This window comes from Phyllopteryx taeniolatus, chromosome 1 (assembly GCF_024500385.1).
Source record: "Phyllopteryx taeniolatus isolate TA_2022b chromosome 1, UOR_Ptae_1.2, whole genome shotgun sequence".
Lineage (NCBI taxonomy): Eukaryota > Metazoa > Chordata > Actinopteri > Syngnathiformes > Syngnathidae > Phyllopteryx > Phyllopteryx taeniolatus.
Window position 1 is genome coordinate 10,577,259 of NC_084502.1, and position 235,007 is coordinate 10,812,265.

Consider the following 235,007-nt stretch of genomic DNA (forward strand, 5'->3'; position numbering starts at 1 on the left):
TACAAAGGAGCCCGGTGCCGTTTTGTTGCACAACGGGACGGTAACACTTCAACATTTTCCTTTCTGCCTTAAATCGGACGTTGTGCGCGGCTTGCGCGCATGTCGTCGGGACGTGTTCCGATGACGCACGCGCGCATATCGGAGACTCGCTTGGAGGGGCGACAACGCGAGGAGGCGCGTGAGATGCCATTCAAACAGGTGTGAGGAGGAGGAGGAGGAGGAGGAGGAGGACCCCCACCCGCCCCCCACCCCGCGCCCCAAATCGGAATTAGGTCGATAGAAACGGAAAGCGACGTGTTGTTTCTCCTCGGAGCTCAACAAGAAGGTTTTACTCACAGGTGGGAGATGGCCGCCCCGGTGCAGGACGCCCCCCTCCCCTCCCCTCCCCTCCCCGCTCTGCTCCTCAGCCCCTAATTTGAGGAAGTGACATTTTATCACCTCTACGGTCGGGACAGCGCTACTTTGCTGCAAACAGGTGTGTTGCATTCCGGCCCGGGTCACTCGCTTGCAACCAAAGCGCGTCCCAGAAGCCCAACCGAGCGGCGTCGGACGTGGGACGGAGGGGGTGGGAGGGGAGGGGAGGGGGGGGGGGGGGGGGTGCGGGGCCCCGCTCAAGTGTGCTCTTTATTAGCCGGGCTGTTGGATCCAGACGTGGAGAAGAGAGAGAGAGCGAGAGGGAGAAAGGGGGGAGCGAGCGCGAGCGATGGCAACCAAGAAGGCGGCGTGCGTGGATGCGCCCAAAAGGAGCCGGAGCCGGAGCCGGAGCCCGGTCGTGTTGGAGGCGGAGATGTTCAGTGAATTTCAGGACTGGTGTCTCCGCACTTACGGAGACTCGGGCAAAACAAAGACCGTCACCCGGCGGAAATATAACAAAATCATGCAGACGTTGTTGCAGAACGACGAGTCGGACGGCGTGTACGTCGACAACAGCCACATTAACGCCAAATTCAAATTCTGGGTGAAGTCCAAAGGATTTCAGGTGGGAACCAACGTTTTGGGAGAGCACAACAAGAAAGGAGCTCCGGGGAAGCCCGTGCTGTACGTCCCGGTCAAGTCAACGGTAAAGTGTGCATGTGCGTGTGCGCGGTGTCTGTGAGCTGTCCCGTTACCGTCTGCTCGAACTTGTCTCCATTTCAATGCTCTGAGCACACACGTCCGTCACCGCTCAAATTCGGTGGTCCCACCGCCACCCCGATAGGGCTTCGCTCTGTCCGTGCGTGCGTATCCCAGCCAGAGCAGCCCCGCGCGTGCACTCTCATCCCTGCTGCCATAGCAACGCCGGTGCCTCCCGGCAGTGGCGATGCTGAGAGGCTGTTGTGCACAGCCGTGACAGCCGAGCCCCACCGAAATGGACAATGTGCGGCGTTACAGTTTCGCACCGGACCGAGCACGACTCTCATGTGCGTTGGTATGCAGTTCGGACACTCCAGGGTGCCCCTTTGGAGGAGGGTGGGGGGTGGGGGGGTGTGGTGCAGAATCACCTGCTCACGACACGCGCCCTCGCTGTCCCATCTAAACCTACTGACAGGCGCACAAGCGTGTGTGTGTGCGTGCGTTTGTTTTCATGTAAATGTCTCTGTTTTAGTCAGGAAATATGACTGACTGACAGTGACTGGGTAGCCCGAGTGGCACTTTTCATTGTCCTGGCCGGGATGCGGATCGACTCGCAGGCGCTCGTTGCTCTGGCAACACCTGTGTGCTCCACCGCCGCTGGCTGCTGACGCATTTTGTTGCCGACAACACGTATGACTAAAGTCACATATCGCTGCATATCACAGGCCGGACGCAACTGCGACGTTGGGGGGTGGGGGGGTTAATTGGCGCCCATGCATGCACACGCGGGGCTGCGCATGAAACAAAAGGGTCTGAGCGCTTCCCACAAACACACGCACACAGTTGGTGCTGAGCTTCACTTGTGCGTGCATGATGACATGACGCGGAAAAGTAAAGGTCAGGTCATTTGTCCCACCACACATCACAGGGTTTGAGGAGTCAAGTAATCTTGCTCGTTTCAACAGGGCCCCCTCGGACCACCATTTTCAGTGGGACTTCTGGGGATAATCACCCTGCCGGCTCCCGCCCGTGTTATGTTAACAAACCAGAGGACATATTGTATTAGCACAGATTAGGGAGCGAATGCGTTGATTTTTTTTGGAATAGTGCCGATCCTTCCACAGGTGCTCCACCTGTGTGATTGCACAATTTAGATGTGGGCCGACCGCCTTTAGAGGCACCGCTAATCTCCACTCTATATTATGTTTCCCTCAGGACAAGAGGGCAGGTGGAAAGAGTCTCTGCAGGTGCACAAGCTGCTCCAAAAGTGTTGAGTGGCTTTTGTGTGCAGCTTTCTTTTGATAAAACTTCCTGCAGTAGCAATGATTAGTCAGCTGTTCTTGGGACAAATCTCTCTCTTCTCACCATCTCGCACGGTGTTTACTAACCTTTGTTGAGCCAAGGCGCATATTTTCCATTGGTTAATTATGTACAGTGCTGTGAAAAACTATTGGCCCCCTTCTAGAATTCTTATATTGATGTTTATGATCATCAAATGAATGTAATTATCAGACCCGAGTAAACATAAAAATGCACTTTTTAGGTGGTTTTATTTCTAAGTAAAACAAATATATATTCAAAGCTACCTGGCCCTATGTGAAAAAGTAATGCCCCCTAACCCTCCTGTTAAATCATTAATTAACTGTGTTTTTGATTCACTTTTAATGACCACACTCAAGCCTGATTACCTCCAGGCCTGTTCAATCAAGAAATCACTTAAATAGAACCTGTCTGACAACATGAAGTCGGTCAAAAGAGCTCAAAAAGCTGCAACAAAAGGCCACCATCCAGAAATACAATCATTGACATTGATCAGTCTCGAAAGGGTTACAAAAGCATCTCTAAAACTTTAGGATTCCAGAAAACCAGCCATTATCCTCAAATGAAGAAAACATGGAACAGTGGTGAACGTTCCCAGGAGTGGCCGGCCTCCAGAAATGAACCCAAAAACACAGAGACGACTCATCCAGAAGGTCACAAAGGAACCCAGGACAACATCTGTAGAATTGCAGGCCCCCCTTGCTTCAGTTAAGTTCAGTGTTCATGACTCGGCAATAAGAAAGAGACTTGGCAAAAATGGTCAGTTCGAAGGCCATAACCACTGCTGACCAAAAAGAACATGAAGGCTCATCTTACTTTTCCCCCCAAAAAATAAAAAAATAAAAAATCTGAATGATTCCCAAGACTTTAGGGAGACTATTCTATGGACTGACAAGAAGAAAGTTAACCTTTTTGGAAGGTCTGGCATAAATGTAACACGGCATCTCGGAGAAAGAACATCACACAAACAGTCAAACATGGCGGTGGTAATGTGATGGTCTGGGGCTGCTTTGCTCCTTTAGGAGCTGGACAACTTGCTGCAATTGATGGAACCGCACATTCTGCTCTTTCCCAGAAAATACTGAAAGAGAATGTTTGGCCATGAGTTTGTGACCTCAAGCTGAAGCGCACTTGGGTTCTCCAGCAGGAGAATGACCCAAATCAGTCCGTAATATTGTGCTTCATAAAAATAGACAATAATGACATCATCAAATAGAATTAAAAGAATTGAAGTTTTTGTCACACTACATCAATTGAATGCCCTTTGTGCTGCTCTTCCTGGTGTGCCCACCTTTGTTACCTGGAGGCAGTATAAGACAATGCAATATACTGTTCATTGAGAAGTGCAACTCCTCTTAGCTTACCAGTATGGCTCTAATATTAGTTGTTCTTCACAGAGGATAAAGAATGACAGAGTACTGTTATATTTTCTCTCTACATGTGTTGCTGGACTGTTTGTGTTCAATTCGTTGGTTAAACGTTTGTAGCACCGCAACATAGATGCTATTTAGCATTAGCATTCAGCTAGGGGACAGAGAGTCTAAGCTATGTAGTCGTTTTAAATTGCACAACGTGTATCTGTTTTATGTTTAGTTTGTTAGTAAACTTCAACTGGGAGTGGCGATAAACAGATTGAAGCCTTTTTTTTAGGGGGGGGGGGGGGGTATGAAATTGTTCAATGTTTGCCAAACTGCTGTTTATTGTGAAGTGAACTGAATTCACTGCTACCATGAAGCGCTCGTATCTCAAGTCTGCGCTCGCCGAATGGCAAAAAACTCCTAAGTCGAGTCACTCGTATCCCAAGGCACCACTGTATTATTTGTTGTAAATACATAATAATTTTGGGACCAATGAAGTTAAATGGCATCATTTCCCGCAGCACACCTGATGGCACTCTAATGGCACAGTGTGTTTACACAGTGATTTTATATACCGGAGAGGATTGTACATACTTTGTCGGCAATATCATATGTAGGGGGAGACCTCTTTCTAACTCAGCACCGCTTGGGAAATGGAAATAACAAACAAAACATTAGGCAACACAAGCTGCGGCTAGTGATGAGTCAGAAGCAACCACTCTTTGAATTGGTATGCATGCTTATGCCCGCTGGAGCAATTTTGGTTTGTTTGTCATTCCTTTCGCGTTTGCGGCTCGTGGTCAATAGGCTTCAGCGGTCCCAGCGTGAAAGTGACGCAAACGCGCGAAGACGTCCCAACACGCTAACACGACGGTCACGGCCTCGCCGTACGGCTGCAGGCCCGGGGGCGTGTCACCGGAGCTCGGGCATTGGACGCCCCGCCGCAGCTGCTACCGGACGGTGCCAAGTTTCTGTATGGGGGGCAGGCGCGGGGGCTAAACGACGGGAGGATGGGCGGGGGACGCTGGATGATGTGCACACAGAGAAGGTCTCTTCTATGCGTCCGCCCAGCGTACAAGGCGGCTTCAGTGCGTGATGGGACAAAGGCTGGGCGCAGTCGTGGCGAACAGTAGCGACTCCTTCAAGAGGCTTCTGTCCGAGCCAGATACTGAATTCTTCTTAGTCGCCTGTGTGTCGGTGTTGTTTCACCCTCTTTCTGCACAGCTCTCCCAGCAGCCCCCCAGTGTGGAGAAGCAACCTTGTTTAGCTCCCATTATGTCCTGATTAGACGACGCTACAGAGGAGGAGGGGGAATGGACCAGAGGCAGACACGAAAGAAAGATGCTCCACACAATTCCATCCCGTGAAAGCACCGGCAAGGCTACCAAAAATGCATTTGCCTTCACGTGAGAGTGTACTGAAGATTACACACATAACAAAAATATATGTTGCAAGCTGTTGCTTTTAGTTGCCATGTCAACTGAAAGCTGTAACTACCTGTGATTAGCGTCACCGCGGGTTTCGGTGGCCGTTCTGCGGTTGACAAATCATGCGACTCTGGTGAAGCCTGCAACGATGCAGTGAAGGCATCAACAAAAAAAGATGCAGGACAATCCTGATGTTTGAATTGGGCTGCAACTAACACTTATTTTAATAATCGATTAACCTGTACATAGTTTTTTTTTTTTTTTTTTTTTTTTATTAATCGGTGAATCGGATTTAAAAAAAAAAACATTTTTACCTTTCCATCCTTTCATTCAAAAACAGGACATTATTTCAAATTGACAGTGCAGAAAATGCAAAAACATAAACTGATTATGATTCAGTTACTGGTTGCGTTCCGTAACGTGTTAGAAAATAAGAACAAATGTTGATGATTGTTTTCCCAGTTCAACAATGTCTCTCAACGATTAATCGATTATCCAAATAGATGTCCAGTTATTTGATCTTCAATTAATTGTCGCACCTCTATTTTGAACTTAGGTGATGAGTCCAAATCCAATCAGAGTAAAGTGTGCTATCAATTGTGCTGATCAATTAACAGCGTTATCATGTATTTGATATTGGCATCCATAAATAATAAAGATATGCTTGCTTTGTTTATTTGGTGTTAAATACAAAAGTGAACTAAATGTATTTTAATAATGACTTTAAGTCTAAATGGGAAACGGGCATCTTGTGTTATTTGCTCGAGTAAAATAACACAAGGCTCCCGTTTCTCATTAAGGCTTAAAAAGGGATCAATAAAGAAAATTCACTGGCTTTCGACAGTCTCATCCTTTTTTTGTGATAGGAGGGAGACAATTAAACAGACCAACATGGTGTTTTCAGGATAGTGCCTCAATTTACAAACTAAAGGACTTCATTGGGATGTCGTCTTTGTGCAGCGGAGCTGATTATTCTTAACCATCTCAGGTCTTGAAAAAGGGACTGGAGATGTTTGCACCTCAGCCTCAGCCGAGAAGGGGAACATCATCATTATTATCTGATTAATTAGGCCACGTTTCCCCTGAGAGACCCTCTTTTCGGGAAAGGGCCACAGAGTCAAAAGAATACTGGCCCTATTATTTCCCAGCATTTGCATAAATACTTTTTTTTTGCATTTTGAATTTCCTATGCTTTTGTCCGGACTTTTTGTTTCATCGCTGTCTGGCAGCACTTATCAGAGGACCACATGGCCTCACTCCCAGGGCTCCAAAATGTACACCGCGCTAAATGAGAATCACAGAGCTGTTCATAGTTGGGAACTGCTCATGAGCTTTTGCTCTCCTCAATTCTGGTGCTGAGGTGTGTGCTCAGATTGAATGTCTTTGTTAGAGTTAACTACAAGCAAATACAGTGCCGCCTTGCGATACGAGTGACCAGACCTTTTGAGTTTTTCGAGACACGAGCCGATTTTTGGCTTTTGTTTTGACGTACGAGCGCAAACTTGAGGTACGAGTGCTGTATGGTGGGAGTGAACTCAAGTCAACTCACTTCACAATGAGCAGCAGTTGGGCGAATAGTGAACAATCCATCCAAAAAGAGGCTTTCAGCTGTTTAATGCCACGCCCAGTTGACGCTTGCCGTCAAACTAAACATCAAACAAAGTTGTGTTTTCAAAGCAACCAAGCAATGTTGCCTTAAGAATTGTCAGCTAACAGTTAGCGTCGATAGTCGCGGTTTTAGAACCCTTTATGCAATGGATATTTGAATACAAACAGTGGCCGAACACATGCAGACAGATAATATTACAATACCCACATGCATATAATCTTTATCCTCTATGGAAAATGACTCATATTAAACCAACTTACTGAGTCACTCACAGTTGTAGTACAAGAAGAAGTGCTAGCCTTCCCGAAGGAACATCACAATGAATTGAATTGCAGCATTTAACAGTTTAATTCTTTACATTCTATTGAATTATGCTTTTACTCTATGTCGTTATAAAGAACAATATTATATAGTGCTACATACTTTCCCTTAACAAAAAAATATATTATTTTGTTGTTTTGGGGGGAAGCTGTAACAGATTAATGGCATTCCCATTCATCTCAATGGGGCAAGATGATTTGAGAGTGTTTTGATCATGGAATGAATTAAACTCTCATCTCAAGGCACCACTGTATTCATCTAGAAATATTACAAATGTGGTCATTTTAGCTGTATCTGCACTCATGTCAAAATACAGAAGGCACATGTGTGATACCTACTTTGCGCACATATGCAGGATGGTACAAAGAGGGGGTCGCTGATCGCCTGCTCCGCGTTTCCTCCCTTCAGCACCCTCTCTGTTGCCATGGAGAGACTGTTCTTTCTTTCCCATAGGAGGAGAAATTAACACCATTTTTAACTGGCCCGGGGGCCTCCCCCCCTGTGTGGGAGACAGTCAGAGTTCCACTCCTAACACACCCACACGCGTCTTTAAGTCGACAATAATCCCCCCTTGCACACCGCTACTGTGATTTTTTTTCATACCTTTCCCAGGCCAGAATTGAACAAAGTGATCACGGAGAGACACAGCGGAAAGGGACTCTGTGATGATGCATGTGCAGGTTATTTACATATGAGAGCAGAACGGCTGCAGAGACGGTCCCGGGACCGGTGCTACTCTCGCCGGTTCAGTAAGATATTGGGAATGCCACACTTGCTATCCAATAATGTTCATCATGGGAGCTGCCGCGCAGGGACAGACACACACACACACACACACACACACAGGACAGAGGGTTGGAGCTGGGTGCACCTAATGTGGATTTAATGACAGGCTTTGTGAGCTGAGGCAGAGGGAAGAGGATGATGGTAAAAAGAACGGGTAGCGATGAAGAAATAGAAAGGAGCGGAGGAAAAAAATGATGAGGGTAATGATCTCTTATCCCGATTTGATGTCATATGCACCTTAACCTGCCACCATCAATCATACGTGCACACACTGGATACCTCCTTTGTCCATTAGTTAGCTCATATTTGCAGACTTCTTGTCCCATCAGAAATAAGCTTTTTACTTCCGTTTTTATTCATGCATACGTTAAAACTACTACGGATGCACCAATACGATACGCTACGTTTGCACATGTACTGATACTACGCCACCCGATATCACTCCCTCTTGTGTGGGACATTGCTGAATTGGTGTTTATTGTTTATCGTCTACGGACAGTAGTGCCTTGAGAGTTGAATTCGCTCTGTGATGACAATCAAAACACTCAAATCTCAAATCATCTTTCCCCATTGTAAGGAATAGAAATGCCATTAATCCGATACAGCCTTCCTCCAACAAAAAAAAAACAACCACAAATGTTGTAATGTCCATTTTAATGTTGTAATCTGTATTTTAATGAGAAACATAACATGCAAAATCATACAGTAATGAACTAATTAAATCAAATGTAAAGATGGAAACAGTTTTTGCATCATGGTTACATTTAATGGGCCTATTTGTAGTGGGTGCGCCTTGGCCACCAGGTTTTTCCCATCAATCCATCACATTCAACAGAATTGTATTGTATAAAAACAAACAGTAATAGCACTTGTTCTCCACATAAACTGCAAACACAGAAAAACACAACTATACCTAATGTATTGTCCTTCCTTGTTCTTCTGTGGTGTCTATTGGCGGTTAGAAAACCAGTTTGATGGCGCATTAGCGCCACCAGCTGATATTGTCCTTCCACTGCAAGGCAGCCAATGCAAATTGATGGTGGCCCCATATTGAGAAGTTTGCTGCCACCATTTAGCGGTGGGGGCCTGACGCGCACTCTTATCTCAAATTCTTGCTCATATCTCAAGACAGAATATCGGTGAAGCAATATCTCGAAAAATTCATATGTCAAGGCACTCATATCCATAGGCACCACTGTACTATACTACCGTCCTCCCTGAGGATGCAGTTTGGCAGATGACGAGTCCTTCAAAAACAGTCAATGCGTGCTTGCTCCAAGCTGTTTATTTACACTCTCAGAAACAGAATCAGAATCAGAATCATCTTTATTTGCCAAGTATGTCCAAAAAAACACACAAGGAATTTGTCTCCGGTAGTTGGAGCCGCTCTAGTACGACAAAAGACAGTCAATTGACAGAACAGTTTTGAGACATAAAGACATTGAGAAAAACAGTCACTGAGCAATAAAGGGTTGCTAGTTATCTGGTAATGCTGGTACAATTTTTTTTGGACAATTGTGCAAAAGGATGCAGAGTCCTCGAGCACTTAGAGCAGTTCGAATGACAAATCTCGCAATAGTCCGGCGCAATGACCATTGTGCAAAGGGCGCCGAGACTTCAAGGAGTGTATGCAGTTTAAAGTGACTAGTAGCGCGATAATCTGGGACAATGTTGATTGTGCAAATGTTGCAGATACTCCTCAATCAGTGTGCAAGTGGTGCAGATGCTACTCTGGCATGAGTGGCCAGTATTGGTCGCAAATAGTGCCGCGTGGTGAGACTACTACAGTGAGTACACGAGTAATATAAAATTGACCCGACAGAAATGTGACAACAAACTCAGACAAAAGAAATTGGCAGCATGTTGCAATGGAATTGTAAGTTAGCTGTTTAAGAAGTTGATTGCATGAGGGAAGAAGCTGTTGGAATATTTAGTAGTTCCAGTTTGCATTGATCGGTAGCGCCTACCTGAGGGAAGGAGTCGGAACAGCCGGTGACCGGGATGCGGAGGGTCCAAGAGGATTTTGCATGCTCTTGTCTTAGTTCTGGCAGCGTGCAAGTCCTCATGGGTGGGTAGGGGAGTACCGACAATCCTTTCAGCAGTTTTGATTGTTTTAGAAACTAACACAAAATAAAGAGAATTACATGTTGCATATTTAAGCATACACATGCTAGCTCGAGGCTAACACATATTGAAAAATGCTATAGACAGGCTAACGAGTAGCCTCATATAAACCTTTAAATGAAGAATATTCTAACACAAACGGTGCAGCAACATAAAGAGATGTCATAGTCCGATGAATGAAAAATTAAAATGTCATTATTTGAAAACCATCAATTGAACTGGAAATAGAGAATGCTGCTGCGTTTTGGTGATACCTTTTAGTTTAAAATGGCTTACTTTAACCAGGATCCCTCGTTGCACCGCGGCCAAAGATAGCTTCCGGCCATAAATTCTCGCTGGCTGGGACCAAAACAATGAGTGCATGTTTGAATTTGAGTAAGACATGTTGCTGGATGCCACATTTCCAACTTTGAGACACTCTTAACAAAGCGTTGTTAGTCCAGTGGGAGTAAAGTACACCATTGATGGAAATGAGAATTATGGGACATGAACAAAGAGGTCACCTGTGATAGCAGCGAATGGAAATTTGATGACGACATGGCTAATGATAGACTTTAAATGTGTTCCCTTTTTAACCGTAACGATCCTCAGTAGTGGTAGAACAGAATTAGGATTCATTATGCATTCTGCATAATCAGATAAATTTGAAATTAGTACATTTGATTTTAAAGCGGTTGTATTGCATCAGTGAGTCATGTTTTTTTTTTTTTTGGCCTTTGAATGTCTTCCTTCAGGGGGAGTAAAAGGTTTATTTCATTGTTTGAATAAATAATTTTTAGATGATGACATTTGGCAAAGTGCGTTGGTGTCAGTGTGCCACTGTTTAGTTGTTTTAAGACCTTAAAACACAGTTGCCGTCATCTAAGACCTAATCGAGCAGCTATAATTTTGGCATAAGTTGACTTTAAAAGTTTGGGTTTGCAGTGTTAAAACTGCTAGCAAGATTTTAATTTAGCCTCACTTCACTAAAAATCGAATTAGAGGTACAAGATGAGGCCAGAGAAGGATGATTTATTTTTAATTTTTTTTTTACAGATCTTTTTTTCTCTCTCTCATTTACTGCTATCAGATTTATACTGACAGTGTTAACAAATAAAGTGACGCCTTAAGATACGAGTGACTCGACGTACGAGTTTTTTTAGGTCTGAGTCGTCTTTCGGACAATTTTATTTTTTTTTGCTTTGACTTTGACACGAGCGCTGTATGGTGGCAGTGAACTCAACTCAAATCGTGAACAATTCTTTAAAAAACTAAGAGAATTCCACCTTATGTATTTAAAAACATAGACATAGCTTCGTCTTTCAGTCGATTAGCTTAATGCTAACATCATATTAGTGCCATACTGATGAACTGCGAGCAATTGAGACGTCGCAATTAACAGTATAGCTGTCTTTTTGTCTTCTACTGCCTCTTTCTGGTGGCCAAGGCATGCGCACCAGAAAGAGCATCACAATGGCCATTCAATTAATGCAGTAAAATTATTTTGATTTCGATGTAATGACATCATTGGTGTATGTTTTTACAAGGTACAATATAATGGAGTAGGGGTAGGCAGAAATATCGATGAATTGATGCGTCACAATATTCCCCTCCCCAATTGATGCAGCAAATCCTCAGAAGCGATTCACCTCCGAGCCAGTGGGTGGCGCTTTGTGTGGGATTCGCGTTGTATGGACGAAGGCCGCAACCAAAACACAACAAAATGGCAACCAAAAACAAGCCAGCGCCTTCAACTTTGAAATCTGACATTTGGATTCACGTTGGAGTCCCCTGTAAATCCATAACACAGGAAATAGACAAAAGTAGGGTCTTTTGTAAATTGTGCTAGGCAGGATTATCATTTTCATCACCATTTCCAAGATGAACAAAATACTATTAAAGTTTACATGCACTTTGCTTTTTCACCGTTTGTACAGAACTGTCATGTTTTTTTCCTTTTGTACGCCATAAGTACAAATAAGCTATTATTGTGTAAATATTCATTATCTGATGATTTATTCCTCAGAAATGTGAGGTGATATACCACATATCTACCACAATTTCACTGAATCGATAACAAGGTATTTGAATCAATATCGAGTCAGCCTAAAGCTGAACCGGCCTGAAGGAGGGGTGTCAAACTCTTGTCCAACATTAAGTTAGGGTTTCCCTTAAAGGGTCGTTATGACTGTGACACCATTTAAATATTTAATCGCCTCATCGGATTTTTACATATACACAACAAATTGATGGATAACTCGTTTTTAAATCAAAGGACAAGGGTGATAGTTTGTCCAACTATTGTTCAAGTTACTGTAAAAATGGGTTTGGTAACAAAAATGCTTGCAATATCTTAAAGTTATTATTTATTATTTAAGACAATTTTAAATTTTGCTTCAGATTTGACCAAGAATCATGGAATTGAAACACACGATTTGCTTTTGCGGGCCACATATAATGATCTGGCAGGCCAGATCTGGCCCCTGAGCCTTGAGTTTTACACCTGTGACCTATGAAATCAAAATTGAATTGAATGGCGACGTCAAGGAATCAAAACGTGAGTTTCTGAACTTAACAATACGCGGCCCTATTAAGGAGTGCTATTTTTCCTCATTCACACACATTACAATATTGTAAGCTTCCCCTTTAAGGTCCCTGCTAAATCCCTGGCTTGGGATATTTTTGCATGTCAACACCCTATTTATGTGTTTGCCCGTGGAGCTGATTTGCGGTGTGATGCGTCTCCTGCATCTCTCATGGCCTGCCTTTGTGACCCAGCTGCTTCCTGTGAAGCACCCTACCTCCTCCTCCTGACCTGCCTGTGTGCAGGACTGCTCCTCTCTCCCCATCAGCCACTTGTGTGTGTGTGTGTGTGTGTGTGCACGTGTAAATGTGCGGGTGCATGTGTGTGTGTCTGCATGTGTGTGTGTGTGTGTGCGAGACTGCCAGCGGGGGTGGGGGCAGCCGACTCAAACCCTCCAGTCTCCTAGCAACAGAGCGGTTTGTTGCGGGACGGGGAGCCGAGGATGGGGGCTGGTTGTACAGTGGCTGGGGAGAGGAGCAAAGTCCTGCGGGATTACAAAGAAAGAGAGACAGAGAAAAGGAGGGTGAGAGTGTTGCGGCGTGTTCATGATGTCTTATTGCCATTTAGGGATGCTGACATGTCTCCTTTGCTCTTTAAAACGGCACGTTGCTGATGAGACCAAATAGCTACGGCACCATTCAACAGCTGTTCTCCTCCGAGATGCTTCCAGCTCCGCCCGGTAGACATGCACTGTACTTGAACACACGTAGGACACAGATAGGCACACTCAAAAGCATGCTGGGCCCATGTGTGAATGTTTAACTCCCTGTTGACTCTCGTTTGGAAGCGTTTATCTGGCTTTTAGCCCAAGGCGGCCTTCAGGTACTGACGGCGTGGCTAATTGCATTTTCTTACCTGTACACAACAGGTTGCAAATTCTTTTATTTTTATATTGGGTGTATGTTTATTTCAGTCCCCTAAGAATATGTTCAAAATGGATTATTCTATCTGATCAATCCATTGATTTTTTTATTTATTTGATTTTATTTACAAAAAAAAAAAAAAAACTTTCTTTCCCCCCCCCATTACTGTAACTGATTATTGTTGTTGATTTGGTATTGTTTAAAGCTTGAGCCAAATCAACAACAATTCAGCAATGTCCCACACAAGAGGGAGTGATGTTGTACTCACCAACCTTTATGAAACTGAGAGCGACTTCTTGGCTACTGATTAATGTGAAAGGAAGCGCTACTAGGTTTATATACACTACTGAGGCTGCTTCAGGTGTAACTGCATGTAAATTGCACGTTATTCACACTATGGCCGCGTAGCCATTCTTTTCATTAAAGTTGAAAGTGACTATTGTTTTTTTTTTTTTCATGAATTGATTATGATTCAGTTACTGTTTTGGTCCGTACCATGTCAGAAAATAGGCAAAAGTGGAAACATTGTTTTCCAAAGTAGAGGCAAATCTTGGCAAATGTCTTATTTTGATTAAACACCAACATAATCAGTCTGCTCTCATGGAGCACGGCAGAAATTAGTGAATATTAACTGCTGAGAGGCTGAAATCAGAGGATTTGGACAATTTTGAGATCAACAATGGCCTTAAACGATTCACGGATTATCAAAATTTTTTTCATTTCATAATTGATTTGCTTTTGATTAATGGATTAATTGTTAGAGATAATCATTTATTTAGCCCCAGAGGGGAAATTCAGGTGTTACAGCAGCACTCAGGAGACTATTTAAAATAAGAATACACAGAAAGAAACATGATTTATTTTTTATTATTTAAACAATAAAATAGCCCTAGATAAAAAACAGTGCGGAGGCCTTGAGTCTGTGGCTTTAATTCACTTCTGATTGAGTGTTGACATTTTTTTGGGGGAGGAATTCAGCAGAGATGCAGCAGTGCTGTGGGTGCAATGCACACCCCACAGTTGTATGAGATTATCTAAATCCAGCATGAATGGACCTGACACCATTGTCCCAAGAAGCGGTAGCTGTGGTGATGTCACTGGGAGTGGGGTGGTTGTGTGTTTGTATGTGTGTGTGTGGAGGGGGGGAGCGTGATGATACCTCGCTAGATTACAGCTGTGATGATGAGGTGGAGGATTGTTATTATTTCATTTATTAGCGTTACATTTAGCCCATGCTGACAGGGGAGAGTGGTTGGGAAGGGGGGGGGGCGGATTAAAACAAACCCGCTCTGTGAGCTGGTTTTAGTTGCCATGGCAACGATCATTACCTCGCACTTGGGAGAGCCGGAGCAAGAAGAGAGAAGGAGAGGGGGAGGGCATAAGAAAACACCGCACGATAGTCCGTCCAGGACGGATTGACGTACGTACGGGACGAAGACGGCGTGAGGAGAGGGGACCGGCGAGCGCAATGAAATGTCAAATCCCAGGAACAGCACAGAAATGTCAAGGTGGGAGGAAGAAAATTGTGCTCCCTTCAGGGCCATGGGACAACTTTGTAAACTCTGAATGTTCCTCCAAACAAAGACCACTACAAATCACCAGTCTCCAAACTTTTCATGGGTCCATTTCTAATCCATGAGTTCGATTCGACGCTTAAATGATTCCACTTAAAAGCAAACACGGGCAGGGAAAGCACCATCTGACGCGGTGGATGGAGGCGGTTGTCCTGGCGATCCCACTTCCACGGTGTGTCATGTGACCCTTTGCCCAGCACACCTGCCCGAGAGAAATCAGTGGCAGTTTCTATGGCGACAGGGTCAGCGGTGCAGGAGGCAGGATGGCTGCCAGAGGTGGCGGTCGGTGGGAGGGACTGTTGCTCTCCAACTGGGCTATTTTTAAATTGGTGTGGCGATGAGGAGACGTTTCCCGACTGAAAGACAAGCACGTCGTACGACGGTCTGCACTTACGTGACCTACGGCGTGTGTATGCACAACCCTCCTTCACACGTGCGATACGTTTGCCCTCATAATATCGGATAGCCCTGTTGTTGGTCCAGGGTGCGCCCCGCCTCTCTCCTAACATCAGCTGGGATACAGCTAACCCACGACACTAAGCGAGATAAGCGGCATAGAATATGGATGGATAGATATTAGTTATGATTCATACAGTGCCTATACGCTTTAATCTCTGGAAACGGCAGAGAAGGCTGAGGGACTCACACTCGGTACTAAGGCAGAGGTGCAGATACTACGGTCTCAGAAATGTACAAAAGTCAAAATGAATTTCTACCAGAGGTGGGTAGAGTCGCCACAAATTGTACTTAAGAGTACTGTTACTTTCGAATAATATGACTCAAGTAAAAGTCAAAAGTAGTCCTCCAAATAATCACGTTCTCAGGCTATTGAATAGACAAGTGTCTCCCAATCTATGACTGGTACAGTACTTAAATCCTCTCGTTTTTGATGAACACTGAGGCCAACTTCATCTGTGTTTCAGTGTTCGGACGGCAATTCAGCCCAGGACAACTCGTCCCTGAAGCGCGTGGCTGTGGTGGAAGACTTCTTCGACATCATCTATGCCATGCATGTTGAAATTGGCGCCGACCCTGGCAGAGCACCCAAACACGCGGGACAAAAGAAGACCTACAAAGCGGTGAGTTTGGCACACTTTGGCAGCGGGAACACTTTCGATCTTATTGTCGCACTAACTGTAAAACTTAGACAATTACACTTCGTGCATTTAGAACCACCACATAGCTTTGCCTCAGGAAAGTCCGCTTACCTTAATGCTTACAAGCAATGCAAAACCCCATTGACGTGCTAACGATTAGCTTCGATAGTCGCAGTTTTAGAAGCAATGTATAATTGAACACAAACAGTTTCGCAACACATGTAGACAATAAAACAATACAAAAATACTCACAGGCATATATTCTTTATCTTCTGCCAAAAATGACCAATATTAATGCACCTTACAGAGTCACTCTCCTTTGTTATACTATTACATTACAGCATTAGCCACCAGTTTCTCAAGCCGCCTGGGAACCGAGTTAACCGATTTCACAAGGCAGAACTTCTCGTATTCGCCCTTCAAGTTCTTCCAAACGCGTTGGCTCGGTGGAATAGACTTGCTCCTTTAACCATGGAACATACACAAAAGAATTTGAGAAAAATATTACAATGCAACAATATTACAACAAGTATTTTCAAATAGGGAGTTACTTTTCAATCACCCTGTATAGTTATGATGAGATAGTGGAGCATAAAGAGGTGATAGGCATTTGCTATTAGGAATAAAGCCTTCTTTTTTTTTTTTTTTTTAACTGAGTGACTTTTGTTAGCTCATTTCCATATTGTTTACAAGAAATCTGGGCAGGAGTGCTTTGAAAAACAACTGTTATTATTAGAAATAAAATCCACAAACATGCCTTTCACTTGTTAACAGTTCTTTCTATAACTTCTCAAATTACTAATTTGCACACCCACAATCAGCTTCAGGCCATCGTTGAGTGAAGTTTGAAAATCAGCTGCTATTCGGTGGTCAATATTTCGAACCTGTGTGCTACGCTGGCAAGTTGTGAACTTTCCATGAATGCTCTTGACTAGTTTATAATCCAGTGTTTTTCGATCACATCCCGATTTAGCATGATGAAGACACCCCCGCTTGTTCTCGTGAGAATTCTGTGTGAATGCATACAATTTATAGACTGCACATACAGTAGTAGAAAAATATAAGGACAGGACTTTTGGAAAAAAAACTTTTTATAATAAAATATACAGTGGTGTCTTGCGATATGAGTAATCCGATTTACTAGTTTTTCAAGATTCGAGCCTCTGATCGACCGATATTTCGCTTTCACTTGTGAGTGCAAACTTGAGATACGAGTGCTATATGGTGGCAGGTGACTGAACTCACTTCACAGCAAGTGGCAGTTTGGCAGCAAAAAATTGTAAATATTCTTGAAAAAAAAAAAAAAAGACTCCAAGCTGTTTATCGCCACTTTCAGCTGAAAGTTACTTTCAAACAACCACATAGCCTCCGCTCCCTGAATGCTAACATACAATGGGAAACTCTATAGACACATGGGCTAACTATTAGCATCTATGTGGCGATGTTTTTACCCTTTAAGCAACGGATATGTGAGCACAAATGGTACAGCAACACATGTAGTAAGACGATATATAACAATACTCACAGGCATATATTCATCATCCTCTATGAAGAAGGACTGATATTACTGCCGTACTAAGAAGCCGATAGAGGAGCTGGCTGAGCCTCCCGTACAATATATCCATATATCTGTCTTGTACTGCCCCCAGGTGGCCAAGGCGTACACGCCAGAATTAGCAGCACAGTGTGCATTAAAGTGGCAAGTGTGATTAAAAAATAAATAAAAAAATGTAATTATGTCATACTGTATGTTTTTATAAAGTATAATATTATAGAGTACTATTTTTATCATGAAAAAAACCACATCGTAATCATTTTGTTGTTATTTTTAGGAGGCTGGAATAGATTAATGGCATTTCCTTTCATTTCAAGCCCTTTCTTTGTTAAGAACATGACTTTTTTTTTATAATTATATAAAATTAATCATTATAATTTTTAGCATCAGTACTTTCCAAGGGAACAAAAACAACTTTTCCTGTGCACTAACCAGATGTGTCACATGACCGCCGCCTCTGGAACAAAAAGCAGCGTGAGACTGGAGCCCACAAATGCTGCCATGTGGCTTCTGATACCCGGACCAAGAGGCGCGGGACAAAAATGAGCTCCTTTGTGTTTTTGCGGCCGTGTCGGACAGTTTCGCAGGACTTTGGTGGACCAACCCCCTCCCCTGAGGTACAGAAAAATAGAATAAAATAAAGCCAATTTCTACTTGTGCCCCTGCCCTGTAGAGAGGTCCTGTCACATCTCATAGAGTGTACCCTTTTGAGGAGGCAGCATCACTGGGGCAGGGCATAATATGGAACTGTCACTGTGGCCTTCTGGGAGGAGCACGCTCCTCTGGGTGGCCTTTCCCTCTCAGCTGCCTCGAGGGGCTGTGATGTGTGGAGAGGAAGGAGGAGGGGGACAAAGGGGATGGGGAGCAGTGGCGGTGGTGGTGGGCCCGGTGCGGGTGGGCACCCCTGCTGTCTCTCCGTGGTCTTGTGAAGGTCGCATTTTCCAGGGAAACGCCAGAGGGGACGAGGAGGGGAGGGCGGCGCTGGAGACAAGCGGGGAGGGGAGGCCGAGTGTGACACCAACACTGAGGTGGAGATATAGGTTAAACATTCTGGGGGGGGGGGGGCGGGGCTAAATGGCGCCCAGTGCAGTGACGCACTTTGGAGTCCGGCATGAGTCACCCCTCCCCCACTATTAAGAACTTCAGCGCCTTTGTTCGCATTAGTGCTTATCTGTCACAATTATGACATGCATGCCCAAAACACAGCTTTTGCAGATAGTCCGCTATCGTGGCTACCTTGTTGTTAGCCGTCAGTGCACGCGCATCACGCAGAGAAAGACGGAGGAGCGAGAACGAGGGATTTCTTTTAGGTCTGACTTGACAGCCAGCGTGTGGACCGAGGCTTCCGCTTTAGAGTGCCTCATTGTTGGCCATGAGTGTGCATATGTCACAAAGAGAAGGTGGAAGAAAAAGTGAGACGTGACAACCAGTTATCTGCTACAATTGTGACATGCAGTTAGCTAGCTAACTATGGCTGTTTCTTTTGTACTTTCTTTTGAATAGTTGCTTTAGAGTGCCTCGTTGTCAGCCCTGAGTGCACGCACGTCACAGGGAGAAGGCAGAAGAGCGAGTGGGAAAATACATCTGACATGACAGCCAGCATGTGAACCGGGGCATCACGCTGGTGTGGCCCTTTTAGAGGGCCTCGTTGTCGCACCATGGAAAACCCTGTGACAACCTGGTGGGATATATCCAAGCCACCTGAGGCTTTAAGTGGATATACTGTATTTTTGTGGCTCAAACATGTGCTGTAGTTATGTGTCAGCGGAGAAAATATGCTAGACAAAATAGTTAGCCTTTTTCCAGGTCGTAGAAGTGGAACGTGATTGACAGTCGACAACTGAGCAGCACCTTCAGCAGACACGCCCACAGCGTTCCAGAGCGGAGAGAATGGCTTAATTTTTCATAATTATGAAGCCTTATTTTTAGGCTTTACACGATAAACTGTACTGTAATAAATTACTTTATTGTAATTAAATTACTTCACCCACACCAAAACTTTAGACCATGAATCGACAGAACGGCGGCATGTTTACATACAACCGTTACAACTAGCTTGCTAGGCTACATAACGTTTTTGTTGCCTGCCTGCGAGCCGCATCGAATCAAAAGTACGTGAAAATACGTCAAGCAAGCCTTAAACGAATGCCCGCTCCTGTCCGGAGCACCGCTGCCCACCAACACAAGTTTTTCCCCATTTTTTTCCTTATAATACAAAGTCGGCGCGCTCAACTCTTGTTGTCGTCGCCACGGTAACGAGTGTATCCGGTCGCATTTGAGTTGACAAGATAAAGCCCAATGATCGTAAAAAAACGGGATGCGGTGGTATCGGAATACAAGATTTTGTTGCAGTCGTCTGACATAGTGCAATCGTGAAAGAGCACCGGTGAGGATTCAAATATACTGTGCACGATGGCGACGCAGAGTGAATGTCTTTTGCGAAGCCGATCAATGACGTCATTGAGCGGATCGGCGAATTATGACATTAAAGCCGATCAGCCTAAGATGTTAATTATCGGCGGATACCGATCAGGCAGATATAATCTGTGTAAAGTCTACTCATTTTATGTACTATACATTTTTTTTCTAATCTTTCCAACTTGGGAGGATTGTTCACAACACTCTTTTCTCTTGTGTGTCAAATTTAAAAGGCAAATTTATTGTCACTTTACTTTAAGGTCCCTACCAAAAGCCAACCTTCAGTTTTGTAAATCCCTAGTTTATTTCCGTTCATTCCGATGGCAAGTTTCCAGCTTTGAAAATTCCCAGAATTTTGCAACCCTAATGAGAACAGAAATGTATGCAGAGCTGGAGCTGGACTGAGGCCTTCTGTAGGCACCAAATTGAGAGAGCCCAAAAGAGAGACAGACTATCACCTGGAGGGATGATCATGAAAACACACAATCACCGACCCCAAACTTTTGCAAAAAAAACACACTTTTGATGCCATTTTCAATTCAATCCCCCGCCACAGATAGCAGAGACCTATGCCTTCCTGCCTCGAGAGGCGGTGACTCGCTTCCTAATGAGCTGCGGCGAGTGTCAGAAGAGGATGCACATCAACCCCAGCACGGCAGAGTTCAAAGGTAACGCAAACTGTGGATGGCCTGTTCGCTCCGGAGACATAATTAACTGATAGGCTATTTTCAAAATCAACCTTTAAGAGCGGACACTGCTCGGATCATTTCACCGGCCAATGCGGAGAAGGGGTGATTATGATTACTGCAATAAATTTATTGTATAGGTCAGTTCTCAAACTTTTTACACCAAGTACCACCTAAACTATATACTATACTTAGCTACTCAAGTAGCACCAACATTAAAATACAGGCAGAGGTTTTATTCGTAAAAGATGTATTTAATATTACTGTAAGTCATTGTAACATTATGCACAGTATGAACATTAACATTGCACTTAAACATAGGAAAATAATTTAAAACACACAAATTAAATGTATTGCACATAAAACTTACATTTAACAAAAATAAACAAGATTTCAAGAAGATTAAATGCAATTTTTTAAATGTACCTAAAAGTTAAATACAACTGATCTGGACTTAACAAATGTATTGCAGTGGAATAAAAAAAAAAGTAGAAGCCACTGTAACATTATGCACAGATTGAACATTAACACTGCGCTTATCTACCATTAAAAAAAAAAACTTAAAGAATTATTTAAAAAATTGTTTCGCACATAAAAGTAAATAAAGATTCAATAGTTTGAAAAAAAGTTTAAATGCAAATTCATTGTACTTTAAATTAAAATATAGTATATTAAATTTACTGTATTAGATTACAAAAGTTGAGGCCACCGTAACATTCTCCACAGTGTAGGAAAAAAAACTAGTGAAATAATAATGCAATTAAAATGTTTCAGAAATAGAAGTAGAAATAAAAATAGAAATGTTTTCCCAAATTTAAATGTTTGAAACCAAACAGTTCCAAAAAAATAAATACAAATGTATTGTACTATAAAGTTAAAAACAACTGAAGTTTGCTTAACTAATGTACTGTACAGGAACGGATAATAACGTTAACTTTAACGTTATGCATAGTTTGAACATAAACACTATACATAAAAATAAGAAAATTAAAAAACGACTTCAATATTGATTCAAATAAAATATATTGCACATAAAGGCGACCAGTCCAGGGTGTAGCCAGCCTCCCGCCCAAATTCAGCTGGGATAGGCTCCAGCTCACCCTAAAGAAGAGAAGCTGTGTAGAAAATGGATGGCTGTTTGCAACATAATGTAACAAAGACTCAAGCGGCCCAGGACCAGCGATAGGATGATGGAAGACTCCCCCTAGTGGACGACCAGGAGACTGCAGACATCTCCCCCGACACAATTGTTCCACTTCAGGCTTCTGAAGGGAGATTTTGTCACAGAATTACCAAAATAACGTCATGTAATTGATTGCAAAAAAAAAAAATCACACACCTCTATCGTAAATAATACATTGTTCCTCTACAATACAAAGTCAATACACAACAACAAAAACAACATTGTATTAACGCTGTTTTCAATTTGGCAGAAAATGACCGCCCAACCTCCCTGGTCCCTGACCTCATTGACTACAACATGCCCCTGACTGCCACCTACCTGAAGCAAATGAAGCTGCAGTGCATGACCGCTACCGAAAGGGTAAGTTTTTGTTTTTGTTTTGTTTTTTAAAGTTGTTGTTGTTGTTGTTTTTCCTACCACTTTAAGATGGTAGATTTACAAATGGCAAAAATAAAAGAAACATGGATAAGTTAAAAATGAAAGGCTTATGAAGTTAAGCCCTCCCATGATACATAAAACATAAACACTTTTATTTGTTAACAACTGAATATTTGATAATAATTTTTGGTGAGGAGGATGCGAATTTTACATGGATATTACAAAAAAAATCGACATGGAATTTCAGGCCACATGGTGGGTGACCAGGTTAGCACATCTGCCTCACAGTTCTGAGGAGCCGTGTTCAAATCCTCTCTTCGCCTGCGTGGAGTTTGCATGTTCTCCCCGTGCCTGCGTGGGTTTTCTCTGGGTACTCCCAAGCATCCACAATCCATTCACAAATTGTGGCGGAACTCGCCCGGCGCTGCCTCCTAGTCTTAGTAAAGCTTTGTTCGCCATCTGTCATCCATCGCCCCCACGCCGCTCACTTCACTTTGAACGCCGTGTTTCCACGGATGTCCAGCGGTTCGTCAAGCCTCCCGGAATGATGGCAAGCTTCCGCACTTGCTGCACATGGCAGAGTTAATGCACTCAGTCGAATGGTGACTTGAGACGCTTCTCGCGGCTGCTCGATTCACATGTTCCTCCGCGTAACTGATAGCTTGCAGTTTAAACTGTGCTTCGTAAGCACCCCGGCGCTATATACCTACTGGGGGCGTGGCTTTAGCGTCCTCCTTCACGCGCACCCTTCCCCCTTTACATCCGCATGCTGTCCTCAGTCACGTCCGCCTTTCCTCTATATAAGCAGCGTGTTGGCAGGAAATGCTAAAAAAAAAAATAAAATAAAATATATATATTTTTTTTTAAAAGTCCAGTGGAGCGCTCATCACACAACAACATTTATAGATGTTGGAACTCGGTGCACACATAAGGCGCGTTGCATTATAAGGGGCCCCGCCCATTTTGGAGAAAATCTAAGACTTTTAAGTGGGCCTTATGGTCGTGAAAATGCGGTACTTCATTTTCAGTTACACATGATTAAAATGTGGTAAACATTTTCCCCTCTTTTCCTCGAAAATAATACAAAAAAATATTTGTTGTTATTTGTTTGACACGTCTATCATGAACAAGCGATGCACATGTTCAAATTAAGTAAATTTACTGTAAAGGACTTTTTTTGCAGTCTACATGACTAAGCATTAACGATAAGAGGCAAGTCCTTTTTTCTGTTTTTCAAAGTTTTCAGCCGTAATGGAGCGTCACTCAAACCAACGCAACCCTGTTACTCATATTTCCAGAAAAAGACTTACCAGTGGCAAAGTTTTTATTTGGTTATAATATACAGGTACTGTACATTTCAATAAATTAGAATAGTGTGAAAAGCTTAATTCAGTTAGTAGTTGAATTAAAAAATGTAAACTCATATTCTAGAGATGCACTACACACACTCAGAGTAAAATACTGTATCTTATGATTTGTAAAATATATATGTATATAATTTTGATGATTATAGCTTACAGCAAACTAAAACAAAAAAAAACAGCGCTAGAAAGTATAATATTACATTAAATAAATAATCAAGAAACAATGAAAAGGATTTTCAATGTATAGTTAGGCTGGAATGTTTAATGAATCTATGCTGTATAATGTACAGTGTATGAGTACTGAAATAAAGGGACTGTAGCTAAGTTGTTTCTTAACCAGTTAGCATCGCAGCTAACACAGCTAGCATGTGCTGTTGCGCAAAAAAAACAAAAACGCTAACATTGATTTGCAACCCTGTAACTGTTATTAGAGTAACAGGAAAATAAAACAAGCATTCACAGCAAATTTTACTTTCCTAATTGAATTGTAAAGGATTTACTCAGCAATGTTTTTGAAATTAACATTTTTCAGGTGACTCGAGGTAACAGGGTTGCACTAAACACAGCAAAAATGTACGACATGACAGATAAAATATCCGATAAACGGAGCAAATGATATGATGGATTATTACCTGTAGTCTTTGAAAACAACAAAAGATGATTTATAAAAAAAAATAAAATAAAAAAAAAAAGTCAGTGGTCCGTTTTTTCAGAAATGTTGGTGCCTAAATTGTCCTCCAGTTGTGGAATGGCCGCCACACGTCATGAGGGAGAGAGGAGTGCTTTACTTTTTCTTCCTGTGGGCGTGACGTCACGCGCGAGACCACTCCCCCCCCCCCCCCCCCCAAAAAAAAGCGCCTGCCTGCTCGGCTGTCAGCGAAGTGCAGGGAGCGGCACTTGCACATGACTAATGTCCACCCAACTGGCGAATAACAATGTGGATTATTAGGGAATTAAGAGTCAGGCTGGGATTTGCGGGTGAGTACAAACAAACAAACAAACAAACAACAACAACAAAAACGGTGCGTTTTGTTGGTCGCAGGGTGAGATTAGGACCAGGCGACTCGCTACTCTTTGCAGCATCTCTTGGTCATCATAGCAAAGTAAAGCCGGCCGGATTTCTCTGCATGTGTGGCGCCCTTAACCCAGCTGGGACCTAAAATATCAGAAGGTCTTATTCTCACCTCATTTTCGCAGTGGTACGCATTCGTGCTAAAGTAGATTTTTAGAAACAATAACATATAATAACATATTTTTCATTTTAAAGGACAGTGTATTCGAGTTCATTGTCTTTACCTACATGGATATCAATAATTCTTGATAATGACATAATTTAAGGCAATTTGAGCGCATTTGTTCTTTCATATGTGTCAAACTGGTAACCCTTCGCATTAATCACTGCCCAAGAAGTTAGCTCTCAGTTTCAAAAAGTTCACTGATCCTTGGTCTAGTTAGTGCAAAAAAAACAAACAAACAAACAAACAAAAAGTATATCATGTGCAAAGATGCAAGCATCTATTCAAGTTGCAGGTTGCAGAGGTATTGCACAGTGTAAACATGTTTGCGGCTGCAAGAATGATGCATGCCGAATATTTCTGGTATTCACAAAAATCTTGGTCTAAGCCGATAAAAAAGGCGTACAGGTAAGGTGTATTTTTTCATTTGTTATCATTGGCTATTTTGGCATTTTTTTTTCTTCGTCAGTTCACTTGTTGTTTTCATAGCATAAAAGTCTGAGCCAATGCGAGCTGACATTTTCCCCTTCTGAGTACTCGGCACTATGCGAGTAATGAAAAGAGGGAAACAATTTTATGTGCAGAGAAATTTTTGGTCTGTCGTGGCAAGTTATCAAAAATGGTTTTGTATACAATTTACAGTAAAAGATCATGGAATGCATGACAAATGCCATGCAAAACTCGAGCCATGAGCTGAGTGTGCATTGATCACGGAGCGCTTCATAGTTGCATATCTGTAAATAATTTAGTACTTTGCCATCAAAAGCCATTTTTCAGTCTCGTTTTTGTTGTTTTATAATTTAAGGTGTCACAAAAGCAAAAGGCATTAGTGGCAAAGTCACTGTTCTGCTCGAGATTTTTCTTTTTGACAAAACAGCAACTGGTAGTTTTGTGTTTTTGGTGGAACCAATGCATTTTCTACTGCTGATTACTATAGAACAGAAAATGCTTGAAACAAACTTTTTCTCTGGTTGAAGACGATAGTCTACTGTTTCTTTTGGTAAGTTGAGGGTTTATTTTGTCGAAGAAGACAGAGCCGTCAAAATGCTCAAAAACTGCTGGTAATATGGGGAATTCCGCTTTGAAAACTGGCAGTCAATGAGTTAAGTTCTACTTATAAATCTGTCATGCTTTTTAATTGTATTATTGCGCATGGGTGGATCTGCTTATGAAACACCAAAATATTCATATTTATGCTTGACCTATGCATTCATTGTCCCAGTTTGGAATATATAATATACTCCCCCATTTATATTGCCATCAAAATTTACCCGAAATGTTCCATCCCTTTTTGCAACCCTATTGATGACCAATTCTTTTATCCCTGTTGAGAAACGCCACCACGAGATCCACTTGCATCGTCACCCCCATCGATTCTGAATCTGGTTTTCTGTTCTTCCATCCTTGCCTCTCCTGGCTATCCACCACCAGGATGACTCGTCGGTGAGCAGTGAGGACATGAACGGCGCTGAACCCACGTGGGTCGCAGTTGAGCAGCCGCCAGTGCCTGAGCCCAGTCCTCCAAATGGGGCGAGGGTCAGCAAACCAGCAGCCGCCCTTAAAGAAGAGGATGGTGAGACTGCCGTTGACATCTCTGCCACCGTCTTGCAAACTTCTCACTGTGATGCCTCGACATATGAGTTTAGTTCATTCCATGACCAAGCTTGCAACTCAAAATACTTACGTTGCAAATTTGTTCCCATTAAAATTATTGGAAATGCCTTTAATGTATTTTGTACGGTGGCCTGGAAGCGCAAAACCATGTAACAAATTGTGAAACACTTTTACATTTCAGAAAACAAATTAATAAAACTGCTGAGAAAGGGTGTGTGATTTCAAAGAATGTCTTTGAAATGGGACGTTCCCTTTCCTGGTTGTCTCAGTTGTAATTTGTTTCGTCTTTTGTAAAAGTGTTTCTGCTTTTGTTAATTTGTTTTCTGAAATGTAAAAGTGTTTCACAATTTGTTATATTGTTTTGCACTTCCAGGCCACCGTAATTGTGGCATCCAAAAACACCAACAAAACAAAATGTCATGTCTTTTTTAATATGAAAAATACCACTCTATAATATTGTGCTATATAAACTACAACCCCAATTCCAATGAAGTTGGGACGTTGTGTTAAACATAAATAAAAACAGAATACAATGATTTACAAATCATTTTCGACCTATATTTAATTGAATACACTACAAAGACAAGATATTTAATGTTCAAACTGATAAAATTTATTGTTTTTAGCAAATAATCATGAACTTAGAATTTTATGGCTGCAACAGGTTCCAAAAAGCTGGGACATGGTCATGTTTACTACTGCGTTACATCACCTTTTCTTTTAACAACATTCAATAAAAGTTTGGGAACTGAGGACACTAATTGTTGAAGCTTTGTAGGTGGAATTCTTTCCCATTCTTGCTTGATGTACAGCTTCAGCTGTTCAACAGTCCGGGGTCTCCGTTGTCGTATTTTACGCTTTATAATGCGCCACACATTTTCAATGGGAGACAGGTCTGGACTGCAGGCAGGCCAGTCTAGTACCCGCACTCTTTTACTACGAAGCCACCCTGTTGTAACAGGTGCAGAATGTGGTTTGGCATTGTCTTGCTGAAATAAGCAGGGGCGTCCATGAAAAAGACGTTGCTTGGATGGCAGCATGTTTCTCCAAAACCTGTATGTACCTTACAGCATTAATGGTGCCTTACAGCATTAATGGTGATGTGTAAGTTACCCATGCCATTGGCACTAACACAGCCCCATACTATCACAGATGCTAGCTTTTGAAATTTGCGTCCATAACAGTCTGGATGGTTCTTTTCCTCTTTGGCCCGGAAGACACGACGTCCACAATTTCCCAAAACAATTTGAAATGTTTACTCGTTGGACCACAGAACACTTTTCCACTTTGCATCGGTCCATCTTAGATGAGCTCGGGCCAAGAGAAGCCGGCGGCGTTTCTGTGTGTTGTTGATAAATGGCTTTTGCTTTGCATAGTAGAGTTTCAAGTTGCACTTACGGATGTAGCGCCGAACTGTATTTACTGACATTGGTTTTCTGAAGTGTTTCTGAGCCCATGTGGTGATATCCTTTGCACATTGATGCTGGTTTTTGATGCAGTGCCGCCTGACGGATCGAAGGTCACAGGCATTCAACGTCGGTTTTTAGCCTTGCCGCTTACATGCAGTGATTTCTCCAGATTCTCTGAACCTTTTGATGATATTATGGACCGTAGATGATGAAATCCCTAAATTCCTTGCAATTGTATGTTGAGGAACATTGTCCTTAAACTGTTCGAGTATTTTCTCACGCACTTGTTCACAAAGAGGTGAACCTCGCCCCATCTTTGCTTGTGAATGACTGAGCAATTCAGGGTAGCTCCTTTTATACCCAATCATGGCACCCACCAGTTCCCAATTAGCCTGTTCACCTGTGGGATGTTGTTGTGTTGTTGATGTCGTTCCAAACAGGTGTTTGATGAGCATTCCTCAACTTTTTTGTCACCTGTCACCCGGAAGTGACTCAACATGTATAAGCACGCTTGGTGTTGGGTCGGAAACAGCATGGCTTGTTCTTAGTGCACTAATCCAAATAAATCCACTCTTACAGTGGGTGGGACACCACTGCAGCCCCAATCTGACGCACCCTCTCTCTCAGGATGCAGGGCTTAGAAAAGTAGGACAAAGGCGGGTATTAACCCTCACACCACACAAATGACTGGAATTGGGAAAGTCACTGAAAGGGAGGAGTACTCAACCAAACACGTGACACGAGTAGGATGTATCACCGTGATACCACATAGTTACATAAAATTTAAAATTTCAAAAACAACAACGTCGCAGTAATAGTATGAATTGCAGTTCAAATTGTAGCCAGCGATGCATGTTGTCCAATTTAGTGGATACACGATTCATCACAATTTCCTCCCATCTCAAAATCAATACTTGGAAATGTGAACAATATTATGACTCCCATGTTATTGCTTCATCTCGCCATAATTGTTATTCGACCTGCGAGGTTCTCTTAAAATAAAACGAATGAACAGAGATGTTCCTTCCTTGCCATCTTGGTTTTATTGTATTGGGATGCACAACTTTGACATCAAGACTCATACATATAGAGTCACTCATGGTGGTGATCGTGTTTCCAAATAAGAATCCTGATACACTAAACATGTCTTTTGAGTATTTATTACAACCAAATCAAGAATACAAATTTACAAGGCTATGGTCGGGCGGATGTATACACCGCGCTGGACTTTCTTCCTTCTCCCGTGGGAGCCAGAAGCCGAGTGGCTCCCCTTTTCTGATAGCGGCTCAGCGGCTCCTTATCTAACCGGTTCTCGCTTGGTCGCAGCGTGAATGTTATCAGTATGTCTGTGGTGCATGCGTGTGCGTGTGTTTTCATAACATGGTGTGGTCAGTTTTAACAAACAAAAGCTAGTGTTTGTGTCCTAGTGTTCTGTAAGCAGCAGCATAGAAATACAGAATATCTATCATGCACTTCGGGTGAATGTATTTGGACAGTTGACCCATATAGTCCTTTCCAAAGCAGGAAGTCCCTCCATCTTATCTACCACATCCTCTTGTCACCAAGAAAAGCATAGCATAAGTAAAGACATCAATGATAAACATTATTTATCATTACATTTACAGTAATTGATCTGTCTTTTATCGAAAGTGTTTTAACCTTTTTTTTTTTTAATCTGCTGGTTCAACGAGCTGTCAGTGCACAAAAAAAAAATTCCGAAACGGCATTGTCAAAATGTGATGCAAGATTATCGGGGTCAAGCAGTTGGGAGACACAGGATGCTGAAAAAGCCCCGCAAAAAAATATTTGCCAAAAAAGAGCATTTCTTGTTTCTTTTGTTTCTTCTGCCATTAGGCTGCTTGACACTGATGCCACTCTCTTTAAATAAATTGCTTTTCTTTTAATCTTTCTTACGATGGGTTTTTATTGTATTGGATCGCTTTTATCTCTTTTTTTTCCCCCAGTCTACAATGCATATAAAAAGTTTACACACCCTATAAAAAGACCTAACACCCCTGTTCAAATGTCAGCTTTTGTGATATAAAACAATTGATTTCTTTTTCAATCTTTTTAAGAGGGGACGTAAAAATAAATGTGAAATAAGATAGTTGCACAAGTGTGCACACCCTCCTATAATTAGGGGCGTGGCTGTGTTCAAAATTAACTAATCACATTCAAACTCATGTTAAAATAGGAGTCAGCACACAGATGCCATCATTTTAAGGGGCTCTGATCAACCCCCAAATTATGTTCAGATATTCTAGTAGGCTTTTCCTGACATGTATTTGCTTTCTAACAGAAGCCTGAAGGTGTTGTGCTAACAATGGCTCATATTTGGAACGGTTTACTAAGATAAGGCCCCAGGTTCAGCCTCTGTTTACAATGCTGCCACTTATCATGTCTTTTGTCTTATTAAGTGTTTGTTGAGGCTGAATGTGCATTAAGACATGGAAACAGCAAATGAATATTTGGAAAAAGGTTTTGTCTAAATCCAAATCTGAAATAGCCACACAACTCTTCTCCGTGTCATCCGCTTCTTTTTCCTCCTCCCCTGCAGCAGACGACAACTCCTCGGAGAGCAGCAGTGGCAACGGGATGCCAGCCCTGACCTCGCCAGAGGTGCAGCCCGTGGGCGCGAACCCCCCAGAGGGCAGCGCCTCGTACGGCGAGGTCAACGGCTTGAGTGCTCCCCTGGACTTCAGCACCACCTTGTCATCGTCCTCCTCAGACGATCATCAGCCGGTCAACCTGAGCGACCGACTGCTGCCCGCGGGGTGTTCGCCGCCAAACTCTTTCCCGGCAGACCCTAGCAGGAAGTACCCCATCAAAACAGAGTACGCCAAGGTAAACACCCAAACTTGACACCCTAGTAGAATGTTTATCTCACCTTTTTAAGCCTTACAAGAGGGGAAGTAGAAATAAACATACAATAATGTATTTGCAAAAGTGTGCACACCCTCTTATGACTGGAGGCTTGGTTGTGTTCAGAAAACTTCTGCCAGGGCAGCATTGCAAATGAAAATATGTTCTCAACCGCCTTACCTGGATAAATAAAGGTTAAATATATATATATTTTTAAATCACACCCTGATCTGGTCAAATTTGACACTTTTTGATGTTTGGCAGCAATAAAAAAAAAATTCACTTTGAAATTTGATGACTTTTCCTAATGTGACCCAAAATTCACAAACATTTGAATATTGAAAAATGTCATTCTTTTGGGCAAGTGCTACAACATTTATGTACACTGAGGCTATTCCAGCTCAAATTTGACCCGTGTCTACTAAAATGCATTTTAGATTTACTAGTGTGTGTTAAATAAAGGAAAATGGTGGAAATTGGTGGGAATCCTAAAACTGTGAGATTGTACATGCCGCAAATGTGTATGAATGTCAGAATGTGTATGAATCTCAGAACAGGAAAAGAGTCCAATTTATATGAGACTGGGGATGGTGTTCACAGGGGATTTTCAAACAGCCCTGAGAACTGTCTGTGTTTCCACCACATTTGTGTTAGGTTCCTGCAGAAACAGTGAATGAGTAAAACAGCATGAGAATAATCATACATAGTGATCTTAATAGCATGTTATTTCTTTTGAAAATTTTCGGAAAACAAGGAAAAACTTAAACAAACGCTAAGAGTCCAGTTGCCTCAATTTAACCTTTGCTAATTACCATGATGTGGGGGACTGACAAACTACCAAGACATAAAGAAAAAACTTTTTTTTTTTTTAGCAAGCACATTGTCATTTTGTATCGATATTGTGATAGTAAGTAAAAAAAAAACTTGGGCAATTATACTATCAGGCGAAATACTAAAAACTGCCGATAGTAGATGTTTTTATCCAAAAACGAGTGGTGTAAGTTACACTTTCCTTTTTCTCTGAAACATTGATTCCGGATTAATCATCCATTTATTCATGTCAGACAGGCTATTAAAACATTTTCACCTCACATCTGATTATTTGATATAGATAATTATTGTGATACTATGTGTGCATGACCTTTGCGATTATGACATTTGTCGCATGTGTGTCGACAGTCGCCTCCGTACAGCTCAGGAAGCTACGACTCTGTGAAGACCGAAGTGAGCATGTGCGCTGAGGACTTGACCTCCGGCCGCGCGCAGATCATCGACGACGATGACGACGATCACGATGACCACGATGACAGCGATAAGATCAATGACGCCGAGGGTATGGACCCAGAGAGACTTAAAGCCTTCAATGTAAGTAACCAGACTGGCTGGAGCTGTTTTATCGCCGACGTGACACAACGTAAAGAAATCTAGTACATATGATGAAATCCAGTACAAGAGCTTCATCAAATAGTCTGCCTTTACAAAAGTAATAATGTTCACACTGTCAGAGTGGGATTATTCAATCATTCATTCATTTTCAGTACTGCTTATCCTCACTAGGGTCTTGTTTAATGAGGTAGACGAGAGAGTCAAAAATATGAGGAACAGTTCTCAGTATTTGCCTACAGTGTATATATACAATACATTGAGATACAAGTGACCTGACTTATGAGCACTACTAGCGATGCAATACTACCAGTAACACTAGCCGTTGTTCGGCAACTCTTTAGCTTTGACTTGGAAGCAAAAATTGGAGAATTTACTTCAAGCTCTTTATTGCTACTGCCAGTTGAAGTTTACTGTCAAACTAAACAGAAAAGAAAGAGAATTACGCTTAGCGTATTTAAAGCAACCGCATAGCTTCGCCGTATGAATGTCTGTTTAGCTTAGTGCTAGGAACGCAATATGCTAACGAATAGCACCAGTGTCGCGGTGTTATAACTCACTAATTAACGGATATTTGTAGACAAACAGGGGAGCATCACATGGAGACAGACAATATAATAATACTCACACGCATATTTTCAAAGACTAATATTACTGCAGCTTACTGAGGAGTTGTGACTGTGTCCGCGTATATCCGGATGTCTAACAAACTGTGACACAGAAGCAATATTGTTTTTCACGTGATGCAACGGTTCAATTTTCATTGCCTGTGTGCGCGCGTTCCAACAACCTCTCCCTTCTTCTTGATCCTCGCCTCTTCCACTCTCCGCCGCATGCTCCCCCATGCCCTCACTGCCTTTCCTCTCTTTTGTTTTCAACTCCGGACCCTTCTCTCCACCATCTCCCCCCCCCCCGCCCCCCCCACTCCATTTATTTCTGCTCTACATCCTCTACCTCCCCTCCCCCTCTTTCTGCCTCTCAGATGTTCGTGCGTCTGTTCGTGGATGAGAATCTGGACCGCATGGTGCCCATCTCCAAACAGCCCAAGGAGAAGATCCAGGCCATCATGGAATCCTGCGGTCGCCAGTTCCCAGAGTTCCAGGAGCGCTCCCGCAAGCGCATTCGCACCTACCTCAAATCTTGTCGCCGCATGAAAAAAAGTGGTTTTGAGGTATGAATATAAACCTCTTCACCATGATGTCACACGTACTTCCGCTCTAGCGTTCTCATTGTAAACGAACCCTGTCATTTAACCAAGGCAGAGCGATTGAGAAAACAGGAGAAATGACTTGAGAGATGATTTTGGCCTTCTTCTCTTCGGCTGACGTTAGAATGTGTGACGTGTCAGTCAAAAGAAGAAAAATGCTGCATGTGGTAAATTGCTTTGAAGGGAGACAGAATGTAAACCTTCATTTCAATTTCGACCGGCAAGTTGATTCAAAAATGGATGTGGTGGAAAATCACACCTGGGACTGGTTGCGTAATTGACCTTTATGTTGCTCGGATTAATGGCACAGACGCGCTCTTTTGATGCTGAAATTGATTGTGTGCTGTCGAGCTGACGTAGTAAGCTAAAAGGCGTAGTATGTTTTGCTAATTTATTTACCCAAAGAGAGTAGAAACCCATCATTTTTTAAATACCGGTGAGAAACATTTCTTCCGCAAACCTGATGATGGAAGTTTACTTCACCGTCAATCAACCTACCACGCATGTTTTTGGGATGTGGGAGGAAACCGGAGTACCTGCCGGATTTGAACCCCGGTTAGGAAAATCTAAAAAAAAAAACAACTAAACAAACAAACAAAAAAAAAACACACAAAAAAACTAATATACGTGCGTCATGATCGCGGTAGTCACTCGCAATCTGCCACCCCGGAAGTTCGCTGGCATCAATTACAAACATTATGAAAATGTTTATACATATTTTGACATTCATTCAATGTGCACAAATCCTGCGGACTCATGTTGACAGATAAGACCAACGCCTCCTCACCTCACCTCTGCCATGGCTGAGAACATCCTCGCCGCTGCATGCGAGAGCGAAACTCGAAACGCCGCCAAGAGGATGCGGCTCGATATCTACCCAGCGGTAAATGTCTTGTCTCTCTACCTTGAATGAATATAATAAAAGGATATGGATCATTTTCATATAATTCAATTAATATCGGTAAAGACACTTAAAAGTTTTGGGAATTTCGCAATTTTTTTGATTCCATCTTGTTTTATACGAGTAAATATCTCCCATGCTGTAACAGCCATCCTTGAAGTCCAATTTTCAAAAAGTTATTGATGATTGGAAATTTTAAGCCATAATAGTGAAGACAATCAAGAGGTAAAGACACTCATTTCATGGCAATCCAATGCCAATGTCATCTGAACAATGAGACTTCTTAAACTTGTATGGAAAAAAAAAAAAGATACAACATTAAATTCTGCCTCAGCTTTGTTGATAGAACTCAATAAAAGAGCAAATGGTGGTGGCCCACTGAAATACATTTCTAGCATAACGGTAAAGACATAAACAGCTTCATGGCAATCATGTGGGTTACACAATTTACATGCGTTGCCCTTCCAACTCTGCAGATACAAGTGCAAGAATGATCATAACTACTCATTAAAAAAACTCTATGTCATGCTCTAAGATGCCGTAAGATGGCTCCAAATGAATAAAGGTTGTGTTGAAGTATGTTTACTGTATATACAATAGCTTTTAATATTTGAGTTCACTCATTAAACTACACAAGAGAGGTCAAATAATAGAAAGAGGTTTCATTATGATGCATTGTAGTTACCACACTGCAGTAACATAAGTACGGCCAAATGAATACCTCTCTGTGTATATGCGTACCTAATGAAGTGTCTCCGATGCCTTTGTGCCACTGAAGCAAATCATCTGCTCACAGGACGAGCCTGCCATTGTCGACAAGGCCAGCACCAGAGATCCTGCATCTGTGGCCCCGTCAGGCTTTGTCATTTCCAGCACAGCTTTTGCCCAAGACCAGCTCTACACCAATGGAGGCCTCAACTACAACCTGCGTGGGTACGGCACGGTTGGCAGCAACCAGCAGAACGCTGCTGCGGCCCAAACCAACGGTGAGCAGCGCTAATTTTACATGGCATTGAAAAAAAAAGGGGGCCTACGGTAAAGTAAACATAGTTAACTAATTTAATATAGCCTACCACTGCTTGTTCGAACAAATTGTAATGCATAACAGGTGGTTAGGATAGATGGAGAATAGAAACAGCCACTGGTACCCTTTCAGTCGCTTTATTGAACAAACGGTAACAAAATAGTGTAAACACAAGCACATTCAGAGCTGACCCTCTGATTGCCTCAAGTGGTGCCGTAACTAAACAGTTGAGCCGGTTCAGAGCCAGTTAACTCTACACTCTCGTTCACTGAACTCCACGTCACTCAATAGGCCAGGCCCGCCTTTTAAAGGCACACACACATTCTACGTCACAGATACTACGGTGTCGAACAGTGGTCCCTAGCTATACTCTCTCCACCTAACAATATTCTGTACTGCCACCTGGAAAAACAACAAGTTTTTGTCTTTGTTTTCATTTCAGGTCAGTGGTAGTCAAACACTTGGCGCCTACTGTTTACAAACATCAAAATGTCTAAACTTCCCGATGAGCTTTCTGCCATGTCTCCCTACTGACATCACACTTGTGTCCGCAGGTCCAACAGATCTAAGTATGAAGTCGGTCGCTCCGAACTCCTCTTCCTCCAGTTCTAACAGTCACGGCCAGGGTGGCGGGGGCGGGGGAGCTTCGGCCCAGCTCAGTCCTCCGGAAGTCACGGCGGTCAGGCAGCTCATCGCCGGTTATCGGGAGTCGGCCGCCTTCCTGCTCCGCTCGGCCGACGAACTGGAGAACCTGATTCTGCAGCAGAACTGAGCTCGGGCCCGGCCCGCACTCACCTTGTCTGTCCGTCTACAAATGTAAATATGTCACGCTGACATGCAAGTCTCGGTCTTGGACAAAGGCACAAACAAAGAGGAGCGGTTCTGCCAAGCACAGCAGGTCCTATAAGGTACCTTTACTCATCCACATGACTATTTATGCATTTGGTTTCCTTTGACCTCAGTGCTCTGTCTTCTGTAGTCTCCCCCGGATGTTTCTTTCACCACCTCAAACCCATTTGTCTCAGGAAGTGCCGATGTGTGGAGAAAACAAATGCCATTGTACATTTAGTCCAGTCTTTCCCAACCTTTATTGAACCTAAGCACGTATTTGACAATACAGAAATCTCTCGGCACACCACCAAACAAACCCGTGCCACAAAAAAGTGTATTTACTTACAATTATGATTTTGTTTCAAGTTACTCACAAATATCAATCAAGGCTATTATTCAGGTGGTTACACTGGTTAATTGTACCTTCTGCCATCTAATGGAAGAGTATTTAGACTGGATAAAAAGTTCACACACCTCTGCTCAAATGCCAGGTTTTTTGCGATATAATAAAACAATGACACCAGGATAAATCATTTTAAAAGTTATTCAATTGAAAATGTTCAAACGTCTTTTCAAAATGGAAACTAAAAACCCGAGTGTCACATTCAACATCATGTTCAGTAGGAGTCAGCACACAAAAAAGGGCCTCTGATGAACTCCAAACAGCTGTTCCAGTAGGCTTTTCCTGCCAAAGCCCGAAGGTTTTCGTTCACACCGACTGCTATTTGGAACTGTTCATAATTCCCTCCACTTTGACTCAGGCTCCAGTTCAAGCCGAATTATGGTCGAAAAGTTCAGCCTTGGTTTTATCAGACCGTTACACATTTTCCATGCGTTTGGGGACTTCAAATGTGTTTTTTTCTTTGTAAGATAAGGCTTTCATCTTGCCCCCTACCCTATAGCCCAGACATATGAAGAAGATAGAAGATTGTTGTCACATGTATTTACCAGCCAAATATTCCTGCAGCTTCTTCAATGTTGTTGTTGACCTTTGGGAAGCCTACTTCTCACATTTCTCAGTCATGTCACTGTTGCATCATATTTTCACCACTTGATGATGACCTTCTTCACTGTGTTCTGGATATATTTCTTTTTCCCCCCCCAATTCACTTATACACACTAATGGTAGAAAAAAAACAAAGTTTTGAAATGATTTATCTTGGTCTGATTTTTTTTCATCTCACAAAAACCTGGTATTTGAACAAACGTGTTGTAGACGTTTTAAAGTATATCCACTGTGATTGTTCTGCCTGTCACCATACATCACTGGCATAGATAGATGAACAAGTTACATTATTTGTAGTAAATCAATCATAATTTTGGGCCCAGTTAGACCATTTCCCGCAACCCACCAGATGCTCTCTTACGGCACTCTAATGGTTGGGAATCACTGATTGTCGTGGGCGCGGGAGAAGTTTCATTGACTCTCCCAGCAATTCTGTGCAGGTTCCTTTGACGTGTTTATATCATCACCCTAAAATGAAGTCAAATATCCTGTACGGTGGCAAGGTTTGATTGGGTGATCAGCAGGTGGGACGGAATAATAGCAGGGTGCTTAGGAAAAAAAAAAAGTGAGAAAAGCTTCTTCTAATGTAGTGCGGACGCTGCACATTGTATTCCCAATCAAAATGTGGAGAAAGATTTATCAAATGTGTTATTCGATTACAAAAAGGTAAGAATGAGGACTATTGGGTGGTTCTAAAAATCTGTCTGTATCGTCAATACAGATTCAAACATTCACCGATAAACAACCAAAAAAAGTGTCTTACAAAGGGAATAAAGTCCTATTTTATCAAGAATGTGTTAGGTGTTAATAGGCTATTTTTTTTTAGGTGTATTTCAGAATAAAAGGTGTAAAATTACAAGGATAAAGTGTCGAACTGTGACATTTTTTTCCCTTGTTAAACTGAATTTAATATCATAAAATACGACTCTAACTATGTGTGAAATAAATATGACTTTATTTTCATACGATTATGAAACTTTATAACACTAAAAAATACATATCTTAAAAATAAAAACGTTCTCATAAAATTACAAAATCTGAATTTGCTATTGCAACATTACATATTTGTTGTCGAAAATAGGCAACTTTTTCATTCTTAATGCATCTCTGGGTACATATGGTGTAATAATAATATTATATTATGAGAGTGATCTAGGGAAAAATTATCCTCAATGCAAAAAAGCTTCAATGCTTAAAAAGTTTAAAAGCCCCTAAATATTTAATGATTTTCAGGAAACTAAAAAAACTTTATAGTTAATACATTAAAAGAGTGGTTCTCATATCTTTGAGACCAAGTACTACCTCAAAAATATTTAGCTCTCCAAGTACTAACATAATGGCTAACATTTAAATACAGTCACAGAAAATATGCAGACGTTGAGATTTTAGTCCTAAAAAGCACATTTATTAAAGTAAAATAAAACTGAACTGTACTAAAAATGTACTGTACAGTTTTTTAAAAAAGTTTAAATAATCTGTTGCATGGTTACAAGCTTCAGTCTAATATGTTTGATTGTATTTTGCGTTTTGTTTTTCGTATATTTATTGCAGTGATTCTTTCACATACCACTAGAGAGCGCCAGAGTACCACTAGTACACAGTACAGAATCTCTGCATCAAATTTTTGCTTGTGCACCAAAATTGAGACATTACTTGATAATGATGTTTTTTCTTCACTTCTGTAAAGAAATGCCACATTTGATACATTTTATTCCTGATTTGGAATAGAAAGTGAGCTTTCAAACACACTGCTATTGTTGCACACCCAAGTGTCCTCCAGGCTGATTCTTTGTGTCTAAATGTTTCCTCCAACAATTACACTTTGGGGATGTCCATCGGTAGACAAACCGCTGCTGAACTGCCTGCCACTGCGCTGATTCCACACGTCAGTAAAAAATCCACACAGCGAAATTATGATGCTTTTCAAAGATGTTCGCTCAAGTCTTTTCCTAATTCGACTCATTCCCCGAACAAGCCAGGCTGGGTCATGAACAAGAGCCCTGCGCATAACATAAGAGGAGGTCACAAAAACCTGTCAGGGAAGAAAGAGATAAATAAATATATTGTTGAGTGCGTTCAGAAATTGTGCAATGTTGATGATAATCAGTAAAAGGTGTACTATTATTGTTGTAGGCAAAAAAAAAAGGGGGTTTCATTCAGCGCAATCGTCTCCGGTCCCAAAAGACATGGGAATCCCATGCAGCATTGTAGCCAACTTTAATGTTGTTCTCCATTGTGACTACTGATGTTGGTCATAAACCTCATCACTTTTCAAAGGTAACATGACTTGCACATTTTTTTGTCCTTGTTGTTGTTGTTGTTGTTGTTGTTGTGGTGGAGGAATTGTTCTGTGCATTTTGTCACACACATCCAATACGGACTGATTACTTGTTCGACTGAGGTGACTCCAAACACTCGTACGGGCTGCAGGGAGCGTGTGGCTCGCTCACACCGACAGAACCGAGGCCCCCCCGTGAACCACCCCCACCCCCACCGCAGCCACCCTATAACCTCAGCTGTTCATCATCACATAATACTGGAAACTGGCAGTTTGAGAAGACGCAAGAGACAATCTTTGACAAAGATGTAACTACATCAGTTTACGCTCCCTGCTGTGTGTGCGTGTGTGTGTGCATGCGCGTGTGCGTGTGGGTGACGTCTGAGGTCAGACGGAGAGCACAGTCTCATATTTTTCATGGGGAGTCACTCAGCACAAACACGGTTGACAAGTGTGTTTTTTGTTTCGTTTTTTTTTTTTTTTTTTTTTTTTTTTTTTAGCTTGATGTAAGTGTCGTTGTGGACCATTTGTGTAAAAGTGAAGTGACCCACTTTGTACAGAGATGTAATTCAGTCGCTCAGCACATTCCAAACTACGACAGTTACTCTACGAGCAGCCGACTCGGCTCACACCTTACAAAAAAAAACAAAACAAAAAAAAACAACAACAACAACAAACAAAAAAAAACGTAGAGATATATACGTCTTTATTTATCCAGTTATGACACATTCTGTATTGGCGCCCGTCCATCACACAGTCAGTGGGCTGCATCCCGTTTGCATTTCAAGTGTAATCTCGATGAACTATTGCAAGTTTGGAAGCACTTTATAGCTCAGGATTAAGGAAACATAACACGGTGATACGTTAGTGGGTCTTTACCTCCAAGTCGTGGTCACGAGTCGGTCGGAAGCAGCTTTACAGCTCCTCAGCGGGCCCGTAGGAGGTGTCGTAGAGGCCAAAAATGACAGTTAACACACACACTAACACACAAAACCCTTTCACAAGCACCACAAAAAACTCTCATACACACACTAAAAAAAAAAAAAAAAAACTGTTAACAGCCCTAGAATGAGGGAGGGACTTATTGTTTGGCAGAGCCAATCAGCATTTGACATTTCAGATGGCTTCTCTTTACACTCTTGAGCTTCCTTTCATGCTCACAATTTTGGACTCTCACATAGAGGAAAAAAAAAAAACTAGTCTCACATTGACAAAAAAAAATTGTCTTACGCACAAAAAAAAATATTTTATTTCCTTTGTGTAAATGTTTTTTGCTGCTTTTGTAAGATGGGCTTTGGTGAATAGAAGATTTTTTGGGGGGGTGTTTCCATAAACTTAGTTTATTTTGAGAGCATTTGAGATGGTTTGGTGTATGTGAGAGTTTTTGGGTGAACGTGAGAGATTTTGGATGTGAAAGTTTTTTAGTGACTATGAATTTTTTGTGTACATTTATTTTTAGTCATTGTGTCAACTTCATGTGTGTGTGTGTTTTCTGGGAATGAGTTTTTTATTCATTGGAGAGTTTTTTTTTTCTGTTTGAGAGTTGTTTTACAAGCCCCAATTCCAATGAAGTTGGGACGTTGTGTTAAACATAAATAAAAACAGAAGACAATGATTTGCAAATCATTGTATGTGTGTGAGGTTTTTGGTTCATGTGAGAGTTCTTGGGTTAAATTGACTGTTTTCCACAGTGCATGTGATAGTTTTTGGGTGCATGTGAGACGTTTTTGGGGTGAAGATGAGAGTTTTTAGGTGTGTGAGAGAGGTAAATGTTGTTTCGGGCCTATACTGCTCGTTGGCGCGCCAGCTCGTGCGTGCGTGTACAGCATCCATCTCAAGTAATCCTGATGTGCGCGGGAGTCTTCCGCGTCTCCTCGACTTGTTTGTTGTTGTTTTGTGGCTTTGTTTGTTTTTTTGGTTACTGTTGCCGTGGCGCTCACACTCACAAATGTTTGCTTGCTGATGTTTAAGTGGACCAACATTGTAAGCGCACTGGAGTTTGTGTTATCAACAACCATGATTTATTTATTTTTTATTATTTTGGGGAAATAATGCCCAATGGATCTTCTTTGTATTGACTGGACGATGTAATAATCTATTGGTGTTGATGAAAATGCCCTGGTAGCTTGTGGATTGCTAAAGTGGTCAGATAAGTAAGTGTACTGTATAGCTGTACAAAGAGTAATAAAATATGTTTTGAAATGTTCTTTTTTTTCCCAGCACTGTTTTAAAAAGAAAAAAAAATATCAAAAGTGGTTTTCAGAAGCCCTTGCCTGTTTGAACTTATCATTTGGTGGTGGTCTGTAATGCTATTGTTATTTATTTGATTTGAACAGTCGCCTCTCCTGCACTGATAAGACTGTAGCTCTGTGCATGGGGAGGGGGCGTCCTGTGTACCCGTGTGAAGCTTTGTATCGACCCATCCTCCGGTTTTGGACTCAGTGAAAGTGTGATGTTTACATGTACAGTTTTCCACAGTGTTTCTTTTGCATTTACTTCAGGATCCCCATCCCCAACCCCCCTACTCACCCGTCGCCCCTCTAATTTACATACACTCATCGAAAATATCTTCTTCTGCCATCCGAAGTTCGGAGGTCACGGCCGGGCTTGCTAAAAGAGAACTCCCCAACATTTCCGAGTGGGCCAGCAAAGATAAATACGACTCTAATCAGCTCTTTTTTTTTTTTTTTTTTTTTGTGGCCTAGAAGGAGAGTGGAGTAGGTACATTTATAAAACTGAAGTGCTCAGAAAACTGTAATCTGGTACCCTAAAAAGGTACACACGTCCTTGGTAACGTCGAAGCCATTCCCCTCTCCTGGCCTTTACGGGGAACCCATAAACCTCAGGAAATACTCAATCTCCGCGTGGAGTTTGTATCCGCTGATTTCCTCTGATGTGAGACTGAAATCACTAACGAAAACCATTAACATTTATATGGAGATGTCTATTGTTTTGTACATTTATCATTGTGTTTACAACGTGGATCTTTTTCCAGTTCATGTGACTTAATATTTTGATTATGTTGGGGTGTTTATAGGTATGGATATTTATTATTATATGTGGAAATACAAAAAGAAGGGGGGAAAAAAAACAAGTTTGAACCTGTTTCATTTGTATGTTTCATGCAAAACTGTCCAGGTGAGATTTTTTTCTGCCTCTTACATATCACTAAGGAGGGACCTGTGTGTTTGTTTGGAAAATAGCGCTTTTTCAGTGTTGCATCAACGCGGTGGAAAAAAAAAAAAAAAAAAAAAACACAACACAGTTGGAAGGCTCTCCTTTTCTCCTGAGATGTCAGTAATTGAATAAAATAGTGCGATGAGCTATCAAAGTGCGACCTTGCTTCCTTATTTACATTTGCATTCAACACATACTCACAAATCATCTCACATTTCCTGAATCCTCCTACTGTATTGCAAACATTCTTAATCTTTTAAAGAATGAAATGAATGTGTAGTATTCGCATTCCTATTCCGCAGATGGCGATATGTCTTCTTCATTTGTCTTGACGGTGGGAAAGCACGCTACTGACACCTATAGGACGCAAGTGGAACAGCAATGCTTTCGGTCTATTCTTCCACCAAAATGGATTTGAAGTGAAAATCAAGGTGTCGAGTATTTATTAATATAATTTATATTCATTTATTTTTGATTAAAATGGCAATCGATAGATTTTGATTAGGTTTTAGGAAAACGGGGATGGAAACTTTTTTTTTTCACTAATTGCGCGCTTTGTCCACGAGAGGGCGGCAGAATTACAGAAACGCCAGCAAGCCACAAAGCCTTGTCTTTGCTCATACAGCTACTGTCCAAGTATTTTTTATGACTCAATCAATGGCACTTTTACACGGCAGGCTTCGGAATTAGGTTGAAAATCTGTGGTTCTCAAACTTTTTACACACAAGTACCAGGGAAATATAGAGGAAGGTGAATATGAGACAAAATTGTTTGAGGTTTTTTCAATATACCAATATACAATCTACTGTCATGTCCGTCACTTTTTCCTTTTGTTGTAGTTAACAATGAAACCATCATATCTTATTTTCTTGTGAGTCCTGGAGTACTATGAGAGAGAAAAATATCAATGATAACTATGTCTTCATATGCATTTATCTATTATTGGGACAAAAACACAAGGAGCTATATATATTTACATATTTAATGGTTGCATTCTATTTGGTGCATTTTGATGTGATGATAAATACATAAAAGCGCAACATCTATAACCTATTTATTCTTTCAAATAAATGAATAAGACGTTTGCAGACAAAAAAATGAATTGCACAAGAATACACTTTTGTTAACCACTGCCGTAAGACATATTATCACTGTTGGGCAGAAACCCCATATGTCCAAATTTGGTCAATTATTATTATTTTTTTTCACAAATTTATACTATTGGTCAGTCCCCACATGGGCCCGTTATTTTAGATTGACCAATCTAAAGTGTTGAAAATGGTTTGCTCCAAAGTGATGATGATGCAATGTTAATGGCTCCACAAACTTTTTTTTTCTGACACCAGCAATATTGAATTTGTACTTCAATTCAAGCTGGTTGACCCAAATATCTGATCTAGTAGGAATTCCTGACATTCACAATCGAAACCACTGGTGTCAAACTCAAGGCCCGGGGACCACATCCGTCCCGCACATCAATTATTGTGGCCCGCGAAAGCAAATCAAGTGCGTCGACTTCCTGTTTCTTGCTGAAATAACAACATTGCAATTCGTCTTCCCTTTTATATAACGTTGATTAGAAAGATTTTTGTTACCAATCTCCATTTCAAAATAAACCGAATTAAGGACCTGAAGTGGGCGACCAACATCAACTCCGTCCTCAAAAAGGCCCAGCAGAGGATGTACTTCCTGCGGCTTCTGAGAAAGCACGGCCTGCCACCGGAGCTGCTGAGGCAGTTCTACACAGCGGTCATCGAATCAGTCCTGTGTTCTTCCATCACAGTCTGGTTTGGTGCTGCTACAAAAAAGGACAAACTCCGACTGCAACGGACAATCAAAACTGCTGAAAGGATTGTCGGTACCCCCCTACCCACCCTTGAGGACTTGCACGCTGCCAGAACTAAGACAAGGGCGTGCAAAATCCTCTCGGACCCTCCCCACCCCGGTCACCAGCTCTTCCAGCTCCTTCCCTCAGGTAGGCGCTACCGATCAATGCAAACTAGAACTAGTAGACATTCCAACAGCTTCTTCCCTCTTGCAATCAACTTCTTAAACAGCTAACTTATAATTCCATTACAACAAGCTGGCAATTTTTTTGACTTGAGTTCGTTGTCACATTTCTGTGGGGCCAATTATGTATTACTCGTGCACTCACTGTAGTTTTCCCGCCGTGCTGCACTATTTGCATATACTGGCCACTCATGCCAGAGTAGCATCTGCTCCATTTGCACACTGATTGAGGAGTATCTGTAACATTTGCACAACCATTGTCCCAGATTATCGCGCTACTCGTCACTTTAAACCGCATACACTCCTTGAAGTCTCAGTGCCCTTTGCACAATGGTCATTGCACCGGACTATTGCGATATTAGCCATTCGAACCGCTCTAAGTGCTAGAGGACTCTGCATCTTTTTGCACAATTGTTGTTTGTTGTTGTTTTTTGTCAATGTCTTTATGTCTCCAAAGTGTTCTGTAAATTGACTGTCTGTTGTACTAGAGCGGCTCCAACTACCGGAGACAAATTCCTTGTGTGTTTTGGACATACTTGGCAAATAAAGATGATTCTGATTCTGATTCTGATTCTGATTAACAACTTTTTTACTGGCTTCTGGTTTCAAATATAGTTATTCATCGATTATTATTTTTTGTGTGCATATGTAATAACATGAGGCAATTGAATATTTACTGTATATATGTTCGCGCACATGACGGCCCTCCGAGGGAAACCATGACTACGATGTGGCCCGCAGCAAAAATAAGTTTGACATCCCTGATCTAAACTGATGATTCTCAACCACTGTGCTGCACCACATTAGTCTACCGTGAGAGATCATCACGAGTGGCACAGAAAATGATCAATTTTCACTGAATTGGTGCCAAAATTATTTCTTTACTACAAATAATGTATCCTTGTTCATCCATCTATGCCAGCAACATGTAGTGACAGGCAGAACAATAATGCTATATATTTGTGTGCTACGAATTATGACGGTATTGTGTTATTGTGTTGACCTTCAAGTCCTGTCGGATCACATGTATGTATTCTGGTTAATGTGCCTTATGAAGCTGCCGAATGTAATTAAAAGTAACTTTTTTATCTAACTTTGCTTTTAAAATCTAGGAATCAGTAAAGTGACTAAGTTATGTAAGGGGTATTGTCTCAATGTTGGTCTTGGCCCAGTAAAGGTTAGAAATACTCAAGTGATATAACAGTAATAAAATAATAAAGGTTGGTAAACAGGTCAGCGCAGGCATCAAATTCTACAATTGCGCAATGGTTTCAGCCAGGAAAGTAGTTTATTTTTAGTCACTTCTGGCCCAAAACCATAGGCTGAACCAGGACCCGATGTATTTTTGACTTTCAGTCAAATGTAAGTGGGGGCCGTTTGTGCTCAGAAGCCTACTGCCGTCTGGCCTACTTTTCAAATATAACTGACACGTTCAAGCGTCAATGGGGTCAGATTCTTTGGCTGTGAAAACGTTGCGCCGGAAAGCTCCACAGCTGCCGTCGCTAGAACACATTCAGTGGTGGAACGTCAGGACCAGCAAGACCTTCTCTGCTGGCTTCAAACACTATCACTGTTTATGATCTCAATTCTAATATTTGTTGCATAAAGTTTTATTACCGTAATTTCTCATGTATAATGCACATTCCCCCCCAAAAGATTGTCAAAAGTCAATGGTGCGCATTATACATAGGTATAGGGGAAAATGAAAAAGCTTTTACATTTTGTAAATGTATGCCGCCATCTAGAGGTTATGAAAAAGCTGTACACTTTCATTCTAATATGACAGATGCACGTATGACTGCATATACTGTATGTACAGTTGTGCTCATAAGTTTCTGCCTGGGTAATCAAACATATGAGCAGAACTGTGTGTTTTCTCATTTACTAAATAAAAGTAAGGCTGTGAATTTCAAAATAAGAGCAAGTAAATCAAAAAAACTATGACATGTTCAAATAAAGTGCTTAACTTCAGAATAATACTTTGAAAAAGTACTTCGTTTTGATCATATGGCTAGAAGCAAAATCATGCATTATAAAAATGCATTATACATAGGTAGAAGGGTTTTGCAGAATTTTGAGGTCAACTTTGGGGGTGCGCATTATACATGGGGGTGCATTGAACACGAGAAATTACGGTAATCTATTCCTAACAGTCTATTTGCTATTATTCTATTTAGTAGTGTTTCTCTTGGCTGCGCTGCTTCAAATCCATTCATGTAGATGCTAGATTTTTGTGTCCACTCAGATTTTAGCCTCTATGTGCTCCCAAGTCAATCTAATCTGTTTACAGCCTTCAGAAGCGGTAGTGCTGGCTCATGTAACTTCAACTATACAGTTTTAGCTGTAATGATATGTGATTGGTGAGACCAAAATCAGACACATAGTGTTTGAAGAAGTAATTCAAAACATTTGTTCTAATTAAGTACATAATTGAAAAATATGGTATCATAAAGCGCTACTGACAAGTAGGAAAATTGTGCGCCTTTATTTTTCTAGGTAAGGAAATTGAGAACTGATTATCATTTGCAATGCCGACCTGGCAAATGGCAAATATGATTATGATTACATTATAGTATGGCCTTGAACACATGCACAACAATGACATTAAATACAAACATGTCAATACCCCCACAATATTGTTATAGTATGTGTATACTTTCACAGCGCAAGACAATTATTGAACTGTTTTTTGTACCTTTTTTTTCCATATAAATGATGTTGAAATTTGGTCCATATAAGATGGTGAAAGGACATACAAACCAATCATTTTCGAACCATATTTCAAACTTGTACTGTACATACTGTACATCCTGTAGACATTGAAATTGGATGACCAAAAGACATCTCAAAATGTTGCTGTAAAAACTTTCATTCTGCTTCCATCAGCGACGTCTTCTCTGCGGCCTGTCAACATGTAGTAACGATGTAGTTTCGTAACGTTGACTCTCTCGGTGGGCCAAAATACACCAGAAATGTAAACAGGCGAGATTTGTCAAATCATGTTGTTCAGGTCAAGTTGAGTCTTTCATAAGTTTCAGCCAAAATGCCTGAAGTCCTAAAATTGGTGACTTAAATTTGGCTTGAGTCAATTCGTGTGACTCGAGTCCCCCACCTCTGCATTCCTGAAATTTGGACACAAATTGGGTGTTCCGACGGGACGATGATCCCAAACACACATCCGAACTGTTTTCGTAATGGAAAGCTGGCCCTATCCCAATAAAATGAACTCTGCCACTTGTGCCAAGAACATTGCTTAAACTATGCCAACTTGAACCATGCCAGGAACAGGTCCATGGCTACAAAATGCATCTGGTTTTAATACTTGGAATTAGCTGAAGTCTTAATTTAGTACAGGATTGTATTAGCACTCACAATGGTTAGACTTTAAACTGTCTAACACGCTACTCTTGTACTAATTTCCATCCATCCATTTTCTGTACCGCTTATCCTCACTGGGGTCGCGCGGGCGTGCTAGAGCCTATCCCAGCTGACTCCGGGAGAGAGGCGGGGTACACCCTGAACCGGTCGCCAGCCAATCGCAGGACACATAAACAATCAACCATTCACACTCACATTCACACCTACGGGCCATTTAGAGTCTTCAATTAACCTACCGTCCATGTTTTGGGGATGTGGGAGGAAACAGGGGTGCCCGGAGAAAACCCACCCGGGCACGGGCGGAATATGCAAACTCCATACAGGCGAGGCTGGATTTGAACCCCAGTCCTCAGAACTGTGAGGCAAATGTGCTGGTTAGCACATCTGCTCCATTATCTGTATTGATTATTATTATAGCAACAATATTTAGAACTATCACAATTTTCTTAACCTGAGATAATACATAATACTATATACTGTATTCCAAAAATCAATACACGTAATTGTCACAATACCATATTGAAATACCAATATGTAGTTATTCATAATATTCATAAATTTTCCCCATATCGCTGACCTAACGATGTGATCTAGTTTATACACAAATTCTAATGAACAATAAACCTTATGCAATATATTTTCCCATAACAATAATTATAGTGAGCAATAATACAACATGTATTTATGTAGAGTATTTATTCATTTATTTTTATTGATTTAACCTTTATTTATATCCAGGTAAGGCAATTGAGAGCAGATTGTCATTTGGCTGCAGACAGTATTAGCATTTTGTGCGCCTGATACACCAAATTCATGGCCACAAATTATTTTTTTTTGTGTGTGTGTGTGTGTGTGGGGGGGGGGGGGGGGGGTTGTGTTTTTTCGTTTTGTTTTGGCTTTTATTTCTTCCCCCAAAATTACCATTTTCCACAGCTTCTATCTAAACTACCTTGAGCACGTTGTACCAAATCCGTGTTCACAGAAGCATTTTTATGGCCACAAATTAGCATTTTGTTTACATATTATACCTTATTAATGTCCACATTTTGTGCATATGTTATAGCTACATGTAGTTTTAGTGTTTTCTGCACACATTATACCTAATTCGTGGCCACAAATGAGTATTTCGTCAGCAAATGACATTTGCTAACGCTATAATAGTCCTTGTGGAACTCTAGTTGTACTTGTTTTTCCTGTCTTTTTTTTTTAATGTATTTTTTTAACACTTAAGTATTTGTACTTCTACTTGAGTGCAGAGTGTTTTTTTCCCCCCACCTTTATGCCTGTATGATCATCACAAGCTGGCTGGATAGGTATCATGAGTCTGTATGAGTCAGCTTCTCGTCCTCAAAAGTAGACCGTTTATTATCACTGCAAAGGCATTGCACTGTTACATGCAACAGGTCAGGGTGAAGCTAATTTTAAATGCAGGTCGCTGAACGGGTCTGTGACGGAGGCCTTCAAATAAATGCACTGCACTGTCCACTTGTGTGTGTGCATGTGAGGGAGACGTGGACACGCACACAAGGGGAGGCAGTGCACGTTGTCAGCTCATGATATTCATCAAATAGAGCTAAAAACAGGACGACCCTGAGAGGACAAACATATACAGTATCAAAAGTCAGTGCATGACTCACTCGCTACTGATAAGCAAGGAGCCGTGCTCGGGTCCTGTTTACGAGTTTTCCAGTTGCATGCTGCTGTGTCGCTGACCAGTTGCCTTTGACCCAGATTCCGCTGAGCACACTTTCAATTACAGTATATTCTCATAACATGAATTGACATACAGCGAAAAAAAATAAAAAATAAATACATGACCTCATAACTGAGAGACAAAAATGCTAATTGTCCACCCTGCTCCTTAAATAATTTGGGAATTCATCTATTTTAAATAATACAATATAATGATGAGTACATTTTACATACACTTACGTTTATTACGTTATAGTGTAATTAGAATTCAAATTAAATCAACACATTTTAAAAATAATTATTTTTGTATCAGTAAAATAAGCTATTTTAGGTACACTTTTTATTTGTATTCATTTTTTAAACCTCATCTATGAAGGAGCTGGCCAATCCTTGAGCATGTTATATAACTGGTTTTCAGTGTGTTTTGGTAACCTTAAAAGTGATTTCCAACAATTGGTTTAACTGGAACACACAAGAAATGAAAAAAAGAAATATATAGGAATAAACAAGAAAAAAAGCTTTTAATTAGCCATATGCCTGAAAGTCTGCATAAATGTTTTCTCTAAATGTGTAGAACTCCCACAATTAGAAAAAGAAGAGCTGCTGTTCCTAATCCCTGCCTGAGTTTTACATATCTTGCCATTAGGACAATTGCATGACCATATTTTGTTTTCCAAAGTACAGTCGAGTTGTTGTCGTGCGACAGTGTGAGTCTTGTGAACTTTCCCCTAGAAAACTCTGAGACCCCGCCCCCTCCTTCTCCACGGCTGTGGCTGTAGATGGGAGATTCCCGTTTGACCTTGCTGACACCGGACTGTTTTTACTTGGCTAGGATCGTGGGGGCATTTTTTTTTTTTTTATCTCCAATTCGTCTGCCAGGAATAGAGCAGCTTTTACGGGCAGGGGGTCGAAGGGCAGGCAAACAATAAATTGGGACTTTTACACGGCAATCGTCACAGTAGGAGGCCGCAGAGCTTTCCCAGACCTGACCGAAACACCCTTTCTCCAATCTGAGCAGACTTTGTCCAGTGTGCTTTGTCAGCTGGCCCAATGTTCTTTTGTTTCTCAGAAATGTTTGCACATATTATGGGGCAGCATGGCGAATAAGTAGTTAGTAGGTCAGCCTCACAGTTCCAAGGTTGGGGGTTTGAATCTTTTGCCCTGGCTTTCCTGTGTGGATGTTGTTTTGAAAGTAGCAATTGTCAAACAAGTACAGTGGAAACTCGATTTAAAGGAGGCTAATAGGGGGAGGGGTCGTCCGTTAAATCAGATTCGCTGTTAAATTGAAGCACCTTTTTTTTTTTTTGTGGCCTAAAAGTAAAAGTATGCTGGGATAGGCTCCAGCACGCCCGCGACCCCGGTGCGGACAAGCGGAACGGAAGTTGAATGAATGAAAAGTAAAAGTACGAAAAGGAATGTTTTGTACTTTTATTCACGGGCTAAAAACACCCACTACAGTATACAATTACTGTAAATAGATATAAAAAGCTTTCAAATGTTTGAAAAGTTTTAAGTTTAGCGAAACTTACCTCACTGGTGCAAGAAAGGGGTGATTTTGAGTTCCAACTGGGCACTATTTTCTGCCTGTTCAATCGGGGTCCATTAAATCGGGGTCCATTATATCGAGGTTCAACCGTTGGTTGAAGTGATACATCTTGACTCGAGACGCTTTTGCTCTGCTGAATGGAAATGTTTATATCCCATTCTTCAACATAACTAGACACGGTGCACTGCACCTCCTGTATAAATGGAAATGGAAAGAGAGAGCTTTTTTTTGTGTTTGCAGCATTTTGTGTTTGCGTCGCAATAGCTCTTCCATTCCCCAGTGTGCGTATCTAGTCTGTGAGCAGGAGCGACCTGCCGATTGGATGGCTCAGCCTAATCTCGGCCACGGGATTGGTCAGAGGAAGGACAGGTGTCTTTTTGAACCGCCAATTAATTGCAGTTTACCTGCTCTACCTTCTTCCACTCCCGACCTCTTCCTGTATTTTGTTGTTTGCTACTTGTGAACTTGTTGTGAGTAGCATGAAACGATCCTATCTGTCATATGCTTAGAGAATAGATACTATTACTGTAACAGCTGACGTGATTGACTCTAATAGAGGATAAGCGCTATGGGAGATGGATGGACATTTATTCCAACAACCAATGTAAGATCGATTTTTTTTGTTTTGTTTTGTTTGTTTCCACTTGATTTTGGTCATCTTAAATGTAATCCATCTATTGTATTTAGTTGCACATGCATTAAGAGTACAATGGTTGATTGATTGATTGAATTATACAAATCAGGGATTGCCACAGGTTTTAATTGATCAATGAACATTCCGTTGTAGGGGGAAAATTGCATCAGGTCGAAAAAGACAGTCGAGGTCAGAGGTTGTGTTTATTTGTAGGAGTACAGAAGTGGGTAGAGTAGCCACAAATTGTACTCATGTAAGACGTTTGCCCATTTGTTACTTTGGAATAAAATGGTGCAAGTAATAGTAAAAAGCAGCCCTCCAAATAATCACCTGAGTAAGCAGTGAAAAAAAAAACTACTCAAGTACTGGGTAAAAGGTAAGTAACCAGTTTTTTGGTGAAATGTTTTGTAGGTATGCATATTTACATGTGGTTGCTTCAATTCGGTGTTTATTGTGAGCATGAATTTGGAGTAAAATCAAACATATAAAACAAAATCACGGCTGTTCAAATTTATTGTGGACCACATGCGAGTTATGGATTCCCACAGAACCATTATGACTGTGAAAATCATAAATGTATAATCACGGTAATTATACATGTTTATGGGATGTGATGAGGTGAAATGATTCGATTATATCACCTATATATGACAATGATTGCATTCCGACTACTTTAATGGCAGCAAGACTTGCTTACAGTATGACCCACAAATGTTTCACAGCTGCCTCTCTCCGTTTAAGACTGGATTGAATTCTCTTTCACTTACTTTTGCAATGAGGTGGCGCATTGTGTAAGCACAATGGATTATGGCCAATCAATGTAGCCAAACCACACAAGACAGCTTGCGTTATGAAACAACTGCTCTGCTGAGGTCATGCAGTTAAGAGCTTCACAGGCAGGGTCCCAAAAATACAGTGCGGACAGCAATAGTGTAGTTTTATCTTTTTATTTTTATCAACAATGGGAAATCACAAGAAGAAAACAGATGAAAAACATTACCTTGTTTTTTTGTTTGTTTTTGTTTTGGTCGTCGTACAAATAAAACTATACAGGCAAAAACAAAAAGGCTATCTATTTACTGAAAAAAAGCGAGTCATCGTCACCACCACCATCTCCATCTGGACCGCGATAGCAAGTTGGCAGTGACAAAACCACAGGAGGAGGATGAAGATGAGGGCAAAGGGCGTCTAGGAAGAGGAAGAGGAGGAGGCCGGCGGAGGCAGGTTTGAGGCCTCAGACTTCCCGATGTCGCCGCTTTCGCTGAGCTGTCGCTTCAGAAGCATTTCCCTTGCGATGCAGGTCACCTGACCATTGGCCAATGTGTAGCTTCCGTTTCTGGAAGCACACAACCGAAGCAACAGTTGAGCGTCACCGTAAACAAAAAGAACTACCGGCCTGATGTACTAAGATCCCAAATTGCGTGTTAACTCACTAACAGATGGCACGTGCTGTGGCGAAAGGTGTAAAAGAGGCAGAGACTGCTGTATTTAAAACTATGTTTTAGTCATCTAGTCTTGAGTACGTGGTCATCGGATGTATGTGTAAAAACCTGGGACAGAACGCCCAAGAAACTGCTTTGGGAGAGGTCAGCATCAATTTATATAGCGTGCTGAAATGACCCACAAGCTAGGAGTTTTGACATAGGCGATATAACCACACTGCACGTGCTACAATAATCTATTTGCAGCTACTTCCGCCAGAACACACAAAAGGAGCTGTGCTGGAAGTTTGCCCATTTGGCAGACCCAATCCTGGATGTGCCCGGCTAGTAGATCAGCTTCTACATTTGTTTACATGACCAATCAAGTTTTTGCACACCCAAAACTTTAGTACATCAGGGCGTTCCCTTCACTTAAGCTTACTTTGGGGTTTCGGCTCCGGGTTTTGCAAAGAAAAAGGAGGTCCACCAGTGCCCTGAGTCTTGTCTCGGAAGTCCTGTGGGGAGCACACACCACACTTACAGATAGTGTGCAAGAACAGCCACCCAAAAAAAAGTGCTAGTGCTCCGTACCAGGGTGGTGTGGGATGACCTCTCCTGAGTACTCAGCACTGCTGCATGAGCTGCTGCTGGAGGTGGAGCCGATGCGCCCTGCAAAGCACACGCATTCACTTTCATTGTATGCAGCAGAGTGGATCCTCGCCTGTTTTCAGTGAGTTACATCAGCGTGCGAGTGTATGGGTGTGAGCTGTGGTTGACAGCGGCTCCGGCACGAGAGTGTGCTCATGCTGTTCTTCTGGTGTTCAATTAGCAGCTGAGAAGATTACAAAAGATTACACTGCAGTCTCCCACAAATAATGAACCGCGATACAGCAGGGGAACACTGCAATGTTTTTGTTCTCATTCCATAACGCTCTAAGATGCCACAAGATGGTGCCAGTCTCCTGGCTAATAGGAAAGTAGTACTTGGCCAAGGAAGTATGTTGAAGGAAGCTTTGTATGTTCAGGGAGGAGCTAAGTTTTAGCCTGGGTTGTTAGTGGAAGCGTGCGCCCTTCTGGGGTATTTTTTTGTTTTGTTATGTCAAATCATCTGTAGGACTGTTATTTTTAAAGGTAATGTAAGATTAATTGGAAAATGATATAAAATTGTTTTGCGATCATAGTTTGTGGTATATTACAGGTTTAAGTATTAATAAAGGCAATTACTGTACAGCAGACCCCGGCTATTCGCAAGGGGATAGGTCACATGTCCAACCGCAAATTCCAGAATGACGCTTATTATAATAGCCATTAATTCCCCCCCGCCCCCTCCAAAATAAAACATAAACGGATAATCAGGTAAAAAAAAAAAAAAAAGTGAATAAGCTGGGGTTTTGTGAATAACGGCATAGTCCCCCCACCCCCAAAAAAAAAAAAAAAGTAAAAAAATCAGCATATAGGTGAATCCACGAATAAATGGGTGTTCACTGTCTAAATATTTTAGAGGGGTTTCAATTAATCGTGTTTTTTTTTTTTTTTGCTATTTGCTACAAAGCTCTGTCTCTATCTCCTGTGAATAGTGGGCTTTTAGTGTATATAGAATACAGTAAAAAAGTGTGATATGTGCTGAAGGCCTGTGACTTACTTCTGTAGTAATCATGGGTGGCAACGAGGGAGCCGCTTGATGGAATTGCTGCCATTTTCTCCGACCTGAGATGGAAAACCGCTTAACTGATGGATAAAAACCGTGGGGACCTGAGGGCCAGAGAAACATGAGTTTGCAGTGATCCAAAAACAATACATCTGTGTTACATATTCTCTTCTTTTCGACAGACTCTTATGGCAGCATGGCAGCTGTATTTCAGTTTTTTCGTTTTATATAATACTGTTCACCTTTGTTACACAATGTTAAGAATAAATGACTTTTATTACAAATGCAAGCTATTCTTTTTTTTTTTTTTTAAATTGTTTAAATTACATTTAAACTAAGAACATTCCTCCTAAATGCTGCTCTTGCATTTGTTTGTACCGTGTTGTTTCGATATTAAGGATTTCATTGTACGGTAGAGGGCGAAACATGTTTCCCTGTTAAATGGATAATAAACATGTTGAATATCTATCTATATACGGTTTCCACTCGTGTGACACGGTGTATGGACTACACCAGTGACAAGGCGAGATTTCCAAAGTTGGAAACTCTCCATGGGAATTAACAGGGATTTATGGGAATAAAATTGGAACGTTGGTGCTTGCTTAAATATAGCGGGAATACGTTTTAGCATAATCCTGACTAAAACAAGCGGATTTCATGCTAGTGCAGTGGTATCTTGAATTACAAGTGCCCCGAGTTTTTCAAGTGTTCAGATACGCCACCACTTACGTGAACTGAAAAAAAAAAAATGGAGCAAATTAGATGATGTGATGCTCTCGTATGTGGGCAAGGAGAGCTATCTATTTTGCATGTAAGTCTGCTTATTACAAAACACAATGTTTATGTTAATTCTTGAATATAATACCTTTCCATTAAATTACTGTACCTTTAATTCCCATGGAAAGTTTCTACATTCACCCAGAACACTTGCAGGAATTTTCTACTATTTTGCAACCGTATTTTCTTTTTTTTGGGGGGGGGGTTTCTGAGTTCACAGGAAAATGTAAAGGGGATGTAGTATTTTCAATCGGAAGGCCAGCTTGGAGTCTTAAGGAGCAGATGAAGGCAGTGCAGCTTAACTCGACATGATAAGCAGATGGCTTTGGGGATTTCAAGGAGCAGGTGAGTACACGCCAAACTGCACATGATGCATAAACAAGCCACTTATACAGCTGCCCAAATAAACATTGGTGAATAAAAGCACACCGGGCTGCTGTATGCACTGAAAACATAAGCTTCCACTGTTATTAATTTAAAGAAAAAAAGAAGACCCAAATGCAACATGGGGGGCCTGGATATATTTGTGGCCAGGAAATGCTAATATACAGTATGACCACAAAGTAGCTTAACCTTGGTAGGTATAACATGCGCACGAAATAAGTATAACATGCACTTTAAATGGGTATACTTCCCAGGTCGGCATTGCAAATGATAATCTGTTCTCAATTGCCTTAACTGGATAAATAAAGGTTGAAGAAGAAAAAAAAAAGTACAACCCACAAAATATTCATTTGTGGCCAAGAAATGAGTTGCCAGCACAACATGCGCATGAAATACTAATTTGTGATAACGAGGTAGGTACAATGTGCAAGTTAAATATTTATAATGTATGCACTAAATACTCATTTGTGGCTATGGGGTAGATTTAACGTGCCCACGTTATATGTATTTCGTGAGCACAAAATACTCATTTGTGGCCAACAAATGGGTAGAACGTGAGCCCCAAATACTAATTTGTGGCAAAGGGGTTTTAGGTAGAACGCTCGCACAATATAGGTATAAAGTAAGCAAGAAATATGAATTTGTGGACCGGACAGTTGGGAAGGTAAACAAATGGAGCGCACCGTCTGTCGAAACGCTTAAGTAGAGCTTGAGGCTGGAGATGAAGACAATGGACCGGGATATTCTCATCGACTTTTATTTTAGGCTGGGGATGAGCTGCAAAGACATTGTGAAAAGCCTCACTTGGCCAGAAATGTGCAAGGAAACCGAGATGCATTATAAAAAAATAAAAAAAAAAAAAAGACTTTCGATCGTTGCTCATGTACAACGTTAAGGACGTCGTGTATTGTCGTTTCTCGCGAAAGTGCGCACCATTTTCTTAACCCACACATCCAAGTTGCTCACGGGGATTCTATTAAAACCACAAATGAACATTTCGCTCGCACGTTCCTCCAGTTTTGAGGCCACAATTTCGTTTCCCCCCCCCCCCCGCCCAACCCCTCCCAACGCCCCTGATGTCACATCTGGGGCTGCGTAAACAAGTCAAGTCGTTGTTTGCGGGCCTTACCTTTGGCTTGAGATCGGGAGGCTGTTGTTGGCCGCTGGTGCGGTTGGAAGGTTCGGATGGCAGAAGAGCTGCTCAGTGGTTCGAAGGGCCCATTTGTGGATCGGCGGCGACGGTGTTGACCTTCTCTCGGTCACTCGACGGCAGAGTCTGGCGCAGAAGGGCGGACGGGTTGCTTTTAACCGCGGGCGGGCGGGCGGGGACTGTGGCGAGGCGTGGACGCGAAACGTGACCGTGTGGATCGCCTGTGAGAACACGGTGACGTCACAGACCCAAAGAAATCGCTTTTGTCAACAAGCTGGAGCTGCTAACCGGAACACACAGCCCTAAATGGCATTTAAACACTAAAACAAATACACGGTAAACCGAAAGCGTTTGTCCTTTTATTTATATTATGTGTTTGTTCCAAAGTTGTATGTATCCCTGGTGGTCTAGTGGTTAGGATTCGGCGCTCTCACCGCCGCGGCCCGGGTTCGATTCCCGGTCAGGGAACTACCCTTTTCCCGCACCGCTTGTGACAATTTTTTTTGCCATGATGTATGGATTGGAGACAGTGGCACTGAAGAGACAACAGGAAGCAGAGCTGGAGGTGGCGGAAATGAAGATGTTGCGGTTCGCTCTCGGAGTGACCAGGTTAGATAAAATTAGAAATGAGCTAATCAGAGGGACAGCAAAGGTTCGATGTTTTGGAGACAAAGTTAGATAGAGCAGACTTCGATGGTTTGGACACATCCAGAGGAGAGTGAGTATATTGGTAGATGGATGATGAGGATGGAGCTGCCAGGCAAGAGCTCGACGAAGACCAAATAGAAGGTTGGTAGATGTAGTGAGGGAAGACATGAGGTCAGTTGGTGTTTGAGAGGAGGAAGGAGGAGATAGGTTTACATCGAAAAGGATGACACGCTGTGGTGACCCCTAACGGGACAAGCCGAAAGGAAAAGAAGATGTTTGAGTAAAATTAATGTTTTTGTTTAATTCCATAAACTACTGACGATGTAACGCCCACATTCTAAAGACCAAATTCCAAAAGGTCCAGTGTTGTTTTGGCATCTTATTTCCCCCCCACTGTTGCATTTAAAACAACAGTGCTGTTCAATCACTTAAAACACACAGGATATAAAACTAAGAAAAATTACAGAAGATAAAAACAAACAAAATAGTCAGCTGGGTTAAACTGTAGCTCACCTGCAACCATAGTGAGGATAAGCAGCTCAGAAAATGGTTGGATGGATGGATGATATTTAGTCTTTTATGGGTTTTATCCATTCTTCCATCCATCCATTTTATGGACCTGCTTATCCTCACAAGGGTCACGGGAGTGCTGGAGCCTATCCCAGCTATCATCGGGCAGGATGGGGGTACACCCTGAACAGGTTGCCAGCCAATCGCAGGGCACATATAAACAAACAACCATTCACACCTACGGGCAAATTAGAGTCTTCAATCAACCTACCAAGCATGTTTTTGGGTTGTGGGAGGAAACCGGAGTGCCCGGAGAAAACCCACGCAGGCACGGGGAGAACATGCAAACACCACACAGGCGGGGCCGGGGATTGAACCCCGGTCCTTAGAACTGTGAGGCAGACGCTCTAACCAGTCGCTCACCGTGCCGCCGACTAAATATCAAAAAGGACAATTTTCAACCTTGGTGAACAATAAAGAATTATAATATTTTCTATTATTGTAAGAAATGAAGAAATAATACCCAAAGCATAATTGTATTATAGCTCGGGCTGTAACAGTAAAAATCAGTTTGTTACATAGCTTGGTTTTAAAGAGCTATAAAAATCATTACCAACAGTTGCCACAGATAGCCATCATCCCTCTCACCTATTATTTATAAAATATAATGTACTGTACTGAAATTCCATGATTCACTTCACTTTGGATACAGTAAGTGAACAAAATGCAAAAAAAAAAAAACAGGGGCACATTCAATGACATTTAAAATGAAACATAAACAGCTTAAATATTTTCTTTTTAGGAAAGTGCAACATGTTGGTACTGTTGCTGGTATATTACATTTCACAGAAAAACAACATAACTGGAAAACATCATTCTGATGTGGTGAAGAACATGGCTCTTCTTTCAAAGCCAAATGTTTCAGACTGCCAGTCATCTTCTCTTCTGGAAAAAAATACATGCCAGTGATTCTCAAACATTTGACACAAAGTACCACCTCAAAATACTTAGCTCTCCAAGTACCACCAAATGACCAAATACAATATTAAAATCCGCTAACGTCGTAGGCTTAATTGTTTATCAAAAATGATGTAGTGTCCCCCCCCCCCCCCTAAAAAGTACAAGGACAAAAAACAATTACTTCATGATTCATTTGAAATGTACTGCACAAAAGGTAAATAAAAAGTGTACTTAAATACTGTTTTTTAAAAACAAACAGTTCCTAAAGATTGAATGCAAATCTATTGTACTGTACTTAAAAGTTAAATACAACTGAACTGTACTTAAGAATGTAATGGTTGAAAAGTTAAAAATGTATTCTACTGGATTTTTTAAAAAAAAGTTTAAACAGGCTGTATGCCTCACTACAAGATTCATCCTAATACATCTGATTGCACTGCACGTTTTAATTTTTTTTTTTTTTAATTCAGGGATTTTTCCACGTACCACGAGAGAGCACTCGCATACCACTTGTGATACTCATACTACACTTTGAGAATCACTGCCTTAATGGACTCACCTTCACACTGCCAACCATTTCCTCCAAAGACTTGAATGTGGAGGAGTGTCTAGGAAGAAAAAGCATATTTGTTCAGATTTTCTTGAATTTGTGATTGCGGTAAAGTCTGAAAAATTGCATTGCCACATAGTCACCTCATAGATGGCACACTCATGGTGTGGCTCAGCGTGCTTTCATGACATGAGAGAGATGTATATTAGACAGTTGAGCATTATCTTGACATGTATTATACCGCATATGGTATGTATACTCGCAAAGCTTACCGTGGTGGGCTCGGAAGAGGCAGAGCTCTGTGTTTGCAGCGTGAACACACACACACAAAAAAACCAGAAGCACAAATGAGTAACTAGCTTTGGTGTCATTTCATTTTACTCGAGCTTGGGTGGAGCAGAAGTTGGACACTCGAGTCACATGACTTGAATTAAGTCATACAGCGCCACGAAAAAGTATTGGCCCCCTTCTCGTTTGTTATATTTGAGGATAAACTTCCATATTTTGACCGTGCGACCCGTCTCATTTTTATTAAGATATTGCCGCACACTTTGGGCACCGCTGCTCGTTTGCTGCATGATGGACACACCACCTGTTGATGAATTAATTAATCATCCTTTTGCTATCACCATCACTGCAAAGTGGTCAAGTTGACGCAGTGACTAGTCGACTAGTCTGTTCGACCCCTACTGTGATGCGGAGTACAGGGAGGGAGGGAGCGCCAAAAATGATCCATTTTGGATTCAAAGAGTATACTTTTGATGAAAGCGAAAGGAGGAGAATGCCGTAAAATAAACAAAGTTCATACCACCCAAGCGCCAAAAATGATCCATTTTGGATTCAAAGAGTATACTTTTGATGAAAGCGAAAGGAGGAGAATGCCGTAAAATAAACAAAGTTCATACCACCCAAGCAATGCATGCACATAATGCAGCAATAATAAAGAATTTACAATTGCCTCTTCCGAAGAATCCATATTTTTCCCCACTCACTGTCCTTCAAAACAGAATAATGTTGTAGAATCATCACATACAAGGGGCTGCATACTTTATATCGAAGTGACGGTTTTGGCTGTTGTAATGCTGAATTCCAGTGTAGAGCGCGACAGAATTGACATATTATAGGTTTCAGTTCGAATGTGAGTCATGGCAAGTGAGCGAATGCTTGTGGCAATATAGTGTAGGTGCCACGGAGCAAGATGCACTTGCTTGGCCCAAATAATAACTTGATTGGACTTGCTTGAAATTTAGTGGCGACTCCACTTGCTCAATTTTTGCCACAGTAAAATGGGACTTGCTTTAAACTCGAAGATCCCTCAGGCGGCACTGCATCAAAAAAACGACATCCATGTGTAAAGGATATCACCACATGGGCTCAGGAACAGGAGGAAGGAAGGTGCTGGAATATCACCCTTCAAGCTGCTTTGCTTGTCGCCATATCTGTTGTTTAACCTCGCTAATTACTTGTATCTGTTGGCTTTTCGTTTCGTCGTTTCCAGAATTACGTAAGGTGAGTTTTTGTTTCTTTTTTTCCCCTAGTGTAGGTAAGATTCTATTTTTTGACCAGTGCCTCTCTTCCAATGGGGTTTTGTCCACCTCTTTTTCTTTGCAATTTATCTACATGTACGCCGACCTTTTGTCGTCATTTTTTACATTTTTGTTACTTTGACTTGTGCTTCACTCGTGTGTGTTCTTTTGGTTCAATCAAGCCTAAGCAATTGTTCAACCTTGAAGTGATTCATCCTTTGGTGGTTTGCAGATGTTAACACACCCCTGTGAGAAAATGCCTTCTGCAAATCCGATAATGGAGGGCCTAGTCTGTCCCTTTAGAAGTGCCTACTAGCGCTCGTCTGTACAACAACGACACTACTTACGACATTCACTTAACTTATCCTCCTGACCCACAGGTTCCCCTGGATTCATTTTGATTGATTGAAAAAAACTTAACCTTTTTGTGGTTGGTGGCGCAACCCTAAACAAACTAAAGTTTTGTCATGGTTTCAGTTCAGGTTAGTAGCAGTCAATCACTTTCTCCCACTCGGACGTATCCTGGCATCTATTGTTTACAACCATTATGAAAAGGAGCCATTGGAGGGTACCTCATCGACGCCAGCCTCCTGGTGATGACCACACCCATGTTGGACAATGCAGAAGAAGTCACATGACCTGCATGAGCAAGACCTTCCTTGGTCCTCACACATCTACAGCCAAAAGGAAATGGAAGGGATAAGAAGCGGAAGAAAGAGTGTCTACTTGACACACACAAAGGTAACAGAAGGCCTGCACATACGCTTCATGCCGGACCTCCTGCTAATACCGCTGTTCCTTGTACTAATTCAGGCTGTAAGGCTATTAACAGAGCACCAATCCTATTGGACTCAGAAAATCCAATCACTGGGTCCTTTGAGGGAACCTTAACATGTGAGCACCTGACAAAAACAACAGGGAGTCCCAAATACGATGAATGTCACGTTCTTTTTCAAGAAGGAGAAGCAAACACTCACACGTTGGAGTTGTTGATGTCATCCAAGACTGCAGAGGCTGTGAGATACCTGCAGAAACAAACATTTTGACACATCCTGACACTAATTAGAAGATAATTCCTGGTTGCGTAATCACAAGCAGGTATGAGTAGCAATGAAAACGGTGATCTAATGGTTCAAACACGCGATGAGCGCACTCACGGTGAAGAGGTCTGCACTTCTTGCCAGCCTTTGGACAGGTTCTCTTTGAGGTTACTGAGAGGGCCCATACCCAGCTGCCTCCTGATATCTGCAGCGTCTCCCTCTTTGGTCAGCAACACCTGCCTAAGAGTCTGAATTTCCTCTTCCATCTGGTAACAAAAACACACACAAGATGAATTCAATGAGGGTGCAGGCAGTTTGGTGACACCTTTCAAAAAATGAAGTCTCACCTTGGCAAGTTCAAACCTCAGATTGTCTTTCTCCACATCGCTTAGATCTGTGGGGGGGAATCCGTTTCCTGGCATGCTGGAGGAGAAACTCATGGATGAAGTCCCGCCAAAACCTTTAGCAGAATGAGAGATGGGTCACCACCATATCGATTAATCAATACCGGGAACGCCATGCCACACTAAATTTCATTTTGAAAATCAATTAATTGTACGGATATTAGTATTTGAATTATTCGCAATTGTTATCATACAAAAGGTAATAATTGTTTCTAAGAAAAAAAAAATTGTGTGGTAACACTTCAAAAGTCAAAATGTCTTTATCATTGTGTCCCAAATGAAAAGAAAATCCTTACTATGCATTTTCAATGAAAACTACCACAAATGCATCTTAGTGTCTGAAGAGTTAAGAGCGCGTTGTTTTACAAATGGTCCTTCAATGTCACTCAAGCTATCTTTACCATTAATGTCGCTGGAGGGAGCCGCCTGATGTTGCTTACACCAGAGGGCTCTCTGATCTGAAGTGCCAGGATGTGGCAGCCATTTTGCATTTACACGATGGCAGACAGTAAAATAGATGGTGTTATTTCTGAGGTATGTATGAATTTGTGAAAGTGTCAGAAAAATTGTATGGGCTCTATTTTTGTAGACGTGCCTCTGCGGCGGGGCCCAAATGCCGGCGTATCTTGATTATCGTGCAAGAGCAAGGCTCCCTGCGCATGTTTTCCAATTTGGCAGACTAGTCTGCACCAAATTGTGTGTTCCGGCACAGCAGAGGGACATGTGCCTGCTGGAGTGACAATTTGGTGGCAGAAAGCCAATCTAAATTCAAGGTAGACTGCTGTTCTAATGCGATTTTTGTGAATTTGATCAGGGCACAGGCAGACAGATATTGAGCTCTGCATACATATTTAAGTCACCAGCAGTTATCACCAGCTCCTTCTGTGTGCCCGCTCACACTGTACGTTGCCACAGCAGGGCTGGAGTAGTGAAAAGGCTCCACTCACGCACACATCGCTGCAATTACGCATGGTCCTCTTCAGCATCGATATGTCCCCATACGAGACTGTGAGTGCACCACATTTAAAGGGAATGTGAGGAGCCGCTTTGATTGACCAATTCATTTGAAATAATCCGAATTTCTGTGTTTAGTAAGCTTTCCGTTGATACCAAACCTTTGAAAATAGGATAAAGATGAAGAAAGTTATGAAAGCTTGAAACTCAGATTCCATTTTTTTTTTTAAATAAAAAAATCACACCTAAAATTTTGACCCCCATTGACTTTGCATTAAGACGTTGACCATAAGTTCACCGGAGTTGAAAGAGTCGTGACTTTCTTCATATTTGTGACAGGAAAATGATACTTATATCACTGGGAAAGATCTTTCCGAGAATGCTCGTGTAAATGAATTAAACTTGAAATATATGTACACATACCTACTGAAATAGAGTCAATAGACACAGATAGAGCTGTCCACAGTGCTGATCTCTGTGCTAGTTGTGGCTAGCGGCTAATACTACCTGTTGTACACAGTCAAGCTAATGTTAGCTCAGGCAGAAGGCACAGATCAGTAAAACAAAAACAAACAAAAGAAAAAACTACTGCACTTAGCATATGTGACTAGAGATATAAAACAAACGGGTGAGGTGATCTTACCCGGTCGGTCCATGGCGTGTTGTCGGGTTTCGAACAAGGCTCGTCTGTATGACTGTTTCCATCCAATCAGCCCAAGTGGGACAGCAGCGGGAGGCGCATGCGCATGCGCACGCACGCACGCAAAGGATCACTCAGGCTATTAATGGAAATACATTACACACACGAGAGATCTTTCGCTCTGTGTGTGGGTGTGTGAGATGCTTTTTTGGTTTGAGTGAGAAATGTTTGCGTGTGTGTGAGTTTTTGCATGAGTGAGTGTTTGTTGGTCGTGAGAGGTTTTTTGGGTGAGGTGAGTAGTTGGGTGTGAGTGAGGATTTCATGTGAGAGGGTTTTTGATTAGTGTGAGAGGTTTGAGTGGATGTGCTTTTTTTAGTGTGGGTGAGAGTGTTTTGTCATTTTTTTGGGTGCAGAGGAGAGATTTTTTTGGGCTCGTGTGAAGTTTTGTGGGGTGAATGTGAGTTTTTTTGATGAGTGTAAGAAGTTTAAATATGGATGTGAGAGGTTTTTGGGTGCATGCGAGTTTTTGGGTTAGTGTGAGAATTTCTTTTAGTGCATGTGAGAGGTAAATCTTTACAGCACCGTCTTCTATCTTGTGCCTTTCGTAGCCAAAGTAATTGTTTGTAGTTGTAATACGTGAAGTGAGCCAATACATTTTGTTCTTTTAGCAAAGAAAGAAATGTCACGAGAAATAAAGTCCATTTCTCAAAACTCATTCAGTACAGTAATTGAAAACAAGGGACTTGTCTCCATCTGCTGGCAATGGACTTCCACAAATCACCTTCACAAGCCCACAAAGACTACTTTTGTTTTATTTTCAATGCATAGGAGATAGGCACTGCAAAACTAAAATAATATTAACCTGTTTGCGTTACTTTGGTCAGACACAGAGTGTCTGAATTGGAAAATTCCAAAGTGTGGTTGATTTTTTATTTTTTTTAATAGGACTTAAGTATTGTTTCCCCCCACTTGTGAATTAAATGCAAGCAGCATATACATATACATCGTGTGAAATCATGAAATCCATCCAAATGTTTAGGAACATTTATTCACCAACAGCAAATTTAGATCAATGACCCAAGTTTTCTTCCAGACACACAATAACCATGCTACAACATAAAGATTTCTTGTACTTGATATAGGCCGCCTGTATGTACAACCATCCTGAACTATTACGTCTCCTCGCACAATTGAATGGTTACAATACAACACTGCACCAGTTAAAATGATTTCCCCACCACAAAGTATGACATAAATAAACCTCCATGGATGCATCGTAAAATCAATTCACTATAATTGCACTCAATGTTCTTTTGGTGCAGTCATCTCCCGATCACTGATTCATTCCATTCGTTTAGTTTTCTTGCATTTTCTTGTTTTCTTTTAGTGCATTCACTTTAGAACATGTACTATGGGACAGGTACATCTAATTTTCATCAAGTGTTACTTACAGGAAAACATCATACGAAACATCCATACTGTTAATAGCAGAGGGTGGACAGTCAGTCACACGCAGCTCACCGCTTGTAAACCGTCGATACACGTGATGAGCTGAGTGGCAAATCGAACACACTGTGGGGGATTTGCAAATGTGTGGCAATACATGCAAATCCAAAAGATGCAGTGTGCAAAAATCTGATTCTGTCGGAGATGCCGGATCGCTGACCGTGTTCCGTACAAGCTGTGCAGATTCAAACGAGTCAACAGTGATCACAGATGACACACTTCCAAACACATGGACTTCAAAAGAAGATGACAATTATGTTCCTTTCAAAAAACAAAAAAAAATTTTTTTTGCTGTCATCTGAACTTCTGCACAATATGACGAGTGTCATGTTCTTCAAAACACATTACCTTCTCTGGTAATCTTTAGGTTAAAAAAAAAAAAAAAAAAAGACATGTCTGCTGATATGACAACATTCCTCTCAGGTGTAGATGAGCACCACACAACATCCACTGTGAAGCAATGTTCAAATAAATGAGTGTGACAAACACATTTTCCCACTGCTTGACAACTGGTGCGAAACCAAGATGCTGCTGAGAGCCTCAATGCTCTCACACTGCACACCGTACTGATGTGGACTAATTGCACGTAAGAGTAAAAATGTTGCCAAAGAGGAAATATGGTGCATGCTACACAATAACGCACAATGTGGGATAAGAGGGGCGTGGGAATGAAATTGAAAAGAAATGAAAATAGAATAATTTCTTGTCATAATCTGGGAAATAAATAGTGAGAAGGGGGCAGGGGTGAGGATGGAAGGGATGAGTAGTTCCTTTCATGGACCATGCTAACGAGTCCCTCTCCTCTGCATGGGCCTTCCTTGTGAAAGATGGATTCTTTCTTGTCACTTGGGTGGCGCAGGGGGAGCAGGCGGGACCGAGGCGAGGACGGACGGACGCAGCCGTTTAGTTGAAGCCGGTGTCGGTGTGGTAGGAGTAGTGGCCGTCCGATGTCAGCTGGGTGGTCTCTGTCGCTGTGGGCTGCAGCATGATTGGGTCGCCTCCCGCCTCTGTTGGAGCCATAGGAATAAGGTGCTCAGTATTTAGCCACAAAGTTACAGTCAACAACTCAACCCCGTTCATCACGGGGGATATGTTCCAGTCATTCGTGACTGTCAATACAAATAGCGACTGAGGTTTTAGGGTGTGTGTCCGACCACGAGTGGAAAGCAATGTTCTTATTTCATATAAAGTGGACCCCCGCATACTTGCTTTTCGGCACCTGTGCATTCAGAAATGTACACAAAATAGCGGGTAAAAAGGCGCACGTGGTTCTCACCTCTCTCGTCAGATTGCAGCTGAGCCTCCAGGTCCTCTGGGGACACATAAAAGTCCTGCTCCTGGCCTTCCCGAGGCCGAGGTTTACATCTTCCGCAGCAGCAGTTGCAGCAGCAGCACAGGCAGCAGCAGAAGTAGCAGCCAGTGGCCAGACCGCAGAACACAAACAGCGCCTTTGTAGGGGCAGCAAAAAGACTGTGAGTTTGATAGCAGAGACAACAAAAGAAAGAAAATACTTGCAGTTTCCTTTCCATCCAGTCTTACCTTTGCCCACCAGCTTGAGAGGACAAAGTAAGTGTTGACATTCTCCTCTCCAAACTGCTCAGCCACGTACAGTCCCAGCGAGCCATATTTGTCGTAAATATTGCGCTTCGTGGGGTCATTCAGGATGGCGTGGGCATTGTTTATCTCCTTGAACTTGTCTGCAGCTTCTGGATTGTCAGGATTCTTGTCAGGGTGAAACTTTAAAGCCAGTTTCCTGCGTGGAACAAGGACAACTAATCAAGGACATCGTCATCTATTGCTTATCCCTTTTTTGAAAATGTTTATGAACATTCCTGCACACATAACAGGACAGTCACACAAACGCAAAACAGTATGGGGCAAGCGGAGTCGAGATTCTTCTCCAGAACGTACTATTGTATTTACTTTTTGTGACATTTCTTTTTTTGGTGGTGTGTTGTGAGAACTTTCACGTAGGTAAGGAAATTAAAATGAGATCATTGTTATTTCACTGATGGGAATTCCAGCTCTTTTCCAAGAGCCCCTTCTTGAAGTTCGACTCCCGAAAAAGAGCCAGCTCTTTCAGCTCGCAAGTGGCTCCTCAATTGTTTCATAGCTTCAAATAATTTATTGCAATTTCGCAGTCTGCACTCTGTCTTCCAACTAGCTATTCATTTTAAAATGTGTCAAAATTTTACTTAATGTTTTTTTTTTTACGCTTATTCTTTCCCCTTAGCTGCGTGTAGTCTATCACGATATAGAAATGTTGTCTCGCGCTCTCTGGTCTCTCCCTTACTCCTGTTTGTAGCTCACTATGTTGTGTGTCTGTAACCTCCCTCTTCCCCTTCTTCTTAGTGGAGACACACAAAGGTTGCCGCACATCTTAACCAATCACATTTTTATCTGAAAAAAGACGAGAAAAATAAGGAATCGGCTCCCAATAAGGAGCTCCCAAGGTAATCACCTGTAGGACCGCTTGATGTCATCATTCGTGGCGATCTTTTCCACTCCCAGCACGTGGTAGAGAGACTCACCGGCGGTCGACAGAGAGCGCTGCCTCTGATGCTCAGCCATGATGCCTCACGTCCACAGGCTGGACAGACAGACAGACAGACACACACACAAAACACAACAACATATGTAAAATCAGCACCTAGGTATCCATCCGTTTTCTACACAGTTTCTCCTCATTAGGGTCACAGGTGAGCTAGAGCCTACCCCACCTAACTTGGGTGAGAGCCCGGGTACAGCCTGGACTGGGCCGTGAGAGATCGTCAGGTGTGCTGCGGGAAATTAATCAATTTCACTCAATTGGTCTGAAAGTAGTCACTGATGGTGTCGTGGTACACTCGCCTGACTTTGGTGCGGGCAGCGTGGGTTCAGTTCCCATTCAGTGACGGTGTGAATGTGAGTGCGAATGGTTGTCCCGTGTCTATATGTGCCCTGCGACTGACTGCCGACCAGTTCAGGGTGTAGTCCGCCTTTCGCCCGAAGTCAGCTGGGATAGGCTCCAGCGCCCCTAACCAGGATAAGCGGTGTTGAAAATGGATGGATGGATGGATTGTCTGAAAGTTATTATTGATTTACTACAAATGGATCATCTAGTTATGCCAGTGACATGCTGCGACAGGCGCGTATCCACCTGTTGCCATTCATATAACTGAATAATAGTTTTATTGTTCTACTAAACTCCTCCTGTTCAGCCTGTATATGCTACCCTTGGGTCAAATTCTTCAGAACCTTAATGTTGACTATCATAGCTATGGAGATGACACACAGTTATATCTGGCAGTCTCTCCAGATGACTACAGTTCATTTGAGGTGTTGTGTCACTGTCTAAAACAGATAAATAAACAGATGAGCCAAAACTTTCTTCAAATCAACCACAACTAAACTGAGAGAATTGTTTTTGGCAACAAAGAAAAGAGGATTGCTGTTAGTACCTATACATGGAGTCACTCTCTTTAAAGACCAAAGACCAAGTCCGAAACCTTGGTGTACTGATAGATTCCGACCTGACTTACAACAGTCATAACAAATCATTGAGTAAAACAGTCTTCTACCAGCTGAAAAACATATCCAGGGCTTGCCTGTGTCAAGCAGACCAGGAGAAGCTCATCCAGGGTTTTATCTCAAGTAGACTTGACTATTGTAATGGTCTTCTGACTGGACTCCCCCAAAAGAGCATTAAACAGGTGCAGCAGCTTCAGAATACTGCAGCTCAGATTCTAACCAGAACAAAGAGGTCAGAGCATATTACTCCAATTTTAAAGTCTCTACACTGGCTCACAGTCAGGTTCAGAATAGATTTTAAAGTTCTGCTACTGGTCTATAAATCCCTAAATGGTTTATTTCCTGAATACATAAAAGAAATGCTAATGGAATATAAACCCAGTAGGGCTCTGAGATGTACAGACTCAGGTCAAATAGTGGACCACAGAGTCCAAAGCAAACATGGTGAAGCAGCATTTAGCTGCTATCCTGCACACAAATGGAATAAGTTGCCAACAGAAGTGACGTCAGCACCAAGTGTCAATGTCTATGTCCAGGTTAAAAACTCTTCTTTTTCCTCATGAGTTTTAGAGCATTCCACTTTTAAATTATCTTTCTTGCACTGTACGCTGTTTTAATTATTTTTGCTTTTATCTTTGTTTTAAATTTTTATAAGGTTTTTTTTTCTTTGTTATTAAATGCTTTTAATCATGTAAAGCACACTGAGTTACCTTGTGTATGAAATGCACTATATAAATACAATTGCTTTGCTAAACAGGGCAAGATTTCACACTTATTAGGTCAATCTGTGAATTCATTGAGACTAAATCATTATTATTTAAGAATGCAGTTTTTTGTGACATTCTTGTTTGTAAGTGTTCTGTGACATTTTTCTAATGTAAAATATGTACATTGGCTCGATAAAGGTTGGAAAACACTGGTACAGTCATCTCTCGCCATTATGTGCGCAAACTACTTCCGCATTCGGCAACACCAGTCTAAGCACTTCGTTCCGGTTCGGGTGAATATCGAAGGGGGACGAAGGGGATGTATAAATAAATGGTATGTAGTGCACGTCTTTAACTTTTGTCTGAAGACACCAGTCATTAAAAAAAAAAATAATAATGTTAGCATGTTCGGCTTCAAACAATCACGTAATCACCAACTGTAGTCTTCCTCGTTAGCTTAGCACACACAGGAAGTCAGCTAACCCGTTTTCGGTCACGTGATGTTCCACATAGCACGGAATCCATCCATATTACTCAATATAACCTATTATGGGGCGTTAAGTTACGTTACGGAACCCTCGCGATAAACGAAAAACTATGTGTACTGTAGACAAACAAGCACTCACGGTCATTGTAGTCACACCTGACCGGAAGACAGTTATTATTAACTGAACCTAGCATGTTATTTTTTTGGGAATGTGCGAGTAATTAAGCCGGAGTACCCGCAGAAAGTGGGAGCCAAGATTGTAACCCCCACCCCCACACAAGAGGCAGACGCAAGCATCATTCATTAATTCTACAAGTCTACAAAAGTGGAGGGCTTTTGGGGAGATTAAATGGTGCAGATGGCCTCTGTTCTGCCTCGTCTTGTGCTGCTCGGCCGAGCTCTGCGGGGGCAAATCGTGGATTTATGACACGCTCCTGCAGCGCATTTCTCACGCTCAAATAGAGCCACTCGTCCGCTCGCATTGGAACACGCTTCACTTAGTCCAACGGGGGCACCCAATCGGCGTTAGACATGTTTGTGCGTTTAAGAGAAACGACACCTTTCTATGAATAAATGGACTATGTGGGGGGGGGGGGGGGGGGGACTTGACCGAAATGAATGGAACAGGCCGCATTCAAGCCATCTTTGTCAAGACGTCAACAACAACAAAAACCCGAGAGATTGCACTCGAAATGTAAATGAGCAGGATTAAGAAGCCATGACAAAACGCTGCAAGGAGCAATAATCTCCGCTCATCATCATCGTCGTCGTCATCATCATCATCATCATCATCATCAGCAGCATCCATGTTGGTTCGCCTCATCCTGGCCTACTGAGGATGCGAGGCACGGGCTCTCATTATTTTACCAAGGGCACGAACCGTCGTGCCGAGGCGAAGGCAAAAGCAGACCAGACGGGAAGAAGGAAGACTCACCTTTCACCAAACCACAGTGCGAAACGAACGACGAGCGGCGGCCGGGTAGCGACGAAGGACGGACGGCGTCGCGTGACTATAGCTGCATCTCTCCGCGGAGCCTCCGTGTGTGTGCGCGCGGCTCCCACCAACTATGGACAGCTGCAGCAGTACGTTAGCCCCGCCCCCAGTACGTTTGCCGACTGTACGTGCGCGCTCACGCGGACCAGGACGACGAGTGGATGCGGGAGGCGGGCGCGTGCGCGCAGAGAGACGTGACAAAATGTAGGCTACAAGTTAACGTGGGTTCATTACTATAATAAACCACTTGAAAAAGTGAGGCAGTCAAATAAAATTTCAAAACGAATTTAAAACATGAGACACATAAAAACTGTGTAAATAAATACATTTATATTTTCTATAAAAATAGAAAACATTTTGAAAAAGATCTCTAAAAACATCTTCAGACCGAACTTTCAGAGCCCTTATGTTAGCCTCTGCAGTTCCACCAGTGGCCTGTTGGTGGTCTCATATTTGATCAAGTTGTGGTCAGGTTCCCCAAGGGAGGGAGAGAAAAATTGCCATATAACATATGCTCCATTTACATATTCAATTTCAATTAAACAAAGCTAAACGATGCGCATTTGCTTAACCCAAAGATGGATCGTTGCATAACGTATCACTATTACGTATGTGTTTTTATGCAGAGTCAACGTGACGCCCTAGGCGAGATTTTATTTGGCCTCTCCCATCCCCTTCATTTGCGATTTAAACGTTTTAAAAATAATTTCACTTGAATTGTTTTGATCAGTCTTTAGTTTACAAAACAACACCAAATTTAAAAGTCAAATAACATTTTAAATCATTTAAGTACTATAATATAAAATGTAAAAATGAAAAACTTAATCGATACATGTTTACTAAATGCATGTATAATTTACATTTTGTTTTCTTCTGATATGCATTTTAGTGTGTGGATTAGGAGAATGGAGGCAAAGTAGGTTTAATCCTCACAAAGGATCTATACTGTAATAGTTTAGACACCTCCATGCCGCAAAGCTACAGAAATATAAAACTGGTTATTTACTGATTAGCATACCATTTTGAGGCTAATCGCTCAGAAACAAGTTATCGTGCAAGTACACACTGCTAAATAACTGGAGGCAGGGGGAACTATTTGCAGAGGTAGGAGTAAATCACAATATGAGAGTTGCAAGCTTCAAATTTCCTGTTACTGTGGCAAAAATCCCGACTAAATTTGTAGCAAGTCAAGTCATCACTTGGTTTAAGCAAGATGTAAGTCAAGTCAGTCACAAAATTGGTCAATTAAAACATACCGTATATTGGAGTGATAATAAAATGTTTTTTTTTCACTGATCATAACACAAAAAGTGCATTTACGCCTATACAAGCTAAATGAACAACAACTTAGAGTAAGAAATTAAATTTAGATATGTAATACATACATTATACTTTTTGTAGCATTTGCAAGAGTGTTTACAGCTACCAATGCAGTATATGGAGTAAACATGTAATCATCAGATTTAGACATTGCATACGTTGTTTTTGGTGCCCATCTGTTTCCCCAAATATAGTGCGTGTGAATGGCTAAATGAGAGGCATTAACTTTTTACACTTTGTTCGTTGCCGCTTTACGAAGTTGAGTCCATTGCCTAGCTTTCGTTTACGGATGGATCTGGCACACATAGGCAGCGGAACAACTTTTAGAGTGTGTGTTTTTTTGGGGGGGGGGGGGATGGGCACACAGTACTTCAGGGACACACACACACACTCATATATATATATAAATTATTAAATTTTTTAAGAAGAAAATAAAAACAGAGTGAGCGTCAAGTGACCAGCAACCTGGAAAATAAGAAATAAATAAGAGAAAAAAGTATTCATCATTAGTGTTTTCTGTTTAAAGAGAGACGTAACAAAATGTAGACTACTCGCAAGTACAGGTCCTTAAGTTAACGTGGGTTCATTACCATTATAGACCACTTGAAAAACACTTTCTGTTTAAAAAGTGTTTTATTTATGACTTCAGTGATAATAAACATTCTAAAAGCAATTTCTAATGCCAGGTTACTGTTCACCCACCCTGTATATTTGTAACTGATGCTTGTTGCATTATGTTGACATTCATATGGGAAAGTATTTTTTGTTCTGTTTATATAATATAATATAATTGTTGCATTGTATTGAACAATTCTTTAGGAACAACCAAAGCCGTAGAAAAATGGACATTCTTTGAACTCACATTGGTTAAATCCACATCACATGGTTTATGGACCCCATGTTGTTTCTAATTCGCTTACCGTTTTTGCCATTTTTAAGTGGATTTTATGCGATTTTTTTTTTTTTTTTTTTAACAAAGTGGTTGGTTGTGTGGCTGAAGGCTGTTCCACTCATCCCAGACAAGCCACGTGGAAGCAAACCCAAAAAAGATGTTGTATGTGGGTAACCCATATATGAATCAAATATTAATTAAACACAATGTAGCATAATTATTTTAAATAGACGAATAATTAGTTTATTTTATGGCAAAAATAATATTTTCTTAAAACGGTGGTGCTCGCCAATGCACCAGAAAAACGTAGCCCTATGTTGTTTCAATAATCTGAGCCTCTTTTGTAGTTCAGTAACTGGCCATGATGACAATCTCATATTAACATAAAATATAAATATTGTGAGTTTTTTGTTGTTGTTGTGTCAAACTGGGTGACAATATGGAACCCGCGTATGTCAATGCATGTTGTTTTTTAATTTCTTTACAAGTCCACACATTGCCCCGAGTGGGCCTCGGCAACCGTGACGTATTAGTGCCCACCAATGGCTGAGCTCGCAGCAATGACGTAGGTTGCTATCGCGAGGATATCACATTTAGCTTCTTGGCTTATTAGCCATTAGGCCGCCAAACGCTTGATTGGTGATCTTGTTCTTTCCAAATGTACTCTTCTTGGAGAAACTAAACGTCTACGTGTTACCGTTTGATATCTCCCTCGCGTCTACAAGGCAGGAAATAAACACTGGACCTCGCGTTGGACGGTAGGTTCGCGGTTTACAGAAGGCTAACAAGCCGGGGCTGTTGCCTGGGATGAGGAAATGCGTTTGTTTTGGGATCTGTCGCCGGACGTTCAAACTAGTTCAGCCCTCGAAAGCTTTCACATACCTTTACGGGGTTATAACACATTTACTCTCGTCATCATTGTGCAATTGTAATGTCTTTCCCCCTTCTTGTTTCTCCTCCGCTGTACCTTGAGTGTTGCTGTAGGAACTTCAAGCCACCAAACCGTGTCAGTCTTGCTCACGTCTCCCAGTTTGAGCTTTTATTTATTTTTTATTTTTTTCTCGCTGTCTTCCAGGTTTCCAATGATGAGTTATGCTGAAAAACCTGAAGACATCACAAAAGACGAGTGGATGGACAAATTGAACAACGTGAACATTCAGAGAGCGGACATGAACCGGCTCATTATGAACTACCTGGTGACCGGTGAGTGGAGGTGTCACAATTAATCGCTTTTAATTTGTTTTTTCTTTGCAAAACATTTTTGCCCATTTTCTGACATGTGATGGACCAAACCAGGAACTGAATCATACTACATTTATGAAAGAAGTAATAGTTTAATCTATGGCGTAAATAATAGTTATTTGCAAACGAAGTATCGATAACCTGTAGTTGAACCTAAAACAACCTCCAGAAATGTATACCACCGAACTAGTAGCCCTTCACATTAATCCGTACCCAAGAAGTAGCTTTGTTTCAGAAAGGCTGGTGAGTACAATATCACTCCCTCTCGTGTGATCTTGCTAAATTGTTGTTTATTTTTTTTGTTTAATCATTAAACAATACCAACTAAACAATAATCAGTTGAAAACTATCCATCGATCCATTTTCTCAGCCGCTTCTCCTCACTAGGGTCGTGGGCGTGCTGGAGCCTATCCCAGCTTTCATCGGGCAGGAGGCGGGGTACACCCTGAATTGGTTGCCAGCCAATCGCAGGGCACATACAAACAAACAACCATTCGCACTCACATTCACACCTACGGGCAATTTAGAGTCTCCAATTCATGCATGTTTTTGGGATGTGGGAGGAAACCGGAGTGCCTGGAGAAAACCCACGCAGGCACGAGGAGAACATGCAAATTCCAGATAGGCTGGGCCGGGGATTGAACCCGGGTCCTCAGAACTGTGAGGCTGACGCTCTCACCAGTCGCTCACCGTGCCGCCAGTTGAAAACTAATTTAAGAATTTTTTTTTTGCAATAAGCTTTAATGCAAAATAAATTTTCTGAATCATCAATTCTACAACCCCAACTCCAATGAAGTTTGGACGTTTTGTTAAACATAAATAAAAACACAATACAATGATTTGCAAATCATGTTCAACCTATATTTAATTGAATACACTACTAAGACAAGATATTTAATGTTCAAACTAATAAACTTGATAGTTTTTAGCAAATAATCATTAACCGAGAATTTTATGGCTGCAACACGTTCCAAAAAAAGCTGGGGCAGGTGGCAAAAAAGACTGAGAAAGTTGAGGAATGCTCATCAAACACCTGTTTGGAACGTCCCACAGGTGAACAGGTAGGTGGCATGGTTGGGTATAAAAGGAGCTTCCCTGAATTGCTCAGTCATTCACAAGCAAAGATGGGGCGAGGTTCACCTCTTTGTGAACAAGTGCGTGAGAAAATAGTTGAACAGTTTAAGGACAATGTTCCTCAACGTACAATTGCAAGGAATTGAGGCATTTCATAATCTAGGGTCCATAATATCATCAAAAGGTTCAGAGAATCTGGAGAAATCACTGCATGTAAGCGCCAAGACCGAAAACCAACATTAAATGGCCGTGACCTTCGATCCCTCAGGTGGCACTGCATCAAAAAACGACATCAATGTGTAAAGGATAGCACCACGTGGGCTCAGGAACACTTCAGAAAACCAATGTCAGTAAATACAGGTCGGCGCTACATCCGTAAGTGCAACTTGAAACTCTACGATGCAAAGCAAAAGCCATTTATCAACAACACCCAGAAACCTAGCTTCTCTGGGCCCGAGCTCATCTAAGATGGACTGATGCAAAGTGATAAAGTGTTCTGTGGTCCGACAAGTCCACATTTCAAATTTTTTGGGGGAATTTGTGGACGTCGTGTCCTCCGGGCCAGCCGCACTGTTATGGACGCAAAGTTCAAAAGGCAGCATCTGTGATGGTATGGGGCTGTGTTAGTGCCAATGGCATGGGTAACTTACACATCTGTGAAGGCACCATTAATGCTGAAAGGTACATACAGGTTTGGGAGAAGCATATGCTGCCATCCAAGCGACGTCTTTTTCATGAACACCCCTGCTTGTTTCAGTAAGACAATGGCAAACCATATTCTGCACGTGTTACAACCGCGTGGCTTCGTAGTAAAAGAGTGCGGGTACTAGACTGGCCTGCCTGCAGTCCAGACCTGTCTCCAATTGAAAATGTGTGACTCATTATGAAGCGTAAAATACGACAACGGAGACCCCGGACTGTTGAACAGCTGAAGCTGTACATCAAGCAAGAATGGGAAATAATTCTACCTACAAAGCTTCAACAATTAGTGTCCTCAGTTCCCAAATGTTTATTGAATGTTGTTAAAAGAAAAGGTGATGTAACAGAGTGGTAAACATGACCCTGTCCCAGCTTTTTTGGAACGTGTTGCAGCCATAAAATTCGAAGTTAATGATTATTTGCTAAAAACACTAAAGTTTATCAGTTTGTACATTAAATATCTTGTCTTTGTAGTGTATTCAATTAAATATAGGTTGCACATGATTTGCAAATCATTGTATTCTGTTTTTATTTGTTTAACACAACGTCCCAACTTCATTGGAATTTGGGTTGTAGAAATATTCGATGATGACGGCCCGACTGATGAGACGCCTCAAAAATGTTGGAATGGTTAAAACACACACACACACACACACACACACACACACACTGACATGTTTCTTGACTGCACCACGAACTTGTGTTCAAGAGGGATTCAAAGAGGCGGCAGAGAAGTTCCGCATGGAGTCTGGCATCGAGCCCAGTGTGGATTTGGACTCTCTAGATGAAAGGATAAAGATCCGAGAGATGATCCTGAAGGGACAGATCCAGGAAGCCATTGCACTCATCAACAGCCTGCACCCGGAGCTGCTGGACACCAACCGATACTTATACTTTCATCTCCAGGTACATTTCAGCTACAATGTACAGTGGTACCTTGACTTACAAGTTTAATAAGTTCCGTGCCCATGCTTGTAACTCAAATCTGTCGTATTGCAACTCAACTTTGGTCACTGAAATGAATAGCTGTGGCACAAATCTGTTCCAGCCCCCCCCCCAAAATGTCAATAGTTTTTAATAAAAAAACAAAGCACTGTACAGTATTGTTCTTTATAAAAACATAGAGTAAAATACTTAGGGATGTCACAATAGTCACGATAATCACAATATTGCAGTGTTAAAAGTTCCTTGATATCGTCATGGTCTTGGTATAACACAATGAGCCATTGTGCTTAAAATTTAGTTTTTGGTCAGCAATACATTGTGATGCCGTTTAGCTGTGCTGTACAGCGGTCTACTTCCTCACGTGAGTATAGACGCACCCCGAATGGACGCATAACCCATGTGAACATGTGAGCACATCGCAAGAAATACACTGATGATTGGCTCACTGGCCTATGAGACCGAAATGCTGGGTTTGGATGCTTGGATGTTTTTTATAAACTTAATTGAATTGGAGCACACATTGATCAAAGACACTTTGATTGCACCTTGGGGCCTTTTGTCCTTCTGGGACTATGGCGTAGCCGCTATGCCCGAATGAGCGTTGTTTCACAATCGATTTGGCGAGAGGTGCCTTTCGCACCGGCTTCTGTCCCCCCCAAGCGCAGACCCACGGCACTGACACGCTCTGTCAGAGTGTGGGATTGGCTGCCAGTGGACCGCCGCTTTGCAAAGCCCAACAATCTGCCAAATTTAAGCATACTGTAACAGTAACACTCTTCAGTGGTGGAGTGAGTGTTATCTAAAGTCAAAGGTGATGGAACACGGAGAGGGAATACCAATTCCAACTCTCCGTTACACTTGGCCTCGTTACAATATACAATGGGTATGGAAAGTATTCAGACCCCCTTAAATTTTTCACTCTTTGTTATATTGTAGCCATTTGCTAAAATCATTTAAATTCATTTTCCCCCTCATTAATGTACACACAGCTCCCCATATTGACAGAAAAAAAAACAGAATTTTTGCAGATTTATTAAAAAAGAAAAACTGAAATATCACACAGCCATAAGTATTCAGACCCTTTGCTGTGACACATGAATTTAACTCGGTTGTTGTCTATTTATTCTGATCATCCTTGAAATGGTTCTACTCCTTCATTGGAGTCCAGCTGTGTTTGATTATACTGATTGGACTTGCTGAGGAAAGCCACACACCTGTCTATATAAGACCTTACAGCTCACAGTTCGTGTCAGAGCAAATGAGAATCGTGAGGACAAAGAAACTGCCTGAAGAGCTCAGAGACAGAATTTTGCAAAGGCACAGATCTGGCCAAGGTTAGCAAAAAAAATCTGCTGCACTTAAGGTTCCTACGAGCACAGTGGCCTCCATCCATCCATTTTCTTCACCGCTTCTTCTCACTAGGGTCGCGGGTGCGCTGGATCCTATCCCAGCTATCATCGGGCAGGAGGCGGGGTACACCCTGAACTGATTGCCAGCCAATCGCAGGGCACATACAAACAAACAACCATTCACACTCACATTCACGCCTACGGGCAATTTAGAGTTGTCAATTAACCTACCATGCATGTGTTTGGGATGTGGGAGGAAACCGGAGTGGCCGCAGAAAACCCACGCAGGCACGGGGAGAACATGCAAACTCCACACAGGCGGGGCCGGGGATTGAACCCCGGTCATCAGAACTTTGAGGCAGACACTCTAACCAGTCGCTCACCGTGCCGCCACAGTGGCCTCATTATAATAATCATAATATAATTAAATAATCATTAAATGGAAGACGTTTGGGACAACCAGAACCCTCCCTAGAGCCCAAAAAAATCCTGATCGTGTAAACCTTAATAAAAACATGAAGTATTATCTGTATTTGGTCAGTTTTTTCAAAGAATTATTCTGAAGTTAAGCACTTTATTTGAACACAATAGTTTCTTTTTTACTTGCTCATTTTTTTTTTTTTAATTCACAGCCCTGCTTTTATTTAGTAAATGCAAAAACACAGTTGTGCTCATATGTTTGATTATCCAGGCAGAATTTGTAAGATGTATACAATTTAAAGAAAACATGAAGGACCAGGCGAAACACATCTAATTCTATTTTAATGGGATTCAAATTCAACTGTCAAGCATTTCAGAAAAGCATTATCATTAAACAAAACATAACCATAAAGAAATTAATGATGGTTGTTGTTCAGTCATCAGTCTTTTTTATTTAAAAAAAATTTTTTTTAGGAACTATATTTCACTAATTCTGCCTGGGTATGTAAACTTATGCGCAGAATTGTACACATGCAGTCATATGTACCCCTGTCATATTGGAATGAAAGTGTAGGCGACACCTTTTTCATAACCTGTAGGTGGGATACTCGAATGAAAGTGTACAACTTTTTCATAACCTCTAGGGGGCAGTGGCATATTGGAATGAACATGCTTTTTCGTAACCTCATACATACATACATTTATCAAATGTGAAAGTATTTTTCCATTTTTTCCTATACCTATGTATAGTGCGCACTATTGACTTTTGACAAGTCTTTTTTGGGGGGGGGGGGGGGGGGAAATGCACATGATACAGAAATTACGTAGGTTAGGCAGGTATGACGGTAGGTTTGATTTTGAGTGATTCCAGTTCCTTTTTTCGATTCCGGTTCCAAACGATTCTCGATTCAGTTTCTTTTAGGGGGCTGTGTCAAAAAAGTTTGCATGGTTAAAATAAAGATTATAATAATAAGTTATGAACATCAATTTTCTTAGGAGCCCGTAACATAGACTAAATTGAACAATTGACTTGGCGCTCTTTATAACCAGTATCACTATCAAACCTATGAACTAAAAGGCAATGTGTGTGGAACTAATCCAATTGACTTTATATTTATCAATTAATGTTTCAGCTAAAAGTTAAATATAGCATTTTTAAAATCGGTATTTGGGACCGTTATATCACGTCAAATAGTTTATATGTGCAAGTTTTAACCTGACTTTCTGTTTTAAGCTTGTAGCTTTCCATTTTGAAGGGTGCGCAACGGAACTCAGCATTTTGGCATGCAAAGTAACTTCACATGGCACCGGTGATTTTTATTAATGCTATAAAACGTTGATTCCTTACCCACCGATGAGGCACAAGGTTAGTGTTTGTGAGACGACATTTATGTGAATTTTGTCACAATTCATTGTGATGTAAAGTTGCTAGGGTGATGTTTTAGGTCAATGTTAAGCTTTCACGTCTTTGTGGGCATTCTTCTTCGTTGGTTTTCAGCGTTTCTTCGTTGATTTTTGCCACCTCTTCTTTGGGGCCGGAGGACTAGGCATCGAAACTGGGAACTGAAATTTTTTTAATTTGAACGAATCCGGGAGAACCTGAAAGTTAGTCCTGGTTCCTATCGGTTCTCGATTCTCGATGCCCAACCCTTGGTATCACATGTACAAGAACTGGTACCATAGTGGTACTGAGTTTTAGCGCCAAAACTACTTATGAGTTTGGCTGGGAGAAATGGCCTTAAACTAAAATTCTGCCTTTCGCCAAGCTTCTTTCTTGTCTTACGGAAAACGATGTGAAAATTATTCTGCTCATGTTATCTGTGTCTTAGCAGGAATTAAAGTTGCTTTTTCTGAAAGGCCATATCAATTTGTGTGTCGTTTCTCTTGGAGCAGCAGCAACATTTGATCGAGCTCATCCGGCTAAGGGAGACCGAGTCAGCGCTGGAGTTTGCCCAGACACAGCTGGCCGAGCAGGGGGAGGAAAGCCGCGAGTGCCTCACAGAGATGGAAAGAACGCTCGCCCTCTTAGCCTTTGACAACCCCGAAGAGTCGCCCTTTGGAGATCTGCTCAACATGATGCAGCGGCAAAAGGTACTTGGAACAGCTACTTTTACGAGAACTGTTGCACTGACAAAAAAACATTTACACATCACCAGATTTATATTGGACTGAACATAATACATTTTACTAGGGCTAGGCTATATTGCCCTAATATAAAATATCCAATTTCTGATTTCCCTATTTTAATCATTTTTTTTTTTAAATCATTAAAAGAAAACGCAAATTACGGCGGCACAGTGGGTGACTGGTTAGAGCGTCAGCCTCACAGTTCTGAGGTGCGGGGTTCAATCCCCGTCCCCGCCTGTGTGGAGTTTGCATGTTCTCCCCGTGCCTGCGTGGGTTTTCTCCGGGCACTCCGGTTTCCTCCCACATCCCAAAAACATGCAATAATTGGAGACTCTAAATTGCCCGTAGGCATGACTGTGAGTGCGAATGGTTGTTTGTTTCTATGTGCCCTGCGATTGGCTGGCAACCAGTTCAGGGTGTACCCCGCCTCCTGCCCGATGACAGCTGGGATAGGCTCCAGCACGCCCGCGACCCTAGTGAGGAGAAGCGGCTCAGAAAATGGATGGATGGAAAACGCAAATTACTTTATTCAAATCAAAATTTTCATTTTGGATTTCCACCCACATGGTTTATTTCTCCTGAAACCAAACACAGGCATTTATAAAAAGAAAAACATTTTCAACATTAACTTGTAGGGCTCCACAATATATCAAAAAAGTATTGTCATCGTGATAATGGCAAGTGTAATATGTGTATCGCAAATATGTGCAGTAAATGACACGTACACAGGTGGATAAAATTGTTGGTACCCCTCTGTTAATGAAAGAAAACCCCCAGCGGTCATAGAAATAACTTGAATCTGACAAAAGTAATAATAAATAAAAATGTAATGCAACTTAACCAATGAAAATAAGACATTGCTTTTGAATTGTGGTTTAATATAATTATTTAAAAAAACAACAGCTCATGAAACAACCCTGGACAAAAATGAAGGTACCCCAAGAAAAGATGAAAAAATTTGACCATAGGGACATGTTCAAACAAGGTGTGTCCTGAAGTCATGTTTTAGTCCTGGGCATACTTGTCACCATCATATAGCCCTTAATCACAGTCACAAAGTGCTTTACTGGCACACAGTTGACAAAGATTGATGACATCTCCAAAACTAAACCGCCCAATCGGGCAAGGAAAAACTCAAAACGTCATTTGGGGAGAAAGGAAGAAACCTTGAGAAGGTACTGCGATCCCCTTTTCAGGATGACCAGGCTGCAGTGGATTTCAAGTGACCAACATTTATCATATATGGTGGTGTAGAATGTTAATTAAGACAGGCATAAGAGTTCATTTAAAGAGATGAAGTGCTGCAGGTAGATGCCTCAGGAAAGTGGTGCTGCCTCTGGACCTGGCTCGGTCGGTTGGAGCAGAATCCTCCACATCAACGCCTCCGGGGAAGTGGTCCACCTCAAATCTTGTCCAATGTTGGTCGGTGCAGAATCCATACAGCAACGGCCTCAGATTTGTTCATCATCACCTGGTGGAAGCGGCAGTAAAACTGGCCTGAATTTATTTTAACCAAATGCCAAAGTGTAAAAAATAAGTCTTAAATCAAGTTTTAAACATTTCTACTGAGGTAGCAGCTCTGATGTCATAGGTCATTCCAGAGTACTGGAACCCGAATAGAAAATGCTCTAGAGCCTGCTGACTTCTTTCTGGCTCTCGGAATCACCAAAAGATCAGCATGAATTGGAATTACTCGAGGATTCATTTGACGCCTATTCTCAGTCGCCATAGCCTGAATGTGTGAAGTGTCAGTTGAAAAGCATGATGTGAAGAATTATGGATGGTACCATTTTTTTCCAAGAGAGAACAAAGGTCATAATTTACATTTCAACAGGTAAGTTGATTTAGGAATAGATCTGGTGGAAACTCAGACATAGTTAACATGAGGGGCTGGCTAATGAATTTACTTTTCATTTGCTCAGAGTAATAGTGCGCTTATGACGCTGAACAACACAACCAAAATATTTTGTCTATACCTATGAGAAAATAGACCAGAAAGTCTATTTTTGCTCAGTTCACAAAAAGAATGTAGATATCTTTTTTTGCATTGGAACTCAACTGTTTCCTCTGCCTCATCCATTATGCTCCCTTGTACAGTACTTATACAAAAATGTTACTGTTCTAGTATGTCAACACAATTCTGAATGATCAAACATTGGTAAACTGATCGTTGATGGGTGCTAGCGTGCATGCACGGGAACAGACAGTACGAGAAATGTTTGTCGATGCACAGGTGTGGAGCGAGGTGAATCAAGCGGTCCTGGACCACGAAAACAGGGAGTCCACTCCCAAATTGGCCAAACTCCTCAAGTTACTGCTGTGGGCACAGAACGAGCTGGACCAGAAGAAAGTGAAATACCCGAAAATGACTGACCTGAGTACGGGAACCATCGAGGACCCCAAGTGAACCGATAAGCAGGAAGACCACCGTCTTTTACGGCCCCCCCCCTTAATTTATGATCAACCGCACGGCTGTTGCGACTGGATAGTGTGCTAAACTGAGTTTTGATGAAGTTTCTTGGCTGAACTTGGTCATCATGACTTGTTGCATTCAAACAGCACCATCTAAGTTAGCATGGAGCTATACAGTGGTGCCTTGAGATACGAGTGACCTGACTTGGAAGTTTTCCGAGATACAAGCCATCCTTCGACTGTTTTTTTTGTTGTTTGTATTTTTTTTTTTGTGTGTGTTGTTTTTTTTTTTCTACTTGCGAGCAAAAATTTTAGATACTAAGCGCCGTACGGTGGCAGTCAACTCAACTCGCGTCACGTCAAGCAGAAGATTGGCAGATCGTGAACAATTTAAAAGAAAAGGCTTCCAGCTGTTTGCCACTCCCAATTAACGTTTACTGTCAAACTGAACATAAAACAGAGAATCACGTGTATTTTTTAACCAAACCACATAATTTTGCCTTACAAATATCTGCTAGCTCAATGCTAACACACAATGCAATATGCTATAGAGCGTTATAACCCTTTAAGCAGTAGGGTTTATGCCAGAGATGGGGATGGAACTTCTGGCAAAAAATTCTGCCACCCTAAGTACTTTGGGTGCCCACAGCCACCATGGTGTCAGGGTGAGATTTTTGTAAACACTATCTGCCAGTCAATGTCATGGCAGACTCCCGAAGTAAAATAAAACCGTTAAAGTTTCAGCGAACAAAAAGCACTGCTGCCGATCACTGATGTGTGCCTTTGTGTACAGCACACGACGCCGCTGAGCGAAGCATAGAGCAAAATGAAAAGCAATGAGAACTTTTTCAAGCTTGTACATATTATGCCAACAAAAAAATATTGTGACACATTGCCGATTTTATTTTGAAGCTTGTGGATGACCAAAGGCTAACTTGCAGCCAGTCAGTCAAAAATAGTTGAGCAATGCTATGAAGTCACGCAAGAATGACATAATGCCTTTCAATTTTGCATCTTTGTGCTTTTCCAGGTGCATATACTGTTCCAAGTTTTAAACGCAATCTTACGCAGGATGCGATTGCCACTGCTGCAAGATTGAGTTTAAATAAAACAATGTCTCTTGTGGTTGCTTCCTCCAAATGACCAGTTCGACAAAGTAAAACCCTACTTAAAATGCGAGATACGAGTTCAGAATGCTTAGTGTGCAAAAGCCCGGCGACGCCAAGCCCGGCCAGCTGCAGTCTTTCTAGTTGTCCCTAATCAAGTTGCCTGCCTCACAGGTTAAAAAGAAAACAACAAAAACAAACTGCTTTCTACTTGAAATCACCACAAAAGGAGGAAACACGAGTTTATTTTTATTCTAATTTGCTTTTCTAAAGAAACATGAGTAAAATGTCAGTGATTGTGTCATCTCTTGTAGTTGACCAAAGAATGAGTGGGCTCTAGTGAGCTAACATTAGTGGCTATGCTAGCTACGTGAAAACAATCGGTCCATATTGAAGTAGTGACGTGAATAAATGTACTTAAATGATACAACGCAACTCATTCGATAACATTTGTGGTGTGCCTTGAGTGAATTGTAAATAATCCAGTCATTTTACATAGAGATGAATGGACCGGAAAAGGCGGTGCGGAATCACCGGGACCTTAAAACCAGAAGTGCGTGGCATAAACCCCTATTGCTACTTGAACACAAACAGTGGAGCAACGCATGCAGACAGACAATAAAACAATACACACAGGCATATATTCTTTATTTGTTGTGAAAAAATATTACTGCATCTTACTGAGTCAGTTGTGAAACTCTTCTTCATGACTCCCATCTGTATTATAATTCCCCCAGGTGGCCACGGTGCACACGCCAGAAGTAGCAGCACAATTTCCATAGAATTTTCATCCATCCATTTTCTGTACTGCTTATCCTCACTAGTGTCGCGGGTGTGCTGGAGCCTGTCGCAGCTATCTTTGGGCGAGAGGCGGGCTACACCCTGAACTGGTCACCAGCCATTCGCAGGGCACATATAAACAAACAACCATTCGCACTCACATTAATACCTACGGGCATTTTCCCAATTAACCTATCCTGCATGTTTTTGGGATGTGGGAGGAAACCGAAGTACCCGGAGACCATGGAAACTCCACACAGGCGGGGCCGGGATTTGAACCCCGGTCCTCAGAACTGTGAGGCAGATGTGCTAACCCGGCGTCACCGTGCCGCCTCCATAAAATTTAAGCAAAATCATTTGGCAAAAACTGTTCGATTCTTTCTATTTGATTATGTCTTGACTGTATATTTTAGAAATTAAATCTATGAGAGTGTGAGATTTTTTTTTTTATTTAAAAAAAGTCATTTTGGGGGAAGACTGGAATTAATGGCATTTCAATGGGGAAAGATTATTTACGATACTATCTCAAGGCACTGCTGTATTTTTTATTGTGGTCACTATTTTTCAGGACTTCTGATTTCAAACTCAATTTCAGCATTATAACATATTACTTCGTGTGGCTCACTAGTGACTATCAATCGTTACTAAAAGAAAATGGAATCTGTTTGAAAAATACTGGTTTCATGGTAACATGCTACTTTTTGTGCAAATACGTCATGGCGACGTTCAGCCAGGATACCCGAAATTGGCTTACCCTGCTATCCAGGACTTGTGCAACAGTGTATACTGTATGTATAAAGTATTACTCTTTGCTTTTCATGTGTCATCAAGGAGAGACGAGACTGTAAATTGCTGTATTTACAAAATAACATTTAAATACCAACACTGGGTTTTTAGACAAATGTTGAGTCAACAAATACAAGTTGCTATTTTATACATTTGTGTTTCTCAAAGGTGTTGAGTCTGTAGTATTTATTGTCAATTTTCTGCATTGCTGGAACTTGTTTTGATATGAGCGTTACCCGGGTGAGCTGCCAGATTGGATAAGAGTAAAACTGTGAAGTGTGTAACAATTAAACAGACAAGCAAGACAGACAAGATATTTTAGACTGAGCCTGTGTGTGTGTGCGTGTGTGTGTGTGTGTGAGTGAGAGAGAAAACCACAATGGAATCTAAATGTAACTATATATAAATTATGACTGAATATACTTCATCAGTACATGTTTCCCCTTTTTTTTTAACCGTCTTTTCACATTGACTGCATGTAAGTGTCTTATTTAACGCAGGAAGGACACTTGTGCTTGTCTCATATGGTTCGGTTTTACTTTTTTAAGGAAACCAACTTGCTGCTAGTTGTACATCCTTAAGTTGTGTCAACCTTGTGTTGTCTTTCCAGAGACGTGCTCTGACATTTGGGAGACATCGAGTGCTTGCGTCCCTTTTAATTAATCCACATTTCTAAGAGCAGATTTGCTAATAAACATAACTTTTGTGAAACATTTTTCTTGTCTTGAGCTGTCGTTTATATTTTATTTTCCTTTTATGATTGTAGCAATGTGATGAGATTTCCCAAAAATTACAGTTTGTCAACACTGAGTCTGGTTGGCTTGGCCACTGCAACTTGTGGACTTTGCTTGTACCCTAAAATGTCCACTAAAAATCCCTTTGTAGTGATTAGGAAGTAAGGAATGGTTGTGAACATTCTTCATTTCAGATTCTGAAGGGTTGTCCCGGTGTTAGTGATAGCATTTTAATTTGTTTTAATTTCAGAAAAGCTAAGGTGTAATGTTGGGGTTTTTTAATAAATATCCATCTACGTGTCCGCAAACGCAGCTCACTCATTGTTTTGTCTAATTCTTTTCATTACCGGGTTCAAGATATGTCTGTGCTCATTTATTTCTCATAGATATTGATGGCTGGAGTTCATTTTATATGTTCCTTTGCTTTGAACAAGTTGTTTTTCCTAAATCTAATCCTAATTGTGTTAACGCACTTTCACACTGCACTTAGCACAGCGCGCCGTCAACCAACCCATTCATTGTGTATGTGCTGCTGCGGCGAAACGACGCAGCGCTGTGAAAACCATGTTTCGTAAGTGTTTTGGTCGAGTCAACACATGCATACCGGAACTTGTTGCATATTGTTGACACTTTGCCAGGTCTAGGAGCTAGATTACATAAAAATGGTGCGTTGCAAGTTCGTTAGTTAAAAGTTAAAAGAAAAGTGGACAGTGAAAGTCGGCAATTCAAAGAATCAACTAAAAAATATGTCTTCATTCGCCATTCAAGCGGCACAAGATCAATATGCAAGACTAGCTGCTATGAAGGTTTCTAATTTGAAACCGCTTTATGAGACGAAGCATTGGAATTGTGAAAAGATATTTCCTCAAAATTCAGAGGTAAGAAAAAGAATAATAAATCTACTCAAATTGTTATATTAAGCTGCAAGCAGGATTCTTGTCACATCTGACAACAACAAAAAGCAACAGAGTGCAAGAAGCCTTTCCCGCATACAGAAATAAGAATAGGTTTGAGAATTTATGTTTTGGAACGAAATACATTTTTCCTTTTTTCTTGTGGTTCTTAGTGTTCATATGTTAAAAAGTCTTCAGTCAATCCAACCAAAACCAGCATTTTAACTGACCATTATTTTTGGGAAATCTGGTCACGTTGCTACTTTAATGCTATCAATCATCACATCACGCGTTAGCTTTGCTATCGCTATAAACCAACAAGAAAAAGCTAAATTAGCTCATGTTAACAACTGAATTAAAATACACGTTGTACATGTTTTTTTTTTTTTTTTTTCCAGATTAGACAGAATATTTGAATTTGTGCTTTATAGGCTGCCACAAATCATGCTTGGAGCCGACAACAAACAGTTCTCTAAAATGAGGCCACGGATGGGGAATATCTTGTGTCTCCTTGTCTGACAAAGACAAAAACGTAAATAAGTGAATTTGTGAACAGTGAACTGCTGGCATCACTTCATTGAACTCAGTCACGATTTCAAAGCAGAGTTCCCTAAATTGCCAGCCATTTTAGAGCATTTTGACTGATCTTTCAAGACCCATAGACTATTGTGTTCTGTGACAATATAAGCACCAAACCTACCAAAAGGAAGAGTAGTTTCTTTACTTTCACCAGAACAAAAAAATGGTTGCGATCTTTTTCTGTATTATATTTATTTTTTTTAAGTAATCAGCACCAGAACATGGGTTGGTTTCACCAAAAGCACTGGCAATGAATGAGTTACTTTACTGCTGGATGTTGAAATGTGTAACATGTTTCTTCAGTTTTATGCTTAAAGAGTAATAAAAATACCACAAGTATGTCATAATTCATGCATAGCCTCCTCAGCATAAGTGCAATTCCTAGTTTTTTTTTTTTTTTCAATGTGACAGTTAAAAGGAACTTTATGAAAGTTTGGCAGTGAAGGAATTACAATTTCCTGTAGTTGGAGTGTTCTGGACCATTTCCTCATCTCTCAATTCAAACACAGTCTTCACGCCCTGTACAACAACTTGCTCTAAATACTTCTGATGTCACACTACCAAATGCCTTCGAGGTGCTTTTTCGGGAGTTTTGTTCGAACACGTTTTACTCGTCCAGCTCGTTTGCATACAGTCGGGTTACGGTAGCACGCTTCTCTGGGAAAAGAACCCCGGAGACGCCGGTGTTCCGTGAATGGCAGACAAACACACGTCGGGAGATGGTTTGAACGACCTTTGTGCGCTTCTCATGGATCGCAATGTCTGTACAGCCACCAAGGCCTCAGAGGAGCCACAAGACAAAAATCTGTGGCCCAGGTGAGATGCACTTCAATCAGGCTCACTCGCATCTGACATACAAGTTTTGTACAGTATTTGTTTTATGAGATTTTGTGAAAGTCCATCAATGTCTTTATTGTTATTCATTTCATGCCGACAATAGAGCCGTGGCTCGCAAATGGATGCCAGTGCTGTTTATGGGGGCTTGCCTGGTGTACTGTGCCCGGATGACCATGCCCATCTGTGCGGTTGCGATGGCAGCCTCGTTCAACTGGAACAAGATCGACACTGGCGTGGTTCTGGGTGGATTCTTCTGGGGCTACTCGTGCACGGCGATCCTGGGAGGTCATGCAAGTGACAAGCAAGTGTTTCTAGCTGACGTGTGCTGCTTACACTAAAAACATGGCTGCGAACAGAGGTGCTGTTTACAAAAAGCAGTCAGTGTTGGCAACTTAAGTGTTTTTGATGCTACATTTAGCGACTTTTCTAACACCTCTAGCAGGTATTTTCAAAATAGTGACTTTAATAAAGAAATGGACAACGTGTGCCAAATCATTTTCACATTTTCTGACAAGTAATCACGGATTCAATTGCGCACGGAACATTGCCAAAGACAAAGTAACCACCCAACTCAATTTTATAACTTTAACTTCAACCACAGCTTTTACAAAGTGCTGTACACAAGATTAGGCATCAAACATAAACCACAATAAATAATAATTGTATTATATAATTTGATATATCATTGTCATATTACCAGTTGAGGATGTAGTCCGCCTTTTGCCCAAAGTCAGCTAGGATAGGGCCGGCACGGGGCCCGACTGGTTAGCACATCTGCCTCACAGTTCTGGGGACCGGGGTTCAAATCCCTGTGTGGAGTTTGCATGCTCTCCCCGTGCCTGCGGGGGTTTTCTCCGGGCACTCCGGTTGCCTCCCACATCCCAAAAACATGCGCGGTAGGTTGATTGAAGACTCTCAATTGCCCGTAGGTGTGAATGTGAGTGCGAATGGTTGTTTGTTTCTATGTGCCCTGCGATTGGCTGGCGACCGGTTCAGGGTGTACCCTGCCTCCAGCCCGAAGATAGCTGCGATAGGCTCCAGCGGCCCTAGTGTGGATAAGCGGTAAAGAAAATGGATGGCTGGATTTTCATATTTGTGGTTCGGCGTTCGCAGATTCACTTTTTCTCAGGTTTTTCGGGGGAACTGTTATTTGTAAAATATTTTATTTGGGTAACCACCCGATCCCATTTAGTCCTCTCTCTCATGTCACTTGATTTCATGTTAATGCCGTTTCTCGTTCCTCTTCATATCTCCTCTCCGCGATGCATTCCTCTCCAAGTGGAATAGTGCAAAAGGTTTGGCACAAGACACAAATAATGAAAGGGATAAAGTATTTAAAAAAAAGGAAAGTTTACAGAGATGTAAATAGGCTGCCAATTCACAGTAAATAGTTCAAAACGGTTGAGCATCATGCTAAAGGAACAGTAAATGATAAAAAAAAAGGAGGAAAAAGTGCAAATAAAGGAAAAAAGTTAGTGGAGCTGAGTATTTATATATTTATTTATAGTTACTAGCTATATACTGTATGTGATTTATCCACTTGGATGGAAAGTTTTGACCAGAGGTACGTGCTTCCAAGCTCAAAAATTTTTCACAAGGTCGCCTTGCCTCACCTGTAAAACTAATAGTGTTAGAGAGCTAGAAATCTGGGGATGTCACATTTATGACATATGTCACAATCTATAGCACTGATAAGCTAAAATTAGGTGGAGAGAAGTCATTTGTTTTGTATGTTTTATCGCCATGCTAGTTGCCATATGGACCGTAATTTCTCATGTATAATGCGCACCCGGCGGCACGGTGGTGGACTGGTTAGCACATCTGCCTCACAGTTCTGAGGACGGGGTTCAAATCCTGGCCCCGCCTGTGTGGAATTTGCATGTTCTCCCTGTGCCTGCATGGGTTTTCTCCAGGCACTCTGGTTTTCTCCCACATCCCAAAAGCATGGTAGGTTAATTGACGACTCTAAATTGTGTACACCTTTTTCATACCTCGAGGTGGTGGTGGCATATTGGTATGAAAGTGTACAGCTTTCTTCTTACCCTCTAGATGACGGCATACATTTGTAAAATGTGAAAGTTTTTTCCATTTTCCCCTATACTAATGTATAATGCACACTATTGACTTTCAACATTTTTGGGGGGGGGGAATGCGCAGTATATACGAGAAATTACGGTATGTATGCAAGTTACAGCTCGAGGACCCCAGTTTAAGAAGCACTCAGTTATAGTGCGTTCGGAAATGCACCACGACCGCGCTCTGCTACATTCAGAAGCGTTAGGAAACTCAGCATTGTTGGAATGTGCTGTTTGGTTATTCAGACTAGCGCCACACTCTGGTCGTTTGGAGGAAAAGCGGTAGCGCGTCAGGCAGGAGCATGGACGCAGTTCGAGCAAGATGCGAGGTTTGTGTGCTGACGGGGGATTTGAATGACTTCGTTAACCATTCATGTTTCGTGGATATACCTAAAGTTAGTAAACTCAAAGAAAGGGAGCACACTATGCCCCTCAGAACACTCGTACTCTGAGTACGGTCAGGGCGTCAGATCTAATTTCCGAATGCACCCTTAGGGTGGGTTTTTGACGCTGGATGTTTCATTTTGTAGGATTGGAGGGGAGCGAGTGCTGTTGTTCTCAGCCACCTCATGGGCGGTGGTCACAGCTGCCACACCCGCTCTGGCACACCTCGGCTCTCACACCCTGGCTCTGATGACCATGGCCAGAGTCCTCATGGGAGTACTGCAAGGTGACTTTTAGATAAAGGACCTAAAAACATGTGAACTGTACCAACAAGACCTTGTAGCGGTAGATTTATGATAGGATGGGACGTTTTGCCATATAGTCATAAAACGACAAGGTGGTTGGAGGCATACCTGAGCAAGTTTGAAACAAATGCACTTTAGTACTTGAGGCTCTAAATGGTGAACGGAACTGCATTGCCTGTATTTATGTCTCAAACTTAATGGGTTCAGTTTTTCTAAGCTTGTTTTAATTCATCATCAAGCGGAGTGACACACCTTCTGTACTGATGTTTGTTGTGTGATACTTACAGTTGGGTATAAAAAGTCTACACACCCCTGTTCAAGTGATAGCACTTTTTGATAGAAAAGACCAAGATAAATAATTTCAAAATCTTTTCCACCATTATTCTTACTAATAAGCTTCACAACTCAATTGATTTTATTTTTTAGATTTTTGAGAGGGGAAGTAAAAATAAACAACTGAGATAATGTGGCTGCACAAGTGTGCACACCCTCTTATAACATGATGTGGCTGTGTTGAGAAATAACCAATAACATGCAAACTCGTGCTAAACGGGAGTCAGCACACACCTGCCACAATTTAAAGGGCGTCTAATTAGTTTAGTCCAAATAAACTTCAGATGTGGTAGTAGGCTTTTTTTAGTTGGAAAGAATTATGAACAGTTAGAAATTGCAGTCAGCTACTTAGTCACAGAACTTTCAAATTTCTAGTGGAAAGCAAAAAAAAAAAGTCAGGAAAAAACAAGCAGATCGGGCGTTCTCAGGGTAGCATGGCTGTAAGCCAGGAAAAGCCTACTAGAACACCGTTATTAATTAAATCTGCCCTCACTGTCCCTCACACTTTTGCAGCTTTTAAAGCAGTTGAAATCCTTTTTAAAGTGTCATAACACGTTATTCTAAGCTCCTCTCGAATGCATCATAAACAGTCGCTGGAGAGAAAATCAATCTCGCGACAGACTATTTCAGTAGATATAGGCTTATTTGGGTAACTTTAAGCGGTTTTTGTCTACATCTAGGAGTATTTAGGTCACATTTAGGAAGTATTTACATAACATTTGGGAGTATTTCAATCAATGGCGAGTCCAGCCCTATTTTGGGTATATATATATATATATATATATATATATATATATCCGATTTGTTTTTTATTTATTTTTTTTATTTTATTTTTTTTTAAAGAAAAAAATAATAAAGAAAAATGTCCTGTGTTGATAACACACGCTTTGGCATTGACGAAAAAGTAAATCCCGTGAAAATCGGTTGAGAAATGAGCAAGTTAAGAATTAATTTCAACGCTTGGAAGGGAACATCGACCTTCCCAACATGGGCGACGTAGGCACGTCGTTCAGCCGGGCTGCTGCAGCACGCTGGCGTATAGTCTTCACATCTATGGTCTGACCCGCTACATACACTAATGACCAGATAATGCTTGATTTACAACCCTGACACAATCTATAAGATGACAATTGACCACACAGCGATGCTTCAATGCCTCCTCTTGAACTGCTCTATGTTATGTGTTGTCACTGTGAGTCGGGACTTGTAATGGTGCATACTGCATTGCTATTGGCTAAGAAGCTAACTAGGCACCTGGAGATGCAGATGATGATGATGATGTGGTTCTGTTGGCTTGATCTCCAACTCTCACCGGAGCGGTTCGCAGCAGAGTGTGAAGCGGCTGGGATGAGAATCAGCACCTCCAAATCTGAGACCCTGGTCCTCAATCGGAAAAGGGTGGCGTGCCCTCTCCAGGTCGGGGCTGAGATCCTGCCCTAAGTGGAGGAGTTCAAGTATCTTGGGGTCTTGTTCACGAGTGAGGCAAGAATGGAACGGGAGATCGACAGGCGGATCGGTGCCGCGTCTGCAGTGATGCGGACTTTGTATCGATCCGTTGTGGTAAAGAAGGAGCTAAGCCGAAAGGCAAAGCTCTCGATTTACCGGTCGAGCTACGTTCCTACCCTCACCTATGGTCACGAGCTGTGGGTCGTGACCGAAAGAACAAGATCCCGGATAGAAGCGGCCGAAATGAGTTTCCTCCGCATGGTGTCCGGGCTCTCCCTTAGAGATACGGTGTGAAGCTTGGTCATCCGGGAGGATCTCAGAGTAGAGCCGCTGCTCCTCCGCATTGAGAGGAGCCAGATGAGGTGGCTCGGCCATCTGTTTAGGATGCCTCCCGGACGCCTCCCTGGGGAGGTGTTCCGGGCACGTCCCACCGGGAGGAGACCCCGGGGACGACCCAGGACACGCTTGAGAGACTACATCCTTCGGCGAGCCTGGGAACGACTCGGGATCCCCCCGGAAGAGATGGATGAAGTGGCTGGGGAAAGGGAAGTCTGGGCGTCCCTGCTAAAGCTACTGCCCCCGCGACCTGACCTCGGATAAGCGGTAGAAGATGGATGGATGGATGGATATTCCATACTAATGAGTTTGTCTTCGTTTCTTTTTTGTGTGGTTATACTGTGTATATACTACATTTCTAACATTGTTGTCTATTACTCAAATCAAAAGTTGACCTTTTCAACAATTCCTTTCTTCTTTAATCAAGCTCGAGACTAAACAAAATGGTTTTAATATTCCTTTCCTCTGAGATGAGGAATATTGTATTCATACTGTTACAAAAGGTTTATGCTTATCTGACAATAAACCAGACTATTAGAGGCTACCCCCCTCAAAATGCCCACTGCTTTTTTTTTTTTTATAGGTGTATTCTTCCCATCTTTGGCCAGTCTGATAGCCCAGCGGGCACCGAAAGGGCAGAAGAGCTTTTTAAGCAGCATCATGCAAAGTGGTACCTCTCTTGGGTATGCAACACACACACACACACACTCACGCGCATACTAGCACATGCTAACCAACATATGTTAAGATGCAAGATGTATTCTTTGTGATGCCTTTGGATTATGCTTTCAGAATATTGTTGGCAGGCCTGCTGGACTCCATAATGTTGGACTGGTACAGTTGGGAAAATGCATTCTATGCTGTTGGTTTTCTGTCTGGGCTCTGGGCGCTCGTTGTGTGGCAGTATTTACTGAAAGGTGCCAATATTCAGTATAGCATCTCTGTATACATCCGTACAGTATCTCTCAATATTAATCAGTCGTACTGATGACTTTCTTTGAATTTGCGACCGTGAAATCCATTGTGGCGGTGTCGAAAAGGCAAAATCCTAAACCGTATATCACCAATGATTTCTGCATTGATTATTTATTTACCTGCAAAATTACCCCGCTCGCCGCTGTTGTTTCTGCTGCATGCTAAACTAAATTAGGAATTTGATTATCTACGTTAGTTCAAACCCTGTTTTTCCAAAGTGACCCCTACGTACAGTAGCCTTCTGGCATACACCATTACAAACATCAGTATAATGTTTGACATGTGATTCTTTCAGGCAAGGTTTATCCAGGGCAGAAAGAAAGAAGAAATAACTTCCAGTCAAAGACTTTTTCATGTACACATCTGCTGAGCCTCCTGAGAAAGCCGTGCATCTGGTACGGATGAATTACTCATTCTACTACAGTACTATTGCAGTCAATTTGTCTGTAAATCAATTAACATATCGTATATCATTAGAATGTAATTTCAAGTAAAGAAAAGTATTATATAAGTAATACAAGGAATGGACGGAGATCGTTTTCCCTGCGCTGCACTTTGGCTTTCTGTCATCTTGGTTTGGAGGATTTGATTTGTACTTATAATGGCTGACCACAGCGGGTGGCAGTGTATGGGATGACGCTCGAGTGTCCACTGTAGTGACTGATGTGCAACTTCTGACATTGAGATTCATGCGTGGCAAAGAAAACGGCTTTCAAGTAGCTGCCCTCTAAAATGAGATTTGGTGTTTTAACAATGCATGTAATTGTTTTGGACTTATGTACAATTACAGTATGTGAGCACATTGTCCAAACTATGGCTCGTGTAAAGGATGAAAAAGTGGGAGGGGGTTTGGAATACCTACCTTCCCAATGGGTGCGACGCCCCTGTGTGTGTGTGTGTGTGTGTGTATGACACACCCTCATTAGATTAGCGATGTAAATAACGAACTATTTTATTGTTAACAACTTTACAGTCTTCTTTTATTTTATGTTAAAAACATATTCCATCAATTTAAAGTTCAAATGCATATTTGTACAGCCTATTGGACTTAATAAATGTTTATTCTTAAGACTATTATAGATAAAGATGAAATCATTTGGGGGAAACCCCCTGGGGGTGGTTGTCCAAGTTTCTTTGACTGTATAAACAAAACGTCTTGTTCCTCCATCACAGGTCGATGGTCTTCGCTCACATGTGCACATGCGGCACCTCCTACACGTTACTGTCGTGGATGCCAACATACTTCAGTGAACAATATCCACATGTCAGGGTACTCGTCTCCTCGTGGGTCAGAGGGCATCATCATTAGCGTCAATGGCCCTGATCGCACGGCCTTGTCTTTTCTTGCAGACGTGGGTGTACAATGTGATTCCTTGGACTGCTGCCATTCCAGCAGCTCTTTGTGGTGGATACATTTCAGATTCACTCATCAGCCAAGGATACAGTGTCGTGTTTGTGAGAAAGTCCATGCAAGTAAGCACGGTCGCGATTATTGCCACCATATCACCATACGAGCTGCTTTAGATCATCAGCCTGAGCTTTGTCGTGTTTTAACATGCACCTCTGGCACTCCTCAGTTCATCGCCATGGGCGTTTCCGCTGCTTTTGTCATGCTGCTGTCCGCAAAGATGTCGCCTCCCATCGCCGTGATCTGTATTTCTGCTGTCATGGTTTCACTCTCCTTCACTAGCTGGTATGTGCAAAAGCTATATCAATCTTGTAACATTATAATATTGTGGAAAACGTTGTTTGTGGTCAAATGTACAAACTGCTGTAATATCATAGTTTTGTTTTATATATATATATATATATATATATACACACACACACACATACATACATTCACAGACACACATATACAAAAACAAGCTTTCGAACAGGGGTGTGTAGACTTTTTATAACCTCTCTAAATTTTCCCTGCCTGCTTAATCATGCCGTGTTCAGTTGATGAGTTTTCCTGCGTTGCAGTGGTTCATCTGTGAATGTGCAGGATCTGACCCCTTCAAGCGCCGGCACCCTCTATGGTGAGTTCAGCGTGTGACTGACTAAAATATCTTCAGGAATGTGTCAGTTGTCCTTCGCGCTCAGGTGACTTTAAGGCACTCGTTCTCCAACTGGGGTCCGCGAGCTGTAAATTGAGGGTCTGCAAAAGTATTTTGCAATAAATTATTGTGTAGGATCTTTTTTTAAAAAGTTCATATCTACATATGAGGACTATTTGAAACAAATATACTGAACCAATTACTCTAGCCTACTCTAGACTGTGCTTTTGGAAATTAGCTTCTCTCTGTATGCAGCCCTGTTGTTAGTGTAAGCAGTATGTGTCAGATACCTGTAGCTCTGTGGATAAATATTGAATTTTATTCAATTGAATTGGCTTAAGTTCTATTCTGTTAAGCAGGTCATGCATATTTGGGTTAAAATGTTATTTAAAAAAAAAAAAAAGGTAATTTGCATGGCATTTAGCGGTGCACATCATTAGCCTAATAGCGTAATTGCTCAAGTCATTTGTGAACATTTGTGGAAAACTGGAAAAAAAAAAAAAAAAAAGGAAAACTGTTGCCTGGATTCAACCTTTGTGGATTACCATGACCTGGATGACTGAGAATCTACACAGGCAAAGAAAAACAAATGTTTAACAACCACATTGGTATTTTATATTGCTATTGTGACCCAAAGTAAAAAAAAATTTTTTTTAAATGACTTGAGCAATTATGCTATTAAGCTAAAGACACGGTAATTACTGTATGTCTAAATGGCGTTGGGATTCCGAGAGGGCACTTGGAAAAAAGTCTGCGCTTGTAAGTGGTCCCTGGACTCAAAAGGTTTGACAAACCTAACCCTTTAAGGAAAACTGTAAACACTGTTAAGCGGCTTGAGAAATGTGTTAATTCTTTATTTTTCTTTTTTTGAATGCACTAGGTTTCATGAATATGCTTGGTGCTTTCATGGGTATGTATTCTCAACGTGTACTCATTTTCATAATAAGCTATCGTGCGTCATCAAAACGTGCGCTTGAAACTGGACTGTGAATATTGTTGCTGTCCCTCAGCTCAATCATCAAGCAGGACATTTTCAGACGAGCGCTTCTTCATTTGCAGGTTGCTACCATGAAACACCGTTCACAGTTGTCAAACAACGTCAAAACTAAGCCCAAATGAACACAAGATCAGGATTAAAGCAATAATATGGCAATTCTTTTTACTTTATTTTACACAGCAATTATTATATGATTAATTTGATGCTAGAGAAATGCGAAATATGTTTAGTAGGGCTCCACGATATATATAAAAAAATGCTGTCATCGCGATAATGGCACGTGCAATACGTGTATTTCAAAGACGGGCAATAAATTAATTCGTATGCTTTGTTGCACACGTGGCGTTTATCTGAGTTTGACCAGTCAGATACGACCCTAAATACGCATCGCCATCCCCCCCGCCCTAGATACTGGTCTCTTATTGGCTAGAGCAGACCCATAGGTGTACAGTGAGAATCTAGGCAGCAGCAGGCAGAGGAAGAATGGAAGACCTGGGAGAGGAGGAAATTAACAAGGACCAAAGCAACGAACAACTTGTGCCTAAAATGCATAACACGTCTGAAATATGGGAGAATAGATATAGCCTGATTATTTTGCCACATTCAAAAATATATTCGTTTCATTAGAATATCGATATTATCGATATCGCAATATTCAACACCCGTATCGGATAGCGCATGTTTTTCCAATACCGCGCAGCCCTAATGTTGAGTGAGCTCCGCCCATTACTAGGTAAAATTCATCATTTCCGCGCCGTAATTTCCGGTGCGCAGGAAACGAGGCTGGAACGGATGAATGAAATTTCCATTCATTTCAATGGGGAAAGATGACTTGAGATACGAGTGTTTTGAGTTGCAAATGTGTTCACGGTATAAATGAATCTTGTTTCTTAAGGCACCGCTGCATAATACTACTACATGTCATTTACAAATCTGAAGTGCTGTGAGTGGCGTGTGAAATGCAAAATATGCCCAGGGGTGCTGATGGTGTCGCTGTCGGGCTACTTGATTGAGGTAACCGACTCGTGGGTGCCGTGCTTCTGGCTCGTCGCCGCCGTCCACGTCGTCGGTCTCACCGTCTTCCTCTGCTTTGGAGATGCCCGACGCGTCGACCTCGAAGAGTCCAACTCCGTTGCTTTGAGTTGAAATATCGCACATCTCAAGCGTTTTTTAAAAAACAAAACTATTTGTTAAGACGTGTTTGGTGTTGCCTGACTGTCCAGACCGGTTTTTGTTATACCCCAATAGTAAGTGAGCATTATAAAGGGAAGTAAAAGCATAATGTTGAGGTATGTGTGTGAGAAATCCTATCCTCACTTAAACCATTTGAGGCAACAAGCACAACTCGAGTGCAATTTGTCTTTTCTTGAACTGCACAACATTTGTCTTCTTTGTCTCTCTATTCTTCCTTGCAGATATTAATATTGCCTATCAAGACATGCTACCGGTTGTCTTGTAGTTTGACTGAAATGCAGTGTTGTTGAATTTGCCCAATAAACGTCTGAAAACTTTCGAATCTGTGTTTCTTGTGGATTTCAAAGCGATGGGGACTCGAGTCATTGCGAGTAAGACTCGAGTCACTGTTTTGAAGACTTGTGACTTGACAAAAACTAAGACTTAATGCTAAGTGCAGAATCACTAAGTATAGTTCAGTTGTATTTGACTTTTTTAGTACATTTAATGTTTAGGAAGTTTTTGTTTTTAAAACTTGTATTTAGGTAAAATTTTTATTTAACTGTTATGTGCCATACCTTTTAATTGAATCATTCCCCGAATAGTCTCATCTTTTTTGATGAACCCTTTGGCTGACTACACTACTGTATTTTATTGTCGGTTGCACTGGTGGTAGTTGGAGTGCAAAGTCTTTTTTTTAGATGGTACTAGTGTAAAACAGTTCAAACATGAGCAAACACACTGGACAAAAGATGTTAAAAGTCTCTGTTGACTCAGGAGGCCATTTTATGTGAGGGTGATGCACAAATCCACCATATTCAGTATTTTTAAAAAAAAGGTATAATAAATGGTATTTAAATTGATTTCAATACCACACACAGCACTACTGTACACAGACCAAACCGGAAGACGCCATGGAGGAGGAGAAGACGAAGAGAGGAAAGAAAGAGGCTGGCCAGCACTTGGTTCCACTATAGACATGAAATATAGCTGGATTCCGCCTTTAGCATTTTGGCCCGTTGCTGCGATTCGTCATTGCGTCCGCCATATTGAATGTGTCAGATGTGCCCGTGGAATCTGATTCTATTATTAAAAAAAATAAATAAAAAAAACAGACATTAAAAACAATTAATTTTTAATCTGAGGGTTATAAATATTTACTCCTTATATGTTTTAAATGTTTTTTTTTTTGTATTTCTGGAATATCCAAACCAAAAGAATTATTCGCTTCACAGAAAAAAAGTCGTTTGAATCTTCTTAATTTGAACATGTACATCGGTCGCACATTAAAATATGGTAAACTGACATAATTTTCACGGAGAAGAAGCTACTTTTTTTCAAATTACTTAAGTGCTCAATGTTAATGTTAAGAGTTTTTGCTAAATAGTACATGCTAGCTGTGTTAGCTTCTCTGCTAACTGGTCAAGAACAGTCTTAGCTATAAAATAAAAAGAAAATACCTCTGATAATATGAGTAACAGGGTTGCATTTTTTTTAAAGCCATACTGCGGTTGGCTGAAAACATTGAAAATATGAAAAAGAAAAGACTTACGTAAGGTAGGATACATTTCTCTCTCTCTCGCTTTCTCTCGATGGCTAAAAAAGTGTTAGTAGCATGCGAGTTGAGACAACTTCTAACGAGTTCGGCGCATAATTATTACAATTCGAACTATGTCCGTGGCAATACATGTTTTAACAGTGACGAAGAAGACATAAATAAAAACACTCCCAAAGAAGCTGAATTTAAACATTTTATGTTGTATTTGCTATATAAGTTCGTCATCAAGAAGGAGGGACAAGGGGGGGGGAGCCATTTTAGGGGGGGTGCCCAAGAGCTGTTTGGTGTTTACAATCATATTTAGGAATCACTTTTACTACAGATAGAGCTTAATCTTGTTTTAGAACGAAAATGAGTAGATTATTCGAGATTTAATGTGTGGAACACAACCATCCACATCCAACATGGCGGCGACGTCGCCGTACGATTAAGCTGACGATGCGAGCCCCTTTGTATATTTGACGTCTATTCTTTCCACCACGTCTTCCTGACCGCAAGTCCGCTCGCTTTTTCAGCACCGCGGTCAGCGCAGCCGCAGGACACGCAGGGACGCCCCGGTCACGTCCGAGCCCGGACCCGGGCCGCAAGTCGGGGATGGAGGGGCGTTTCGTTTGATGCATTACACACAACGGAGCCGCAATGTGTGAGTATATAGATAGTACACATTATCGGCTGAAGTGGACAACGTGGGCCTGCGTGCTCGTTGCAAAGAGGAGCCTGTGTGGATTTTGGCGTGGGGGGGGGGGGGGGGGAAACAGAAGAAAAAAAAACGTAGCTCGTATTTGACATTTGAATGGAGGCCCTAAAAGATGCTTCTCCTTGTGTTCACGGTGGACCTTGATTGCACATGCGAACGATTAAGGCACGCGGTGAATGCCAAGAGAGGAATCGGTGTGCAGCGGCGTGCATGCGAACGGATGGACGAACGTTTTTGAAGGACGTAGGGCAGAACGGGGTAAGACGCCCCCTCCCCACCCCCACCCCCTTTAGAAAAATGCCTATTTTCTTCAAAAATAGAAATCAGTTGAATATCATCACAATATGTACAAAAGAAGTATGGCGACGTCAACACATTTGGAGGGTACACACCAGACTACAACTTTGTTTTTAGGGGGGAACAAAAAAAACCTTCTCGAGGGGCCTGAGGAAGATAACCCCCGGCCAATTTTGACATTGTTCTAACTCAGGGATGTCAAACGCAAGGCCCGGGGGCCAGATGCGGCCCGCCACATCATTTTATGTGGCCCGCGAAAGCTAATCATGCTCGTCAACTTCCGTGATTTTGGCTAAAATCTGTACCCAAATTCCAAATTGTCCTAATAATAAACAATAATGTTGAGATATTGCATTTTTCTGTTACCAAACCCTTCTTCTACAGTAACTTAAACAATACTTGAACAAACTACTATCCTTGTCTTTTGATTTCAAAACTAGCTATCCCTCAATTTGTTGCGTAATGGCAATAATATGTTTTAGTGATGATTAAACATTTATATGATTTCACTGTTGTAACGGCCCTTACCCCCAAGGTCTTACTTTTACACTTCAACATATTGGGAAAAAAAAAAGAAGTATTTGGTATTTTCTGATCAAACTAATGGACATCCCGCCACAAGACTCTCGTTAATATTTAAAACAAGTTTGTGTATGCATATCCTTAACAAAAAACACAGAAACCTATTTTGTAGTGTCAAAATACGACATCAATTTACCTCAAAATCAATTGTTTGGATTCCTGCCAACCAGTAAAATGACTTCAATGCGAAAGTTTAACAAGGCCCTAATAGTCCAGGATAACAACTGAGATGAAAATTGGCTCCCTCTAGTTGTCAGGAAAGGAATTATGGATTTGCCTAAATGCTTAAAATAAAAAAAAAGCTTAACGTCTCTTAAAGTCCCAAAATTGCTATCAATCGTCACCAAAATGTTTGTGGACATTTCTCCTTATGCCAACTTCAACCTCTGCAAATATCAAAACGATATCACCAATATTAGGAATTTTGTGCCGATGAAGCCCGTTCCTCTCCATAACACTCACTATACAGAAAAAGCTTAACGTCACGTAATAATGAAAAGGCTGAACAGGCAGAAAATCCCATTTGGGTTATCATTTCAATATTTTCAGAGGTTGAAGTGGCCAAAAGTAGAGATGACCACATACATTTTGGTGACAATTGATCAGTTATTGGACATTAGGCGACGTTAGAATGTTTTACTCTTACAAGTTAAGCGTTTTAGTCCGTCCCCACTTGTATAGTTGTCCTGAGACAAATGAAACTAGCTGTGGTAAAAGTGATCCTTCAATATTTAACATATGAAATTTGAGCAGCCCCGTAAAATGTTTTGTTCTTCTCTTGATTACACACTTACATATTAAATGTAACAAATAAAATGTTTAAAATCAGCGTGGTGCCCTTTGTCAAAATATGGATGCACATTTCATACTAATAAAGGAAACCAAGATGAAACAACTGGATAACGTGTGTGTATTATTTGATAGGAATGAATGTGATGGTTCAACCCTAACCCATATACAATCTAAATTATATTTGTTTCATGAGATCATAGACTGTTGTGCCAGAAGGAGTGACCGAAGAATGTGCCAATCATTTTCCTTTGCACAAACACACGGGCACGTGCCGCAGCCTTGCTGTCAGTCTACGCAGCAGTCTTGCGCAGACTTTTTTTTTTAATTTGGCCCTCTTGTTGGCCACAAAAGTTTAAAGGAATAGGACAGCTCTCGAGACAAAACAAGTATAAACTAACGTACAATGCACATCTTGCGCGTTAATGCTAGTGAGGGGCGTGGCTTTGGTCAGCGATGCGAGGGGTGGAGCAGTGAAATGAAGCTACATTGAAATCTTGCATTTAGAAAACTGCAAACTTCACCTTTACTAACACTGGGCACCATATATTTTTTTTTAAGATTGTTTAGCTGATTTAGGACAATTTTGATGCGCTGAATCCAAATTTCACATTGGTTTTGCTCAATCAGGTCAACTTTTTGAACAATGGCCACGTTTTTGCTTACAGGTATTTTCACTTTAGAGGTTCAAATATACAGAGGTTCATGCCCTGAATTTTAAAGAATGATGAAGTATCATTAAATGTACAGGTACTTACTTTTATCATACTATTCAATTGACAGTAAGCAAAGTGTGTAACATTTGATTAATAAAACTGGTAACAACTTGGTATGAAACCCTGACCTGAACAAGAGAAACGGAAGTCATTTTCAGATTCAGCGATGCAAAATTGTCTTAAATCAGCTGAAAAAACAGACAATTTACAAAATATATATATTTTTAACCCAATATAATTGTTGCCCATTTCTTTCTAGTCTCAGATTAAATGTCTCTTCTGTCTCTCGTCGCGTCCCCAGAGACTTGCAATATGCATTTCGATTTTCCATACTCAGGCTAATGTAGTCTATTTGTGTTCTATATTATACCGCAGATAAAGCGCAAGGTGAGGCAGACAGGTTTGTGCCTCCACACTGTGGTAGGCAGCCTACTTCAGTGTGGCTAAGGCACAGCATATTTATAAATCTGACCCCTATCAGTGCCTCACCAGCCATGAACCTCACTGTGCGTCACTGCTGCACACATGATTACATTTCCTATTCAGTATCTCTGGGGAGTATGACGTGTGTCACCATTTGTGACACTGTGGCACTATAAATTAAAGCAAAACATACCAGATAAGTATATCTTTAATAATGAATATGATCAAATATAAGAATGTGATAGTGACCTCTGATACAATGACATTTAATTCAGGGGTGACAAACCTTTTTTTTTTTTTTTTGCATACATTTTCAATAATCCAATACTGTTATATAGCTCTGGTTGCACTGCAGTCATACTCCCTCTCTTTACTTCGACACACACACACACACACACACACACAGACACAATACAGCAAGTTATAAAAAAAAGAAAGAAAAAAATAAAAACATCACAAACATATACCATATAGGCTAGTCTCTGGGTTTCCATACACATACGATAAATCAGTTAAGTATAGTGCTACAGTTAAACATTTGAGGCGTTTGCAGTTAGAAATGCCAGTACATTAAAGCTTATATTATTTGATGGCGATGGGGGGGGGGGGGGGGGGGGGAGGGTTACAGCAATGGAACTGCCAATATTAAAAACTAGTAAAGAACAATAAACAAAATCAAGTGACAGTTTTAAAAGCATTACATGCTACATCTCCAGAAATTGACACAGACGCAAAAAAGAAAGCTACCGAGAGAGACTAGAAGCAAATGAAGCCAAACGGGAGATCGGTTACGTTCACCTTTGAATAAGAAAGAGAGGGACCACCTTGAGATACGCAAATTCCCTGAAATGCTGAACCCAAATCTGCTCTGCTGAAAATAAACGTTTTAAGGCTCTGTGGTGGAGATTTAGAAAGGTTCTCCACCTCGATGCTCCATTTCATATTAGCGGCATCTTTCCAAACTATTCCGTAACTTTGCAGACTTGCGCTGCGCAAATTCTTAAAACAAATGTGAGAAAAATATTTTGTCATAATACTTAACACAAGTGACCGCACACACACACACACACACACACACACGCACAAATAGCAGACATTTGTCAATAGTGTTGTTCACTCGCGAGATTAACCGACACAAGCACTTAACATTTGTCCAACACACAAACCACATAGTGAACAGTCACTCAATATCAGCAGCGTGTTGTCATGAGATCTTAAAACCAGACGTGCACACTTGTTACTTATTCTGCAAAAGATGCCGGTTCCGGGGCAGCGATAAGCCGGAAAAAAAAAAATTAATAAATACAGAAAGTATGTAACACTGAAAAAAACTTCAACGCTTCACACTTCCTAAATATGGTGCTTAACGTTTTAACATGGTGGGGGCAGAGTGGTCCAAAATTAAATAGAAAAAAATATGAAGTCTTCAATACTCTTCATGTCCATGTGTCGTCTTGTTTTGTTTTTCTTTTTGTGTTAAATGTGAATTTCATTTGAGTGTCCATCCCATTTGTTATGGCGCTTTCCACCAGGCGCCGTTTACTTCTGACGATCCTGCGGGCAGAGGGAGGACAAGGCAGCGTTGTTGACATTGCATGTGGCAAAACAGTGTTGTAATAATACACCCCATTGTTTTTATCTATGGAAACATCACGCAATTTAGCAAGCTGGAGGCCAGTCGTCTATTTAGCACAGTAGTTGCGATTGTTTTTATACTTTTATTCAAGCAAGAATTTGATAAAAAAACAAAAAAACCAAGTTGCAAGTAGTTAAAAACATTGCCATCGCAGACTAGCTCTAATAGCAAGCCGCCATTTTTTTCGAGTGCGTAAACGATGATGTCACTGCGCGGCGGCGAAGGGTTTCCCAGCATGCAGAACGTCGTAAATAGTTGTTGAGAACACTGTGTTACGTCAGTTAGTGTTACGGATCCCTTAAATAGTATTAATAAACCTTGCGTGTGTTTATCCCCCCCCTCATCTTGTTGTTGTGTGTTAACTATTGTTTGATAAATATTTACCACGAGGGAGTCTCGCATCGCGACCAATGAACTGCCTCGTTGTCAATGACATCAACAAGTGAGTGGCTATTGTCTATGACCAGTTGAAGTGCATTTCTTCTTCTGCAAAATCATTTGATTCTCAGATGAATGTAAAACGACAGTATTTTCACCGTGTTAGTGTAAAAATTGCAACTGTAGTTTGTATATTCTACATTGAAATGAATGATCACCCTTCTCAAAATACTTATGCACGAGTATATATGTTTTATAGTGTAGAATTGTTCTCAACTTTACTTATACCCATGTATCATGTGCACTATTGACTTTTGACCAACTTTTTCAGGGAGAAAAATGCAGACTGTACAAGATTTTATGGTAATTGACAAACGAAAACAAAAGGACCTTGTCGCTAAAAATATATTTTGTTTTATGGAACTCTGACAGGAAGTGATGTGATTATATACAAATGATCATCACTGTGTTCCATATTTTTACTTAGTTTAGTGGCAGAAAAATCAATTACACAATTTACACGGAATAAATTATATATATAGTTTCACACAAAAAAAGTTACACAGCAGAGCACGGTGGCAGGGGGGGGGGGGCACAGTAACTCATTTGGGGTTGTATTGCCCGCACTTGACCCCTCATGACATGAAATTGTAGGGAAATGTAAATCAGTTTGCGGAATGACTATTATCCATCTAGTTGCATATGTGGTACACAACACATATGAAACCAAAATTGCATGATTTGACCTGGTCATAACCACCCATCTGTTCTAACTTATTTTCTCACTGGAGAAAAACCCTAACCCATGTGTCAAAGTGGAGTTTAATGTCCCCTTGAGGGACATGAATACGCCAGAGGAAGTCAACGCTGGAATCCCCAGCATGCTGAGCGGCATTGCAAATAGTTAAGTGTGTAAATAGTTAAGAATGTTTTGTATTAATTTATACATTAATAGTGTTAGTAGAGCTTACATGTTCATCCAGCGCATTTCCTGTTGTTGTTCGCTAACTGTTAATTTGATTATTTTGGCACCGTGAGTGTCGCATCAAGATCAATGATCTGCCGCATTGTCACTCACTTACCAAGGGTCAGGTTTTGCTATTGCACTTTGAAAAAAAACTCTTCTTCTGCAAACAAAAGTACCACCACTTGTTATTATGACTCATCGTTGCCTTAGTATAATACATCTTAAAATAATGAATTTTAAAAACAAAACTATAAAAGGCGTATGGTGAGTTGTGGTAAAACCCTCACCCGTTTTGTTAATGAACACATCGTATTAAGATAGCATTAACTTTTAACACTACACACGCCGACACTGGATGTATTACTTTGAACAGCACAGACATTTCTTCATCAGTCATTCAGCAGACAAGTTTAATCCAAGCAACATTGAACTGCTTTTTCAGCAAACTCATAAGTGCATTATGTCTGAAAGAAGTGACTAAGAACATAATTTCGTGCTGAAGGCATTTTGGACAGAAGCCAAATAAAAATTAAACAGGTGAAGGGTAAAAACAGAAGTGGGATGAATCCTGGTAGTCGGCTGGTTCAAAGACCTCAAATCTGGATTCTGTAATCCTGATCTTGTGGTCTTTGGATCAGACTGATCCTATCACACACTGCAAGATATAAAATGAATTTGATCCCGGTTAGCAAAATAAATAAATATTTAAAAATAATAATAATCCAAATCTGGATCATTGGGATCCAGATTGCTTTTTTTTGTTTGTTTTTGTTTTTTGAAATACTGGGCCCTGGGGATTACTTTTATATTGTGATTCGGATGCAGTGGATGTAAAACTGACCTTTTTCACCACCTCCTCCTCCTCCTGCTTCTTCTCATAGTGGGAGAAGTCATCAAAGATGGAGGTGGTGTGTTTGTAGGTGGCGATGATCTTGAGCACCTGCTTGGCCTTCTCCAAAGGGACCTCTTGAGTGTCGCGCGAATTGGTCACCGGCTTGTTGTCATTGTTCTCCAGGCGGATGTGGCGCAGCTGGCTATTAGGCACGTCCTTAACAAACAACCAGTTCACGTCAAACTTGCCCTTCCACTTGTCCTGCGCCCAAACACCAGCGCTGGTGCCGTAGTCCACGGGCGAGCGCATTTCTGCCACGCCGCAGAAGTGGCCGCTGCCGTTGACGCTGAACAACAAGTACACAGGACCTTTGGAGTTCATGGTCCTGAAGGCCGAGTCCAAGCGTTTGTTGCCGTGCTCCGTGCTGCACCAGATGGAGTACTTAATGGAGCGGTGGATGTCGTCTTCCGAGTAGCTCTTGATGATGAACACGCGGCCATTCTTCAGGTTCCACTCAAACTCCTTGGGGTTGTAACTGTGGGCGGCGCGAAGCTTCTCCAGGACCGGGTGCGACTCGGAGCCCGACTCGGGTCCCCCGCAGCCGCCGCAGCCGTTGCCGATCCCGCCGCCGCCGTTGGAGGAGCCGCTACTGTCCAAGCTCCCGCCGCCGTAGCACAAGTTACGATTGCGAGGGGCTACCCAGCGGGTCTGCGGAGCCGGAGCAGAGTTGTGGTTCTGGTAGGACTGGAGAGGGGGAGGTGGAGGACCCGGCATGGTCATCTGCTGGACAAGAGACTGGGCCGACTGGAGCGACTGCTGCAGGGGGGGCAAGAGGCTGCCGGGGTGAGAATGGAGCGGCTGCGGCTGGTGCTGTTGGTGGTGGTGCTGCTGCAGAGGGGCGGCCATCTTTGTGGCAGCCACTTTATTATCCCACATGTCAATGTCCACCATGTTGTGTTTGATGGGAGTGGGGGTCAGTGCTCCGCCCCCGATGGGCGCGCCGAGTTTGCTTTTGCTCTTTTGCTGCTGCAGCTTGGCGGGTTTACTCGCGATGGCGGCCCACGACGTCGGTTTCGGGGGCGGCATTCCTACTGTGCCCCCGTTGCCCGCTGCAACTGCAACCCCGCCGCCCCCGATCCCTGAGCCGGCGGTCTTCACGCCCGAGCCACCGGCTGTCACGTCCCCGCCGATTTTAAGACTCAGCATGCCCTGCTCCAGGCTATTCATACCTGGGGCCTTGCTGAGCGTGTCGCTATGGAAACCCGTCTGGCCGTCCGGGACTAAGGTGCCCCCTAAGGAGCTGGGTGGGTAGCTGTAACTTCCCCCGTAGGCTGAGCTTTGGGTCTGCTGGCCCTGAGAACCGCTGGTTCCCCAGGCGGAGAACGCCGGGTTCTCTGGGAAAAAATTAAACCTGTGCGGATAAATGCTGCTGCTGAGCCCCCCCGGCTGACCAAATACTGTGTCGTGCATGAAGTGGTGGTCTCCATTGCTGAGGGGTGCATAAGGCGTCAGGTAGGGAATAGGTGGGTCACCACCTGTGGACCAGGGAGCCTCACTGAGGGGGTAGGGGAATCCAATGGAGGGGGCGTAGTAGCTGGACAGGTAAGGGTCTGTCATGGACTGATAGCTGTTATTCTACAAACAGGAACAAAATCACTTGTTACAAACAACAAGATGGAGGAAATGTGGCTCTTAGGCAGTGTTCACACTTAGGCTGGTACTCTGGTCTGGATTAGACCTTAAACGTTTTTATTAAATTAAGTGATAGCTTTCTGACTGGAAAGCGCATTACACAGTTGCAGCTCATTCAGAACGCTGCAGCTCGCTGGGTCTTGACCAGAACAAAGAGATCAGAACAAATTACGCCAGTTCTGAAGTCTTTACACTGTTTCCCAGTCACGTAAAGGTTCTGTTACTGGTCTATACATCAATGAATGGTTTCGGTCCTGAATACATTAAAGAAATGCGAATGGAATATAAACCCAGTAGGGTTCTGAAATCTGCAGACTCAGCTCAGATAGTGGAGCACAGAGTACAAAGCAAGTTTTAACTAAAGCATTCTGATGCCAATAATTTTCCTGGTAATCCATTTCTACAATTATGGACTGTATTACAAAAGAACACATTCACTCCCATTTACGCAGTGTGCCTGAACACACTTCGCGCACTTACGCCGCTGCTGCGTGCCTGCCTACAGTAGTTTCAGAGCGAAATTTTTACAGAGCGAAATAGGAAATGCAGTAGGCGTTATTACGCTACCTTTTTAAAGTACAATATTATGGAGTACTATTTTTCAAAATCAAATTACAAAAAATAAAGTTCTCAAGGGGGTGGATCAATGGCATTTCCATTCATTTCAATGGGGAGAGAGGATTTGGTCACGAAACGAATGAAACATGTAAATCAAGGCACCGCTGGATCAATGGTCTGGACCAGAGTTTCCGATTACAAGTGTGAACACAGCTCTGGTGTCCTAAAACCACAATACAAGCAGCCCACCTGGTTGGACTGGCCAGTGAGATAGGGCTCGAAATCATTGTCGTGGACGGCGTCCTTCTGGTGCAGGGAGCCGTTCTGCACTGAAACTGGAAAGGCTGCAATGAAATACAACTTTGGTCAAAAAGATGCACAGCAGACATTGTTGCACAAAGGGGACAATATTGGGCGCAAATGTGTCATGTTCACAGAATGCTTGAGGTGCCTTTAAGCAAAGAACTTTTCTCTAAATGGCCACATAGCTACACACTGCTCCATTGCGGGAATAATGGTGTGTATTTGCACAATCCACTCGTGACAATAAACGGATCTTCATCGGTTTAACCAGTGGGTGTCTGCTATAAACAGGGGTGCTGTCATCATGTTTGTCCAATCATGAACAGTAATCGAGACCAAGGCCTGTCGCAAATAGTGAAAAAAAATGCAAGCAATTGACGCCCCCATATGAATTTAAAACAATTCAGAACAGTTTAACAGCATTTCAAACTCATCTTAAAACATTACCCTTAAAAAAATGGCTTACAGATGATTTAAATTCAAAATAAAGGACCAGAAGTGCAGGTGTGCATGTGGCAAAGACTCTCCATCACTTCCTCTAACAACCCAGGCTGAACTTAGCTCCTCCCCAACATACAAAAGCTTGTTTTTTCAGTTGAGATGTATCACGTCAACATTCTTCCTCGACATCAATTCCTGTTTAGACGAGGCTTTGGCGGCATCTTGGGGTGTTACAGAAAGAGCCCAACAATGCAAATTGGTGAGTTTAAAAAAATAAATAAAATGACTGTTGATATATTCCACAGAAGAAAAAAAAAGTGACGAGATGGAAAAGTGAATAGTGAAAAGAAAATATGAGGCGGCTTACTGTAAATAAGTTTATCCAATCAAACATCATCTGGGATGCTGATGCTGTATAGTAGCTTTATATTAAATGGTGGCCATGGGATTTAACAGTTGCATATACTGCATGTTCCATGTTATGCTCAACTTTTCACACAAAATAAATATTTCAATCAAAAAGGTCACACGTAACGGAACATTTAACATTGGGAAAAAAATAACAGTGATTCGTTTTATATCGTGATAAATATCGACATCGACTGATATGGAAAAAAGTATTGTGATAGGATTTCCCCACCCCCCACCCCCACATATCATCCAGCCCTTAGGTTCACTGCACCTGCACTTCTGCACCTTGTATAAAGCTCATATATGGTGGCGTTTTCAGCTTGAGTAGAGCATCGTTACACCGAGAAAAAAATAATGTATTTCTTACCTTTGCTGGCATCTTGTCCTTTCGAGATCTTAGTAGAAGGGATGAATGCGGGGGGGAGAGAGAAAGAGAGGAACATGAACGAAATATTACATGACCATGCAAACTTGACAGCATTGTACGGGTGGGGGGGGGGCTTCTGTAATAATAATAATGATGATGATAACAATAATAAAAACACAACGGTGCTAGAGAGACAGACATCAACCGGGGACTGCAGTCCAGGCAGGCCTTGACTACAAGCAGTTTTCTCGACTTGCCTTAGGCCAAATGAGTGGGAGATGTACATCCGCAACATGCATGTATAGACATATTCTTGCTGCTAACCTGCGGGTCAATGCTGGCGGCGGACATCATGGATCCTCCAGGTGTTGTTGTGTTTGGAGCCCCCCTTCCCCCAGGACAAGATGAGCAATAAGTAGGCTTTTTTGTGTGTGTGTGTGTGTGTGTGTGTGTGTGGAGATGCTCGGATGTCAGTTTGTTAAGACAGCAGTAGTTCGGCAGCCGGTGTCCCTGTAGTACTTGGAGTACTTCTAGTGGCAGCGGCAGCAGCAGCAGCGGCAGCGGCAGCGGCAGCAGCAACAGCAGCAGCAGGCGCGGGGCGGCCTCGCTTTTTGTCGTCGCCGTCTTCTTTCCCTGCTGACACTCCACAACGGACAGTCCCGTCAATGTGATATATTAAAATTACTTTTTTTTTTTTTTTTAACCCAATTGTACCCGCCGTCACATTAAAATTAGAGGCGCGCTGCCTCGGTGGCCCTGCTGGCGCTAACTTAGCCGAACGGCGAGCTTTCTCCAACCGGGTCTGATAACCGGAAGTTATGTATGCTAGCCGGAAGTGACGCAGCCTGCTAGACAACGCGTCGTCGGTGCTAGCACGGGTGCTAGGTAGCTAGCACCGTTACTACTACACCGTTGCTATTATTATATTATATACAGTGTGGGGCGAATATAAGCTACATGTTTCACCACGTATTTTACCAGGTGTTTTTCCATCCTTCGTTCCTGACCTGACGAAGGAAACAAGGAAGGATACAGACCAGCAGAGCGCCCATGCTAACACTATTGCCTTCGTTATATCATACAGTGCGAGCCAAAAGTAGCTGTACACTTTCATATCATTTCGTTTGATCACATTTACCATTCATTTTCCCTGCAGTCTTTTCCTCTCTTCTAGGGAAGAAGCTAGGAACAAAGGCAGACAAGTAGGTTTGAGCAAAAGATAGATTGATGCAAAAATAAAACGTAACTCTGAGGGAAGGGAGGAAGGAAATGAGATCAAACTGATCTGAGGTGGAAGCAAAGACACGGAAGGAAAAGATTCAAGAATAAAAAGCAACTGAGGAAAGGGAAGTAAGAAAGGAGGTTCGGATGGAAAGAAAGAAAAAAAAACAGGTCTGAGGAGGAAAGAAGGCAGAAATGCCAGTGTCAGCAAAGGAAGGATGGAAGACTGAAAAGCAAGTGATGGAAGGGAGGAAGGAGGGTATGTGGGAGGTCAGGAGGGAAAAAGAAAAAAAGTAGGTCTGAGGTGGAAGGAATGAGCTCAGGAAGGAAGGCAGAAAAGCACGTTTCAGGGAAGGAAGGATGCAAAAACAAAAGACAACGCTGAGGGGAGGAAGGAAGGAGGTCACAAAGGAAAAGAAGAAAAAACAGGGCTGATGTGTGAGAAAGGATGTAAGGAAAAGTGTTAAAAATAGCTATTTGTTGTATACATTATTCAAAAATGTCACCTCATATCCCCTTGCAAACAATTTTGTGTGAACATTGTTTATTTGGTGGGATGGTTTAACATTGCGCAATTTCCAAACATTTTGAGTCTGCTGCAGTTACATCATCAAATATGCAGCTCTTTATTTACACTTTTCAAATACGCAAAGCTCGGCCTAATATTTACACCATTTATAGCACATTTATAACACATTGAGAATAGGCATGTATACTGTTTTATACATGTGTTATATACTGTGTTCATGGAACGAATACAACTCGTATCTCAAGGCACCACTGTATTATCTGGACAAACGACTGAAGAAATATCCTTGCATTCAGGAGTTTTTTTTTGTGTGTGTGTCTAATTTTGCATTTTTAAAAATACAGTGTACCAAAAAAATGTGTACCAAAAAGAATGAATAAAAAACAAAGCGAAGGCACTGGATTGCCACGTTATACATCTGGTGTCAGCAGCCCGGTATTCAGGGTGTTTTGAAGCGTCTTGTCCTAATTTATAATCTGAAAAACACAGAAATGTGCACTTCAGTCAGGAGATTGCAGTAAACAGAACTGTACGGTATGTGAAACACAAGGACTGACTTGTTGTTTCGTGCCACGGCTGTTTACACTAGCATAAAAATGGCGGAGGTTTGGATGGGTGGTGAAACTCACCAATAGTATTAACTAAAATAGATGGGGTGAACAGGCATCCTCTTCAATGGAGAAAGTGCTGACCACGTAGCAGGCATAAACAAATGCTGGCATCTGTGGAGATTGACACCAGCACATTTAATGGTTGCATGCATGGTTTTTTTGTAAATACTTATGTACATGTGATTATTGAGTTTTTTATACATTAGAAAAAAACATGGTCATAATTGACTGTTGTATGTCAAATCTTGAAGGAAGGGGGGCGGGGGGAATCCATGTTGGAATAAGACTAATAACAAAATGTGGAAAAAGGGCTGTGAATACTTTCCAGATGCACTGTAAGGGAATCTAAGGATGATGATTGATTGATGATCTTTTTGTTCGTGTAAACATTTTTGAATGCCAGAAACCAAAATTATGGCATCATGTGATCAACTCAACTATGCAATTTTAGAGCTTCTGAATGATCCAACGGCTGACTTGGAGCCAGTTCCAAGAAGGAGTCAAGCAATATCGCCGATGACAAAACTCCTTTTGCATTTCCTTGTGTCTGGATCCTTTCAGCGCAGTGTGGGAATTGGTGTTGGATATTTCCCAGAGCAGGGCGTTCTGTGTGTTCCAGTAACTCATAATAATTGTTGGTTCGCCACCTCTACCACTTACACGTTCAATTCCGTGACTTCAAATTTCATTTTGCACTAACGGGACTCTCCCCAGTGTTTCATGCTCAAAACCATCAGAGCTACCAAATGCGCAAAACCATCAATTTGGTTCCCTCATTGATATGATGAGCTGGATGACGGCGTGCAGGACTTCGATGTACTGGTACTCCTGCCAGCAGCTCAGCACAGTGGCCAGCTTTGGGTTCCGCTGATCCTGCCATTCGGTGGCTCGTCCCACGAAACTAAAAGCTTACGGTACAATTTTCGGGTTACAACGCCATGGGCAAATCCATTACATGCAAAAGAACAAAATCGAGACAAAAACCTTCACCAGAATGACATAGCGAGATCTGTATTGGATGGTGCCAAACAGGCCCAGGATGACTGTGATCATGTGAATGAAGTTGAAATTACATGTATAAATTGAATTATAAAAAGGAATTAAACCATTTATGTCACACCTTGCTTCAATTGAATGGCCATTGTGCTGCTGACTGACAGATGACACGTGACCTTTTGTACTGTACAGACGTGTCATCTCCTCTCAGATGATAAAGAATATATGACTGAGTAGTTACATGGAATGTCAAAATGTCTTTTATACTACGCTTGTAACTCAAATCATCTTTCCCCATTGAAATGAAAGGAAATGGCATTGCTTCGTTCCAGCCTCGCACAAAAACAACAAAACCATTTGTAAAGTGGTTTTTAAATAATGAAAATAACACTATATATTATTGCACTTTATAAAAACCTTAAAGTAATAAACTGCATCATAACTCATTCATTGAGGCTCCTTCTGGTATGTGTGACTTGGCCACTGGGGGCAGTATAATACAGTCATGCAACACCAACGAAAAACAGTTTCACAACTACGGGACGTGACTCAGTAACCTGCAGTCATTTATTTTTTGCAGAGGATAAAGAATATATTCCTGTCAGTATTGTGATATTGTCTGTCTACATGCGTTGCTGTTGACGGTCGAGTCCAAATATCTGTTGCTAAAAGCATTGTAAAACTACCACATAGATGCTATTCTTTAGCTATTTTTTGCCGTTTCCCATCATGTGTTAGCATTAATCTAGTTGACTTATGTGGTTGTTAAATAAACAGGGTGCAATTCTTTGTTTTATGTTTAATGACAGAAAAACTTCAACTGGGAGTGGCATTACACAGCTCGAAGCTTTTTTTTTTTTTTTTTTTTTTTTGGGAAGAATTGTTCTGCTGCTTACTCTCAAGTGAGTTGAGTTCCCTGCCGCCATACTGCCGTCTACTAAAGTTCTCAGTGGTTATTAAATCACAGTCATGAGAGTAGATGGAATATGTAGAAACATGTAAAGATACAAACCAGATGTGGGGAGAGAGAAAAGGGAAAAGGATCTGACCAGCTGCAGAAAAACACAGGAGGAGTAGCGTGCATCTCGGCGAGCAGCAGCCCATGTTTACGCCGCCCAAGAGTTTGAGAACCACGGCATCATATCGGGAAGGCTGGTATCGGAGTATCAATATTTCAGTCAAGAGCCAACCTGTTTGTCATTCATCATTCGTTCTCGTTCTTGGGTTTTACCAGCTGTCTTGTCTTCTGTGCGGGGAAAATGCAATGAGGTCACTCAATTGGCGTGCACATGCTGCACGAAATGTGCATTATGCCCAACTTCTTATACGCTGTTACTGCTACAACAAGCATTGGAATTTGATTATTATTATTTTTTTCATTCAACTTTTGCTTTTTATTAACTCGCACTTGGGGTGAATGAAAATATACGACTTATTGTTGTAATATTATGAATTTTATTTAAAAAAAAATATATATATGGCTTTTATCTAAAAATACACACCTTTATTCTGGTAATATTATGACTTTAATTGAATAAACATGTGGCTTTTTATTCCCCTAAAAATACACACTATACACATGACTCTACTCTCAAAAATTGCGACTTCAATCTAAAATATATACGACTATTATTTTACAAAATAGGACTTTTATCTTGTAAACATGAACCATATCTGTGTGACTAGCTCTTTAGATGAAGATCAGGCTACATTTTATGACCAATATATGAAGAAATAAAAAACTGTATATATGTATAATGTATATAGTACAGTATATGACTTTAATCACCAAAGATTTATTTCTGTCATATTACAGGTTGATAAAAACAAAAACAAAAACGGCTTCACCAAAATATGTGAGTTTATTTTCATTATATCGGAGATTGTGTTTTCTAAAAAATATACAAGATTTTTTTCACGGTAATATCCAGCTTTCTCCTTTAAAATTATGAGTTTAGCCTTAAACATTTACTGCTTTTTCCTTGTAATATTACGACTTTAATGACAAAAATATAAAAACTATATCAAGAAAATATCTTGAAAATATATTCCTTGTTTTCTGTAAAACATACTTCTTCTTTTCCTTTGGGCTTGTCCCTTTAGGGGTCGCCACAGTGCGTCATCCTTTTCCATGTAAGCCTATCGCCTGCATCCTCCTCTTGAACACCAACTGCCCTCATGTCTTTCCCTCACGACATCCATCAACCTTCTCTTTGGTCTTCCTCTCGCTCTCTTGCCTGGCAGCTCCATCCTCATCATCTTTCCACCAATATACTCACTATTTCTCCTCTGGACGTGTCCAAACCATCGAAGTCTGCTCTCTCTAACTTTGTCTCCAAAACATCGAACCTTAGCTGTCCCTCTGATGAGCTCATTTCTAATTTTATCCAACCTGGTCACTCCGAGAGAGAACCCCAACATCTTCATTTCTGCCACTTCCAGCTCTGCTTCCTGTTGTCTCTTCAGTGCCACTGTCTCTAATCCGTACATCATGGCTGGTGGCCTCACCACTGTTTTATAAACTTTGCCCTTCATCCTAGCAGAGACTCTTCTGTCACATAACACACCTGACACCTTCCTCCACACGTTCCGTTTCTTCACTTCCTGACCACACTCACCATTGCTCTGGATGGTTGACCCCAAGTATTTCAAGTCCTCCACCGTTGCTACCTCTTCCCCCAACACCCCTCTCATTCATGCATATATATTCTGTCTTACTTCGGCTAATCTTCATTCCCCTGCTTTCTAGTGCATGCCTCCATCTTTCTAACTGTTCCTCCAGCTGCTCCCTGCTTTCACTGCAGATCACAATGTCATCTGCAAACATCATGGTCCACGGGGATTCCAGTCTAACCTCATCTGTCAGCCTATCCATCACCACTGCAAACAGGAAGGGGCTCAGGGCTGATCCCTGATGCAGTCCCACCTCCACGTTAAATTCGCCTGTCACACCTACAGCACACCTCACCGCTGTTCTGCTGCCCTCGTACATGTCCTGTATTATTCTAACATACTTCTCTGCCACTCCAGACTTCGGCATGCAGTACCACAGTTCCTCTCTGGGTACTCTGTCATAGGCTTTCTCTAGATCTACAAAGACACAATGTAGCTCCTTCTGACCTTCTCTGTACTTTTCCATCAACATCCTCAAGGCAAATAATGCATCTGTGGTACTCTTTCTTGGCATGAAACCATACTGTTGCTCGCAAATACTCACTTCTGTCCTGAGTCTAGCCTCCACTACTCTTTCCATTAACTTCATGACACTTCCTGATGGGCAGGACACAGCAGGCGAGGCTGGGAGAGACCACCTCATTCACACGCAGCATCAGCACTGCGGCGCCCCAAGGTTGTGTCCTCTCTCCGCTCCTCTTCTCTCTCTACAGGAACGACTGCACCTCAACCCACCCGGCTGTCAAACTCCTCAAGTTTGCAGATGACACCACTGTCATCGGCCTCATCAAGGACGGTGACGAGGCTGCATATCGACAGGAAGCGGAGCAGCTGGAGCTGCGGTGCCGCCGACACAACCTGGAGCTGAACACGCTCAAGACTGTAGAGATGATCGTAGACTTCAGGAGGCATCCTTCGCCACAGCTGCCCCTCACGTTGTCCAGCTGCCTTGTGTCAACTGTCGAGACCTTCACGTTCCTGGGAATTACAGTCTCTCAGGACCTGAAGTGGGCGATCAACATCAACTCCATCCTCAAAAAGGCCCACTATTTGCATATCTGTTGTTGACCAATACTGGCCACTCATACCAGAGTAGCATCTGTTCCATTTGCACACTGACTAAGGAGTATCTGCAACATTTGCACAACCAACATTGTGCCAGATTATCGCGCTACTCGTCACTTTCAACTGCATACACTCCTTGAAGTCTCGGCCCCCTTTGCACAATGGTCATTGGACCGGACTATTGCAATATTAGTCACTCAAACTTCTCTAAGTGCTAGAGGACTCTGCATCTTTTTGCACAATTGTCAAAAAAAACAAAACAATTTGTATTACCAGATAACTAGCAACCCTTTATTGCTCAGGGTTAGTGACATGTTAGTCAGTGACATGTCTTTATGTCTCAAAAGTGTTCTCTGTCAATTGACTGTCTGTTGTCGTACTACAGCGGCTCCAATTACTGGAAACAAATTCCTTGTTTGTTTTTTGGACATACTTGGCAAATAAAGATGATTCTGATTCTGATATTTGTTTGGCAAAGTTTTAAGCCGGATGCCCTTCTTGACGCAACCCTCTGCATTTATCCGGGCTTGGGACCGGCCTACAGTTTGCACTGGCTTGTGCCCCCCTTAGGGCTGCATTGTTTTCTGAAAAACATACAACCTTATTAATTTAATACGATTTTAATCACGAAAATATTTGGATTTTATCTTGAAAATAACTTTTTTTTCTCGAAAATATATGACTTCATTCTCGTATGATTACGACTTTAATGATGTAGTGACATTTTCTTTAAAAACAAAAAAAACAAAACATAAAATAAAACATTTTCAGGGTTGTCCTAATTCTTTGTATGGGTAGACTATGGGATCAAAAGTAAGCATATATTTAAAACACCACTTTTTGGATAGAAAGATGTGAGGATGAATCTCTGTTGTTAGTGACCCATTTTGAATGGTTGTAGGCAGCTGCCCCTCATACAGCAACAGCGACTTCCTCACTCTGATAGGTTGGTTGCCTTCTATGCAAATCTCAGAAGATACCAGTAGGTGGCAGCAGCAGCAGAACTAGTGAAGGGGAAACGTGGGAGCACTAGAACCAAACAAGATATAACAAAGAAACACGCCATTACAAGCTATATAAACAATGTACGTGTGTGTGTGCATACATATATATATATATATATATATATATATATATATATATATTCTCCTTGTAATTGATGACTTTTATCGAATATATAATTTTACTTTTGTAACCTCATGACTTTTCGAAAATATATGACTTTTTTTACACATCACAAATGTGTTAATTCTTTATTATACTATTATTTATCATACATTCATTGTTTTAATAATATATTAAGAATTGTATCTAAAATATACAATTTACCTATAAATAGACAATTTTTAATCTTGAAAATATATACTGATATAATCTCAAAAACTAATTTGTTTTATTTTTATATTAGTATGATTTATCTAAAAAAAATATTTTTGTAATATTATGACTAATCTCTAAAATATCTGTTTTGTCTCTAAATATACAACTACTATCTCGAACATTCTGACTGAATTATGACTACCTTGAAACTACATGATTTTTTAATCTCGAAAATAAAATTAATACATTTCTCGGAAATGTCTAACTTTATGACAATAAATCACCATTGAGATACAAAGAAACTAAAGTTTTTGTGATTGTCTGTGATTGTGACACAAGCGGCAAGAAACATTAGCCCGAAAGTCCATCCTTGATTTTGAAGTTCTCTTATTTTATTTTTTTCATTTAATGGTTAAATCTTGCAGTGAGACAAAAAAAAAATCACGGGACTTTTTTAGTATTTTGATATATTTATTTATTTTATTTTTTTCAAATAAAATGTTCTCAATGACAGTCCCCCCCCCCCCCCCCCCCTCCTGTGTAATTTACAGGATTCAATCAGCAGGTTTGCCACGAGTGGATGGGAGCGTTGGCAACAGGAGAGGATCCGTCAAAGGTGCACTTCCCCGCTCCGTCGTTAGATGGCGGCAGAACGGTAAAGCCCACCGAATTGGGGAGTCTCCTCCAAACTGTGCCTGTGTCACATGGAAGCTCAGTAGCGGAGAGGACGGCATGCGAGTGGAGATGATGGAGGGGGCTTGAGGGACGGAGGAGGAGGAGAACGTGGACATCCTGGTGCATCGGGACGGGCAGCTCTTCCCAGGGAACCCCCAACCCAACCCCTCCAACCCCAAACCCCCTACCTAACCCAGCACGACGACCTGGCCGGGAAGCAAGAGGCGCGCGGTTACTGGGGGAAAGCGGGCAGCACCATAATAATAATAATAATAATAATAATAATAATAAAGCGAACTAAGGGACGCCAAATGTAACGTGCTGCATCCACGGAGGGATGCGCGGCGCGCCGTCGCACGTTGATTGATTATGCTCGCTGGGTGGCGGTTGCTGGTCCGAGAAGCTGAACCCAAAGGACGGCGGGCACATGGTGCGCCTCTCCGAACCTCTGAGCTGAGTGAGTAGACGCGATGCTTTAGCGCAGTGCTCCGTGCTTGGTGGGTTGAGGGGGGTCGGGGAGTGTGTGTGGGGGGTTGGGGGGGGGGGGGGTTGGTCGTGTGTGTGCTTATAGATTGAATGCATCCTACTACATCAAGGATGTATTATTCATGCAGACGCGTTGTTCCACGTTGCGTGTTTTCTTTGTGCTCGTGCCTCCCCACGCTGGTCACGCGTTTAAGGCGCGGACACGTGTGCAGCCTCCCACCTCCCCCACCCTCCCCGCCACACGCCCCCCCCCCCATCTGCCCCCCTTCCTCCCCCGTGCTGCATTGGCCCAAAAAATGCCCCCCAAAAAGAGGAATAACGTTACCTCCGATGTCACATTTCCATGCGTAATAACCCCCCCCCCCCCAAAGAAGTCAAGCGTGAAGCAAAAAGATCATTAAGATTTCTATGGACCTTTGCAAGCCCATCCATCCTCGGTGGAGGTGGTGGTTGTGGTGCTTTTGGGTTCTACTGCTGACCTCAGGGAGATTCTTTCCCATGCACACTTCGATGGGAGCGTAAAGCCGCGGTGTGGGGACCTGCATCGTTCCGTCGCCATTCCCCTTTTCCCGGCGGTATCCTTGCTGCTTTTCTAACCTGTTGTCGCCCCGCTTCTTCCTGCAGCCAACGACGAATGCCCAGCGTCGGTGCTATCACAAAGCACATCTACAGTATAGCCGAGTGCGCACAAAATGGATGGAGAGGAACGGAAGAAGGAGATACTTCCCGTTTAACCTCCAGCGTAATCAACAGCCAACAGTCAGCGCCCGGCGTCTGACAGAGCTGCAATAACATCAAAATATTTATCATCATAATAAATCATATATAATGGGAGATGACTGTTACGCGAGGCGGTGTAGCACATATAGGAAAGGGAAGAACCTCTTCCACTTCAGGCTTCTTCCTCACGGGGCGCACGGTTAATCGTTGTTGCAAGCCAACATTTGACCTAATTCACATTCTCACACAATAGCATCCCCCAACATGCGCGCACACGCACACATTTTATTTGTGTCACACAGACGGTGAGTTTTTATTTTTTTTTGCTCCGCCATATGAACTCCCAGGTGGTTTATCCAAACCTGAGCAGATTGGTAGAGCGGCCGCTGGCTGGCTGGCTGGCAGATCTAGTGTTATTAATAATGCACACGCATATAAATGCAGGACATGTTCCTAGAAAAATAAAACCCCTCCGGTATTGAATGTGGGAGCTAAATGCTCGCCCCACCCCGATTGTATTTTGTAAGGATTAGGCTACACCCTAATTCCCTGTTGACTTTATGGCCCTTGTCAGGTGCTTGCGAGCAGAAAACATGTCGACTTTGCAGCGTGAAATGAAATCGGGCCAAATGGCATGCAGCATGCGTTCCCTTTTAAAGGCATTTCCTTAATGAGATTAAATCCAAGTCAACAGGTGATTTGCACCTGAACGCATCGGACTCCCTGGTGGGATGTATTAAGGGGGTTGGATGCACCTGATGTGGGACAATTCGCTGGCGCCGGGCAGAAACCTTGTATCTCCAAAAACCATCACTTGTCAGGAACGAGCCCCCCCCCCAAAAAAAAACAGCACGTTTGTTGAGCGATTAACATCATCATCATCATTGTCATCGTCAAAGAGAGCAAAGGTCAATAATTAGAAAAAAAAAAAAAAAAAAAAAGATACCCACATGGGGACTGACTAACGCCAGCCAATGAATGACGCTCTGGTCTCCAGGAGGTGGCCGTTGTTTCGTCTCCTCGCTCTTGAGCGCCACGTCCGATTGGTTGGCTCCCGGGCCAGAGATTACACTGCAGTGCTGAGGCGTCACTCTGGCTCAGCACCGCAGGCGGAGGCAGAGGGTGGGGGTGGGGGCGGGGGAGAAGGGGGGCGAGGATGGCTGGGGAGCGGTGTACGTGGCGAGGGAGACGGAAGGCGACGTGCCGGTCCCTCGTCATCATCTGCGTTTGAGTCTTCAAAACACCTGACGACTCCCACGCTGGCCCTCCTCGCCGCGGCTCTCCTTTCTTTGCGTCCCCGCCACCACCTACACCTTCCCCTTTCTTCTCACTCATTACCTTGTTCCCTCGACTCCGCCGGGCTCTCTTGTCACTTCACAATAGATATAATTACAGCCGGGCTGCTTTTTTTTTTAGTTTAAAATGGCTTACTTTAACCAGGATCCCACACCACATCGTGGCCATGGTCTACTTTCCGCCGTCTCGGTGAAGTAATTTGTGTACATTCACGCTGACTGGCAACATCTGAATCTACTAAGCCAGCTAGTTAGCCTCATTGCTACTTAGTGGAAGCTAAATATAATCTGCCACGATGTGTTGAATGAATTTTGCATAACTTTATCCAATTCATCTGCAGCGGTCGCAGTCTGCCATGAACATCCGTGCAGCTCGGACGGTTCGGTGGAAATTATCGTCTCGGGGGAAAGTACTGCTCTACGTGACCCTACTGATCTCCATGAACCATAACTACAACTGAATCTGAATTGATACTCATTCGTTCGTAGCGCTACTGTGACTCCATCTATTTTCTATAGCGCTTGTCCTCGTTAGGGTCGGGGTGAACAGGGGCCTGTCCCCGATGAATTTGGGCGAGAGGCGAGCTACACCCTGGACTGGTCGCCGGACAATCACAGGGCACTGATAGACAAACAAACATTCACACTCACTGTGTAAAACTGGTTTTCACACTGCATGTTTGGGTCCATGGCGACAGCTAATTATAGAAATGCAAATTACCGCAACATCTGGTAAGGTTGCACATTCACGAGCCTGACAAACCTCTTCATGTCTTCTGTTGTGACACAACATTTGAACGCTGGAAACATTTTGTGCCGAAGGAGGATGAATCATGAAATTTCATGTTCCTTCTCACCAATGTCCGGGGGTTAATAACAGAGGCTTTTATCGTGACACAGCTTCGGCTTCAAGCTTAACGGCAGTGCTTCACAACCATTATCCAGTCAAGGCACATACGTGACGTCAGAGCAATCTCGTGGCACACCAGCAAACAAAAATACAGTTGCAGAGAGACTGGAAGTGTCACAGAAAGGCATAGAAGTGGATGTCCTCCAAAATCGCTCAAAAGCCGACTATCCCGTAGTTTTTGTGAAAAGTCTATACTGAAATAATCCCCATCTCATCTCGGGGTGCGCGGTATATGCGGTAGTATAAATTTGGCCTACGTGTGAAAATGTCGTCAAGCACGTCTGACTACGGAGCTGGAGGACTTCCCAGCCCTACATGTGCCCACATCCAACAGTCACCCATCCTCCCTGCTTTCCTGGCTGCTCAGGAACTACTGTGGGAATGCTGAGCACTAAGATAACTCGCTCCCCATCAGCTACGAGCTGCGGCCGGCTAGCTAGCGCGGCTAAACGCGGTCTTGGTCTGCTCCTCTAAGTTACTAATCATCGCCTCCATGGCGACGAATACGCTACCCTTCTGACAAGTATTGTTATCACTTAAGGAAGACGAGTAACCGTTCGATACAGCGAGCAAGAAGAGAGAGCAGAGGAAGACGGAGAAGCCATGCTAACCGCTAAGCTCACGTGAAATGTAATGTAGCGAAACACTATTCAGTGGGACCTCGATAGAGCGGACTAATAGGGGCCGGGCGGGGGGGGTGGGCGGTGGTCGTCCGATATAGCCGCACTCACTAGCCGACGTGACACCCCACCCCACCAAGCCCCGCCTCTTAAAGACACAATTCTAACACAGAGACATTACAATACAGTATAGAATTGTCTATATACAGTGGGGCACTGAGATAGGAATTTAATTCGTGCCATGACCATACTCGTATCTCAAATCAGCTTTCCCCATTGAAATGAATTGTAATGCAATTAATCGGTTCCAGCCACCCCCCCCCCCCACCCCCAAAAAAACAACTATTATTTTTTAAACATTTTTTTCATATGAAAAACGACCGTACCTAATGTATTGTCCTTCCTTGTTCATGTGTGGGGTCAATTAAGCGTTGGCAAACCTGCTTAATGGTGCATTACTGCCAGCAACTGACATTCTCCTGCAACTGCAGGGAAAACCAAAGAGAATTGGTTTAAATGTTTAAAGTGTGCGAGAGGGGTGAAAAAAAAAAAAAAAAGTTGATTATTTGGTAGGTGAGACTACTGACCTGCGATTCACTGGTAGCGTTCCAACGAGGTGTGTTGTTAAACAGCGCACTGTGCCTTGTGACCGCAGATCCCCGAGAGAGTGTGGCCCTTGCCTGCGTGCATGAGCGTGAGGGCGAGAGTGTGAGGTGAGTGTGAGCGTGTGTGAGAGCAAGTGAGCGCCAGCGCTCCCACATGGCCTCCATGCAGGACGGGCTGAACTTCACGGCTCCTCCCTACGGCAAGGTCCTGCTGCTGGGCGCTATCGCTGCTGCCTCAGCCTTCGTCGTCACTATCCTCATTGTGGTGCTCTGCGTGGGCTGCCAGAGGTAAGATTACACGTGACGCTACATGTGAATCACCAGAGGTGGGGGACTGTCACACTTCAGTCGTCAATTTTAGGGCAAAAGGGGAAGTTTGCAGTCAGTGGCGGCTAGTCAATAGAGGGCTCTATGGCGCTGCCCCACCACACGTTGATCACCATATTATTTCCTTGAAGACAAAAAAAATGTAAATAAAAATACAAATATTGTAGCAGGATAAATAGAATATATAGGTAATGATGAGTAGAGTTGTTTTTGTTTTACTGCGCAACATCTACTGCAGGGCGCAGCCATCAAGTGGCTCCTCTTCAATGCATTAGATCGGGCCAAGATGGGGTATTACATTCCTGAAGTCACGCACATGAATAATCCAAATGGCGGCCCCCGACAAGCAAAAAGAAACAGCTCCTGTGTTTTGCTTAAGATTTTATCGCCTCTGTGGGTTGTGTTTTAAACGGGTAAGGTACTCAGTAAGGTTTCATCTGCTATGAACGAGAGCCCAAGTGACCTTTTGTGAGTCATTGCTGTCACTTTTAAATCAGTTAGCCTATAAAGCTGACCGTATCAGAGTTGTGCAGGGTCGAGTTGCCTGGTGGAACAATTGCAATTTTCAATTTGGAAGTGTTGCTGAATATTCTCTGGTATTTCGTTATAGCAAATTTTATGAATGGAAAGCGATGTTTTCATTCCAACAATATGCATACAGTTTAAAAGTCTGAAGTTATTATGATTTCATTTGTATAGATCATTTCACTCATATGCTATTGTCATTTTTTGAAATTGCTAAGTTCACTTTAAGTCTGTCTCAAGTCACAATAAGTCATGTGGCACAATTCCCCCACCTCTACTGGTATTTCTGGCTATTGTGTATACACATGCCACCCAATTACCGTTATTCCATTGTTCTTTGCTTTTCAATGCTAACCGCCACCACGCACAATAGAAATACGTACACAGAAAAACTACTCGGAAAAAGAGTCCACCGCTTGCACGGATTGTGACTCACGTGTTACATGTTACAGTGTGTGACATAACACTTGTGTTTACCACAGGAAGGGAAAGACACACAATGTCCCCAGTGAGAGTGGGAAACACCGTCTCATGGACATGGTAGGCAACTCGAGAGACCTTTTCAAGCTTTTCCAAAGTCGTTGGTTTGGTAGAATAGACTTGCTCCTTTAATCATGGAACATACACCAAAAAAAAAAATATTCCAACATATGAATAAATGATAAGTATTTTCAAATAGGGAGTTACTTTTCAATCACTCTGTAGATACCTAACAACGTTATTTTGCGTATGTAGTTTAAAAAAAAAAAAAAAAAAAGGGACACGCCGCTGTTATGGCAAACCCCATGCACGTGGCAAAAGTGATGCCAATTGTCCGAGGCGAAACGACATTGCATATATGTAATGTCATGACAATTGCGGATAAGACGAATGCAATTCATTCGTTTTGACGAGTCATAACTGAATTACAGACAGCTGTGACACATATCCAGTGCAGCTGTTAAATGTGAAGAGGGTTTGCCCTCTTAAGCAGTCTTGCTATCCTCTCTGTATTTAAGACATCCACTACATTTATCCTCCTCACCCTGCTGGATTAATACATTTTTTTTTTTTTGGAAAGTAAATTCAATAAATAAATAAACATTTTGGGGGCACGACCCTAAAAACAACAAGTCAGCAATAGCCAATCACTTTCTGCCACCTGCAAGTATCCCGCCGCCTATTATTTACAAACATTCTAAAAAGATCTGTTCCCTAGAGTAACATCACAGTCACGTCTTTCATCTTAATTAGTCTTTAAGAGGCCTTTGTGTGTGTTTGTGCGTGTGTGTATATTTGTGTGTGTATGCGTGTGTCATCAGGGTATACTCAGGCAGTCGAAGCTGCGGTCCATCAGTAAATCAGACACCGAGATGAACAAGATGAACTGCAATGGCAAAAGTAAGTACATCTTTCACACACGGACCTTTTTCTCGCCGGTACAAGTGTTCTCGCCTCCGAGCCGTGCGGTCATCACAAGTGACACAATTTTGATGGCCTCCAAAGGGAATTTGGGGTCGCGTCGTTCAATGGAGGGGGGGGGAAACAAATGGTCAAGGTTTCCCAAAATAAATTCAGTGAAAACGTGCAGCAAACAAATTTGAATAGTGGTCATTTTTAGTGAGAATCTGAATTTGTGGCGCTCTGATAGTGGTACACAACATTTTACTACTTGCACAGTATAATGAGATCTAATACAAAACCTCGAATAAATATATAAAATATATAAAGATAACGTCCAGAGAGCTGTTCCAAATATTTTAGATAACATTGATAATTATATAAATATAATATGTAATGTTATCTATTATATAAACATATTAGATAACATTAATAATTCCCACAGTGGGGGAACTTTGCATTGTTTCAGCAGCAATTGTAGCTACAGGAAGTAATTATTTTTTTTTAAAAACTAAAAAACGACAGCATGTGATTTTATATGTACAGTATTTAACCCCTGATGTTTGTATTCCATATTTAATAATGTCTTATTGTTGCTACAATTTAATTACTACGAATGTTCGCCTTCCAAAGATGGCTGAAATTGTAATGGCACATAATGTGTAAATTACAAAATAAGCTAACTGGCCTGCACCAAACTTAGTCAAGTTTATTTATATAGCCCTTAATCACAAAAGAGTCTCACTTCTCCGAGCAGGAGAGGAGGAGGGTCGCAGGAGAAGCAGCAGTAAAACAGGCCAAAATCCAGATCGCAGGGGGTGAGGCACGGCAAGAGACTAATTGCATAGTAGGTGAGAAAATAAGTCTTAAGTCGAGATTTAAACATTTTACAGAGGTAGAAGCTCTAATTTCTTAGATTTATTTTCTTTCTTTTGGAAGCTTAACGCGTAAAATTACAGTCCACCGTCCTGTGCAAAGAAATCTTAATATTTATCTAAGAATTTGAACAAAACATGAGAAGCGTGATTGTGGTCGAACTAAGTTAGCATGATTTACTAAGTTCAGTGCGACGTTAACATAGCGAGTGCTATGATATATGTCCTTAAATAGGGCTCATATTTTGTTATTGTGTCTACTAGAGGTGCAACAATTAATCGATTAATCGACAACTAATAGATTGTCAAATTAATTGACTATTATATTAATCGTATTTCATCCTCGGAATTTCAGCCTCTCAACAGTAAATATGATCTGATTTCTCCATTAGTCCTCCATTAACGCAGACTGATTACATTTGTGTTTTATCAAAATAAGACATTTGCAAAAATCTGCTTTCACTTTGGAAAACAATGATCAACAATTTTTCCGATTTTCTGAACTGCTACGGACCAAACCAAGTAACTGAATTATAATCAATTCATGTTTTTGTGTATTTTTTTGCACTGGAAATGATGTAGGTTGATTGAAGTCTCTAAATTGCCGCGACCCTTGTGAGGATAAAGCGGTGAAGAAAATGGAGGGATGGATGAAAATGATACCATGTATGTATCCTGGTTAACATGCAAATGTATTGTAACTAATAAAGTAACCTCTAATCTAAATAAGTTATTTTTAAAATCAAGTACTTTGAAAAACTGTCATCAGGGCAGTAGTCAGATTACATTTTCAAGTAACTGTGGCAACCCACTAGAACAAATCTGCCCCCGTGTTGAGCGGCAGCAATTTCCATCTAGTCTTCACATTGAGAACCAAAGCAAGAGCAATCTGCACTAAGATGACCTCGAAAGAGAGCAGAAAGTTCAGCAAACAATGAAGATTTACACCACGGTTAGTTTCAGTGCATGCCGCAGGTCGCTAAAAAAACATACAGCGGGTTGCAAATGGTCCTGGGGCCCTAGTTTGGACACCCCTGCTTCATGGTGACTTGGGACTAGTACTAGCGTGACCCTGGCGGAGGCGTCCAAAACCAGCAGGGACCTTTCTGCCGGTCTAACTGTGATCCTTCGCTCTCAAGGCAGGCTGCTTCCCCAGATTCCCTCTGGGACTGGAGAGGACGGAGAGCACACTTACTCTGAAGTGGGCCGAAGCTCCTCCGCCACGCGAACTGACGACGCGCTCTATGCCATGGTAGGCAGGGCCGGGCAGACGGACACTCCGGCCCCTCCGGCCGTCCCCGCCAACACCCCGGCGCCGCCCGACCCTGACGGGGACGTGGAAGGGGGGCTGCCCGAACCCGACGCCCAGGTTATGTCCGCGCCTCACCCCCCGGAGACGGCGGAGTACGCCTGCGTCAGGAAGCTGAGGAAGGCGGACAAGGCGCCCCAGAAGAGGGACAGTGGGACGGACACGGGGGACCCACCGGTGCCGCCGCCAAGACATCCCCCGCCTTCTCACCCTGCCCCTCCGCCGCCACATCCTCACAGCACAAAGCTGCCCCGCAGAAACGTGGACGCCTTTAACGTACCCTCATTCCCTAAGGTTGGTACATTGTGTTAATGGAGCAGCGCGTTTGTGCCAAAATCTAATTATTGGGTCAACACCGTGGTTGCGAGGGGGCAGGGGACGGTGCGGGGGAAGACGAAAGAAGTACAACGTGCCCACAAAATATTCATTTGTGGCCACCAAATTGGTATCATGTGTATGAAATGCTAATTTGTGGGATAACATGCACGGGAAATGCTCAATTGTGGCCACAAAATAGATATTATGTGTGCATGAAATACTTATTGGTGGTCACAGCAAAATGCTAAAATGTTTGCGGCCACGAAATATATGAAACGTGCGCTCAAAATAATCATTTGTGACCACAAAATACGTGAAACGTGACTTCCAAATACTAATTTGTGGCCAAGAAGTAGCTGTGGTTCTGTACTGGATGTGTTATCTGGAATCCCACTTGTGTTCTAGGCACATGCTGCAATATGATTGGCTGCGGTATCCCGGTAGAACACGTTTATAGTCGAGTCACGTCCAGTGCAGGAGGGCACGCAGACCGTCTGCTTTGAATCATAATACGACGCCATGTTCTCCCCTCCCAAGTCACACTGGGAGACATTTGCTGCCCGTGTGAGGTCAACGAGTTCACACACTGTGCCACGACCCCCGGGTTAGGTTGACACGATTACACGTGTACACCGTCTGCCGGCTGAGCTGCTCAGCGCACGTTTCTTGCCGATGATGCAAGACGCTGAAAGTGAGTCATCCAGACTCTGAAGCTGAATTTGAGAAAGTCACTGAAAAGCAACTTTCATGGTCCATTTTGGTTTTGTCCTAATGTATGGAGCCTCTGCCGTGACAAAAATGTAATTGTGGCCACAAAATAGATATGATGTGCACACAAAATGCTGATTTGGGGTTTGTGATTTGGAGATATCTGTAGCTCCACTGTGAGATATCTACAATTTGATTCTGACCAGTCATCTTTAATTCATCTCAATTCAAGATGTCTACAGATCCCTTTTCAGATCTCTTAAATCAAGTCTTAACTCGGCAAAATTCTGTTGCAGATATCTTTATTTGCATTTTTTGAAGTCCAATCTTTTTCTTTTCTTTTCATCGAAAATATCGTCTACAGTATGATTGGAAGCTTTAGAAAAGCTTTGAGCCTCTTCCCAATTGATTTGGGATCATAGTTTGTGGTATATTTATCTTTTGAATTATGGATATAAGCAGAGGCGGCAGAACAACTTGTGGAGTGGGGGTTGGGGCGAGGGAGGTGGGGGGGGGGGGGGGGGGGGTGCACAGTCCTCAGGGGGCATTTCTAAACAAAGAGGGCAAGCATGCTGAAAAATGAAATACACATCATTTTGATGGGTTGCTACATGTAATTATGCTACTGATTAGCAACATATGCTCAGGTAGGCGCAACCCAGTCCACTGAGCGGTGTGAAAACAAAAGGGAGAAAAGGAGAACTTATGAGCCCTTTAGGTGCAAAATACAGTCTGAATTAGTCCAGTGCTGAAGTGCATATACATGTGTACTGTGAATTCTAAATCACTAACCATCATGTGCGATCATGTGAGCCCCCAGCTCTACCCCGTATGTAATAGGTTGCTCTGCTGACAGGAAGTGATGTTTATGGGCAATGGAGAGCAGTACATCTGGAAGCCTCCAGAGGATGTAGATGTCCTCATGCTCCACAATAAGACCCTGGGCCCAGTGGGGGCGCACACCATGGAGAACATCCAACCTTCTGCTGCAGTGGTGAGTGAGGACACGATGTCAGGTTCATAGCACTATTTACAGGCTGCATACAGAAAAATGCAAGGACGCAAGGTCCGCTTTGACACTGTAATGTATTAAATATGCTCAAAGCAATCCATCAAGCAATTATATAGTGAGCGAGCAGGAGTCAAAATCCACTCCCGTGTCAGCAACTACTTTGAATGTTTTCAGGGTTGGGGCATTGCGGCTATCCGGAGGGAGAGAGTTCCAGGGGGTGGGTGCTGCTACATCAAAGGCTCTGTGCCCAAACATTTGCAGCCCAATGTGGGGGACAGAGAGGAGACCGAAGTTAGTAGACCGCAGGTTCCTGGATGGAGTGCCTTACTGAAAGAGGTTGTGGGCGAGAGCATGGAGGGATTTGTAGTTGAGGAGGAGGAGTTTGTATGAAATGCAGAACTTGACTGGGAGCCAGTGGAGATGGAAGAGGGTTGGGGAGATGTGCTGCCAGGACTTAGTGTGGGCCGCTGAGTTCTGCTTATACTGGAGCCCATCCAGGGCATTACTACGTACCTGCTACGGGATTCCATTGCAGTAGTTCAACCAGGAGGTGAAAAATGCATGGGTGAGGGTCTCAGCAACCGCGTCAGAGAGTGATGGTTGGAGTCAGGAGATGATCCTGAGGTGAAAGAAGGCAGACTTGGTGACGGATTTGGTGCGACACTTAAATGAGAGAGAGTCAAGGATGACATCCAGATTGTGGACTTCAGGAAACGGCCATCCAGATAGAGGAGGAGATCCGAAACCATCCACAGCAGACCTTTTGGGGCCTCAGTTTGATTGCTGTTGATTTTGAGAAGTTTAGTTGTCATCCAGGATTTTATGGCATGGAGGCAGTAGACTAGAGACTGTCGGGGGAGCTGGGTGTATGGTGTGGCGCTCAGATACCGTAGTGTCGAATGATCTGACCGAGGGGGAGCATGTGGATAGTGAAGTATAGTGGACCGAGCACAGAGCTTTGCGGGACACCCTGGTTGACGTTGTCTCTGTACTGTGATGTGCTCTGTAGGCTGACTGTAGGGGTTCATAGAGTTAATGGGTGGAGAGAAAGGCAAGTTGTATGGCACCACTCATACACAAGGCAAAGAAATTATGATTAAAAACAAGATTACATTAAAAGATGAAGCTAATTAAAAGGAGAAACACTCAAATGACTTCACACATTTATACAATCACAAAATAAAAGCAAGATGGTGAACTAATATATTCTAATTATGGAGAAGCAGCAGTGAACAGTTTTCTGGCCAGATTTAAATGTAGCGACAGTTTGAGCAGATTTCAAGTGGTGAGGAAGTTTGTTCCACAGTTGAGGAGAATATAGAAACACAATGCTGCTTCACTTTGTTTAGTTCTAGTTAATTATGCATCAACACTAACCTTATTTCGGATTGTAATTGGAGTCGGATGATGTTGAAACATTTATTTGAGAGGAGCAGAGGTGTGATCAAAAATCTAAATTCCTGTGTATCATCTTCAAATTTCAGGTGGCCGAGATGTATTCGAAGGTGTGTAAGCCTGCCAAGAAGAAAAGAGCCGTTCCTGGATCACCCCCGTCCAATCCCGGCTTCAGGACCTTGGGTCGTGCCGACCGGGACCGAGACCGTGACGGGGGCTTTAGCGTAGTGGTCAAACCCCAAACGTGGGCCCCTCAAGAGGGCAAAGCCCCCGCGGGCTCCCTGGACGACCACTGCTACGAGTCCTTTGGGACGGAGGAGTGCGAGCCGGCCTACGAGAACCTGGAAGGCGGAGGCGGCTGGAGACGAGAGCGAGCCCCCAACACGTGCGCCACGTTGCGGCCGAGGAGGAAGAAGGCCCAGCAGCCCTTGCAGCAGCAGCAGCCTCCTCCGCCGCCGCCCACGCAACACAACCCCAAGTTACAGCACCTGCCCGCCAAAGCGCTGCTGCTGCCCGGGGAGAGCCTGTACGAGAGCATCAGCGACCTGAAGCAGGGCTCCACCACCTCAAGCACCACCACCATCTTCACTTTCAACGACGGCATGGAGATGTACGTCACGGGGCTCTGAGGAGGAAGCTGCCGCGGCGGCGGCGGCGGCGGCACCTTTCCAACGAGGGCCGGGCACCGGTCGTTCCCAACCTTTATTAGGCCAAGGCACATATTTGACATGAGAAATATCTCAAAAATGGCACGGAAAGTATATACAGGTACACTATTCACAAAAATATCAGGATACTCTATTCGGCTTACGGGTAAAACTTCAAGATGAAACTAAAATGCATATAGAAGCTCAATCCATCAATTTTCTACAGCGCTTGTCCTCATTAGTGTTCCGGGTGAACTGGAGCCTATCCCAGCTGACTTTTAAACGAGAGGCGGGGTACACCCTGGACTGGTTACCAGCCAATCGCAAAGGCACATATCGACAAACAACCATTCACACTCACATTCACACCTAAGGCCAATTTAGAGCAGTGGTTCTTAACCTTATTCTGAAAGTTTCATACGTGCATTTTACCAAAACCTTCGTAATTGGGAAAGTAAAAATGAGATTCATGGCCACATTTTTTTGTCTCCTGGTTTGAGCAGGCTGACAACTGGTTAGCACATCTGCCTCACAGTTCTGAGGACCGGGGTTCAAATCCCGGCCCCGCCTGTGTGGAGTTTGCACGTTCTCCATCATGCTGTTCCGATTTTGACATTATGAGACCAAGACGACGCCTAACAATTGATTCGGCTTGAAACAGGATGTTTTCGGAGGGAAGTGGCCACTGAGCTTAGAGTGTCATCAGCAAGTTGCAAAAGCGAGAGACTGGAAGAGTCACAGAAAGGCTTAGAAGTGGACATCTTTGGAAATGTTCATGGATCAACCACCAGTTGAGAATTTTGCAGTTCACCAAGTTGTGTTAAACATACTGAAACATTCAACGTGCATTCAAACGTTTATTTTAGGTTCATCCTGAAGTTTCACCGAATGTCGCTAACATTTTGGGAGTAGTGTATACCGAAATAGTTGTAAACAAAGCCATTATTCTTTTGTTCGAAAGACAACAGGTGGCTACACAAGTTAATGGTACCTTCTGCCATCTAGTGGGCAAACATTTAATTGTTGTCACTAAATGTCGCTGGCATAGATAGATAAACAAAGACAATATTTTTAGTGAATAAATATCACTTTTCAGAGCGCAATTGCACACTAATGTGCCGTGGCAAAGAGGTTGGTAATCACTGGCATACACATGACGCCTGAGCCCCTCTAGTGGCCCCCCTCCAACACACACACACACACATGCTGTTTACATTACGTCATGCCTTTCCTGGGCTCCAGCGGCCTTAAAGTACTAAGGTTTATATGTTACAACAGGGGCTTAGTCCCATCGAGGAAGCTTCGAAGGAATCCAAAGGTTGTGAGCACAAAAACATTGCAGAGCAATCAGTAGGTACCAGTAGCACTAGTTCAACTATAGACGATGTGTGCAAAGCACAAGAAAGTAAGAAACCTAAATTCTTCCTTATTTACTAGCGGGTAATAGTCCTTAATGGGGTGGGGGGGCACAGCCTTGAGAAATATGTGGTAGCACTTTTGAGTGGGCCTTTCCTGAAGTTGGTCATTATGAGATTCAGTACAGGGCTTTAATTATTCAAAAGGAATGAATTACTAGTCAAAATACCGGAAAGCTCAGGGACCAAGAGAAACAATTATGAGAGTATTCTAACTTAACGGTGAACTCAACCCGAGATGTCGAAATTTATTATTTTATTTATCTTCTTTATCAGCTGCTGTTTACTTAAATCTACAAAGTACTGATTTCAAAATAGATGTTCAACACATCACTGACAGGAGCTCCCAGTTTGAGGTCAATCTCTCAGCCGATATCGTTAAATAGTGCGCTGTATTAGCAGGCAAGGTGCTAATTGTACGACAACGTCACTTCCGGTCTTCCGGTAGCTAATAATGATTAAATTCTTATTCTAGGAACGCAATATTTATCAGAGTACCTCGTTTTGACTAGTGCTGGCACATCTAATGCATTCTTGCTTTAAACATTTTGGGGTTTAGTTCCCCTTTGAGGAGGCAATGGCTGCGCGAGCAGCCAGCCGCTAGCCGCTAATGCTGGCGAGCTGGCGCCATAGTATGCAATTTGCATCAGTGTCATTAATTAGCAAGTTTTTTTTTGTGTATTAAATTTGCGATTGAATATTGTTCCAGGTTGGTGTTGTGCTGATGTTGGTGCGCAACGGTATATGATGGCAATATTCGGTGTGATACCAACTTTAACGATGAGAGAACAGCTAGCGGCCGTTGCGAGCCAGCCGAGATTCTGCCCGATAGCGACTATGTGTAGCTTGTCGTTGCTGAATATTTACTAACTCTATATTGTTTTCTTAGTGAATAAAGTGGAAGCGATTGGTGAACATACGTCACATTCTTGTGAATTCGCACTATGCCGAGAGTGAAAAGACGTTTTTAAACGTATTTAAATACTTTGCAGATTTCAGTAAACAGCAGCTGACAAAGAAGATATGCACATTTAAAGAATACCAAAAAGTTTTGACATCTTGGGTTTACTTCCCCTTGAAAAAAAAAGAATTAATGGCACAAATTTTTTGCGGCGAGCATTTTCATCTTCAAAGCGGACCCCACTCTTCTCTCCATGGACTGAACACTGTCTCCACTGCTGTCTGTAAATGAGCTGTTTTACTTTGTTGAGCCTGTCCTGCACTTTGCCTGCTACAAGTTGCATGCTAAAAAAACAAAAAAACAAACAAAAAAAGAAGCAGGGTGGGGAAAAAAAATGAAAACACTGTCGAGTTGTACCAATATTAATGTTTAGTTTTTTCCCCTATTGTTGTTGTTTGTTTCTTTTGCCAGTGTGTTGCTTTATTTCTCTGTAGAGCACAAGGCCAGTTTAGTGTGCTTCTTCTGAGCCTACAACACAAAGAGGACTGACTGAAGCGTTCAAGTCTTTCAAGGTGGACACACTGCAGTCGATTCACTCACCTCATCAACATCATCCTGTCCCCGCATTGTCCTCATATACGCGTCGGCTTCGGTTTCACCAAAGCTAAAATAGTGCTGGTGTGTCCAAGTCGTGTGTGAACATTCCTCCATCAAAAAAACACTCGCTCTCCTATGTGTTCAAATGTTGCAGAAGAAGAAAGGGGGGAAGCAAGAGAGCGGCACACATGAGACGATATCCTGGACAATGATTTCATTTGACCAAATATCCCCAGCAAAGTGTGTGATTATAATGTATGTTGATGCAATGTGTATGTACATTACAAAAGAGAAAGAATAATAAATATATCATCAGTGTCAAGAAATCTATCTTTTTCTATGATGTTTAATTGTGTTATGGAATGACTAATCTTGTGACACAAACAGCTGCAATGTAAAAAAAAAAAATTTTTTCTTTTTTTCTTTTTGAGGTCGTGAAGCTCCGGCGCCTTCCTGCGTGGACGGCCCGGCCGGCCCACTTCGGTCAGTGTGGCAGGCAGCTCATGTTTTGTGTTTGCTCTTCAGACTACAGGGTCCTGTACTCCAGCAGCGTGTGATTCAAGTGCTAAGTGCAAAAGATTGTAATGTTTTCTATCAAGATTACTATTCATGAAATGTCAGTCAAGTTTATACTTTTGTAATAAAGTGGCACTTTAAAAACAGATGTTTTATCTCATAGTCTCGCTCTTTAAAAAAAAAAAGAGAAAAAAAAAAAGAAAAAGGTGGGAGAAATGAGTCAAATTTGAAGTTTGGATGTCAAACTCTACATGTCGACAGTGCTTTCGATTAAAAGTCCACAAGCATGGTGACGCAGCGATTCACAAACTTTTGGCACCACTTAAAAAAAATACTTTGGTCTAATTGTTCATCAAAACAATACAGAGGTTGTACACCGAAAAAGTATTCTCGATATCATTGTAAGCCATTGTAACATAATACAATACTGGCTTGAACCAAACTTGGGTGGCAAGCAGGGGTGGGTGGAGTAGACAAATATTGTACTCAAGTAAGAGTACTGTTACTTTAGAATAATATAACCCAAGTAAAAGTAAAAAGTAGTCCTCCCAAATATTTACTTGAGTAAGAGTAAGAAAGTAGTCAATGAAAAAACTACTCCAGCTTTTATTATTATATCAAATAAAATAATAATAATAAAAAATTATATATGGGAGTCAACACGCACCTGCCACCATTTCAATTTGAAACTGCCCAAAAAAACAACAACACATGCATTGGGCCCGACAGAAGCATGAATGGCTTTATTCGCTTAAATGACTTCATGAAGAAGCTGTTTGCAGAACAGACTTATTGACAGTGCTAATTTTGCCATATCCACTGCCAAAGTGACAATAGAAAGAATCTGCAACTTACCGCAAGGTGTTTTCTCAAGTTAGAAGTGGGCTGAAATTCCCATGTTTGGGCAGTCACATTTTAAGTGCTGCATGATAAAGCTGTTGTTTTTTGGAGTCTGTAAAATAAACACAGTCACGCGGCTGTTCCCCCCCCCCCCCCCCCAAAATGAGTCATTCTGATTGGCTCACGAAGGCTACGTGCACGGTCATGTGACTGCCACGTGTCGTCTGATTGGTGAATTGGAGTCAAATGACATTAGTGATTCCGTTTCATTGGCGCCCTATGTGGAAGTCGAAGATGGAGTCTAAAAATGAGACGCGCGCACGCAAGAATGAATAAATAAAAGTAGCAAACGGCATGTCAATCATTGTAACGGAGTAAAAGTTTTGATCCTTCACATAAATACTCAAGTAAAAGTAAAAAGTAGGGTACACTTAAAGTACTCTGACAAGTACAGTTTATGGGAAATGAACCACCACTGCATGTGATGTGGTATCACTGGATAGTTGCAATATAACTAACATTAACCCTGTTTTAGGTCCAATATGAAATCGCATTGTTAGATAGTAATGTTTCTATCAAAAACCGATTGCTGTAAAACAAAAAATTCCCCTTTTATCTTTTCTCCGAAATATTATTCATCTATTTATTAATGCCAGACAGGCTATGAATATTTTGATCTGTACTGCATAATTTAATATAAACAAATATTATGACGATTTTCCTGGCCCACAAACGATGTGTGCATGGAAAATGAGCAGTGTAATATTGAAGAGTCACGCGGAGTGTTTTTTTACCCCCCATGTTGTTGTTGTTGTTTTTTTTTTTATATATATTTTTTCATCTGCACATGTCTGAAGAGCGGCGCGTGCTCGTGCGTAAGTGGCAGGGGTGAAAATAGGTCACCCCTTAAAACAAAAACCTCGCCGTCGACATCGCAACAGTCTGCCAATTTTCCATTGGGCGGCTTGTCTCCATGGCAACAGGTTAACCTTGAGGCAGCAGTCACGTGTTCGAGTGACTCTTGTGCTGTCTTGGAAGATGCCGCGTGCGTCGTGTAACATCCGCTGTGCGACCCAAAACAAGCGTGGATGTGTGTGGGGTGGGGGTCCATACACACAACGTCGTCAACGGTGAACGGTGAACTTGAATGAGATGATTATATACAAGGCGTACGTGGGGGATAATAACACGACTTGGGGCTCATGCTACTTTTGTGCTTCCTCCCGCATTCCCAAGACAAATGTTCTATATATGCATGCTAACGCTTGTTTGTCGATAATGTGCCCCGCTTCGCTCACCCAAAAGTCATCTGGGATTGGCTTATAAGGACAAGTGTTATTTAAAATAAATATAAATGGCTGGATACGTGTGTAAATATAAGCATGTTTGAACAAGGTGAGTGAGGAAAAATTCTCTTCCTGTTGTTGAGAAGTAACGAATTACGATCAACACTGACCCCTGCAGGCCGTAAAGTGTATGACAACCCTGAATGAGCACGCGTGAGATTCAATGTGAAGCACTCGCGCTCAGTGCAGCAAAATGTAAACAATGTGACTACGATGGGGGATACTATGTATACTATTTATCCTACGAATCTAAAAATAGATATAGATATAATTTTTTATATTTTTTATGATAATCTTTTTTTTTTTTTTCACTTTTGTTTCCTTTTTAAGGTGACTCAGCAGCAGTGGGGCAGCGCCCTCGCGCCTAAGAAAGTGAGTGCTGAACAGAAGATTGAAATCATAGAAAAACATGAGCGAGGTTTAAATGTAGTCGGTTTGGCCAAGCACTTGTAGCAGGAGTTGATCAAGGCTATAACAGCAGCCAAGGGCGTTCAATTCATTTCAAAGCTATGGAAACGCTGTATAAGTGAGGAAAGTGTGGCAAAAAAAAAAAAAAAAGCCAATATAACCGTGAAGATCAAGTTCAGTGAAAGTCAAGTGAACAAAATAGCCATGAGGTAAAGAGTGTATTTCTATCCATTTTATTTTTATACAGTCAAATCCTGTACAGTGCTACTTTTTCTTATTGATACACACATTACAAAATTTGGGGCGGCTGAAACAAGATAATGGAATATTGAGTATATACAATATACAATCAATATCAATATTGTATATTGAGTGAAATTTGTCACTCCAGAGAACGCCTCGCACTGCCGCAAGAGTCGAGTGGCGGCCCACTCCATGAAGCTCTCTGCGCACTGTTCTTAAGCTAATCCGAAGGCCACATGAAGTTTGGAGGTCTGTAGCGATTGAGAGTAGCAGACCATTAGATGTACCTAATGAAGTGTCCAGCGAGTGCACACATTGATGATGAACTTTGTTCTAAAACCCTGTGAAAAAGATATACAAGTTGGAAACGTTCCATGGGAATTCACAGGAATAAGTCAAGATTTTACAAAATTGAAGGTTTATTTCTGAACAGGGAACTTAGATAGTAATATAGTTGGAGAAAATATATTTGCTCGTATAGTGTAAAAAAGTAGATATTTGTTTATGTTACAATATTGTGCTATGTTGACCTTATGTCTGTATTTTGTTTTTCTGTAAAGTCTTTTTTTCTCCCGTGATGTTGCTGGTAACGCTGCGACCTTGCCAGAATGAGCAAAGTATGCACATTTCAGTACATTAACACTTTTTGAATGAAAAGCTGGTGCAGAGAACTCCTGAATAAAACCGTGTCAAATATGAACAGTTATTGCGTACAGTCGCGGCACTGCCGCTGTCTCAAAGTAACAAGATTCCTGATGTTGTCAATAAAACAACACGCTTACAAGTGGACCCAAACTCGCCCGCTGTCAAAGAGAACATTTCAACAAGCGTCTTTAACCACGTTAATAACACAGCGTAAACTCAACTTTTCAAGTCGTCGTGTGTTTCGCACATCAGTAAGGCAGCTGTTCCCGGGTGGCCTCGTCAGTGCATTTGTCAAATCCATCCGTGCCAAAGTAGCGGTCCCCAAAGTCCCCTGAAAGCACACAGGCATGACATATACACTATTCATAAAAGGTTTGAGGCGTGCAATTTCCGGATGAACGAGAACCTCTACAAGTGAACTTAATTTGACCGTGGGTAAACCTTTGAACGCACGTGTCCAACTGTTCACCGTTTTAGTACTGGCCTATTTTGCCGTTCAACAACAAAAGGTGTTTGATCCATGAACATTTCCAAGGACATCCACTTGTACCTGTGTATGCAGTATCTGCGGCCACCTCCTGATTACACTCTGTGCCACTACGGTAGTGTACTGTATACATTAGTGGTGTAACGATTCATTCATTATATCGATGTTACGTTACGTTTATACAGTGCAAACCACTGAAGAAAGAAGAAGCAGTCATTTTAAAAAAAGACGGCATCCGGAAACCTTAAAAGGCCCCATCCCATCAAAATTATTTCTTTTTTCTACTCTTTTATGCCTAACATAGGTCAAAATGCAGCACTGATATGGTTGAAGTTTGACATCAATGCGGTTTGTCGATGGTATGCAATAGCATTTGAAAATTAAACCGCTGGTAAAACGAGTGGATTTGAAATCAGCGACGTTGAAACACAGACTCGGCAATTCATGTTCAATTACCACTCGACCGCTGCGTCGCGACAGTCAATTGGCACCAATCGCTAAGAATTCAGTGGATAAGAAATGCAACAGCGAGAAAGTGCGAGTGATGTCTTACCGATACCAGGAATGACGTGCAACGAGTCGTCGAGCCTCTTGTCCACAGCCGTGGTGATGATTTTCACCTTGGGGAAGGCGTAGGCCACCGAGTGCACGCCGAGCTCTGCCATCAGCAGCGACACCAGCAGAATCTTCTCTTCCGGCACTTCGTGGTCCTGCACACACACACACACACACACACAGATCTCTCAGAGTGATACAGTGCAGCCCTACAAGCCACAATAATGAAAAATGCTCTTGCTGTCTCAAAAAAGAGCTTTATCACCTTAGTGGAGACTCATTAGTGGCCATAATGTTGTGGGGTCGTGTGTATATTGATGTACAGTATGTGTATGTAGCAGATTCGGTGAACACACCCGAAGCACTCGAACGGCCATCATGGCAGCAGCCCCGGTGGACACAGTGCTGTCCATTAGGATGACGTGATCTTCGCTGATGTCTTTGGGCAGACGCAGGTAATGTAGCTGGCAAAAGAGAGGGGTTACCATGGTTACAAAAGCAGGAGGGGTAGTTGCCATGGAGACACCAATCACGTTGAGAGAAACATTCGCTAAAAGCATTTCCGCCTTTTGTTTAACCGGGTTCTTGTGACGCATGTTGGATGATTAGTACATTTGGTGCTGAACGGGGTTGCAAAGGGGTCGAAAATTTATGGTCAATTTCAGGAAAGTTTCAAGTAAATTCAACTGAAGCGTTCTGAAAAAAAAAAAAACGCATTGAAACAATTGCAATGTCTGCCATCCCTGCAAAATATACAATTAAAAAGCATGACATTTTAACAGGTTTACAGTATCTGTCAGTAGATTGCTTTTTAAAGTTTTAAATATTTTATTGAACAATCAACTTTTTTTTTTTTTTTTTTTCATTGAAGAATAAAAAAAACGTGAATGTTTCGTTAAAATATTACTCATCGCCTGATCCAGCACATGCAAAAATCAACTAATTCACTGCCGTGGACGTTGATATTTGTCAACTGGAATCCAAGGGTTTACCTGCCACTGACGTATATACTTTCTTCAACCACGTTTTTCAACGGGTACATGTGGAATAGGGTCTCACCCAACTTGTATGTGAAATTCATGTTTGTAAAGCACTGTAATGACTAACACGTCCCTGTAGATGGCGTTGTTGAATCGCTTTAGATTTGAGCTCAACACAGCTTTCGAGTAGAAGATCAAGACCAAAGCAAAAGCAAAGCAAAGCAAATGTAGTTATTTAGCGCATTTCCTGCAGGAGGAAACGCAATGTGCTTAACGTGATTAAAATCATTTCAAAAACATCAAGACAAAGAAAATAAGACGAGGCGGCGAATCTCGGCTTGTCCAGTCGATCGTGAGGGCGAGAAATACTAATATGTTGGAAGTCAGACAAGTATAGGCACCGAACAGATATGTATATGCGTGCTATGAATTGAGTATGTGTTGCGGTGGTGGAAAAAAAGATGACGCAGTTCATGGAGTAAATGGCGAACGCCGTGTAAAAAAGCCACTGACTGATTATTTAGCCATCAAAAACCTTTTCTCAGTCATGTCATTATTGTTTTATAGGTTTGTTCCCGTTTACGCCCATACATTTCCATCAATTCCTCTGGACAGTTTCCGGCGTTCAAAATTTCCAGAATTTTGCAACCCTCAGACTAAGAGGATCAACACTACCTCTGGTTCGCCTGAGTCCAGATTGGTCTGGATGAGGATCTTGCCGATACGCACGTCCTTGCACACGGCCCTCAGCGCGGGCTCCATGGTCTCTCCTGCCCGCAGGATGGACACACCGGTGATCTGCGGACACGAGCCAGCGGATCAGCGCCATGGCGGCACGCTGGACCGGAGGCCAAAGAACGCTCACCCCTTTGCCGGCGTATCTGTGGCCTTCGTACTCGTGGCCCTGTGGAGTGTGAACCTTGCAAGGCTGACACAAAGCAAAGGCTTACTTGTCATGCATGAGACAAAAAAGAATAGCATTGACAGCAAATGTATATTTTTTTATACTTTATACTTAAATACTCCTACACTCCCTGGCAGGAGGTACAGTTAACCTGTGTATCCATCATTATTTAAAATATACTGTATACAATTTAGTTACTTTTTTCCACACCGGTACCATCTACACCATGTTTCTTGTGAGTGTTTTCATTTTGTATTTGTGTTTGGCTTTGTCCCATTCAACAAATTGCTCATAATGCATCGGTGAGTGTGTTAGCTCTCCTTTTTTTTCCCCCACTTCACTCGAGCGGCGGCGTATCTGAAGCCCGCTCGCAAACAGAGAAAAAAAAGAATAATCGACCAAACGATGGCTTGTAGCTCGAAAAACCTGCAATTACGGGCACTTGTAAGTCTAGGTATGTACCACTGGATATATGACATTTTTGTATGGTGTACTGAGAGATGTTTGTAAAATGCGTTCCCTTGGCTAAATGACGGTTGGGAAATGCTGACTGAGATAAATAATGCATGGTTTATTTATTCTTATACAGTTGAAACCAGATGTTTACATGCACTGTATAAAAACACACATCCCCCCCCCCCCCCACACTGTCTGACATGAAATCAGAATAAACTTCTCCTGTTTTAGGTCAATTAGGATAACCAAAAACTATTTCCATTCGCTAAATTCCAGAATGATACAGTTGCAACAAAACTGAAATACTAAAAGGGTGATTTGAATTTGTGAGACACTTTCACACATTACTTGTCATAGCTGTCTGTATAGTTATCAACTACACACCTGTGATGGCAAAAAGGTGAGCGCATGTTCTATAAGAAGGCGCATTAATCTCTTTGAGTAGAAGATGAACTCATCTCGGCTGGTTTCTTTATTCCTGCAGAGGAGAGAAATCCATGATTGTGTAGACCTTTTCACCATGATGTCAAGTGTACTTACGGGTGGCAAAAGCTCAAGCAATCTCTGACGGCACCACTAGTAAAGGAACCATTACATGTCATTCGACCAAGGCAGAGCAATAGGAAAACAGGGTCAATGGCCTGAATGATGATCTTTCTCGACTGGCGTAGCCAAATGTGTGACGTGTCAGTCGAGAACATGTTATGTGAGGTAAATCTGTCAGCCGTAATTCACACTTAACAGGTAAGTTGATTCAAATTTCCATATTTGTGATGCAAATTCAATTCAATTCCTAGACTGGTTCTACTCATACCTCAAATACGACACGCAGTTCATCCAGCTCAAGTCCTTTTCATCTAACCCCTACACACTCACTTCAGGTGTGCCCCAGGGCTCTGTTCTGGGGCCCCTGATTTTCATCATCGACCTCAGTACCCTTTTCCCTAAATTCAACATTCTCCTCCATTGTTTCGCGGATGACACCCAGCTCTACCTCTCCTGCAAACTCAACATTTCATTTCCTCCCTCCTCTCTCATCTTCTGCTTATCAGAAAGTAACACATGGTTCACCTCCAACTTCATGAAACTAAACAGTGATAAAACAGAAGCTTGTCTTGACGGCACGAAATCTATACCATGCAAAGTTTACAGTCTATTCATCCCAGTTGATCGCTCCCTATTCTCCCCTTGCCCTCAGGTTAAGAGTCTGGGTGTCATCCTCGACAGCACACTATCTTTCCATTCTCACATCAATAACATAACCTGGTTAGCTTACTTTCACTTATGTAACATTAACTGACTACACCCCTCTCTCAGCCCGTAAACTGCCTCTATCTTGGTCCACAGTCTTGTCACCTTCCATCTTGACTATGGTTACTCCCTCCTCTTCCGCCTCCCATAAGTTGCAACTGGTCCAGAACTCCGCCGCGCGCATCATCACGAAGACCCCCTCTTTCCACTACATCACCCCCATCCTCCGGCAACTTCACTGGCTTCCGGTCAAATTTCAAATTCAGTTTAAACTCCTCCTCTACACCTTCAAGGCTATCCACAACCTTGCCCCTCCATACTTGTCTGACCTCCAGTCCTGACATCGCCACTCCAGCCCGCACCATCAGATGCTCCTCCTCCATCCACCTGACTGTCCCACCTGCCTGTTTCAGCACCATGGCTCTGGAACTCTTTGCCACAAGACCTCTGCAACTCAGTTTCTTTCACCGCCTTTAAATCCAAACTCAAAACCCACCTGTTCAATATTGCCTACACACTGTAACTTCACCGCCCTGTATTTTTGTTTTTGTATTAGATTTTTTTTCTCTCTGTATAATTCTGTTTTTTATTGTTGCTTTACTGGATGTGCAGTGTCCTTAAGGGTCTCGAAAGGCGCTTACAAATTAAATGAATTATTCTTACACTTATCATTAAGGGATAAGCTAATTAATTAACTTTTCTGTTGCTCGGATTATTGGCAGAGATGTGCTTTTCTAACCCTGAAATGGATAGTGCGCTGCACAGTGACATTAGCTGGCAGTCTAGGCGGCGTAACCCCAAGCACAACCAGTTTTTGTCATCATTTTCAGTTCGAATGAGCAGTACTTGATTACTTTTTGCCACCCGATGTACCCTGGTGCCTATTGTTTACAAACTGGCCTAGTGCAAACACAGAAAAAGAAGGGCAAGTGCAAGCAGGCGTGGCTACCTGATGATGGTGTGGAGGCCTCGGACCTGCGGACTGCTCTCCAACACGCTGAGTGTCTGCGGCAGCGTCTGCGTCTGCTGGGCGGACGCCAGGAGCGCTCTGGCAAAAATAGCACATTCAAAGTGTGAAAGCTCTACACACACACAGTCATAGTTTTGATCGTACATTTACAATGCACAATCATCATGGGCATGAATGTCATATTCATTTTGAGCTTATATAAAATTTAATTGATGATTACCCATTAACACATTTTGAAAAGCTCTGCAGTTCATAATTTGACAAAAGGATAGTCTTAGCAGGGTTCAAAATTGATCCAAAGAATATTTCATGTGCATGGAAAATAAACTGTAAATAAGGCTTAAAATATATCATTCAGCACCAGTTATTAAGAGTCGGGTGACTTAGTAAACCCTGTATGGATTTGAGAAAATCCTGAATCAAATCAGACCTATGTACTTAATTCTTGTTTCATTATTTCAACCTGGAAAAGGAAGCGTTTAAGTAAATTACTACTCGCCCCAAATGAATATGCCATTCATGCTCATGATGAGTGGAGCTGCTTGACACACCAACACCGGGTCAAGTGAAAAGTCACATCAGCATACCTCACACTGAGTTCACGCTGCATAAAGAAAAAGTAACAGACGAGACAGAGAAAATGAGAGGAGAAAATAGCTCAGTTGTTTTCATTCGTCAATAATATTATGTCACCCAGGGTGACCGTGTGTGGTTTTTTTTAAGTTTGGGGGAAATTATAATTCAGTTTAATCTAGTGATATGGACGGAGCCCCAGACATGACATTGGGGAAAACATTTTATTGTGGCAACAACACACTGTAGATATAATGTGCACACAAAATGCTAATTTTTTGGCCACAAAATAGGAATAATGTACGCACAAAAATACTAATTTGTGGGTAAAATACAATTCCCATGAACAATTTTGGTCTCTGGTTAAGAAACCTGGCTAAAAACTGCAATACACAATGTCCTCTACCTTACCATTTGTAGAGAGGTTGACCTCAAATTATTTACCCAACTGTCCAGGAATTATATTAATATTATCCATTTTTATTTTGTGTGCACATTTTCGCTACTTCATGGCCACAAATGAGTATTTCATGGGCACATTCTACCTAATTCGTAGCCATAATTTTGTATTTCGTGTCCAGAAATGAACATTTTGGGCACATATTATATCTCCATTGTGGGCAATATTTAATTTTTGTTTTCCCCTTGTCATGTCTTAGCGTACTCGATATGTTTTGACCAGAAAAGCACTTGCTTGAGCACATGTAGATGCAACATTCTTCCACAAGATGGTGCCACAATCTCATATGTCATAACTTACCTCCTCTAGCTGGCTGTGCACATGCTGGACTATCAGATCGATGGCCACCATATTGCCACCACCTTAAAGGAAAAAGAAAAATGCAGCTGTACCTTGGTGTACTAGTGCACTTACTTTCAAATGTTTCTAGTTACGAGCCATTATTTGGTAAAATTTTGGTTTTGAATTGCAAGCAAAAAAGTGACTTATGCGTGAGTTTCAGACACCGCCACTAGATGGCATTAGAGAAAATCAGAACATCCGCTATCAGGTCACATGATTGGATTAAAATGCTTTAATGCGTTCCCACCCCTAAATTCATTCCAATAGGGAAAATTGATTTGAGATTTGACTGATTTGATTTACGACCGTGGTCACAGAACAAATCAAACGCCTAAATCAAGGTACCAATGTAGTTCGAGGCGCTATCAGTGCATTCTTGAAAGTTCCAAATTGTAAAAGGTTTCACCTCTGGGCACCACAATGTCCGCCAGCCTCATGGTGGGCTCGATGTACTGCTCAAAGGCCGGCTTGACGAACTTGTTGTATTGCTTGATGACGCCTTCCATGTCCCGCCTGCGCTCCGTGATGTCCCTGCGAAGGCGGCGGACCAGCCGGATGTCGGAGTCTGTGTCCACAAATATTTTCATATCCAGAAGCTGCAAACGGAGCGAGTAAACACGAAAGGCCGCTTCAATAAACTTTACTTCATTGTTCAAACAACACGAGGCAGAGATATGCTTTCTTTTACTTGACCTGAAGAAGATCTTTGTCTGCAAATGCCATAATGCCTTCAAATATGATTACGCTTGCACCGTACACGTTCTTCTACAGAGAGCGGAGACAACAGAGACGCCGTTGAGAATTGTATTTCTTTCAAATCATCAACATCTGCGGGGAAATGACACGGTTCTAATTCCGAATGGTAAAAAGATAGGTGGGGGCTAAACGTATAAATGTATGTAATAGTCTTTCTAAGTGGTGTATGTACACGTGTATAGGTATGTAATGTATGTGGATTTGTATATAGACCTTTTCATAATGTTTGGAAACCATAGGCAGCAGAAAAAGTGATTGGCTACCACTGACCTGAACTGAAAACAATGACAAAAACCTGTGTTTGGGGTTGCAGGGCCAGATATACCCTTGCAGGTTGACGTTATTTCTCGATTCCCTTTAAAATATCTAAACTAATCCAACCAAACCTGTGGGTGAGAAGTATAAATGGAGTTGAGGAGCGGGCAAGGTCTCGAGGCCGCTTCTAAAGGGACAGACCATCTTGGTGAGAAAATGCTGCCTTCGCAAGTAATGATGCAATTGAATGTTTCTTGTAGCCCCTCGCTTTAGGTGTGTATTAACTTCTCATATTATATCATGAATACAAGGATGGGGCCAGTAGCGGTTCTGACTGGGCCACCACAATTTAGCTCACGGTGCCACCACTCAAAAAGGCGCAATTTCGGACCCTGTGTTCCATGAATGGGGAATTAGGGGGGAAGGTTCTGTTAATATTTGCCGATGTGTCCGTCCACCCTTTCATTGTCTTGGGCACTTGTTGATTTTCCTACACTCTGGACTCTACCGATGACAGACACCCGCCCCCCCCCCCCCACTAAAACAAGCCAATTTCCCCATGGCAAGAAATATGCTGTAAAAATGTCTATAATTCTTGATCTTGAGGTATTCTGATGAAAGCATAGCAGTCATGCTATTAAAACACCTGGAAACTGTTTTAAATTTTTCGACATGTTACTAATATAATACCTTCCCCGAAATATGGCTAGAAATGACATCTCGGTGGGGATCAACAAACCGTGTCACCTTGGACAGTTAGTACACAAACTCACCCAATCTTTCTGTCGTCTATGTGTGGTGAAGTCGTACACGGGGATCTTCACACTCTTTCCCTGCTTCAGCTTGCGCAAAGTGGCGACCAGTAGCCCAAAGTCAAAGGCCCCCGGATGATCGAAGTTGTAGTCGTTGCTCACGGCCAAGGCTTGCTCCTCAGGAGACAAATCCTGTCAAGACACAAAACGCAAAAGTTGTAAAGCCAGCTGATAATAATCTACAACCCTCAATGTTGAAAACTACTGAAAATGACTTTGAAAAGCTGTACAACATGGATGGATAGAGATGCACGAGCACGCCTGTGTCACCTTATAGAAGGAATCCATCGACAGCAGCACCACCCAGGGAACATCCAGAGCCTCGATGATCTTGTTGGCCACGGTGGTCTTCCCTGAGGCGCTGCCCCCACACAACCCTGCGGATCCACACGGCCGTGCAAAAGGCTCATTGTGCTTGCTTTGTAGAGTGTGTCGAATGTGTTGAAGTGGGACAAACAGGCCAGGCAGTGCAGCCACAAATACATATCGTTACTCTGCTTGCGGGAAGTGGATTTTTCAGGAATCTGTACTTTACAAGAGTATTCTTTTTTTTTTTTATGAGTTCTTACTTTTACTTCTCACATCTGAAAATGATTCATAACGAATGCATTGGCTTGTGTCAGCCTAAAAACTACCAGCTTCTGCTCTTCCAAAAAATCTCCATCCAGTCTAGAAAAAAAACATACAGGAATAGTGTATTTTTATTTTCTGAGGTTTTTTTTTTTTTTTTAGCTCAGGTGGGACCTGTTGTCAATTCATTCTGGATTATCCTGTCAGAATTGATCTTGCAGCAAAGCTGTGTCCAGTTTTTGCTTCTCATTATGAGCATTATCTAAGTTAAAAAGAGGAAAATTACTTTGTGTACTTTTTTTTTTTTAAACATGTCGTTTTCAAAACAGCTGTATATATTTTGACACTAAAGATTAATTTGGACTTTTTACTACAGTACATTTCAGAGTTTGTACTTTTAACTTTTGCTCAAGTAAAGGAGGTGAGTATTTTTTTTATACAAGTATTTGTACTTCTACTTAAGTACTTTTGCTACAGCTCAGATGCACACAACGAAAGCAGCGAGCAGGCAGCAAAAGTACTAGTAAAAGTAGAAGTATAGACACGTTAAAAAAAAGACTGGCAAAATAAGAAGTACTGATTGGAATCCTTCACTTAAGTAAAATGAAAATGTACTCTGAAAAGTACAGTACAAACGTAAAATTACTAAATTATAATTAAGTCAATTATATACAATATCCTTTTGGTAACTTGGCACAGTGGGGGAAAAAACTTATCTGAACACAATATAGTTGAACTCTTATAACTTGCATACTAGTACTTGTACTGAGAAGAAAAGTATCACTGAACACGAGCCCGTTTTGATAACGAAAGGAGTAGAAAGTACAGATATCGGTTTAAAAATCGAGGGAGTCAAAGTAAGAAATTGTCAGAAAAATAAATTCTCAAGTGCAGACACCTGAAAAATCGACTTTTATAGTCACAAAGTATTTATACTTTGTTACTTGCCAGCACTGGCGAGTATCATACCTATGACGAAGGCCTCCTTGGACTGCGCTCCGTGCTCGTCGTACCAGGGAGGTCGACCCGCAGTGTAGATGGTGCGCGTTCCCGTGCGGAGCAAGGGCGGCTCCGTTTTACTCAGCGACGTCGTGCTCTTCCTGCGAGGGGCGCTGGCGGGGGGCAACAGCCGGTCCAATGAGTCCTCGCCGCTCCCGCTGGAAAACACACGGCATGTATTCAGAATCAGAAAGACATTGACAAAAAAAAAAAAAAAAAAAAAAAAAAAAAACTGTCACTGAGCAGTAAAGGGTTGCTAGTTATCTGGTAATGCCGATACATTTTTGTTTTTTTTTTGAATTATTTTTTTTTAAATTTGAATTTTGAATTTCCTCCACCGAGCACGCAGCGGGAAGTTAGGTACTGTATGTAAATATTACACTACGTCATGGAAAATTTGATATCGAATATAGTACAGTAATACCTTGAGATACGAGTTTGATTTGTTCCATGACTGTGATCGTATCTCAAAACACTTGTATGACAAATCATCCCTCCACCAATTGCTTGGCTTTGACAGAGGTGTGCGCACTATAAAAGTGCCCCATTTTTAACAGTGCCTGCGACCACTCATCAACCCCAGCTGAAGAGACGATTTCCGCACTATATATAGATCACACAGCATGTGAAGTGTTGCTCTACCGCAGAAAGGAGCATCGTAGTGAGTTCCTACCTGGAGTCCGACCTCAGGGACCAACAGCCGGAGATTCTGGCCCCACTACAATCCTGCAGGCTTCTCTCCGCCTCGGCTGACAACCTGCTATACTCCATCGGGCCTGTCACCGTGGCAACCGCTTCAAAACAACAGCGACGATCCCTCAACGCTGACCACGACTATAAACTTGTAAACTCGAAAATCTGGGAAAGTCATAATCTAATCATCTTTGACTTTGACTCTTCCAAAAGCACATACAAATACAGTATGTGGAGCTAACCCGGCTTACGTGACTCCTTTAGGTCCATCAGTTCCCATGTGTACGTGGAACTCTCTGGCATCTGCATGTGTGTGTGTGTGTGTGTGTGTGTGTGTGGCAGACACTTAAGAGGATCAGTCTAACATGGGAACAAGGAGCTGCTTGGCTGGTATTAATAGAGGCACCTGTAAGCAACAAAAATAGAGGACATGGCAGATGTCTTCTGCTGATCCTTTGTCACAGGGCAATGAGTCACACAAACTGTAAAACTTGACAGCCACAATGCTGACGGACCTCAAACCCCCTACAAACACCTACCATTCTAGCCTCAACACCATGCTCGCACAAAATGATGTGACATCACACATGGGCAAACTAAAATGTGCACTAGCACCATGACACAAAACACAAATCATTAAACTCACCTTTTTGTAATTTGCAGCCAATAATAAACACTACTGAATACAGGCCAATTGTGACAATTCCAGCTCCTTCCCTCAGGTAGGCGCTACCGATCAATGCAAACTAGAACTAGTAGACATTCCAACAGCTTCTTCCCTCTTGCGATCAACTTCTTAAACACCTAACCTATAATTCCATTACAACAAGCTGGCAATTTTTTGACTTGAGTTCGTTGTCACATTTCTGTGGGGCCAATTATGTATTACTCGTGCACTCACTGTAGTTGTCTCGCCATGCTGCACTATTTGCAAATACTGGCCACTCATGCCAGAGTAGCATCTGCTCCATTTGCACACTGATTGAGGAGTATCTGTAACATTTGCACAACCAACATTGTCCCAGATTATCGCACTACTCGTCACTTTAAACCGCATACACTCCTTGAAGTCTCAGCGCCCCTTGCACAATGGTCATTGCACCGGACTATTGCAATATTAGCCATTCGAACTGCTCTAAGTGCTAGAGGACTCTGCATCTTTTTGCACAATTGTTGTTTGTTGTTGTTTTTTGTCAATGTCTTTATGTCTCCAAAGTGTTCTGTAAATTGACTGTCTGTTGTACTAGAGCGGCTCCAACTACCGGAGACAAATTCCTTGTGTGTTTTGGACATACTTGGCAAATAAAGATGATTCTGATTTTGATATATATCAATATTGACTGATATTAAAAATATACTGAGATAGGATTTTTATTGAGGTTCAATTCAAACCTAACACCACCACCAAGATACTGCCAGATTAATATCTTATTGCTCTGGCCTGAGCACAAAAACAACAAATAGGCACATTTTATTATTTATTTTTTTAAGTTTTTTTTTTAGATACAACAAAATATATTTTTTCAGGAATAAAACCTCTGCCTCAGTTTTGAAGAAGGTGGTCATTTGGTGGTACTAGTTGGAGAGCTGATAATTTTTTGAGTTGCACTAGGCCAAAACTGGCGGCACGGTGGACGACTGGTTAGAGCGTCAGCCTCACAGTTCTGAGGACCCGCGTTCAATCCCCGGCCCCGCCTGTGTGGAGTTTGCATGTTCTCCCCGTGCCTGCGTGGGTTTTCTCCGGGCACTCCGGTTTCCTCCCACATCCCAAAAACATGCATTAATTGGAGACTCAAAATTGCCCGTAGGCATGACTGTGAGTGCGAATGGTTGTTTGTTTCTATGTGCCCTGCGATTGGCTGGCAACCACTTCAGGGTGTACCCCGCCTCCTGCCCAATGACAGCTGGGATAGGCTCCAGCACGCCCGCGACCCTAGTGAGGAGAAGCGGCTCAGAAAATGGATGGATGGATGGATGGATGTGAATGTGAGTGCGGATGGTTGTTTGTTTGTACGTGCCTTGCGATTGGCTGACAACCAGTTTCAGGGTGTACCCCGCCTCCTGCCCGATGACAGCTGGGATTGGCTCCAGCACGCCCGCGACCCGAGTGAGGAGAAGCGGCTCAGAAAATGGATGGATGGATAGGCCAAAACTGTGCACTGTTCTGATCCACTCCTCTCTCCTGCCCTCTGCTGGCCAACATTCACACTGCTCTTTAAGCCTGTTTAGGTGGATCACTTCATGAAACAACTTTTGTTTGTGGATTATTGCTCGCCAATCTGTTGATTTCTATTGTGCGAGGTAGTAATATAAAGATTACCTTTTGCCAAAAGCAAAATACATGCGTCTCACATATAATACTGAACCGTATATACATGACAGTGACGCATGTATATTGCCTCATCAGTTCACCTAGTTTGTTTGTGGCGAAACGTCACATCACACACGTCAAGCTTCAGCCTTTATATTGCGCGTATCTTAAAAAAAAAGGAACGAGTTCAATTACCCCGGGGACACACTTTCGACCTGTCTGAGAATGAGCGTATGCTAATATCTGTATACAGAATACAGTACACCACTGAAGCGACAAACGTACAAATAAATACAATAATGGTTGATACACTACTAACAAAAACAAACAAAAAAAAAAAGTTCCGTATTTTTCGTCAGGTACCTGTCAGAGCGGGACGACATTATTCGCCCCTCAACTCCAGTTTCCAAGCCGATATTGTGAGTCGAAGCCGGCGTCGACCGCTCCAAGCCATCGATGATGCTGGAGACACTTCCTTGTTGGGGCACGACGGGAAATGTAGTCTGTCGCTGCGACCTCAATTTCAACGATTCTCAAACAGGACATTCAGTGGTGGCTTTTGCTCACACTAAACTATAAGAACATATATTTGTGTAAAAAAAAGTCTCTGGTAAACGTAAAAGTATTGATTCAGCTCGTTTAATACTCAATTTTATAGAGCATGCTATAAAGTGCTATACATACTGTATATCGTACATAATACATAAATATAATAAAAATAGATGAAAAAATACGAACACTATCTATATAATGATTATAATGATAATGATAATAATAATAATAAAAATAATAAATACAAAATAATATATGCTCCTAAAGTAAAAGGAGAAAAGTACCAACCAAAATAATAATTAATTATAATGCAATTATATTCAATGCCTGTTTTGAGAAAATAAAAAGTTTTTTCCCTCTTATTAACTTGTGTTGTGTTCATACTAAGAAGGCAAAAAAATAAAATAATAATCATTGGTCAGAGCTTTTGTTGCAAGGTGAATTTTCGACAGGATAATCAGGACTGAACTGACAACAGATACTGCATGGAAAAAAAACTAATTAGCTAACGCTAACAACTGCAAAAAAATAAAATAATAATAAGCTCCTAATACGCTCCTTACCTGTATACATTTTCAGATTCGACTGATCTTTTTCGAATGGAAACTGATGTTTTTTTACGCTGGCACAAAACAAGGCGCACTTGCCACAAATCATTTTTGATGCTGACAACTTCAAACAATTCTCTTAAATAAGGCCATGGATAGGGAATCCCTTGCTTCTGCCAATCAGTTGGACCATCGTTGTTAACGCTGCCTGGTTTACGTTCCTCCATGTTGAGCCCAAGATCTCAATCAATCAAGATGACTACCTCTCTTTATTTGCCTTTTTTGGTTGTCTTTTTGGTTTATTTAATTTTTTTTTTTACAATGCGTCATCATCCGCAGAGGTTGAAAAAGTAAAGATCTTATTTTGACAAAGTAAGTAATAGAAAGTATATTTCTGTTTTCAAATGTAGGAAGTAAAAGTAATAAGTTGTAAGTCGGAAAAATAAATACTGAGGTCAAGTGCAGATACTGTACATGAAAAAAGTGTTATTTCCAACCATTGTCGATTGTCATACACTGATACACACCTGCACAGCTTTTTGTTGATATTTTAATTATCTTGAATTCATTGAACCAGTTTACACAAATAATGTAAAAATAACAAAATCACGACAGAAGCGATTGTCATCATCCGTCTGTGGACTGTGCACCTGCACTTATACCTGCTTGGTGCAATACGTCCCACAGAATGTCTCTCCCTCAAGCGGGTTTACCTACGACCTCTTTTCAAAGAAACCTGTGAAAGACAATGGAGATGTGAACATCACTTATCTAGTGTGGTTCAGCTACAATAATTGTAAAAAGACATCATAAATATTCACACAGTAAAATTTGATCTATTTCTGCCATTAATACTGATTATTCATCGATATTCATATGATCATTCATTGCTGAATTATCAATATAATATCTTTTTTAATGCACTACAAGAGCAATTTCTTAAATTTCATCAAATGTGGTCTGATTTTCATCTAAATCACAAGAATAAACAAACAGTCTGCTCATCTAAAACCACACAAACAATTATGTTTTCATATTCTTTTATGAAACTAACATTCACAAGACAGAGAGGAAAACACACACCAAGTTAGAATTGTCTCCTTTCAAGTAGCATTTCCTGGTGTGTACCATGCCTAGCTAAAAAAAAAAAAAAAGGTTACAAAAGTATCTCAAAGTCTTGAAGATATTCATCGGTCAATGGTTAGACAAATTGTCTACAAAAAGAGAAAGTTCAACACTGTTGCTTCTTTCCCAACGAGTGGCCGTCCGCTTAAGATGACTGCAAGAGTACAGTGCAGAATGCTCAATGAGGTTTAAAAAAAAAAAAAAAAAAAAAAAAAGAACCCTGGAATGTCAGCGGAAGACTTAAAGAAATCTCTGGCACATGTCAACATCTTTGTTGAGCAATATGCCATGGGTAAAACATTAAACAAGAATGGGATGATAGGAGATCACCAAGGAGGAAGCCGTTGCTGTCTAAAAAAAAACATGGCTCCACGTTTGAAGTTTGCTATAGACCAATTGGATGTTCCACAGCACTTCTGGCAAAATATTTTGTGGACAGGGGAAACCAAGTTGAATTGTTTTGGGAGGAACACACAACACCATGTGTGGAAGAAAAATGGCACACCACACCAACGTCAAAACCTTATCCCAATTGTGAAGCATGGTGGGGGGAGCATCATGGTGTGGGTGTGCTTTTTTTAACTCAGGGCCTGGACAGCTTGCCATCGTCAATAGAAAGGCCACCCCATGGACCACATAAGTCTGTTTTAGGAATAGCTCATCAGTGATCAGACATCGTGATTTCCTAGGAATGTTGAAGATGTGATCATTTGAAAATGTAAACACTTGCAAAGACTGTATAGTGATATTTTTCTGACGCCCATCTTGTTAAATCATTGTTGATAGTTATCGTGGTAGTTAATTTCCACGATCAGTGTCTTCACATAGATGACTATAACTATTAATAACAACATAAAGGTCATTGGAGCAAAGTGTGCATAAAAGTGGTAGCCCTTTGCAATAATCTGGAATAATGGTGTTCAAATAAAATATTGACACTTGGCACGCAATTAGGGGACATTTTCACTTAGGGGTGTACTCACTGTTGTTGTCAAAGGTTTAGGGAAAAGATGATTAGAGATGCGAGTGTTTGAGGGGTGTACTCACTTTTGTGAGATATTCTAACTTTATTGGTCGTGGCAGAAGGCAGAAAAATACACCTTTGTACTTAAGTTTGAAACTGCATGTTGTCACAGACCTTCACCTCTGCTGAGCAGTTGCAGGTTGCGTCCTTCCTCCTGAACTTGCAGCTGAAGAACTTGCTGGAGCAGCTCCTGTCTCAGCGTCTCTTGCACCAGTCCCATCCTCTTCAGCTTGTCGCCATTGAGACGGAGCAGCGCCCGGCCTCAACATCGTAATGATTATAAATCAATTTGGGGTAGTACCAAATTGCATTCAAACATGTTCGTCCCGCATGCTTTGCATACCTGTGATGGCGTGATGGGAGAAGGCCTCGACATAGGCCAAGTAGTTGTGTGGACAGTGCTTCTTCAGCCATTTGCAAACATCTTGCTGCGTCCACAGCACAACGGGTCGGATCAAGCTGGGCTGCGTCGGGCTGGTGTTGTATATGCTGTAATTGTCACTGGAACGATACTGCAGACGGACAGATGGCAGAAAACACCGCAGTGAACAACATAGTTGGAAAACTCAAGGTTAGAGGGCCAGATATGGCCTATCACATCATTTGATGTGGCCCACTAAAGCAAAGTGGGTTAGTTCTTTGAAAGTCCCTGTAGAGTGAAAACAAATGTTTTCTAAATTTGACATGCCACAGAGAAGAGTGTTGTTAACAACCCTGGCAAACTTGAAATCATTGAAAAAAAATCAAGTATATAAATTGAGGCTTCAAAATTTTGAAAAATCAAGACTTTCTTCCTCCTCTCGAACGTTGAATGCGCTAAAACCATGTGCCACTCAACTGTTAATAAAATAACACTACTACGACCTGAATAAATGGATCCTACTTCGTCTACCATCTTTCTGATGGCTTCAAATAGCTACTTGTTTGAGCAGCGAAAATATATCTGAGGAAAGCCACCGGTGGCTGGAAAATATCGCACCGGGTTGTCAGAGGGGTTTTTTCATGCTGTGACAACGAGGCGCTCTAAAGCGGCCACGTCAGTGTGAAGCCCCGGTCCACACACTGGCTGTCAAACCAGACTTTGTTTTCTTCCCCTCACTCTTCCGCCGTCTCTCAGTGACATGTGCACACTCACGGTGGACAATGAGGCGCTCTAAAGCAGCTACGCCAGCTTGAAGCCCCGATCCAGACACTGGCTGTCAAGACGGACTTAAAAAACAAACAAAAAACGACCCCCCCCCCCCCAATCACTATTTACATTTTTTCTGTGGAACCTATCCTCAGCTATTTGCTGAAAAACTCAACTATTGTGCTCTTTTTGAAACACCCCAAGATGCTGCAAAAGCCCGGGCTAATAAAAAAGTAGTAATTGGTGCCAAGGAAGTACTGTCTGTTGCAGTGATTTTTTTTTGCTTCGTTTAGTGGCTAAGATGGATGGTTTATTTTTAAAGGTTGTAAGATTAGTTTTAATGATATTAAAGTCTTTCGGGAATCATAGTTCATTATCATGACACTTTTTCGCATCCTATAGGATTGAAGTGGGGGCAACAATGCATGGTGTACAACTGCATAATCATCCAGTTTGCAACTTTAGCAGGAGCGCATTTCCAGCTGTTAAAGAGCCTTTCAATGGGGTGAACACAAAGGCACATGCGCTATGATTAGCAACTGCAAATGAGACCAGTCTCTGTCAACACCAACAATGCAACACCAGATAATGGGATGAGATCGTCCATTTTAACTGGACACAAGGGCTATGTGTGACTTTTTTTCCTCCAATCAATGATTGCATACAATCAACCAACTATCTTGCCAGTGCTGCTATGTGGCGCAAATAGTACAGCAGCCAGGGCCTGTGCTACTTTAGAGGCAGCCAGCCCGCGGGGGAGAAACAGCCTCCATTCTCTGTAAATAAAACGGCCATTTGCCTGACGTTTTTTTTTTCTTCCAAATGTTCTTTACAAAGGGATGCAGTGGAGGAGCAGTAACATCTTCTCGACATTATTCTACCAACGTATATTTTCAGAAATGTACAACACGGTGTGGTGATTGCATGATATGTCAGCTAGCTTGTTATATTTGTTAGCATTTCATCCTCCTGGTTTGTAGCCCAACAGTATGTTCAAGCTCACGTTTCTCTCCAAGATGGGAAGCAGAATCCGCAATAGTCAACATTTGTAATACATAATTTAAAGTTATTAAAGGTAGTTTGCAGTTGAAAAAACCCCCACAGCTTTTGTCATATATGTTAAAAGTGTCTGTATGACCTGAAAGTTGAATATTATAAAAATAATCTTCTGAAAAATATCATCCCTCTCTGGTCCAATATAATGCATCTAATTTAATTTTAATTATTATTTTAAAACTGGCGCTACAGGAACAGCCTATCAGACAATGTAGAGACTGAAGGCGTGACGGAAGAATTGTTATTCTTGTCATTTACGTGCACAAACATGGGGACACACACAGCACATGCCAAACTTGCTCTCTGTACACCCAGCAGGCCCGCGTTGATTTTTTCATTTGCCGGATTCTGCCCCCAGGTTTGCAACAAAAGTTAAAATGAAAGAATTGGATAGATCCCAAGACAAAATAAGGCTAACAAAACTAGTATCAATGTGTTGCTGTTGGAAGCCTTTCAGCAATTGCTATTTGAACACAAACTGTGCAGCAATGCATGTAGACAAACAATATAGCAATTCTCAAAGGCATATAATCTTTATCCTCATCAAAAAACAACTAATATTACTCCAGTTTACTGAGCTAGTTGCAAAACTCTTTTTAGTGTGCGTCTCATTTTCTGTATTATACTTACCCCTGGTGGCCATGGCGTATGCACGAGAGGGTGCACATTGTTTGGCTGGAATGCAATAACGGCATTCCTATTCATTTCAATGGGCAAAGATGATTTGAGATGAGTCAAGACACAAGTATACCTGATGGGCCTCTGTGCCTGGCTGCTGCAGCAGCTTGACTGCCTGGCCTCCCGCCGCCTTCTGTCCGCGGCCGTCGTGCCAGGTCAGGTTGCCCCCCGTCCGTCGACTCAGCTGCTGTTTAAAGTCGTCGGGCAGAGCTCTGTACTCCACCGCTGGCCGGCAGAAACTGAAACTGGATGCCGCTGCGGAGATAAAAGATGATGAAAGACAAGGAGGTGGATGATAAACGCAGGACGACGCACGTTGTGCAAACAGGGCCTGTCATTGTGTGGTAATGTCAGCAAGAACGACATGCTTGTACCTGCTCTGATGATAACAGAGCAGCCACAAAGCAGCGTTTACACTCAATCTAAGTGTGGAACAGCTCCTGCGGGCAGAGTTCAATAATTTGGCCTCAGCGTTTTTTAAACGTTGTGCAGCGGTGAATGGATGTCCAAGTTTCTCAATGTTTCGAGGAGGCCATGCAGGCGGACGTCCAAGCTCACTCAACATCCATCCATCCATCCATTTTCTACCGCTTATCCGAGGTCGGGTCGCGGGGGCAGTAGCTTTAGCAGGGACGCCCAAACTTCCCACTCCCCAGCCACTTCGTCCAGCTCTTCCGGGGGGATCCCGAGGCGTTCCCAGGCCAGCCGAAGGATGTAGTATCTCCAGCGTGTCCTGGGTCGTCTCCGGGGTCTCCTCCCGGTGGGGCGTGCCCGGAACACCTCACCAGGGAGGCGTCCGGGAGGCATCCAAATCAGAATCCCCAGCCACCTCATCTGGCTCCTCTCGATGTGGAGGAGCAGCGGCTCTACTCTGAGATCCTCCTGGATTACCGAGCTTCTCACCCCATCTCTAAGGGAGAGCCCGGACACCCTGCGGAGGAAACGCATTTCAGCCGCATGTATCCGGGATCTTGTTCTTTCGGTCACGACCCACAGCTCATGACCATAGGTGAGGGTAGGAACGTAGATCGACCGGTAAATCGAGAGCTTCGCCTTTCGGCTGAGCACTTTCTTTACCACAACGGATCGATACAAAGTCTGCATCACTGCAGACGCTGCACCGATCTGCCTGTCGATCTCCTGTTCCATTCTTCCCTCACTCATGAACAAGATCCCAAGATACTTGAACTCCTCCACATGGAGCAGGATCTCATCCCCGACCTGGAGAGGGCACGCCACCCTTTTCCGACTGATGACCATGATCTAAGATTTGGAGGTGCTGATTCTAATCCAGGCCGCTTCACACTCAGCTGCAAATTGCTCCAGTGAGAGTTGGAGGTCACAGCTTGATGAAGCCAACAGAACCACATCATCTGCAAAAAGCAGATGCAATACTGAGGCCACCAAACCGGACCCCCTCCATAAAAGTTATGAACAGAATCGGTGACAAAGGGCAGCCTTGGCGGAGTCCAACCCTCACTGGAAACGATTCCGAGTTACTGCCGGATATGCGGACCTAACTCTGACTCCGGTCGTACAGGGACCGAACAGCCCGTATCAGGGGGTTCGGTACCCCATACTCCCGAAGCACCCCACGCAGGACCCCCCGAGGGACACGGTCGAACGCCTTCTCCAAGTCCACAAAACACATGTAGTCTGGTTGGGCGAACTCCCATGCACCCTCGAGGACCCTGCCAAGGGTGTAGAGCTGGTCCACTGTTCCACAGCCAGGACGAAAACCACACTGCTCCTCCTGAATCTGAAATTCGACTTCCCGACGGACCCTCCTCTCCAGGACCCCTGAATAGACCTTACCAGGGAGGCTGAGGAGTGTGATCCCCCTGTAGTTGGAACACACCCTGCGGTCCACCAAAAAGGGGGACGACCACCCCAGTCTGCCAATCCAGAGGCACTGTCCCCGATGTCCACGCGATGTTGCACAGGCGTGTCAACCAGGACAGCCCCACAACATCCAGAGCCTTGAGGAACTTCTGGCGAATCTCATCCAGGGGCCTTGCCACCGAGGAGCTTTTTAACCACCTCGGTGACCTCAACCCCAGAGATAGGAGAGCCCGCTCTCCAGCACCCCCTCCAAGGACTCCAAAAAGGGTGGGTACTCTGAACTGCTGTTTGGTGCATAGGCATAAACATCAGTCAGGACCCGTCACCAGCTCACTCAACAGCAGGCGGTTTACCAACATTGGCTAATTAAAGAAAGTGTGGAAGTACAGTAAACATGTTTCTCTTGGCCCGGATCCCGGCAGAAAGCAACCATTCATTACTGATTCATGTACCAGATTTGAAGGAGGCTTGCTGACGCCGTTTGTAGCTCAGCAGGCAGATGTGTTTGTGTGTAACATCTTGACTTGACTAAAAGGAATTTATAAAGAGGAAAGGTGAATCTGTCAGGAGGGACTGGTGCTATGCTGCTATGCCATCAACCAGGGGTGTGCAGACTTTTTTTTCGGGGGGCTACAGAGAAAACTAAGGCTGCAAGTATTCATATTTTAAAATCATGTTTCCCCATTATAACTACTAGAATGAACTTTATCCATTCCAGCCTCCTAAAAAGAACAAGTAAAAGCATTGTAATGTGTTTCTTATAATGAAAATAGCACTCATTATATTGTACATTATCGCAAATATAAATACAGTAATAACATAATTAAATAGAATGGGAAGATTTAAATACAGTCCCCTCCAAATGTATTGGAATGGCAAGGTCAATTCCTTTGTTTTTGTTGTATACTGAGGACATTTGGGTTTCAGATCAAAAGATGAATATGAGACAAAAGTTCAGAATTGCAGCTTTTATTTCATGGTACTTACATCGAGATGGCTTAAACAACTCCAGACAGAGGACCTTTTGTTTGAACCCACCCACTTTTCAAGTGACCAAAAGTATTGGAACAGGCATGATTAAACGAACTTAAAGTGAATAACATTTGAGATTGGGTGGCATAACCCTTACTTGCAATAACTGCATCAGGCCTGCGACCCATTGACTTCACCAGACTGTTCCATTCTTCATTTGAAATGCCTTTCCAGGACTTTACTGCAGTGCTTTCAGTTCTTGTTTGTTTCCGGGGGTTTGTCCCCTTCAGTAAAATGCATGCTCTATTGGGTTAACGTCAGGTGATTGACTTGGCCAGTCTAAGACATCCACTTTCTCCCCCTGATGAAGTCCTTTGTTGTGTTGGCAGTGTGTTTTGGGTCATTGTCTGGTAGCATGATGAAGCTTCTCCCGATTAGTTTGGATGCAATTTTTTAAAAATTCCATCCATTTTCTGAACTGTTTATCCTCAGTAGGGTCGCGGGCATGCTGGAGCCTATCCCAGCTATCTTCTGGTGAGAGGCGGGATACACCCTGAACTGGTCGCCGGCCAATCGCAGGGCACATATAAACAAACAACACTCACATTCACACCTCGGGCAATTTATATTCTTCAATCAACCTACCTTGCATGCTTTTGGGATGTGGGAGGAAACCGGAGTACCCAGAGAAAACCCACACAGGCACGGGGAGAGGTATCACAATCCACTGTTCGAAAGCAAACCACTCATCAGCAAAACGACTCGAAAGGCCAGATTTGATTTTGGGAAGTACAGAGATGAGCCACAAACGTTTGGGAACAAAGTTTTCTGGACTGATGAGACCAAGATTAACTTCTATCAAAGTGATGGAAAGGCCAAAGTATGGTGAAAGAAAGGATCTGCTTATGATCCAAAACACAAAAGCTCATCTGTGAAGCATAGTGGAGGTAATGTCATGGCTTGGGGTTGCATGGCTTCTGGAACGGCCTCACTAATCTTTATTGATGATGTAACTCATGATGGTAGCAGCAGAATGTATTTTGAAGTCTACAAAACCATTTTGTCTGCCAGTTTACAGAAAAATGCATCCAAACTAATCGGGAGAAGCTTCATCATGCAACAAGACAATAACCCAAAACACACTGCTAACACAACAAAGGACTTCATTAGGGGAAGGTCTTAGACTGGCCAAGTCAATCACTAGACCTTAACCAAAGAGAGTATGCATTTTACCTCCTGGAGAGGAGACTGAAAGAAAACCCCCCAGAAAGAAACAAGAAGTGAAAAGCATTTCAAATGAAGAACACAACAGTCTGGTGAAGTCAATGGGTTGCAGGCTTGATGCAGTTATTGCAAGTAAGGGTTATGCCACCAAATATTAAAAGTTATTGACTTTATGTTAATTTAATAATGTATGTTCCAATGCTTTTGCTCACTTGAAAAGTGGGTGGCTTCAAACAAAAGGTCCTCTGTCCTGAGTTGTTTAACACATTCATTCATTCATCTTCCGTTCCGCTTATCCTCACTAGGGTTGCGGGCGTGCTGGAGCCTACCCACAACTAGATGTAAATACCATGAAATAAAAGCTGGAATTCTGAACTTTTCAGCCCTGTATCGCACTAGAATGATCCGCCCCGAATCACATCTCCATATTCAGAACCAAAACAGGAGCAATCTGTAGTAAGATGACAATTTCTAAAAGAGTGCTTTCGTCAATGGGATCATGTGTGTAATGTTTCACAAAGGAGACCTTGACACAGAGCAGAAAGCCTGAGCAAACAATTGCGATTCACACTACTTTCCTCTGATACTTGCAGTAATTATCTTTATTCATTGAGGTGTTATAAATAGAAATGTTCCCATTGTAGTTATAAATTTTTTTGTCTTTCTATATCAAGAAAAGCACTTTATAAAAGCAAAGTATTACTGTTATTTTTATTGTTATTATTTGGCATGTGCAAGACGTGGGTGTTGCAACCCCCATACTTATTCGACACCCACAGTGGCCCCACCTTTTTTTTTTTTTTTTTTTTTTTTTTTTTTTAAACACTATTTTTAGTGTACTCCGCGGACTGCCAAAAATCGGAAGGTGGCCACAAAGGCCCGCGGGCGTAGTTTGGACACCCCAGCTATAAAACGTGAACTGTTTGTGATTCTGTATTTCTCTCCGTGAGAAGTGTGATATAAATTTGATGTACTTAATTACTATGGGGGCATGAACGAGTATGTTTGGCATTCCATCTGTAAACCTTTTACCTCCTTGAATTCAACATCCAGCCAAAGATGAGCCCTACTATCACTCACAGCGTCACGATAGTGTTAATAAAAATCCAGATGAGTTTCTTTCAATGTCTGCAGCGTCTTGTAGCTTCAACTGCAAGACGCTGATGTGCAAAATACCCTTCACGATGTTACTCCTCCCTCGGGCTGCTGTTATAAACATTCTGCTTTTCCACAGTAATGTAGATAATTAGGAACAGTTGTCCAAATGCGCTTGCTTTAGAACAGTCTGAATGGGACTGAAAGCTAAACAACTAACAACATACAATTAAAAACAAAGTCATAAAATAAAGATTTTAAGTTGATGGAAAATAGTATATGTACAGCACAAAACAAAGAACATGACAAATGTTAAACAAAAGGCAACTGGAATGGACTGAAATGTTTATTATTGTTTCTAATACTTGGCACCATTTTAACTATAACCACAATGATACAAATATTCTTAAAATAAACACCACCTTTAAGACCGTCCCCAAAGAAGTAAATAACCAAACTGTCAAACTGTAAAGCATAAATGTCTAATGGGAACACCAAACACAAACATTTAGTGAAACCTCATTCTTGCCAGCAAGCTTATGTACACAGAATGGAAAGGAAGTGAAAAAGGTTTTGAACTATTCTTTGTCTTAAAAAGTCAATATCCTCGGATTTCAGCCTTTAAATTGAGTCCTCCATGAAATTAGCCAATTTGTGTTTGTGTTTTAACAAGACAAGACATTCATGGACAACAGCTTGGATTTAGGAGAACTGATTAACATTTTTGCCCATTTGATGACATGTTTTAATCAAACACTAACCCAGTCTTGACTTAAAAAGTGCCATTGCGCAATTTGAAATGGGAAAATACACCGATGCCGACCAAAACTTCAGAAACAAGGATCAATAATTCCCATATAAAGTGGTACCTTGTGATACGAGCTGTGCGTAACCAGGGACAGTTTTAAACAGTCATGCAGACACAAACAAAGAAGTGTTTCACAACTACTTTAAGCTTCTCAGTAATCTGCAGTAATATTAGTCGATTTTGCATTGAATAAAGATGATATGCCTGTGAGTACAGTTTGTGTTTCTATGTGTGTTACTGGACCATTTGTGTTCAAATATCTGTTACTTGAATGGTTATAACACTGCCACACAAATGCTAGTTACGTTAGCCAGTCTGGCGTTTTGCAATGTGTTGTTAGCATTAAGTTAGTGAACTTTCTTACTATATGGTAGTTTAAAATGCAATTCTTTGTTTTTTGTTTATTTTGACAGTACAGTGGCATTAAACAGCTTGAAGCTTCTTTTTTGAATCATTGTTCATTGTCTGCCAAAGTGCTGCTTGTTGTGAAGTGAGCTGTGTTCACTGGCACCATACAGTGCTCATATCTCCTTGCTCGCAATTCCGAGAAAAAAAAAATCGTCCAAACAATGCCTGGTATCTCAAAAAAACTTGTAAGTCGTGACACTCGTATATCAAGGCAACACTGTAAATAGTTTTCATACCCTAAATAAGTGTATGTGAAAATAGTAATACAAAAATGCTAATTAATAATCAGTCCAAAATATTTTTTACAAGTGTTGCTCTTGTTAGATTGTGCAGCTGTACCTAATGTTGTGGGAAGTTCCCTCAAACAGATCATCAAAGCACCTTTCAGTGCCAGCTGAGCGAAAGCAAAGGCGCCTACCGTCAACAGCCATGGTGCTTCCACGGCGTGAGGATTTAATGGAGGTCGCGCGTGGTCTCGGGCAGCAGCAGCAGCAGAGACGCCATCCTGCATCCTCTCAGGTCCTGCAAGAGAGAAAGAAGCCCTTCCGAAACAACCCGTAGTGACGCGCACTGGCTGTCTTCACTGACTGGCTCGCTCCACTAAATGCACGCCAGTGTTTCTGTGTGTGTGTGTGTGTGTGTGTGTGTGTGTGTGCGCGTGTGTTGTGAGAATGGGACGTGTGGCTCTTTCTCAAGACCACGCAGGAGCTCAAAGTGCAGCCTCGGGCCTGTAATTAACGCAGGCAGTGGAGACTGACAAACAAGCGGATGAAAAGCCTTCCAACCGTCTTCTCTTGAAGAAACGGAGCTCTGTTCGAGCCTGTGGGCCCTCTGTGATGACAGCAGATAAGAGCAGTGGTGTGTCATCACAGGGACACTAAAACAGTCATGTCTTGCGATATGAGTGACCCGACTGACGAGTTTCTCACGATACCAGCTGTCGTTCGGCTTATTTTTATTTTTGCTTTGACCTGTGAATGTAAATTTGAGATACGAGTGTTGTATGGTGGTAGTAAAAGAATGTGTTCAATATTTACGACCAAAACTCTTCGTGTGTGGGGGAAAGCTGACTCCTCCCGACTCATGACGCGGTGAATTGGGACGTGGAACCGAATATAGCCAATCAAGAAGCACCCTAACTCCACAAAAAGAAACAACCGTAAATAAAAACAAGCATGTCTTACCCGATGTCATTTTTATGTATAATAGTGGTTTCCCCAGACGGCAAGAAGTAGGAAACATGTTCGGGAAACATTGTTTAGGGAAACATTGGCACATATCTGGAAGTGTTTCTTCGGCTTTATGAGATTTCGAGATTGGTGGTGGAACAGAATCTTTAAGTGTGGTGTTCTCCGTTGATGTTATAGGAGCATAACACACACAATTTGACCAAAACTGTTAAATGCCAGATTTTTTTTTATCTTCACATGTGGGTCTGTCACAGATAAATAATTTTTTTAAGATTTGAAAAATCCTTACGTCTATACCAGGCCTAATATTGTCGGCCCAGACCTGTTTCTGACCCTAAAATCGTGATGAATCCACTCTTAACACACATCAGACCCAAGGACAATCTTATAAAACACGATTGTCTGGTGTTTTGACATGCTTGGCCGGAAAGGGGCAACATTGGCACAAAAACAGGCCGATTGTCTTTATGTTTGTACTGCGCTTTGCACTCACACTAGAGTCCTGAAGGCGTTTTGACAATGGATTGATAATAGTAAAATAACATTGATGAAATTAAGAACAACAAAAAACAATATTGTGGGTGGATGTGGATAATAGTATCGTCACTGGTTTTTAAACTTGGTCGGTTCATAGTACCTTCTCACATTACTTAGGACCGTGAAGGTACCGAGCTTGGAGAGAGGCCGGTGATTGGTGGAGAACCAGGAAGTAAAAGGTGTGCTGCAGCGGAAGAGCCAAATCTAGCAAGAGCTCAGAGCTTCAGTATGTTGGAGTCACAGTATGTAAACCTTCTGAAAAGAAGCAGCCTCTCAGTTCCTCTGGCTACAAAATTTCTGTTGTAATGTCGCTGCTACTTATGTTAGATGATCAGCTGTCCGACAATGCGTGGAATAATGGATTTGACAGTTCCTAGCTGCAATGACCACAGGAGGGCAGTATAATTCTGTCAGCAGTCAATGTACACTGCAGGGGTTCTCAAGTCCAAGGACCCCTTACAGGGGTGACTATTTTTCCATGGAATTCCTCATCGTCCTAACGCCAATTAAACTTAACTGGCATATGTACCCCTAATTGCCATACCATTTTTTAAAAGTTGACTATTTTTGAGGAAATGAATATGTAATGTTATGAGGAATAAGCCTTTAATGACAGGCGGCACGGTGGCCGACTGGTTCAAGCGTCTGCCTCACAGTTCTGAGGACTGGGAAGAAAGTCATATTTTAACCATTGAATTTAAAAAATACAACAATGCTTTTATTCTCGAGGAAATATTACATTCTAAAAACAATGCAGTTTGTTCTTGAAAAAAAATGGGACTTCATTCCTCAAAAAATATACCTTTTGTTTAAAAAAAAAAACCAAACAAACAAAAAAAATAACACTATTGCAAGGATGTCAGATTTACTGTATGTTATAAGTCACAATCATAGACCTTTTAATTGGCCTAAAGCTAAAGTAGGGAGGACTAATTGATTTTTTTTTACTGGTTTGGCACGCCAGTCCCCATGTGTAGATATGCACATAAAATAATTGGATACAACATAATTTATTGCTAATTATTCTGTGAACCCCCATGATTTGAGAACCACAGATGTACACGACACTATACTATGTGAACAAGTCTTGTGACATATATCAAGAAATAAAACGTTCAATTCCATTTTCTCTGTGTGCCATGGCGAGGTTTCCCAATATTTATGCCCATGTATCTTAAATGTGGGGATTATGATTACACACGTTATATGAAGCAACCCTGGCAAACAAAATCGGCAAAAGTTTACTGTATTTATTTCCGTATCTGTTGGTAGAATATTTAAAAGCTTTGAAAGAAAGCAGTGAAATGATTTCGAAAGAGACAGCAGTCAGTGTGTGTGTGAGCGTGCAAGTGTGTTGTCCAGATGTGTACACAGTGCCTGTAGCCCGGCGACAGCAAACGCACTGCTCCTCTTGGTCAATGTGTGAAGTGTGCCTTGACCTCTGACTCCCCATGTGGCCTCCAAATGAAGTTTGTGCAGGACAACGTTTGTCTGAGAAAATGTACCAGTTAAATTGTTTATTATTTCAATATTGATGCCTCAGAATGAGCTAAAAAGATTCAAGAAAGCACAGACAAACTAGAAATAAAATAAAATACTCAAATAAATTCAGGTTGCTCCGGCACAGGAAACCAAGTCCACATTTGTTAAGTATTGAGACCAATTGCTCTTGTTTGTTCTTTTACATGGCTGTGAACATACAAGCGCAGTGATAGGTTGCTCAAGACAAACTGCGCCACAAGGTCAACAAGAACACGTTTCGTAACCTGCGTCTCCAAAAGCCCTGGCAGTTGATATAACAAGCACACTGTACAATTGAATTTTGTATCCAATTGTATAGTATGGAGTTGAATGGTGTATGTGGAATTTCAACAATAGACCTTTTTATTGTTTGTGAACAATAGGCTTAGGTTACTTCCAGGTGGCAGAACGTGAGTGACTACCGCTGACCTGAACTGAAAACGATGGGAATTGTGGTCGCATGCCAGAATTTCTCCAAAAGATTTACTTTTTCCCCCCCCCCATTTCCCTCATAAAAATAAAAAAAGGAGGTCTAGACTGCCTTGAGGTAGTACATGACCTATTCTTCCATCTACACTGCTCTTCTGACGAATAATGTTCCATATACGCTATTGAAGTCGAGTTTTTAGAGCTAGTGACGCTGTTCAAAACGTCACAGTAATTTTGACGCGTCGACTTGGAGAAAGCTGGGAATTTTTGAACAAACCTTTTGGTGGTTATTTTTAACTGAAACGTGTCACCCAATCAAAGAAGGGGTTCCAACTTTCCAGAGTAGCAGATGAAACAAAAAAAGGGTCAAGGAGGTATGTTAGAGCATAGTCAAGTTATACTGTTTTACTATAAATTGAAGGCGATTTTTGACCTGATTCTCTATAGGCGATATCACACAAAAGCATTCCCCACCCAAAAAGTTTTGACACCAAAAAAAAAAAAAAAAAAAAAAAAAAAAATCAATTTCACCAGAAGCCATCATGCAATTTTCGAAATTTGTGTGTGTTGTTCTCTGGTTGAAGTGGCCATTCCAACCACACTTAGCATTTTGACAGACTTATTTTGGGGGAAATCTTACGTTGCTACTCACAGGTATTTATAAATGTTTTGCTTGTGTTGTCTTTGAATAATTTAGCAAAATATAATGTCTAGTCTGTTATCTTATATAAACTCTACATTGTGTAAAAGAGCACTTCTGTCCCATTAATCCGAGCAAGAGAACAGTCAATTAATTAGTCAGTCCCTCAATGATCACGTTAAGTGCCTGTGAATATTCTCATTCATCCAAGTTATTTCCTTATCTGGACTGAGTTGATGTGGAAAAACTCAACTATTTATACTTCTAGGTATAGGCACCCCCCAAACTATGAATGGTATAATTCTTTTGGAATGCAAAACGACAGTCGTTAGGATGCTTTGCAAAGGCCACTGTCTGTCAGCACGAGTCGTCAGGTGAAAACTCCCTCATTAATATTCCATTAAGTTATAAAATGGTAGTGGAGCTGCCTCACACCCAAAGGAGGCCGTGTTTTTGCGTTATTTGTTGGAGGCAGAATTATTGAGTTTCTTTGGAATGTAGAATGGAATCTCTTCAGGGATGGTCTTTCCACCTTCTCTTAAAGGGGAGTTCAAGAATCAAAAGTTCTTTACAATGCTCTCCAGTGGTGCTACTACTACTACAAACTAACCTGATTTGTTATGTCATCAAGTCAAATCATATGCAAAGACATGCTGGCTTGGTTCAAAACACAAAGAGATTAACAGGCTGGGTCTGAATGTGGACCGCCAGTGTTAAAATTAAACAGAGAAAATGAGAAACGACTCCCCAAAGTCAACAGACTCATTCAACGTGTTTGATGATTGAGAGTCAAAGGAAAAGGCAATCTGTCGATTCTCTCCTTTTTCCAGGCAGAGCCGTTAGGCCTCACCCTGTTCATTCACACTGTGGCAATGTCAAGAGCGGCCTTAGCCTGACGTAAGCTGTAAGACGGGCATACGAGTGGAAGCCAAAACATCTGGAACTGTGTGATGCCATTCAGGGAGAAGTCAGGGTGGAGTCGCCAGCACTCTACAGAATAAAGCTGCACTTGTTCCACCCAACCAGAACATCGAAGCGCGGATGCTGCAAGCTCTGCGACATGTTTCACATCATACAACGGCAGCTTGTTTACAAATGGAGAAGAAAAGGTGTGCCCTGGGAAAAACTCCTGTGCGCTTGAAATAACCACCCACATCCTGAGTGTCGACACAGAACAGGGTGTTACCAGGTAAATGAGGTGGGTCGGGGCACAAACAGGATACAGGAAATAGGCTTGCTTAAAATAAAATAAAAAATCTCAGTCAAGAGATATCAGCAAAATAATGGCTTCACTTGTTCTTGTTTAAAATTCAGTCATATTATAGAGGCTGAAATTAGAGCCTTTCCAAGCAAGCGCTAAAAAAAGTCAAAAGTTACAACTACGCCAGCCACACTGCTGGATACTTTCAAGTCGGCTCTTATATAAATACAGAACCTCCATCCTCAGAGCATTATAAAAATACTGCAATATTATTTACCTTTCCCAAAGATTTTAATACTGATACCTTCCCTCATGTAGTAATAAGACACACGAACAACAAAGCCCAATAGAATGCGCACATATTGGTGGCTTAATAAGCTATAAATAATGACTATTCAAAAATGTTCACATTGTTTTGGTGCAAATAATTAGAAGTACATTTTGAAAATATTCACATTTATTGATCTTGCTACAAATTACATTAGCAATATGAAATTTGCAATTTCAACATGATGAAAGTTTTTTTCCATTTACACATGTAACGTACAAATCAAAGTTGGATCTACAACCCCAATTCCAATGAAGTTGGGACATTGTGTTAAAGATAAATAAAAACAGAATACAATGATTTGCAAATCATGTTCAACCCATATTTAATTGAATACGCTACAAAGACAATATATTTAATGTTCAAACTGATAAACTTTATTGTTTTTAGCAAATAATCATTAACTTGGAATTTTATAGCTGCAACAGGTGGCAAAAAAGACTGACAAAGTTGAGGAATGCTCATCAAAACACCTGTTTGGAACATCCCACAGGTGAACAGGCTAATTGGGAACAGGTGGGTGCCATGATTGGATATAAAAGGAGCTTCCCTGAATTGCTCAGTCATTCACAAGCAAAGATGGGGCGAGGTTCACTTCTTTGTGAACAAGTGCGTGACAAAATAGTCGATCAGTTTAAGGACAATGTTCCTCAACGTACTATTGCAAGGGATTTAGGGATTTCATCATCTACGGTCCATAATATCATCAAAAGGTTCCGAGAATCTGGAGAAATCACTGCATGTAAGCAGCAAGGCCGAAAACCGACATTGAATGCATGTGACCTTCGATCCCTCAGGCGGCACTGCATCAAAAACCGACATCAATGTGTAAAGGATATCACCACGTGGGCTCAGGAACACAATACAGTTCGTTGCGACATCCGTAAGTGCAACTTGAAACTCTACTATGCAAAGCAAAAGCCATTTATCAACAACACCCAGAAACGCCGCCGGCTTCTCTGGGCCCGAGCTCATCTAAGATGGACTGATGAAAAGTGGAAAAGTGTTTTGTGGTCCGACGAGTCCACTTTTTAAATTGTTTTTGGAAATTGTGGACGTCGTGTCCTCCGGGCCAAAGAGGAAAACAAGCATCCGGACTGTTATGGACGCAAAGTTCAAAAGCCAGCATCTGTGATGGTATGGGACTGTGTTAGTGCCAATGGCATGGGTAACTTACACATCTGTGAAGGCACCATTAATGCATACAGGTTTTGGAGAAACATACGCTGCCATCCAAGCAACGTCTTTTTCATGGACGCCCCTGCTTATTTCAGCAAGACAATGCCAAACCACATTCTGCACGTGTTACAACAGTGTGGCTTTGTAGTAAAAGTGTGCGGGTACCAGATTGGCCTGCCTGCAGTCCAGACCTGTCTCCCGTTGAAAATGTGTGGCGCATTATGAAGCGTAAAATACGACAACGGAGACCCCGGACTGTTGAACAGCTGAAGCTGTACATCAAGCAAGAATGGGAAAGAATTCCACCTACAAAGCTTCAACAATTAGTGTCCTCAGTTCCCAAACGTTTATTGAATGTTATTTAAAAAAAAAAAAAAAAAAAAAAAGGTGATGTAACACAGTGGTAAACATGATGCTGTCCCAGCTTTTTCGGAACTTGTTGCAGCGATAAAATTATTTGCTAAAAACAATAAAATTTATCAGTTTGAACATTAAATATCTTGTCTTTGTAGCGTATTCAATTAAATTTGGGTTCAACATGATTTGCAAATCATTGTATTCTGTTTTTATTTATGTTTAACACAACGTCCCAACTTCATTGGAATTGGGGTTGTATATTTGTCCCATTTATAAAGCAACTTGTTAAGATACAATAATTACAATCTCAACTGACTCATCATACCATACAAACTAAAGTGGTAACTATTCGGAAAGTGGGGGCAGTTAGCCACCAACCCTGTAAATGTATACAGGACATAAAAATACTATATACAAGTTGTGGCATTGAATGAAAAAAAACAACCTCTATTGAAATGAAGCTGTTGACTGACATTTGGCAATAAGTGTCTTAAAATATTGCTATAGTAGGTATTAATTTGAACATAAGTATTCTTCTCAGTGCCAAGGTGGGCACAGCATTTTATATGAAGGAGGCTTACTTTGCATCTGAAACTTGGCTTCTTTTAGCCGTGAACATACAAATGTATATCCGCTTAATCTAGCCACCGGGTTGTCTTTGGGCTTTTCCACATCGCGGCAACAAGTTCCCCTCCTCGCTTTTTTGCCTTTCTAACCCGGACGACAACGTGGCGCTCTAAAGCAGCCACGCCAGTGGACTATCCAAAGGGGAGATGTATTTTTGGAGTGTACGTCACAATTGTACCGGATAACTGCTGATGTGAATTAAGGCGCTCAAGTCTGTATATGAAGTGGGAGGGGCAACTCACAAACATAAATAAATAAATACATAATAAATTACAAATAAATTTAAAAAATCTGGAAAACGGAAATGATGAAAAACAGTTTAATGCTCTTGCTCCACAACTGAGTTTTACATAGTTCTCAGTCTTTGCACATTTTCAGCAATTATCTTCAAACTTGTATGATGTATGTATGTGGTCTTTAAACTTCAACATCTTTTTTTTTTTTTTTTTTCATAATACAACTTACAGCCTTACAACTTTTCCCTTAAAATTCAGACAGTGATTACGACTGTTGTATAAGATTTCTCAATTCAAATTGCCACATGAAATTGCTAGTGAGTAACTTTCAAGGCAGATTATCTTTAAAATAAAGAGCAGTGAATTTATTTATACCACTGCACAAAGACTTGCCTTATAGTGTGAAGGCTTGGGGGCAAGGCACTCACACGTGTGGCTGTTGCACTAAAGGGTTTGCAATTATTTGTTCCAGACCGTGGAGGTTTACTGTTAGGTTTGGGTTCAGATCCTGTCAATGTGCATAGACATGTCAAGTCAAAGATTCCAAGATGTCTGGCAAATTTGATGGCCTAGAAGAGCCAGTGGTCAGCCGTCAGCAAGGATGAAGGCTTCTTTTTATTTTGACATCTATTAAGCCATCATGGTGACAGAGCATTTATGAAATAGGACATCTATTTACTGTAGTTATGCCATGGGTTTATCTTCTTATACTTACTGTATGTGTGTAAAAACATGGATTTGGAACTAATGGGATATTAATTTTGGAGGGGCAGGACATTTGGCACTTGGGAACCATTGAAATGATATTTTCCTCCCAGCTTGGCTCATCATCTGCTTACTCCAAAAACATTACAGGCAACACTACACTCTGGATGTGTTGCCTTCTTTTCCTCTATGGTTTGTAATGATGTCACCATGGGGAATGGAGCATCATGAATATTAGAGATTTTCCTATGCAATTCCAAAAATATGAGACAAGCGTAAAATATTAGGTGAAGGCTAATTCAGCTCCTTTGGTGGCACCCTGGTGTCACGTTAGGGAGGGCGTGTGGGAGGAGATATGTAAATTGGGCCTTTGGGGTGCTATTAGTGGCACCCAAACTCACAGCCAGTGCGCTGACAGACTCCATCACAGACACTCCCGTGGACAGGGTCAGCATTTTCAGGTTAGCGTTCTGCTTTACACCACATCTCCAAAGTCCTAGTGCGGAGACAGAGTTTGAATGTGTATACGGTACATTTTGGATATTCCACCTTGCATGAAGTTGATGGAGGGGGTGTTTTAGGAAATTTTCATCTGTGAGGATTTTTGTATTTTTTTTGGTACTTGGGACACGTGGATATTGTGTCATGAATTCCCCAATGGCTACAAGTGTTTTTGTGGGAATGATGCTATATTTGTCACATGGAGAAGCAAAGTCATACAGACCGTTCCATTATAGCGACTACAGATCTGGAATCACTGAGCATCACGGCCAGGGAAAACCTACCAGCAGACACAAGTAAGCTTTGGTTCTCCCATCTGTCAAGTCAACAATACTTCATATTGTAATTCACTAACACGTTGCCACCTTTCTTTCCCTCTTTAAAAGGAACCACTGTGCTTATGTGATTGAAAAGACAGTGTCCTTCACTTTGCAAGATGGGGCAGCCCCATATGTTAAAGCTGAGTACAACAAGTGTTCCTGGCATAAAAAATGTCCAACTCTTATGTGAGTGAAGTTATTTTACAATGCGTTATACATATAGCCTGCATTATATATACATTGCACATCACTAGATGTTTCATACACTGTACATATTGGATGTATTATCATTCATTACAGTATAACGATATCCCTGCATATTATTGTTAATACTATACTTCCAATTTAGTACACACTGAACAAAATTACTGTAGACTAATAACATAGATTATGTATGCATGTATGTATTTATTTATTTATTACCATATACCAACATGCAACATCTTAACCTTCTGTTTTTTTTCTTATTAGACTTTTATTTCTTTTATACCCTCATCAATGCTGCTCATTGTTCTGTTTGTAAGCAAAGCAAAGCAAATTTATTTATATAGCACATTTCATGCACAAGGTAACACAATGTGCTTTGCATGATTAAAAAAAAAACAGCTTAACATTTAAAACAAAGAGGGAAAAAATAAAAGTACAATTAAAACAGCGTACAGTGCAAGAAAAGTGGAAATGCTCTAAAAAGCATGAGAAAAAAGAGGAGTTTTTAACCTGGACTTAAAAACATTCACACTTGGGAATGCTGATGTCACTTCTGTTGGCAACATAATAGCGAAATGCTGCTTCACCATGTTTGCTTTGGACTCTCTGTACTTGTTGGGTGTATAGATCATTGCTGTCGGTCGGCATCATTCATCTCCAAAATCATTACTTTTCAGGAAAACAAAAAACAAAGCCATCTTGCTTTGGTTACCAAACACCGCATCGTTCAAGTTGGTGTTATACCATATTTTGCTAGGTTATACTGTTGTGCACCAACATCAACAACAACACCTCAAACTCATGTTCAATCACTACTTTAATATGCAAAAAAATCGCTAATTTATTATACTGTCATTGATCAAAACGGTAAGACACATCAACGGTGCCGGCCGTCCACATCAAAGGAAAAGCATTACAGCGATCCATTTTTAGCAAAACAGGCTTACTCAAATGTAATTAACCTAACTATTTACACTCTTTATTGTCTAAAAAAACATTGAGACTTTCAATCTTGAGGTGACATAACGCCACATGGCTCCCACAGCGTGAGGAAGAGTATGAGCTTTATGACACTTCTCGTACAAGTTCCAGTGTCCAAGAGAGTTAATAGAGTACTTCTCAAGCTTTTTTCAACATTTTAGGTTGGTTAATAATGCATAAAAATAACAGACTACACAGGGACAGACGAATAGTATTGATTTGTGAAAAAATATGAAATTGACCATATTTGGACATAAAGGTTTTCCATCCAACAGCTACCATATATTATTTATATGAGTATCGATATATCTATTTGCCTGATCCTAGAATACTTACTTAATTGTTAGAAGGAAAAGACCAAACTAAGTCATTTCAAATTGTTTTTCTCCTCAGGTATCGCTTGATCTACAAACCAATGTATAAGGTGGCACATAAAACAGTCACAGAGTTAGAGTGGCGCTGTTGCCCTGGGTACTCTGGCTACGGCTGCATGGAGGGACCCCCAGATTACCAACATTCCATTAAAAGCATGCCACCATTTAATGGTCTGCCAATCAGAGGCCCACAGTTCAAGGGACCACAATACAAAGGTACCATGTTGAAGAGTCCCATGTTCAACGGCCATCCACCCATCAACCCTCTTGTGAATGCTAACCCATGGAATCAACCCAAAGGACCTCCCACCAGGGGTTTTAACTCTTACCCAATGCATCACTTTGGACCACCAAGATCTTCCAGCTATCCAGACACCTCTTTTGAATCATATCCACATGCACCCGAACCCATGCCGGACCAAAATGAAGAACATCACACAGAGCATGTACAAGAACATGACCAAAACCAGGGAGCAATGGAGCATAGTCCAGAAGTCACGCTTTCTCCGACCAATGGTGAACCAACTGAAGGTGAACATAAATCAATACCGATACCGTCTGCTTTTATGTGTATTATATTGTAACAACTGTAACTGACACTGTTATAATACTAAGGCTGGCCTTGCATTTTTTTTTTTTAGGCCTGGCTCTAGACAGTGAGACAGAGGAGAGAATATATCAAATGGAGGAGGTTGTACGACGTCTGAACCAGGGTTTGGAGACCCTGAGAGGGACTGTGAATGGCCTGGAGGACAGCCTTCGAGCCTCGCTAAGAGAGGATGCCAAAAATATGCTGTCAGCTCTGCTCTCTGCTGCCCCCAGTCCTCTTTCTGCTCCTCCTGTAGCTTCTAGCCCCTCCACAGTAGGCTTTGCAGAGATTCCTGGGGGTGATCCTGAAGCTGGTGGTCTAGACGGCAGACGTGTCTTTTCAGGACTCACAGAACTGAACAGAATGGTAGAAGAGCTCAAGACCGAGCTGCAAGCCAAGACAGCAGAGTTTCAGGAGCTCAAAGCCACAGTAATGACACATGACGGGGCACTAGAGAAGATGTCAACCAGAGAAGGCGCAGTATCAGACTCCATACATCTTGAGTGGAAAGCCAAAAAGCTCTTGGATGCCAAGCTGAGTGCAGCCAGGACAGACATTTTGGGTGGGTTTGAGAAGCGTGTGGAGAGTGCAGAGGGTCGATGTGAGGAGAAAGCAGAAGATGTACGTCGTCAGTGTCAGAGGGAGCAAGGGGAAAGGCAGGAACAAATGGAAGATGCTTTGGAAGCAAGCACAAGTGACTTAAGGTCAGAGTTGAGGAACCTTCAGGCACAGGTTTATCATTTGAACACAATAGAAAGCTGCTGTGCTGTGGTGAGTGGACTGAGTGACAGGGTGCAGTTTGTGGAAACGTCAGTGGTAGGCCTCAATCAATCTCAAAAACACCTACAAGTGGAGTTGGGAGGTCATAAAGACCACATAGAGGGAATGCTGGAGGGTCGCCTTAAGTATGTAGAGACTAAACTCAACCTGTCTGGGCAACTGGCAAAGAGGAGCAGCTTCTCAGACAAAGCTGAGACAGGACAGGGTTTGGAGGCCAGAATGGAGGCCAAGTTGAGGGAACTAGAGGGGCGCCTATTGACAGCTTTGGAGGAACTCGGTAATGCCACTGCCCCTGCACTCCTGGAGGGACATGCTGTTCCGACCCTGGAGACAGAGCTGGAGTCCCTCCGAGGGAGACTCGAGATGGATGTGGACAGAGTGCAAAAACATCTGAGCAACCTTGAGATTCTTTGCTCTTCCTCCTGTTCCACATCTAGAAATCCCACAACCATTCAAGGGGACTCGGCTTCTTCAAGTAGTGGCCTGGCAGAGGATCAGAATCTTGAGGGCTTATTAGAAAGGCAGGGTGACCGTTTGAACAGCCTCAACATTACACTACAGAACATCATGAGTTATCTGACTGACAAAGAGCAGCAAGAAAAAGAACAGGGCGAGCTCACTATCCTCAAGTTCAATGTTCGCTCGGTCAACCGCACGCTAAAAGGACTTCAGAACTCCCTGGGGACTGTAGTTCACCAGGTGGGACGAGTAAACAGCTCCTGGCATGAGAGAGAGTCACGTCTGGCCCAACAGATGAAGGGTGTTGTACAGCTGGTTGGACATCAGGCTTCAATGCTCGGGGCAGGTGAACGCAAACTGACCCGGCTCAAGGGGGAGTTGCAGGAGATGAAAAGACGGCTCGGAGATGAGGTCCGAGGCTGTCGGAGCACAGCTATGGGGGTACAAAAAGAGGTAACAGAGGTCGGTGGACGTGTTGCTAATGTTGAGGACCAGTGTAAAGGTCTTAATTATTTAGCAGAAGATCTAGAGCGAATCAGGGAGGAGTTGGACAGACAATCAAATGGGTTTCTGCTGCAATTCAATGGGACTCTCACCAACCATTCTCAGCAGTTGTCTGAGCTGAAAGATGAAATCAAAAACTGCACCTCGAAGGCGGCTTCAGCGCAACAGAGTTTAGAGCCGCAGTCACAACGCGGGGACACATTCACTTCAAAGTAGTTCTGTTGCTAGGGAAATAAATTAGACAGAGAGAATGAAGGGTAAATATTCTGCTGCTGGTGTTGTGGAAGTCCACTAACAGCTCTTTTTATTTTGTATTAGTTTTGTAAGGTTTCAAACCTGCACTGATATGGAGTCTAAATTCGCTGCAAACGATGTAATACAACTGACTCTAGCTGCACTCTTAATGTTGTGATAACAAACATTTACTTGATGCATAACGGTGCTAAATCTGTTAGTAATGAACCATCATTTTGAAAACCAAGCAAAATGTATGTCACTGTGCTGTTTACATACATCCTTTCCATCCGAAATCCTTTGTTTGTATATGTTATTTAAAAATGTTTACATGATGTTCTAGTTTTTATACTTTCTTACGTGGCGACTCAATTACACAATGCTTTTTATATTTTTGGATGTTGTATTACTTCCCTCGTTTTCTTATCCTTGAATCCCTTGTGTATTTGTACCTTGCCTAGAGTTGCTTAACACTGAAATAAAGTTTCTGTACAGTACATGCTTTATTGATTAAAATATATTTAATAAAAAAGGCGTTTGTCTATGAAAAAACTGAACAAAATATTTGATCCACGAATTCTTAAATAATAGCTCAAATTCACGATGAAATTGTGACTCCTGCTAATGCAAAGATGTAAGCATTCCACAAGTAGGCGCCAGAGAGGGAAATACTGTAATATAATTGTTTGGCTGTTACTGCTGAGCACGAATAAACACCTTCCTTCAAAAAACCCAGAATAACATTACAAGCTGGAGAAATTTTCTAGGGTACAAACAAGGAGTCCAGTACTATAAACTTGCATCCAAATCCATTATCCAGGATCAGCGTCCTGTGCACTACATTCAGCATTCCAAAGGCAGGTCTGAAGGTGACCTTGCTAGGAATCCTTGTTGGTCAAACAACCATTAGAATGACAGCCACTTAGAGGATGAACTCACTGCTCTTTTTTTCGTCTGTGACATTTGGTAAATAGAAACTAATGAAATGTTACAAAGTGGACTGAAGGAAAAAGAGTGGTACGAAGAGTAAAGTTACTTAGAAGAGGAAGAAAAATAAACAGTATGTCTGAGATGACATTCTGGGGCAGACTTGAGGGCAATCTTTCCCTCAAGCATTGTTTTTGTTTTTGTTTAGTTTTTTCCCTTAAAGCAACCAAAGCATTAGGAAGAGAAACAACCATTATCATTTTTGTCCCCTCAATTATGTCTTTAGTATTTATTTCATGGTTCCTATAAGCTTTTACAGCATAAAAGTAGACACAACAACCTTGCTTGTTTCCAAGTCGATGACTGAACAGAGAGGGTTGTCGTGGACTCAAACAAATTAGTGTTGTCTAACTCAAGAGTCTTTGCACGACTCACCCATGGATACGATTTCGAGTTACACTCTTTGCACAGCTCGCATACTGTCAGTGACCACGGCATGCAAAGCTGGCATGAACGCAGAGGACAGAGAATGTTGGAACAAGCACAGAGCACTGAGGTGCTTTTAAAGGTGAATCACTCTATAGTGTCCTCCAGGTTTGTTTTTGTCCTCATTATGGTGATGGTTGGAGGATAGACAGTTTGCATGCTGGCTCACAGACAAGGAGGCCATGTAAGCACAAGCATGACCTCACCTCATCTTTGATTGGAAGTCCTGATCCGAGAGTGCACCAACATATATGCAACGATCCTGTGAACACTAATCCTTAATCGCAATCTGATGTAAAAACCTGTGGGGTGACATAAAAAAAAATGATGGTTCCGAGATAAAACCAAGAATTGCAAAGGAATTGGGGAATGTTGTCAAATAATCCTGGGCTGGAATACCTTTTCACCGGTCGTGAAGAGACGTTGGTTTATTCCATGCAACACACATGCAAAGCAGTCCTCAGAAAAAAGTGGTTACATAAAAATATTAGTTTAGTGATTCACAGGAATGCTAAATCATAAAGATTTTCCAGTTCATACAGTAAATATTTTACATCTTCCACATACATTGCCTTTTTTTTAACAGCCCAATATTGATTTTCTGAAAGTAATTGAATTGTTACATTCTTCTTCATGTTTTGATTTACAATATAACGTGCAGGGTTCCCAATGCACTGATATAAAAACTGTTATAATGATTTTCTGACATTAATATTCACCAAGAAAGGAAAGTGCTATTATTAAAGTAACCCCAAATTAACAGGCTAATTAACATATCACAGACAGAAAAACACAGCGTACAAATTTATTTGTCTTTTCGCAGTTCCACTCGCCCCAGAATAAAGAAATGGTACGGCCGAGTCAATTTACGTTGTCCTTTCAGTAATACACGTTATGATTGACTTACAGTATCTTCTGGCTCGTTCTTGCCAGAGCGCAAGCTACTGATCACAGAAACGACAGCTTGCAACGTCGGCAAAAAAACAACAACAAAAAATAAAATAAAATACAATGTACAGCATTTTTTTTTCTTCTGATTTTTGCATCAAATAAGTGCATGGATCATTTTACACTGGACACTATGTAACCATGGATGCAAATGTCATGGAAACAATGAGTCCCTGCAATTTATCGTCACGGAATACAAATACAGTAATCATCCACTACATCATGGTTCTTGCGTCACAGTCCCACTATATTGGATATTTTTATTACAGTTGTTACTCTATCTTTTATACTGTTTTTACAATATTTTAGTCATCCATTGCTCCTGCTCTCTCTCAATACATGATATGTTTCGGCCTGACATGAAAGCAAATTTTTAGAACGAAATATTTTCCCAAAAACGTTCACGATATACGATAGTATTGTTGTTGTTTTTTTAATGCCACTGATATAATGATATTAGAGTATAATAATGAATTGTACACAGCTTACAAATTCTGCCCTAGTAATCAAACATATGAGCACAACTGTGTAATGTTCTCTCATTTACTAAATAAAAGTAGGGCTGCATTTCACAATAAGAGAAAGTAAATAACAATAAAAAGTTATCCGTGTTCAAATACAATGCTTAACTTAAGAAAAATAAAGTTAGAGTTTCCCCTTTTCTGTTTGGCATCTTGACACAACAGTGAAGTCTCAAACAATTTTACATATTTTAATTTAACAAATATTTTAGAGGTTATGTTTGTTTAAAACCTTTTGTTTGATAATGGAGTTTGATATATATATGTGCACTAATATTAACAACAACGAAAATGTGTCGAGTAAGGAAAAAAGTATTGTGTTCATTGTATTCATGGTATGACAACCCGCCCTCCTCTGCCTTTGATTGGCTTGCACCAAGACAGGAATTTAACTTTTAGTGGAAAATGATTCGCTGAAGCACTTCAGCAACACACACATACTGTACATGGGTAAGCAATGCTGTGCATCTGTGGACGCAGATTCACCATACTTTATGCGAATGGATTAATGGCATTTCGGTTCATTTCAAACGGGAAAGATACGAGTATTGTGAGTTACGTGGGTGGTCAAGGAACAAATCAAAAATCAAGGCACCACTGTACTTCAGTTTACACTGAACAGGCAATCCTCAGAAAATTTCTCTGGAGCCATAAAGCAAGTGTGGCAAAAATTTGACGCCCACAAGTTTTGACCTCCCACAATGGGTTGATCAAAAATTTGAACTGAGTCTGCAAATGTTCAAAACCAGCCGCAAGTTTCTTCCCATCCAAGTGATTGTTATTATGCGACATTAAGCTCATCTCAATGTGTCACAGCAAGTGGCCTGAGAAGGACCAGGACCCTGCTCAGGGCTTATTAACATGACAGTCCTTCTCTTTACAGCGGGCTGACATCTCAGCAGCCTCGACACAGCACAGCTACAGATCCCACGTTCCTTTAAGCAGCTTTCCGCGACTGTCATCTTGTGAGCAAGCAAGCTGCCAGCGGGGCTATACGATAAAGTAGGATGACACAGCGCTTGCCTTCCCATTCTTTTGCTCTCTCTCTGTGGCAGGCTGAGCATCTGACTGGAGCTTAGAGCCTCTCCACAATAAAGATGATGTCGTGCATGAGCGTGTCCACCTCGCGGGATGTGTGTGAGTCTGTAGTGAAGAGGAGGAGGAGGATACCTTAACTGGACTCTTTTTCTCTCTTTCCAGCTCTCTCTTCTATCTCTCTTTGTGGCACCAGGTTGTCCTCTCCATCTCCTTTTCAGTGGCTGGAGCTTCTGTCCAGTGTCCTGCTCTGCACCGGGCCTCCATGAGTTTGCCAGAGGATACGCAATTCCTTCCTGGAAGGTAAGCAGCACTGATGCTGATCACTTGGTCCACTACAAATCCTACGGCTCAGATGGTAACATGAATAAATAAATTACATTCAGTATTTGGATTACCTTGCAGTAAGGTTCAATAGTATTTGACTCCAGTTCGACATAATTGTGTGTATCTTAACTTGTGATTTATGTGAACATGTCAAGGAGCATATTGAGACTGGCAAAAAGTTATACATTCCCTGTTTTCATGTGTTTACTGAAGGTCAGGCAATGTTCAAAAGTACAAAGTAGTGAATTTGGATTGTGCTGGCTACGATGCTGAAGCACAGACATGACTTCAGCAGGAACAGTGATGAGATCACTAATCCTGCCTCTCTGCACAACCAACGCCACACACTTGGTGCTTCTTTATTTTTAGGTGCAAGTTACGATCTCTGCTATATTTTGCCACCTTTCAGACAGTTTGCTGCCATGATGTCACAATGCTTGGAGCACATTGTTCATGCTTTTCTCCATTTATGCGCTGGCTATTGTTGCCGGGGCTCACCGGGCTGTGAGATGTCAGATGTGACTTGCATGTTGTACGCAAAAAACACAATGTCTGTCTGTCTTTTTTACTACTTATCCTAATGACATAATCTAACAAGACAAGGACTTTGAAACGAAAAAAATCTAACGAGAAAACAGCTTTGTCACTAACATCACTACAAACAATGAGAAAAATGTGTTTTCTTTTTTGATGATTTTTTATTTATTTATTTATTTGTAAATGCTGGGGTTATGTCATGTTTATTTGATGAAGTGGAAGTAGCTGTGATAATATACTGATGACATTTTTCCATAATTTGTGGCTGCTGCCTACACCCTACAGGCATGTAGGTTGGACAGACAATTACAAAAATTGTAGTTTACTACAAAACACACACTTTAAGTAGTTTAGAAAGGTGGGTTAAGCATTGTGATGGGCCTTGAGCCTTAAAAATATGTGCGTTCAATACTCTCATCTACAACCCCAATTCCAATGAAGTTGGTACGTTGTGTTAAACATAAATAAAAACAGAATACAATGATTTGCAAATCATGTTCAACCTATATTTAATTGAATACACTACAAAGACAAGATATTTAATGTTCAAACTGATAAACTTGATTGTTTTTAGCAAATAATCATTAACTTGGAATTTTATGTTCCACGTTCCAAAAAAGCTGGGACAGGTGTCAAAAAAGACAAAAAGTTGAGAAATGCTCATCAAACACCTGTTTGGAACATCCCACAGGTGAACAGGCTAATTGGGAACAGGTGGGTGCCATGATTGGGTATAAAGAGCTTCCCTGAATTTCTCAGTCATTCACAAGCAAAGATGGGGCAAGGTTCACCTCTTTGTGAACATGTGCGTGAGAAAATACTCTAACAGTTTAAGGAAAATGTTCCTCAACGTACAATTGCAAGGAATTTAGGGATTTCCTCATCTACGGTCAATAATATCATCAAAAGGTTCAGAGAATCTGGAGAAATCACTGCACATAAGCGGCAAGGCCGAAAACCAACATTGAATTCCCGTGACCTTCGATCCCTCAGGCGGCACTGCATCAAAAACCGACATCAATGTGTGAAGGATATCACCACATGGGCTCAGGAACACTCAATGGCAACTTGAAAACTCTACTATGCAAAGCAAAAGGCATTCATCAACAACCACCAGAAATGTCGCCGACTTCTCTGGGCCCGAGCTCATCTAAGATGGACCGATGCAAAGTGGAAAAGTGTTCTGTGGTCCGACGAGTCCACATTTCAAATTGTTTTTGGAAATTGTGGACGTCGTGTCCTCCGGCCCAAAGAGGAAAAAAAACATCCGGACTGTTATGGACGCAAAGTTCAAAAGCCAGCATCTGTGATGGTATGGGGCTGTATTAGTGCCAATGGCATGGGTAATTTACCGTATTTTCACGACCATAAGGCCCACTTAAAAGTCTTAGATTTTCTCCAAAATGGGCGGGGCGCCTTATAATGCAGTGCCCCTTATGTGTGCACCGAGTTCCAACATCTAGAAATGTTGTGTGATGAGCGCTCCGCTTGACTTTCTTTTTTTTTTGTTTTTTTGAGCATTTCCTGCCAACACGCTGCTTACACAGAGGAAAAGCGGATGTGGCTGATGACAGGGTGCGTGAAGGAGGACGCTAAAGCCATGTCCCCGCGCCGGGGTGTTTTTTGTTTGTTTGTTTGTTTGTTTTTTTAACTGCTTGACTGACTGGGAGCATTTCTGGGGTGTGCATTGTGCAAAACAATATCGGTTTGGCTAGGGACCCCCGAAAATGTCACCTATGAAGAGACAGTTGGAAGACCAACTCGAGCAATGGATTAATGAGCAAAGAACCGCCGGGAGAAGCGTCGCAAGTCACCATTTGACTGAGTGCAATAACTCGGAGCTTGCCATCATTCCGGAAGGCTTGACGAATCGCTGGACATCCGTGTAAACAGGGCGTACAAAGTGAAGTGAGTGGCGTGGGAGCCATGGATGACAGATGGCGAACACAGCTTTACTCAGACTAGGAGGCAGCGCCGGGCGAGTTACGCCACAATTTGTGAATGAATTGTGGATATTTGTTCAAGCTTTCGTACGGCAACGAGACTGACTCGAACCTGGCGTGTTTGAACATGCCCAGCTGTTCATTTCGTATACAGAACATGAGGACTTTGATGGATTTGTGGATGATTAATCAAAAAATAACGTGAGTACATTGTTAAATACTTCAATAAAGTGCCTTTTTAAAAACATTGTTTTAGCGTGCATGCATGCTACCGTATGTTTTAAGCTAGCGTATGTTTTACCATGCCTTCGCCCAATAATAGGGTGCGCCTTATGTATGTGTTAAATACAGAAATAGACCCCGTAAGTGAGACTGCGCCTTTTAACACGGTGCGCCCTATGGTTGTGAAAATACGGTACACATCTGTGAAGGCACCATTAATGCTGAAAGGTACATACAGGTTTTGGAGAAACATATGGTGCCATCCAAGCAACGTCTTTTTCATGGACGCCCCTGCTTATTTCAGCAAGACAATACCAAACCACCTTCTGCACGTGTTACAACAGCGTGGCTTCGTGTTAAGAGTGCGGGTACAAGACTGGCCTGCCTGCAGTCCAGACCTGTCTCCCATTGAAAATGTGTGGCGCATTATGAAGCGTTAAATACGACAACGGAGACCCCGGACTGTTGAACAGCTGAAGCTGTACATCAAGCAAGAATGGGAAAGAATTCCACCTACAAAGCTTCAACAATTAGTATCCTCAGTTCCCAAACGTTTATTGAATGTTGTTGAAAGAAAAGGTGATGTAACACAGTGGTAAACATGACCCTGTCCCAGCTTTTTTGGAACATGTTGCAGCCATAAAATTCTAAGTTAATGATTATTTGCTAAAAACAATAAGGTTTATCAGTTTGAACATTAAATATCTTGCCTTTGTTGTGTATTCAATTAAATATGGTTGAACATGATTTGCAAATCATTGTATTCTGTTTTTATTTATGTTTAACACAACTTCACTGGAATTTGGGTTGTAAATCCCAGCCACTGGATGCCTAGAAATAGATAATTCGTCGGTAAATATGTGACAACAAATTGATAATGGACAAATGTTTTTTCTTAGAGTGACACTAATCGGGTGATATGAGAACCTTCCAAAGAAAACTAACAAATATGTAATTACTTAACATAAGGCTGAACCTGAATTATCATCCGAGTTGTCTCCAGAGCTCATTACACAAGATGTGTCCGAGCACTGTTTTAGAGAAAGGCCCGCAGCCACTTTGTCATGCTGCAGTGTAAATACTCGAGCATGATGGCATTTGCTTGTTACTGTCAGTGACTTTCAGTGGAGCTAGCAGTTACACACAGCAAGGGGGAAGACAATGCACTTCAATCTCACAAAAAGTCTCCCAAGGTCATTGGATAAGTACTGCACTGCTCAATGTGTGACCCACATGTGCCAGAAGTGAGGGGATACATTTAAATACAGCACCACCGCGTCAACCAAAGTTTGACAAAACGTCTCATTTAGAAAAAACCCAACATAAATGGTATAAAATATTTTGCATCCTCAAAATAGTCTGATAACAAAAAAAAAAAACATTGCAAATGGTAATTTTTTTATGCTTATCTTTAACACAGCTTCTTACATTGTTTTGCCACTTGTCCGTATCAATTCCAGCCTAAAATACTTAATCCATTTGTAAAAAAATAATTATAAATGATTATTTTAAGAACGCGGCACGGTGGACGACTGGTTAGAGCGTCAGCCTCACAGTTCTGAGGAGCGGGGTTCAATCCCCGGCCCCGCCTGTGTGGAGTTTGCATGTTCTCCCCGTGCCTGCGTGGGTTTTCTCCGGGCACTCCGGTTTCCTCCCACATCCCAAAAACATGCATTAATTGGAGACTCTAAATTGCCCGTAGGTGTGACTGTGAATGCAAATGGTTGTTTGTTTGTATGTGCCCTGCGATTGGCTGGCAACCAGTTCAGGGTGTACCCCGCCTCCTGCCCGATGTTAGCTGGGATAGGCTCCAGCACGCCTGCGACCCTAGTGAGGAGAAGCGGCTCAGAAAATTGATGGATGGATGGATGGAGGGATATTTTAAGAACTCTGGGCTGTTCATACAGCAACCTGTTATTTGTAGACTTTACGCCGATTTTATCGGTCTTATCAGTATCGGCCGATAATTGGCATTTTATGTCGATCAGCTGATCAGCTTTAATGTCATAATTCGCCGTTCCGATCAATGACATCATTGATTGGCTGCGCAAAATATATTTACTCCACGTCGCCATCGTGCGCAGTATATTTGAAACCAAAAGCGAGTTTATTTTTAGCCTTGTCGCGTGTCTTTTGACGTAACATGTAAATATCTGACGGCCAACACAGTTATTAAAAAAAACATGTCGGCGGAGTGGAACAGACAACACGTCTGAAACAGACAACACGTAATGCCCGGATCAGACTACAAGACAAATTAGCACTATGTCAGACTACTGCAATAAAACATCCATCCATCCATCCATTTTCTGAGCCGCTTCTCCTCACCAGGGTCGCGGGCGTGCTGGAGCCTATCCCAGCTGTCATCGGGCAGGAGGCAGGGTACACCCTGAACTGGTTGCCAGTCAATCGCAGGGCACATAGAAACAAACAACCATTCGCACTCACAGTCATGCCTACGGGCAATTTAGAGTCTCCAATTAATGCATGTTTTTGGGATGTGGGAGGAAACCGGAGTGCCCGGAGAAAACCCACGCAGGCACGGGGAGAACATGCAAACTCCACACAGGCGGGGACGGGGATTGAACCCGGGTCCTCAGAACTGTGAGGCTGACACTCTAACCAGTCGGCCACCGTGCCGCTGCAATAAAACAATAAAATAAAATATAACAATAAAATATTCAGATACCAACGCATCCCGTTTTTTTACGCTCACTCTGCTTTATCTTGTCAACTCAAATACGACCGGATACACTTATCACCGTGGCGACGACAACAAGAGTTGGAGCGCGCCAACTATATTATAAAAACAAAATGGGGGAAAACGTGTGTTGGTGGTCACCGGTGCTCAGGACAGGAGAGGAAGTTCATTTAAGGGTTGCTTGAGGTATCTTCACGTACTTTTAATACGATACGGCTCGCAAGCAGGCATCAAAAACGTTATGTAGCCTAGCAAGCTACTGCTAGCACGAACAGTTGGACGTAAACATGCTGCCATTCTGTCGAATCATGCTCTAAAGTTTCAGTGTGGGTGAAGTCATTTAATTAAAAATAAAGTAATTTAATTACAGTAAGTTAGCACCCATTATTTCTGTCATGTAATGTTGGTTTGACCTGACTGATTATAGAATACACAATCTGACTAGAACAGTGATTTCCAACCTTTATGGAGCCAAGGCACCTATTTTACAATTGAAAAAATCTCACGGCACACCAACAAACAAAAATGTCACAAAAAGTGGATACATTAATTACTGTATTTACTTCCTGCCATCTAATAGAAGACCATTCATTTGTTCTGTATCACTATGCCTCACTGGCATAAATAGAGGAACAAAGATACATTATTTATTGTAAATGGAATTTTTTGAGCAATTAGATACACAAGTATATACAGTAAATGAAAAGATCATTTAAATAGACACATTCCTCTATCATGTGATCGGATCGGTGATCGGTTATCCGTTTTTTAAACTCGCTAATCAGTCCCAAAAATCCTAATTGTGTAAAGCCTAGTTATTTGTACACTTTTCTGCACTGTCACTTTGAAATAATGTCCTACTTTTGAAAAAAAACAATGTAAATAAAAAAAGAATTATAATATTTAATAATTTTACCAGTAATGTATTTTTAATCAAAAAACTAATCAACCGATTAATCAATTATTAAAATAATCGTTAGTTGCACCCTTCAAAAAAAATACTATAACTAAAAAAATCCTTCCTTGATTTAACGATACTTAAAGATTAGAATTAAATTACCATAATCATTTGTTGTCTATGGATAATAATTGTATTTGTTCGTATTTTGCTTTGTTTTACTCTGCTGTCTGCTGCCAGGTTGGCATTACAAATGAGAATCTGTTCTCAATTGTCTTACCTTGATAAATAAAGGTTAAATAAATACAAATAGCTAAAACAAAGTCAAAACTGATATTGAGATGGGTAGCCATAAAGAGAAAGTGACATGCCAGTACTTGCCAATCCACTACTAAATGGCAAGAAACTGTGATTACAAAGAAAAGTAACATGACCTTTAAGGGAAAACAGCCATCTCAAAACTCTGTTGACATGCAGCATGTGAACATAAGCGCGACCGGATGCATCAAATCTTTTCCTCAAACATAAAAGTATTGTGCTTGATAAAACAGGTCTGTAAATTAAAATAGTTTACTTCACATGCCATCATCGAGATGTTAGTGGCCCTTTCTCATATCATGGCTGAACTGAAGACTTATTCAACGTGGTTGACGTACTGGTTGGGTGACAGCAATGTTACAGCCCAGCCTCTAAATGCAGACAGAATGGGCCATAGGCACAGTTGAGCCGCTCGGGCTCTTCCAGGCTCTTGCCATCTGCCCCCACCCTGGAGGTATTTTTTTCCCCTTCACACAGACAAAATGCATCACAGATTCCACATTATACAACACATAGATTATGCCAGCATTGTCGGCTGACAATGCATTCATTGAATTGATGGTTTCTTTGGCAACCCTAAAAAATGCATATTACAAAAATGCATCAAAATATAAGAGTGCACCAGAGAGACATTAAAAATGGGGCATAAGCATTTGTCTTCTTTTTAATGCCACTCAGATGGGGGGGGGGGGGGGGGGGGTCAGTATTTACTGGTGTGCTCACTTGCATCGCAATGAAGTCTCTCTCTTCATCCCATGTGATTGCCTCAGTCCTTGAGAGCCAACGTTGCCTTTGAATAATCTCAAATAGTATCGCCACACATTTTTCTCCTGCATGTGTGGTTTCCTCTGATTTCTTTCCAATTCATTTTCCATCCCTCTATAATGCAGAGCGATGAGCAGAATAGCAATCGTCACTTTGTTTGCGGTTTGTGGCAAAAGGAGACACTGATTACGTCTGACTCAGAACAAGACAAAACAGGAAGCTCATGGACCGCTGCAGCAAAGTGGAGATTGTGGAGTACAATACTGCCATGTCAAAAGCTAAGGCACAGTAACAAGCTAAGGTAATGTTACCTTGTGTTTATTTTTTTCATTTTTAGCTGTGTCTCATCAAAAGATTCAATGCACCATAATTACAAATCTGCTGGTGCGGAAGTAGAATACATCACCAATATGTGAATAAATTGGCACGCTTAGAACCCCCAGCTCACCAGGTACTAGAAATAATTCTTTGTTGTGTCTGGTTTTGCCAGTGGAAAAGTGTAAATAGTGAATACTGCTCAGTGGAAAAGGGGTATACGAAAACACAGACCTCCTCCAACGTCGTATTGTTAATGAAAATCCTGAACAACTTAATCCAGAGCCACAGAATATTGGTTAAGAAAGTTCAGAATCCTGATAATTCATCCATTTAAACACATTTCACGAACTTCAACAAGTCCATTCATTCTTTGCAGTGTTATGATTTCACCAGGCATTCTTCAAGTTCAAGTCTTTGCTTTGGTAAGTAGGCTTATTGTTTCAGCCAACGCCAAAAGTCAGTGTGTTAAATCGGGGTTACTGGTTGGCCACTCTTACGGTCCACGCCAACCGGGGAAGTGGGTATTCAGCCATTAACGACAATAGCAAAAAGTGGGAAGGGCCCCATTTTGAATGAAAGTCAAATCATCTACATTTCCCAAGGACTGATAACTGCCCAGATTTAATCTTGCAGCACAGCAATCATGACATTGCGAACAATGAATGGATCCACAATCCTTCTGACACCGCTTGCTATATTTTTCAATATTTATTTTTTATATATTTAGTGACTATCGAATACATTCCCGCGCTGGATCACTTGGTGGCGCTCTAAAATGCCGTCGCGGAAATGACGTATTGTACATACGAACGGGCAGGCCCATATGTGGACAGCATGCAGGTCGACTAAGCCATAGAGAAAGGCGAAAGCATGCGGGGTTGGAAGGAGAAGGAGGAGGCCGGAAAAGCATTTAGCCAACGTCATATGGAAGCGACGAAGGCTTTTTTGTAATGCTGAATTCCAGCTTTAAAGGGGAACTACGATAAACCCCAATATTTTTAATGAAATAATATATTGTATGTGCCAGCACTATTTAAAACACATTACTTTGATTAATATTGCATTCGTAGAACAAGAATTAAACGCAATAATTTATTAATGCAAGGGGGGCGCCATGTTTGGGAAATCATTTTCAGCTGCAGACCGGAAGGGACGTCGAAGCGCAAGTGGTGCATTGCCTGCTAATACACCCATTGAACTCTGTTGGCTGATGTTGAGAGCAATGGATTTAATCCTTCCCTTCTGTGTACACCATGGCTGAAATGGAAAACCTGTAGCCGTCATCAGAGGAAGTGTAGCAAAGAGTAAAAGTGTTGTACATTAATTTGTTGACGTGAAAGAGGTCCGCAAAAAGGGATCCAAATCAGCTCACAACTCAGTAAGTGCATGTGGATGATAAGGTATATGACCATGGTTTATTATGCAGCTTTTGTACATGAAATCAAATATGTAGCTTGTCGTTGTTGAACATTTACTAACTCCATGGTTTTCTCAGTAAAGAAAGCAGGCAGGCATTCTTGCAAATTGCAAAGAGTGACAAGACCTAAAAATGGCGGAGCCCTGTAAGCGAGTACAGGACAGCAGATGCAATGTTTTTAACTTTGTTTTTTTTTTTTTTTTAGAATGAAGTAAAAAGCAGTTGATAAAGAAGATAGGCACATTTAAAATATTTGTCATCTTGGGTTTAGTTCCCCTATAATTGTCATAGAACAGAAACAGAAAAAAAAGAAAAAAGATTAAATTCGTAAATATCAAAGAACAAAACATTTCAGAAAAAAATCAAGACCACCAACACTGCCCAAACTCTTCTAACAATCTATTAGAATCATTGATTAACTCAGAAGTATCTCTGGGATTGTCACGCATGCATCAGCTCTCCATTACTGCAAGATGCACGCTCACTATTTACTTTACTACGGTTATAACTGGTCAGTTGTGCGTAAACACGCATTTAGTGGTAGAGCAACGTGATAACTGCATTGTTTTGTACTGTCTAGTGTGATACATTGCACAACCCCAATTCCAATGAAGTTGGGACGTTGTGTTAAACATAAATAAAAACAGAATACAATGATTTGCAAATCAGGTTCAACCTATATTTAATTGAATACACTACAAAGACAAGATATTTAATGTTCAAACTGATAAACTTTATTGTTTTTAGCAAAAAATCATTAACTTGGAATTTTATAGCTGCAACAGGTGGCAAAAAAGACTGACAAAGTTGAGGAATGCTCATCAAAACACCTGTTTGGAACATCCCACAGGTGAACAGGCTAGTTGGGAACAGGTGGGTGCCATGATTGGGTATAAAAGGAGCTTCCCTGAATTGCTCAGTCATTCACAAGCAAAGATGGGGCGAGGTTCACCTCTTTGTGAACAAGTGCGTGAGAAAATACTCGAACAGTTTAAGGACAATGTTCCTCAACGTATAATTGAAAGGAATTTAGGGATTTCTTCATCCACGGTCCATAATATCATCAAAGGTTCAGAGAATCAGGAGAAATCACTGCATATAAGCGGCAAGGCCGAAAACCAACATTGAATGCATGTGACCTTCGATCCCTCAGGCGTCACTCCATCAAAAACCGAAATCAATGTGTAAAGGATATCACCACATGGGCTTAGGAACACTTCAGAAAACCAATGTCAGTAAATACAGTTCGGCGCTACATCCGTAAGTGCAACTTGAAACACTACTATGCAAAGCAAAAGCCATTTATCAACAACACACAGAAACGCCGCCGGCTTCTCTGGGCCCGAGCTCATCTAAGATGGACCGATGCAAAGTGGAAAAGTGTTCTGTGGTCCGACGAGTCCACAATTCAAATTGTTTTTGGAAATTGTGGACGTCATGTCCTCCGGGCCAAAGAGGAAAAGAACCATCCGGACTGTCATGGACGCAAAGTTCAAAAGCCAACATCTGTGATGGTATGGGGCTGTGTTAGTGCCAATGGCATGGGTAACTTACACATCTGTGAAGGCACCATTAATGCATACAGGTTTTGGAGAAACATACGCTGCCATCCAAGCCATGTCTTTTTTCGTGGACACCCCTGCTTATTTCAGCAAGACAATGCCAAACCACATTCTGCGCGTGTTACAACAACGTGGCTTTGTAGTAAAAGAGTGCAGGTACTAGATTGGCCTGCCTGCAGTCCAGACCTGTCTCCTGTTGAAAATGTGTGGCGCATTATGAAGCATAAAATACGACAACGGAGACCCAGGACTGTTCAACAGCTGAAGTTGTACATCAAGCAAGAATGGGAAATAATTCCACCTACAAAGCTTCAACAATTAGTGTCCTCAGTTCCCAAACGTTTATTGAATGTTATTAAAAGAAAAGGTGATGTAACACAGTGGTAAACATGACCCTGTCCCAGCTTTTTTGGAACCTGTTGCAGCCATAAAATTCTAAGTTCAGGATTATTTGCTAAAAACAATCAAGTTTCTCAGTTTGAACATTAAATATCTTGTCTTTGTAGTGTATTCAATTAAATATAGGTTGAACATGATTTGCAAATCATTGTATTCTGTTTTTATTTATGTTTAACACAACGTCCCAACTTCATTGGAATTGGGGTTGTAAATCCAGAGTAGTCCTGCTGGCTTTCACCAGATGATTAAGTATCTAGAGTGAACTTGAGACCCAATTATTTAGTTAATAGCAAGAGAACAGAAGCTATTGGAATGTCTGCCGGTGTTCGTGTACAGTGTTCATCGATTCATTCCAAATATACTCATCGATGTGCCAACATTAACATGTTTTAGATGGGAAATGCTTCAGACACAACTGCTGTGTTTACCTCCACTATGTCCAAGGAGTATGACGTTGTCATGGGCTCACTCTACATCTTATTTTGTGAGTACACTCCAAGCGTAAATCTCTGCCACGTTGATCCTGGGCGACAAATCCACGTGGGTGAGCAATCTCTTATTTTTCCCACAGGCATGCTGTCGCTCCTGGGCAATTGCATTCTGCTACTTGTTGCATATCACAAGCGCTCAACGCTGAAGCCAGCCGAGTTCTTCATTATCAATCTCTCAATCAGTGACCTTGGGATGACGCTCTTTTTATTCCCCATGGCAATAGCATCATCCTTTTCACACAGGTATGTCATTGGGCACTGATCCCCCTCTTACAGAAGATCCATGCGAAAAAAAAACTAAAATCCCAAATCGTCGTTTTTTTGTCACGCAAGTTTTCAAGAGCATATTGCAGTAATCCCACAGATTTTGTCTATCGCAGGGGTGATCTGGAAGGTAACCCCCACGAAAGACGAAATCCGTGAAGTAGTGACCATATAATTATTTTATTATTTATATATATTTTTAAGCATTATGCTTTTGTCAGCCACCAGTATCAGTATGGGCCCTAAAAATCCCAAATCAGTCTGTCTCTATTTCATATTTCAGTCGGATTGCCCACAGTCTGCACCATTTCTTTCTCCTTTCCGCATACAGGTGGCTGTTTGGAGAGATCGCCTGTCAGCTCTATGCAATGTGTGGAGTATTGTTTGGTCTCTGCAGCCTGACAAACCTCACTGCCCTCTCCTTTGTGTGCTGCCTGAAAGTCTCTTTTCCAAATCACGGTGAGAAACTGATGGACAACCAACACGTGGCTAAGACGTAAACCCTGTTGAACAGCAAAACAGCTCACTGTATTTCCTGTCTTTATCAGGCAACAAGTTCTCTTCGGCACATGCTCGCCTCCTAGTGGCTGGAGTGTGGTGTTACGCGTCAGTGTTTGCCGTGGGGCCTCTGGCACAGTGGGGACGATACAGCTCGGAACCTTACGGCATTGCCTGTTGCATTGACTGGCACGCGCCTAACCAAGAGCTTTCAGCTTTGTCGTACACTGTCTGCCTTTTTGTCTTTTGTTACGCGCTGCCCTGCACCATCATCTTCCTCTCCTACGCGTCCATCCTGCTTACAGTGCGAGGGTCTCGTAAGGCTGTCCAGCAGCATGTGTCGCCACAAACCAAGACTACCAGTGCGCAGTTTCTTATTGTCAAGGTCAGAGTGAGGGACTTTCTCTCATCAATATTAGCTACTTGAGAGAGCATGTGATGTGGAATAAAATGGTGGTAAAAAGTGGTAAAAAAAATACTGTACAGTGGTGCCTTGAAAGATTCAAATCATTCTTGTAAAATAATATTTGTAATGTTTTTTTTAACAAATAGCACTGCGTAATATTGTACTTTATAAAGAAAAAAGAAATACTATGTAAAGTCAAAGAGTTCGTGCAACAAGCTTAATTCTTTGCCGCTCCTTCAAGTATGTGCAATTTGGCCACTGGATGGCAGTATAATACATGTCCTGCAGATCAAACCAAGTAGCGTTTCACTCAACTACACTAAGTGACTCAGTAATCTGCAGTAATATTAGTCATTTTTCACAGAGGATAAAGAATGCCTGTGAGTACTGTTATTGTCTGTCTACATCGTCGTTGCACCGATTGTGTTTAAATATCCGTTCCTTGAAGCATTAGCCCATTTACGGCGTTTCCAATTATGTGTTAGCATTACACTAGCGAACTTGTAGGCAAAGTTATGTGGTTGTTTTAAATACACAACACTCAGTTCTCTTTGTTTAATATTTCGTTTGACAAAGTACTATTGGTCAGCCGTCTATGGCATTTTGCATTTTTTGTCAGCATTAAGCTAAGCGGACTTTCCCTGAGGCAAAGCTATGTGGTGTAATTCTCTTTGTTTTATGTTTGGTTTGACGATAAACTGTGAGTGGCATTAAACAGCTTGAAGCCTCTTTGTTGAAGATTTGTTCACCACCTGCCAAACTGCTGCTTGTTGTGAAGTGAGCTGAGTTGATTCACTGCCACTACACAGCGCTCGTATCTCAATTTTTTTGCTAGCTAGTCAAAGTAAAATAAATAAATAAATAAATAAAAATCGGCCGAACGATGGCTCGTAATTGTATCTCGAAAAACTGTTAAATTGGGTCACTCGTATTTTAAGGCACCACTATATGTATTTGCCATGGCCAAGCTGGACTACAAGGAGTTTATTTTTTATTTTTTTTGGAGTGGTGGTACAACTGTGGAACAGGAAAGAACACATTCAAATTTTCAGCAGCAGAAAGCACTCGTGAGAGTGCTGTGCTGCTTTTGCACTGCACAGTAACAGCTTGCCTTGATTTTTGGTGTGATGGTTTTTCTACTTCAAAATATTTCTGTGGGAAACTACGAAAATAAGGCTTAACAATAGAGGAAAACTGGGGATGTTGCTGTGTTCAGAATTAACCAATCACATTCAAACTCATGTGAAGTGAAAGTCAGCACATAACTGTCAACATTTAAAGTGCTGATTAACCCCAAAAGAGGTTAAGGGGACTACAGATGAAAACTAGCCTTCTGGCTAATTCTGGCTTTTTTAACCATGTGTACTTCATGTGTTTTATGAAATTGCATTGTCCCCTTTCAAATAAACTAAACTGAACTGATCAGCTCTTCCAGTCAGGTTTTCTTGACAAAGGCTGAAGGTTTTTTACTGCCACTCTGTGCTATTTGAAACTGTTCATAATTCTCTCCATCTTGACTAAGGCCCCAGTTACAGCAGAAGAAAAAAAAGAAGAAAAGTTTGTTGCTGCCATCACTATGCCTTCACTTTCAGTATGGTGTTCTTTTGGTGATTTAGGAGTGATCTGTTTGCACCAAAAATAAAACGTCAAGTTTGGAATAATTGCCAAAATGTTTAACCTTGGTTTCATAACGCCAATTTTCCCACATATGTTTGTGGGATTTCAAGTTTTTCATGTCTTTGTAAAGCAGGGTTTCATCTTGCCCTCCTACCGCATAGCCCAGACGTACATATGAAGAAAAAGGGAGATTGTCAATCATGTGTAGCAAACAGCCAGTACTTTCCAGAAATTCCTGCTGCTCCTTTAATGTTGTTGGCCGTGTGGCAGCCTCCCTGACCAGTTTTCTTCTCATCTTTTCGTCAATTGTGGAGGGATGTCCAGTTCTTTGTAATGTCACTGTTGTGCTCTATTTTCTCCACTTCATCATGACTGTCTTTACTGTGTTCCATGATACATTTAATGCCTTGCAAATTATTTTGCACCCTTAGTGGGTCCTCCATTGCTCATCTGCAACTGGTTCAAAATGCTGCAGCTTGTCTTTTAACTGGCACAAGGAAGTATGAGCATATATCACCTATTTTAGCTTCACTCCACTGGCTGCCTGTTCGTTTTAAGATTCCTTTTAAAATGGTCTCAGGTCATTTCATGTTGTTGTTGCAGCTCCAAAACTCTGGAATGTTTTGCCACTCCACATCAGACAAGCCTCATCTTTGTCTCATTTTAAATCCTTGCTTAAAACCCATCTTTTTATGCTGGCTTTTAAAACCAGTTAGCGTGTCTGATGTGTTGTGTGGGCAGTGCATTTTATTTGAAGTTGATTTTACTTCTTCATTTTATGTAGTTTTCATATAAATTTATGTTATCCTTTTTATCCTTAGTTTTACATCTTTTCTGCTGTGTTTTTATTGCATTGTACAGCACTTTGGGAACTTTGTGTTTGTTTAAATTGTGCTATATAAATAAAGTGGATTGGATTGGATTGGTTTCACTTAACTGATACCTTCGAAGAATGAGATCTCTCTGATACTGTGGAAGATCTCTGCGGACCATGGCTTGTGCTGTAAGAGATCACAACAAAAATGTCAGGAAAAGCCTAGAAAATCTGAACTTTATTTGGGGTTAATTAGACTTTAAATGGTGGCAGGTGCGTGCTGACTCCCTTTTAACATGAGTTTGAATGTGATTGGTTCATTCCACAGCCACATCCCCGCTTATAAGAGGATGTGCACACTTGTCCAACCACCTTATTGCAGTTGTTTATTTTTAACTTTCCCTCTGCAAAAGATTTAACGTAATTTTCAATTGAATCATAGCTCAAATTAATGGCGGAAAATGTTTTTCAATTACTTATCTTGGTCTCATTTTCTATAGCACAAAACACTGGCATTTGAACAGGGCTGTGTAGACTTTTTATACCCACTGAAAATAAATAATAATAATAATACCCTTTTTCACACACACACAAAAACTCTGACATGAATCAAAAAGTTCTGACACACACAGAAAAAAGTCACACACCCAAAAACGTCTTGCTTTAACTAACGCTATATTCTCATTTGTTGACTTCACCGACAGGCCAGGTACGCCTTGTAAAGGTACACATACATTCAACGTCACAGTTACTACGGTGTAGACCTAGAGCCGGTGATAGAGTTGCCCATACTCTCTTTATCTATGGCTCTGTGTAGAACATGAGTATGGTGACCCCAAGTGGACAAAATTATCTGTACTTAAAAGGCATATAATGTGGTATTATACTGGATGCATGAAGCTTTACATTATACGTAAATAATCAAATAAATATTTGGTCGCTTCTTCACAGATTTCATCTATCGCGGGGTTAGTCTGGAACGTAATTGCTGCGATAAACAAGGGATTATTGTATATGGTTTTACAGCACATGCATCTGTATATTCTTTTCCACAGCTGTCAGTAGCAGTGTGTATAGGCTTCCTCGGTGCTTGGACTCCCTATGCCGGTGTGGCCATGTGGTCAGCATTCAATGATGCCACACAGGTGCCTCCTTCAGCATTCGCCGTGGCCGCAGTGTTTGCAAAATCCTCCACCATCTATAATCCAGTGGTCTACCTGCTGTGTAAACCTAACTTCCGCGAGTGTCTCTACAGAGACACGTCTATGTTACGGGAGAGGGTCTATAGGGCAAGTCCACTGTCAGATTTGAAAGAACGATTGGGTTCCACCCCGCAGCGCAACAAAGACACAAGCACCACCACGCGCTTCTCAAATGGGCAAGTGGACAACTGTGAGGCGTTTCTTCACTACACTGACAATCCAGCCAAGTTTCAGGTGACCACACCCCAAAGGACCGCTTGCATACCGACTGGATCTGTTCACATAGAGGTGACACTCAGCCAGCTTGCGGCCAAACCACTGGCTAACTTCCTCTAGTGGGGCTGCCTCCTCCACTCATGAGGCAAACAAGACAAGACAAGCAAGCACTCAGAAACACAATAACTTCACCAGGAATGGACAACAAAGCAGAGAGGGTTTATTGTGTACACGTTGGAAGACTTTACTAAATTGCAAGATTGGGAGCTTCCATTGTATTCCCATTCTCTACATCATGGGAGTAAAACTTAACTTTCACTGCCATTGATGGCTGTTGAATTCAAATATCCACATTAACATGGAGGAATGACAGTGAATGAGTTAAGGCCCGTTGGTGGGCCAGACATAATTTTTTTGTCTACTTCTTGTTTCTTGTTGAATGGATGTGTTCTTTTCTTTTTGGCAGAAATTCTATAAGAAAATCTTTTGTCACTTTTTCACAGATAGTACAAGCAAAAATACAAAATACCTTCCCAGTATAAATTGAAGAATATGCAATGTGTCCTTGAGATGGGAGTGCCTTGGCATTTTCGGGATACAAGTTGTCACTTGGACATTTTTTTGTCTTGAGACACAAGCGTAATTGGAGATACGAGTGCACTTCAGACCCCCCAATGCGACATGGCGCCAGCAAATTTGACAACATCCAGCCATCATTAATTCACCTTGGTTTCCTTGCAGTTGACGGGCAATATGAATTGATGGCACAAATATGATGATTTGTCAAGGCAGGAGTATACCTTCGATACAGTTGTGTTTTGTGCTCGCATTTTCCGTGCCAGCGGTTACATGGAGAGCAAATGTTATAAAGGGGTGTGTAGGTTTTTATCAGTCATTGGGGCCCTTCAAGGGAACCTATAACTAAATGTCGCTTGCGATGAAAATGAGTTTAAAACCCTGTCTTAACATTAATACTACCCTGTCATAGAGAAATGCCAGCGATAAAGATCTGCTAGTTTTTATCTTTTCAAACCAGAATAATAGGAACAATTTTGTCTGTTGATAAGGCACCTTGACCTCTGTTGTCTCAATTTACAGCAATTCTTTTTCTGAATTACTGAATTATAAGTAGCTTTCTAACGAGAGCGAGAGAAGGAACCCCTCTAGCTTCTAAGATAATCTGAATGTCATTTTAAATGAGCGAATCATTCTTTTGCATAAAACAGAGCACAGTGTGAGGACACCTGCCTGTGTAAATGTCAAACATGTTAAAGTGTGGGTTTTGTCTCTTTGAAATTATGTGCAAATGTTCTGTATGTCGACATCCTTGTGACAAAGAGGTTAACAGTTTCTGTACATGTTCTGTCTTGAGCGCCACACTCAATTCATTCATTCATCTTCCGTTTCGCTTATCCTCACTAGGGTAGCGGGCGTGCTGGAGCGTATCCCAGCTATCTTCGGGCGAGAGGCGGGGTACACCCTGAACTGGTCACCAGCCAATCGCAGGGCCCATATAAAAAATAACCATTCGCACTCACATTCACAACTATGGGCAATTTAGAGTATCCAATTAACCTACGCTGCATGTTTTGGGGATGTGGGAGGAAAACGGAGTACCCGGAGAAAACCCACGCAGGCACGGGGAGAGCATGCAAACTCCACACAGGGGGGCCGGGATTTGAAACCAGTCGTACACCGTGCCGCCCACACACAATTGTGTGACATGAAATCCCCAGCAGCTGCTGATCTCGTTAAGGACGGAATCCACCAACTTCTGACAGCCACTTTTCGCCACAGGGACTGACTATTTCATGTGGAAAAGACAGATTTCAGTGGTGAACTTTAATGAACAGGCGCCTATGTGAACTATATTGTCGTATTTTATCAGGACAGCATTGTCACTCTAACACTGTAAAAATTATTTGAATAATTTTTAAAGCCATTCGTGTGTATTTTTTTTTTTTTTTTTTAATTATAACTCTCAAGTTGTTTTTTGGGGGGGATGATTCTCTTCTTGGATGGCTGTCTAGCCCACTTTGTTCTGACATTAAATTGAGGAGAGTAGCTATCCTCAAGGAGTTCACTATGCAAAGACACAGCTTAGTAACCAGGATCAGACACACACACAAGAGGGTTTCATCAATATTTTGTCAAGAAAAGAATAATCAGAGGCCCATGCAGACCAGCACAACTGTGACTGAGTCTTTTAACCAGCATACATTGGAAGTGTTTCTATCCTCTGTACAGTTCTTGTACTGTGCTCTTTTTCTTAATCTCAGTGCAATTGTAAAGCATTTATCAAACATGCATGATACTGCACATATGACAAAATACTCATGTGATGATACTGTGCTGTATATAGCTTCATGTATGCACAGAAAAATATACAAACATAAAATATTGCTCTGGGCTTGATTAAGCCAAGGTCTGTTTATTATGGAGATTGTGTGTAAATGTAGTGGATGGGCGGAAGGGGTCCGAAGCGAAATGCATCATTGCTCGAAAAGGGTTTGAAATGATAGGATTCTGTAAAAAGAGGGGGGGGGGGACAGATCAATCTCGAAAACAACAAAAAACGCTTAAAGTGTTGTTGGATTTGTAAAAAAAAAAGAGTAGTGGTGTGTCGGTTGTGAATGAAATGGCTCTTACAACCGGTTCTTTGTGTGGGCTCTTTGAAGTGAACGACAAGTCCGGCTCCTCCCGTAGTACGCTTCAAAGAGCTCACATGTGATTGGTCAATATGTGGCATCATCTCTGACTGCGCGCAGAGCAGAAGTGAAGGGGTAGTTACACGCACACACGGCACAGATCACAGAGGAGGAAGACAAGAGAGAAACAACAATAGGCCACAAACGGAGACAACGCAAACACGCTGGTAAGGAATAGTTAAGAAAATGAGTGACAGCAGAAAAAGAAGTAGAATCTTGACACAATTAAACTTAATTGACAATACAAATTGTTTTTTCAAGAAAAAAAAATATTCTTATCACGCTGGCCCCCACAATTACCAGCACAAGTGCAATAGATAGACTAAAGACAAGCACTTGAACCTGATATTAACAAAGGTGCCAGTTAGGGTTGGGCATCGTTTGAATTTGGGCGATTCTGGTCCTGATTCCGGTTCCTTATTTCGATTCCAAACGATTCTCAATTCTGATTCTTTTAAGGTGCTGGGTCAAAAAAGTTTGCATGGTTTATATAAAGGGTGTCCAAATTATGACCATCCATTTTCTTAGCAGCCCGCAGCATAGACTAAAATGAACATTTGACTCGAGGTTTTTATAACCAGTGTCAATATCAAACCTATGAACTAAAAGGCAATGTGTGTGGAACCAACCCAATTGACTTAATATTAATTAATTAATGTTTCAGCTAAAAGTTAAATATAGAATTGTTAAAATAGTTATTTTAACCATTTTATTTTATTGTTTCACTCACCCAGTGGACTGGGAGTTGACTTCACTTGCAAAAAGATTTTTTTTTTGTTAAATATAGCTACCCCTGTATTCTGTTTCATCACATCCAATGGTTTATATGTGCAAGTCTTGACTTGACTTCTTGTTTTAAGATTGTAGCCTTTTATTTTGAAGGGTACGCACCGGAACGCAGAATTTTTGCACAAAAATTCACTTCACACGGCACCGGTGATTGTTTTTGAAATTATTTTTTTGTTTTTCATGGATGGAAACAAATGCTATAAAACGCTGCTTCCTTTCCCTACCCACAAATCAGGCACAAGGTTAGTGTTTGTGATACTGCGAGACATTTATGTGAATTTTGTCCAAATTCATTGTGATGTAAAGTTGCTACAGTGAAGTTTTAGCCCAATGTTAAGTTGTTTTTTTTTTGTCATCGGCGCTTCCGTTGGTTTGAAGACTAAAATAAACGTTAAAAACCATCAGTGGAAGCACCCGTTTACCTTGTTAGCTGTCTCAATGTTGGCATAGACATATTTTATTGTTTCACTCACCCAATTGACTGAGAGTTGACTTGACTTAACCTCCGCGCGGTGGAGGTCCAGTTGTTAAAGGTCCCATATTTTGGCTATTTAGACCAACATAGAGTGACTCTCAAACATGGACTTATTATAAAAGTGTCTACTTCATTTAAAAAAAGAACCTTGGATTTCTTCATACTACTGTCCAGAAAAGGCCCTCTGAGAGGTACTTCTGTTTGACCCAGTTTTGTATTTGCTTTCTCCATATTTGGTTAAGACCGCCCCCTTTCGTCTGATTAGTTGCCGCCATGGCGGCCGACTGGTGAGAGCGTCAGCCTCACAGTTCTGAGGTGCGGGGTTCAATCCCCGTCCCCGCCTGTGTGGAGTTTGCATATTCTCCCCGTGCCTGCGTGGGTTTTCTCCAGGCACTCCGGTTTCCTCCCGCATCCTAAAAACATGCATTAATTGGAGACTCTAAATTGCCCGTAGGCATGACTTTGAGTGCGAATGGTTGTTTGTTTCTATGTGCCCTGCGATTGGCTGGCAACCAGTTCAGGGTGTACCCCGCCTCCTGCCCGATGACAGCTGGGATAGGCTCCAGCACGCCCGCGACCCTAGTGAGGAGAAGCGGCTCAGAAAATGGATGGATGGATAGTTGCCGCCATCTCACACACTTGTGACACTACACATTTATGTTGACAGTGGTGGCTCAGGAGTGGAGAGTTAGGCGGAGAGCTTTGCTAGTGACCTAGATAAGCTCGAGAAATTGGAATGACCTGATTTCAGGCCTCTTGGTATAAAAATATCTAACTCAGGAATAAGTGGATGATTTTAATTAATATTTAACACATTTATTGCGGCACCATAGAGAAGTATAACATATGGGACCTTTTAATTAAAATTAAAAAAAACAAGTATTTTTTGCATTTTATTTTTTGTAGCACCAGGAGTAGTGGATAAATATAGGCATATTTTATGATACAATTTACATGTTTTTTTTACATTAGTATGCATAATTTTATATTATTTCTGGGTTATACATTAATTACAAATAAATCATTTTAAGTAGCCAATGAAATCTGAAGAGCCGTTTGGGAGCCGAAAGATCCAGGTCTTTTTAGTAAGCAGATCTAACCAAGCTACCAGTGAGAATGTGTTGCTTTGGAGGATGTTTTTTATTAAAAATTTATTAAAAATCTTTTTTCCAGAATTCCTGCACGAAAGGGCTCATTTCTTCCCAAGTTAACAAATATCATATCATTATTACGATATCATCGGTAAACGGGCCGCTACTGTTTTCTTATGACATGGCACCCCCTGCTGTACATAAACGGCAAATGATGTGTGTGGTTGTATTAGCGTGTGCCGGGTTACACAAAGGAAACTACCAACAAGAAAGGAAGATCCAAGATAACCAATTTAAGTAACAAAAACAATTTGTTTATCATGTGTGCCTCTGCGCATATTTAACTTACTAGCTCCATTGTGTACAGGCGTCACCATTGTGGACCCAAATGCCAGGAAGCAGGCAAAGATGGAGTCCAACTTTTACTAGAAAACATCAAAAAATAAAAACCCTGGATTATCAGTAACAAACACGTTACGCCCACAAATACTGGGTTTGCACTTTTTAACACAAACCTTAGCTTTTAGCTCAAGTCTAGTATATGCATATGGAGAGCATGCCTGACTATACGTCGTCATCACATCACCGACCAAAAAAATTGTTTGTTAACCGGGCTGCCATTTTGTCAGCCGGAAGTCACTGGTTCGTTGCTATGTTACTCGACGTCACTTACCGAATGTGAAAGAAGCGCGAATTTCAAGTAATTAACTAACGATTTGTGGCAGCTGGTGTAATTAATGGCTGGTTCAATGGCTGGTTCAATGGCTGCTTAAACTGTAAATTGATACAAACGTAAGGTTTTACCCTTTGGTACCGTGTCCAAAATTGTTGGTTAACACTGGACTTTCCTGTGTCAAACTCCTCGGAAATGCAGCGAAGCTACCAATGTCGACGTCAACTTTTGCTGTCACATTCGCCGCCTGAACTCCGTAGTTTAACATAACGTGGACACAAGCAAGTAATTAATTTATTTAGTAAATGTTTTTGTTATAGGTGACAATATTAATACAAAAAGACTTTTTTTTTTTTTTTTCCTCCTCCCTTCTTCACAGGTTGCTAGGTTACGCGGCTGTCACTTGCTGGATATCAAAAAGCAGGATGTACAAAATATATATTTTCAGCTATATTTGGGATAAAAGTTAAATAACTTTTGAGCTTTTTTGTGGTAGGCATACCTGGTGTAATTAATTTCCGTTTCTAAGTCTGCTTAAACAGTAAGTGTATATAAATTCAGAATCTCATCTCTTTGGAAAAGTGTCCAAAATTGGCGGTAAACACTGGGCTCCCTGTGTGCAACTCCTCACCAACAAAGCTAGTTACCGAACTTTTTGTATGTTTATCTTAGGTTGGTAGGTTATTTGACTGTCTCTAGCCGGATGTCAAAAAGTGGGACGTACAAAACTGTAATATTTTTTTGTTTGTTCGATTTTTGTTAACTGGTGGAATTAATTGTTGTTTCTATGTCTGCTTAAACTGTAAGTTTATATAACTTTACAGTTTGACCTCTTCGGAAGCGTGTCAAAAATTGGTGGTCAACCCTGGGCTTTCTGTGTCAAACTCCTCACCAATGCAACTTGCTACAAGCATCAACATTTTCTACCACATTTGCCACCTGAACTCTATAATTTAACTTTACAACTGTGGAGACAAGAAGTTAATTTTCAGGAAGATGCTCAACTGTTGGACGCCCCTCTCGAACAAGTGGGAAACTCTCAACAAAATCTGGTTATCAGTGCACTGGAAGCATAAGGTCACCAAGGCCCATGTTATTGACTGCAATTTGGATACCGCAATAGAAGATATAATATCTTCTCCACAGGTGAACAATTCGAAAGCACCAATTTCATACGCCCCAAAAAATGCACCACAAGTACTGTATGAAATTTGTCATACTGTATTTACAGATTATTGGTCTGCGAATCTCTGGATCTCTGCTCCTTGGAGCTGCTCAGATCTTTTCCAGAAAAGCAAAATATCTCCTTACAGACTGCAGTCATGCCTTGGATAAGCTCAAACTGTCGTTCCGGCCAGGTAACACAGTTTACCTAACACATAAGGCAGTGTCAATAGTTTTTCATCATCTTTTGAGTGTGATCTTTGTTTGACTGAAATGTGGCAACTTTTTGGAATTGAATTTTGCTGTGAGGATGGGGGAAAAAAAACCATTTCAAATAAATCAACATCGGTTGCAAAGTGTGTTATTGTACTCAATAATTGGGGGACACGGAGGTGATTAATTCAATAATGTTAAGGGACAGGATAGATATTTTCTGCTACAAAATGTTCTGTTAGTTCTTTCCTGTCAAATAAAGTGTTTAAGATTTTGGCATCTGCTTCAATGTAACATTCTTTTTCATTCTAGAAGCTCCAGAGGAGAAAAATGATTTGTCTTATGAAGGCCTTGAGTCCACGTTAAAAGAAATCCCTTTGAGCGAAGATTTTTTTTTCTTGCCTCACTCAAGGTACCTTCTGATGTCTTCTATCCATTATTTCTGCACTTCACATGTCCTTGATGCACAACAAGCTCAAAGGCACAGTTAGGGTGATTCATATACTGTAGCTAAACTTTTATTATATTATTTTTAACTTTTATTTATTTATTTATAAACTTTTTAAGTAAAACACTTGAGCACAGTTCAAATGTCATCCTACACCTGATTGATAAGAGTTTGAATTGTAAAAGAAGGCTGAATGTTAAGTTCCTCGGTTATGTGTCTGAACAAGTTCATAAGTATACTATTTTAATATTATGACTGTATTTATTATCCGTTTGGTTTTTCTTTCCACCAGTGACTTCAACATGCCTATAGAATGCTTCTCTCAACACCAAAGTCTTCCACAGGAAATCACAATGAATGAATATACAGGTAACCATTTGCAGAAATGGAAGCATCCAATTAACGTATAACCTTTGCAATATGGTTGGGTCAGTGTTTCCCCAACCTTTATTGAGCCAAGGCACGTATTTGACATAGGAAAAATAATTATGATCTCATCTCAATTTACTCACAAATTTACTTAGTCTGAAATATGGGCCATTTTAGCTGCTAATCTGTTGCATGAATTGCAACAGGTGGACACACAGGTTAATTGTACCGTCTGCTATCGAGTGAAAGAACACTTAATTGTTCTTCGTTTCACTATATTTCGCAGCCATAGATAAATTATTTGTAAGAGAAAAAAGTAAAATTGGCTAATCTCCCACATTACACCTGACGATCTCTCAAGGCACATACATTTCCTGCGGCACAGTAGTTGAGAATCACTGGTTTATATAGCTTTTTTTCAATGTTTGTCATATTAAGTATATAGTTTCAGTTCACTTAGAATGTGACTTAAATCTTATTCATTGGTGTTGATCAACTACAAAAAAACAATAGTGCCAGTTTTCAATGCAACAAAGCTATTCACTAATATACAAAATCTACAAGTAGTATTCCCCCAAAAGCCACTCAAGCCTTACTGCCGTTAAGTGCATTTCTGTTTAAACTCCAGATAGCTGTATTTTATTTTATTTTTTTAATTTATTTATTTATTTATTTTCATTTTTTTTGTTATGTAGATATTTGTCATTTTTTTGGACTACTCTCTTTGTGATTGGCATTAGATATGTCCCAGTGCCACAAGGTTGGTCACCTGGATATCAGCTTGGAGATTCTGGGTCAACCACAGGACTCGTTTGGCGATGAGGGCGCTGGATTGGATAGATGTCTCGGTGGGTCTCGTAAAATGATCTGAACAAAAGTATTCTATGGCTCTATTTTTCATTAAACTATGTATTAGCTTAAATGTATTTTTGTACCAATCAATTCATCTTGATCCTCTCATTTACAATGATTGTTTTTTGATCCCACAGACTTTCTGATAAACAGCAGCACTCATCCGGACTTCACTAACATCAGCCCAGTAGGAATTCCAAATGAGATGCCCGAAAACTCTTCAATCAACAACCAGCATGGTAAAAACAGAGTACCTAGACATTTTTTATTTAGCCTTCATTGCATATGTAAAAATGGGTATAAACTCCAGGTCAAGATATTCCATCTGGTTGTTCTTCAGATGTAAACAGAAGAGATCCTACAGAGGAAGAGTCCCTGAATCAGTCCAGTCACGAGCAGCCAACGTTTGTCCTTCTGCCTGTGCCTGACACTTGTAGGCACAACCAAACAACTTTGTTTCTTTGTCTCTTAGTGTACAGTACATTATTCAAAGACCTACTGTATACAACGCAAGGAATTATCTGAGCCCAAACATGCAATAATTGGATGATCTAACTAGCCACTGACAGACAGTTTGTTCGCAAATACAGAATGAATGGCCTTGGATTTACAAAAACATTTTTGTATGTTGGCATTGGCTTTAAGCCACAGCTCGAGGACAATTGCTTAAGAACGTACTCACTGTAGGCCATTTCAACCATGCCAGCCCCTCCCTGTCCTAGCCCCTGTTGGACTCTGCTGACACTCCTCTTAAAGCATCAATTCATTATACAACACTGCATTCCGACGATTTTTCTGACTTTGTGGATTAGTTGTAATTCTTCAGTTCATTTCTATTGTGTGGATGACATGGTAAATTGCACAGGCATTATAATTATTCATAGTCATCATTTAGTTCTAGTTTGCATGGTGGCAGTTATCTTGTATAACGGTCAAGAGGGACAATCACATTACCGAATGATAGGTCTCCATTGGGCGGGCATGTTTAAGACTCAATTATTTTTAGTCATTGTATTTTTGATTACAGTACCAATCGTGCCAGGCCACGGTCTACCACTTCCCTTCCACGTATGCCAGTGGAAGGGAAGTTAACTTCCTTAACAAACTTAAAGGTTCCATATTTTGCCAAACCAAATTTTTCTACTATTTGGGATGTAATATTGTCTCTTTGGTGCCTCAGTAAATATGTAAACTATGAATTAAAATCGTCCACACGTTCCTGAGTTCCAGACGGTTTTCTGCAGAGAGGCCTGAAATCAGGTCATTCGAATTTTTCGTTATCTACGTCACTAGCGAAGGTCTCTGCCTACTTCTCCGCTCCCGAGCCAGCGCTGTCAACATAAACACGTGTGCTCTCACAAGTGGGTCTTCTACAGGGAGGCAACCAACCAGAGGAAAAGGGGCGGTCTTAGCCAAAAATGGACAAAGCGAATACAAAACTGGGTTGAACAGAAGTACTGTAATTTCTCATTTAATGCGCATTTTTTTCCCCAAAAAATTGTCAAAAGTCAATAGTGTGCATTATACATGGGTATAGGGGAAAATGGGAAAACAAAAAAACCTTCATTTGATCAATGTTTGCTGCCATCTAGTGGTTCTGAAAAAGCTGCACACTTTCATTCCAATATGCCATCGCCACCTAGAGGTTATGAAAAAGGTCTACACTTTCATTCTAGTATGCCAACGCCACCTAGAGGTTAAAAAGGTGTAGCCTACAATTTCATTCCAATATGACACAGGTACATACGCCTGCATATTTGTACAGTTGTACTCACAAGTTTATATATACCCAGGCAGAATTTTTATATATATATATATATATATATATATATATTTACAAGTATGACTGAACAACAACCATCATTAATTTCTTTATGGTTATGTTTTGTTTACTGACAATGCTTTTTCTCAAATGCTTTACAGTTTAATTTGAATCCCATTAAAGTCAAATTAAATGTGCTCGCCTAGTCCTTTATGTTTTCTTTAAATTGTATCCATCTTACAAGTTCTGCCTGGGTAATCAAACATATGAGCACAACTGTGTGTTTTCTCATTTAGTAAATAAAAGTAGGGCTGTGAATTTCAAAATAAGAGATAATAATGATCAGAGCAGTGATTCTCAACCTTTGTCGTGAAGCATATTAGTGTGCCGTGAGAGATGATCAGCTGTGCTGCAAAAAAAAATTTACAAAAATTACTCAATTGGTAAGAAACTTCAATAATCTGTTCATACATTATATGTATGCCTTGAACATATAGTGACAGGCAGAAATATTAAATGCTCTTTCACAGGATGACAAAAGGTACAATTAACCTGTGTATCGGTCATTATTTTTCTAAGGTCAAATCTGTGCTGCTGCTCAAAAAGGTTGGGAAACACTGCATCATACACCTCACACTAGCCAAGTGTACTGTACTTTAGATGTCAAGTCAGCCCAAGCATGGTTGAAATCGTCTGTTAGTGCACATTAAGAAAAGAAAGTGTTTATTTAACAGAGCTAACAGCTCATGTCTGTCTGTCAGTGAATATTTGGGTAAAAGATCAAATGTATAAAATGTGACATGACGCATTCACATCTCCTCAGCAAGCGGGAATAAGAGAAGGAGAAAGCGAAAGTTGATCGTGGACCAAATGACAAGTCTGAGTGACAAAGTCATGCGGAAGCAGCTCAGCGACGACTCAGATCTGCTTGCCACCATAATGATGGCTCCCCCCACTCGGCAGCTCATGTGCTGGAAAGAAAACGGAACTGCAGTCAAGCTGCTGGCACGGCCGTGCTCTAATGTTATCCCGTCAGAGATTGAGGAGGTACACTGAAAGCGCTGTCGTCCCCAATCAACTCATAAAAATACGTGATTAAAATGTATGATGTCATTGTTGAATGCCTATTTCCTTTGACAGGCTTTTCCTAAGGATGTTATCCGGGTGACGTATGAGGAGGTGGCGGTCATGCAACAAGATGACTGTGAAGGTAGGATGCTGTGTATTTGCACACACAACCGTCTGCCTTTTGCAGTTTTTTTCGGTTCTGTTCTACAAGCTCTATATCCTGTCAGCTCACAGCAACATGAGTCCACTCAGCACAGAAAGCCTCAAGGATTCCTCCACAGAACACAAGCTCACAGATGTTCTTTATTCCAGTGACAACCAAAGTGACTTGGAGATCACACTCGTAAGCCCAACTATTTCTGTTGTGGCGCATCATACGCATTTATCATATATACTGTGTGTCTGTCAGGATGAACACATATTGGACCGGAGTTATCCAGAGCTTCCATCAGAGGACTCCATGTTTGTCCATCCGTCTCACAAGGAGAAGCACAGTCAGGTGGCTTACATTTTTTTCATTCCAATCATTCCAATTTAGATTGCATACTGCAATAGCTCAAAGGGTGGCAGTAGCTCAGTCTGAAAGGACATTGGAGTCCCAGGACACAGGTTCAACTGCCACTATGGATAAAATGTAAAAATGGCAACTAGTTGTTGGAGAATCTGCTTTTTGGCTACTGTCGAGGTGCCCTTGACCAAGGCATTGTCCCCACCAACCCTACTCAAGTGGTGCAGCACTCTTTGCGGACCTCTTTCAGTCTGAATCTTTCCTTACATGCCTGCATGTGTGTGACCTTGTTCTTTGTGTGGGGTGTGCAACACAAAGTATACATCTGAGTGGGAGTTGACTTTCACCTTGAGGGATACACAATTCTTTTTTTTCGGCTTGTCCCGTTAGGAGTCGCCACAACGTAGCATCCTTTTCCATGTGAGCCTATCTCCTGCATCCTCCTCTGTAACACCAACTGCCCTCATGCCATCCCTTACTACATCTATCAACCTTCTCTTAGGTCTTCCTCTAGCACTCTTGCTGAGCAGCTCCATCCTCATCCTCCTTCTACCAAAATATTCACTATCGTTCCTGTGGACGTGTCCAAACCTTCAAAATCTGCTCACTATCTTTGTCTTTGTCTCCAAAACATCCAACCTCTGCTGTTCCGCTTAGTTAATTTTTTTAATCATATCTGACCTGGGCACTCCTAGTTATAATTGTAGTTGTACTTATACTATTTGTTCTAATAATAGTTTTAATTTAAAATAAATAAATATATATTTTGGCAGCGCAGTGGGCGACTGGTTAGCACATCTGCCTCACAGTTCTGAGGACCTGGTTTCAAATCCGGCCTTGCCTGCGTGGAGTTTGCGTGTTCGCCCCATGCCTGTGTGGGTTTTCTCTGGGTACTCCTGTTTCCTCCCACATTCCAAAAACATGCAAACAACTCTGCCTCTAGACCAAAGATAGCTGGGATAGGCTCCAGCACGCCTATGACCCTAGTGAGGATAATATATACAGTTAACCCCCAGCCTCTTCTCAGAAATTCTTATCTTTGTGGTATTTTTAATACAGCAAGATCATTACGACATTGCCCTTGGAATAAATTACTTGGAGGATTTGATTTAGAGAAATATGCATATACTGTACTGCACATGTGCAGAAGACTCTCCCTAACTTCCACTAACAATCCAGGCTACCCCCCAGCATACAACTGCAGATCAGAGTCTCTTAGGCTAACCTCTGGAGTCCCTCAGGGATCAATATTGGGCCCCCTTTTATTTAGTCTTTATATCAACGATTTGCCCACTGTTTGCTCTGAAGCAGAGTGCGTAATGTATGCAGACGACACAGTTTTCTTTGTTCATGGTCGCTCCAAAGATACTGTTTCTGCTAAACTCACTAATACAATGTCCTGTGTCACAACTTGGTTGCAGGAGTGCTGTCTACAGCTAAACGTTTCTAAAACTGTAGGCATGTATTTCACTAAAACAAATAGAGTATCACCTGACCCCGGCATACTTGTTAATGGAGAAAAAGCCCATATTGACAAATTGTATAAAAATATCAAATTAAACCTCGCAAATTTTCGTGCAATTCGGAATGAAATGTCAACTGAAGCTGCAAAAATTTACCTGCATTCGATGATTCTTAGTCACTTTAACTATTGCATAACCAGTTGGCCCCAGCTCCTCTGGCTGAGCTCATCAGCCAAAGAAACAGCTCTGAGCGTGTCACTCGAGGCTCTGTCAGAGGTGACTGTCTCATTCCTCTGCGCAGGAGCACTTTCAGTAAGTCAGCCTGGTCAGTGAGGAGCGCTGGTGAGTGGAACTCGGTACCTGAGGAGGTTAAACTGCTTACAACATACAAGGCCTTCACAAAAAAACTGAAAATGTGGCTAGTTAACACCTATAGCTGCCAACACTAAAAGACAAGTATGTTATGTTGTCTTTTTGTTATGATCAAAAAAATTATGGTTTTATTCTCTCTTAATAGTATAGTTTGATTATGTATCCTGTATTATATTGTCTTGTAGATGTATTTTACTGCTTTTTTACATCATGGCCAGGGGACTACAGATGAAAACTAGCCTTCTGGCTAATTCTGGCTTTTTTAACCATGTGTACTTCATGTGTTTTATGAAATTGCATTGTCCCCTTTCAAAAATAAACTGATAAACTGAAACAAAATGTTAGTGTCTCAGTGGAGATGTATTACTTCAACATACACTATATTGCCAAAAGTATTCACTCAACTGCCTTGATTCTATGAATTTACAGTAAGTGACATCCCATTCTTAATCCATAGGGTTTAATATTACATTGGTCCACCCTCTGCAATTATAACAATTTAAGATCTTCTGGAAAGGATTTCCATAAGGTTTAGAAGTGTGTTTATGGGAATTTGTGAGGTGACACACTGCTGTTGGATGTGAAGGCCTGGCTCTCAGTCTACGCTCTAATTCATCCAAAATTGTTCTAAAGGGTTGAGGTCAGTCAATTTCATCCACACCAAACTCTCAATGTCTTTATGAACCTTGATTTGTGCACTGATGCACAGTCATGTTGGAACAGGAAGGGGTCATCTCCAAACTGTTCCCTCAAAGTTGGAAATGTCCAAACTATTTGCCCCTGAGCGCCACTGAAAGGAACTCTGAATACTTCAGCATGTCTTTATGTCCCCAAAATTGTTCTCTGTCAATTGACTGTCTGTTGTCGTACTAGAGCGGCTCCAACTACCGGAGACAAATTCCTTGTGTTTTTTGGACATACTTGGCAAATAAAGATGATTCTGTTTCTGATACCAAGAGATTTTGGACAGTCAAACAGTTTGGAGATTAGCGCTTTCTGTTCCAACATGGTACGGTGGACAACTGGTTAAGCTTCTGCCTCACAGTTCTGAGGATCGTGTTCAATCCCTGGCCAAGCCTGTGTGGAGTTTGCATGTTCTCCCCATGCCTGAGTGGGTTTTCTCCGGGCACTCTTGTTTCCTCCCACATCCCAAAAACATGCGTGGTAGGTTAATTGACAACTCTAAATTTCCCGTAGGTGTGAATGTGAGTGCAAATGGTTGTTTGTTTGGATGTGCCCTGCGATTGGCTGGCAACCAGTTCAGGGTGTACCCCGCCTCCTGCCCGATGATAGCTTGGATAGGCTCCAGCACGCCCGCGACCCTAGTGAGGAGAAGCGGCTCAGAAATGGATGGATGTTCCAACATGTCTGTGCAGCAATGCACAAAGCAAGGTCCATAAAGACATGGATGAGTACATTTGGGATGGATGACTGGGGCATGGTGGATGACTGGTTAGCACATCTGCCTCACACTTCTGAGGGTTCAAATCTCCGGGCACTCCGGTTTCCTCCCACGTCCCAAAAACATGCATGGTAGGTTGATTGAAGACTTTAAATTGCCCTTAGGTGTGAATGTGTGCGTGAATGGTTGTTTGTTTACATGTGCCCTGCGATTGGCTGGCGACCAGTTCAGGGTGTACCCCACCTCTCGCCCGAAGATAGCTAGGATAGGCTTCAGCACACCCGCGACCCTTGTGAGGATAAAACAGTACAGAAAATGGATGGATGGATGGACTTGACTGGCCTGGACAGAGTCCTCCCCCCAACCTTTGGGTTTTTGAGTGGACAGTGAGCCAGGCGTTCTTGTCCAACATCAGTGTGTGACCTCACAAATATGCTCCTGGAAGAATGGGCCCAATTCCCATAAACTCACTCCTAAACCTTGTTGAAAGCCTTCCCACAAGAATTGAAGCTGTTATAGCTGCAAAGGGTAGACCAACATCATATTAAATCCTATGGGTTTAGAATGGGATATCACTTAAAATCATATGCGAGTCAGCGCAGGTGAGAAAATACTTGTGGCAAGATGGTCTACTTCCTTGACAACAATCACTACTTTCTTATTAGTCAGTGCTTTGGCACCATGTTAGGGCATTTTAGGGTGTTTTAGACAGAGCCCAAAAATACATAGAGGGTAATTTATTTATTTATCCCCGCAACAACTAGCATATATTAGGTTCCACAGGAAAAATGTGAATGGGTGAATAGTGTACCACGATATGAATATAATGTAACACTCAAAACCCTTATAATAGCTTTTATGACCATACACAAACACATAGGGAACAGTTTGAGAGGGATGAGCCATGAAGGGCTCTCGGAATATGATGGGGCGTTACCCTTTTCAATTTCAGCTGCCTGTGCAGAAGTATTAATGATGGGCGGCTCACTGTAAGGATTGCTGCAGCAGATGGTCACTGTAAACTTGTCCCACCCCTCCCTGGTGGTTGAGTTGGCACGAGCTAACACGATCACTTTGTAATTTGCAGTCTTTGCTGGGCAGCCAAAACTTAGGGGAGCTGCAAACGATCAACAAACGAGCACACAGGCTCCTGAAATTCCTACAGGTAAGTATCTAAAAATAAAGTGGTTTTTATTAATGCTATATTTACCTTTTCCTTAACACTGTATTTCCTCAAATCGTGGTCTCGGTTTTAATGAACTAAATACCTCAATTAATCGCTGAGTGTGTAATCCATTTGAATAGATAAAAGCCACACCTCAAATCGATCCATTCATCTAACCCATAACGAATGCCTTACTACCCTAAAAGATGCCTGCTACTCTCTTCAGTTAAATACATAAACACCGCTGGCCACTATATGAGGAAATACAGTATATCAAAACTCATATACTGGTTATGATTTCCCTCAAAGGTCCATTTCATTATGAGTGTGAAAATCATGTATAATCACACGATCATATGTATACACAACTGCCCATGCCCCTACATTTCATTATTACAGTTAGCCCTCGCCATATCGTAGTTCACTTTTAATGGTCTCTCTGTCTTTTTAAATCATACATACAGTATCTAATTTCATTTTGTGGAATTTTTTGCTATGTCGCAGGACTTGATCACATAGACTGTCACTGCAGAGGCACGTAGCAGTATGCGCGAGCCAGGAGGAAAGAATGCGTTAAATAAAGACAAAATTCCGTCAACTTGCAAAGCAGAAATGGCTTACAAAATTGCATGTCCACAGACGCCAGTGCACTTTCAATCGCTTAATTGAGTCAACGTTAACAAAATAAACGCGCAACAAGTACATTCATATACTCAACTGACACCCAGAGGCAATTGACACTGGCTAACGGTAGCCACGACACTTAATAGCCCGCCGCTATCCTGAGCCAACAACAGCCAACTTTAGACTCCTTCACTGACTGCCTCGTCACTCAACAGGCCAGGCTCCCCCTTTTAAAATCACACACATTCTGTCACAGATACTACAGTGTTGAACATGAGGATGTTGACCCCAAGTGCACAAAAATAATACCAGCACCTCACATGCGTATTTCGTCTTTAAAATAAATATATTGTCGATGCTTTGCATATTTTCATCTATCACGTGGGATTCTGGATTATAACCCCTGGGATAAACATGGGACTACTCGTATTATGTATTGTTAAAAACAAATTGAGTTTGCATTAAGTCATGATAGTGACAACCAAAGGGATAGTACTGATCAATTTATAATAAGAAAAAAAAAATGCTTATAATTCAGTGGTGCCTTGAGATACTAGTGCCTTGACTTTCAAGTTTTTTTAGATATGACCTATTGCATGGTCGTGTTTTTTAATTTATTATTATTATTTAATTTATCGTGAGATACGAGCAAAAAAAGTTCCAAAAATTTAAATGTTTTTGCGAGGCAGGAAAGGCTTAATTGCATTTCTATACATTTCAATGGGGAAATTTTTTTTTTTGCGTTACAAGCATAATCACGGCACAAATGAAACTTGTATCTCAAGGCACCATAGTATCTGTGAAAAGTGGAAAAACAAAGTTGCAACCTTGACACTGATTTTCAGCCAAAATGAAAAGACAAGTCTGTTTAAAAAGAATGAAGTTGACTCACTTGATTTGCTTTCGTGGGGCGCAAATAATGATTTGACGGGCTGGATCTGGCCACTGGGCTGCGAGTTTGACACCTTTGCAGTATGTAACACAGCTAAGGGGTGGTGTGTGTGTGTGTGTGGCAGTGTTGCAGTGACACCTCGTTCTGCCTGGGTGCACTCTGCTCAGGACACACCTGCTTGCAGATGGCCAGAGCGTTCCAGTGTCTCCTTTTCCTGCAGAAGGAACGGGCCGTCAGTCTGCACCAGAGTGAACCATACCAGGACATCTTTTTCACCGCTGGTCCTGAATTCTTCACGCTGGAAAAGAAGAAGCCAAACGGAGTGTTAGAAAGCAAGTTGCCAATGGGGTTCATGAACGGGTTACAGTCTTGATTCTGGAGGAAGACTGGTTAAATAATACAATTGTAAGAAAACTATTGTTCATCTATGCCTTCCAGAGGAACAAGCGTTTTGGTGGATTTCAAGTGGAACACAATTTTGGTTTATTTTTTATTGTAAGTCATATTAGGGGGAAAAGAGCACTTTCATGTGAATGACAAGATTAACAGCAGTTCTGTTGTTTGGATGTTAATATTCGTTGATATTGTTGCTTCAAAATGTTGATGCTTCTGGTGTTTTAAAAGCTGCAAAAAGTGTATAAAGCTTTAAGCTATTCACAATTCGCCATTAAATTATTGTTCGGACATGAATGGAACGAGTAGCATTCAGGTTTGTTGTATTGTTCTTTGGATAAAAATCTGTCTAATCCATGTATGGATATGGGTGGTTGTGACTTCCTTGCTGGTTGGCTTCCACTCCTCTGTTGAGAATGGATGAATAAAACGGGCAATATTGAGTAACGGGCAATATTGTACCTGGTAAAGTAATTAAGTAGTTGCCGTTGCTTCCTCTAATCGTTAGTTACTTACGCGGCATCATTGGTTCGTAACAAGCACGACCACTAGTGACTTGAAGGATCAGCTGCTCATCTCGTCAAATTCATATTAAGGACCACTTAATTACTGTGACATAGAGGAAAAAGACAATACACAGAAAATTTAAAAACATGCAAACAGTCACGGCGTTACTTTTCAAATCAAGTAATCAGTAAAGTAACTTAAGTTTTAAGCTTAAGTAATCAGTAAAGTAATTTTTCAGTTAATTTTTCAAGGTAACCATGGCAACTCTGTTGAGCACGCACACCACTGAAACACTCGTCGTACAAATGAAACACTCCGCACACACACACAAATGAAATGTGTGTAAAACACGCAGAGTACTTAAACGCGCTCACGAACGTGCCTCGACACACACACACGGGCACGTGCACACATTGACCCTAAGTAGTGCTCAAGCACCTGTACCTGACCTGGATTAAAGTGCCTTTTTTCTTCTGTAATATTAAAAAAAAAAAAAAAGTTAATAAAAAAAAAATAATACCCTCTCCGTCATCAGTCTTACCCAAAGTGTTTTGATGTTTGAGCTGCGTTTGAGAATTGTAAATATGCTTCCACGTTAATTTGGGGTTAATCAAAGGCACTTGATGGCAGGTGTGTGCTGACCCCCATTTAACGGAAGCTTGAAGGTGACTGCTTACTGCTAAACATGAGACGGTGTGTGCACTTGTGCGACCATGTTATCTTAGTTGTTGTTTTTAACTTCCCCTTTAATGTATGTTTTTCAATTGAGTTGTACAGGTTAAAGGTTAACGAATAGTTGTTGTTTTTAAATGATTTACGGTCTGATTTTTTTTTTTTTTTGTAGACCAAAAAAACATTTGCGTATCCTTTTTTTATATCTGCTACAGCCTCCCTTCGCTTTGTTAACAGGTGTATTATTTACTACATTGTAGTCGTAGAATGTGTGAGAGCATTTGGGTCGTGTAGAAGCGGTCCTTTTTTAAATCCTGAACGTACGTCCCTGATGGCCTCCCCTCCCGTTTCCGCCTCCCCTGCTGTCTCTTTAAGAGGCATCGACGTCGCAGTGGACTCACTCGATGTGGGCGCTTCATGGCTGCAGGATGCGCTCGGATCCGCATCGGCTGCGTCTTCTCGCCCCGATGCCAGCGACGCGCCAGCTGCAGCCTCGCTGTCGTCGTTGTCGTCCGCGTGAGCCGCACGCTCTGCTCCGAGGCTTCTGACACGGTGAGACGCCATAACGACAGCCGACGGCCGGCTGACCGCTTTGTAGGACACCTCTGCGGGACTTATTAGTCAGCCTTTTCCCCTCCTTCACTTCGTGTGCTATGTGCCCGTTACTGTGTTTCACCACTTTATTCCGAGTCTATGCAATGATGTTTGACCTAATCGCCGCTTTTGGTGCACTTTTGTGCCAGCTGCTCGCCTCCGCATCAACAATCACGCGCGCACTTACGTAACATTGCTTACGTATTTGTCTCCATGAACGCCGTGATCACCTGTTGGTGGGTGATGCTGCTGCTCTGTCTATGTACAACCCCAATTCCGATGAAGTTGGGACGTTGTGTTAAACATTAAATACAAACCGAATACAATGATTTCTAGATTTACTTGAATACACTACGAAGACAAGATATTTCATGTTCAAAATGATCAACTTGATTGTTTTTAGCGAATAATCATAAACTTAGAATTTAATGGCTGCAACAGGTTCCAAAAAAGGTGGGACAGGGTCATGTTTACCACTGTGTTACATCACCTTTTCTTTTAACAACATTCAATAAAAGTTTGGGAACTGAGGACACTAATTGTTGAAGCTTTGTACGTGGAATTCTTTCCCATTCTTGCTTGATGTACAGCTTCAGCTGTTCAACAGTCCGGGGTCTCCGTTGTTGTATTTTACGCTTCATAATGCGCCACACATTTTCAATGGGAGACAGGTCTGGACTGCAGGCAGGCCAGTCTAGTACCCGCACGCTTTTACTACGGAGCCATGCTGTTGTAACACGTGCAGAATGTGGTTTGGCATTGTCTTGCTGAAATAAGCACGGGTGTCCATGAAAAAGATGTTGCTTGGATGGCAGCATATGTTTGTCCAAAACCTGTATGTACTTTCCAGCATTAATGGTGCCTCCCATGCCATTGGCACTAACACAGCCCCGTACCATCACAGATGCTGGCTTTTGAACTTTGAGTCCATAACAGTCCAGATGGTTCTTTTCCTCTTTGGCCCGGAGGACACGACGTCCACAATTTCCAAAAACAATTTGAAATGTGGACTCGTCGGACCACAGAACACTTTTCCACTTTGCATCAGTCTATCAGAGAAGGCGGCAGCATTTCTGGGTGTTGTTGATAAATGGCTTTTGCTTTGCAAGTGTTCCTGAGGCCATGTGGTGATATCCTTTACACATTGATGTCGGATTTTGATGCAGTGCCGCCTGAGGGATCGAAGGTCACGGGCATTCAATGTTGGTTTTCGGCCTTGCCGTTTACATGCAGTGATTTCTCCAGATTCTCTGAACCTTTTGATGATATTATGGACTGTAGATGATGAAATCCCTAAATTATTTGCAATTGTACATTGAGGAACATTGTCCTTGAACTGTTCGACTATTTTCTCACGCACTTGTTCACAAAGAGGTGAACCTCCCCCCATCTTTGCTTGTGAATGACTGAGCAATTCAGGTAAGCTCCTTTTTATATCCAATCATGGCACCCACCTGTCCCCAATTAGCCTGTTCACCTGTAGGATGTTCCAAACAGGTGTTTGATGAGCATTCCTCAACTTTCTGTCCTTTTTGCCACCTGTCCCAGCTTTTTTGGAACGTGTTGCAGCCATAAAATTCTAAGTTAATGATTTTTTTGCTAAAAACAAGAAGGTTTATCAGTTTGAACATTAAATATCTTGTCTTTGTAGTGTATTCAATTAAATATAGGTTGAACATGATTTGCAAATCATTGTATTCTGTTTTTATTTGTTTAACACAACGTCCCAACTTCATTGGATTGGGTTGCATGTGTGTGCCTTCTCGATCAGTGTTTCCCAACCTCTATTGAGCCACGTGCATTTTGCATGAGGAAAAAAACTTCATGGCACCCCACCACAGAAAAATGTAGCAAAAAGTATGAATACCGAAATAATGATGCTCGTCTCAATTTACTTACAAATTGACTTACTCAGTGAGAAATTTCTTCCTGTTTAATTAAACGCAAAGCTGATATACTCATGAATTACCATGACTTATTCCATCCATCCATCCATTTTGTGCACCGCTTATCCTCACTAGGGTCACGGTATGCTGGAGCCCATCCCAGCGAACTGTGCGCGAGAGGCTGGGTACACCCTCAACTGGTCGCCAGCCAATCGCAGGACACATATAGACGAACAACCATCCGCTTTCACATTCAAACCTACGGGCAATTTAGAGTCTTCAGTTAACCTAGCGTGCATGTTTTTGCGAGGTGGGAGGAAACCGAAGTCCCCGGAGAAAACACACTCCAAACAGGCGAGGCTGGATTGGACCCCGGGTCCTCACAACTGTAAGGCAGACTTGCTATCCAGTCGTCCACCGTGCTGGCCCATGACTTATTCTCTTGTGTAAATGGTAACAAGGTTATTGTACCTTTTGCCAGGTAGTGTAAGAACATTGCATTGTTCCACCTGTCACTATGTAATTAATGAATAATACATAAATTTTCGGACAAATTAGGTGAAACTGCATTAGTTTCCATGGGACGCCAATACACTCATGGCAGCCTGGTTGGGAATCACTGCTCTTGGTTAGAGGATTCCAAAATGTAGTCCACGACCATAGCTTGCGCGTCCGCAAAATAAATTGCAATAATGTGGGGCCAGGCAGGCAATAAAGCAAACATAATAAACTAATGACTCCTCCCTGGTTTGAGCCAATTAAAACTATTGCGACATACCACATAAATCTTGACATCTGTTACAAATGCAGCCTTTGAGGAAAAAAAAATGAATAAATAAAAAAAATAAAACAGAAGGCATGTCAGTCCAAGAATAAAGTCTTATTTTTAGGGAGAATATGAAAATTTATACAGCTCTTTGTTAGGAGAATAAAGGTGTCTTTTCCAGAATAAAAGTAATATTACAAGACTAATGTGGGAGGTTTTTGTTTTTTTATTTCTATTTTTTTTATTTATTTACCTGAAATACTGGATGTAGGTACACATGTAGGTGTGCCTATAAAAGAATGAGTACTCCCTTTCTTACAGTGCTGTGAAAAAGTATTGGCCAAATTCTTATAATTTTGCATAGTTTCCCCACTTTAATGCTTAAGATATAGAAATATAACCCAAGTGAACATAAAATGCTGTTTTTAAATGGTGATTTCATTTATTAAGGAAAAAAACTATTCAAAGTTACTTGGCCCTGTGTGAAAAGTAATGCCCCTAAGAACCTAAGAACTGGTTGGGCCATCCTCAGCAGCAACAACTGATATCAAGCGTTTTCTATAACTGGCAATGAGTCTTTTACATCTCATTGGAGATATTTTGGCCCAAAAATGTAGGGTTTTCCAGCATGAATGGTTTTTTTTTTTAAGATCATACCATGGCATTTCAATGGGATTCAAGTTTGAACTTTGAGTAGGCTACTCCAAAACTTTCATTTTGTTTTTTTTAAGCCATTCAGAAGTTGTCTCCCTGGTGTGTTTTGGATCGTTATCCAGCTGCAGAACCCAAGTGCGCTTCAGCTTGAGGTCACAAACTGATGGCTGTACATTGTCCTTCAGGGTTTTCTTTTAAGGAGCAAAATTCATGGTTCCATCAATCACAGCAAGTTGGCTTTTGCCTGGGAACTCTGCCATGGATGCCATTTTTGCTTCCTTATTGTTGTGTCATGAACACTGACCTTAACTGAGGTAAGGGAGGCCTGCAGTTCTTTAGAAGTGGTCCTGAGTTCCATTGTGGCCTCCTTGAGTAATCATTGCTGTTCTCTTGGGGTAATCTTTGTAGGCCGGTCACTCCTGGAAAGGTTCACCACTGTTCCATGTTTTCTCTATGTGCGGATAATGTCTCTTCCTATGGTTCGCTGGAATCCTAAAGCTTTAGAAATGGCTTTTGTAACCCTTTTCAGATGGATAGATGTCACTTACTTTATTTCTGTCGGGACAGATTCTGTTTAAGTGATTTCTTGATTGAACGGGTCAGAAGTAATCAGGCTTGGGTATGTTCAGTGAAAATTAACCAAAAATGGTTTAACAAGGGGGGGTAGTTACTTTTTCACACAGGGGCAGGTAACTTAGAACTTTTGTTTCCTTAATAAATGAAATCACCATTTAAAAACAGCATTTTAAGTTCACTTGGGTTATACTTGTCTTACATTTACATTTGGTTGATGATCTTAGACATTAAAGTGGGGAAACTATGCAAAAACGTAAGAATTCGAAGGGCGCCAATAATTTCTCACGACACTGTAGTAGTAGTCTTAATGCAGCCCTATGGGGGGGCACAACTCATTGCAAACTGTAGGCCGGGCCCAAGCCCGGATAAATGCAGAGGGTTGCGTCAGGAAGGGCATCCGGCTTAAAACTTTGCCAAACAAATATGAGTGTTCATCCAAAGAATTCCATACCGGATCGGTCGTAGCCCGGGTTAACAACCTCCGCCACCGGCGCCGTCAACCTGCAGGCCGCCGGTGGAAATTCAGCTACTCTGGGTCGAAGTCGAAGAGGTGGAAAGCGGGTTCTTCAGCAGAAAGAGAAGAGGAAAGCACAGAGCCTAGAACTGAATGTGGGGACTTTGACAGGAAAATCTCGGGAGTTGGTTGACATGATGATTAGGAGAAAGGTTGATATAGTGTGTGTCCAGGAGACCAGGTGGAAAGGCAGTAAGTCTAGAAGTTTAGGGGCAGGGTTTAAACTATTTTACCATGGTGTAGATGGCAAGAGAAATGGAGTTGGGGTTATTGTAAAAGAAGAGTTGGCTAAGAATATCTTGGAGGTGAAAAGAGTATCAGATCGAGTGATGAGGCTGGAACTTGAAATTGAGGTTATGTATAATGTGATTAGTGGCTATGCCCCACAGGTAGGATGTGACCTAGAGGTGAAAGAGAAATTCTGGAAGGAGCTAGACGAAGTAGTTCTGAGCATCCCAGACAGAGAGAGATTGTTGTTCAATAGATTCTAGTGCGTGAGAAGCTGCTTGAGGAATGGAGGAAAAGTGTGCTGGTGCCCATTTTTAAGAACAAGGGTGATGTGCAGAGCTGTGGGAACTATAGAGGAATAAAGTTGATGAGCCACACAATGAAGTTATGGGAAAGATTAGTGGAGGCTTGACTCAGGACAGAAGTGAGTATTTGCGAGCAACAGTAGGGTTTCATGCCAAGAAAGAGTACCACAGATGCATTATTTGCCTTGAGGATATTGATGGAAAGGTACAGAGAAGGTCAGAAGGAGCTACATTGTGTCTTTGTAGATCGAGAGAAAGCCTATGACAGAGTACCCAGAGAGGAACTGTGGTACTGCATGCGGAAGTCTGGAGTGGCAGAGAAGTTAGAATAATACAGGACATGTACGAAGGTGTGCTGTAGGTGTGACAGATGCATTTAAGGTGGAGGTGGGACTGCATCAGGGATCAGCCCTGAGCCCTTTCCGGTTTGCCGTGTTGATGGATAGGCTGACAGATGCGGTTAGACTGGAATCCTCGTGGACCATGATGTTTGCAGATGACATTGTGATCTGCAGTGAAAGCAGGGAGCAGGTGGAGGAACAGTTAGAAAGATGGAGGTATGCACTGGAAAGCAGAGGAATGAAGATTAGCCGTAGTAAAACAGAATATATGTGCATGAATGAGAGGGTGGTGGGGGAAGAGTGAAGCTACAGGGAGAAGAGATAGCAAGGGTGGAGGACTTGAAATACTTGGGGTCAACCGTCCAGAGCAATGGTGAGTGTGGTCAGGAAGTGAAGAAACGGGTCCAAACAGGTTGGAACGGTTGGAGGAAAGTGTCAGGTGTTTTATGTGACAGAAGAGTCTCTGCTAGGATGAAGGGCAAAGTTTATAAAACAGTGGTGAGGCCACCAGCCATGATGTACGGATTAGAGACAGTGGCACTGAAGAGACGACAGGAAGCAGAGCTGGAGGTGGCGGAAATGAAGATGTTGAGGTTCTCTCTCGGAGTGACCAGGTTGGATCAAATTAGAAATGAGCTCATCAGAGGGACAGCCGAGGTTCGATGTTTTGGAGACAAAGTTAGAGAGAGCAGACTTCGATGGTTTGGACACGTCCAGAGGAGAAATAGTGAGTATATTGGTGGAAAGATGATGAGGATGGAGCTGCCAGGCAAGAGAGCGAGAGGAAGACCAAAGAGAAGGTTGGTAGATGTAGTGAGGGAAGACATGAGGGCAGTTGGTGGTCGAGAGGAGGAGGCAGGAGATAGGCTGACATGGAAAAGGATGACGCGCTGTGGCGACCCCTAAAGGGACAAGCCCAAAGGAAAAGAAGAAGACTGTTGTAGTCTTTAATGTCACTGTGATCTATCACATAAATCTGACATCCTACATAAACAAAGTTGTTTTTTGGTTTATTTTTAGAACAAAAGACTTATTACAGGAATAAAGTTCTATTTTTTTTTTTTTTTTTTTTTAAATAACGACACTTTTTTGGGGGGGGGGGAGAATGTCGTCTTATTGGGGAGAAAAGTGTCTTTTCTGGAATAAAAGGCATGATATGAAAATAAAGTTGTATTTTTGTCATTCACATTTTAAAATATGACTTTAATATAATAAGATTGCAGCCTTATCTTGGAAAAATACAATTTTATTCTCATAAGATTACCACTGTTCATCCCGACAAACTATATCTATATAAAGTTTTTGTGCGCCCTGCTGCCTCTGCAAAGTAAAGCGTAAATAGGATCATCGAAACAATAATAATGGACAAACAGTGCATAGAAAGCACAGAAGACCTCCAAGCATACGTTCACGTGTTGTGCAATCAATTAAAATGTGTTTGTGTGTGTGTGTGCTGCTGCTGCTGTTCAGAGTCTTGCTGGAAGGACTCTGTGCCTCCCTCACTTGAGGCAAGCATGTCCGTAACGCTCACCCCAAGCAGGAAGCCTTCATTAGGTCAGCGCAGGTAGGTCACGTCCCTCTCGCACTTTCTCAATTGCTTTTTAGAAATAATGTTTAGGACACATCAGCTCAATGACTCCCCCCCGCCCCCCCCCACAAACACACCAAGGCGCTCGGCAGGAACGAGTGGCAGCAGTGGACGATGCACCCATAGTGACATGTCCAGCACCAGCAACTACCCGCTGAAGATCAAGACGACAGAGGGAAGTCTCACCCCTCAGATGCATGCCAGTACTTCGAGGTACAAAGACGCTCATAAAAATAGCTTCTGCACGATGTAATGCGTAACAGTGGCAGGCCATGCATTTGGCACCTGGGATTTACCCGGCTTAATTCACCTCTTAAAACCTGCTACTATTGTGTCGCAATTATAGAAACCATCAATACTATACAAAAATGCAATTTAGCAGCATGCAACTGTGTCACGTACATCTTCTGGATCAATTTTCACATCAATATTCATCTAATAACAAAACAAATTCAAACGGTGGCAGGAACCCGGGATTACAAAATCTTGGCAAATCGAGGTAACGTTTCCCATTGAAATGAATTGAAATGCAATTAATCCAATCAACCCCAAAACCAAGTTTATATATATATATGTATATGTGTTTTTTTTTTAACTTTTAGAAATAAGTGAAAACACACTGTTTTATGAGGAAGTAACATTGTGTGTTCGCTGGTCCTTTTACCTTAAAGTACAGTGGAACCTTGTTTTTGTTAGGGTTAGGCTGATACTGTGATTCCACCTGACAGCGACAATATATAAAGTCTGACTAAATACCACCACTTTATAGTTTAGTAAATTCCTTTTTCCACACCGGAATTTGAATGAATTTGGTGTCCATTTCTGCCGATGAAAAAGGGGTGCTCCAAAGGCAGTTAGGTATTTACCAATTGCTCCAAAATGATTGATATTATTGGAAATGACTGCCAGTTTCATTTTCTTGGGCAAAAAAAAAAAATACATAAAATCAACTTATGAGTGAAATCTGGACCTTTAAGACCCCATAGCTCCTTTTAATTAAATCATGCGAAAACCAGAACAATACTGTATTTAATACTTCACTCGAGGAAGTGCTGCACCCCGTACCGCAGCAACGTCTAACCATACTTACAATTGTCTGACAAAAATAAAGTCAACAGAAATACAGAGGAAACATCGTGTCAGGGCAGGTCTGAGGTGTAAACAGACGGGAAAATAGCCGATAAGTCCATCATGCAATGCGGCATTACGACACGTTTACAAGCCCTGCAAATGCATTGTGTGGGCGCTTGGTTCACACTGATGAAAACCGAGTGGACCAGCCAGTCAGAAGACAGAAAAATGCTGACGTTATTGTGGGCCAGCTAGCAAATTTAAAATGTGATTAGTTTAAAAAAAAAAAAAAAAAAAAAAAAAGTCCCATTGCTCCAAGTTCCGTGGGCCAGCAGTATTGATTGAGAAGGGCCAGGGCAGGTTAGATTGATATGGCAACACATCGAGGCTGAAATCCAATTGGACGAAAAAAATCTAACATCTCCACATATACAGTATGAACTGGAAGCAGTCCACCGTATTTTTTTTAAATTTTATTTTATTTTTTAAGATGACACCAATCATTGTTAGAGCCAACAACCTCAAACAATTCTCTACATTAGAAATAGACAAAACAAACAGCAACAATATTCCCAAAACTATAATGATAATAATAATTTATTTTATTTATAGGTGCCTTCCAAGCCACTCGACTAATAAATGTAACGGCATCTCGTGGCGTTTTCCTCCTCAGGCGTCAGGCAAAGCACACGGTGTGTAGTGACAACCATGGGATCAGGCCTCCCACTCCAGAGCAGTACCTCACACCTCTGCAGCAAAAAGAGGTGTGTATACGTCACCTGCGAGCCAGACTGAGGGACAACGTGGAGAGATTGCAACACAGGTAAATCTCAATTTGAACTCTCAGCAGCCCTGAACAGAAAAGAAACACAAACACGCAAAATGGTTGCGGCTGCCTTCGCCTCGATACGGTGCCGTTCAAAATTATTAGCAGGCGTGTTTAAAAGTGCGAGTAAAGTACCCTTGGAACACACATGGAACGGTCTGTTAAACATGGGTGGATGGACTCAAATAATGCATTTTCTATTTTCTTGGGTCTCACCACAGGGACTATGAAATAGATGAGTTGAGGACTCAGCTGTACAGGATGCAGGAAGACTGGATCGAAGAGGAATGCCACCGTGTGGAGGCCCAGTTAGCACTCAAAGAGGCCCGCAAGGAAATTCATCAGCTCCAAGAAGTGGTGGAGTCCGTGAGGTCCAACCTTGGTGTGCGGGAGCAAGACCCCCATCACAACCACAAGCCATACACGTCCCAGGACCCGAGGACCGGCGGGAAGTCTCGCTCCTGCGGCTGCTCTCCTGCCGGCACTTTGACCCGCAGCAGGCACAGGAGCGGCGAGGCCCTGCAGACCGAGTCAAGCCGAGCGCCGCGCCACCTGCTGCTGGAGGCGGCGCTCCCGTCGGAGCAGACGCCTCGACAGGGCCGCGTCAAGGGAACGGCGTCTCCCTCGCCCGCCTGTGACCTTCTTTGCCGAGGGGCCGCCGCGTTGCCTGTCTCGCACTCCTGCCACTCTCTGGGCGGAAGCTGCTACCTCCCTCATCATCACTTGTTCCTGCACTTACCTCAGGAGGAGCCCCCGGAAACGGTCGCCTCGACTCTGACTGCAGTCGCCGTCCCGAGTGCTCCGGCGGGGAGGAAGCCAGAGGTGCGCTCGCAGGCCTGCAGTCCGACCATGACCTGGCTTTCCTGCGAGGAAAACGGCGCAGAGGAGCTGAGTGTCATTTCTGCAGCGTCGGTGGACGCGAGCCCCGCGCAGCCCCTCGTCTTCCCGACGGCTTCACCTCCTCTGTCTCCTCTCGAGAATCCCCATGTGTGCCAACCCCGCCCCGCGGCTCCTCGGAGGCAGGAAGCTGCTGTCCTGGAGATGGAGGAGGACACCAAGGAAGAAGCAGGAAATGACGATTCGCTTCAGCCGTGCCACTGGAGCCCGTACTTTCTCGTGGATCTGTTGGCTTTGGCGGTGCCGGTGGTCCCAACTGTGGCGTGGCTGTGTCGGGGGGCGCCTCGGGACATCGTGCCCGTCTATCATATCGGGTCCTTGCTGAGAGGATGCTGCGCTGTGGCCCTGCACTCGCTCCGTCAAAGAGGCGCGGGCCAAGGACGCAGGCCGGCCAGCGTGAGTGGAACACCGATCTGAATTTGCATCTCAATCGATGATTAAAAAAAAAACAATCAGATTAATCAATTTTTAAAATTTGGATTCATCTTGATTAATCACAGGCGCCAAATATACCACACATAGTACCACATTTTGCTTTGAGATGGTATTTTAAACTTATGCTTTGAGGAAAAGAGAGTTCAGCAGTGCACTATATGCAAATTACCTTTTTTTTTTTCCCCCCCCAAAAATCCAATGGGGTGACTTTTGAAGCAAAATTTGCCGCCGAGCACACTAAATCGGAGTCTCCTCACTTATCTTTGCACCGGCGTAAACATTGACCTGATCACTGACCTCATAGCAACCTGCACTGCATTTTAGATATCCATCCGCGGTTAAGGATTAAAGGAGCGTGTGTGTGGTCAAAATAAATAGTGTGATTAATCTGAGTTAATACATGATTCATGCAAATTATTTTTTTTTGTGTGATTAATCATAAAATAACGCTTTAACTTTGACAGCCCTAATCTCAGTCCTCCTGCCTCCCTCAAATATACAGGTACTAACTATCCTTTGGATATGTTATTTTTGACACGCACCTGTAATATTCGGACACCTTTGTGGCAAAAATGTACGCACACAAACTGCTAAACATCATAAATCAATAACCTTTTTTATTTCCAACAGCTGTGTTGTGTGCGTGTACATTTTTAAGCCACGAAGGTTTCCAGACGAGGGTGCAAAATATGTAAGAGTATAAACGACACGAGGTCTAAAAATCATAGTAATGATCATAAAAGAAAAGAACATTTCCTGCTAAGTTGCATGCCACAAGCTGAAACACAGCCTAAATGATTGCCAAATCAATTTAAAAAAATAAAAATAAAAAAAAATTTAAAAAAAGAGAAATGTACACTAATGCCCGCGGAGGTATGAGGGTTAAATGGACAACAAATCTATTAGAGGCACAGCTATGACAATGACTTTTCTTCTCATTTGCTGGATTTTCCCTGTGGAATAAGATTGCAGCAAGTGCATGATGCATCTCTGAGCCGCCAGTCATGAAAACAAACCGTTGGTTGTACATGCATGACATCATAAACTATCAAGTGGAACCTCCAAAGTCAAACAATGCTCGTTGGGTATTTAAAATGTTAATTTACGAAGGACCGTGTTTACACACATTTTGACAAAATGGATATTTTTTTCCCCAATAGAGTAAGCACTTATTTTCCTGTTATCTGTAAAGAAAAAATATTATATATAGTACATATATGTATATATATGTTTGTTTTTTTCTGTCAAAAGCCTCCAAAGACATTACATCTGGGTTTTCCCAAATTGTTTAAAGGGATAGTAATCTTTATGTAAACTTCTGAATTTGAAGTAATGAAAAATTCTCTTAAAAAAAAAATCCCTCTCTCATTGTTATTTTGCAAATAGAAATAATTTGGGTAATCCTAATTGACCTACAATGGGAAAGGTTTAGTCTGATTTCATGTCAGACGGCGAGGAAGGGGGAAAAAAAGGGGTATTTCTTTTTCAACAGTGCATGTAAACATCTGGTTTCAAATGTAGTTTATCAAGTAAAATAAATAGTACGGTCGGGCAAATGATCATTCGTCGTGTATACAACCATCTTCTTTCGAGATAATTACATAACTTTCAGAAATGTAAAAAGCTTTACAAGGACTAAATGGTTGGCAACAAAAAAAGTGAGAGGACCTAACTTTTTCTTTTGCCATGAACTGCTTGACCAATGTGTGTGTGGACGTAAGGTTATATTGTGAGCCGCGACTGTTTGACTGCAAATGGTTTTGTCTAATGCATTTTTAAGAAAGCGTTTCAGGTCTATTTTTAAACTTTGTATATCTACGGACTGAATCATCGAGTATATTAATATAATCAGGACAACGGAGGATAACTTGAGGTCACAATTGACTAACTTTTCCCCAAATATTACAGACAAAAGGCTTTTTTTTCTGTGTCATTTAGCAAATCCTAAGCACGTAATTACAGTGATATACCGTGATGAGTTTAAGCCTTTTGAAAAAGAGTATAGTAAAATGTTTTTAATTTACTGTATATCTTAACCTGCAAATGTATCACTCCTTGAATCTGTAATATTACAAAAGCAATGAGACCTACTGACTGTACTCTTTTATTGTGAAGAGTAAGGAACAGAATGTAACATCCACAGCTTGTAACAACTCCTTGAAATAAACGCAATCACAAACTGCAATACATTTTCCCCACATTTTATTTTTTTTTCACAAGCAACCATCGAGACAAAAAGTGTCCAGCTGTGACTGTCTGAGCGCTAAAATCACATGGCGCTCATAAATAAGTGTTGCTGCCAACAACTGCGGAGACCTGGAGGCAGCTCCGTGTGCTTGATTCAATAACTCCAAGTGATGAGACATCCGTGTGTAATGTCATCCAATAGGTAACCGCCACAGCCATTCATGGAAATGGCTCCACATC

At 41.8% G+C, this 235,007-nt stretch overlaps 15 protein-coding genes, 1 long non-coding RNA gene and 1 other non-coding gene across 47 annotated transcripts in view; 9 read left to right on the forward strand and 8 right to left on the reverse strand.

Moving 5' to 3' along the window:
• Positions 1 to 619: 619 nt before the first annotated feature.
• nol4la (nucleolar protein 4-like a) lies at positions 620 to 41,635 on the forward strand. 2 transcript variants are annotated; one of them, XR_009788084.1, is made up of 12 exons: positions 620 to 1,060; positions 15,922 to 16,077; positions 20,625 to 20,736; positions 22,188 to 22,297; positions 26,346 to 26,487; positions 30,495 to 30,781; positions 31,979 to 32,164; positions 33,165 to 33,353; positions 34,156 to 34,272; positions 35,087 to 35,276; positions 35,869 to 36,222; positions 36,294 to 41,635. XR_009788084.1 is itself a non-coding variant. In XM_061770077.1 (11 exons), exons 1-11 carry the CDS (start codon positions 704 to 706, stop codon positions 36,084 to 36,086), a joined length of 2,064 nt encoding a protein of 687 aa, XP_061626061.1. In that variant the 5' UTR covers positions 620 to 703; the 3' UTR covers positions 36,087 to 41,635. The 2 variants fall into 2 exon arrangements, 1 of the variants encoding a protein (XP_061626061.1); XM_061770077.1 differs by having other exon boundaries at positions 35,869 to 41,635.
• An 11,162-nt stretch (positions 41,636 to 52,797) lies between these two features.
• Positions 52,798 to 57,387, reverse strand: LOC133476587 (pancreatic progenitor cell differentiation and proliferation factor B-like). The gene is made up of 5 exons (XM_061770181.1): positions 57,226 to 57,387; positions 54,930 to 55,039; positions 53,879 to 53,956; positions 53,730 to 53,802; positions 52,798 to 53,202 (listed from the first exon to the last, which is right to left on the reverse strand). Exons 2-5 carry the CDS (start codon positions 54,982 to 54,984, stop codon positions 53,055 to 53,057), a joined length of 354 nt encoding a protein of 117 aa, XP_061626165.1. The 5' UTR covers positions 54,985 to 55,039; positions 57,226 to 57,387; the 3' UTR covers positions 52,798 to 53,054.
• Positions 57,388 to 57,642: 255 nt separating this feature from the next.
• Positions 57,643 to 57,714, forward strand: trnae-cuc (transfer RNA glutamic acid (anticodon CUC)). The gene has a single exon. It is a non-coding gene; the product is annotated as a tRNA-Glu (tRNA).
• A 461-nt stretch (positions 57,715 to 58,175) lies between these two features.
• On the reverse strand, positions 58,176 to 64,622 carry LOC133476579 (tumor protein D54-like). Its single transcript, XM_061770169.1, has 9 exons — positions 64,482 to 64,622; positions 62,828 to 62,940; positions 62,598 to 62,746; positions 62,418 to 62,465; positions 62,013 to 62,114; positions 60,187 to 60,213; positions 60,058 to 60,093; positions 59,924 to 59,972; positions 58,176 to 59,349 (listed from the first exon to the last, which is right to left on the reverse strand). Exons 1-9 carry the CDS (start codon positions 64,492 to 64,494, stop codon positions 59,338 to 59,340), a joined length of 549 nt encoding a protein of 182 aa, XP_061626153.1. The 5' UTR covers positions 64,495 to 64,622; the 3' UTR covers positions 58,176 to 59,337.
• Positions 64,623 to 65,508: 886 nt separating this feature from the next.
• Positions 65,509 to 74,978, reverse strand: dnajc5aa (DnaJ (Hsp40) homolog, subfamily C, member 5aa). 3 transcript variants are annotated; one of them, XM_061770158.1, is made up of 5 exons: positions 74,862 to 74,978; positions 68,446 to 68,574; positions 67,524 to 67,737; positions 67,261 to 67,432; positions 65,509 to 66,991 (listed from the first exon to the last, which is right to left on the reverse strand). In XM_061770158.1, exons 2-5 carry the CDS (start codon positions 68,553 to 68,555, stop codon positions 66,888 to 66,890), a joined length of 600 nt encoding a protein of 199 aa, XP_061626142.1. In that variant the 5' UTR covers positions 68,556 to 68,574; positions 74,862 to 74,978; the 3' UTR covers positions 65,509 to 66,887. The 3 variants fall into 3 exon arrangements, with proteins under 3 accessions (XP_061626142.1, XP_061626132.1, XP_061626122.1); XM_061770148.1 differs by having other exon boundaries at positions 74,777 to 74,912; XM_061770138.1 differs by lacking the exon at positions 74,862 to 74,978 and adding an exon at positions 71,623 to 71,780.
• On the forward strand, positions 74,452 to 87,549 carry LOC133476557 (glucose-induced degradation protein 8-B homolog). Of its 2 annotated transcripts, none has more exons than XM_061770117.1 (5): positions 74,452 to 74,652; positions 74,970 to 75,097; positions 77,619 to 77,815; positions 81,517 to 81,714; positions 83,984 to 87,549. In XM_061770117.1, the coding sequence occupies exons 2-5, from the start codon at positions 74,977 to 74,979 to the stop codon at positions 84,155 to 84,157; spliced, it is 690 nt and encodes a 229-aa protein (XP_061626101.1). In that variant the 5' UTR covers positions 74,452 to 74,652; positions 74,970 to 74,976; the 3' UTR covers positions 84,158 to 87,549. The 2 variants fall into 2 exon arrangements, with proteins under 2 accessions (XP_061626101.1, XP_061626110.1); XM_061770126.1 differs by lacking the exon at positions 74,452 to 74,652 and adding an exon at positions 74,750 to 74,898.
• A 2,086-nt stretch (positions 87,550 to 89,635) lies between these two features.
• On the forward strand, positions 89,636 to 100,282 carry LOC133476549 (voltage-gated purine nucleotide uniporter SLC17A9-like). Of its 2 annotated transcripts, XM_061770093.1 has the most exons (12): positions 89,636 to 89,856; positions 89,981 to 90,178; positions 92,483 to 92,622; positions 95,340 to 95,439; positions 95,549 to 95,673; positions 96,027 to 96,126; positions 96,905 to 97,001; positions 97,082 to 97,204; positions 97,309 to 97,424; positions 97,700 to 97,755; positions 98,654 to 98,683; positions 99,747 to 100,282. In XM_061770093.1, exons 1-12 carry the CDS (start codon positions 89,735 to 89,737, stop codon positions 99,914 to 99,916), a joined length of 1,377 nt encoding a protein of 458 aa, XP_061626077.1. In that variant the 5' UTR covers positions 89,636 to 89,734; the 3' UTR covers positions 99,917 to 100,282. The 2 variants fall into 2 exon arrangements, with proteins under 2 accessions (XP_061626077.1, XP_061626087.1); XM_061770103.1 differs by lacking the exons at positions 89,636 to 89,856; positions 89,981 to 90,178 and adding an exon at positions 91,012 to 92,281.
• A 4,915-nt stretch (positions 100,283 to 105,197) lies between these two features.
• On the reverse strand, positions 105,198 to 113,415 carry LOC133476592 (YTH domain-containing family protein 1-like). Its single transcript, XM_061770194.1, has 5 exons — positions 112,915 to 113,415; positions 112,591 to 112,618; positions 111,318 to 111,412; positions 108,828 to 110,453; positions 105,198 to 106,559 (listed from the first exon to the last, which is right to left on the reverse strand). The coding sequence occupies exons 1-5, from the start codon at positions 112,942 to 112,944 to the stop codon at positions 106,545 to 106,547; spliced, it is 1,794 nt and encodes a 597-aa protein (XP_061626178.1). The 5' UTR covers positions 112,945 to 113,415; the 3' UTR covers positions 105,198 to 106,544.
• An 8,149-nt stretch (positions 113,416 to 121,564) lies between these two features.
• On the forward strand, positions 121,565 to 138,387 carry si:dkey-70p6.1 (uncharacterized protein LOC570575 homolog). Of its 2 annotated transcripts, none has more exons than XM_061770265.1 (7): positions 121,565 to 122,137; positions 126,367 to 126,604; positions 127,651 to 127,708; positions 128,470 to 128,548; positions 130,680 to 131,026; positions 132,615 to 132,752; positions 134,255 to 138,387. In XM_061770265.1, the coding sequence occupies exons 2-7, from the start codon at positions 126,471 to 126,473 to the stop codon at positions 134,792 to 134,794; spliced, it is 1,296 nt and encodes a 431-aa protein (XP_061626249.1). In that variant the 5' UTR covers positions 121,565 to 122,137; positions 126,367 to 126,470; the 3' UTR covers positions 134,795 to 138,387. The 2 variants fall into 2 exon arrangements, with proteins under 2 accessions (XP_061626249.1, XP_061626239.1); XM_061770255.1 differs by having other exon boundaries at positions 121,566 to 122,137; positions 130,563 to 131,026.
• Positions 137,729 to 155,618, reverse strand: uckl1a (uridine-cytidine kinase 1-like 1a). Of its 5 annotated transcripts, none has more exons than XM_061770225.1 (16): positions 152,767 to 153,366; positions 152,064 to 152,251; positions 150,795 to 150,901; positions 150,486 to 150,656; positions 149,395 to 149,466; positions 149,108 to 149,297; positions 148,660 to 148,721; positions 147,914 to 147,930; positions 147,306 to 147,404; positions 145,490 to 145,583; positions 144,611 to 144,673; positions 144,421 to 144,543; positions 143,122 to 143,229; positions 142,764 to 142,920; positions 141,945 to 142,054; positions 137,729 to 137,858 (listed from the first exon to the last, which is right to left on the reverse strand). In XM_061770225.1, exons 1-15 carry the CDS (start codon positions 152,862 to 152,864, stop codon positions 141,972 to 141,974), a joined length of 1,632 nt encoding a protein of 543 aa, XP_061626209.1. In that variant the 5' UTR covers positions 152,865 to 153,366; the 3' UTR covers positions 137,729 to 137,858; positions 141,945 to 141,971. The 5 variants fall into 5 exon arrangements, with proteins under 5 accessions (XP_061626209.1, XP_061626198.1, XP_061626227.1 ...); XM_061770214.1 differs by lacking the exon at positions 137,729 to 137,858 and adding an exon at positions 141,053 to 141,419 and having other exon boundaries at positions 152,767 to 153,364; XM_061770243.1 differs by lacking the exons at positions 137,729 to 137,858; positions 152,767 to 153,366 and adding an exon at positions 155,461 to 155,618 and having other exon boundaries at positions 141,053 to 142,054.
• Positions 155,619 to 156,733: 1,115 nt separating this feature from the next.
• Positions 156,734 to 168,395, reverse strand: samd10a (sterile alpha motif domain containing 10a). 5 transcript variants are annotated; one of them, XM_061770276.1, is made up of 6 exons: positions 167,977 to 168,395; positions 161,283 to 161,464; positions 158,690 to 158,858; positions 158,461 to 158,607; positions 157,281 to 157,330; positions 156,734 to 156,933 (listed from the first exon to the last, which is right to left on the reverse strand). In XM_061770276.1, exons 1-6 carry the CDS (start codon positions 167,987 to 167,989, stop codon positions 156,907 to 156,909), a joined length of 588 nt encoding a protein of 195 aa, XP_061626260.1. In that variant the 5' UTR covers positions 167,990 to 168,395; the 3' UTR covers positions 156,734 to 156,906. The 5 variants fall into 5 exon arrangements, with proteins under 5 accessions (XP_061626260.1, XP_061626275.1, XP_061626266.1 ...); XM_061770291.1 differs by having other exon boundaries at positions 157,281 to 157,334; positions 158,467 to 158,607; positions 167,977 to 168,387; XM_061770282.1 differs by having other exon boundaries at positions 157,281 to 157,334; positions 167,977 to 168,387.
• An 8,758-nt stretch (positions 168,396 to 177,153) lies between these two features.
• Positions 177,154 to 181,954, forward strand: emilin3a (elastin microfibril interfacer 3a). The gene is made up of 4 exons (XM_061770322.1): positions 177,154 to 177,305; positions 177,396 to 177,515; positions 178,911 to 179,422; positions 179,533 to 181,954. The coding sequence occupies exons 1-4, from the start codon at positions 177,154 to 177,156 to the stop codon at positions 181,437 to 181,439; spliced, it is 2,691 nt and encodes an 896-aa protein (XP_061626306.1). The 3' UTR covers positions 181,440 to 181,954.
• Positions 181,955 to 182,826: 872 nt separating this feature from the next.
• Positions 182,827 to 208,022, reverse strand: LOC133476713 (uncharacterized). Its single transcript, XR_009788125.1, has 5 exons — positions 207,868 to 208,022; positions 207,702 to 207,777; positions 201,001 to 201,058; positions 183,270 to 185,670; positions 182,827 to 183,172 (listed from the first exon to the last, which is right to left on the reverse strand). It is a non-coding gene; the product is annotated as an uncharacterized LOC133476713 (long non-coding RNA).
• LOC133476708 (opsin-5-like) lies at positions 185,566 to 204,627 on the forward strand. 2 transcript variants are annotated; one of them, XM_061770457.1, is made up of 8 exons: positions 185,572 to 185,677; positions 193,211 to 193,386; positions 193,780 to 193,825; positions 197,175 to 197,265; positions 197,353 to 197,515; positions 197,868 to 197,995; positions 198,085 to 198,419; positions 201,927 to 204,627. In XM_061770457.1, the coding sequence occupies exons 3-8, from the start codon at positions 193,784 to 193,786 to the stop codon at positions 202,407 to 202,409; spliced, it is 1,242 nt and encodes a 413-aa protein (XP_061626441.1). In that variant the 5' UTR covers positions 185,572 to 185,677; positions 193,211 to 193,386; positions 193,780 to 193,783; the 3' UTR covers positions 202,410 to 204,627. The 2 variants fall into 2 exon arrangements, with proteins under 2 accessions (XP_061626451.1, XP_061626441.1); XM_061770467.1 differs by lacking the exon at positions 193,780 to 193,825 and having other exon boundaries at positions 185,566 to 185,677.
• Positions 208,023 to 208,035: 13 nt separating the features above from the next.
• LOC133476656 (double-strand-break repair protein rad21-like protein 1) lies at positions 208,036 to 221,194 on the forward strand. Of its 14 annotated transcripts, XM_061770408.1 has the most exons (16): positions 208,067 to 208,144; positions 208,232 to 208,310; positions 208,405 to 208,452; positions 208,850 to 209,171; positions 209,257 to 209,383; positions 209,715 to 209,814; positions 210,143 to 210,219; positions 210,960 to 211,067; positions 211,209 to 211,310; positions 211,388 to 211,504; positions 213,657 to 213,880; positions 213,974 to 214,043; positions 214,129 to 214,244; positions 214,311 to 214,400; positions 218,734 to 218,811; positions 220,452 to 221,194. In XM_061770408.1, the coding sequence occupies exons 4-16, from the start codon at positions 209,022 to 209,024 to the stop codon at positions 220,698 to 220,700; spliced, it is 1,608 nt and encodes a 535-aa protein (XP_061626392.1). In that variant the 5' UTR covers positions 208,067 to 208,144; positions 208,232 to 208,310; positions 208,405 to 208,452; positions 208,850 to 209,021; the 3' UTR covers positions 220,701 to 221,194. The 14 variants fall into 14 exon arrangements, with proteins under 14 accessions (XP_061626334.1, XP_061626327.1, XP_061626352.1 ...); XM_061770350.1 differs by having other exon boundaries at positions 208,036 to 208,310; positions 208,405 to 208,566; positions 208,833 to 209,171; XM_061770343.1 differs by having other exon boundaries at positions 208,036 to 208,310; positions 208,405 to 208,566.
• Positions 221,195 to 221,806: 612 nt separating this feature from the next.
• LOC133476719 (syntaphilin) overlaps positions 221,807 to 235,007 on the forward strand; it is a 14,353-nt gene continuing 1,152 nt past the window's right edge. The window contains exons 1-6 of one of the 3 annotated variants that reach the window (XM_061770497.1): positions 221,807 to 221,892; positions 222,275 to 222,451; positions 229,234 to 229,327; positions 229,433 to 229,564; positions 231,096 to 231,245; positions 231,470 to 234,765. In XM_061770497.1, the coding sequence (XP_061626481.1) occupies positions 229,278 to 229,327; positions 229,433 to 229,564; positions 231,096 to 231,245; positions 231,470 to 232,562 (1,425 nt within the window). In that variant the 5' untranslated portion in view covers positions 221,807 to 221,892; positions 222,275 to 222,451; positions 229,234 to 229,277 and the 3' untranslated portion in view covers positions 232,563 to 234,765. The other 2 variants (XM_061770506.1, XM_061770487.1) reach the window with 2 other exon arrangements.
• LOC133476729 (peptidyl-prolyl cis-trans isomerase FKBP1A-like) overlaps positions 234,766 to 235,007 on the reverse strand; it is a 13,310-nt gene continuing 13,068 nt past the window's right edge. Inside the window, exon 5 of the mRNA XM_061770515.1 lies at positions 234,766 to 235,007. This exon is cut by the window's right edge and continues 336 nt beyond it. The gene's annotated coding sequence lies outside the window, so the exon portion shown is untranslated.

Coding starts and splice junctions, on each gene's coding strand:
- nol4la (XM_061770077.1), top strand. CDS start 704: ATGGCAACCAAGAAGGCGGCGTGCGTGGATGCGCCCAAAAGGAGCCGG. Junction 34,273..35,086: donor GGCTCGATATCTACCCAGCG/GTAAATGTCTTG, acceptor ATCTGCTCACAG/GACGAGCCTGCCATTGTCGA. Junction 35,277..35,868: donor TGCTGCGGCCCAAACCAACG/GTGAGCAGCGCT, acceptor TTGTGTCCGCAG/GTCCAACAGATCTAAGTATG.
- LOC133476587 (XM_061770181.1), bottom strand. CDS start 54,984: ATGGCAGCAATTCCATCAAGCGGCTCCCTCGTTGCCACCCATGATTAC. Junction 53,803..53,878: donor GGTCATCCCACACCACCCTG/GTACGGAGCACT, acceptor TGCTCCCCACAG/GACTTCCGAGACAAGACTCA. Junction 53,203..53,729: donor CCCGGAGCCGAAACCCCAAA/GTAAGCTTAAGT, acceptor GTGTGCTTCCAG/AAACGGAAGCTACACATTGG.
- LOC133476579 (XM_061770169.1), bottom strand. Junction 62,466..62,597: donor GAAGTGCAGACCTCTTCACC/GTGAGTGCGCTC, acceptor TTGTTTCTGCAG/GTATCTCACAGCCTCTGCAG. Junction 60,214..62,012: donor AGGAGGCTGGCGTCGATGAG/GTACCCTCCAAT, acceptor CTGCAAACACAG/AGCTCTGCCTCTTCCGAGCC.
- dnajc5aa (XM_061770158.1), bottom strand. CDS start 68,555: ATGGCTGAGCATCAGAGGCAGCGCTCTCTGTCGACCGCCGGTGAGTCT. Junction 67,738..68,445: donor GACATCAAGCGGTCCTACAG/GTGATTACCTTG, acceptor TGTTCCACGCAG/GAAACTGGCTTTAAAGTTTC. Junction 67,433..67,523: donor TCTCAAGCTGGTGGGCAAAG/GTAAGACTGGAT, acceptor GCCCCTACAAAG/GCGCTGTTTGTGTTCTGCGG.
- LOC133476557 (XM_061770117.1), top strand. CDS start 74,977: ATGATGAGTTATGCTGAAAAACCTGAAGACATCACAAAAGACGAGTGG. Junction 77,816..81,516: donor ACTTATACTTTCATCTCCAG/GTACATTTCAGC, acceptor CTCTTGGAGCAG/CAGCAACATTTGATCGAGCT. Junction 81,715..83,983: donor ACATGATGCAGCGGCAAAAG/GTACTTGGAACA, acceptor GTCGATGCACAG/GTGTGGAGCGAGGTGAATCA.
- LOC133476549 (XM_061770093.1), top strand. CDS start 89,735: ATGGCAGACAAACACACGTCGGGAGATGGTTTGAACGACCTTTGTGCG. Junction 97,205..97,308: donor TTGTGAGAAAGTCCATGCAA/GTAAGCACGGTC, acceptor GGCACTCCTCAG/TTCATCGCCATGGGCGTTTC. Junction 97,425..97,699: donor TCACTCTCCTTCACTAGCTG/GTATGTGCAAAA, acceptor CCTGCGTTGCAG/TGGTTCATCTGTGAATGTGC.
- LOC133476592 (XM_061770194.1), bottom strand. CDS start 112,944: ATGATGTCCGCCGCCAGCATTGACCCGCAG. Junction 112,619..112,914: donor CCGCCAGCATTGACCCGCAG/GTTAGCAGCAAG, acceptor CCTTCTACTAAG/ATCTCGAAAGGACAAGATGC. Junction 111,413..112,590: donor AGGACAAGATGCCAGCAAAG/GTAAGAAATACA, acceptor ATTTCATTGCAG/CCTTTCCAGTTTCAGTGCAG.
- si:dkey-70p6.1 (XM_061770255.1), top strand. CDS start 126,471: ATGGCCTCCATGCAGGACGGGCTGAACTTCACGGCTCCTCCCTACGGC. Junction 126,605..127,650: donor CTCTGCGTGGGCTGCCAGAG/GTAAGATTACAC, acceptor TGTTTACCACAG/GAAGGGAAAGACACACAATG. Junction 128,549..130,562: donor GATGAACTGCAATGGCAAAA/GTAAGTACATCT, acceptor TTCGCTCTCAAG/GCAGGCTGCTTCCCCAGATT.
- uckl1a (XM_061770225.1), bottom strand. CDS start 152,864: ATGGAGTATAGCAGGTTGTCAGCCGAGGCGGAGAGAAGCCTGCAGGAT. Junction 145,584..147,305: donor GGCCTCCACACCATCATCAG/GTAGCCACGCCT, acceptor TCTCCTCTGCAG/GAATAAAGAAACCAGCCGAG. Junction 142,921..143,121: donor TGGCCGTTCGAGTGCTTCGG/GTGTGTTCACCG, acceptor GTGTGTGTGCAG/GACCACGAAGTGCCGGAAGA.
- samd10a (XM_061770276.1), bottom strand. Junction 157,331..158,460: donor ACTGCTCAGCAGAGGTGAAG/GTCTGTGACAAC, acceptor TTTTTTAGCTAG/GCATGGTACACACCAGGAAA. Junction 156,934..157,280: donor AAGGAGACAATTCTAACTTG/GTGTGTGTTTTC, acceptor TGTCTTTCACAG/GTTTCTTTGAAAAGAGGTCG.
- emilin3a (XM_061770322.1), top strand. CDS start 177,154: ATGAATTCCCCAATGGCTACAAGTGTTTTTGTGGGAATGATGCTATAT. Junction 177,516..178,910: donor AAAAAATGTCCAACTCTTAT/GTGAGTGAAGTT, acceptor TTTTCTCCTCAG/GTATCGCTTGATCTACAAAC. Junction 179,423..179,532: donor CAATGGTGAACCAACTGAAG/GTGAACATAAAT, acceptor TTTTTTTTTTAG/GCCTGGCTCTAGACAGTGAG.
- LOC133476708 (XM_061770457.1), top strand. CDS start 193,784: ATGATTTCACCAGGCATTCTTCAAGTTCAAGTCTTTGCTTTG. Junction 197,516..197,867: donor GCATCATCCTTTTCACACAG/GTATGTCATTGG, acceptor TTCCGCATACAG/GTGGCTGTTTGGAGAGATCG. Junction 197,996..198,084: donor AGTCTCTTTTCCAAATCACG/GTGAGAAACTGA, acceptor TGTCTTTATCAG/GCAACAAGTTCTCTTCGGCA.
- LOC133476656 (XM_061770350.1), top strand. CDS start 209,022: ATGCTCAACTGTTGGACGCCCCTCTCGAACAAGTGGGAAACTCTCAAC. Junction 210,220..210,959: donor CACAATGAATGAATATACAG/GTAACCATTTGC, acceptor GATTGGCATTAG/ATATGTCCCAGTGCCACAAG. Junction 218,812..220,451: donor GGCTCCTGAAATTCCTACAG/GTAAGTATCTAA, acceptor TGTGTGTGGCAG/TGTTGCAGTGACACCTCGTT.